The sequence below is a fragment of the Mastigoproctus giganteus genome, chromosome 4 (genome assembly GCF_048544385.1).
Source record: "Mastigoproctus giganteus isolate SK-2022 chromosome 4, ASM4854438v1, whole genome shotgun sequence".
Classification (NCBI taxonomy): domain Eukaryota; kingdom Metazoa; phylum Arthropoda; class Arachnida; order Uropygi; family Thelyphonidae; genus Mastigoproctus; species Mastigoproctus giganteus.
The window spans coordinates 211,867,764-212,119,602 of record NC_143578.1 but is presented as its reverse complement, the minus strand read 5'-3'; the positions used below and the strand labels follow the sequence as shown (position 1 = coordinate 212,119,602).

At 37.1% G+C, this 251,839-nt stretch overlaps 3 protein-coding genes across 3 annotated transcripts in view; 2 read left to right on the top strand and 1 right to left on the bottom strand.

The window, feature by feature from the left end:
• Nucleotides 1-9,047: 9,047 nt before the first annotated feature.
• On the top strand, nt 9,048-59,673 carry LOC150087384 (fidgetin-like protein 1). Its single transcript, XM_090372461.1, has 5 exons — nt 9,048-9,268; nt 12,767-12,843; nt 26,921-26,974; nt 56,850-57,030; nt 59,574-59,673. Exons 1-5 carry the CDS (start codon nt 9,090-9,092, stop codon nt 59,671-59,673), a joined length of 591 nt encoding a protein of 196 aa, XP_090228587.1. The 5' UTR covers nt 9,048-9,089.
• Nucleotides 59,674-61,278: 1,605 nt separating this feature from the next.
• On the top strand, nt 61,279-203,812 carry LOC150087383 (fidgetin-like protein 1). The gene is made up of 13 exons (XM_090372036.1): nt 61,279-61,524; nt 73,034-73,092; nt 87,823-87,911; nt 96,190-96,252; nt 112,211-112,307; nt 123,692-123,792; nt 127,538-127,617; nt 147,424-147,494; nt 158,483-158,644; nt 184,955-185,010; nt 186,778-186,941; nt 201,582-201,682; nt 203,615-203,812. Exons 1-13 carry the CDS (start codon nt 61,296-61,298, stop codon nt 203,735-203,737), a joined length of 1,395 nt encoding a protein of 464 aa, XP_090228162.1. The 5' UTR covers nt 61,279-61,295; the 3' UTR covers nt 203,738-203,812.
• Nucleotides 203,813-220,608: 16,796 nt separating this feature from the next.
• CtBP (C-terminal binding protein) overlaps nt 220,609-251,839 on the bottom strand; it is a 281,826-nt gene continuing 250,595 nt past the window's right edge. The window contains exon 10 of the mRNA XM_090371158.1: nt 220,609-221,438. Within this exon, the coding sequence (XP_090227284.1) occupies nt 221,077-221,438 (362 nt within the window). The 3' untranslated portion in view covers nt 220,609-221,076. The remainder of the gene's footprint in view (nt 221,439-251,839) is intronic.

The window sequence follows — 251,839 nt, the reverse complement described above, 5'->3', positions numbered from 1 at the left end:
GAGTGACCAATCCACAAGTTCTAGTCAATCACTGGGTAGTTAAAGTCTCCTATTATAAGACATTCTGATTAATTGCCCCACTCTATTTCTCCGCACAATTGCTCATTGTACTCATCAGATCCATTAGGTCGATAACACAAACCTACTCTCATTTCCCCTTTCACAGTGCTTTGCGTACTGTGGCCACAGATGCTGAGGAGCCTAATAAATCCCCAAACAAAGAAACAAACAAACCCAGCGCTTATGTCACACCACACTGACTCAACATTGCATTGCCCACCAATGTCAATTGGATGCACTTCCTTAGATTTTATGTGTTTCTTAACTATCAGCATAACCCCTCAGCCCTTCCTGTCCTGTCTATCCTTTCTGTACACATTGTACTCCCCAAATTCCAATTCTGCACTGCTTATATCTGTGTGTCACAATGTCTCTGATGTCCCAACAATCTCTGCCTTTGATGTCTTGATCAGCACTTTAAATTCATCAATTTTATATACTATACTTCTAGCATTAGTGTACATACAAGTATGCGTACACTTGTTCTTACTCTTAGTTAACCTAACACAGTCCATCATGGAACATGTATTTACTTGTTCCATTATGATTCCAGCAGCTTTTGAAGCCCCCAGCAACTTGCTCTTTAGGCTGCTGCTCATTACAATAGAAGCAGTACAAGAATCACTTTCACCTCTGTCTGTGGCCACTGTTAATCTTTTAGTCTGTGTTCCACCCCCCCCCCCCCCAAGCCAACCTTTTTCTGACCGACCTAACATTGCCTCGATAGCATCTGCAAATATTCTTGTAATTGTATAACGTATATAACTGTGCATACAGTATATACTGTATGTACAGTTATATACAAAATTTGTACGTTATACAATTACGTTCAAGCACCTGACAATTAACAAAACAAATTAATGTTAATATTAATTGACAAAATAAACTCTATTAAAAGTGAGTTTTTTTTTGTTTTGTTAACTGCACGATAATGATTTGTACTATTTTTCATTGCGAATGTTTAGTTTTATAGATACAATTCCCGCCTTACATACAATGAAGGCGGGGTGCTGCAACCATAATCCACATTGGCAAAAGAGGCCTTAAACTTTAGTTATATTACATTTTCTTTTCTTTTTTTTTTTTCGGGAAGCAAGATGCATAAGTACACGTGTCTTGAGTGACCGGGGTTCAAGCACGTAACTGATAAATACGGTGCTGTTTCTTGTATTCTCTCACCTTGTGAACTGCGACTGTGTGGTCATCCCGGAGTATAAACAGAAAACCCAATGAACTGTTCTGGCAGCCTATCTGCATTGCTCAGAAAATTTCATATCTGACTGCACAATTACCCCAGGTCTTTTTCATTTTCCACTTCTCTCAGTGTAGTACAACACAGTAAGTACATTACGTTAATGTGGAGTTAGTGAGCGTTGTGCAATATTTTGTTTTTATCAATGTGAAACTTCAATTTCCATTTTTCTAGCCCATCTGTCTAACTTTTCTAGATCCTGTTGCAGTAGCATACTGTCACTGATGTCATTAACCACCAAGCCGACCTTTGTATCCTCTGGCAACTTGAAGACTGAACCTGATATGACTTTATCAATATCATTGATATTGATAAAGTCATATCATATAAAAATATATGGAAAACAACAATGGGCCCAACACCTAACCCTAGCAGACTCCACTACTAATAATTCTCCAGGGAGAGCAGTGCCCATTGAAAACAACCGTGTCTTCTACCACTCAATCATCCCTTTATTCATAACAATAATTTGCCCTTAAGAAGAAGAAGAACTCTTTATTGCATACAAAACGCACATGCCGTACACAATACTCTTCACGGCTAAAAGCCAGGGGTTGGCTTTTAGCCGTAATGTCCCTGCTTCAATTTGCACAACAATCTTTATGTGCCACAGTATCAAAAGTTGTACTGCAATCCAAGTACATGAAGTCACGATTAATTTCTACATCCAGTTCCTTTGTGACCACATCGTGGTAACTGATGAAATTGGTCAAACAAGATTTTTTCTTAACAAATTTGTCTTGTATGGATAATCCTGCATTATTTCTTTTACCAGTGACTCCATTATTTTCCCTGGAACAGAAAAATTAAACTAACAGGTTTAAAATTATTCCTGTCAACCTCGGATCCCCTTCTTTGCGAATTGAGGATATATTAGCACAGTGGTGTCAAACTGGAGGGCCGCATGCGGCACCCGAAGCAATTTTACTCCGCCCGCCAATACATTTCAATTATGTATTTGTTGTAAATACGGTGCTTATAGTTTTAGAGACATAGAGATATGGACTGAGCTTATGTGCGCGACTGCCATTGAAGGAAAAAGAGATAGAATAAATAGGTTGGCTCTTTGTCTTTGTCACTGTATGCTTGTATGCCAGGTCACGTGACTGGGGTAAGGTGGGAGAACTTCACACGTTGGTACAATCAGTAAATTCAGTTCGCCAGCCGACAGTTGGTGGCGCTTCAGTATTCTGGTGTTTTCGAATTTTTTATATTGAGTTGGTACTTCTGATATATATTGTCCTTGAATCAGTCACTAGTTGGTTAGCTGGATGCATAGCTGTGCAGTTCATATTGCTATATAGATGGAGACAAACTAACGTACGGCTTATAAAACCTGTTTATTTGTGCTTGTTGTTAGATTTACAATGTACATCTAACGATAAACGATAGGTATTGATATAATGTAGAATCTACATTATATCAATATGTATCGTTTAGAATTGGGCATAACTTTTGAGTTATGCACAATTTTTTGTTGCTTTCATACGAAAATTCATCTTGTTAAATTAAAGTTGTAAATAAAATTATAATAGTGATTTTAATTAAGAGATGAGATTAAACTGCAAGTCATCTCTTTAACAAACGAAGAAGGACGTGTTTTTCAAGATAAATGGGAAATTATGTACTTTTGTGGTGTTGTGCGCAATAAAATTGAATGTTTTATTTGTAATAAGGGAATATCAGTTCCAAAAGAATACAATGTACGTCGCCATTACGAAACGAATCATAAAGAAAAAATTGAAATGTTAGAAAGCAAATTGAGGGAAGAAAAGTTACAGTTTCTGAAATCTGGCTTACAACGACAACAATTTTTTTACTGAAGCAAATAAATCCAGTGAGGCAACAGTTCACGCAAGTTTTGCTCTCGCGTATATCATTGCAAAACGATCAAAACCATTTACTGATGGCGAATTCCTTAAAGATTGTTTGATTACGTCTGCTAAACTTCTTTGTCCTGACAAACAACAATTATTTAAAAATATTAGTTTGTCATCCAACACGGTAGCGGAACGTATTAACGAAATCGCTAGTGATTTACGATGTCAGTTAAAAGAAAAAAGTATAGGTTTTGCAGCATTCTCAATAGCAGTTGAGAATGCTGCAAAACCTATACTTTTTTCTTTTAACTGACATCGTAAATCACTAGCGATTTCGTTAATACGTTCCGCTACCGTGTTGGATGACAAACTAATATTTGTTTGACAAACTAATATCTCTCAATAGCAGTTGATGAGAGTACTGATTTGCTGTTTCCGTACGAGATGTTACTGATGAATTTGAAGTAATTGAAGAATTATTGGAAATAATTCCTATGAGAGGAAAAACTGATGCACAGGATATTTTTTCTGAAATAAAAACTGTAATAGATAAATATAAATTAAGTTGGGATAAAATGGTTGGATTTGCAAGTGATGGTGCAGCTGCTATGGTTGGTAAAAAAATGGAGTAGCGGTAAAATTAAGAAATATAGTGAAAGAAGAAAAATTTCAGAATAATTTTTGCACTATACATTGCATTATTCATCAAGAAGCACTTTGTTCCAAAAGTTTGCAGATGGATAATGTTATGTGAAACAATAACTAAAACAGTAAACTATATCCGTGGACGAGCTCTGAATCATCGAGAATTTGTTGCATTGCTTGAAGAAATTGAAAGTGAGTACGGAGAAGTGATTTATTTTAACGAGGTGAGGTGGTTAGGTCGAGGAGCTGTATTAAAACGGTTTTTTGTTAAATGAAATCAAAATTTTCATGACACCAAAAAATAAAACCATCGACGAGCTACATAATGATACATGGATAACAGATTTAGCATTTCTTGTTGACTTGACCGGCCATTTAAATATTCTCAATAAAGAGCTGCAAGGAGAGAATAAACTTATCACTGACATGTATGCTTGTATTAAAGCCTTTAAAGTTAAATTGCAATTATGGGAAACACAACTGGAATCAAAAAATTTCGTACATTTCCTACATCTTAAATCCTGCCTTATTATTGCCCCATCCTCAAATGAAAAACTCAAGAATATGCAAGAAAAATAGCATCATTACGACAAGAATTTGAAGAAAGATTTTAATGATTTGGAATTCGATTTGACAATATTTTCATTACCATTAAAACGAACTTGAATAACACACCAGATAATCTACAAATGTGGCTAATTAATTTACAGTGTGATATAAATGTTATTCAAAGATTTGAAGATACAGATTTGATTAACTTTAATTCGTACTTGTCAAAAGATAAATACCTTCAGTTACGAATTTTTGCAATAAGAATAATCGCTTTGTTTCGGAGTATATTTATATGTGAACAGTTTTTTTCGCAGTTGAAAATTAATAAGCCTAAGAAAAGAACCCGATTGACAGATGAGCATCTACAATCCGTGATGAAAATACAGTAGTTTCTAGCAATTTTTCTCCAAGGCTACAAAACTATCAGAATCGAAACGCCATCAAGTGTCAAGTTGTAGCAAGAAATAAAGAAGTTTATAATTATTTACATACAAACATGTATTTTTTCTGTATGTGTCGAAAAAAAATTTAATAAATAAAAGAAAGAGAACAGGTTGTCATTATTTATTCTCAAGTTTAGTCCCGCTTGGAAAGTTTTCATAATTTGTTTATTTTTAGTTTAAGTTAAAAGTAAGTTATTCAGTAGTTAATTCAACGTATTAGAATTATTTGAAATAAATGTCAGTCTGAAAATTAAATATTTAGCTGTCAATATGTTTGAATTACAAAGTGTAACCAACAGAAATTTCTTGAAGGTACCAATCTTTAGATTTCAGATAGAAAATAAATATAAATTTTGAATTTTTTCCTTTGCGTTATTATTATTATTATTGTTTATGTATGTTTTGATAAATATTTAGTAAGTGATTGGGCATCTAAAGAAAATAGAAAAGAAAATTTAACCAAAAGAAAGAGTCTCATAATTTTAGACAGGGAGAGAAGGAGAAAAATATAAGTTTGAGAAATAAAAAGTAAGTATAGAGAAAAACATTGTAGAAAATACAATTGAATATTATTGAAATAAATTTTCAATTTAACCATGTTCGAGGCAAATTAAATTTTAAAAGTAAAATTTCCAGACTTATTATAAACTTACACGCAACACACCACATACACGCGTAACACCAGGTTATAAAGGAGTGGTATCCATACATTAGGGGTAAGTACGGTGCAATATATATACATTCACTCTCATTTTGTTAAAAAAAAATTCCGGCCCGTCAGCTGCTTTCAGATCGTGCATTCGGCCCGCATGCAGTTTGAGACCACTGTATTAGCATATCTCCAGTCTGTGGAGGACCTCCTCTGAATCCAAGAATGCTATTATAATTATGGCTAATGGTTTGCTACTTCCTTAGTTGTCTTCCTTAATGAAATTATTACAAAATCATTTAGCTCCCTGATAGAGCTTTAAAAAATTCTGGCTCTCCTTCCCTAAAGAGTTCCTCATGTGGAAATGTAGAGGCAAAATAGTTATTCAATTTGTCCGCAACCAGAGCAGGATCATCAACAGTTAAATCATTTGATATTGAGCGCAAAAATGTGATTTATACCCCACCATCTTAGCGTTTATACAAGTACAGAAGTCTTTGCTACTTTCCTTTGCATTCTTTGCTAGAGAATTCTTGTTATCTGCCTTTGCTTGCCTAACCTCCTTTGTCACTTGATTAGTTTATTTTTTCTACCGGCTTCCGTGTCTCGATATTTTATAAGCATCACATCTACTTTTCTTCTGTGCTACGAGTTTAAAAAGTTCATCTGACATCCATTTAGACCTTGAAGAGTATGTCTTAGTTGGTATGAAATGCCTAATAGCGCTTAATAATTCATTGAATGCTTCCCATTTAGAATTTGCTGATGGTAACATAATCAGTTTGTCCGACTGTATATAATTTAAAAACTGAGACCACTGCAGTCACTCTTACGAAAGTAAAAACTCCTCCCTTTACCCGTGATTGTAGTTACATCTCTAAGAAAAGACAGATGTAGAATAGATGTGCGGAAATTTGCCTTTAGCCAGCGGGTGGTTAATTGCTGGAACAAACTTCCATCTGTCGTTGTGGAAGTTGATAGGTTAAATAAATTTAAGGAGGAACTGGACAGACATTTGGAGGGAATGGTGTGATTTTTTTTTTTTGGCTGATGCTGCATAATCTCATACAGTTGCTTTCTTGCATCACATGCCACTACTACTACTAAATCCCAGATCTATGATCACTGCCGCCTAGTGGTTCTTAAATCTGCAGAGATCTAATGCATGAATACGCAGTCTGCGCGGGTAGCACAGTGGATTTGTCATCGTCCTCCCCACACCGGGTGAAAAATGCCCGGATTCAAATTCCGTCGATGACGTGAGGAACTTTAGTGGACTTTTTCCACTCCGTGGCCCAGTTTGTCGGTCTCAGGCATAGATAGTAAGGTGTTTCTCCAAGGAATTGGGTTTTTTTTTCGTCCAGCAAACGGACAAATCGACCAGAGAACACACGCAATTTACAGAGAAAATAAATATATGGGTAGATGTAATCATTTACGGGGGACCCTAATATCATAATCATAATTTGAATGAATAAGCACTGCTGATAATCAGATCAAGAGTGTTACTCCCTTTTGTTGCCTCTTTTACATGCTGCTGTAGAAAACACTCATCCAATAAATCAGAAAAGTCTTGTTAGTCTCTGAGCGACCAACCCACAAGTTCCAGTCAATATCTGGAAAGTTAAAATCTCCCATTATAAGACATTCTGATTTACTGACCCACTGTATTTCTCTGTACAGCGGTTCGTTGTACTCACAGAGTCAGTGTGTCTCCCAAGCTAGTAATTTTCCGACCCAACTGCCACTGCCTTGATAGCATCAGATAATATTCTTGCGTCCATTCTATACAGGAGAGATAGCAGTCTCTCCTGTTAACAAGTACAGATCAATCACGCTGAGAAAAATTCTACCCCATGAGCCTTGCACATGCTTTACAGGAATAAATTGATTAACAGGGTTCTCAACATACACTCCCTCTTATCGTGTCTCGGCAGAATTGTAGACAGTCAAATTCAATCCTAACTCGCGACTTTTTGCTAACAATGCCCTCTAATTGTTAAGTAAGTTATCAGATCTACTCTTAATATTATTAGTGCCCAAGTGTACGACAATATCCACTTTAGTTCTCTTAAAAAATGATGTCTACTGTATAACATCATCTATTTTTTTCTCTTGGCACACATACCCTAGTCCTATTCTCTTTATCATTCTTACACAATATATGAGTATTTCTTGTTTTCCTGACACTAGTGTCACTGACAATAAGTAGTTTCTGTGGGACCAACGGGCCCTGCTATGAAGATTGTTGCTGTGCTGTCTAATGATCAAGGGTGAGCTCTGCCGTCGAGTTGGACATCTTAGAACTTGATGCGCTCCCTAATTTCATTCATTCGAGGGCATCTATCCTACTCTTTAAACTCATAATTTATGAGAGTCATAAACTGCCATTAGAATGCTTCGTTCGATGCGTGATGCGTTGCAGAATCGCTCATTTCGGGGCCTTTTATTTCAGTTATTTGTCTATTCGGTAGGATCCTATGTAATGTGAAAACAGGGGTGTCGTGTACTTTTTGGAACGTCATGTTCCAAAAAATTTAAACGAGAAACCAAGAGAGCAAAAACTGCGCATTTGGTAATTAATTAGTTTCGATAAGCCTATCTTTTGTCCCAGAAGAGAGCCCAGTAGCTGTTTACTCTCTGAGAAGTGTAGTAAATGTTTTGTTTTTTCAGTACCGTAGTGTGCCAGGTAATATAGTTAATCTGCATTATGTCTCTAGAACTAGGTCAATATATTGAACCGTATATTGAGAGGGATGAAAATTCTGGAAGAATTCAGACGGGAGAAGGATATAATTATAGGTTCTTTGGCATACATAATATTTTTTGTTATCCGTCTTACGGGCAAATTATATATAACAGATATAAAGAAGATCGGCCTAACTATGTCTATAAATTGCTGATGCTCCGTGATCGATTGCAGTTTGCCGGATGAAAATTCATTGTGTTGTAAAGAAAACCATGCTAGCCTCGTCTGAGACCAACTAATTCAGCCACAATGTGAAAAGGCCCATATAATTCCTCACGTTATCGAGGGGTTAAGTAAGGTCTTTTCCACCCGGTTTGGGTAGGATGGCCATTGTACGAACTATGCCATCTTGAGGGCTATTGCGTTTGCAACCATTGGCCTATCGTCACTAGCCTAGACCCTGGTTCAACGAAATTCATTTCTTTTTTTTTATGTAACTTTCACTTTTATTTTTGGGTGTCCCTGAATTAATGACCCTTGTAAAGCTGCGCCATCTGCACCATACTATAGTATCTCACTGGTTGCGCTATATTGAGTTGAGAAACATAAAACAAACAAACAGAATAAAAAACAACTCTTTCTCTCTCCAATGTACTCACACATATATGTTGTGCACGTTTCATTTTCTGCCGTTAGATGGCTTTATTGCTTTTTGTACAAGTGCGGGATTTTTAGTTTGCGATTAGAAGGTTATGGTTTGTTTCGAGGAAGAAATACCAGTGAAGTAAATTTTTTGTTTTGTCAACTGCTGGAATTTATACTGCTGTGTTTTCCAGTCGGAAAACTATTGCTTACAAGCTGGAACGTATTAAATGTGTTATTAATTACAATTTCTAATCTCCCACAGATTATGAGTGCTTTTGTCTAAGTTGTAAAATCCTGTTCTATACTACAAGAATATTGATGGGAGATTGTTTTTATGTTCTGTACCGACATGGATAAAGAGGCATTTGATAAATTATTTATAAGACATTGGCAAACTCAATATTTTTCTGGAGCCGATAAGCAATGGAATGATACGCTGTCTAAGAATGCTTACGATGCCGACGTTTGCCGTTCGTTAATGAATCAAATACATTACGCTGCAATAACAAAACGGTGAGAAATGAATTCAAAATGCTGACTGAGCTTTTAGAAATTCCAGATAAAGTTGTGGCCATACTCCAATATACGGTTCCCCCTTCCAAAATAGCGGCAAGAGGAAGAAGGCAGTGATTGACATGCCTAACTCGGTATGGTTAGCGTTAGTTAGGGTGTTTATCCTCCCCTTGCCACTGCTTTTAAATTGGGAATTCGTTTTCCTATTTTAAAACAGCAGGAAGGGGGGGGAGATAAACACCCTAAGATAGGCAGTCTGAAGGGAGACATTGTGTAAATGGCAAAAAAAAAAAAAAAAAAACCCGAATCACTCATTCCTGTTGCCAGAAAGTGCTTACCCATTTTCTGATTAAATTTTCTCCAACTCCTTACCCCAGTTAACATCTTGGGATGTTAACCTATTTCTAGTGACCTTCAGGATACTGCATAATGGTAGTTTTTGTTAGAACCAGTGTTTTCATACTGCTAAGATTTTATTTGTGGCCCCTGGTTCTTGTTTCACTTAGCAGCAAAGAAATTATTTCCTAATTCATTCTCCCCATTCCTTTTAGGGTTTTATACATCTGAATCAGGTATTATCCATCTTAATATCCATATATCTAGTTAACTCTGCAGTGTAAGTCTCATTCTGTTTAATGTATCAATCTCATTATAAAGCATTCCATTCTCTCTCTCTCTCTCTCTCACAGGGTAACTCGGGAATTTTTTTTGGCTGGTGCAGTATAAGCCTCAGGCTTCCCTGCACCATATGGCTAATAATAATAAAAAAAAAAGAGTTGCCTTAGTTTTACTCTACTCTAAATAAAATGCACTACTTCAATGGATAAGTATATTGCTGTTTTATTTAAAGTGTGTACACTACCGATACTTTGGTTTCAGTCCTTTTTGGCATCTCATTGGTGGGTAGTTAGGTACAGCGAAGACCTGAACATATTGTGTGTACTTTCCAGTGATGGGAAGTATCCAAAATAAAATCAAGTGGGTTTATGGCAAAAGCCATGATTATGCTATGAGAGTTATGTAACACGAAGGGCAAAAAAAGGATCAAACTTGCATCTGGGTAGTAAAAAAAAAAAAAAAAAAAAGTAAAGTGCAGCCATTATCAACCCACTGCAGGATGGAAGCCTCCTCAACAATTCATGCTGAGGGAAATGGACCATAATCTGCCACGCTGGTCCAGTGCGGGTTGGCAGATTGACCGTATTCAGCAGTCAGGGGCTTGAACCCCGGTCTACTCAAAGAGCGTGTGCTACTGCACTCCCGCTCCTGCCCACTCGGCTACGGAGGCCGTCACCGGGTAGTGGTGCATACTAAATAAAACAGTGATATACTTCTCCATTGGAGCAGTGCATTTTTATGGTATTGCACCACTGAGTAGTGGAATAGCAAGACTGTCATGGCAGAATGCCTCTGTAATATGCAATCAATGCTCTAAGTAACAAAATCTGCTTGTTCAATGCTGTATAGTGACATTATATAGCTTTCATAGCATAAATCTTTCACCATAAACCCACCTGATGAACTCTGCCATCCATGCCTTCTGTTCTTTTCTTTGTGTAGATAACGCTTACTAATCTGGTTACCCTTCTTTGGAGCCTCTGTGAAAGTTCGAGCCTGTCACCACCAAATACGGAGGATGCGGAAAGGTCAGGGAATGACCACTGCATATTCCCGGAGCAATATGGCCCTAGTTGCTAATGCTCCTAAAAACCAAATAACAACAACAACAACTGTGAAAGTTCTCTTTTCTAGATTTGAAAGGATTTGATTTTTTTTTTTTTTTTTTTTTTTTTAGATTTCTCCAGATTTGAATACAATGGTCTAAATGCAGACTTAGAAAAGTTCTGGGTGTGCCACTGCTATGGTACATGGAAAACTTCATTTCTAGTTTTATCATGATTCCAAGTCTTTCTTATATTGAACCACTTTTCTCATGTTGAACCTAAAAATTATGTATATAAAAGGTAATATGTATAATATATTTTAAAGCATAAAAAAATTGTAAATAAAATTTAAATGTACCATGGCATATGGGAAATTATTAAAGTGGCATTTGCCAAACATATGCAAAATATCTACAATATGTTAGAAACAGAAAACCATTTTGTACATAATTCATTACTATTAATGTTTATACCTTCTGTCTTCTGTCGCTGAACTATCTCTTCATCCATGGCAGTAACTTGCCCTTAATGCCACAGTGTTCCAATTTGTATAGCAGTTTTTCATGTCTAACAGTGTCAGAAACTTTACTGAAATCTGAATAATGATGTCAGAATTATTTTTTGCATCAAGTTCCTTTTGTCACTGCATCATAGTAGCCAATCAGATTGGTCAGATGAGATTTCCCCTTAACAAACCCATGCTGCAATTACAAGTTGGGCCTCAAACATTTCCAGTGACCAATAGAATATTCTCAAGTGATGTGTGAGGTGATCTGATTGAGGTGTATAAGGCCTTGAATGGGTTGAGCAAGCTGAATGCTGATTGCATTCTTCCTGTTGCTCATACTAAGAACCTGAGGGGGCACAGTTTAAAATTGAGGAAAGATAATTGTACAATAGATGTATGGAAATTTGCTTTTAGCCAGTGGGTAGTTGATTGGTGGAACAGGTTTCCATCTTTTGTTGTGGAAGTTGATAGCCTAAATAAATTTAAGGCTGAGCTGGACAGGCATTTGGAACGAATGGAGGGGTGAAATGGAGGGGGGGGGGTTGGCTGATATTGCATAAGTGGTGTTTTTTGGCTGATGTTGCATAAATCTCACTTTCTTGCATCTTATGCCTCTACTAATGCTAATGTGTGAACATCTGAGGTACTTCCATTTTATATATATAGCTTGGCTCGGTGGGTAGTTTTTAGCCAGTGGGTAGTTGATTGGTGGAACAGGTTTCCATCTTTTGTTGTGGAAGTTGATAGCCATTTGCACTTGGTTTGAAATCGGGTTTTTTAGATAGCTGGTGGTAGTGATGATGAATGTTTTGACAGGTTGGTGGAATTTTCTGTTGATGGCTTTTCTTTTTATTTTAATTTATTTCATATTTTACAAACATTTTCATATCCTTTGGAAGTGGCAGCTGCAGAAGAGTCAGGATGGTCTTGCAAGCATTTGGGTCCTTTGATCAACTTAAAAAATATTTAATGATTGGTGCAGTGTAGCATGAAATATATTAATTTGTTCTTCCTGCATTTAACACCATCTCCACATTTTATATAAATTTTGTAATTTAAATCATCAATGTTAAAACCAATTTTATTTTAATATTTACAAATCATCTATAACAAGGTTGAGTTGTAACAAAAACCATTTCTGATACAGAGTGAATAATGTTCAAGAAATGTGAAATACTGTGAAATTAGATTGCAGTTATTAAAATAATTATTGAATACGTTACAGTGATTTTTATGCAATTATCATTTATGCAGTTTTGAGATCTTTATAATTTAAATTTAATAATCCTTGAGGTAGTTCATTTAATGTGCTTCTTCTCCCTCTAGATTGTCACCTGATGAGGCTAATTGTTTAATGCTACAATATATGCAGAAATATGGAGATATTATGGATGATGAAAAAGGTAATTTTTATTTTCATTAATCCTTGTTTTAGTACATATGAGTAATTTTTAGGTATATTCTTCTGAGTTTAATCTCAGAGGTCATATTAAAGATGGATACTCAACGTGGATTATTAAAACATTTATGCTGTGATGGCTCACATAATCAGAATACTAATGTTTCTGGCAGTGGCCTTAAAATTGTTCTAACATTGACAGCCACTTGAGAGGCATCCTTAAATAGAGCCACTGTTTAGAGCATGGTTGGGAAAGACATTGATCTTGATCTCCCCCCTCGCCTGTCAAACAAGTTGGTGCGGAATGATTTCTGGTGGGTGAGGCTTAAGACACATCAAGTTATAGAAATGGGTGAAAAGTAAATATATATACAGGGTGTCTCAAAAATATTGGTACAAACGTTTAGGGGGGGTAGGTAACATCTAAAGGAATGTGAATTGCATAGGAACCCATAACCGGAAACATCACCATAAGTCGGTACACGGTGCTGTTCATCAGTTCGTGAGAGGAAAAATTTCTGGTTTACTAATTCAAGCAGTAGTCGCCGCACGAAGAGCATGCATCGATATACGAACTGTGAGCTGGCAGACATGCACCTAGCGTATGGATTAGCAGAGGGCAATGGACGAGCCGCTCAACAAATTTATGGACGCTTCCCAGACAGACATGTACCGGACCACCATTTGTTTGCGTGTGTGTGCATCAAAATTTGTGTGATTATGGGTCATTTAGAGGTAACAGGAGTTGTGCGGGCAGAGCACGTTCAATGCGAACTCCCGCCATGGAAGAAAGTGTGTTGAATGCCATCCAGAATAATCTTACTACCAGCACATGTGCCGTTGCCTCTGCCTTAGGAGTGTCTCGTTGAAGTGTACATCGTGTCTGGCACGACGATTCCTTACACCCCTTTCATCTCCAGAGGGTTTACTTACTGCTCCCCAAGATCATCCTGCACGTGTGGCTTTTGTGCTGTGGTTTCTCCAAGAAAGTGTTCGACTTAAATTTTCCAGCCCATGTTTTGTTCACGGATGAGGCTTATTTCACTCGGGAAGGTTTATTCAATCAGCACAATGCTCATGTGTGGGCTCATGACAACCCACACGGTGTGTGCCCCCATGCAGCACAACATCACTTCGCAATAAATGTGTGGGCAGGTATGGTCTGTGACTGCTTAGTCGGCCCATACCTGTTACCATCCCACATGAACTCTGCTAAATATTGGATCTTTCTTGAACAAGTTCTACCAGGGTTACTTGACGATGTTCCAGCAAATGTGAGATGCAACATTTGGTTTCAACATGACGGGGCACCTGCCCATTATGGAAGGTGTGTTTGTGACCATTTGAACAGACGTTTGGGGCGTCGATGGATTGGCCGTGGTGGACCCGTTGCCTGGCCCTCACGCTCATCTGATTTATCGAGCATCGATTTCTTTCTGTGGGGGGCCCTCAAATCTATCATGTATGAATCGCCTGTGGAGACGGAAATGGATCTCGTGGCAAGACTTGTCTGCGCTGCTGCTACTTTCAAAGAAACTCCAGGTGTGTTCGACCGTGTCCGCCAATCCATGCTGCGTTTGTGTCACGCATGCATCGCGTCTCATGGTGGAACCTTCGAGCCTCTGTTGTAACATCATGAAATGCATCCATCTTGTACTCCATTGTTAATATTATGTCAAATAAATGTTTGCTACTAATTACTGTTATGTGTCATTTCTGCTTCTTGTGCCTCTGCTACTACTTTCCCGTGACGTTTTCGATTATGGGTTCCTATGCGATTCACATTCCTTTAGATGTTACCTTCCTCCCCTAAACGTTTGTACCAATATTTTTGAGACACCTTGTATATATATTTTCAACACATTGAAAATATATATACAGATCACAAATGGCAGATCACATTACAAGTTGAAATCTGTTGATAATAACCTGATATCTAGCAGCATTATATACACCTAAATTAAGTGAAATAAATAAGTGTACTATGGAGTTCCGACAAAATGGAAGTTTTACTGTACAAATTTTGACCTTCAGTACAAAGTGTTATCCTGTTCCAACGTGTGCCCTCCCCCCAAGGGGGGAGGGCACACGTCGTGTTCCAACATGTGCCCTCCCCCCCAAGGGGGGGAGGGCACATGTTGGAACACGATATAGACAGGTATAACTTTCACAATTTGTGATTCTTCATATGGCAAACCTGATCATGCTGTAAGTGTCCTGAGACTTCAGAGATTGTGGCAACTTTTCCATCACTACATCCACGTTGAATTTAAATATGGCAAGTAAAATGTATACAGGAAGGGCAGACAGTACATGAGAAGTGGAGGGGTTATGCTCTTAGTTAAGGGAGCATATTAAATCTAAGGAAGTGCATGCATTAGAAAACAGGCCTTGTACTTCGGGTTGCATTATATCATCCAAGTTTCTTGCAAAGACCGACTAATTGGTTAAAATAAGTTTATTAAAATAAAAATAAAAATGATATATACATAAGATAAAACAGAAATAAAATAAGATCAAAGTGTTAAAATATAATATAATAAAAGCATTGAAATACATAGTAGCTTTCGAAGCGAAGTGATTCTTCATCAGCTAGTCTGTGAATGGTGTACTTCAGTATATATTGATGGTTACAATAGCACAAGTCAGCCGGGCATAATCACGAGTCTGGTGTCGGTAGAGCAGAATTACGTACACGTGATGATTGCCAGCGCTCATTGCACTGCAATACAGTACATTCTATAATAGGGTGTAAGTGTACTCCCCTTCTGCGATTTATAATACTATTATTGGTGGCCATGAGTGCTGGCAGTAATCACGTGAATAGTTGACGATTTCAATATTCCGTTGGGGATCAAGATTGTGCTGCTCAACCCAATAATGCTTGGCGACTGTGGAGCGTTCAAAATTATTGGTTGGGAAAGACATTGATCTTGATCTCTTCCCTTCCCTGCCAAACAAGTTGGTGCAGAATGATTTCTGGCGGGGGAGGCTTCAAAGACATATCAAGTTATAGAAATGGGTGAACAGTAAATATATATACATTTTCAACACATTGAAACCCTAATGGCAGTGCTTGCAGTTGACATTACAGTGGGACCAACTGATGATGTTGGTCAATCGATGACCAGTGCAATGTTGATCGAGTTATATAAGCACTATGAAAACTAAATTTAAAGTAGAGGTATGTTATAGGTGTAATGACTGTGATGAGTATACCAGACAGCTATATGGAGAAATAGTGGGGCAGTAAATCAGAATGTCTTATAATGGGGAATTTTAACTTTCCAGATGTTGACTGGAATTTGTGGGTTGGTCACTCACACACACTAACAGGATTTTTGTATATCTCATGAATGACTGTTTTCTGCAGCAGCCTGTTAGAGAGACAACAAAAGGAAGCAGTACTCTTTATCTGGTTATCAGTAGTGATTCTACATGCATTAAGAATTTGCAGGTAAAAGATCCACTAACATTGGCAGCGATCACAGTGTACTAATGTGGAATTTAATTACAAGACATAAATACTGTCAAGGGTAAAGGGAAAGACTTTACTTTCGTAATGGTGAATACAGTAGTCTCTGCCAGTTTTTAAATTCTATGCAGTGGGACCAACTGATGATGGCACCAACAGCAAATTCTAAATGGGAAGCATTCAGGGAAGTAATCATAGAAGCCACTGTATCTGATAATTTATAAGATGATACAGAAGCTTATAGTAATATGAATTAGTTTATAATCAAATCACAAAGAAGGTTAGGTAAGCTAAGGCAGATTATGAGAAGTCTCTGGCAAAGAATGCAAAGAAAACTAGCAAACACTTCTATGCTATTCTTCTATGTTAATATAACATAGAAGATTTTTCTTCTATGTTATATTAACAGTAGAAGGAAGGGATTGAATCACATTGGGCCCACTTGATGTCAGTGGGTTAACTGTTGATGACCTTGCTCAGGTTGCAGACCTGAAGATGCATAGATGCAGAATAGGTATTTTGCATCTATGTTCACACATGAAGAATTCTTTGGGGAAGGGGATGCTAGAAGATTATCAGACTATAATGGGGAGCTAAATGACTTTGTGGTAACTAAGGAAAGTGGAAGAGAAATTGTTGAAGCAGAACTTAAAAAAGTTACCTGGGATAGATGGGGTCTATCTAATCATATTAAGGGAGGCAGTAAAGGAGGTGAGAAAACCCGTAGACATATATGTATGAGAGCATAATGGGATTCAGGGGGTCCCTATGGACTGGAGATGTGCGAATGAATTCCCAATTCATAAAAGGAGATCAAAAGGTGACACGAGTAATTATAGATCTCTTAGTTTAACATCTGTTCCAGGGAAAATAATGGAGTCACTGGTTAAAAAAGTAATGCAGCATCACCTGGAGAGCAATGAAATTATACTGCAGTCATGGCATGGATTTGTTAAGGGGTGGTTTTGTCTAACCAGTTGGATAGGTTACTATGATACAGTCACCAAGAAACTGGATGCAAAAAAAATAATTTTGATATCATATACTTGGATTTCAGGAAGGCTTTTGATACTTTTGCATATAAAAGACTGCTATACGAACTGGAGAATGTGGCATTAAGGGCAAGTTACTGCTGTGGATAAAGGCTGAGAGTGGCTATCAACAGGCACTGCTCTTCGTGGGCTAATGTTATTAGCGGAGTCCCTCATGGTTCAGTTCTAGATCCTTTTTGTTTTTTCAATATTTATTAATGATATTGATGAAGGTATCAGGCTTAATGTCTAAGTTTGCAGATGATGCAAAGGTTGGCACCGTGGCTGACTAATCAGGGTGAGCTACTGCAACAAGATCTAAGAATATTGGATCAGTGAAATGGCATTTGAAGTTTAACATTGACAGATGCAAGGTACTACATTTAAATCTTAAATCTGTAGATAAAGGGACCACTAGGTGGCAGTGATCACAGTGTGCCGAATTGGGATTTCCTCAAAGAGGTAACTACCATCAAGGGTAAAGGGAAGGGTTTTTGCTTTCGTAAAGGTGACTACGGTGGTCTGAGACCGTATTTAAATTCTATACAGTGGGACCAACTGATGATGTTACCAACAGCAAATTCAAAATGGGAAGCATTCAAAGAATTAACCTAGGAGGCTACTAGGCTTTATATTCCAACTAAGAAATATTGTTCAAGGTTTAGGCCTAAATGGATGTTAGATGAACTAATGAGACATGTGGCAGAGAAGAAAAATGCATGGGATACATATAAATTAATGGGTGACATGGAAGCCTACAATAGATATAATCTGATCTGTAACCAAGTCACAAAGGAGGTTAGAGAAGGAAAGGCAGATTATGAGAAATCTTTGGCAATGGATGAAAAGGAAAATAGCAAAGAGTCCTTTACCTATGTAAATTCTAGAAGGAAGGGGATGAATCATATTGGTCTGCTGGATATCGATGGTTCAACTGTTGATCATCCTGCTCAGGTGGCTAACAAACTAAATGAGTATTTTGCATCTAGATTCACACATGCGGAGTTATTCAAGGAGGGGAATGCCAGAGGTGAACTTAACTCTGGCAGTGAGCTAGATAATTTTGTAATAACTGAGAGAAAAGTGGAGGAGAAATTGTTGAAGATAAACATAAGAAAGGCACCTGGGATGGATTGGATCTATCCAGTTATATTAAAGGAGGTAGCAAAGAAAGTAAGCAAACCCTTAGCCATAATTATGAGAGCTTCCTTGGAATCAGGGGAGGTACCCATGGACTGGAGATGTGCAAGTGTGACCTCAATTCACAAAGGAGGATCAAAGGGCGACACAAGTAATTATAGACCTGCTAGTTTAACTTCTGTTCCAGGGAAATTAATGGAGGCACTGGTTAAAGAAGCACTGCAGGATCATCTAGACAAGACTTCAGTTGTAGCTCGGACATCATGGGTTTGTTAACTGGAGGTGTTGTATGACCAATTTGATTGGATACTATGATGTGGTCACAAAGCAACTGGATGCAGGGAATAACTGTGATATCATATATTGGATCTTAGAAAGTATTTTGATACTGTTGCACATGGAAGACTGCTGCACAAATTGAAGCAGTGTGGCATTGGAAGCAAATTGATGCTATGGATAAAGGGATGGTTGAGTGGGAGAAGACAGAGTGGTAATCAATGGACACTGCTCTTCGTGAACTAATGTTATTAGTGGAGTCTCTCAGGGTTCAGTGTTGGGTCCATTGTTGTTTTCTGTATTTATAAATGATATTGATGATGGTATATCAAGGTTAATGTCCAAGTTTGCAGATGATACTTGGGCAGAGTTGTTAATGACACTAATGACAGTATGCTGCTGCAACAGGATCTAGAAAAGTTGAGCAGATGGGCTGAGAGGTGGCAAATGAAGTTTAACATTGACAAATGTAAAGTACTACATATGGGAAGCAGTAACCCCAGAGTAAAGTATCAACTCTGTGGTACTGCACTGACAGTGGTAGAGAATGAAAAGGACCTGGGGGTAATTGTGCAGGCAGATATGAAGTTTTCTGAGCAGTGCAGATGGTCTGCAAGAGTAGCTCACAGTGTCTTGTCAATGATATATAGAATTTTTCTATCAGGGATAAGGAGGTGTATATCCCCTTGTATAAGGTGATGGTCAGGCCACACCTTGAGTATGCATGTCTGGAGGCCTCATTTTAAGAAGGATGTAGAGCTGTTGGAATGCGTACAGACAAGAGCAACAAGATAGTGAATGGAACAAAGGGTTGCTCTTACGAAGAAAGGCTCAAGTTTTGCAGATTACAGTGTTTGGAGACTAGGCACCTCCAAGGTGATTTGATTGAGGTGTATAAAGCCTTGAATGGTTTGAGCATGCTCAGTGCTGATGGGATTTTTTCTCTTGCTCAGAATAATCACCTGAGAGGGCATAAATTCAAATTGAGGAAAGACAGTTGTAGGATAGATGTGCGGAAGTTTGCCTTTACCCGGTGGGTAGTTTATTGGTTTAACAGACTTCCATCTTTTGATGTGGAAGTTGATAGCCTAAATAAATTTAAGGCTGAGCTGGACAGGTATTTGGAACGAATGGAGGGGTGAAATCAGAGCTTTTTTTTGGCTGATGCTGCATAAGCTTGCTTTCTTGCATTGTGTGCCTCTACTAATGCTAATGGTGATACTGCATGTGAGTTGGAGTTATAGAGTAACTTATCAACTGTGTGGCGTTACACTCAGTGTGGTGAAAAAGGAAAAAGACCTTGTGGTAATTATGCAGTCAGATATGAAATTCTCTGAGCATTGTAGATATGCTGCCAGGATATCTACATGGGGTTTTGTATATGATATACAGAAACTTTGCTAGTAGGGATAAGGGGGTGATTATCCCTTTGTCCAAGGCCATGGTTAGGTTGTATCTTGAGTATTGTATACAGGTCTTGGGGCACTATAGCCACAGCAGCTTGTGTGCCATTAAACACCCATACCACACACAGGTCTGGCAGGGCTGTGCCGAGCCATTTTAGTGCCTGAGGCAAGAATGAAAAATTGCACCCTCCCCTAAAATATTTAAAAAAAATTTATTTAAGAAAATATGACTTATTTAAAATACATTTCTGGTAGACATTTTAATAAAAAAATTAAAACTGAGGTTATAAAAATGACAACCAGTGGGGCGATAACCATGCTGGTGCGCAGAGCTCCGTATCTGTACAGTTGCGCGACAAAGATTTTCGTCTTGCAAGAGAAAGATGATAAACTGTTTGGAATAATCAAAACATAAAATCGAAAATGTTGACAATTATTTAATCTTTCTTTTGGCACTCCTTTTTTCTTTTAACCTGAGACAAGAGCCTCTTTCACCTCACCCTCGGCATGGCTCTGAGGTCTGGGGGCCTCAATTTAGGAAGGTACTGCATTTAAATCTTAAATCTGTAGATAAAGGAACCACTAGGTGGCAGTGATCACAGTGTGCTGAATTGGGATTTACTCAAAGAGGTAACTACCATCAAGGGTAAAGGGAAGGGTTTTTGCTTTCGTAGATTTGCTGGAATGGGTGCAGAGAAGAGTAATCAGATTGGTGAAAGGAACAAAAGCGTGTTCTTTCCAAAAAGGCTTCATTTCTGCAAATTGCTGTGTCTGGAGACAACGCACCTGTGGGGTGATTTGGTTGAGTTGTTTAAGGCTTTGAATGGATTAAGCTGAATGTGAATGGAATTCTTCCTCTTGGTGAGATTACTCACATCAGTGGCATAAATTTAAGTTGAGGAAGGATGGTTGCAAGACAGATGTGCAAAGGTTTGTCTTCATCCAGTCAGGTGATTGAATTTTGGAACAGGCTTCCATCTGTTGTTGTGGAAGTGGATGGTTTGAATAAATTCACAGAACTACTAGACAAATTCATAGAGAGTATGGATGGGTGAAGTGCATAATTTTTTTTTTTTGGCTGATGCTATATAGCTTGCTTTCTTGCATTATTTGCTACTACTATTTAGCATCAGTCAAAATGGTTCTGATTTGTTGTGTTTTTTATTTCAGATAATGACTGCTGTAAAGAAAATGGCCCACCATTCTTGCTATTGAAATATTAGGTCTGCAACATCCAGATATTTTCTTTTAAACTCTCCACTTGTGTTTATGAATGGGTTACAAAATGCTCTTCAATTATGGATACATGCTGCACTTGGGAAAATGGTATCTTGCTCCTACTGTAAACAGATTACTAATGATGCCAAGCCTGAACATGTGACACTATCATTAGTGTCTCTTACAAATAACAATACCCTTCTCTGCCATCTGTTGGTGAAAAGGCAAGTTACACCATTTTTATGTAAATATACAGCCACCAGACTTTGCATTGGGTAACTTTTCAATCATTCTGTAGAATGATGTTGTTGTTATTTGGTTTTTAGGAGCATTAGCAACTAAGGCCATATTGCTCCATTGTAGAATGATAGGTACAGCAAAAACTACATTTTATTTGTGAATGTTTAAATCTTAGTAAGAACTTAGGATAGCACTGTAATGAAGCAGCCCCCTGTCAAAAGGCAGTTACCGAGATTATCAACATTACTTCTGTATCTTTTGTACCTACCATTCTGCATGATTTTTTCAAGTGAATCAGTTAAGATTGAGAATTTGTATTTCTCAAGTAAATATTTTTTAAATCACAGGCTAGACTTGTTCAGTATTTTTATGGTGGAAATGTTGAAAGGTTGATAAATAAATAAATAAATAAATCTATCTTTATTGTGAAGTAGAATTACAGCACAATATCCCATCACGGCGACGAGCGCCAGGGGTTCACATATAGATAACATAAGTACAAATTCAAATGGCTACAAAATATAGCGAACACATACAAAAGGCTACAAAATACAGATTACAAATGCAAAAAGAAATACAAATACATCATAGAAACAAGGAGCTGAACACAAATAAAGAAAAACAAATACAACTTGGCAGTGATTCAGGTTTCAAGAGCTTTGATAAAGTTGTGTCTGTCCTTCTTTTTACTTATTATGGTGTCGATGTCGGCGTCCACACAGTTGAGGGCAGCGAGCATCTGCTTGGGCAGAAATCTATCGCTGAGTACAAGCCTGTTGTGGTGAGCCACAAGTGCTGGTACCGACCTTAGGCTTGGCTGTGGAATCCTCCAAGAGCAAGCATTCCAAATATTTGGAGATGATATTTGGCCTGAGATGAGTTTGGCTGTGAAGACCAGCCTCTTTTCAACGTTCAGGAACTTCAACCTCGGGATGTCGAGTGCTTGTGCCATCATGGTAGTTGTGGTAGCGGGAGGTAGCCGAAGCTTGTTATTCGCCCATTTCAGTAGCCAGTATTCAGCAGTGTACACCCGCTTAAGGTTCAGCTGGGACAGCAATATCACAACATAGTACGCTAGGCCAACTTAACAGTTGAGAATAATGCTACGAGTGCCTATGATTTTCTGCAAAAAACTAATGCATACAAAAAATAAGCAATGATTCGAACATGAGTTTTCAGATATCTGTTTGCTACCTTGGGATTTATGCATGTGTTAAACCGACTTTGTGAGATACGTGTCTTTAACAGTTGATAAAATAGAGACACTTCGTGTCCCTTATGGTGTCTTACCTTGAAGAAGAAGCAGAGGTAGAGGTAAATGATGCATGCAGTCAGAGGCTCTTTGCCAGAAATTTGTTGAAAAAAATCGTAAAAAAATTTTTTTACAATTTTTTTTTACTCAGTACAGAATAAAAACTGATATTACTTTCTTCATGCAGTTATCCCCTACATCTGTTTATATGTTTTATCAAATTCTGGATCTTAATTCATAGAAATTCTTCAAGTTAAGCTTTTATAAAGCCAACTTGAAAAACTGAGGCTAACACGTGCAACCCTTTCCTCTTGCTTTTCAAAGCTATTTTCATACCATTTTATAACCATGCTTACAGTTAGTTGGAAATGGAGATAACAGATGGCAGCTTATACTAAAAAAAATTCAAGACAATTTGTATATTAACAGACCCATTGTTTGAGGCAATCTTCAAATTGTAGATCTATATATATGCTTTCCAGAGCTCACACGTGAATAACTTAGATCTGTGTACACACTCCTAAATGGGTTAAATATTGCTTGTGGTATTATCACTCTCTCCCCGCAACAGATTGCCAGGAATACAACTGAATTCTGACAATGAATAAATTAGTATAATTATACAAATGATCACTGATTAATTAAAAACTCTATTAAATTGGATGCAAGTGGAATAAGCTTCAGTAATGTTTAAGTACTATTTAAATTTATATTCTTCATCAATTTGAGTATTATTTTCAAAATAATATACTCATGAAGTATATTATTAGAGATCAATATATTTATTAATTTCTCATGTCAGTTTTGTTTTACTAAATTTTTAAGCGTGAGTTAAACTTGTTACCTCTTACTATTTGGCATTTAGATATAGATATCCTGTGAATAGAAAACTGCTGCAGTAATTAAAAGATGATGTTCAAAGTCATTATCTTTTAATTTCTGTTACACTGAATTCATTATTTTGTTTGATAGTCAGATACACAGTAGCAAACTGAGAAATTAAGAATAAATACTAACATAATTCAAAAGTTGATTTTAGTTGTTTTTCTGAACCCAGAAGCACAACTAAAATCAATTTGCCCATTAAAATTAACTTTTTAAAATAATAAAAAAAACCAATGAGAATAAGCAAACGTGTAACGTATGAATAAACACTTTACTGGGCACATGTCTGTAAATTTTTTATTATTTTTTTTACCATTGAAAACTCAACATCCTGAACCACCCTGTTATGAAACACCCTGTATATGTTAATCTCTGTTAAAGTTATACAAGGTTCAAAAACAGGGCAACCATAAGAGGAGAGACTTCAAATATGTGGGCTACAGAGCTTGGTAACTAGGCACTTTAGAGTAGACCTAATTGATGTGTATAAGGCTCTGAGAGGAGAAAATAAAATGAATGAGGATGAAATTATTATTATTATTAGCCGTATGGTGCAAGGAAGCCTGAGGCTTATGCTGCACCAGCCAAAAAAAATTCCCATTACCCCGAGAGAGAGAGAGAGAGTGTCAAAAGTAGAAGAGAATCACCAAGAAAGAGAAGAATGATGATATCCAGCTCAGGACCCTGGGTGTGCCAAGCCCATACTCACCAGATGTGAGCCCCTGGAGTTAATTTTCAGTTATGATTCCAGAACTAGGGACCATAAATTTAAATTACAGGAAGTTTTCTTTTAGACAATAAATTGTTGATTACTGAAATAAGTTGTCTCCATAAGTGGTTCAGGCTTGACAGCTTGGGGAGATTCAGAGGTCATATGGATAGGTACCTTTGTGAGGAGGGAATCAAATAGGTAGTTTATTTTATTTTGTCCTTGCAGGTAGCATAGTTGGTATAATTGCAGTCCTCCTACACCAGGTGGAAAACATTTGAGTTCAAGTCCCATTAACAATGGGAGGAAATTTTATGGGCTTTTTTCATTATTTAGCTGAGTTAGTCGATCTCAGATGAGGTTTTTCTCCCAGAAACTTGGATTTTTTTTCCAGCAAACAGGAAAACTAACCAAAAAGCACATGCAATTTATGTTATATATACAGTGCAATATAGTCAATCACTGATGCACCTCAAGTCCTACACCAACATATTCTAATTTCTTTTATTATTTATTTTTTTATTTATTTAATTTTTTTGGCTGGTACAGTAAAAGACTCTGGCTTCCTTTTATTACATGGCTAATACTAATTCCAACATTTTGATACTTATAATTGACCAGAATTCAGGTTTTCTAACTTAATCTAACTAATCTAAGGTATCCAGTAATCTCGCCAATATAACGTAACCTAATTTAATCTAACCAAAGGTAATCAGCAGGTCAATTTATGTAACCTAAGCCAGTGTAATTGATATGCCAAGTTAGTTTAGATAAAATGAAGTTTGTAACTGATATAAGCAATATATTAAATTGTCATTTTATAGCCAAAATACAATGTGAATTCTGTCACCTTTTGGAGTCACTGGTTAAAGAAGTAATGCAGGACCATCTGGACAGGAATGCAATTATATTGCAGTCACAGCATGAATTTGTTAAGGGGCTGTCTTGTCTAATCATTGTGATGGGTTATTATGATGCAGCAATGAGGGAACTGGATTAAAAAAAATAATTTTGACATGTACTTGAATTTCAGGAAGGCTTTTGATACTCAATTTAAGAGGGATGTAGATCTGCTAGAATGGGTGCAGAGAAGGGCAACCAGATTGGTGAAGGGAACAAAAGGGTGCTCTTTCCTAGACAGTAATAGTATTTGCCATATAGTTCAAGGAAGCCACAAGCTTTTGCTGCACTTTGGAAAAAAAACACCCAAGTAGATAAGAAAACACAAATTATATGCTTCCCTCCTGATACAGGTAAGTATCCAGTTGACCTTTGCATTTATTCAAACTGTCAGCCTCAATACCTGCAAGGGCAACTTGTTCCAGCATTTAACGACTTGCTGGCTAAAAGAAAACTTCCTACAATCTAATCTCAAACCCTGTAATTTGAATTTATGACCCCTAGTTTTGGAATTATTTATAACAGTGAGAATTCCACCTTTACTCATTTTACTAATCTCTCTCAGAGTGTTGTAAACCTCAATCAGGTTACCTCTGAGGTGCCTGGTTGCCAAGCTCTGTAGCCCACATAATCAGTCTTTCCTCATATGATCGTCCTATCAAACCCACCATTTGAGTTGCCCATCTATGGACCCGTTCAAGAAGCTCAAGTGTCTTTTTTCAGATGAAGTCTCCATACTTGAACACAGTATTCCAAATGGGGGCTTACAATTGCCTTATACAGTGGGATTGCGACCACCTTATCTCTACAGGATAACTTTCGATAAATCATTGATAGGACACCTAAGGCTTCAGTTCTGCAAATTGCAGCTTCTGGAGACTAGGCACTTGCAGGGTGATCTGATTGAGGTGTTTAAGGCCTTGGATAGATTGAGCAAGCTGAATGTGAATGTCATTCTTCCTTTTGCTGAAGAATGAGCAAGAGGAAGAATTGACACATGGGGGGGGACATAAATTTAAGTTGAGGAAGGATGGTTGCAGGATAAATGTGCAGAAGTTTCCCTTCAGCCAACACCTGGTTGAGTGTTGGAACTGACTTCCATCTGTTGTGTAAGTGGATGGTTTGAATAAATTCAAGGAAGAACTAGACAAATTTTTGGAGGGTATGGACAGGAGACGTGTGTAGTGTTTTTTTTTTTTTTTTTTGGCTGATGCTATATAAACTTGCTTTCTTGCATTATTTACCACTACTTTTTTACATCACTATCATGAGACTACATTGTAGTGATGTAAACATGCCATTTGACTGAAAATGTACCAGGCCAACAAACAGTTACCTGTTTTATTTGAAGAACAGTTCTTGAGTCATTAGCTCTTTAAACTTTTTGTCTGTTTTTTTTTTTCCCCCTCTACATTCTCTATTTTTGAGTAAATGCAGTTCATGTATTTTTCAGTAAAAGCTTATGATGATTGTTTGATTTTTATTTCAAGTGCTATAAGCAGTTTATGATGTTAAAATTCTTTTTTTTTTTTTTGTTTTTTTATTTCAGGTGTAAATAATTATGCTGAGTCCATCTTATCTGTCTTAGCAAATAGAAGAAATGGTAAGAAGCTTTGTCAGTCTTGGCTGAAAAATGATTGAAATTTTTCTAACTAGGTTTTGTTCCTTTATAAGGATGCAATAACTATCCAGTCATTCTTACACTCAAGTTTTTCTTCTGTTCATTGCTTATTTTATCCAAATATTTCCAACTTTTTTGTGATAATGCTTCATATTATCTTTTTTTCTAGTTTATTAGACTATTAGTATTGATCATTTTTTAGTCTGAAAACTATTTTTGCAATACAGATAATTCTTATCATCCTAATGCATATTTCTGGAAAACAATAATTTTACTGTCTTGTCATCCTTTTTAAATTTATTACACGATGATTATTTTTCCATGTTTGTGTTATTTTATTATTTATTATTCTTTATTCTTTAATTTTCTAGTGATAATTATTTCTTCGTTAGATAGTATTATATGTGATTAAGTGGATTCATTTTCTTAAAGAATGATTGAAATAAGTAGAGATGGATGATCATATCATACCCACTTGGCCTATTGTTAACTAGGCTGTGGTGTGTCACCTGCAATTAAAATGTTTTAAACTCCACTTGCCACTGGATAGCTATATCAGAATATAATAAAATTACAAGGTTTGGTTAGCTCTTATAATCCTTGGACACATAGTGGTAACTAAAAGATTGGTCAGGGGGCTTACAATGACATCTTTTGAGCATGCACATACCATGTTTTAATGTGCCAGTCTAACAGAAAGCTGCTTTGAGTTAACACTATTTTTTTCTCATTTGTTACATGTATTTTGCTGATTTATCTTAAAATTATTGATGGTTGGCTGCATCAGCAGTGACACTTCACATAACAAATTCTGATTAAATCACTGTAGCTTTTATAGTATAATCATATCATATGACTCAGCTTGTCATGGGTTATTTCATTTGTCTAAGTAGGAGGCATGTGACTAATTTTGTGGTTTCGTTACTTGTTATAATTTTTGTAAAAAAATTCTGGATTGAACATAGCTTTTTCGAATTACAACCCAGATGAAATGAGAACTTGATGCTGTCTTTGTTCTTGAGTGAGAATGCTTAGAAGAAACTTACTGCTCACTTGTCTCATGACCAAATCCTAAGTAAAATGGTTTGAAGAAGCCTAAATGAAAGCAATGTCTCCCTAGAATTTCTTGAATGGTATTGATTCCAGTGAACGATGGTGAAGACTTCATTAATGTTTTGATTGTTTTGGGACATTGATCTAGGGCCACTTATTTCTTTATCTTCGAGAAAAAAAATTTTCCTGACAAAACCTTTGAAACTACTTAACCTTTAAACTGTTTTTTTTATCATAGCATAATTCTTGTAAATTGTAATGAGCATTTCATGTGTTTTCATGGCTGACTTTTCAAGTTTACAACAAAAAATTTAATGTTTGCACTGTCTGTTCAAATTTTGTCATTTCCAGTACATGCTAGAAATGGGAAAAACAAGGGACTGGCATGTAACAACTAGTTTAAATTCAATGTGTGCATGCTCAAAAGATGTTGAAAAGTCCTACTTGCACTGTTTAGCTACCTCTGTGCATCTAATGATTATAAGCTCATTCACTCAACTTTTGATTAAAATTTATATATGAGTTACTTAAATACTGAAACAGATGTTTTATAAAATATATGTAAAACAGGTTACATTGTAAATCATATAAACTTCATTAGAGACAATCCTGTATGGCATGAATTCAGCTAAGTGTGCACAGGTATCCACATTGTTCCATTTCTGTTTTGAGAAAGAACTTTAGGTAACAAAGATTTGTGGATTGCTAATGCCTATCTCAAATTCATTGTAGATGATCTCACAGATTCTTGATGGGATTCATGTTTGAGCAGCTGTATAGACTGTGGAAGACACTGCATATTGCTGGAGTATTCTATGTACCACTCTTGCACAGTTTGTATCATTGGGCTGTAGCATGATCATCTTGGAACAGTCTATCACTATGGATAAACTTGGTCTGCAAGAATGTTCAGATACACCTTCTAGATGAGAGGATACATGCCATATCACAAAAACAGTCCCCAGATTAGAACACCATCAACAGTGGTTTGTACCAAGGGCAGGATGTATTTGGGATCCATTTCTTTTTGTGGTTTCCTTCAAACTCACGTGCATCCATTGCCACTATTCCAGCACCATTTCAAATTGATTAATCTGTTTCACTCACACATGAGAGACCTTCTGATTGTCATAAAGCTGCATAGACCCGTTGCTGAGCTTCTTACATGCCATGCAGTGGAAGTGGTAACAAAGTGGTAATCACCTAAACCTTCACCATCAGGTGAAGGTTTAGGTGATTGTTTACTACATCCTAATTTTTGTATGTTTGGTGGACTAGACATATGCAGTACAGATTATGGAGGTACCATCTTCTAACTGGACTTGTTCTTCTTACTGTTTTTTCTTAAAGTAGTCACTAATTAATGACTTTAAACACTGCATGAATATATGGATGAGCTCTGCTACTTCCCATAATGATGCTCTTTAAGCATAAGCATGTATGATTGTGCTTTTTGTGTGGTTGCTGATGTCACTTTTCTCTTTTCCATTGTATGCATTTATCTACTGCTTCAAGGCACTGCAGGTCTTATAGTACAGTCATATCAAATGACCCAGCATGTCATGAGCTATTTCATTTGTCTAAATACAGTGAAACTTCTAACGGACACCTCTCGTTAACGGACATCTCTCTACAACGGAGATTTTCAAATTCCCCAACTCACCTCCATTGGTTTTAACGTGTTTTCAGCTTCTGTCTAGCGGACATTCTCTGTAACGGACGCGGACAGGCAATCTGCACTGTTTCGTTTTGATTAGCACTTAATTTGATCTCCCCATAACGGACAGCGGGCGAGCTCACGGCCCTTTTTCTAGGAACTTTTCTTCCATGTATTGTCTCAGTCGTGTGTTTATTTTCTATTTCCGATTCTCTGAATTTTATCAAGGTTTACGTCGTGGTTCTAAACCCTTTTTCAAGAATTTTAAGGCACGTGTAAAACTTCTGATGAATTCGGTGTGTGCAGGGGGGGGGATATGGTCGGCCTTTCGTCTTTTCAGTTTTTAGTTTTGTTCAGTGTCGTGTGAAGTGCACAATGTCTTCTCGTAAACATTTAACTTTAAAAGATAAAGTCGAACTCATTAATGCGTATGATCGGCAAAAAAAGTGTTCGCAATCTCGCTGCAAAATTCAAAATCGGGAAGACGCAGGTAAGCGACATCCTAAAGAAAAAAAATGAACTGCTCAAACAATTTTGGCAACACGGAAATGATCAGGTTCAAAAATGATTCCCGAAAACTGTTGGACTTCAAATTGACACTGTTACGTATGAGTGGTTTTGTCGTGAACATGCTAAAAAAATTCCCATTAATGGGCCTATTATTAGGGAAAAGGCTTTGGAGGTTGCGAAATCTATGGAAGTAAATGAGTTCAAAGCTTCTGTGGGATGGCTAGACAAGTTCAAAACTCGGCATAAAATTTCTTGGAAAACCGTAAGTGGTGAAGGTGGATCTGTTGATACTGGGGTTGTAACAGAGTAGACCGTCAAATTGGAAGATTTATGTCATGATTTTGAAGCTAAGGATATTCACAACTGTGATGAAACAGGGTTGTTTTTTAAAGCTCTTCCTGAAAAAACAATGAGTCTAAAAAACGAAAAGTGCCAGGGCGGAAAAATTTCTAAGAAACGCTTGACTGTACTATTGTGTACAAATATGCTGGAAGACTTTGAACAACCTCTTGTTATAGGAAAACCACAAAATCCTCGTTGTTTCAAGGGCATAAAGTTGAATCTTTTGAATATTGACTGGAAGTCTAATAAAAAAGCGTGGATGACACGCGATATCATGAGCAAATGGATAAGTCACTTTAACCAAAACACGATTCGTCAAAACAGAAAAATTATTCTTTTCATGGATAATGCTGCATTTCACCCGCACATTGAATTGTCCAACATTCAAATCGTTTTTCTGCCATCAAACACATCTGCAGAGTGTCAGCTCTTGGGCAAAGGGATAATAAAACATTTTAAACTTCACTACAGAAAACGTGTTTTAAGACATCTCATTGCAAACATGAACGATGTAACATGTGCGAGTGACCTTGCAAAGAAAATCAGCATCCTAGATGCGATTCAGTGGATTTCCTCTTCAGTAAACGCAATTAGAAAAAAACTGTCGTGAACTGTTTTGTAAAGTCTGGCTTCTCAAACGCAAAAATTAGAGTTGTGAACAGCAATGTGGAGCACCAAGAAGAACAAGAACTTCAACATCTATTGATAATGAACGATACTTCCGCTACAAGTGACCCTGGCTACAAAGATATAGACTCAAACCTAACTACAGAAGATGGTGCTCTAGATATCAGAGACATTATCATCGATATTTTTCAAGAAGTTCCTCATGAGGATGAAGAAATGGAAGGAGGTCATTCTGTCGAAGAACATATTAATGACGAACCACCGATGAAAATAGAAGAAGCGCTCATACAAATTAATCGTTTAAAAATGTTTTTCGCCGCTGAAGAAGATACTGAAGGACTTTCGATGGTTTCTTCACTCCAAACAAATGTTAAAAACAAAATTATCAGCTGGAAGAAGGTGCAGAAGAAAATAAGTGATTACTCTATGTATTTTTCTTAAGATAAAGTCATAATATGCATAGCACAATTGTATGTATATTATTTACAAAAATATTGTTCAAAATCTGTATATATTTTAATTTAATTTTACATTAAATGTTTAACGATTTTTCTTTCTTTCTTTCTTTTTTTTATCCCTCAGACTTCTTGTTAGTGGACACTTCTCTCTAACGGACACATTTTCGTTCCCCATGGCTGTCCGTTAAAGGGAAGTTTCACTGTAGTAGGCATGTGACTGGATTCTCTGCTAAATTGGTGCAGCAATGTATTTCACTTGAATGTAAGAATCTAAAAGTGTACATCACTTAGGAAAATCACTAAAATTTTTAGACATGCAAAGTGTAAGGAGCAAAACAAAAAGTTATAATCAAGAAGCCTTCTTTTTGTTGAGTATAAAAGTAAAATCAATTTTATTTTTACACTTGTTAGTTTACTGAATCTAAGTTTACCCTGTCTCACAGGAAGGAAAAAATTCAGACTGATAGGTCTAAAGGTAAAGTTATGCTATGTCCTTATTCATTATAATTTACATGAGGAGGACATGTTGAGCTTTAGTAAACGCTTTTTTTGAGTACATCATAGAACATTTGAGATATATTATTTGATAATTGAACACACTTGAAATTTAATGTGTACATTATGTAACTTGTTTATCTTTTTTTTTTAAATATGAAAAGACTATGTAACCACTTTTATTTACATGATTGTCATATTATATCGTACTTTTAAGTAGCTTTGATTAGACTGGGGTTCGAGCCCATCACCACCAAATACGGAGGATGTGGAAAGGTCAGGGAATGACTACCGCATATCCCGGAGCAATATGGCCTTAGTTGCTAATGCTCCTAAAAAAAAACAAAACAAATAACAATAAGTAGCTTTATAGACCTAGTCACGCTTGTTATTTTTATTTTTGATACAGATTTTGTAGGTTACTACTTAATATATGTAAAACCGTTGTTTTGTTCAAATCTTGCTGCCATTGTTATAGTATAGAATGAGTGGTAAGGAATTCAAATTTTTAATTGTAGTAAATAGGTAGCTATGTAAAACTAGATAGCGTAGTATGTACACTGCATTTATAAATCTATTACATAGTGTAGTATTGAAAAGTCAATACTTTTCAATACTACACTAATTAATTAAATTGATTAATCTTATTAATTTTCATTTTATTCAATCATGTCCCAGACTAGAGCAGCAAAACAATGAGCACAAAGTAGCAGGAGTGCTATGGCTTGGGGGAGAACTAGGGGGGGGGCAGTTCTCCAATGTACCACAGCCTCAAAAAATGTGTGACTTGGGAAATGTATGCAGATCATTCTGGAACAGGATATGATCTAGCCAAGGAGGATGTCTTTGTGTGTGCTAGGTGCAGAGAGTGTCAAGAAATTAGCTGCCATCTCAGCATTCTGATGGGCGCCTATGAGAGTTTGAAGAGTTGAGTAGATGCCCTCGATGGTATTAAAGTGGGGGACTCATCAAGCTCTTAGCTTACCAACTCAACACCAGAGCTACCTCTTGTGCATCAAGCTACTCAGCAGCAATCTCCAAGGAAGAATGTGCTGTCCCTCAGGAGAGAGTTATTATTGGTGACTCCATTGTCAGGGAGACGGGTAATATATTATGTTAAAAGGATAGGTGGAATAGGACCAGGATATGTCTGCCAGGGGCAAAAGTTGATGATGTTATAGAGCAGACATCATCTTTTAAGGGTACAATGGGTGATATCGTTGTACATATTGGCACTAATGACATTAAGAATAGGAGATCTGCAGACTTACCTACCAAGTATAGGTCAATATTGAAAAAAAGTTGTGTTAGGATTAAATTTGAAAGTGTCTGCAATTCTGCCCAGACACCATAGGAGGGAGTACATGATGAGAGCCTTTTCAATCAATTTGGCCCTGGAGAGATTGTGCAAGGCTCACGGGGGAGAATTTTTCTCAGCATGGTCTGTGCTTGTTAACAGGAGAGACTGCTTCTATAGGGATGGGATACACTTAAATAGAAAGGGTGCAAGAATATTCGCTGATGCTATCGAGGCAGTGTTAGGTGGGTTGGAAAACTGCTAGCTTGGTGGATTCACAGACTAAAAGATTAACAGTAGCCACAGGCAGAGGTGCAAGTGATTCTTCCACTGCTTTTATTAGATTGGAGGGCACAGTATTGGGGTTTTCAGGTACGGGTGGGAGTCATGACGGAACAAATAAATACATGGGCTGTGTTAGGGTAACTAACAATAAGAATAGGTGCATGTATACTTGCATGTACACCAATGCTAGGAGTATAGTAAATAAATTTGATGAATTTGAAGTGCAGGTAGGTCAAGACATCAAAGGTGGATATTGTTGGGACATCAGAGACTTGGTGTCACACAGATATAAGGAATGCAGAATTGGAATTTGGGGAGTTCAGTGCGTACAGAAAGGACAGACAGGACAGGAAGGGAGGACGGGGTTATGCTGTTAATTAAGAAAAACAAAATCTAAGGAAGTGCATCCAGTTGACATAGATGGACAGTGCAATGTTGAGTCAGTTTGGTGTGATGTCAGCACTGGGAAAGCAAAAATGAGTGTTAGTGTGAGTAGGAGTGTGTTATAGGCCTAATGACTCTGATGAGTACAACGAACAACTGTGCAGAGAAATAGAGTGGGCCAATAAGTCAAATTGTCTAATAATGGGGGATTTTAATTTCCCAGATACTGACTGGAACTTGTGGGTTGGTCACTCAAAAACTAGCAAGACTTCTGTGGATTTATCAGATGAATGTTTTCTAAGGCAACATGTTAGAGAGGCAACCAGAGAGGTTTATACTCTTGACCTAGTTATCAGCAGTGATTATTCATGCATTAAGAATTTGCAAATAAAAGAACCACTGGGTGGCAGTGATCACAGTGTACTGATGTGGGATTTACTTAAAGATATTACTACCATCAGTGGTAAAGGGAAGGGTTTTTGCTTGCATAAAGGTGACTACAGTGGTCTCAGGCAGTTTTTAAATTGTATACAGTTGGGCCAAATGAGGATGTTACCGGCAGTAAATTCTAAATGAAAAGCATTCAAGGAAGTAATCGTGGAAGCTACTAGGCTTTTCATATCGATTAAGAAATACTGTTCAAGATTTAGGCCTAAATGGATGTCAAATGAACTAATGAGACTCGTGGCAGAGAAGAAAAATGCATGGGACGGATATAAATTATCAGGCGACACAGAAGCCTATGATAGTTATAAGCACAAATGAAGTGAGGTGAGCGAAGGCAGATTACGAGAAACCATTGGCCAAGGATGTTAAGAAAAGCAAGGACTTCTTTAATTATGTAAACTCTAGAAGGAAGGGGATGAATCAGATTGGTCCACTTGATATCAGTGGTTCAACTGTTGATGATCCTGCTCAGATAGCTGATAATCTGAATGAGTATTTTGATTCTACATTCACACATGAGGAATTATTAAGGGAGGAAAATGCTAGAAGTTTATCAAACTGTAGCAGGGTGCTTAATGATTTTGTAATAACTGAGAGCAAGTGGAGGAGAAATTGTTGAAGTTAAACATAGGAAAGGCACCTTGGACAGATGGGTTCTATCCATTTATATTAAAGGGGTGGCAAAGGAAGTAAGCAAACCCTTAGCCATAATTTTGAGAGGATCCTTGGACTTGGGAAGTCCCCACGGACGGGAGATGTACAAATGTATCCCCAATTCACAAAGAGGGATCTAAGGGTAACATGAGTAATTACAGACCAGTTAGTGTAACTTTTGTTCCAGGGAAAATAATGGAGTCACTGGTTAAAGCTGCATTGCAGGATCATCTAGACAAGATTGCAGTAATAATTCACACACAGCATGGGTTTGTTAAGGGAAAGTGTCTGACAAATCTAGATGATTGAGGCGCCTCCGTAGCCAGGTGGGAAGGAGCAGCAGTGCGCAGCACCCGCTTCTTGATTAGACCGGGGTTCGAGCCCGTCACCACCAAATACGGACGATGCGGAAAGGTCAAGGAATGACCACCGCACATCCCGGAGCAATATGGCCTTAGTTGCTAATGCTCCTAAAAACCAACAAAACAACAACTAGATGATTGGATACTATGTGTTTACAAAGGAACTGGATGCAAAAAATAATTTTGATATCATATACTTGGTTTTCAGGAGAGCTTTTGACACTGTTGTGTGTTGAAGACCACTGTACAAATTGGAGCAGTATGGTATTAAGGTTAAATTGCTACAGTAGATAAAAGGGTTGGTTGAGTGGGAGAAGACAGAGAGTGGTAATCAATGGATGCTGCTCTTCATGGACTAATGTTATGAGTGGAGCACCCCAGTGTTGGGCCCACTGTTGTTTTATATATTTATCAATGATATTGATGAAGGTATATCAGGCTTAATGTTGAAGTTTGCAGATGATACAAAGGTTGGAAGGGTTGTTAATGGCAGAAATGGCAGTGTGCTACTGCAACAGGATCTAGAAAATTTGGCCAGATGGGCTGAGAAGTGGCAACTGAAGTTTAAAATTGACAAATGCAAAGTACTATGTATTGGTAGGTTTTTTTTTTTTTTGTCCTCTCCTTTTTCCATTATATATATATATATATATATGGGGTCAGTGTTTTTATTGTTTTGGCATGAAATTTTTACGGCCAAATGCCCTTCCTGACGCCAACCCTCATCCTTTATCTGGGCTGTGGATATGCGGTGGTCATTCCCTGACCTTCCGCATCCTCTGTATTTGGTGGTCATGGGCTCGAACCCTGGTCTAATCAAGAAGCGTGAGTTACGCACTACTGCTCCTGCCTGCCTGGCTACAGAGGTGCCACTACGTATTAGTAGAAGTAACCCCAGAGAAGTGTACCAATTGTGTGGTAGAAAATGAAAAAAGACCTGGAGGCAATTGTGCAGTCAGATGTGATGTTTTCTGAGCAGTGCAGACAGTCTGCCAGAGCAGGTCATGGGGTATTGTCAATGATATACAGTAATTTTGCTTGTATTGAAACCATTGCCATATCCCTTTGTATATGGCAATGGTCAGACCATGCCTTGAGTACTGTGTGCAGGTCTGGACGCCTCATTTTAGGAAGGATGTAGAGTTTCTTGAGCGAGCAGAGAAGGGCAACAAAATTGGTGAGGGTAATGAATGGGGTGGTCTTTCCAAGAAAGGCTTAAGTTCTGTAAATTGCAGCGTCTGGAGATTAGGCACCTGCTAGGTGATCTGATTGAGGCATATAAGGCTTTGAATGGGTTGAGCAGGCTCAATTCTGATGGGATTCTTTCTCTTGCTCAGATTACGAACCTGAGGGGGCATAAATTCAAATTGAGGAAAGACGGTTATAGCTTAGATGTGCAGAAAAAGCCAATGGGTAGTTGATTGCTGGAACAAATTTCCATCTGTCATTGTGGAAGTTGATGGCTGAAATAAATACAAGGAGGAACTGGACAAACATTTAGAGGGAATGGATGTGTGAAATGATGGGTTTTTTTTTTTTTTTTTGGGCTGATTCTATATAAGCTTGCTTTCTTGCATCACATGCCTCAATTACTATAACTACTACTACTACTTTTTTCCCAAGTTTTTAATGGTGGATTAGATGAAAATAAGAGTTAAATTTTAAAAATAACTAGTTGAAATTGTAAGTAAGCCTTTTCAGGAGGTAGTATATCAAAATATCAAAAAAGTGCTACAAAAATGGATGTGATGTCATTGAGAATGATATAGGGTGTAGAAGGCTTTCACATCATCAAATGACACACAGTGTTTGAAGCATTATTCAGGTCTCCTGTGTCTCCCAGGAAGAAAAATATTTGGATCAACAGGTGTGAAGGTAAAATTATTCTAGGATTTTTTATTATTATTTTTTTTACTATAAGGCATAATATATTATGACTTTATACCAGGAGATTATACTGTTTATAAAATTGTGCATTAGAAAACACTTAAGCACTTGAGACGGAGAGTTGGAGGTAAGAGACCTGCTCTGTGGGCAACCTAATTTTGAAAATTATTCATTGTGATGCTCCTGCAGGAGCATTGCTACCATGAATTATTGTGGAACAGTAATTTCTGAATACCTTTCTAGGCATTCTGTAACCAACTGAAGTTTAACACTGACAAATGCAAAGTACTACATATTGGTAGAAGTTTTTTTTTTTTTTTTTTGTCCTCACCTTTTTCCATTACACCTAATTCTGTTTTTACACGATAGATACGTTCCTGAAAAATACGTGTAAAAAAAATTCGTGTAAAAAAAGACATTGTATTTATGGAAGAAAAGAAGATTGGTTCCGGATCTAAAAAAATCAGTAAAAATAATTAAAAAAAAACACATAAAATATTCGTTTTAAGCTTATTATTTTATTTCAACAAAATACACATGTAATAATATGTAATTAAAATGTACGAAAATAAATTTGTATGCATATGAAATGAAAAAAAATTCTTCATGAACAAAAAAAATCTGTTTTACATATAACAAGATTTTATTCATTTTCCACTTTCTGATAATAAACGGCGCATACGTTTGCGTACGACTGGAATATCACTGCCATCACTAGAAATGTTGTGGACATCGTCTTCTTCCTCTATTAATGAAATTCTTTCTGTGATCTCTTCAGCAAAATCAGCACGAATCTCCTCTGGTGCTGATGTTTCACCGGTTTTACGAACGAATTCAGTTATTAATCGTTGTGTTCGTGTTTTGGTTAGTCCGTTATATAATTCTCTGTAAGAGGCTGTCAACAACTTCAGTTCGCGTTGAAACTTCCCAGCGCGTTCCTCATTAGGGTCATGTTTGACAAAATGATTACCTAATTTTCTAGCCAGTTCCAGACCTTCTTTTATTAAATCTGCATTTAGAACAGGATCATTTTCTTCATTATCACTACGTTCTGTGGGATAAGGAGTCCCAAGGACAACCTCTAATATTTCATCTTCGCTTAGGGCTTTGTCGGTTAACAATTCATCAATATCTTCAAACGATAGATCATCGAATCCTTCTCCACCAATTTTGTGTGCCATTGTAATGATGTTGGGAAATTCGGTCGTATTAGGGATGATGGGATCTTTGCTTTTTACACATTGTGGCCAAACCACTTTCCAACACGCATTTAAAGTTGCTGGTTTTAATTCAGTTAACGCTAATCCAACTTGATTGATACAATCCATAATTGAGAATTTCTTCCACACATCAATGACTGTTAGTGTTTCATCATTCAGTTTGTCCAAAACGTGTTGGAATGTTCGTTTTACGTAGTATGTTTTAATTGTCGCAATTATACCTTGGTCTAGCGGTTGTATCAAAGATGTAGTATTAGGTGGCAGAAATAAAATTTGTACATTTGGGTGTTCCAAGACAGGATGGCCGGGTGCATTGTCAAGAATCAGAAGAACTTTAAATTCGAGACCTTTCAAATTCAAATAACGTCTGACTTCTGGGACGAAACATTTGTTGAACCATTCTGTAAAAATAGTAGTGGTCACCCAGGCCTTCTTGTTTGCCATCCAGTGAACAGGCAATTTATTGATATCTACACCTTTCATTGAACGTGGGTTTAGGGCTCGATTTACCAGCAGTGGTTTCAACATACGATCTCCTGAAGCGTTGGAGGAAAATAATAAGGTCACACGATCCTTAGCTACCTTAAAACCACCAGCAGTTTTCTGCGATTTGGCTACATACGTTCTGTTCGGCATTCGTTTCCAGAAGAAACCAGTTTCATCTGCATTCCACACTTGATCAGGAGTGTATCCTCCATCTTCAATAATTTTTGCAAGTTCCTGCGGGAATACTTTAGCAGCCGATTCATCTGCAGATGCAGTTTCACCTTTAATTTTTATATTATGAAGAGCATTCCTTTTAAGAAACCCTGTCATCCAACCTGTACTCGCAGAAAATTCATACTTTCTGTTTAACTGAGATGAAGTGCTTGGCTCCTTTTCTTTAATCTGTCTGTAAATTCTTAGTGCTGTTTGCTTGATGGCATTTCCATCTACTGGTACTCTTTTTTGTGACTGATCTTCTATCCACATTACCAGGGCCTTTTCCATTTTTTCCTTGACAATATCTCTTGTATATGATGATGAATTAACACTTACTTTTGTTCCAGAACATACCGACTTCCTAATTGCAGCTTCATTTTTCTTAATAGTTCTTACGGTAGCTTCATATACACCAAAATGCCTTCCTACAGACGTAGCCCCTTGTCCAGTTGCAAGACGATCTAAAATTTGAATTTTAAGTTCCAAAGAAATCGCTTTCCTTTTCATTTTGGTAATAGGCGAATTATTCGACATTATATAAGGGCTACCGAAAAATATCTCAGTTATAATTAATAAAAAAAGGTATGAAAATTTTGTAAACTTACAATTTATTGACTATCGGCAAAATTAATAAATTTATATGTGCACAAATTTCACTAAAGATTCTTTCACTTTGAAATAGAGCTTACTACTACATGTCTGCTGAAGATACAATGCACGAATACCGTAGATGTGCACAAAATTAATAAAAACGTTGATGATTCATAGATACCTAGACGTAAACATTGGTAAGCAAAAGCACGCGTTTCAAAACGCAAACACTAGCTGTTATCCAATCTATTGATGCGTGTAATATAGAAATGATACTAATATGCCACAAATAAAAAAAAAATTTCTTAGAATTTAGGCAAAAAAAATTCATAGAAATCGTGTTAAATCAAAATGACTCGCGTAAAAAGAGAATGAAATATTTATTTTGAATTCGTGTTAAACCAAATGCGTGTAAAAAAAGTTCGTGCAAAAACAGAATTAGGTGTATATATATATATGGGGTCAGCGTTTTTATTGTTTTGGCATGAAATTTCCTGATAGAGGATATAGTATGATATCCTCTTTATTCTCCTGACCTTGCAACATATGAATTTTTATATTTTCCTCCAGACAAAAGGACTCAGTAAAGGGAAGATGATTTTCTGGTGAAGCAGAAGTTATGGTACACAGCTGAGGAACTTTCAAAAAAAAGAATTCAGAGCATTTTTTCAATTAATATCCCATGGAAAAAATGTGTAAATAGCCAATGTCATTATTTTGAAAATTATGATGTGTGCATATTATATTTGTGATTATAATCTTTATATATCTAAAATCATTTTGCTAGATTTCAATTATTGTTTGTTTTAAGAAAATAGAAGATGATAAAAAAGAAATAACATGGAATGAAATGCAGCCACATGCATCCCTCACTGCACTGCCATGTTTAATTCTATAAAAAAAAAGTATGTGATAAAATGCTGTTATTCTAATTTCATTTCTGCTCATGACTAGAAGGGCATAATTCATTATGAATTTATACCCAAAGATCATACTATAATAAGATTATGTACTTAGAAATTGTTAAACATTTGAAAAATGTAATCAAAAGGAAGGGACTTGATCTGTATGCAAGGAAGATATGAAAATCACTCTGTGACAATGCACCTACTCATTGTATGACATTAATTTCTGAATACCTTTCCTGGACACTGTCTTACAGCATCCTCTTCATTCACTTGTTCTTGTGTAGCCAACCGGGCTAGCTGGGTGGGTAAAGTGCCTGCCTGGCAACCCAAAGGTTGCAGGTTCGAATCCTGCCTCGGACTTGGATCAGAGTAGTGCAAAAACCTTGGGAGGTGCATTGTGGTTACAGAAGCCGATGTGCCAACAACTAACAAAGAAAAAAAAAAAACTTGTTCCATGTCAACAAAAGACTTCTAAAAAAACATTTTTGCAGTTACATGATCAATGCAAAAACTATGTAAATAGCAATGGTAAAAAATTTTGAAAAATTCAATATGTAATTATCTGAATTCATTTGAACAAATATTATATGTGTTTAAATGAGAATTCGGTCCTGAAACTCCTTGATCCTACTTATATAAATTAATCTCTAGTAAAGTTTTGTGGGAAATCTCACATGATGCATGAGTAATGTTAATATATGTAAGTGATTTCTATCTTTACATAATTTCCAACTGGAAATAAATGGTTTTTTAGATCTCATGTATGTGAAAAGTGCTTCATTCTTCTCTTTTAATATATTTCATCGAAATTCTTGCAGACACTAATCACATGTAGAAATGAAAACTTAAAAAGCCAAGCCAAGCCAACCTAGATGACATGTTTTATTTGCCAGCTTAGAGTTTTATCAACAAGAGCCATGCTAAAGTTACAGAAATAAATTTAAATAAAATAAAAGTATGTATGAAATAATAAAGTACAGTAGAATGACTACAGGAAATTTCAGAAATTAAAAATTCTAAAGATTACTCTGAAAACTGTGAAAATTCTAACGAATACTATGAAAATTGCTGATGAAGTATTGATCATCTCTAATGGCATCACGTCCAATGACATATTGGACGTGATGACATTAGAGAGCATAATGTAAAATCAGATATAGCATAATGTAAAATCAGGTATAGCATAGTGTAAAATCTAAAGCATGACATTGTACATAAAGGTTGATAGAATATTTTCTATTCTATTCTGGTCTGATGTTTTTTGAATTTAGTGCCATACTCTTAGTTATTACCATTTTCAAAAATTTTAAAATAACATGTTAGTTCTTCTGTTTTACAAATTCTAATTTGGGCAAGCACAAATTTATATATGTGTCTGCATTTTCACTCATTTTTTACTACTGGTGCTTTGTTGGTCAGGAATGTTTTTTTTTTTTTTTACTGGTTGTTGTAGCATGTTAAGTTCTTTCTTTCTTTGTCTGCTATTGTGTCTTGTAGCTTCCTCTAAGGAGATGATACAATTTCTTTCCTGTTATTTCCATTTTCTTTTATGTATGGTGTACAACTCCATCAGCATTTTATTAGGTGGACTTAATTTTATCTTTTCTTTAAATTTAGTTACTGCATTGTCTGATAAACGTTTAACTGGTAAAAGATGTACTGTCTTAATGGACACTTAATTCAGAAAATTTCAGAAGTTTTTCACTTCTGAAATTCTTGTAGTTGTTCTTCTGTACTTCATTAGTTCATATGTAAGTGGGCTTAATTTCCTGACATTTGCTGTTGATGTTAAACTCTGAGCTGGGAAATAGACATACTATCTCATCTGACTTTTTAAGTTATTTTTTTACACGTGTTCAGTATCTGTAAGAATTTCCCATATGTCCTATCCTCAACCTGTAAAATGTTTTTTAAGTTTTGTTATGAAGTTATTAAAGAAATGCTAAGGCAAACTTTTAAATGGCATTGACAAAGAGGTGAAAGGTAAATACTAAAAGGAAGGAACCAAACTATATTGGTTCACTGCAGGGTAGCATTAGTAATACTATTGATGGCTCCGAATGGACAGCTAATGAGCTAAATAAATATTTGCATCAATGCTTACATTACATATGAGCATTTTTTTCCCCCCCTTGTTAGTTGTTGCCGCATCAGCTTCTATGGCCATAATGCACCTCCCAAAGTTTTTGCATTTTACTGTGATCCAAGCACGAGGCGGGAATCGAACCTGCGACCTTTGGGTTGCCAGCATATGAGCATGCTTTTAGGCTTAAAAGTACTGTTTGGCCCTGATAACAGTTATCAGGATATAGACGGTTGTGTGATCACCAAATATGGATTGATAGAGAAATTGTCATGCTTGAATGTGAAAAAGGCATGAAGAGCTGATGGAATTTATTCAAGTAATATTAAAGAAAGTATCAGGACAGATTCCTAAACTCCTGTCTATTTTAATACATGTTGCTTGACTCAGGTGAAGTCCCATTAGCATTAGTAGAGGCATTTGATGCAAGAAAGCAAGCTTATGCAGCATCAGCCAAAAAAAAAAAAAAAAAAAAAAAATCGCTTCCACTTCACCCCTCTGTTCGTTCGAAATACCTGTCCAGCTGAGGTTTAAATTTATTTAGGCTATCAACTTCCACGACAAGGGATGGAAGTCTGTTCCACCAACCAATTACCTGCTGGCTAAAAGCAAATTTCCGCACGTCTATCCCACATGTCTTTTCTCAATTTGAATTTTATGCCCTCTCGGGTGATTATTCTGAGCAAGAGGAAGAATCCCACCAGCATTGAGCATGCTGAAACCATTCAAGGCTTTATACACCTCTATCAGATCACCTCACTGGTGCCTAGTCTCCAGACACTGTAATTTGCAAAACTTAAGCCTTTCTTCCATGCACTAATCTTGTTGCCCTTCTCTGTACTCGTTCCAGCAGCTCTACATCCTTCTTGAAATGAGGCCTCCAAACCTGTATACAGTATTCTAGGTGTGGTCTGACCATTGCCTTATACAACGGAATAATCACCTCCTTATTCCTGCTAGAAAAATTCCATATCATTGACAATACATCATGAGCTACTCTTGTAGCCCGTCTGCACTGCTCAGAGAACTTCATATATGCCTGCACAATTACCCCCCAGGGTCCTTTTCATTCTCTACCACTGTCAGTGTAGTACCACAGAGTTAATATGTTGCTCTGGGGTTGCTGTTTCCTATATGTTGTACTTTACATTTGTCAATGTTAAACTTCATTTGCCACCTCTCAGTTCATCTGCTCAACCTTTCCAGATCCTGTTGCAGCAGCATAGTGTCAGTAGTGTCCTTGACAACCCTGCCAACCTTTGTATCGTCTGCAAACTTGGACATTAAGCTTGATATACCATCATAGATATTATTTATAAATACAGAAAACAATAATGGACCCAACACTGAACCCCGAGGGACTCCACTAATAGCATTACTCCACGATGAGCAGTGTCCATTGATTACCACTCTCTGTATTCTCCCCCTCAACCACCCCTTTATCCATAGCAGCAATTTGCCTCCAATGCCACACTGCTCCAATTTGTGCAGCAGTCTTCCATGTGCAACAGTATCAAAAGCCTTTCTAAGATCCAAGTATATAATATCAAAGTTATTCCCTGCATCCAGTTTTTTTGTGACTGAATCATAGTATCCAATCAAATTGGTCAGGCAAGACTTTCCCTTAACAAAACCATGCTGTGTCCGAGCTATAACTGAAGTCTTGTCTAGATGATCCTGCAGTGCTTCTTTAACCAGTGCCTCCATTAATTTTCCTGGAACAGAAGTTAAACTCACAGGTCTATAATTACTTGTGTCATCCTTTGATCCTGCTTTGTGAATTGGGGTCACATTTGCACATCTCCAGTCTGTGGGTACCTCCCCTGAGTCTAAGGAAGCTCTCATAATTATGGCTAAAGGTTTGCTTACTTCCTTTGCTGCCTCCTTTAATATAACTGGATAGATCCCATCCACCCCAGGTGCCTTTCTTGTGTTTATCTTCAACAGTTTCTCCTCCACTTTCTCCTTACTAAGTAAAGAACTCTTTGCTGTTTTTCTTTGCATCCCTTGCCAAAGATTTCTCGTAATCTGCCTTCGCCTGCCTAATCTCCTTTGTAACTTGGTTACAGATCAATTTGTATCTATCATAGGCTTCTGTGTCACGTGTTAATTTGTATGTATCCCATGCATTTTTCTTCTCTGCCATATGTCTCATTATTTCATCTGACATCCATTTAGACCTAGCCGACCGGGCTAGCCAGGTGGGTAAAGTGCCTGCCGGGCAACCCAAAGGTCGCGGGTTCGATTCCCGCCTCGGGCTTGGATCAAAGTACTGCAAAAAAACCTTGGGAGGTGCACTATGGCCACAGAAGCCGATGCGCCAACAACTACCAAACCAAAAAAAAAAAAAAAAAAAAAATTTAGACCTAAACCTTGAACAATATTTCTTAGTTTGTATGTAAAGCTTAGTAGCTTCCGAGATAAGTTCTTTGAATGCTTTCCATTTTGAATTTGCTGAATGGGAAGCATTGGTCCCACTGTATAGAATTTAAGTACTCTCTCAGACCATCGTAGTTGCCTTTACGAAAACAATAACCCTTCTCTTTACCCCTAATGGTAGTTACCGCTTTGATTAAGTCCCACTTCAGCACACTGTGATCACTGCCACCTAGTGGTTCGTTTATCTGCAGATTCTTAATGCGTGAAGAATCACTACTGATAATAAAATCAAGAGTATTACTCCCTCTAGTTGCCTCCCGAACATGCTGATGTAGAAAACAATCATCCAATAAATCCACAAAAGCCTTGCTAGTGTGTGAGTGACCAGCCCACAAATTCCAGTCAATATCTGGGAATTAAAATCCCCCATTATAAGACTCTCTGATGTCTGGCCCACTATTTCCCTGTACAGTTTCTTATTATACTCATCAGAGTCATTAGGCCTACAGCACGCTCCTACTCTCAATTTTGATCTCCCAATGCTTATGTCACACCAAACTGACTCGACACTGCACTGTCCAGCGATGTTGACTGGCTTCACTTACTTGGACTTTATGTGTTTCTTAACTAATAGCATAACCCCTCCTCCCTTCCTATCCTGTCTATCCTTTCTGTAAATGTTGTGCTCCCCAAATTCCAGTTCTGCATTCCTTATATCTGTGTGACACCATGTCTCTGATATCCGAACAATATCTGCCTTTGATGTTTCACTTTCACCTCTGCCAGTGGCTACTGTTAATCTATTAGTCTTGGTATCCCCCCAAGCTAGCAGTTTTCCGACCCACTTAACACTGCCTCGATAGCATCAGCAAATATTCTTGCACCCTTTCTATTTAAGTGTATCCCATCCCTGTAGAAGCAGTCCCTCCTGTTAACAGGTACAGTCCAGGCTGAAAAAAATTCTACCCCTTGAGCCTTGCACAATCTTTCCAGGGCCGAATTGATCGACAAGGCTCTCATCATATACTCCCTCCTATCGTGTCTGGTCAGAATTGCAGACACTTTCAAATTCAATCCTAATTCACGGCTTTTTTTCAACAGTGACCTGTACTTATTAAGTAATTCTGCTGGTCTCCTACTCTTGATATCATTAGTGCCAACGTGTACAACTATATCACCTTTTGTGCCCTTAAAAGATGATATCCGCTCTACAACGTCATCAACCTTTGCCCCTGGCAGACATACCCTGGTCCTGTTTCACCTATCTTTTTTACAAAGCATGATCCCCATTTCCCTGACAATAGAGTCGCCAACAACAACTAGTTCCTGTAGGACCAGTGCATTCTGCCTTGGGGGTTGCTGCTGTGTTGCGTGATGACCAAGTGCAAGCTTTGGCATTGATGTGGGCAGCTGAGAGCTTGATGGGCCCCTCAGTTTATTTCCTTCGAGGGCTCCACCCTGTCCTTCAAGCTCTCATATAGGCCCATCACAGCGTTGAGTTGTTGCCTGATTTCGTTACACTCCGTGCATCGCGCACACACAAAGACATCCCCATGGCAATATCATGTCCCGTTCCTGAATGATCCACAAACATCATGCAAGCAGTGCATTTTAAAAGGCTGTGATTCAGAAGACAACTTCCTCCCCCCCCCCAGTCCTCCTCTGAGCCACAGCACTTCCATTTGTTTGAGCCTTTTGCTTTGCTGCTCTGGTCTGAGTCATAATTTCGATTAATTGCAATAAAATTTCAATTTCACCGTTATAACTGTGTTGTATCCCAACACAGTTATAACGGTATATATATTTTTCAGTGTCAAGTATTAATTATCTACGAGTTCCTTATATATAACTTCCATATCAGTTATGTATTAATTAATTATGTTACGTTTGTAATCTAAGTCGTTATATGTATTTAGTTAAAAGTACAATTTAATTGACAAAGAAGTTCAACAAGTTTAATAGATTCTACCGATCAACTGACAATATTATACTATACTATACTAACGCTATCTAGTTCGGTATATAATGTATCGTATGACAAAGGCGGCAAGTTATGAACTTAAATCTACGGACACTTAAGTATTAATTAACTTTCAAATCTTGCTGTCTCAATTCAGAATAAACTAACGATCCTGAGTAGGTCTATAAGCTACTTATAAAAAATAATTTGATGTAATAAATGGTCAGTAAGGTGGATAAATATGGCTAAAAAGATTAGATTGAGGTATGCAAATGTCTGCCCAATTTACAAAAGTGGTTTTCAGGAATGAAATGGATAATTACAGACCTGTAAGTTTAACCTCCTTCTCAAGGAAAATTATGGAATTAACATTTAAGGGTGTACTGCATTATCATCAACAGAAATAGAATTATGAAATAAACACAAATGAGTTTATTAAAGGGAAATTCTGCCTAACTAATTTGATAAGCTGTTATGAGATTGTTCCAAAAGAACTCGATGCAATGAAATAATTTTGACATAGTACATTTAGACATTAGTAAGGCTTTTGATACCATCCACGTGATGCTTTTGCATAAATTGGAACAATATGCCATTGGTGGGGAGATACAATGATGGATAAAAGGTTGGTTAAGTTAAGTAATAGGAGGCAAAATGTTATAAATGACTGTTGCTTTTTTCTTTATTGCTTTAATCATGTCTAAAATGAGATGTTTACTTTATCAGCGTTTTTTTTTTTTTTTTTTTTTTTTTTTTTTTTTTTTTATATGTAAACCCCAAACACGAGAGGTATTAGAACCTATAGTACTTAGTACCGTGCTTGAGTTGGAGGTTGAGAAGATGAAAGAAGATATTTGTTGACATTGGACTTGAACTTCTGTAGACTGTAATTTTCAGGAAATACGTATGAAGGAAGGTTGTTCCAAAAAACGGCAGTTGAATGAATAAACAAGAAAGATGAAAGGTTGGTTCTGTGAGTTTGAATTTGGACAGTAAATGGATGTTGGGTGGCAGCACGTGTTCGGACTGTTTTGAAAGAGAGAGAGCGGGAATTATAGAAGCCAATTCAGAACAGTCCATGGAAGTATCTGTAGAAGAGTCATGCAGCAGAAACAGTACGTCTATGAGACAGCGAGTGGAGAGACTCTGTTAGAGATGAATCATTAATTAACTTAACTGTCCTTTTCTGAATGGAATCAAGAAGCCTGAGAGAGGTTTTGGGGGCACCACCTCAGATGTGGGAACAATATTCCATGGCAGGGCGGATTTGTGATTTATACAGAGTGAGCAGCTGTTTGGAAGAAAAGTAATGCCGAGAGCGAAAGAGAAAACCTAGTTTTTTAGATGCAGAGGAAGCAATATTTGTAATGTGCTTGTGACAAGAGCGATTAGAAGTCAGGGTAATCCCCAAAAGAGATATCATTTTGCCTAGAAATCGGAGTGTCACTAAAGATAGGAGCAGAAGAATCCTTTTAGCGAGATATAAGACAAGACTGAGTTTTAGAAGGGTTGAAATCAACTAAGTTGTCTTTGCCCCACTGGAGAATTACCTGAAGATCGGCATTTAAGGAATTGGTAGCAGATTTTCGAGAAGTTGAAGCTGATTGAGCAGGACAAGGTTTCTCAAAATGGAAAGTGGAATGCAATGTGCTATCATCGGCAAAACTAAGCATAGGATTTCCAGTCAACAGAAGAAGGTCATTAATATACAAGAGGAAAAGAGTGGGGTAAAGAATGGAACCTTGGGGGATACCAGTACTAGTGGGGAAGTTAGAAGACAGAGAGCCATCTACCATCACTCTCAGTGAGCGATCAGAGAGAAAACTGGATAACCAATTACTAAAAACAGTTGGCAAACCATAAGATGGAAGCTTGTTTAGAAGACCTTTATTCCAAACACGATTGAAAGCCTTTGAGATGTCAAGAGCAACTACTTGTGTTTCACCGAACCTTTCCATTGAATTAGTCCATAAATGGGTAACATAAGCCAAAATATCACCATTGGGTCGACACTGACGGAATCCATACTGGCGATTGTTGAACAGACGGAAGGTTTCTATGTAGTTTAAGAGTTGGTAGTTAATTGATTTCTCCATTACTTTAGAAAGAGTAGAAGTAATTGCAATGGGACGATAATTGGATGGGAGGGATTTGTCACCCTTTTTAGGAACTTGCTGGATATGAGCAAATTTCCAAGCAGAAGGAAAAACAACTTTGGAATAAGAAAGTGAAAAAAGGCGGCAAAGAATAGGAGTAAGTTCAAGAGCACAGGTTTTGAGAACAAGTGGAAAAATACCAACGGGACCTGGAGCTTTCTTAGCATCAAGATTTGTCAAAATCCTTCTGACATCCTTTTGACGGAAGACCACAGGAGGCATTGAATGGAGCGTGTTAGGAATGGTAGGAGGTGTTTTACCAAGATCATTAATACACGAGTTGGAAGAAAAATGGGATGCTAGCAGGTCAGCTTTATCCTTGGCTGAAGTGACAACCGAACCATCTGTTTTGGACAGAGGTGGGAGCAGAGATGGGCAAAAGTTGCGGCCAATAGCTTTGGCAAGAGACCAGAATGCTCAGCTACCATTAGGGCAAGAAGCAAGTTTTCTACTCTTAGCCTGTTCAAACTCTAGTTTGGGCTGATTAATAACTGCAGTGTTATCCTTCAAGAAATAAACACTTTGTACACTATGATAAATTATTATCATGGTGTGTTAAGTGTTTGAATAGGTTATTGATCTGATCAGACAAAGGTTCCAAGTAGAGTTCCACAGGGTTCGCTACCGAGTTTCTTATTATTTCTGATATTTGTTAATGATAATTACGAAGCTTAACAGGCTTGGTGTGAAAGTTTTCTGATAACAAAAACTGGGAGGGTGGTAATAATGGTAACTGAGGTATGCTTCTTCAACAAGACCTAGATATATTATTATTCAGTTCTAATAAATGGCAGTTAAAGTATAATATTGGGAAATTTACAGATCTACATCTGGGTAATTATAATAATCATGGATTATCTTATTAATTGGAAAGCAACAAATTTAAGGCAGTTGAAAGTGAAAAAGATCAGAGTGCACAACTCTTATCTTTTTCTCTCAGCAATGTAGGCAAGCTACTAGAACAGCATATGGAATTTTATATGTGATGTATGTGAATTTTTCTAGTGCTGAAAAAGAGGTAATAATTATTTCACTGTCCTCTAAACTAACATTTCAATTATTTCTTTTAGAAAGTGCTCAGTGGAAGTCAAAACTTATAGACCTAACAGATGAAGAAATTCTGAAACTATTTCCTAATAATTCCGCAAAGAAATGTTTTCCAGAACTTTTGGTAAAGAAATTCTAGAATTTTATATGTTACTTTATTAATAATAATATAGCTAGTTATAATTATGTTGATTTATTTATTATACAAATGCTAATATTAAGCAATTAGGTACAATATGGTCATTATAGCCCTTCTTTCAATAAAATCCATTCCAACATTGAATTACTGTTGAAATGGGTTTTTATTGGAACAACAATATCAGTTCTCAATGTTAACTGAATTGCAAAGATGTTTGTTGATATGTTTTGAGAAGTGAATGTGGTTAAGATATACAGTTGTTCCCCCATATCTGCTGATTTGGTTAACCACGGTTAACCACGGGAAAAAAATGAAAAAACTTAACATGTACTACTCGCATGTCCAATATGATGCTTCCCTTTATTTTTTACGATGTCGATTTTAAATTGAATAGCTTCCCTTTATTTTTACGATGTCGCGTATGGTTTTGTCACCAACATTATAATTATTCTTTAGAGATTTAACAGATGCACTGTTTTCAAACTTTTGAATAATTTCAAGTTTTTGTTCAATTGTGAAAGCACAACTGTTGCGTTTGTCCATCATTTTCGTGATTTCGAAACAGAAAAAAAAAAAAAAAAAATAGTTACTATAAAAATTCCGACATCCCTGACAAATAATGAAACAAAATTTGTCCTTTTGTGGTGCAACAGAACACAACAATCAATGTCACACACTAAATCAAACTAAACATTGTCTCTCTCTTTTTGTTTGAGTGATAGGTGTGAAGACAGTGTGGGTTGCAAGATAATAGGTACACTAATCTCCCAGTGATGACTTATAATGCCGGTTCTTGCCGCTTATTTATGACTTGCAAAATATCTGTTTATACCTATTCTATTGATTTTTTTTTTTTTTTTTTTTTTTTTATAATTTGGAGGCTTGAAGTGTCCAGGTTAATCCAATCCTGGTAAATCGAGAGTCTGCTGTACTTTATTATTACTGTATTTAATGTTGGTAATGTCTTACTCTGTGTTTAATTTATCAATTAAACTTTATTATACGTATGTATGTACAAGAAAATCACGTTATATATGGGGTCAGCAGGTGTTCGCTTATATCTGCGGTTTCTGCCATCCATGGTAGGTCTTGGAACGTAACGTATCCCCTGTGGGTACAGGGGTGTTACTGTATAGTAAATTCTTTGAGTGGAGAACTGGTAAATTGTAAATACAGTAAAACCTTGATTTAACAGACTATATGGGGAAAGGCCTCTCCATTAAATCCAGCTATCTGTTAAATTTGAAATAAATGCATATAGTTGTCAAAGTTGCTAGAATATTATGATGCCATTATTGAAAAGTAAAAATCGGAACATGAAGTTTCAAACTACAGTACATGGAAAATATAGAATAGGAAAACTTTAAACCATGCTTCTTATTGGTGGTACTGAATAAATTACAGCATTGTAAGGCAAGTTCACATGAGAGCAAAATTTCTTGTCTTCTTTACAAGTTTTTACACTAAACCAGACCCTTTTCCACAGTATATGAATTTAGACTTGTTTATAATTTCTCTGTAATGAATGCAAACACAATTTAATTATAGTATTTCAATAAACTAGTTCAATGGTCATAAAAGAGAAATAAAATGCTTCATACAGTATTTCGGTTTTTCTGTCTAATTACACCAGCCTGCATTTTAAGAAAAGTTCTCGGATGTTTTACTGCTGATTAGACATCTCAACTACATTTTTAATGGTAATTTCAAAAGTTACTGAAATTTGTTCTATCACGTCAAAATTTTTTACAAATAAAAAAAAAAAAAAATTGGTGGAGGTGCTTCTGATTTATTTTGTATTTTTACAGATTTTACAAATAGGTTATTTTTTATATAAAAATACCAATAAAAATATGTTAAAACAGATATCAAAGGCTATGGCCTCCTGTGAAGCATATGTGGCTGCAAACTGGATTTCTTATTCACTAGTCTAGGTTAAACTTGCACTTTTTGACTTCCTTAAGCAGCTAGTTTTGGTGGCTGTTCCTCCTTTTTTCCTCATGGAATCTTTCTCCCTACTCTTCACTTAAAAACTATCTAAATTTTCTGGGAAATAGTTGAAATGGGTGTTGCAGTCCAAGCTGTGGTCCAGAGTTGTGAATTTCTTTATCGCAACTGGTGCGGGTGGTATCAGTAATTTATGTCCATGGGGTACTGTCTTACAGCTGAAGTAATGTTAGGTTACACAATTCTCTGATTGTTCTTTGTACTATAACCTGCTATGCTTATGGAACAGTCATTAATATGGACCCAGAGTTGCTCTCTGCACCATGGAAGTGGCAAATATCTTGGCTTTTTTTTTACCACATTTTCATAATTGCAAGCCACACATGTTCAGTACACTTTATGGCAAGGCCCAACTTTTATCTTGGTCATTTAATTTAATTCTAAAGTATGGGGCATATACATTTTTTCACAAATGATGCTATATCGTGACTTTGTTTTACTGCAGCACAGTTACCACAAATGTAACAAATTACATTTGGATTGTTCAGATAACTACAAGTTGCCATTGTTAAAGACAGAATGTGACAATCACATTAGATGTAGATACTAGTTAGTATGACTGCATCAGTAAAATGCTGGATATATATATATAGCTATCTGAATTGAAGGTCTTGACTTGGTTAAACACATCTGGGCACATCTATACCTGTTAGTCACAAAGGAAGTAGTATGCATATTGTATATACATGGATTTAATTCAGATTTAATTCTACTTAATTTTTTTATATAGGTTCTTAACATTCTTTTTCTCTTTTTTCTTCAACTAGGCTCGGCATTTTGTGTTTAATAACTTCTCCATCTATATTTATTTTTATTTTTATTTTATTTTATTTTATTTTACTTTCATTGGTGACACTTATTTATATACATGTATCCTGCTTTGCTGCTTTGCGCATTCAGGTACACGTACTGTTTTTCCTTATTTTTTCCTTTTTTTCCCTTCCACTTATTCGTTTTCATATTTCTTGTATATACATGGAAATATACATGGAAAAAGTATAAGAAATCAGTTCTTACTATTTGTAAAAGCTGTAAATGATAGGTAAAAATGGTTTGGATTGAAGATAATAAAGCACTCAAAACCTGTATTGGCATGATGTTTATTTCTGAATTGTAAATATGTACATAATGGAGTCAAATGTTTTGTGGTGTTTTCTTACCACTTCTTCAGTGACAGTTGTCTTTGCAATATCACTATCATAAAAGATCACTTTGGTCACAAGAACTTGGTTGTTGTGAGTGCTTTATTATCTTCAAACAAAGTATAGGTAAACTACATTTGTAGTTTACCTATGCTTCATGCCACTCAAGGAGTTTCTTAGATCATCCCATTATATGAATCAATTTTGAACGCCTTTGTGATATTTTCTAAAGCATGGTTCTGGAGGTCACGATCAAAAAACAATAAAAACAATTTGCACTTTCTGGTTTAATGGGCTTTTCTGTTAGCGCAGTCTATTATAAACAAGTAGTAAACTCGATCTTATTGCATTTGTGATAATACCAATAACTGCAATTGTGTGGGTTTTTATGCTGTTATGGTGACATGTATTTCCTTTCACTGAAATCTTCAATCATATAAAAAACAAATTTCTGAAACATCTCTTCATTCATATTTACATATTACAATGATGAAGGGAAAGGGGCCAATGGAAAGTGCAAGTGGTGGTAGTGCCAGGAAGCGAAACAAAATTGATTTAGAAATGAAGATGAAAATGATTAAGAAGTATGAAGCAGAACAAAGTTTGTCATCTATTGCAAGGGAATTAGGTCTCACTGCTTCAACAGTGAATACTATTTTAAAGGACAGTGCTGGTATAAAAGAACATGTCAAAGGATCAATGCACTTAAGATCAACAGTGATCACAAAACAGTGTTCAGGTGCTATATTGAAGATGGAACAGCTGTTAATAATATGGATGGAAAATCAGATTCAGAAGCGAGTGCCCCTGAGTCTAATGACCATTCAAGCAAAAGCAACAATTATTTATAAAGATATTAAGGATAAGACCTGTATGCAGTACTCAGTGTGGCCTGACCATTGCCTTATACAAGGGGACAATCACTTCCTTATCCCTGCTAGCAAAGTTGCTGTATATCATTGACAAGACACTGTGAGCTACTCTTGCAGCCTGTCTGCACAGCCCAGAAAACTTCATATCTCACTGCACAATTCCCCCCAGGTTCTTTTCATTCTCCACTACCCTGAGTGTAGTACCATGTAGTTCATACGTTATTCTGGTGTTACTGCTACCCATGTGCAGCACTTTACATTTGTCAATGTTAAACTTCAGTTGCCATGTCTCAGCCCATCTGCTCAACTTTTCTAGCTCCTGTTGTTGTAGTGTACTGTGATTACTGTCATTAACAAATCTGCCAGTCTACATATTGTCTGCAAACTTGGACATTAATCCTGATATACTTTCATCAGTATTATTGATAAATACAGAAAATAACAAGGGCCCCAACACCGAACCCTGGGTGACTCCACTTATAACATTAGTCCATGAAGAGCAGTGTCCATTGATTACTACTCTGTCTTCTCCCACTCGACCATCCCTTTATTGCCCTATTTCTCAGATTTGTACAGTATTCTTCCATGTGCAACATTATCAAAAGCTTTCCAAGTATGTGATATCAAAATTATTTTTTGCATCTAGTTCCTTTGTGACCACATCATAGTATCCAATGAAATTGTTCATACAAGACTTCTCTTTAACAAGCCCATGCTGTGTCTGAACTATAACTGAAGTCTTGTCTAAGTGATCCTGCAGTGCATCTTTAAGCTATGCTTAAAGATGCACTGCCTGTTAGCATGTTAGCTATGCTAACAGGTCTGTAGTTACTCATGTCACCCTTCGATCCCACTTTGTGAATTGGGGACACATCTCCAGTTAATGGGGACCTCCCATGAGTCCAAAGAAGCATTCATAATTATAGCTAAAGGTTTGCTTACTTCCTTTGCTGACTCCTTTAATATGACTGGATACATCCCATCCATCCCAGGTTCCTTTCTTATGTTTAACTTCAACAATTTCTCCCCAGCTTTGCTCTCAGTTATTAAAAAAATCATTTGGTTCCCTGCTAGAGTTTGATAAGCTGCTGGCCTCCACTTCTCTACAGACATTCCTTATGTGTGAATGTAGATGCAAATACTCATTCAGTTTGTCAGCTACCTCAGCAGGATCATCAACAATCGAACCATCGATATCAAGTGGTCCAATCTGATTCATCCCCTTCCTTCTAGAATTTATATAAGTAAAGAAGTCTGTTCTGTTTTTCCTTTGCTAAAGATTTCTCATAATCTGCCTTTGTGTCAGAAGAAAACTAGAAGAAAATCTAGTGCTAAACAAAGCAAAATGAAAAATGATTACACAAGAGCCAAATATTTACTTTGAAGCTTGAGATGGCAGAATAATAAATATTAAAATGAGTGGAAGAATTTTATTCAAATCTTTATAAGGATAAAGGACACCAGGTGCAGAAGCTGTACCAGAAATTTTGGTAGAAGTAGAAGAAGATGCTATAAAATTACTGAAAAATGGCAAAAAGCAGGGCTTGATAAAAGTTATTGTTGAAATGTTGAAACCTGGAGGCCAGCCAGTATGTAAAACTGTTTTTAAAATGCCTTCTACTTAACAAAGTACTTGTAGAATGCCATCTTACTGCACAAAAAAAGGTGTCAAGGCAGATTTAAAAAACTACCAACCAATAAGGCTACTACCAGTTGTTTACAAGGTTTTCACAAAGATACTTTCAAGAAGAATAGGCATAATACTTGATGCAGCACAACCCAAAGAACAAGCAGGTTTCAGAAATGGCTTTAGTGCAGTGGATCACATCCAAACAGTGTAGAGGTTATAGAGCAGCCCAATAAATACAAACTTCCATTATGTATAGCCTTCATTGACTATGAAAAAGCATTTGACTTAGTCACAAAATCAGCAATAATCGACATCCTAATCAACCAAGGTGTAGACAGAGCCTACATTAATATTCTTCAACTAGTATATGAAAAGGCAACCGAATCAATATGGGTCAACAATGAAAGAGCTGAGATCAACATAGAAAAAGGCATCTGACAAGGAGACAATAATCTTCCCAAAACTATTTTCTGCCTGTTTAGAAGAATTTTTTTGCAAGCTAAATTGAGATAATAAAGGACTCAAAATAAATGGAGATTACCTGAATCATTTACGATTTGCAGATGATATCATTGTCTTTGCCAATGATCTAGAAGAATTGCTACAAAACATTGAAGAACTGCAGAATGGAGGCAAGAAGTTCAACTTGAAGATTAATATCAAGAAAACACAGGTTACGTTCAACAAATTTACCAGACCAAAGAACATCATGGCCAGTGGACAAGAACTAGAAGAAATGGAAAGGTATGTTTACCTTGGACAAGAAATTTCAACAAACAGATGGAAACATCATGATGGACATTGAACAGTGCATAAAATTGGAATGCCAAGCATTTGAAAAGCTTAATATAGTCTTCAAGACAAACCTACCACTCTGTCTTAAATGAAAAGTTTTTAATCATTTTATCTTCCCTGTCCTAACATATGGTTGTTAAACATGGATATTGAATGCTAAAGCTTTACAAAGCCAGAGGGCTACACAGAGAAGTATGGAGAGTATTAATTTTGAACATAACCATGAGAGACTGAAAATATGCGTGGATTCGTCCAGAAACCAAGGTCTGTGACATCACTGAAAGAACAGAGTGCTTAAAATAAAAATCGGCAGATCACATATCAAGAACTGAAGATAAATGGACCAAACAAATTTTGGAATGGATACTGCTTGACTCTAAACACCAAAGAAAAAGACCAAAGATGTGGTGGATTAATAAAATTTGTTGTTCTACAATGGTAGCCAAAAGAACAAGACTGTAGTTGCTGGAAACATATTGAGGAGGCCTTCATCCTGCAGTGGATCGACAATGGCTAAAGATGATGAGTATGAGTAATCTATTGTTGGAACAAATTACTATTGGTGTTGTAAAAGAACACAATTATTAGGGTTAGCAGATGAGGTGAGTTGAAACGAAAAGGCATTGTAATTATGAGATAATTCATCTCCATTATCTTTACACTGAAATTTTATCAAGTAACAATGGCAGCATAGTGTTTTTTTTTTTTTTTTTTTCCTCCCAATACTTTAGCCATCATACAACTTATAGACTCAACTATAAACATTTGTGTCAGAGTAAATAATCGAAGTGTCTTTTTTGAAAATATTCTGGCAGTGAACCAGACACAAGAGGAGAATAGATATTGGCCAATATTTAAAATTATAACCAAAACATTATACAGTCAATTCCGGTTATTTGGGACACATCGTGACTCGTGCATTTTGGCCGATTAAGCGGCTGCCCCAGTTATTCGAAGTTTCACGTAAATAGTTAAAAATACAATGGACCCCCACTTTACAATTGGTTCACTGTACAATCAACTCACATAATGATGGACTCACCATAGTAAAGTACCATTCACTATACGATGTGTAGTAAGCGCTGGTCATTGTGATCATGTTTGTGAATTGAATTTTAATTCTATTAAACAGCGATTCTAATTAGCGAAAATAGGAGGAATATTATCCACAGAATATAAAAGTAAAGATATATTAAGCACAAATTTACCCTTTATTACCTTACCAATTAAAATTAAATGATACGTGAAAATTAGAAGAATATACGTGATAATCGGAATAATTAATATGTACTGTAATATGTACATACTAACTAGTTGACATTTCTGTTCACTGACATTTGTGGGTGGGGGTTAAAATTTAAAACAGTAAAAAGATAAGCAATCTATAACAAAGAACACGGCACACACAAATTGCAAGTAACACGATACGCACAAGTGAGAACAGAGTAACAAGTTGCAAAGCTTTAAAAATAGGAATGTAGAGAAGATCTGAAAAAAAATTTTTTTATATGATTGAAGATTTCATGGAAGTGTAAACACATTTCACCATAATAACCTACAGAATTCCAGCTATCGGTATTATCGCAAATTCAATAACATTGAGTTTACTATCCGTTTATGATAGATTGCACCAACAGAAAAGCCCAATAGACAGGTGACTGCTAATTGTTTTTATTGTTTTATGGTTCTGATTTCCAGAAATGTGACCAAACCACGTGGTACGGTCGGAGACAATCGTAGGGTAATTTCCAGTGCTGCGGTCCCCTGCCCCGATTAAACGGCATGTTGTCCCAATTAAGCGAAGTAAACCCTGGCTATTTTCTCGATTGGGTTCTGTTTTTTAAGATTTGCTCCAAATAAATGGCTGCCCCAATTAACTGGTGGCCCAAATAACTGGAATCCACTGTATTTACAACTGGGCTGCAAGTCAGAACAAAGAAAAGCAGAGTATACTAGTAAGTGCATGAAAAAAAGCTATTAAAATGGTCAAGAATAAAGAGTAGTAGCATTCTTATTGATTTGGATGACAGAACCAAAGAGCCTCTAAATGTATTCTACAATAATTAACATAAAGGATATTAATTTGTGCGATCTAAGAAAATGGCCAGAAGAAGGTGAGGCTGGATATCATAAGGCAATGGAAGAAATGGAACAACTGTTCAGGGGAGAATCTGTAGATGAAGAAGAAAAGGTTAAATTATACAAAACCAGAAGTTGCTTTGATGTTCTTAATAAATTTAATTCTGACAAAGTAGTCAAAAAATATTTTTATTCCCTAAGAGAAACAAACATCATGAAACAGCAATACAAAAGGACCTATTTTTCTGATTTCTAATTTTTTCAAAAAAGACAATATGGTTGGTGAGGGTGGGACATCTGCATATGATTAAATTTATAGTTAGTCATGTTTAACACATTAATTAAAATTTATTGTTTAAAAATATGTGTTATTTTTGTTCTATTTGATTTGACTCAATTTTTTTTATATACAGAAAGACCCCTGTATCCGCGGGGGATACGTTTCAAGACCTACCATGGATGGCTGAAACTGTGGATTTAAGCGAACACCTGCCGACCCCATATATAACGTGATTTTTTTGTACATACATATGTTTAATTGATAAATTAGACACAGTAAAGCATTACCAACATTAAATATGGTAATAATGAAGTACAGCAGACTCGACTTACCAGGACACTTCAAGACTCCAAATAAAAAAAAAAAAAAAAAAAAAACCAACCAGAAATCATAAAATTCAAGTAATAACTAGAATAGGTATAAAGAGATATTTTGCTTGCAAGTCGTATTGCGATAAGAACTGGCATTATAAGTCGTCATTGGGAGATTAGTGTACCTATTATCTTGCAACCCTCACTAGCTTCACACCTACTGTTCAAAACAAAAAAGAAAAAGGGGACCAAATGTTTAATTTGATTTAGTGCGTGGTGCTGATTGTTGTGTTCCATCGCACCCCAAAAGGCCAAATTTTGTTTCATTATTTATGTCAGGGATGTCGGAATTTTTTTTATTTATAGTAACTATTTTTTTTTTTTTTTAGAAATCGCGAAAATGATGGGCAAATGCAAAAGTTGTGCTTTCAAATTAAACAAAAACTTGAAATTATTCAACAGTTTGAAAATGGTGCATCGGTTAAATCTCTAAAGAACCATTATAATGTTGGTGACCAAACCATATGCGACATCGTAAAAAATAAAGGGAAGCATTGTATTGGACACGTGAGTAGTACCTGTTAAGTTTTTTTCTGTGGTTAACTGCGGGTAACTGAATCAGTGGATACCGAATCAGCGGTTACGGGGGGGCACAACTGTATAAATATGCATATATTTTCATAAAAGTTTCTTTTCTTCATATTGCATTCTAATATCTTATAAATTAACATATATTGCTGGAGTATTAATAAATTTGTTTGTTTTTTCTACAACCTGAAATATTTTTTGGATTTTTCACTAATTCAGACAACTCCCTGCCTCCCCCCGATGCCTGCCCTGCTCTGTGAGTCTGCTATACTGTAATTTTCGATTTTAATTAAACCGTCCATCTTCCAATTTAACAACAGTTTACAAAATCAACTGTATGATATACTTGCCATGTGGATAGTCACTAACTATCTATCTTGTTAAGCCTACAGTATGGTAATTTCTGTATTGTAGACTTCACAATGATATCCACATCATCAAAATTGGCATATAAAATGATCGGATTATTGGAATGTTTTATAAAGTTTTTTACTTTTTATTTATTTTCAATAAACTTGATCATTTTTGCCCAGAAAATTTACATGGAGTGCAGTATTTTTTAAATCTGTAATTAGAATTAAAATAGTTTTGTAATTCCTGTATTTCATGAATTTTGTAATTCATGTTGACTATAAAATTAGGTAGATATCTGATTCCTTCTAATGCAAAGGGCAGTATTATACATCTGCACTACATCTGTGCACATTTGTGATAGATGTTTATTTATTTAGTTATAACAAAGAAAGTTGACAATAATAATTTCACTTACTCATATTAATTGGCATTGTATTTTTTTTTTTTTTTTTATACAGGAGCCAAGTCCTTTAGAACTTCAGCAATTTTCTGATGCCATTAAAAAAGCACAGTTAAAAATTGCAGAAGATAATAGTCTAAATCGTGCTGCTGAATTTTCTGGCACAAAAGTTCTACCTAATTGGATTGATGAGAAAATAGATATGGATTTTGAAGGAATTTCAAGCCACGTGTCTTCTCCAGATTCTACAAAGATTAAGAAATCATGTGAAACAGCAAGTATTTTTACCAGTATGAATGATGAAAATAAAGGGAGTGGTTATGATTTCACTGAGAGACTAAATTGTAATCTAAAGCTCTCAGATTTGAAACAACAAAATGACGGAATATTTAATTCATCCAATAATTTGAAAAGGAAATTATTTCAACAAGGTATGCTCGTATATATTAAGGTTCAGTTTAATATATTAGGTTCAGCTTTTTCTTCATATTAATAAAGTATACAAAGTTGGGTTGAACATTTCAAGGACTGATGTTAAAAGTAATTTTGTATCTTGCTTTTTAGAATGCCACTTTTGGAACAAAAATCCTCAATAAAAAACTTGTTTCTCAAGTTAAAGCATTATTAAGGCAATCATCAAATAAGATTTGAAGAGAGCCTCTAAAGTTGGAATATTATGTGGCAGTTGTCAAGTCATATATCTGATGCTTTAAACATGAAAATAATGTGCAATTTCTTTGTTCCCAAATTTTTAATGGCAGATCAGTTGAAAATAAAGAGTTGAACTTTCAAAATAACTCATTGATTTATTTTGATTTCTAAAACGGATTTCTAAAAACAATGTTAATAGGAGATGAAGTGGGTGGTATCTTTATGACCTTCAGATAAAATGTCATTCCTCTGAATATGTTTCCTAGCAGGGGAAAAAACAGATTGTGACTGGTTTGAAGGTCAAATTATTCTAGAATTTTTATTTATTTTTGTTTTTTTGACTATAAGACATTTTTTATGAATTTATGCCAGGTGGTTGTGTGACTGTGTACTTAGAAATTACTTAAGCACTTGAGCGATGCATTGAGAAGGAAGAGACCTCGTCTCTGGTTAAACTAAAATTGGAAATTACTCATGCTGGCACTCCTGATTGACAGTAATTTTGAAATGCCTTTCCAGGCACCATGTAACTGTCGTACAACATCTTATTTATCCAACCCTGTGGCATATGATTTTTTTCCCCCCCAAACTAAAGAACTGAATGAAGGAATGATGATTTTCCAGTGAAGCAAGAGTTATGGCAAACAATTGAGAAACACAATTGAAACACTTTGAAACACAATTGAGAAAAAAGGAATTCAGAGATTAGTTTTTTGTAACTATTTATTGGTTATATAGCCAGTGGAAAAATATATAAGTAGTCAAGGTCGTTATTTCAAAAAATATGGTGCTTAATTATCTGTAAATATTATATTTATGTAACTAAAAATTCAGTCCAGGAACTCGTTGATCCTGCTTTATATGTAATAATTTCAGTTTATCCTGGATATTGGTTTCCATCTGAAAAGTGAATTTTTTAATAATAATAATAATTAGCTGACACCTGTAACAGAGAATTGTTGCTTTTGATTGTAATCTTTATATAACTTATATTGCTTTACTTTTCTAAAAACAAATTGTATTTGTTTTTAGAAAAGTAAAGATGACTTAAAAAAAAATTATGAAATGCAACTACATCTACTGATGCTATTATTCTCATTTAGTGTCAAACTAACAAATGAGTTTGTGACTTCTGCTAGTCACAAACTCATTTAGCCAACTCTATAGGAGTTTATTAGGCATGATACATTGCCATCTGTTACTTGTTTGGAAAGGTCTGGGTTTGTTCTCATTGATGGCAAAACAAATTTGTAATGTTCTCTTCAGTCAAGAGTATAGTTAGCCAATCTGAGGTGGAGGGACTAGGATTTCCCTGTGGGTCTTTTAGCCCGCACAACATGCGCAATCTATGATCACACATTTCTGCAAACAAATGTACTATAGGTATGAGAGCAACAAGCTCTGATGAAATTAGAATAATAATTTTAATTTGTCATTTAGCCAAAATATTTTAATTTTTTATATATCTATAATAAATTATCTTCAATTGTATACTGTTTGTGTGTCACATTGTAAGTGTTTCAACTTTCTGTCAAGATATCAAAAAAAAAAAAAAAGCAGCTCTCTAATATAATTTTCTTGGTGCATTAGTAACTGACTAATGTGAAAGCATAGAGTTATTTTCAGTTATGATGTCTAATAATAGCTATGAAAGTTTATTGGTTGCTGACAAACATGCTGAAGTGTGTGCAAGTGTTATTATTATTATTAGCCACACAATGCAAGGAAGCCTGAGGCTCATGCTGCACCAGCCAAAAAAAATTCCCAAGTTACCCTGAGAGAGAGAGAGAGAGAGAGAGAGAGAGAGAGAGAGAGAGAGAGAGAGAGAGAGAGAGGCAGGGGGGGGGGGGATAGGAATTACCAAGAAAGAGAAGAATGATGATATCCAGCACAGGAACCTGTGTGTGTGCCAAGCCCATTATGACCAGCTATGGCTGTATACAGGGATGGGATAGACAACAACAACACAGTAATGTTTTGTCAACCTGAATATTTGGCTTCTCTTTCTGGCTTACCACCACAAAGATTGAAATTGTACTAAAAGAGTATGGCTGATGTATTTTGAGGTTATGAAGGCATCATGGCAAGATCCAATTTTCCTTACATTTTGAGGGTACAGCTCTAAAATGGTGTTTGCAGGCTGGCTGCTAGATAGTCCACCAGATCAAACCTGTTGGTAACTCTAGGAGGCATTCAGATCAGCTAGTTTATAATCTCACTGTATCTACTCTGCCAGATAGTGGCTGGAGGGAGGCAAGTAGTGTGTGAGGGGATTGGCAAGGTGCTGGGTATATTCCTGCCTTATCCAAAGATTTCATTACTTTGTACAGCATGCCCTCCCCACCTTTTCTTACTATTGATTACATCAGGATATTCAAACTAATAGAACAAACTTATCTGTGAAAAGATCTAAACCTCCTAAACATTTTCTGATTCATTTCACAAAAAAACATGGCCTCAGTTCCAATCTTAATGATGTCCATTTCCACTAATATTACATTGACTTACATCGGTCTGCCAAGCCCCACTTACTTTTTCTGACAGAATTCCAATTATCAGTTGATTCAACCACTGCTCATCTGAGTTGTCTTAATTATTTATTGTACGAACCCTTTTGCTTCAAAGGTGGTACTTGTGAATTCGTCCGTTCTGATAATCCCTGTCAGAGATTTAGTAATTTAGAATCAACTCTTTTCAATCTTCTCTAACTTAAAATCTCTCTACCCCATTTTATCACATTCATCTCTTGCTTCCATCATTCTCCTAAATCCAATAATCAGTTGGTACTCTCTGACTTCCTTTCTTTGAAACTCGATTTTCTGCAGTCCAACCATCCTAACGGTGCGGTACTTTTCCTTCGTGATTTTAATAATTTTAACATTCACAACTCCAGCTGGCTTTCGTTTTCTAGTCACATGGACCCAGCTGGTCGAGATGCTGAGGCTTTAGCAATCATTAATGACCTCGCACAGATTGTTCATTTACTTACTAGAATACCTGACAAGCCTAACCAAGCAGACAACATGCTTGATCTTTTTCTCACAAATAACCCTTCTGAGTACACAGTCAAAGTGACTGGTCCTCTAGGCACCTCAGATCACAACTTAGTGGTGGTCTTTCTCTTGTGGCCATTCCTAAACTTGTGTTGTTTGGCATTACAAGAATGCACAATTGGATGAGCTGCTAGATTTCTTTTCCTTGGTCAGATTACTGTTTCAAAACTTGTGATGTCAACATTTGCTCAGATCATGTCAGTGAAATTATTCTTGTACGGACGGAATTTTTTACTCCACACTCCACTATAAAATCTCGTCCTTTATCCAAACCTTGGTTTTCCAACAAATATACTAAAGCTGTTCAAGGGAAGGATGTTGCATATCGTAATTGGCTAGTTTCCAAATCTCAGGTTCATCTTCTGCCTACACCAAAACTCACAAAAATTGTAAAGCAGATATTAATCAGTCCAAACTAGATTTTGAACAGGCTAAGGGTATAAAACTTGCTTCCTATTCAAATGGCAGCCAAGCATTCTGGTCTTTTGCCAAAGCCATTGGTCGCAACTTTTGCCCATTTCTATTCTCACCTCTGTCAAAATCTGATGGTACTATTCACACTTCAGCCAAAGGTAAAGTTGACCTGCTAGCATCCTATTTTTCTTCCATCAGTATTGATGAACTTGGTAAGCCACCTCCTACTATTTCTAGTACACTCCATTCAATGCCTCCTGTGGTCTTCTGTCAAAAGAAAATTGGAAGAATTTTGAATAGTCTTGATGCTAAGAAAGTGCCAGATCCTGATCGTATTTCTCCACTTGGTCTCAAAACCTGTGTTCCTGAGCTTACTCCTGTTCTGAGTAGTCTTTTTAGATATTCTTATTCCACTGGCATTTTTCCTTCTTTGAAATTTGCTCATATATAGCAAGTTACTAAAACAGATGACAAATCCCTTCATTCAATCATCGTCTCATTGCACTTACTTCTACTCTTTTTAAAGCAATGGAGAAATCTATAGACCACCAACTCCTAAACTATCTAGAAACCTTTCATCTGATCAATGATTGTCAGTATGGATTCCATCACTGTTTTTCTACTGATGATATACTGGCTTATGTTACCCAACTGTGGACAAATTCAGTGTGAAAGTTTGGTGAAACTGGAGCAGTGGCCCTTGACATTTCAAAGGCTGTTGATTGTGTTTGGCATAAAAGTCTTCTAAATAAGCTTCCATCTTGTGGTGATTTGCCAACTGTTTTTTTGTAATTGGGTATCTAGTTTTCTCTCTGACTGCTCAATGCAGGGGTCATGGTAGATGGCTGTCTTGTAACTTCTCTACTAATGCTGGCGTTTCTTAAGGTTTATTTCTTTCTTCCATTCTTTTCTTATGTTAATGACCTTCCATTGACTGGAAATCCTATCCATAGTTTTGAAAATGATAGCACATTCCACCTTCCAGTTTGAGAAATCTTCCACTGCACAAACAGCTTGACCTTCTTGAATATCCTACCAATTCCTTAATTGCTGATTTCCTGGTAATTCTCCATTGGGACAAAGGTAACTTAGTTAATGTTAATCCTTCTAAAACTCAGTCCTGTGTTATATCTTGCAAAAAGGATTCTTTTGTTATTATGCTTATTTGACGATACTCAGATTTCTAGATAAGATCCTATCTCTATTAGGGATTACCCTGACTTCTAATCTCTCTCTCGGCATAAGCACTTCACAAATATTGCTTCCTCTGCATCTAAAAATCTGGATTTTCTCATTCACACTCGGTGTTACTTTTCTTCTAAACAGCTACTCGCTCTGTACACATCTCAAATCTGTCCTACCATGGAGTGTTGTTCCCACAGAAAGAGAGGTGTGTCCCAAAACCTCTCTCAGGCTTCAAGATTCCATTCAAAGGAGGACAGTTAGATTAATTAATGACTCATCTCTAACAAAGTCTATCTCCTCTCTGTCTCAGAGACATTCTATTTCTGCTGCATACCTTTTCAAAGATACTTCCATTGGCACTGTTCTTCTGAACTGGCTTTTAAAATTTCCCCCCTCTCTTCCAAACCAGCCTGAACATGTGCCACAACCAGTCAACATTCTTTTACTATCCAATTTCAAACTCGCAGAACAAGCTTTTCTGTCGTCTTCCTCATTTATTCCTTCAACTTCAGTTTTCTGGAACAATCTTCCTTCATCCGTATTTCCTGAAAATTACAATCTACAGAAATTGAAGTATAATGTCAACAAGTATCTTCTTTCATCTTTTTAACCTTCAACCCAAGTACATGGTACTAAGTACTATAGGTTCTAATACTTTTTGTATTTGGGTATTTCATAAACAAAGAAAATAGAAGATAGCAGCTATTGTGATATAGGCTAAGAAAATTGACAAATTGATCATTTACCATTCAGTTTTATCTGGCAAGAAACAGGTAACATTGTTGTCTCTGTATAATATTTAATGTGAAGAATAGCCATAATTTACCTTTCATTCTTGATATAAAATAGTTTTTCTGTACAGAGTTTGTTTTCACATAAGTCAGAATAAGCCAAACTTTGGGCATAGTCAGCTGTTTGTGGCTCTGTGTCAACATATCAAGAACCAGCCATAGTCACTTATCATGGCTTCATCCCACCTTCCTTGGTACCTCTTCTCCATTGACTGCAGTCCTGGTGGAACCTCTTCCCTTGCTCCTCACTGATATTGTCCAGATGTGGTCTGAAACAATTCAGGTGAAAGTGCAAGTAATGAAGTTTGATTGACAATCAACTAATGAAAGAAGTAAATATTCAGTCATGTTGGCCTTCATATATGTAAAAATAAGCCAATGTTTGGATAGTCAGCTTTTTGTGGCAGTATGTTAATGTACCGAAAACCAGATATAGTCCTTTATCATAGCTTCATCCCACTTTTCTTGATACTTCTATATTGACTGCATGTCCTGGTGGAACGTATTCCCATGCTCCTTACTAATATTAATCAGATTTGGTCTAAAAAAAATCTAGGTAGTGGAGCTTGATTGACAATCTGAATTCCATTTTTTGTTTTCTGTTTTCAATCAACATATCAACCAGTTTGTAATTTTCACTCTTAATGTTATCAAGAAGGCTATTCACTACAAGGTGAATGACTGCCAGGCATTTTTCTCAGCATCACTCATTTTGTCATCCAGATCTTGTGAAGCCAACATCTACAAAAGTAAAAGGCAGCATATTTATTGGTCCACAGTAACTTGTGGACCAATAAATATTGCCACCTTTTACTTTTATATCAGAAGATTTTGGAAACGTAGGTTGTGTATCCTTGAAGGTGTCACCTTGAGGATCCAGTGCTTCAACAAATTGTGTGACTAGTCTGAACTTTATATGGAGGGGTGGAGGCAAAACCATTTTTTTAAACCTGGGGGTTATGTATTACACTGTGTGCAACAGGTTGCAACCTCAATTCTGACAGGCCATTCTCTTCTCCTGTAGTACTGCCCTGCTGTTCCAGAGGCAGAGAAAGCAAGGGAAACTTAGTGAGACCATCTTGCTAACCCAGAAGAAATCCCAGCACCTTGAAGTCTACACAGACATCCCATATATACTGGTCATACTTAATCTTCTCTCACACATGCTTCATATTTCTGTCATCTTTAATATGACCAGAGTACACAACAGAAATTGATGGGTGTATATTTACATTGTGAAGCAACACATTTTTCAAACTTTTACTTGAATTGTCTATGAAAAGATGCTACTCTTCTGGATCGTGACTAACACCAATTTCTTCTTAAAGACCAATCAAATCAAAATAATAGCACAATAATTCTGCAGAAACATGCTATTGTCTTTTTTTCTGTATGCGGAAATCTTTCAGCTGGGATCCATTAGTTCTCATTCCTTTAAACAAAATGTCAGGAACAGTGCAGTGCATTTGGTTAGATCTAATCCCTCACCAAGTTATCTAATTCTTGCTGATTAAGGAAATGTGGCACCTTACTTGAACAAGCTCCTGAAGTGTAATCATGATTATTCTGTTCAAAATTCATTCATTTCTGAAGATTTCTCTGAAAGGTGCAGAGAAGAGGATGATATGTTGGGATACATTGCAGGTTTTTTATCCATAGACTTTTTTTTTTTGTTATATCTACTATACAAAAGTAGTAGTTGTCGTGTTGATTTGCCAGCTCTCTCCATATTCAAGGTATGGTAAAAGGTATAGACTTAGGACTACTACGAAACCATCCCTGTAATGCAACTACCATAGCAGAAATGAGATGGTTAAAAATAGATTATTTAAAATAGCCTTCATATGCACTGCAAAACTGGTAACACCAATGATGTTGTGCTTCACCTGCTTCGGGCATATATAATATCCACAAACATACCAGAACAAACAGGAAATAACTTGTACCCTGTTTTGTAGCCATAACAAACTGCAGGCTTTTATATATCACAGTATTGGTATGCATTTATGCAATAGATATAAATGTCACAAAAACTATAACCTTCAATTGCTGCCAAAATATTGATACTAGAGAAAACCTAACAACCACTGGATTCAGCACACAAAATACATATAAGGAACAGTTAAATACAAAGAGGCTTTTTTCTGTTATGTAGTGTAATTCTCGGATTGGGATGTTGAATCAGCAGCATAGTATTTGCAGTTTGAGAAACTAATTCAATATGCTATAAGTTCAAACTTGGATTATTATTATTATAATTAGCCATATGGTGCAAGGAAGCCTGAGGCTTTTGCTGCACCAGCCAAAAAAAAAAAAAAAATTCCGAGTTACCCCTGAGAGAGAGAGGGGGGGGGTCAGAAATAGAAGGGAATCACCAAGAAAGAGAAGAATGACGATATCCAGCTCAGGACCCTGGGTGTGCCAAGCCCATACTCACCAGATGTGAGCCCCTTGGGCAGTTGTCCAAAAATAATGCAGCTTTTTTACTTTTTCTTATATAATTGCCTATCCCAATTTTGCAGCTAATTCTAAAGAATATAGAAGCTGATATCCAAGTATTGGCATATTTAACAGGTAGATTTTTAACTCCTTTGAAACATCTAAAGATTTTCTCTTACTTATCACAAAATGTTTAATTTTGATTTTTTTTGTCATATTACAAGTTAACAGAACTATAATTTTATCTTTAACATTTTTCCCTGTAGAAGGAGTGGCTGCATTTTTAAAAATCATAAATCATACAGTGAGTCATATGATAGATTTTTACTTTGAAGGTTTTAAGTCTGCCGACTATCATCCCAGTATAAGTCTGCCGACTATCATCCCAGTAGATTTTAATATAGGAAGAAACTGCAGAAAATACTGCTGCTGTTTTCTTATAAATGACATTTAAGTGACACATTTATTTGATACTGTTGATTATGGAAGACTACTGTACAAATTGGAGCAGTATTTGAGTATTAAGGGCAAGTTGCTACAATGGATAAAAAGGTGGTTGAGTGGAAGAAGACAGAAAGTGATAGTCAATGGACGCTGCTCTTTGTGGACTAATGTTGAGGAAGTACCCCAGGGTTCGGTGTTGGGCTTGCTGTTGTTTTGTATTCATTTTGTATGATACCATTTATCAATGATATTGATGAAGGTACAGCAATGCCCTGCATAACACTGATAACTGGTACCGGAACTGTTCCGTGTTATGTGAAACCGTGCTGATTGAGGTATAATTATAATGGGTTTTAAATGAATGCGTACCAGAGAAACAGTCTATAAACAAATTATAATAAATCTATAAACAATCTGTGCTTGATAGCCAATTATAAATATTATTATTAGTCAGTGGATTTGAAATAAAAAAATACTGCAAAAATTTTATTAATGAAAAGGTAATATCATGAGAGATGAGAAAAAAGCTTTATTGTTTATTTGAGTATTTCAAAAATGAAGTTTGGTGAAGTCATCTCTTCTTTTTCTCGGTATAAAGTCTTTGTAGCATTGAATCCCATCTTATAAAATTTGCCATATCTGGATGCTACATCCAACATTTGGATCTCTATTCATAATTGCCTCGCAGGCAATGTCAAGCCCCGAAAAACTTTCTTCAATTCTTTTGATGCCACTTCGGTGTTATCCACTTCAGAATTGTTTTTCTCTTCTTCATATGCAATTTTCTTATCAATTTCAAGGAGAGTTGCATCATCTAAGTTATTTGCATGTGAGTCAGTGCAGTCATGTATACTGGCATTGTCCAAAGTTTTGAATCCCAAGTCTTTTCCGATCTTCACAATGTCTTCAGCAATTGTCTGAACTTGCGATTCAAAACCAATGAAATCATTTGCCAAATGGGGCAAAACATGCTGCCAAACATAACGCATGTTGTTGGCAATGATTTCTAACCAAGACACAGATATATTTTCAATCGTATTTAGAGGGGAAAAAATAAATTTTGAAATGACAAGTTTGAAAAGCTATCATGTCGTCTTGTCAGGATGGAATTAAGAAAAGTGGACACTGTTGCTACTGACTGCCTGAGGGTACTATTGTCATATGTGCAGCATATATGTACCCATACCTAGGCTACGACAACACAGCATATACGTAGGTAACGTGTCTAGGCTATTGAATGAGTTTTAATATGTACAGTAAATTTTCAACTTAAATTTAATTGAAAACCGTGTTATAGTGGAACCCGTGCTGTTTGAAGCCATGCTAAGCGAGGTATTGCTGTATATCCAGCTTAATGTTGAAGTTTACAGATGATACAAAGGTTGGCAGGGTTGTTAATGGCAGTGTGCTACTGCAACAGGATCTAGAAACGTTGGGCAAATGGGCTGAGAAGTGGCAACTGAAGTTTAACATTGACAAATGCAAAGTACTGTGTATGGGTAGAAGTAACCCATACACAGTACTTAACCCATACACAGTAACATCACAACTGTGTGTTACTACACTTAGGGTGGTAGAAAACGGAAAAGACCTTGGAGGTAATTGTGCAGTGAGATATGACATGTTCTGAGCAGTGCAGACAGTCTGCCAGAGCAGGTCATGGGATATTGTCAATGATATACAGGAATTTTGCTAGTAGGGAAAGGAGGTGATTATCTCTTTGTGTAAAGTAATGGTCAGGCCATGCCTTGAGTCCAGTGTACAGGTCTGGAAGCCTCATTTTAGGAAGGATGTAGAGTTGCTTGAGTGAGTACAGAGAAGGGCAACAAGATTGGTGAGGGGAATGAAGGGTCCTCTTACCAAGAAAGGCTTAAGTTCTGCAAATAGCAGTGTCTGGAGACTAGGCTACAAGGTGATCTGATTGAGGTGTATAAGGCCTTGAATGGGTTGATCAGGCTCAATTCTGATTGAATTCTTCTGCTTACTCAGATTATGAACCTTGAGGGGGCATAAATTCAAATTGAGAAAAGACAGTTGTAGAATAGATGTGCAGAAATTTGCCTTTAGCCAGTAGGTAGTTGATTGCTGAACAAACTTCCATCTGACATTGTGGAAGTTGATAGCTTAAATAAATTCAAGGAGGAACTGGACAAACTTTTAGAGGGAATGGATGTGTGAAATTGTTTTTTTTTTGTTTTTTTTTTTTGGCTGATGCTACATAAGCTCATATGCTTGATTTCTTGCATCACATGTACTATTGTTTTGTACACTAAAAATGAATCTCCACAAAAAAAAAAAAAAAACCCTAAATTTTCATCAGTCAGAAAGATCCTGGATACTGTGATTAAATTACTGATGCAACTTCTAATCACGATATATGGCCTTATGACAAATTGGAAAAAAAAAAAAAAAAAAAACGTGAGAAATTGTGTGCAAACAAACACTTTTTTCAAGCTTTCTGTTTCTTCAATATCTACATCGGTTGAAAGAAATGTGTCACAAGCAAGACCCATAACATTATTTCTTATTTTAGCATTGCAAGAACCATGACACAGGATCCACCACTTCAGATATGTGAGTCTGTTGTAAATATCTGGTTTTGAACCAATTATGAATATCCAGTAAGTGTGGTACAGCATGTGTAATTGATATTAAATACTGTATGCTGTACTTATTTTTCACAAAACTATAATTTAGGCCTTTTCCTTTGATTGTCTAGGGTTTTTTGCATAATCCAGACAACCTTCCATTATAGGTCACAAAAAGATTTTACTCTATGTGCTTTTTAAATTGAATGCTAAATTTTGATTAAATGACACATTGGGTCATTCTTAAATACTGATCTGATGTTTGTATACCATTGGTAGTATAGAATATATTACCTGGAATGTAGGAATTATTATATAATCATACGTATATGCTTGTAGATATGTTATTTTTATTATACATATTCTATTTTTCAGATGAAATGCAAACCTCCGCTGAAAGTTTATCTGCTTTTCGAACAGCTAAAGAGCAGTTGGTAAGAAAAATTTTTCCTTTTTTTTTTGTAATGAATACTAAATAAACAAGTTGTTTTTTTGTACAGCACATACTTTTTTTATATATGTGTTACTATATTGTCTTATTATTTTGCTTTTTGTTTTTATTTCTTTTGAATTATTTGTTTTTTTTTTATCCTCACTTGCTTTTTTTTACCTAAACTCATTTCAGAAGTATAGTTATATGTGAAAAAGTTTATAAAACCATACCTTATCTAGATCAGGATCAGGCTGATCCCTATCTTGATCAGGCAAATGGATAAGTGTATTTATTTGCCAAATCAGGCTACTCTTTTTCCTTAGGCTCTTGATGTTGTTCTATGATAGTATGCATAGGTCCATGCATGTAGAAATTACTACAGAGGGATAGACATATATGTGCTATTTATTATATGAACAGCATGTTTGTATTACACATTTTTTTTTTTTTTAATGAAAATCCCAAACATGAGAGGTATTAGGACCTATAGTACCGTACATGCGCTGAAGGTTGAGGAGATGAAAGAAGATACTTCTTGACATTAGACTTGAATTTCTGTAGACTGTAATTTTCAGGAAATACGTATGATGGAAGGTTGTTCCAGAAAACGGAAGTCGGGTGAATAAATGAGGAAGAAGAAAAGTTGGTTCTGTGAGTTTGAAATTGGACAGTAAAAGGATGTTGACTGGTTGCGGCATGCATTCAAACTGCTTTGGAAGCGAGAGCAGGAATTATAGAAACCAATTCAGAAGAACAGTGCCCATGGAAGTATCTGTAGAAAAGGTTTGCAGCAGAACATCTGTAACAGAGTCTCTCCACTCTTTGTCTATGAGACAGTGTAGAGATTCTGTTAGAGATGAGTCATTATTAACCTAATTCACCTCTTTTGGATGGAATCAAGAAGCCTGAGAGAGGCTTTGGGGGCACTGCCCCAGATGTAGGAACAATATTCCATGGTAGGGCAGATTTGTGATTTGTATAAAGTGAACAGCTGTTTAGAAGAAAAGTAATGCCAAGAGCAAAAGAGAAAACCCAGTTTTTCAGATGCAGAAGAAACAATATTTGTAATGTGCTTATGCCAAGAGAGATTAGAAGTCAGGGTAATCCCCAATAGAGATATGACCTTGCCTAGAAACCAGAGTGTCATTGAAAATAAGCATAGGAGAAAAAGAATCCTTTTTGCAAGATACAAGAGAAGGACTGAGTTTTAGAAGGATTGAAACCAACTAAGTTATCTTTGCCTTACTGCAGAATTGCCTGGGGATCAGCAGCATTTAAGAAACTGGTAGTGGATATTCGAGAATTTGAAGCTGTTTGTGCAGGGCAAGTATCTCAAACTGCAAGGTAGGATGCAATGTGCTAACATGAGCGAAACAATGGATTTCTGGCCAATGAAAGAAGGTCATTAATATACAAGAGAAAAATAGTTTAAGAAAGAACTGAACCTTGGGGAACACCAGCATTAGTGGAGAAGTTAGCAGACAGGCAGCCATGTACCATCACACGCAGTGATCAGTCAGAGAGAAAACTTGATACCCAATTACAAAAAACAGTTGGCAAACCATAAAATTGAAGCTTATTTAGAAGACCAAAAAAGATCAGAAGCCTTTGAAATGTTAAGAGCAACTGCTTGAGTTTCACCAAAGAAGTTTTGCCTTCCATTGAATTTTGTCCATAAATGGATAACATAAGCCAGAATATCACCAGTGGATTGACACTGACAGAATCCATACTGGCAATCATTGATAAGATGATTGCCAGTATGGATTCGCATCGGCTACCCCGGATGATTACCGCATCCGGGGTAGCCGATGCGCCAGCACTGGGGACCCAGGGTGCTGGTGTGAAGTGGATCACTGGCCACAGCAATAAGCTTACTACGCCAAAAAGGACAATTAACATTGGCGAATGGAATGTTCGAACGGGGCACCACGTTGGACAAAAGGAAATCATTGCCCAAGAACTACTTAGGTGCAAGATATCAATCGCGGCATTATCCGAATTAAGGCTCACCAGGTCTGGAACGATGATCATCCAACCACCAGCACCTAATGAAGCGGTTATGCTATTCTATTCTGGTGGTGAGAAACGAGAAGCAGGAGTGGGCTTTATGGTCGATGCTCAGGCCACCAGTAGTGTGATCGCTTTCCAACCAATATCGGACCGCCTGGCAGTCCTTACTGTCAAGGGCACCATCAAGACCCATATTATCTCCGCCTATGCGCCAACTGAGACTAGCCTGGACCCGACCAAGAATGACTTCTACAACCAGCTCCAACATACGCTGGATTCAATTCCGCAGACAGAAGTGATCATCCTCACAGGGGACTTTAATGCCCATATTGGCGTGGACAGATCTGGTTGGGAAACAACAATGGGCAAGTTTGGCCATGGGAAGATCAATGACAACGGCTTACGTTTGTTGTCCTTTGCCGCATCTAACAACCTGATCATTGGAAACAGCCATTTCCAGCACCCTCAAAAACATCAACTTACATGGCGAAATCCATCTGGCAAGGACTCAGCAATCCTGGACTACATTTTGATCAATGCCAGATTTCGCTCATCACTCATGGACGTTCGTGCCATGAGGGGACCTGATTGCGGATCTGATCACTACCTCATCCGGGCTAAGGTGCAGCTCAAATTACGGCATGCAAAAAGATCATCTCGGTCAGCCAAGCTGGACTGGAGGCAGCTAATGAATGCTGCCAACAAACAGGCATATCAGATCGCCCTATCCAACCGCTTCGAGATGCTGGCCGTGCCCGAGGATATAAATGAAGAAGAAAAGCAGATCTCTGATGCCATCCTGGAATGTGCCAAGCCCCTATGTCCACCTGCCTGACGTCGAACGCAACCATGGATATCAGACGAGTGCCTCGACCTCGTGGACAAACGGAAACAGGCAAAGTTGGTCGACTTTGAACGGTACCGGCAGCTAAACCGAGAAGTCCGACAAAGAATGACAGCAGAAAGAGAAGCATACTGGAACCAAGTGGCAGACGATCTTGAAGTGGCGGCATCCAAAAACGAGTACCGCACTCTCTACCGCACCCTCAGATGTCTGAGTGGAAAGACCAAATTGACTAGTGACAACATCAAGAATGCTGATGGGACCTTCGTGCGATCACCATCCGAACGCCTGCAACGGTGGAGTGAATTCTTCAAAGCTTTGTATAATCACGACCCACCTCAGGGACTGCCAGCAACAGCACTCTCGATCGACCCCCCTGAGGTCTCCATGGTCGATGTTGAGCCTACAGTAGAAGAAGTGAAAGCAGCCATACAATCCCTGAAGCATGGCAGGGCACCAGGAGTGGACCAAGTCACCACAGAAGCGATCAAAGCCGGGGGAGATGTACTGCTTCGCCGACTACACTCACTCCTCAAAACCATCTGGTGCACTGAACAAATTCCGTTAACATGGAGGAAAGCCATTATCGTACCGATCCACAAGAAAGGTGATAACCGGGACTGCAAGAACTACCGTGGCATCAGCCTCCTTTCCATCATCGGAAAGGTCTTTATGAAGATCATCCAGTCAAGACTGCAAAAACATCGCGAGCAAACCAGTCGAGAAGAACAGGCAGGATTTAGACCCGGGCGAGGATGCTGTGATCAAATCTTTGCCATTCGTCAGCTGATGGAGGAGAGGATCCGGTGTGGACAGCGAACTGTCATTGTTTTCATTGACTTTAAGTCTGCTTTCGACTGTGTCCACCGGCCTGCCTTATGGAAACTACTAGAGGTTGAACATGTACCTCGAAAAGTCATCACACTCCTCCAAACTGCATACAACGGTTTAACCAGCCAGGTGCGCATCCAGAACGATTTATCAGAGGAATTTACCATCCAAACTGGAGTCCGCCAAGGGGATGTAGCCTCCCCGTTGCTTTTCAACATCGTGGTTGACGCCATTATGAGGCAAGCATTCAGAAACAGACAGGGCATACAATATGACAAGGATCACTATGTGACTGACCTGATGTTTGCTGATGATAGTGCTATCCTTGCCGGTAACGACACTGAAGCCACGGACATCCTCTACGACATTGCCCGCATTGCCCGGCCATACGGTTTGAAGATCAATGCTGGTAAGACAAAGGCCCTGAAAACAGATGGGTCGCAAGCCACCATCTATCTCGAAGGCGTCCAGATCGAGCAAGTGCAGGACTTTAAATATCTTGGGTCGCTGGTCCAGGAGAAGAAAGTTGCATCCACCATGGAAATCCACAGCAGAATTGGACAGGCGGCCACTGCGTTCGCCTCGCTCAAATGGTGTCTGTGGAAGAGGACCAACATTTCCACAAAGACTAAAATCCGACTCTTCCGGACTTTGATCCTGCCCATTCTTCTTTACGGATCGGAAACATGGATTTGTCTCAAGTTAGATTTGAACAAACTTGAGGTATTCCAAATGCGATGCCTGCGGCAGATCTTGGGCATCTCTCTTCGCGACCGCATCACTAATGATACCATCCGCGCCAGATGCCAACAGCAACCAACCATTGCCGACCAAATCCAGAAGCGAAGGCTCAGATGGTTTGGCCACGTATGTAGAATGGGCACGAACAGAATACCATCCACACTCCTTTGGAGACAACGACCCACCCAATGGAGCATCCAACGGACCACGCCTAGGAAAACGTGGGCCAATCAAGTGGAAGATGACTTGAAGAGCCGACGTCTCGACCTTAACCAGGCCAGGACTGAAGCCATGGATTGTAAGGTATGGAAGAACATCACAGAGCAAGTCCGAAACCCTGCGGCACCTACAGCAGCATACTGGTTGCGTGGCCAACCGCCTCCCCCAGCTGCCAGCTAAGGACCAAAGAAGAAGAAGAAGAAGAAGAAGAAGATAAGATGAAAGGTTTCTAGATAGTTTAAGAGTTGGCAGTTAATTGAATTCTCCATTACTTTAGAAAGAGTAGAAGTGCAATAGGACAATAATTGGATGGGAGGGATTTGTCACCCTTTTTAGGAACTGGCTGAATATGAGAAAATTTCCAAACAGAAGGGAAAACGCTTTTGGAAGCAGAAAGTGAAAAAAGCAACAGAACAGGAGTAAGTTCAGGACCACAAGTTTTGAGAACAAGTGGAGAAATATCATCAGAACCTGGAGCTTTCTTAGCATCAAGATTGCTCAAAATCCTTCGACATCCTTTTGACAGAAGACGATCCCTAAAAGAATGATTTCAGTAACATGATTTGAGCAAATTTTGACATCAGAAGATTTGAAACAGTAGTCTGACCAAAGAAAAGAAGAAAATATATCTCACAGGTCATCCCGTTTTGAATTCTTGTAATGTCAAGCAACATGAGGTTGAGAATGGCTACAAGAGAAAGGTCTCCATTGGAAAAGAGACCATTACAAAGTTGTGATCTGAGGTGCCTAGTATTCTGGTAGGTAAATGAACAATCTGTGTGAGGTCATTAGTAATTGCAAAAGCCTCAGTATCTTGACCAGCTGGGTCTGTGTTAATTGAAAATGGAAGCCAGCTGGTGTTGTGAACATTTAAATTACCAAGGAAAATTACCTTACTGTTAGGGAAGTTGGACTGAAGAAAGTCAGGTTTCAAAGAGAGGAGTCAAAGAGTTCCAATGGGTTAGTGGAGTTGGGAGAATGATAGAGGCAACAGATGAATTTTACAGAATGTGGTAGAGAGATTTTAGCCAGAAAAGATCAAGAAGAGGAGATTCAAAATTACTAAGTCTTTGCTGGGGAATATCAGAACAGACATGCACAAGTTTCACCTTTGAAACGAAAGAAATCATACAATGAATAATTCAGACAACTGGGATGAACAGCGGCTGAATCAACCAATAACTGGGATTCTGTCAGAAAAAGTACATGGGGTTTGGCAGACTGTAAGTGGAAATGGACACCATTGAGATTGGAACTGGGACCGCATATATTTGAGAAATGAATGAGGAAGTGTTTGGGATGTTTCAGTCTTATTGCAGATAAGTTTGACAATTTCTGGTGTATTCAGTAGTATGGAAAGGTGGGGGGGGGGACATGCTGTATGATGTAATGAAATTTTTGGATGTGGCATACGCATGGCAAGAATATATCCAGCTCCTTGACATAATGTGGCCTCGAAAGTGGTGGTACAGAATGTTTAAAGATGGACATGATTCTATTCAAAAATATGGGATTGAATGTCCTAGAGGTCTAATCACTGCTTTTGTAATTGTGAGAGAAGTTCATCATATAACAGTAAGGCAAATAGCAGTGATGTTGAAAATTTCAGTAGGAAGCATGCACAGTATTCTCCATGACCATTTGCATATGGTACGTTTGTGCATGCATGGTTCTAAGACTACTCATACCTCCGCAACAGCAAGTTCACACGGAGGTTTGTCAGGAGCTGCAATAGATGAATATTGAAGATGGCGAGGTTCTTCACAAGGTGATAATTGTGGATGAGACATGGCTTCATCATTTTCAACCCATAGGGTAAGAAACAAAGCTCTGTTTGGAAGTCTACGTCATCACCAACACTGAATAAAACAAAAGTTGTGGCTTCTGCAACAAAGATTATGGCAATATTTTTTTTTATTTTTGATATTCAAGGAATTGTTTACCAGCATGTTGTGCCACGTTACACAACTGTTACGGACCTTACTACAGAACTCTGCTGCACACTTTGTGGGATCACATTTGTCATAAATGGCCACAACTGCATGCAGGTGAGTGGATTGCTGCATCGTTATGCCTCTCAGAGCTTTAAACACCTCAATCAAGTCTCCTCAAGGTGCCTAGTTTTCAAGCTCTGCAACCCACATATTCGAAGTCCTCATATGGATGCCCTTTTGCTGATCTCACCAGGCGAGTTACCCATCTTTGGATCCTTTCAAGAAGGACAGTGTCTTTCTTTAGGTGCTGTCTCCATACTTAAACACAGTATTCCAAGTGTGGTCTAACAATAGCCTTATATAATGGGATTACAACGTCCTTATCTCTACTAGTGATTGCTCGATAAATCATCGATAGGACACCATGGGCCCTCCTTGCAACCAGTCTACAATGCTCGGAGAACTTCATATCTGACTGTATTGTATAATATCCAAGTCCCTTTCCTCCACTCCAGCTTTAATTCAACTCCGCCAAGTGTATAAGTTATTTGGGGTTACTGTTCCCTAGGAAATAAGCAAAATGAATAAGGACAAAATTTTCACTGTTATAAATGATTCTAGAACTAGGGGCCATAATTTCAAGTTATGGGTGAAGTTGTTTAGACTGGATTGCAGGAAGTTTTATTTTAGCCAGTGAGTTATAAATTACTGGAATAAGTTACCTACATGGGTGGTAGAGGCTGACAGTCTGGGGATATTCAAAGATCTGCTGGATAATTACCTACGGGAGGAGGGAAATGCATAGGTTGTCCATTTCCTTATTAATTTTTATTATTATTTTTAAAATTTTGTTTTTATTTTTATTTTTTATATTATGTAATTTTTGTTATTTTATTTTATTATTATTATTATTATTATTTTAAATTTTGTTCTTATTATTATTAATTTGTTTTTATTTTATATTATGTATTTTCTGTTATTTGATTTTATTATTATTATTTTTTTTTGGCTGGTGCAGCATAAGCCATAGGCTTCCTTGCACCATGTGGCCATTACTAATACAGATCACATGAGATCAAAAGCCATTGCTCATACTTTCATCGAGTACTTAGCCTGCATTAATGTCAGTTGTGTTCCTCATCTACTCTCATCTGACCTTGCACCTTGCAATTTTTTTTTTAAATTTCCAAAGTTAAAGGAGGAGCTGCAAAAAAAAAAAATGTTTCCGGTCATTCAGAAGTTGTAGAGACATTGGAGGTGATTTTCAAATGCATATCAAAAAATGGCTTTTTTTACATGCAATCTTCAAAAACCATGTTTTTGAAGAATGGCAGAAATGTTGGAGTAAGTGCATTTCATCAAATCGGGACTATATTGAAAAGGACTATGAAAATATAGATGATTAATAAAGGAAAAGTGTGTTGTGAAAAAAAAATCATGATCGTTCTTTATTGAATTTATTGAATATTGAATTTTGAAGTTGCTACCATTCCTTGACCTATGATATAGGATTTGTATGCATTTTAGCATGGATTATTTGAATTATGTCTACAATATAATGTGAAGTCTGAATTGGATGACTTGTGAATAGTTTGTCTATTTTGAAGACTGCCAAAACCAACCACTGGCAAACATCAGTAATATCTGTTTGATAAATGATATTTATTTTTACTTATTGAAGGTTTTACTAAATTCAATAAATGTATAAATGATTCTAGAACTTCACCTTATTATTTGATATGGCATTCTGGAGCCTATGATGGTGGTTTGTAAAGGCTTAGAGGGGAACAGGTATCCTGTGTGTTATCAGACACTCAGCCTAAAACACTGATGGATCCAATATCTCTCTATTACAGAAGATTTAGGAGAAGTCCGGTTGGCCTGCCTCCCTAAAATCCACTCATGCACACCTTCTCGATGGTAAGCCCTGTTACGTCACTTAGGTGGCAACGAACGTGTAGAGTGGTTCTCTTCAAGACACCTGGTCAGCGTGAAGAGGAAAAGACCAAACCCTCCAGCAATGAGAGCACGACAATACAAATGGCCCTCAGTCCCCAGCAGCTTTCACTCTCCCTCTTACGGCAGCGAGAGGATCAGAGTGGAAGCAGAGGGTGCTAAGAATCTCTGGGTACGACCAGGCTGCCATGCACGGAAATTGAACTTGGCCTGTTATAACGTACGATCACTCATCGGTGAAGACAGGATATTAGAGCTGGAAAAGGAATTAGAAAATGTGAATTGGAATATCATCGGTTTGGCTGAAACAAGAAGAAGAAATGAATCACTTATAAGTTTATCAAGTGGAAATCTGCTGTACACCAATGGAAACAGTGAAAGGAGTGAAGGTGGAGTTGGGTTTCTGGTCCATAAAGATTTTAAAAACAAGATTTTGGAATTCAAAAGTACATCACCAAGGGTGTCAAGACTAATACTCAAGATTTCTAAGAGGTACAAGCTAAAGATTATAATGGTTTATGCACCAACATCGAGCCATGATGATGAAGAGGTTGAAGAAATGTACACTGAAATTGAGAGTCTTCTAGATGAGCAGAAAACCCACTACACTATTATTATGGGGAACTTCAATGCTAAGGTTAGAAAAAAGGCAAAACAGCGCAGAAAGAGGAACTATAGGAAATTTTGGAATTGGTGAAAGAAATAAAAGAGGTGAAAGACTTGTGAAATTTGCAGAATCTCAAGGACTGTCGGTATTGAACACTTTTTTCAAGAAAAGGGTGAACAAAAAGTGGACATGGAAGAGTCCAAATGGATTAACAACTAATGAAATCGACTTCATCCTCACTAACAGAAGATATATTGTGAATGATGTTACCGTCCTGAATAAGGTAAATGTTAGAAGTGATCACAGAATGGTAAGATGTACACTTGATATAGATGTAGGAAAGGAAAGGAAAAAACTGACTCGAGTAAATAATACAAAGGTCTTTGAAATAACAGAGGAGGAGAAAAAGCAGTATGTACTGGAACTTAAAAACAAGTTTGAGCTTCTGCAGACTGCTCAGGACCAAGATATCGACGAGGAATATTACAACTTTCTGAAAGTGATAAAGCCCAAGAAACCTATAGGGAAACAGAAATCCAAAGAAGAAAAAATTAGTCAAGAAACACTTGTCATGATGAACCAAAGACGACAAATGAAGAGCAAGAAAAACACTGACAGGGAGAAAATTGAGTATACTGTGTTATGCAAAGCCATTAGAAAGAGACTCAGAGAGGACATAAGAAGATTTAACACAAGAAAAGTAGAACAAGCATTAAGGGAAAAGAAAGGATTTAAATCAGCAGCCATGAGCAGTAATACAGAAAGACAAATGATACTGAAACTGAAGAATAGCGATGGTGTACTTATAAACAGCAGAGAAGGCATAATTCAAATAGCAGAAGACTACTATAGAGAATTATACAAGGAGCGAGGGAATGATACCAGGAGTGGGGAAGATGGATTGCAAAGTAGCAACACATACGACATACCCGATATTCTTCCTGATGAGGTAGAACATGCATTGAAGAAAATAAAGAATCGGAAAGCCCCGGGGGAAGATGAAGTTACTGTAGAGTTGTTAAAATTGGGAGGAAGAGACATAACACAAAAACTGGCAAGGCTCTTCACAAAGTGCATTAGAAAAGGTGTGATGCCTAAGCAGTGGAATAATGCAATCATAGTTTTGCTGCATAAGAAAGGAGATAAATCAGAAATTGGAAATTATAGACCAATTAGCTTGTTATCTCATATCTACAAGTTGTTCACAAGGGTCATTACTAACAGATTAGAAAGAATACTTAATGAGAATCAACCAAAAGAGCAAGCTGGCTTTAGGACAGGATTCTCAACTATGGATCACCTTCACGTAATATCACATCTAATGGAGAAAGCAAATGAATATAAAACACCATTATGCCTGGCATTTGTGGATTATGAAAAGGCATTTGACTCCATACAGCATAAGGCAATGTTTCGGGCACTGGAAAGACAAGGCATAGATACTCCATATGTTATGATTTTGAAGAAAATATATGAGAGTGCTACAACCTTTATTAGACTAGACAAAGACAGTAGCAAATTTAAAATCGAGAAAGGAGTTCGACAAGGAGACACAATATCTCCGAAGCTGTTTACTGCTGCCCTTGAGGAAGCTTTCAGAAGATTAGACTGGTCGCAGAAAGGAGTCAATGTGAACGGAGAGTACCTAAACCATTTACGATTTGCAGATGACATTGTGTTCATAAGCCATGATCCCAAAGAATTAGAGGAAAATCTTAATCAGTTATGCACAGCTAATAAGGATTTTGGACTAAAGATGAATATGGCTAAAACAAAAGTAATGATGAACAAGTATGCCACAGAAAGGGAAATAATGATTGAAGGAGCAGTAATTGAAAAGGTGGAGTCATATACTTATCTGGGACAAGTTATTAGCTGTAATAATGATAAATGGCTGGAAGGCAAGAGAAGAATAAATTTTGGATGGATAGCATTCAGGAAATATAGTCACATACTGAAGAGCAATATCCCAGTTTGTCTGAAACGTAAAATAATGAATCAATGTATACTCCCCACCATGACTTATGGAAGTGAAACTTGGGCACTCACCAAAAGAATGGAAGAGAAGCTAAGAACTACACAGCGAAGAATGGAACGAATTATATTGGGAATCAGACTGTTAGATAAGAAGAGAAACACATGGATTAGGCAGCAAACTCAAGTAAAGGACATTCTTATCAAAACTAAAGAACTAAAATGGTCTTGGGCAGGACACATAGCTCGAAGACATGATGACAGATGGACTAAGAAAATAACAGAATGGTACCCAAGAGGAGCTAGACGAAAACCTGGAAGACAAAGGCGGAGATGGATAGATGAAATTCATGAGTTTTTGAGTAGTAAATGGATGGCCAGTGCTCAAAACAGAAGGAACTGGAAAGTTGCTGGAGAAGCCTTCATCCTGCAGTGGATTGAAAATGGCTGATGATGATGATGATCACAGTTGCCCTGACAATGTTGGAATGATTTTAGTAAATACATTATTCTTCAAAGCTTTTTTAAAAATTGTTTGGGCACTACCAACAAAGTGTCTGAACATTCGTGCTCTGGAGGATACAATCTAATTCCAGTAGATCCACCCTCACCTTATTTTTTTGACTAAATAGGTTTAAGATATTGATATCACATGGTGAGAACAGGTAAATACCACAAGGACAGTCCCGCTAGAGGGGGGGGAGATATGTGGATTAGAGGTGCATACAGAAAATCACCAAGGAACTGCTCTAGTTATGGCAATCTTAACTCATATTAGCTGAGCCAGCACTGATTTGAACTTTTGGACTTCCTTTTGACTGATTTTTAATTTTAATTTTATATTTTTCAATAATTATTATTACTCACTTGTAAACCCCTCTGAGTCTCTATGTTGGGGTTAACCTGTCCTCTAAGTGAATAATGTAAATAGTTGTACATTTATTGTATATTTATTGTTATAATGGTTTTACAAGGTTTCCCAATTAAAAGGCAATTGAGTTTGCAATACAACAAAATAGTATCAAAAACAAATTCAGAATGTGCTGAATTGTTAGAAAATGTGCTAGAATTGTTTTCATTGCCCGTGTAGACTTGTAGTTATGTTTACAATCATTCACACTATGGTGAAAATGCTTGACTTATTTGGTACACATCTGTTTGGATATTAGTGAATGTCTCTTGGTATTGCAGAAATGATTTGGATGTGAGGTAATGTGGCAAAATAAAAATGTTATTCTCTGGAAAAACCTACGTTATGCATAATGCCAGTAAGTGCTGTACTCCTCCTCAAATACCACTTTTGTCAGTGAAACTGCCTTCTGCTATCTGTCTAAAAATATCTCACTCCATACTCAATGATGTCATTTACTAATGGTACCTCTTATGACTCCAAAAAGACATTGCTCATATGATGTGGTAGAAAGGACAGAATAGTTAGAACTTAACTTTACTCAGAAATTCAGGCAGTGGTTTGGCCATGTTGAGTTTCTTTATCACTTTGCTGAGAATTGATAAAGAACTTTATCATTTGTCATAAAAGTCAGATTGGTGGCATCAGACAATACTAAGTGGTTGTGATTCTTATTATCTGTTGTGATGATATAACTGCCTTGCATATTGGAGACTTGAAGTTTGCCATAGCCATGCAGTACTTTTTTGATTGTGTCTGCTGTTTTTTGTCATATTTGCAAAAATATTCCATTAGCTTCAGGGGGTATTTCAACTTGTCTTTTTTTGCCGACTGGGCTAGCCAGGTAGGTAAAGTGCATGCCTGACAACCCAAAGGTCGTGGGTTCGACTCCCGCCTCGGGCTTGGATCACAGTAAAATGCAAAAACTTTGGGAGGTGCATTATGGCCATAGAAGCTGATGTGCCAACAACTAACAAGAAAAAAAAACAAAAAAAACTTGTCTTTCTATATGTGACAATCAAACTCCAACTGAACTGATTTTCATGAAATTTTATGATAGGCACTTTCAGAAAAATCTGTTAAGTCAATTCAGATTTCATTAAAATTGGACAGTTTTTAATACATGTCAGGTTACTATTTTAGACATGTATTGGGTTGTATTTGGTGGATTTTCGTTGAATTTAATATCAAACTATTTTCATAACTAATCTATTTAGAATGTACCATAAAAATAATAAAATAAAATTAATTTTAAAAAATTGACTGTAGAGGTCTTCACTTAAATTAAAATTTAATTAAAGAATTTAAAATCAAAATTTTGACATTATTTGGATTCAATGGATTTTTCATTAAATTTCATATTAAACTATGAGGCAATAAATTTGCTGACTGGTGCTGTTGTAGTCATGTTCAATGAGTTTGAAAATAATTGAAAGTGGTCTGTTGTGCAGTTCAGACTTCCTCCAACATGCTGGTACAGAGATTATCCAGTAGGCTGATAGGTTGCAAGTAACAGCCAGTTTCATTAGTAGTGTTAATGTTCCAGCCAGGATTTTGCAATGGAGCAATGAACAAATATCAAATTTTGTTTTAAACTGGGAAAATCTGCAACAGAAACATATGAAATGTTAAAAACTGTTTATGGCGATTAAATGTCAAGTTATACCAGTGTGTTTAAATGGTATAAGCAGTTCAAAGATGGACATGAGGATGTTTGCAATGATCCAAGAAGTGAGCACGTCAACCTCTTGAAACGAAGACAGCTGCAAAAGTTTGGGAATTATAGCAAGAGATTGTTGTTTGACCCTCAGAATGATGCCTGATGAATTGGATATGAACACGGAAACATTGTCAAATTCAGCATGAAGATTTAAGAAAAAGGAGAATCTGCAAAGTTTGTGCTGCACAGCCTCACAGATGAGCAGAAGTGATGAAGAGTGTCATCATGCAAAGACTTCATCCAGACTTGTCAAGACAATCCTAATTTCCTCAACTCTGTTGTCATTGGAGATGAGTGTTGGGTGTTTCAGTACCAGAGATGAAGTGTCAGAGTGTTAAGTAATTCACAAGGAATTTATATCTGAAGAGGAAAGAGTCAATGCTGCATTCTACATATAGGTGCTGCAAAGACTGTTGAAATGTATTTTCCCAGTGAGGTTGTAATTTCGAGAGAAAGGAAGCTGGTTCTTTTTGCGTGAGAATGCTCCACCCTTTCCACACTTGTTGCGAAGACATTTTTGAAGAATCATGGTATTATACAGATCATCCATCCATCCATCCTATTCTCCTCATTTAGCACCAGCAGACTCCTTCCTCTTACTCAGGTGAAAACTGCCCTCAAAGGAAAAAGATTTCAGGATATTGTGGACAAAGAAAAATGTAACTGCTGAACTGAACATCATCTCTTTAGATTCCATTGCTGACTCTTTTTCAGAAACTTTTAGAATAATGTAATAAGTGCATTAGAGCATGTGGTGATCACGCACACAATTTTTTTTTTTTTTTTTTTGTTTTTTAGGTGTCATTTGTTTGCAGATAATTTTATTGGCAGTGAATTACTGTAGTTTTGATTCTCTTGAAACTTTCTCATTTCTCACGGATAAATTGCAGCTTAATTGGTGTCATCTTTATTAATAATTCATTAAATATTAGTTTCAATATTAAATTAATTTTAAATTAAAATTAGTTTTAATTTTTATTAGGCAGTTGAACAACAGAAGAAGTATGGCTCATCAAAATATGTGGTCTCTTCCAACAATTATGGGGTATCTCGTAAGTGTTTGGGCACAAGGTAAAATAAAAAATTTATTTTTTGTTTTGAAGAACAGAAGTAAAAATTTGTTATAAAGAAGTAATTTTGATATTTTAAAAGACTTTTTTTATTTTCACTTTGGAGTGGGAATCGAATTTCTCCTGAAAATCTTGTCGCACATTTTGGATTTGATTCTACTTTGTACTCAGATATTTCACATGTTCCCAGTAAAAATATAATTATCAAAGTAAGAGATTTTTTAGAAACAAATCAGTTGACTAATATGAAAGAATTCAGCCATATTAGCAGAGTATAAGTCTAATACAAATCAGACTTCTTTGCTACTGTAGCTGATTCCTTTACTTAATTGATTTCATTCAATTCAATACAAAATTCTACTTTCTCTATCCTTTTTGAATACATTGTACATACCATAATGAAACTTTCAACTCATATTTCTGTGTGACATCATGTTTTAGTCCTATTATGTCAGCAGTAGTAGTCCTAACCAGGAGTTCGAATTCACTTATTTTATTGACAGATCTCCTGACATTACTGTAGACCAGTGTTTCTCAAACTGTGTTCCGTGGAACACTAGTGTTCTGTGAGATGTGAACAAGTGTTCCGCAAAAAATCACAATTAATAATTTAAAAAAATAATACCCGTACTTTTTCTGCCATTGATCTCTCTATCTGCTCCCCTTCTCTACTCCCTTCACTCACCTGGGAAATGGAGGAGAATCCATACGGAAGCGATCACTCCCCTGTGATAACCTTGTTACACAGTGGGAGACCTTGTCTTCCCTTCAGGTTACCACGGTGGAAGATTGATCAGGCTGACTGGACTGCCTTCCAACATCAGGCAAATTTTGATCTTAGCACAGTCAGTCAAGAGCCTATCAATGATGCAGTTAAGTACATCACAGAACATATTGTCCAAGCAGCTGCGAATGCTGTCCCAAAAACATCAGCCCAGTTTCCACCATTTCCCAAACCTTGGTGGAATTCACAATGCACAGCAGCCAAAAAGGCTCAAAACAAAGCGTGGGGGATATTTCGCCGATATCCTACCACGAACAACCTTATAGCCTTCAAACGTGCACGAGCCAAAGCACGCTACATCCGTCGTCAGAGTCAAAAGGAATCGTGGATCCGTTTTACATCATCTATTAACCAGTCTACCAACTCTAAGGTAGTCTGGGATAAAATCCGGAAAATGAAGGGAAAATATACCTCCCACCCTTCTGCATTCCTAGATTATAATGGATGCGCTATTGCATATCCAACTGCAATAGCCAATGCTCTTGGGGAAACATTCTCTAAGATCTCTGCAACATCTTCGTATTCCCCAGAGTTCCTGGTCCTTAAACATAAACTGGAAAGGCAAGCACTTAATTTTAAGACCAAGGGCCTCTATCCTTACAACGGGGCATTCACTATAGAGGAACTGAAAAGAGCCCTCGCTCTTTCCAAAGCAAGTGCTGTTGGACCAGATGGCATCCATTATGAAATGATTAAACATCTTTCACCAAAATCTATGGATTGTCTGCTCCTTCTGTATAACAGAATCTTTACTGAAGGGCAGTTTCCGGACTCCTGGCGAAAGGCAATCGTTCTTGCCTTCCCCAAGCCAGGAAAGGATCCAAAAGCCACCACCAACTATCGTCCTATTGCTCTGACTAGCTGTCTGTGCAAAATCCTGGAGAGAATGGTCAATTCTCGTTTAATATGGTATTTAGAATCAAATGACCTTCTCTCCAGCATCCAGTGCGGCTTCCGAAGAAACCGGTCCACTTTGGACCATCTTATTAGAATGGAGGCATCCATCCGGGATGCTTTCCTAAAACGGGAACACTTGGTGTCGGTGTTCTTTGACATGGAGAAAGCGTATGACACAACTTGGAGATTTGGCATTTTAAAAGACTTACATAGCCTAGGCCTAAGAGGGCATCTGCCCTTTTTTATTCAAAACTTTTTAGCCAATCGATCGTTCCAAGTTCGTGTGGGATCCTCACTCTCTCGCTCCTTTAGCCAAGAGGAGGGAGTACCACAAGGATCAGTATTAAGTGTCACGCTTTTTGCCATCAAAATAAATTCCATCACAGAACAACTTCCTCCAACTGTAAACAGTGCCCTCTATGTTGATGACTTTAGCATTTTTTGCCAGTCGTGCAACATGAGGGTTATTGAAAGACAACTGCAGAAAGCCATTGATAGTCTAAATTCCTGGGCACTTGCTAATGGCTTCAGGTTCTCGCCGGAGAAGACCGTTTGCGTACACTTTTGTCGCAAGCGTAATCTTCATCCTGAACCCGAATTAAGGCTCGGACATAATGCTATTCCAGTAGCAGCGAACACAAAATTCTTGGGACTCATTTTCGATAAAAAACTAACTTTTTTGGATCACATTCGTCAACTCCGCACCAAGTGCACACGTGGACTTAATATTCTCCGCTCGCTCTCCTCTACATCTTGGGGAGCAGACCGATGTACCATTCTTCGGCTTTACCGTGCACTAGTGCGATCCAAACTAGATTATGGGTCCCAGGTATATTCCTCAGCCCGAGACAGTGTCCTGCGGTGGCTGGACCGTCCATCATCAGGCTATACGCATCGCTACTGGAGCATTTCGAACATCTCCTGTCCAGAGCTTATACGTCGAAGCAAACGAACCACCGTTATCACTTCGACGTAAGCAGTTGTCTCTAAAGTACGCCTTAAAACTGAAATCCCTGCCAGACCATCCTACGTGGCCATTCGTTTTTGAGCCACGATGGGAAAATTTATACAATACGCGAAAGACTGCCAATCGTCCTTTTGGTATTCGTTTCCAAGAGCTACTCAAAGAACTTAATATCAAGGTAGACAAGGTTGCCCGAACATCAAAGCAACCCTTTCCACCCTGGCATGCTCGTGTCCCGGCCTGCGACTTGTCGCTTAGAAACTGGGGAAAGTCGGACACTCCATCATGTGTCTACCTGCAGCTTCATTCAGCACACCGAACTGAATATTCTGACTTCGCGCCAGTCTACACAGACGGTTTGAAGTCGGAATCATATGTGGGATCTGCTGCTGTCTTTACAGACAGCACTATATCAGAGCAGATTCCCTCTGAATGCAGCATATTTACTGCAGAGCTGCACGCTGTAGAGTTAGCCTTGGATCATATTAGTAAATACCAATACCAACGGTTCATTTTATATTCCGACTCTCTTAGCATGTTACAGGCTTTAATATCTGTGAGGTATAATCCTCATCCAGTCCTGTCTAGCATTCAGCAGAAGATTCATGTTCTCCATGAACGTGAATATGACATCCGCTTCTGCTGGATTCCCAGCCACATTGGGATTAGGGGAAATGATTTGGCTGACGCCGCAGCCAAATCAGCAGTTCCCATTAATAATCGCTGCCTGTTAGTCCCCTATACAGACTACAGGCAAATAATACACGAGAAAATACATTCCCAATGGCAGGATTCGTGGAATAGACAGACTGCGAATAAATTATATCAAATAAAGCCTGTAATTGAACCGTGGCAGTCTAGTCTGCGCAGGAATCGTAAGGAGGAAGTTGTTCTTGCCCGGACCCGCATAGGACATAGTCATTTGACACATTCTTTTTTGCTGAGGGCTGATGACCCTCCTATGTGTGAGTCTTGTGGCACAGTTTTATCAATTAGACACATTTTAATCGAATGTTCAGATTTTAGCAATATCCGTCTTACTGCTTTTAACCATCTGACTGAGCCTTATACACTCAGTCAGATTTTATCTGACAATGACAACGTGTCTGCTGTTTTTAGCTTTTTAAAATCAATAAATATTTTTACTCATATATAAAATTTTTACATTTTTCTTTTATATATTTGTTATACATTTTGACATAGTGACCTGACTAATTAGGTCACTGAAAGTTTAAAAATTTTTTGATAAATGACCTGGTCTTGGCGCATTATAGCCTTAGTAGCTGATGCGCCAATAAAACCAAAACAACAACAACAACCAACTGTGTGGTACTACACTTAGGGTGGTAGAAAATGAAAAAGACCTGGGAGTAATTGTGCAGTCAGATATGAAGTTTTCTGAGCAATGCAGACAGGCTGCCAGGGCAGGTCATGAGGTTTTGTCAATAATATATAGAAATTTTGCTAGAAGGAAAAGGAGGTGATTGTCCCTCTATAAGGCAATGGTCAGGCCATGTCTTGAGTACTGCGTACAGGTCTGGAGGCCTCATTTTAGGAAGGATATAGATTTGCTTGAGCATGTACAGAGAAGGGCAAGAAGCTTGGTGAGGGGAATGAAGGGATCCTCTTACCAAGAGAGGCTTAAGTTCTGCAAATTGCAGTGGCTGGAGACTAGGCACCTGCGAGGTGATCTGATTGAGGTGTATAAGGCCTTGAATGGGTTAAGCACGCTGAATTCTGATGGGATTCTTCCACTTGTTCAGATTACGAACCTAAGGGGGCATAAATTCAAATTGAGGAAAGACAGCTGTAGAATAGGTGTGTGGAAATTTGCCTTTAGCCAGCGGGTGGTTAATTGCTGGAATAAACTTCCATCTGTTGTGGAAGTTGATAGGTTAAATAAATTTAAGGAGGAACTGGACAAACATTTAGAGGGAATGGTTGTGTGAATTTTTTTTTTTTTTTTTTGGGCTGATGCTACATAAGTTCATACGCTGGCTTTCTTGCATCACATGCCATGATTACTATTACTATGAGAATTAGAGGTTTGGGTAAAGAAGTCAGTACATTAATTTTTTTGCTTTTACTTCATTTATTTAATATCTTGTAAATTTAATTCTGATAATTTTTGAAGTTATTTTCTGTGATATTTTAGGTATTTAATTCTTACCTTTCATTAAGCTATTTCTAGTAAGTTGCATTCTTTTCAGTACCTTGTAAGTCTAAATTTGGTAATCGATAAATTTTTAGTATTTGCTTAATTATTGCAATATTTTATGAAGTTAAGTTTGTGCAGAGAGAGAGAGAGAGAGAGAGAGAGAGAGAGATCGATCGATCGATTCTCAGCACTTTCTGTCTCATGGGAAATGAATGGAAATTCAAGTAATTACAGACCAGTTAGTTTAACTTCTGTTCTGGGTAAAATAATGGAGTCGCTGGTTAAAGATGCATTGCAGGATCATCTAGACAGGACTGCAGCAATAAATCAGACACAGCATGGGTTTGTTAAGGGAAAGTCTTGTCTAACAAATTTGATAGGATATTATGATGTGGTTACAAAGGAACTTGATGCAAAAAATAATTTTGATATCATATATTTGGATTTCAGGAAAGCTTTTGACACTGTTGCACATGGAAGACTATTGTACAAATTGGAGCAGAATGGTATTAAGGGTAAGTTGCTACAATGGATAAAAGGATGGTTAAGTGCTAGAAGACAGAGGGTGGTAATCAATGGGTGCTGCTCTTCTTGGACTAATGTTATTAGTGGAGTCCCACAGGGTTCGTTGTTAGGTCCACTGTTGTTTTGTATATTTATCAATGATATTGATGAAGGTATATCAGGCTTAATGTTGAAGTTTGCAGATGATACAAAGGTTGGCAGGGTTGTTAATGACAGTAATGGCAGTGCGCTACTGCAACAGGATCTAGATAATTTGGGCAGATGGGCTAAGAAGTGGCAACTGAAGTTTAACCTTGACAAATGCAAAGTACTGCATATGGGTAGAAGTAACCCCAGAGAAACGTACCAACTGTGTGGTACTACACTTAAGGTAGTAGAAAATGAAAAAGACCTGGGAGTAATTGTGCAGTCAGATATGAAGTTCTCTGAGCAATGCAGACAGGCTGCCAGGGCAGGTCATGGGGTTTTGTCAATTATATATAGGAATTTTTGGTCAGGAATGGTCAGGCCACGCCTTGAGTACTGCGTACAGGTCTGGAGGCCTCACTTTAGGAAGGATGTAGATTTACTTGAGTGTGTACAGAGAAGGGCAAGAAGATTGGTGAGGGGAATGAAGGGATCCTCTTACCAAGAGAGGCTTAAGTTCTGCAAATTGCAGTGGCTGGAGACTAGGCACTGAGCGGTGATCTGATCGAGGTATATAAGGCCTTGAATGGGTTCAGCACGCTGAATTATGATGGGATCCTTCTACTTGTTCAGATTACGAACCCAAGGGGGCATAAATTCAAATTAAGAAAAGACAGATGTAGAATAGATGTGCGGAAATTTGCCTTTAGCCAGCGGGTGGTTAATTTCTGGAACAAACTTCCATCTGACGTTGTGGAAGTTGATAGGTTGAATAAATTTAAGGAGGAACTGGACAGGCATTTGGAGGGAATGGTGTGTGTGTTTTTTTTTTTTTTTTTGGCTGATGCTGCATAAGCTCATACATTTGCTTTCTTGCATCACATGCCACTACTACTACTAAATTATCAGGTCCCCTGTTTATTTCCCATACACTTAAATCTTCTTGCTGTTACCATCTCACTTCCCAATATAAGAGGAAATTATAGCATTGAGTTAATTACATTTTCACTTGTCAAAGAGAGTAGCTGGAACCAAAATTTCAGTTTTAACTACAGTAATACCCCAACTTACACGAACTCGGAGTTACGCGGTTCTTGATTTTTTCTTTTGTTGTATATCTAAAATTAACTTACCAGTGATTTGGAAGTCAAGTCATAAAGCTTGGGTGACAGCTTCCGTTTTTGAGGACTGGTTTGGTCACCACTTCATACCCGAAGCCGAACGTTATTGCAAGTCTAAACAGATTCCATTTAAAGTGATGCTTCTTATTGACAATGCATCCGGTCACCCTCCTGCCACTCTAATTAATTTCGACCCACGTGTGAAAGTTGTGTTTTTGTCTCCAAACACAACCAGCTTGCTTCAACCGATGGGCCAAGGAGTCATCAAAACATTCAAGGCTTACTACACGAGGCATTCGTTTTCACATCTGAATGAAGCTATGAGACAAAATAGTGAGATATCTGTTAAAGACTTTTGGAAACAATTCAATGTTTTAGATGCTGTAAGAATCATTGAAGAATCTTGGGATGAAATTCACAAAAAAACATTGAATGGTCTCTGGAAGAAACTTTGTTCATTTTTTTTCAAAAACGAGACGAAAACAATGCCAGAAACTGATCATGTCGCTCATGTGATAGAAGAAGTTGTTAATCTTGCCAGGCAATTAGATTTGGAAGTCAATGATGATGATGTCAACGAGCTGTTGGATTCACATAGTCAGGAGCTGACAATGAATGAGCTCATAGAGATGCGTGAGCAAAACATCACTGAAGTATCTGACACTTCAGACCCAGTTCCACCAGAAAAGCACATGACATTTGCAAGTTTGATAGACGGTCTCAGCTCAATTGAAAAGGGCTTAAAAATTTTAGAACACATAGACTCCAACGAAGAACGCCTTATAGCTACAAAGCAAGGGATAAAAAAATTAACTTGCTACGAAGAAATTCTGCTTGAAAAAAAGAAGGCGCTGTGTTGTCAGATGAATTTGTTAGATTTTATGAAGCCATTGACATCAAAATAACTTTTTTACGTAACTCATTTATTTTTTAATACATATTTTGTATTAATATGTATAAATAACTGCAATTTTATTAAATATTTTTCTTCTAAACTAGTGTTTTTGTTAGTCCTTGGTCCCAATTAAACAAAATTTATATGTATTTATATGCAAAGTTGTACCCTGACTTACGTGAATTTGACTTAAGCGATTTTCGTCGGACCCACCTATCGCGTAACTTTGGGTTATTACTGTATTTGAGTAACAGCTATTATTTTACTTTGTCATGATAGTATCCACTTTATGGTTCATCAGGTTTTCAAAATTATTTGTTAATAAAAATCAGAGAGAAAAAAAAAATATTCTGTTTGATTCTGCTGAAGTATAGTATTGGTAGGTGATAGATGATTCTTTGAAATATTCATTCTTTTTTCTGAAAAAGGTTAAAAAAAAAGTAATGTTCAAATATGTATTCTTTTTCAAGCAGGAATCATAATTATAGACATGCACACTTACACCATAACTATGCATTTATATAATTATTTCCATAACTGGTTAAGAAAAGTTATTTAAAAAATATCTCTTTTGGAAAATGTCATTTGTGACAAGTTTATTAATTAATACATATGACAGATATTTTGTCTGTTGCACAGTGTCACATATAATAGACAAAATAAATTTAAAATTTTGGTTTTAGTGAATGAAATAACCAGATAAGCTGGGGAAAAAGGGAAGATACCATGAAATGATATCTTAAATTGTACATCTTTACAAAAGATTTCATTGTGTTTTTAATTAAAAATCATAATTTTTATTCCCTAAGGCGTGGCCCAAGTAGCAAGTTCATTCCACCAATAGCAAACAAGAATTCATATTCAAGTGAGAAGTAAGTATATATTTTTTTTCTCAGAACTTATTTCTTATATACATTAAAACTTTGAGTCCAGCATTCAAAATTCTGGTAATTTCTGAAAATTTTCCAAAAAAAAAAAAACAAACCCACCCCTTCCCCCCAAAAACTTGCTTTATTGAGTGCTGTTGCACTCGCAGTCTAAATTATATATAATTTACAGTTTCTATTGCTGCAGTAATTTTTGACAAAATTCTAATATCTTCGACCTATAACATATACACGTAGCAAATATATAAATAAATGCTTATTGAGCATTTTGAGCAATTGCTGCTCTGACATCTATTAATTACATAAAATATACAGCCAATCCCCGGCTTACGTAATACTTGACTTATGGAAATTCGACTTTACGTTTTTCCAGCCGGTACAAACACTTAAAAAAAAAAAAGGGTAATGGGTAAAAAATGGGTTTTGCATCCCATAGGAATAAATGGAGGTATTGTGAAAATATCGTAATGTGAACCCAATAACACGTTGTTTTTTTTTTTTTTGGTAATTCTTTCCAAGACCTCGGAAGTTGAAATTTTCGCTATATATATAATTAGGCTATCTATCTCTTTTATCATTTTTATAATGGAATTTGCACTACACTTTCATCGTTCCATATGTTCCGTTATAAGAATCAATTTTGAACACCTTTGTGATATTTTTTCTAAAACACATTTCTGGAGGTCACTACCATAAAACAATAAAAACAATTTGCACTTTCCAGTTTATTGGACTTTTCTGTTAGTGCAGTCTATTATAAATGGGTGGTAAACTCGATCTTATTGCATTTGTGATAATACCGATAACTGGAACTGTGTGGGTTTTTACATTACTGTATTATGGTGAAATGAGCTCCCCTTCACTAAAATCTTCAATCACATAAAAAACATAAATAAATTTTCAGAATTTTCTCTTCATTCCTATTTACTTATTACAGTGGTGAAGGGAAAGGGATCAGTGGAAAGTGCAAGTGCTGGCATTGCTACGAAATGAAACAAAATTGATTTAGAAATAACGATGATTAATTAAGAAGTACGAAGCAGGACAGAGTTTGTCATCTATTGCACGGAATTAGGTCTCGCTGCTTTAACAGTGAATACTATTTTAAGGGACAGTGCACGTATAAAAGAACATGTTAAAGGATCAGTGCATTTAAAATCAGCAGTGATCACAAAACAGTGTTCAGATGCTATATCGAAGATGGAAAAGATATTAATAATATGGATGGAAAATCAGATTCAGAAGCAAGTGCCCCTGAGTCCAATGGCCATTCAAGCAAAAGCGAAGTATTTATGAAGATATTAAGGATAAGTACGGTGAACCCCAAGCCAAGTTCGTGACAAGCAATGGGTGGTTTAATAGGTTCAAGCATCACGCTGGTTTCCAAAACATTAAAGTATGTGATGAAGTTGCCAGTGCCGATTCTGCAGCTGCAGAGAAATTTTGTGATGCATTGGAAAAAACCCCCTCTAAATCTCCGCAGCCCTCAACTTCCACAGTGGCGTGCTTATCAGCTGGAGAGTTAATTCTGTCAACGATGCTCGAAAGGTAAAACTTGCTGACATTATGCTTGTCTCCTCTCTTTGTAATTTTATAATTTTGAAATTTTTGTAATTTTGTACACTTTTGTAATTTTTCCTGCGTACAAGGGGTTTTTTTTTTTTTTTTTTATGTAATCCCCAAACACAAGAGGTATTAGAACCTATAGTACTTAGTACTGTGCTTGGGTTGCAGGTTGAAAAGGTGAAAGAAGATATTTGTTGACATTGGACTTGCACTTCTGTAGACTGTAATTTTCGGGAAATACATATGAAGGAAGGTTGTTCCAGAAAACGGCAGTTGAATGAATGAACGAGGAAGATGAAAAGTTGGTTCTGTGAGTTTGGAGTTGGACAGTAAATGGATGTTGGCTGGTGGCGGCACGTGTTCGGACTGTTTTGAAAGAGAGAGCGGGAATTATAGAAGCCAATTCAGAAGAACAGTGCCCATGGAAGTATCTGTAGAAGAGGCATGCAGCAGAAACAGGACGTCTATGAGACATCGAGTGGAGAGACTTTGTTAAAGATGAATCATTAATTAACCTAACTGCCCTCTTCTGAATGGAATCAAGAAGCCTGAGAGAGGTTTTGGGGGCACCACCCCTGATGTGGGAACAATATTCCATGGCAGGGCGTATTTGCGATTTCTACAGAGTGAGCAGCTGTTTGGAAGAAAATTAACGCCGAGAGCAAAAGACAAAGTTTTTTAGATGCAGAGGAAGCAATATTTGCAATGTGCTTGTACCAAGAGAGATTAGAAGTCAGGGTAATCCCCAAAAGAGATATCATTTTGCCTAGAAATCGAAGTGTCACTAAAGATAAGCATAGGAGCAGAAGAATCCTTTTTGCGAGATATAAGACAAGACTGAGTTTTAGAAGGGTTGAAATCAACTAAGTTGTGTTTGCCCCACTGGAGAATTACCTGAGGATCGGCATTTAAGAAATTGGTAGCAGATTTTTGAGAAGTTGAAGCTGACTGAGGAGAACAAGGTTTCTCAAAATGGAAAGTGGAATGCTGCAATGTGCTATCATCGGCAAAACTATGGATAGGATTTCCAGTCAATGGAAGAAGGTCATTAATATACAAGAGGAAAAGAGTGGGGGAAAGAACTGAACCTTGGGGGACACCAGCATTAGTGGAGAAGTTAGAAGACAAAGAGCGATCAGAGAGAAAATTAGATAACCAATTACTAAAAACAGTTGGCAAACCATAAGATGCAAGCTTGTTTAGATGACCTTTATGCCAAACACAATCGAAAGCCTTTGAGATGTCAAGAGCAACTACTTGTGTTTCACCGAACCTTTCCATTGAATTAGTCCATAAATGGGTAACATAAGCTAGAATATCACCAGTGGATCGACACTGACGGAATCCATACTGGCGATCGTTGATCAGACAGAGGGTTTCTATGTAGTTTAAGAATTGGCGGTTAATCGATTTCTCCATTACTTTAGAAAGAGTAGAAGTAATTGCAATAGGACGATAATTGGATGGGAGGGATTTGTCACCCATTTTAGGAACTGGCTGGATATGAGCAAATTTCCAAGCAGAAGGAAAAACACCTTTGGAATAAGAAAGTGAAAAAGGGTGGCAAAGAATAGGAGTAAGTTCAGGAGCATAGGTTTTGAGAACTAGTGGAGAAATACCATCAGGATCTGGAGCTTTCTTAGCATCAAGATTTGTCAAAATCCTTCTGACATCCTTTTGACGGAAGACCGCAGGGGGCATTGAATGGAGCGTGTTGGGAATGGTGGGAGGTGTTTTACCAAGATCATTAATACATGAGTTGGAAGAAAAATGGGATGCTAGCAGGTCAGCTTTATCCTTGGCTGAAGTGACAACAGAACCATCTGGTTTGGACAGAGGTGGGAGCAGAGATGGGCAAAAGTTGCAGCCAATAGCTTTGACAAGAGACCAGAATGCTCGGCTACCATTAGGGAAAGAAGCAAGTTTTCTACTCTTAGCCTGTTCAAACTCTAATTTGGATTGATTAATAACTGCTTTACAATTGTTGCGAGCTTTGGCAAGAGACCAGAATGCTCGGCTACCATTAGGGAAAGAAGCAAGTTTTCTACTCTTAGCCTGTTCAAACTCTAATTTGGATTGATTAATAACTGCTTTAAAAGTGTTGCGAGCTTTGGTGTATGCAGAAAATAAAACTGGAGAATTAGAAACTTTGGTGTATGCAGAAAATAAAACTGGAGAATTAGAAACAAGCCAATTACGATATGCAACATTCTTTTCTTGAACAGCCTTAGCACATTTATTGGAAAACCAAGGTTTAGATAAAGGACGAGATTTTAAAGTGGAGTGTGGGATGCAAGAATAATTTCACTGACACGATCTGAGCAAACGTTGACATCAGAAGTTTTGAAACAGTAATCCGACCAAGGAAAAGAATGCACGCGGGTCATCCCATTTTGCCTTCTTGTAATGCCAAACAACACGAGGTTCGGAATAGCCATGAGATGAAGGTTCCATCGGAGAAGAGACAATCACCAAGTTGTGATCTGAGGTGCCTAAAGGACCTCTCACTTCGACCGTGTACTTAGAAGGGCTGTTTGTGAGAAAAAGATCAAGCGTATTGGCTGTATGATTAGGATTGTCCAATATTCTTGTAGTTAAATGAACAATCTCTGCAAGGTCATTAGTAATTGCAAAAGCCTCAGCATCTCGACCAGCTGGGTCGGTGTGACTATAAAATGGAAGCCAGCTGGAGTTGTGAACATTAAAATCACCAAGGAAAATTACATCACTGTTAGGAAAGTTGGACTGGAGAAAGTCAAGTTGCAAGGAGAGGAAGTCAAAGAGCTCCAAGTGATTAGTGGAGTTGGGAGAACAGTAGAGACAATAGATGAATTTGACACAATGAGGTAGAGAGATTTTAAGCCAGAAAAGATCAAAGAGAAGAGATTCCAAATTGCCAAGTCTCTGACAGGGAATATCAGAACGGACATATGCACAAGTATCACCTTTGAGGCGAAAGGAATCATATAGTGAATAATTTGGACATCTGAGATGAGCAGTAGTTGAATCAACCGATAACTGAGATTCTGTCAGAAAAAGTACATGGGGTTTGGCAGACTGCAAGTGGAAATGGACATTACTGAGATTAGAATTGAGACCACGTATATTTGTGAAATGAATTAGGAAGTGCTTGAGTTGTTTAGATCTTTTTGCAGATAAGCTTGCTCTATTAGTTTGACAATTCATGGTATATTCAATAGTAAGAAAAAGTGGGTGGGACATGATGTATGAAGAAATGAAATTTTTGAATATGGCGTACACATGGTAAGAATATACCCAGATCCTTGACATAAAGTGGCCTCGACAATGCTCCCCGCATACACACTACTCAGACTCTCTCCAGTCACTATCTGGCAGATTAGAGGTAGCAAGATTATACACTAGCTGATCCAGAAGCCTCCTAGAGAGTTACCAATACGTTCGGTCCGGTGTACTAACTAGCGGCCGGCCTGTAAACACCATTTTAGAGCTGTACCCTCGAAATGTAAGGAATATTGGATCTCGCCACAATGTTCATCATAACCTCAAAAGTCATCAATCATACTGTATGATGGAAGAGATAGGGAAGGGGTGGCCGTAACTTAGCTCTATAGACTAAACATGGGTTCCACCCACTTCAAGCCTCCAATAAGCAAAGTGGTGGTATTGCACCAGTTGATGAGTCATCTACTCCCTAGTACTGCCTGGTAACATAGAGGGGCGGCATTCCTCCATGTGGTGTTGGTGCCACACCTCGACCCCTGCTGACCGGGCTAGCCGAGTGGGTAAAGTACCTGCCCGGCAACCCAAAGGTCGTGGGTTCGATTCCCGCCTCGGGCTTGGATCAAAGTACTGCAAAAACCTTGGGAGGTGCAATATGGCCACAGAAAGCCGATGCGCCAACAACTACCAAAATCAAAAAAAAAAAAAAAAATCAATCACCTCGACCCCTGCTTACGTTGGTTCACATCTCGGTGGTCATCCACCATGTACTTGTGTATGGAGGTTATACTCAGGATTACTAACAGTCCCACCCTCGTGAAGGTGCAAGCAGAGGATTTAGCTGCCACAGACCGTCCGGACTTCGCTGAAATTGGGTCCACTTGACTTGAGTGTCACCCGAATATCAGTTCCATCAGCGTTTTAGACTCCCAAGTAGCAAGTACAGCTTGTCTGGCATATCTGAGAGAATATCTGTGACAACCTCAATTGAATAAATAATTCTATTTACATGTTTGTCAAACATTTCTTTTTTGCTTCAATCAAAGTCAATCAAATTTGCGAGGGCTGCATAAGCATTTAGGGAAATTCCAACTTACATAGAGTTCTGTGGAAAGCAACCGTTATGTAAGTCAGGGAGTGGCTGTATGCTGGAGGCTTACTGCCGCTATACCCAGTTAATGTAAACAGAGTTTTACAGCTGCCATTGGTAAACGAGTAGTGCCATCTGTAGCATCCATATTGATATAGGATCCTGCACTGCAAATGTGAAATAATTTGGTAGCTTCCTTTATTTATATTTTTAAGATATAAATAAAGATCAATTATTTAGATAATAAAGATTTTTTAAATAAAAAAAAAATATATATATATATATATATAAATAAATGCTCTGGAAACTTCACTAAGGTGAGCAATGCCACAATTGTCATAGGTGTGGTTGCTTTGCTGATCCATGTGAATTATATTGATCTTTTGTCTGTGTGCACTCTGCTACTGGCTTAGTATTAGATATGAAAAACCAGCAAGGGACAAGTCCCATTGTGTTTGAATTTATTAAGTTTTGCTATGTATGTGTGCATATACAGTAAACTCTGAAATATGGCACCCTTATGGATTGAGAATTTTCTAGATTTTAAAATTTCTGGATTTTAGAGAGGGGTATATCTAGTAGTTGAGTAATTTAAAGAAGCATATTTCAATGAATATTTAAACACTAACAGCTGACTTATTTGCATAGGTACACCTGTGGAGGTAGGGGACAGAGAGAGGCTAAAGCCCCCCCTCAAGAACGTTTTATATTATTTTAAATAATTTTACTGTCATGTGTTGATGTTTGTAAAAGCTACCAATGTGGAATGTACGAGCCAGCCCCTCCCCAAACAATTTCTTGGCTCACTACTGTTTACATCCGTAAACAGGTACATTGCCCTACCATTAGCCCATGACGGCTAAATACGATGCTGTTTCTTGTATTCTCTATCTTGTGAATTCCTCTGACTGTGATCATCCCAGAATATAAACAGAAAATTTTTTATTTTTTTATTTCATTAATATCCAGACATACCTCCGTTGATAATTGGCCTTACCCAAGCACTTCATGTCAGACAATGATAAATATGCTCATAGGCCTTCAAGGAGACAGTAGTATGATTGTGAGTGCTGGATGCCATGAACAATGAGTTAACAGACTTCCAGCACAGAATGATAATAGGGTGCCATATAAGCAATTGGTCCGTACATGACATTTCATTGGCATTAATCCCTAGGTTGGCGATTGATATGATCTGCAAATGGACGTGTACTGGTGTGAAACCATCACAAAACAACCTGGAAGACCTTCAAAGCTGATGGAACATGACAGAAGAGTCCTGCAAAGGGTTGTTCACTTGGAACACAGATCAACATATATATCGTTACAGCACACACACAGGCCTTCAGTGAGATGATTGGGGACACATGTCAGCACCAATACAGTGTGCGGGACACTGCACAATATGGATTACCAGGGTTGTGCAGCTGTCCAGAAGCCGCTAATCACCCTGACTAATGGCAGACACCATCTAGCTTGGTACAAGGTCTGCCATTCTTCAATTGCAGACCAATGGAAAGCTGTGCTTTGGAGTGACAAGTCATGGTACATGGTCTAGGATTGGGACACATGCATTTGACAGTTATGACAGTGGCAGTGTGATGGTCTGGGGTCATTTTTCATGGTTGGCCTGGACCAGTGGTTATTTTGGACAAAACCATGAATGCATGTCTTGGACTGGTTTGAGGACATGAGCAATGAAAAGCTAGAATGTTTCATTTCATCTTAGAGGTTCTTGATAGGACTGAAGTCCTATCAAGAACCTCTGGGATGAATTGGATCATTGGGTGCATGTGAGGAGAGACTGCCCAAATCACAGAGTTGAACTGATTGTCACTTTGAGGGCTGAATGGTGGAAAATATTGGAGGATATTTACAAAAACTGGTGGGGGATGTTTTCCGGAGACTAGTGGCTGTCATAAAAACTAAAGCTTTCAGCACGTAGATACTGCTAATGGTTGCAAATGTAAATAACAGTTCAGTTTGGAAAATATAAACAAAGTTAGAGCAAACGTTGTCATGTACTGTACTGTATTGTCAATTTTAAGTGAATACTTACTACAGTATCAGAGAGAATATCAATGAATGTGCTTCAGAGAAAAAATACATTCTAATAAAAAAAAGGATCAAATTTTCTTCTTAAAGAATAATTATAATGAGGTGTGTATGTGCAGTCTTTATTAATATACACAACATTTTGATTTTAATAATTTAAAAAGATTGCTGAGTTTCATTTTTTCCACCATTATAACTAGTTATGTTTCTGATGAGCTATATGACAAGTTACAATGGTGGCAGAAAATTTGGTTCTTTGAATTAAATCTACTGTTTGTGCATGTCAGTAAGTTGCTGTGTATGGAGGAGATTAACTACAGATTTAACGAAGCATACATTTTTCCCTCTATATCCACACTGGGCATTCCCCATCCCCTCCAGGCATTCTCAAGTGACATACATCATACTGGTCACCAGCTCATGCAAGTGCTGTGTGAGCAGTCACATAGATGTAATTTGCAAGAGGTTTATGCTAAGTTACAAAATTTACTGAATAAGCTGTAGCACTAAAAAAGAGAAATATCACACTTTTTTTGCATAGATTCTTAGAGGCAAATGCAAGTTCCAGCTTGTTTTCTTAATATTTCCAAATTTTAAAATGTTCCAGGTTGTAAAGTGCCAGATTTTAGTTTCCTGTGTGCATGTGTATAAGGGTGGTCTTAATGACCATTTTCTTTCTTTTAAAAATACAGTAGATAGGAAAAATGTTTTTTTAAATTATTTTTTGATAAAATTCCTACTCTTTTCAATATAAGAGCTTGCTGCTAAAAACTGAAATTTTTGACATTATGTAACTTAGAAAAGGCACGGTTAATATTTAAGTCTGATATTATTCATAGATATTAATTATATTAATTCTGATAATATTAAGAATAATTAATATATTCTAATATTAAGTCTGATATTAATTATAATTTTAAAACCTAAAAAGTTGCATTTACCCTTATAATAATTTTCTTAAGAAAGAATTACTATCATTGTTGCAATTTGATTATTTTTCAACAGAGAAGCATACTTCTTAACTGTTGAGGTAAAGCGAAATGAGATTGTTCATATATGTCAGAAGTTTTTTCCCCCTGATATCTCTGCACACGTGCATTTTTTCAAAATCTTATTAAAAATCATTTGTATATTTTTTTGATTATTCAAACTGACATATTAGTATAACTCCTATTATTTATTATTTTATTTATAAATTGTATAAATATACTTTTACTAGGATTTTAATTTTTTATTTTAGCTGTGTACACAAACAAGAGGCAATCAAGTATATTTTGGATGCTTGATTGCCTCTTGTTCTGCCTTGTCTTTGGAGATCTGCTGTTTGGAGGTTAATAAAATATATTATTTTTAGTATTACAGGTAGTTCCCGACTTTGAGTTAATTTGTTCCTAGCACGTGCCCGTAAAGTGGGAATTTTTATTTCCTATAGACATAATGTTAAAAATAGGGGTTATGTTTAAACAATGATTGATTTATCCAAAGAAAGGAAAACATAGCCTGTAAAATCAAGCAAATTATAATAATAAAGAAATTATTTATGATTTACAAATGTTAAAGAATGTTTATTCTTCTTCATCATCATCATCGACTAAATGCACACTTGTTGATTACTCATTATTGGCTCGGCACATGTTGGTTTGTTGCACAAGGAGGGGTCTTCTTCAGAAATGTTTCAAGAGGCATTTGTTTCTAAGGTAATCTCTTTTCTTTTTAAATTTCAATAGCATGCATAAGCATTTTTTAACGGAACACACAGAATGAAGGGAACAGAATGAAGATTCTGAAAATTTATGTTTTTTATACGATTGAAGAGTTCAGTAAAGGAGAAACACATTTCACCATAATAACGAAAAAAAAACCACACAATTCCAGCTGTCGGTATTTTCGCAAATGCAATAACATCGAGTTTACTACCCGTGTATAATTGCTTGCACTAACAGAAAAGCCCAGTAAACTGGAAAGTGCACATTGTTTTTATTGTTTTATGGTTGTGACCTCCCGAAATGTGCTTTAGAAAAATATCACAAAGGTGTTCAAAATTGATTCTTATAACGGAACAAATGATAACAATGACAGTGTAGTGCATTTTAATGATTTGAATTGGTAACAAATACAATTTACACTATAAAAATGACCTGACCTTTTAAAGAGTTATATAGTGATGAAAATTTCAACTTCTGAGGTCATGGAATGAATTACCAAAAAACAATGTGTTATTGGGTTCTCATTACGATAGTTTCACGATACGATGGTGTCTGTGGAACAGATTAATATTGTAAAGCAGGGTACACTGTATTGCATGGCTATGTTCATATGCTAATGTTCATATTTTCAATTTTGTTGGTACTTGATAAAAAACCTTGTAAAGCGGGAACTGCCTGTATACAGAGAGTTCAGTATGAAATGGAAGAATTGTGAAATAAAAAACAAAGGTGTTGTAATTTGCATTTATTTTTATAGTGACTGAAACACACAGTAGTGGTGGTGGTACAAAACTTGAAATTTGTATGTGAAACAAAAACAGGTAAGATTAAAGATAAAACAACAATAAACAGAGAAATGGTGGGGGAGATACAAAGAAAAATTAACGAATAATAAAAAGAATTGAAACAAAAATTTAATAAAAAAGGATTAACTCTTTTAGGAGCACATGGATAATTGGGCTGTAGGCTAAATGCACAGATCATGCATGTAGTTAATTACAAAACAAAAGTGGAAACTGTGAGACTGTTCTGAATGTTAATCAAATCTTCAAAGATTTCTAATTATTCATTACTATCCAATACAAAACAACACAGAGAAATTCGCTAATGCTATTTTATTTTCTGAACGTTATAAGAGAATTGATTGTGACAGACATCAAATGTGCAATAACATCTGTGGACACTAGTTAGTCGCATCATTCATTATACATAAATGCCAATTTCTCTAGTGGACTACCCACCAGCTGGTCACTGCAGTTAATCCTTGTTTAGTTCAAAAATTAGTGCTAATTAAGTGAAATTACGACTCTCAATTTAGAGTCAAATACATTGGGGGGTGGGGGGCCTTTTTTTTCCAAAATGGGTGAATTTTGTAAAAATGGACTTGTCCACCTATAGCAATAAATGCATGATTTGCAACCTAGTGTAAACGTATTAAGTTATGATATTTATGCAAGCATAATGACACAGTGACCATAAGCATGAAAGCTCTCAAGAAATTAAGGCACAAACTTCAGTGTACTTTGCAGAAAATTATATTTTTAACATATTGTGTCCGACTCCCGGAAATAAATCATTTTGTTAATTACAGGTTTATATAGATACCTGAAATTCATACTGCTGAATGTCATCAAAAGGAATGGCCTTACATAAACCATTTTGTTTTTATGACATAAGTTAATTCTAATATTATACAGCAAAAAATAAAAACTTAGATCACAGAAATTAGACTAAATACTAGAAGGCTTTAAGATTCCCTTTCAAGATCGTTAATTAAGACACATAAGATATCCATATGAAAGTGATTTCATATGAATATCTTATGATTTCCATAATACTGTGAAAATCACAAGGTTTATGAATGCTATTTCCTAAATATTTTACTGAAAATATTTTAACAGCGCCTGGTATTCTTGGCACAAAGAAAATTCATGGTTACTATAGCTGTATGGAGAGTTATGAAACAAGACTGAATTTGCTGCCATGATGCCAACTTATAAAGCTCCTGTGACTGCTTATAAATTGCTCTCCAAAATTTGGTAATATAGATATATGAAGGTTATCCGAATAGTAATGCATATTGTACACGTGCTTCTCACTTTGTGCCTGTGCAACTGACATTTATCAAGATAATTTTAAGTTTAACCTCAATATCAAGGTGCTTAGAACAGAGTTCCTGCATTGAATGTATAGAGGCTTTTAAAAATGGATGGCGATATTGCTTCAGGTTATATTACAGTTTCAGGTCAAAGATCTTTTATCAAAATTGAAATGTTATGTGGCCAAATGCGGACATAAATTTATGAATTTTTGTGGGATGTGTGTGGTAAGTCAGCAGTAGATCATAGCAGAAATTCATGTTGTTCTCAAAAGTTTCTTCAAGGTCAGACCAATATTGAAGACAAGCTTTGCTCAGGTTGACCTTGGTAAAAATAATCATCTGTGCATTGAATTTTAACTGAGGTGTTACAAAAAGGAACGGTTGCTTCCTGATGGGTCCTACATTTGCTGTCAGATGAATGAGCAAAGTGTAAATAAATCACAGTGCAGTTATGCTCGTTGTTGGCATCTATGAGACATGGACATACAACTTAACGTGAAGTCGCAATTAGCTCAATGGAACATCTGTCTTCACCATGCCTCTCTAAATGTCGCTGGCCACAATCAAAGGTGAAAAAAAATGGTCACCATGTCCTACGATTATGGGGGTATTATTGCTGATCATGTGCCACTTGGAAGATGGGTAACTGGAGACCACTATGCAACATTTCTTCATCAGAAATTATGCATGAAAATTTGTCAGAAGCAGCCACAGATGTTGGGAGCTGGTGTGCTTGTACTCCACAACAATGCTAGGCTTGTATACAGTCTGTACAGATTGTTTTCATCAGTATCAAGTGGGAAGCACTACCTCACCTTTCTTATAGTCCTCATATGAATAGATTGTACTCCTTATGATTACAGTCTATTCCATGAGTTCAAGAACTGTTACATGAACATAGATTTCTGTATTTGGAAGCAATGAGTGCAGCCGTGATCCAACACATCAGACAACTTAACTTTGGCAGACAGTTAAATGGCATTCAAAAATTACCTGAAAATGTTAGGAAGCAGTCATAAGGCATGAAGGCAATTACATTGAAGGTTTTTAATGTAATTTATGTTATAAAATAAATTCATTTTAAATTAACCTTTTTTGTATTACTTTTGGGATAACCCTTTAGTAGTAGTAATGGCAAATGATGCAAGAAAGCAAGTTTATAATATAGCATCAGCCAAAAAAAAAAAAAAACCCCTACACAGTTCACCCATTCGTACCCTTCAAGAATTTGTCTGTTCTTCCTTGAATTTATTCAGTCCATCCACTTCCACAACAACAACAATCAACCACCCACTGGCTGAAGGCAAACTTCCTCACACCTACCCTGCAATTATCCTTCCTCAATTTGAATTTATGCCTCCTCGTGTGTAGTCTCAGCAAGTGTAAGAATGCCATTAACATTCAGCTTACTCAATCCATTCAAGGCTTTAAACACCTCAGTCAGATCTCCCTGCAGGTGCTTAGTCTCAAGATGCTACAATTTGCAGAGAACTGACATCTTTCTAAGTAAGAGCACCCTTGTGTTCCCTTCACTAGTCTGGTTGCCCTTCTCTGCATCCGTTCCATCAGATCTACATCCATCCTAAGGTGAGGCCTTCAGCACTGTATACAGTACTCAAGATGCAGCTTAACCATGGCCTTATGCAAAGGGATAATAACCTCCTTATCCCTGCTAGCAAAGTTTCTGTATATCATTGATAAAACTCCATGAGTTGTCCTGGCAGCATGTCTATGCTGCTCAGGGAATTTCATGTCTGACTGCACAATTATCCCCAAGTCTTTTTCATTCTCCACTAGCCTGAGTGTAGTACCACACAGTTGATAAGTTACTCTGGGATTGCTGCTACTCATATTCAGTACCTTGCATTTGTCAATGTTAAACTTCACCTGCCATTTCTCAGTTTATCCACCCAGTTTTCCTAGATCTTGTTGCAGTAACCTGCCCTGATGACTGTTGTTAACTACCATGCAAACCTTTGTATCATCTGAAAACTTAGACATTAAGCCTGATATACCTTCATCAGTATCATTGATAAATATTGAAAACAACAATGAACCCTGCACTGAACCCTGAGGAACTCCATTAATAACATTAGTCCACAAAGAGCAGTGCTCATTGATAACTACTGTCTTCTTCCACGCAGTAACTTGCCCATAATGCCCTATTGCTCCAGTTTGTACAGCATTCTTTTATGTGTAACAATATCAAAAGCCTTCCTGAAATCCAAGTATATGATGTCAAATTTATTTTTTGCATCCATTTCCTTGGTACTGCATCATAGTAGCATATCAGATTGGTTAGACAAGACCATGCCTTAACAAAGGCATACTGTGATTACAGTATAATTGCATGTCTGTTCAGATGGTCCTTCATTACTTCTTTAACCAGTGATTCTATTATTATCCTTGGAACGACATTAAGCTAACAGGTCTGTGATCCCCTTTATGAATTGAAGATACATTCGCACCTCTCCTTTCTGCGGGGATCTTCCCTGAATCCAAGATTGCTCTCTAAGGGTTTGCTTACCACCTTTACTGCCTCCCTTAATATAATTGGAGAAATTCCATCCACTCAAACCAAATACAGAGGATGCAGAAAGGTCAGGGAATGACTACCGCATATCCCTGGAGCAATATAGCCTTAGTTGCTAATGCTCCTAAAAACCAAATAACAACAACCGTCCACTCGGGTGCCTTTTTTAGGTTCAGCTTCAACAATTTCTCTTCCACTTTCCTTTCAGTTATCACAATGTGATTTAGCTTCTCGTTACAGTTTGATAAACTTCTGGCATACCCTTCCCTAAAGAATTCCTCATGTGTGAATATAGATGCAAAATACCTATTCAATTTGTCTGCAAGCTGAGCAGGGTCATCAGCAAAAATTATAAGAATATAGTAACAGGAAACATGGATAACAGATAAGTGAGGGGGTTATACATAGTTGCCATACATAATTGTTGTAAACTCCTAAATGTGCATCCTCCAGCATGTTACAGTAATGGCAATATTCAAACAGGAGAAATTATAGATATGGTAACAGGAAACATGGACAATAGATAAGTAGATACGGATGTAGAGCTGTTGGAATGAGTACAGAGAAGGGCAACAAGATTAGTGAATGGAACAAAGGGTTGCTCTTACGAAGAAAGGCTTAAGTTTTGCAAATTACAGTGTCTGTAGACTAGGCACCTGCAAAGTTTGTTGTTTGTTTGTTATTTGGTTTTTAGGAGCATTAGCAACTAAGGCCATATTGCTCCGGGATATGCGGTGGTCATTCCCTGACCTTTCCGCATCCTCCGTATTTGGTGGTGACAGGCTCGAACCCTGGTCTAATCAAGAAGCGTGTGCTACGCACTGCTGCTCCTTCCCACCTGGCTACGTAGGCACCACCTGCAAAGTGATCTGATTGAGATGTATAAAGCCTTGAATGGTTTGAGCATGCTCAATGCTGATGGGATTCTTCCTCTTGCTCAGAATAATCACCTGAGAGGGCATAAATTCAAATTGAGGAAACACAGATGTAGGATAGATGTGCAGAAATTTGCCTTTGGTTAGCTGGTAGTTCGTTGGTGGAATAGACTTCCATCCTTTGTTGTGGAAGTTGATAGCCTAAATAAATTTAAGGCTGAGCTGGACAGGTATTTGGATCGAACGGAGGAGTGAAATGGGAGCAATTTTTTTGGCTGATACTCTATAAGCTTGCTTTCTTGCATCATATGCCTCTACTAATGCTAAGTAGAGCAGTGAGTAAGGCATACAAGGAGACAAGAGTACTGCAATACAAGAAATTCAAGGAAAAAGTTAAGTAATTAACAATCAGTATTATCTAATTAACCATTTAATAACAAAATAACATTTTTTTTTTAAAACAAATATTACAAAGGTAATTCTTAGCTTAGTTGCACTCATTTATTATGCCTGAATGATGGTTACACTTATAATTGTTACTATATTATGATACTATTATTCAGGTATCATGAATTATTGTCATGAAATTTATTATGAATTTAAGTTTTTTTTTGTTTTTCTAAACTGTAGCCTATTTGTGTTGTGCACTGTAAATTTCACAGTGTGATCAAATAATTGTTTTTTTGTGTATGTTTTTTTGTAATGATTCTCAGGGTGGGTCATAATATGACCCGATAATTTTGTTAATCAACTAATTAAGTTATATTTGTGCAGTGAATTGTTTTTCAGTTAAATTTGTCTTTATTTTTTAAATAGGCAAAGTAACAAGATATTAAGCACTTCTGATAGTGCTGACCAAGATGAAAAGCTAAAGAATATAGATCCCAAGATGGTAGAAATAATGTTAAATGAGGTAAAAAAATGTAATTATTCATTACTTTGTTAATTTATTTTATCTGCATATACAGGTCTCCATTACCATAGCTTTCATTTTATGATTTTTAATAAATTTATCAAATTTATTATTTTTGATCAATTTTTACTTTTTCATTGGCACTTAATTTCACAATAATTTAAAATTGATTAATCCATAAGTGATACAGAGATATCATTGAATAAGCTCTGTTGTTAATAGAGAATGCATAACCATATAATGAGGAGGCTGGGGTGAAGCCAGGTTTTTTTATTAGATGGACTGTTCTAGCTAAATAATGTGTTATAGAATAGATAAAATCTCTCTCTCTCTCTCTCTCTCACACACACACACACACACACACACACACACACACACACACACACACACACACACACACACACACACACACACAGTGGAAAAAAAGAAATTAAAGTCATACAGACATTTTAATTTCCTTTTTCAACATTTTTACATCAATTAAAATATGGTCATATGAGGTGCAAGCCAAAAGTTTCCGGACCAGCTACATGGAGCACTAAGCACACAACAGTGCACTATTAGATGCCTCTGAACTAATTCATAAGTTTGTGGTGGCATGTTTCATGCCAATAGGACGTTGAATTTTTGTGCAGTTAGTGTTTAAGTGTTTGTTAATGTCCATCGAGTAAGATGGCAGACATTAAAGGAACAGCGAAACTTGACAAAACAGCTTTAGAGACTTATGAAATGCTTAAACAAGCATTTGGTGATTTTGCTATGGGTAGAACACAAACATTTCAATGGTGTTCATGTTTTCAAGGTGGCTAATGTTCAGTTGAGAATTTTGAGTGCTCAGGTTGTCCATCATTAAGTTGGACTTGTGAAAATGTTAAAGTGTATCAATCATCCATAAGGACAGAAAATTTACAGGTAACGATATTTGTGACGTGACATTCTGTGCTTGTCATATGGTACATGCTGACACATTTTAACTGAAAATTTAAACATGGGGTGAATTGCTGCAAAATGTGTTACCTGTTTGCTGACTGATGAACAGAAAAAGAACTTTGTTTCTGTGTGCAGGAACCTGCAAGCACGGGATGGAAGTTTCTTTCCAAGATCATAAATGGGGAATGAAAGCTGGATTTATGTTTATGAAAGCAGCAGTCCTCAGAGTGGAAAATTCCATCTCCACATCCAAAAAAGCAAGGCAGGTCTGATCAAACGTCAAGAGTATGCTGTTTTTTTTTTTTTTCAACAGTAAGGAAATTGTTCATCAGGATTTCCCTCTTCCAGGCCAGACCGTAAATCACCAGTTCTACATTGGGATCATAAGGTGTTTGAAGGAGGATGTCAGAGAAATGGTGCACTCAGTCCACACAGCTTTGTTGGATCAGCAGAGTTTAGCCAAGAACAAAATGGTGATGGTCCCACACCCTGCCTATTCTCCCAACCTGGTCCTTTGTGACTTCTTTCATTTTTACCAAAATGAAAATTCAATTTAAAAAAATGACGATTCCAAGACATCGCAGATTCCAGCTGACTCACAGAAAGTGTTAGATAGCATTTTAGAAAACAGGAGTTATAGAGGTGCTTTATCAGCAGGACAGGCACCAAGATTGATATATAAACTCTGGCAGGGCCAGCCTCAAAATTTGTTGGGGCCCTATTGAAGAATTACTTGTGGGCTCTGTTTGTTATTTCTTTACCTCCAGAAGTTAAAAACAATACAGATATTATTGAAAGTGAGTATAATATAAAAATTATATTTTTAAATAATGTTCTCTGTTCGATATCTCACAAAACGTACACATTCAGAATGAAGTATACACTCTACTTCTAATAATTGTCAAGTTGACTCGGACAAGTGCCCTTGGAGTGTCGATAATGTAGGTAACTGGACATTAAGACAGCGGTAGGCTCGTTGATAGAAGTAGAGCAAAGATGCGGATGATATTATTATTTAGACTATTTGAGCGCAGGGCCCCATTTGAAAGAACTGGTTGAATATGCTTGTGGCCAGCCGTGAACTTTGAAGGGGACAATGCCCACATATAACTAATATAAGTCTAAATAAATTTTATCATCTCAGTCCAAAAACCTTTGGCTTGCACCTTCTTGTATATAACTGTATGTAGTTAAATCAAAACAAACTGATGTTCTAGATTTCTATAATGATCACTCTTATACCACGTGAATATTAAGATAATTTATTTAGCTATTAACTAAATCGCTATACCTTAAAGTAACATATCGGGAACCTTGCCAGAACCCATCCTCAGACCATACATAGGCTGTTTTATAAAGGACAGAAAGAAAAAAGAATAAACCAAATTACTCTTATGTTAAAATTAATATTACATATGCAAAACATCTAGTAGATGATTACCATATACAATTTATGCATAGTACATTATAAATTATTTATTATATTATATATTATGAATTTTTACCTATTCTATTCAAATTGAGTAGTATAATTACCAGGAGAAATAAAATAAATTCAAATTAAAGTTAATCAGAATTTTTTACCTGTTGCTGGCCTCCTGCTTGCCAAATGTCTGAATTCCAATTGTACATTCTGCCAACAGTTTATTTGTATATGAGGTTCTAATTAATTGTCCAATAGCAGGATGCCAAGTAGGATATCTTGGATCCAGCAATTTTTGGTGAATTGTAGCCTCAAGGTGGATGAACCCAAATCTCGCCTTCAGATCCTCTGGGTAGTTGTGCTGCCTATTTCTGGAGGTGGGGTGGGATTGAGATTAGTGGCTTCTTCCAGTATTTGCAGTTTTCTTTATTGTCTTTTTAAATATGTTAAAGTATTGTTAGTTAAATTCAACCCACTTGTTTTCTGTTTATGGAAGTGGCCTCAAACATTTTTATAAAGAATGCTTCCTTAAATGCGAGGTGATCTGATTGAGGTGTATAAAGCCTTGAATGGTTTGAGCATGCTCAATGCTGATGGGATTCTTCCTCTTGCTCAGAATAATCACCTGAGAGGGCATAAATTCAAATTGAAGAAAGACAGTTATAGGATAGATGTGCGGAAGTTTTTCTTTAGCCAGTGGGTGGTTTATTGCTGGAACAAACTTCCATCTGTCGTAGAAGTTGATAGCTTAAATAGATTTAAGGCAGAACTAGACAAACATTTGGAGCGAGTGGATGGGTGAAATGAGGTTTTTTTTTTTTTTGTTTTTTTTTGCTGATGCTGCATAAGCTTGCTTTCTTATATCATATGCCTCTACTACTGCTAAATTTTCTTTTGTTGTACTGGTGATCTGTGGAAAGGATGCTAGTATTATTAAACTGCATATATGTCCCCATATTGGAACGCATGCAGGGTTGTGTATGATTTTTTGTATCCTCCCTTATTGAACATCTTTTTTGTGTTCTTTAATTCTGGAACTAAGTCTTCTATATGATTCTCCTACTTATGTACTGCCACATTTGCAGTCTATTTTGTAAATAGGGCCTCTAGGATTGTTGGGATAGTTGAACTGGTGTTTTAATATCTGTTTTATGGATGCCTACAACTTGAAGAAAGTGCTGATTCCATATTTCTTTTCTTCTTTTGCTATCTTTACACTCCCCCCCCCAACTTTTTCCCATTATATATGGGATTAGCATTTTTATTGTTTTGGCATGCAATTTTACGGCAGGATGCCCTTCCTGACGCCAACCCTCACCCTCTAACCGGGCTGGGGATATGTGGTGGTCATTCTCTGACCTTCCGCATCCTCCGTATTTGGTGGTTATGGGCTCGAACCCTGGTCTAATCAAGAAGCGTGTGCTACGCACTACTGCTCCTACCCACCTGGCTACGGAGGTGCCCTTTTGCTATCTTTACACTAATGTTGGGTATATATGGTATGCAGTGGTGGGTCCCTTGGTATTACGGTTAAGGTTGGTTCAAGGTTTTCGAGTTGTCCTCTGTTGTTTTCTTAATGATATGTAAGGGGGTAACTATTTCTAAGGGCTATAGCTTCTAGTTCCTGTTGAAAGTTTTCTTTATTGCAAATCTGGTAAGCTCTTAAGATGAAAGATTTCGATCTGATTTTAGTTGAGTTGAGGATGGCATGATTTATATTTCAGTATGATCCCTTTATCTGTTGGCTTCCAGTATACTTCCATTTGTAACTTTATGGGTTTTCGTGTGATTAGGATATCTAGGAAAGAAAGACTGCCATTGTCTTCTATTTCAATTTTGAACTTTATCTTCTGGTGGTAGCTGTTGAGCACATAAAATTTTTGCTAAAATTCTGATTAATTTCAATTTATTTTATTTATCCTGGTAATTATACTACTCAATTTGAGTATAATAGGTAAAAACTAATAATATATAATGTAATGTGGATTAACTCAAGACTTGAGGGAATATGCAAGACTCTAGAGGGGAAATTTTTATCAGCATGGCCAGCACTTATAAGTAGAAGGAATTTATTTTGTAGAGATGGTATTCATTTGAACAAAGGTGGTGCAAGGATTTTTGCCAGTATCACTGAGGTTACCTTAAGGGGTTCAGGGAAACTGCTAGTTAGGGGGAGAAGAGTAACATAGATCCACATTTATCTGATGATATGGGTCAAAGTAATGCTCGCACTCACCTCAAGAATTCCTGTTTGTTGCCACAATAGCCGATGTTGGCAAGATGTCCTGGGGGTAGCAACGAGCGGTATAAGAAAGATGGGGAAACAAGCCTAAATAACTTCAAGGGATATGTCAGGGTAGTAAATTGTAGAAGAATACTTAGTCTTAATTGTATCTGCAGTAATGTCAGGAGTGTTGTCAATAAAAAGGCTGAATTTGAACTCCTGGTTAGGACAACTAATGCTGATCTAATAGGGTTAACAGAAACATGTTGCCATGTGAAAATTGGGGATGTTGAGGTCCACTATGATATGTATAATGTGTTTAGGAAAAATAGGGAAGATAGAAGGGATGGTAGTGGTATTATGTTCTTATTAAAAGCAGCCTGAGTGTGAAAAGAGCTTTTTCTGAGTCTGGAGTTACATCTGCCAGCATAGAATCTGTGTGGTATGAGTTAGTTGGAAGAAAGGTATCATGAGTGTGGGAGTGATCTACAGACCAGAATACTGTGAAGAATATGACAAGAGTCTTTACATGCAGATGGAATGGGCAAGCAAGGGCAAATGTCTTATTATGGGTGACTTCAGTCTGCCTCAGATTGATTGGAATAAGTGGGAAGGAAACTCCCCCTGGGGAAACATCTTTGTAATAAACTAAATTATTATTTGTACCAGCATGTCAGAGATAATATTAGGGGTGAGAATATTCTTAACAGTCATGAGTTGGAAGATGAAGAAAGGTGTTGCAGTAGTTAAAGGCACAGGTTTTAACTTCAGAATAGGGGACTTTGACAGTTTAAGGTGTTATATGGCATCTGTGAATTGGTCAGATTGCCAAGTGAAGGTGAATGCATTTGAATTATGGAATACTTTTAAAGCAAAAATCACAGAAGCCATGAATGCATACATACTATTAAGAAAATTTGCAGGAGGAGGATGCTGAAATGGATGAATGTGGAGCCAGCTGGCCAAATAGAACAGAAAAATATAACATGGGATAGTCACAGAACAATGAAAAGTACTGAAGCTTACAACAGCTACAAGTTGATTTTTAATAGTACCACAGATAAGTTTAGAAAGGCCAAAGCTGCATATGAGAAAGCACTGGCTAAGACAACGAAGAACGGGGACAAGGAATTTTTCATGTATGTGAATACAAGGAACAAAAAAGTGAATCAGATCGGATTCTTGTGCAATGGGTGTAGAAAGTCTTAGACAACTCAGCTGATATTGTGGATAAATTGAACAGGTACTTTGCATTGATATTTACTGAAAAATGACCCTTCACGCCGACAAGAGGCTATGCAAGTGAGACTGAGTCATATTATGAAATTAGTGATTTTGAAATTACGGATGACTGTTTATTAGAAAAACATTCAAGCATGAAGGCAAGTAAGGCTCCTAGAGCTGATGGCATATACCCAGTAATTTTGAGGGAAGCTGCCAGGAAGTAGTGTATTGAATCATTAAAGTTAATTATGGGGGCATCTATGGACTTGCAAGAGATTCCTTTAGATTGGAGAAGTGCCAATGTATCACCATACATAAAGGTAGTTCTAAGAGTGAAGTTAGTAACTACAGACCATAGGTTAGTCAAATAAACAAAGGCATAATTTTCACTGTTATAGGGAATTCCAGAACTCGTGAGCATAAATTCAAATTTCTGGGGAAGAAGTTTAGACTAGATTGTAGGAAGGCTTCTTTTAGCCAGCAAGTCATTGATTGCTGGAACAGGTTGCAGGTAGTTGAGGCACACAGTTTGAATAAATTCATAGGCAGGATGTGCACTGTTCCCACAGGAACTAGTTATTGTTGGTGACTCTATTGTCAGGGAGATGGGAAATATATTATGCAAAAAGAATAGGTGGAACAGGACCGGGGTATGTTTGCTGGGGATGGGGGTTGATGTTGTGGAGCGGATGTCATTTTTGGGGGTACAAATGGTGATATTACCATTAGTTGAGGCATATGATGCAACAAAGCAAGCTTATACAGCATCAGCCAAAAAAAAACCCCTTCCCATTTCACCCATCTAGTCACTCCAAATGTTTGTCTAGTTCAGCTTTATATTTATTTAAGCTATCAACTTCCACAACAACAGATGGAAGTCTGTTCCAGCAATCAACTGCCTGCTGGCTAAAGGAAAACTTCTGTACATATATTCTACAACTGTCTTTCCTCAGTTTGATGCCCCCTCACGTTCTTAAATTGAGCAAGCGGAAGTACAGCCACTCCCCGATTAATGTAAGGGTTGCGTTCCGCGGAACGTAAGTCGGAATTTCCCCCATGCTTGTGCAGTACTCGCAACTGTGCTCACTGAATTAATTAAATCAGAAAAGAAATGTTCAACAAACGTGTGAATAGAATTATTTATTGTATTTATTCATATTTTTATCTCATGTGCAGGAAAAATTACAAAAGCATGCATTTTAAAAAATTTCAAAATTATAAAATTACAAAAAAAGAGAGGGGTATAACGTCAGTAAGTTTTACGTCAAGCATCGTTGCCAGCATCGACTTCTTCAGTGATAAGTATGCTGCTGCGGTGGTTGAAGGCTGTGGAGATTTAGAACGGGTCGGCAGCTCACCCTTATGAAAGAACATATAAATGGATGACTGGACAGTGGCTTTTTCTTTTCATCATAGATTTCTCTGTAGCAAGCAAGCATATCATTCACCCCTTTGTTAACTTTTAAGAATCATTCGCTGTCGAGATTGATCTTCTCAAACCTCTCCATTGCCAATGCAAATTCACGAAATGCCATTGCCATCTCTCTGGTGATGAAGCGTCTTGGGTTCTCAAGTTTGGTTCAACTTGAGCTTCATCAGCATTTTCTTCTTTTACTATCGCTGCTTGCAAGTCAATAAGTTCTTCGTTAGATAATTCCTTCTCTTCTTCCTTCATCTTTATATTAACTCCTCCATGTCTTTGGCAAGAACTGAAGTAGCTCTGTAACCTCTTCATATGATTCATCTTTTACAAACCCTTCAGACTTACGTGCTGTGGCCATATTTCTTCCATGTGCCATTTAAACAACTTTTAGTTATTTCTGCCCAGGCCTTATTAATGTTTAAGATGGCGTGGTAAATATTGTAAGATTTCCAAGAGTCTCTTAATGTAAAAATTTTCTCATAGTCTTCTGCAGACAATGCCTGAGCAAATGTGTGTAAATAGTATGCTTTTAAATTGGAAATAGCACCCTGATCCATAGGTTGGATGAGTGAAGTCATGTTTGGCGGTAGAAATATGACTCTCACATATGAATTGAAATCATCTAGATGCATAGCATGTCCAGAGCATTATATAATAGAAGCAAAATCTTGAAAGGAATGTCATTGTCGTTACAATATTTTTCAACCTCAGGAATAAAGCATTTAAAACAATTTTCAAAGAGAGAGATATTGTTATACATGCTCTCTGGTATGATTGGAAATGCATGGGTAGGGTGGCTTTATTGATGCCCTTAAATGCACAAGGATTTCCAGAATTGGCACTGGCGACTTCACCACATACTTTAATGTTTTGGAAACCATTGCGATGCTTGAACCTATTAAACCACCCATTGCTTACCACGAACTTGGCTTGGGGTTTGCCGTACTTATCCTTAATATCTTCATAAATACTTCTTGCTTTTGTGTGAATGGCCATTGGACCCAGGGGCACTTACTTCTGAATCTGATTTTCCATCCATATTATTAATAGCTGTTCCATCTTTGATATAGCACCTGAACACTGTTTTGTGATCACTGTTGATCTAAGTCTGTTGATCCTTTTATATGTGCACTGTCCTTTAAAATAGTATTCACTGTTGAATCAGCGAGACGTAAATCCCCTGCAACAGAAGACAAACTTTGTCATGCTTCGTGGGGCGCCTCCGTAGCCAGGTGGGAAGGAGCAGTAGTGCGTAGCACACGCTTCTTGATTAGACCGGGGTTCGAGCCTGTTACCACCAAATACGGAGGATGTGGAAAGGTCAGGGAATGACCACCGCATAACCCCGAGCAATATGGCCTTAGTTGCTAATGCTCCTAATAACCAAAATAACAATTGTTATTGCTTCGTACTTCTTAATCATTTCTAAATCAATTTGGTTTTGTTTCCTGGCACTGCCAGCACTTACACTTTCCGTTGGACCCTTTCCCTTCATCATTGTTATGTAGGTGGTAGATGACTTTCATCAACCGGTGAAATACCACCACTTTGCTTATTGGAGGCTTGAAGTGGTGAACCCCATGTTTAGTATCTAGAGCAAAGTTCTCCCCCCCCTCCCCCCATACTTCTCCTTCAACCCATGCACGGTACTACTACTATAGGTTTTGATACCTTTCGTGTTTGGGGTTTTCATAAAAAAAAAAAAAACTGGATAGGTACCTCTGTCAGGAGGAAAAGCAAATAATTTGTTTTTTTTTATCTACTCATGTTTTTCTTCCAGCCAGTGCAACAAAACCTTGTGGCTTACTTGCACCATACTGCTATTACTAATAAATAATATATAATCTATTATGCATAAATTGTATATAGTAATTATCCACTGGAAGTTTTGTATATGTAATATTAATTTTAATATAATAGTAATTTGGTTTATTCTCTTCTTTCTGTCCCTAAAAACAGCCTATGTATGGTCTGAGGATGGGTTCCGGCAATGTTCCCGAAACATTACCTTGATGTATAGTGATCATTATAGAAGAGTGGTCATTTACAGAAATCTAGATTCCATGGAAAACCACCACATAACATCCTTCTCAAACTGTATTAAACTGAAGGATTTCATATTATGGAATCCTTCATGGGTTGCCTACTCTTGCACTTTGAATAAACAACTACAATTAGTTTGGATGGTAGCAGTTGAGTGCTACCATCCAAATTGCATAATTTAAGAGCTAATTGCTTCCTCACCTGTGGTGGATAGGCACCCAAGGTGAAAGGGTAGGTGACTCATTTGTAAATATCTTCACAATATGAGAGATTTCAAGACATGCATCTTGGCATTTTTCATTACAAATTTCAGTTTGTATGGATATGATGCAACTGTACCAACTTAGGTGTACTAAATCTTTTAATAACTTGAGGCTTAATAGTCCTAGCTTTTTTACAACAAAGCATCATATTTAATTAAAAGTTAATCTGCATATTTCTGTAGCCTTTTATATATCAGGTTTTTAGCCCTGCCCGCCTTTCTAAGGCTTTTAAAAATGTTCCATGGCTAGCTAGTGTTTACATATATTTATGGAATGTCCATCCTTTGTCTCACCTCCTAGCCATAACTGTTAACTGTTTCTCAGTGTTGGCATTTCCGTATAATTTATTAATTGAAATATTTCACTTCAGTCACTTCTGTTTATATTTCAACCAGTCATCTAACATTCCTTTATAGTTCAATTAGGCGCCTCCGTAGCCAGGTGGGCAGGAGCAGCAGTGCGTAGCACACGCTTCTTGATTAGACCGGGGTTCAAACCCGTTACCACCAAATACGGAGGATGTGGAAAGGTGAGGAAAGGTGAGGTGAGAGTTCAATTAGTTTGTCATCTTGGTTTTCACCTGAGTGTGTTATTTTCAGATATGTATAATTTCTTCTATTTTGCTTCTGTTCAGATGGTGAGCTGGTGTAATATTGTTTGTTTCAGAAACAATATTACACTAGCACAACAATAAACAATATTACTGTTCCAGAAATACTATATGGATATAGCATAAGAGCCAGAGCTATTTGAAGCAATTTATTTTGCTGCAAATAGTCATCAGAGTGCTATGGGTGCAATATCCTGTGGGAGTGTTTGGATCTTTCAGGGCTTTGATATTGTATTACTGCCTAATAGTGTTTAACAGCTTTGAAGTAGTGTCCTTTTTTTTTTTTTTCCTCTCTGAGTCAAGTCCAGGTAGAATCTGTTTATGAAGCTATGAAACGTTCATAATATCCCATACCTTAATGGTTTACATATGGTTTAATTTGGGTTTTCCAGGTAACTTTTCAATTGATACCTGGACTTCAGGGATTATGGAAATTCTTAGATTTAGCAAATTAAGCTTGTTTGTTGCAAGTGTGATTTTTTCCATTTAGCAAATTACGCTGGTTGAACTGTTCCTAGATAATTTCAACCTTTAAGCAGCCATAAGTTTCTTTCTGTTTCATCCACCCTCCCATTCCTTTCAGTAACTTTGGTTATTTTTGATTTTAATTTTAAAATATTTAATTAGTTCTTCTGCCTTCATCTTATTTGGTTTATGTATTTTGCAAGGTACATATTTTTAGCATTAGCAAAGGCATATGATGCAAGAAAGCAAGCTTATACAGCAACAGCAAAAAAAAGCTTGCTTTCTTGCATCATGCCTTTGCTAATGCTAATAACAAGTACCTTGCAAAATACATTTGAATATTATAAAAGAGGTACCCAGAGGTAGCATTAACCATGATTTCATCATATAAATATGTCTGTTTTGTGCAGTGAAATGTCATTTGATTACTAGCTATTCTGTGTATATTGCACTTTACACACATTTGAATTTTATCTCAATGCCATATAAACTTGTATGTAAATAAAGGAAAATTCTTAATGAATTGTGTAATGCCTTTATACCAATTTCACTTATTTACTATTATTATTATTTTTGCATTAATAATGAATTCAAAATCAGAACTACCAAAATAATTTCCATGCATTCACTTTTACCTTCATAAATATTTGGAATTGCATACTCTTTGATTAATTGATTCTACATATAAATTTAACAGTTAACAGACATGTATATGAATATTAAATTTATTATTAAATACATTTTTGTAGAATGTGCTTATCTAGTGTTCTTTATTAAAGATAATGGATCATGGTCCTCCAGTTGCTTGGAATGATATTGCGGGCCTGGAATTTGCTAAGACCACCATTAAAGAAATAGTTGTTTGGCCCATGCTCAGACCGTAAGTATATATATTTTTTTATTTCAAAATAAAAACAACTGCATTTTAAATAATTAGTATTTTAAAATGCTATTCAGTGTGAGTAAATGAATGTCTCTTAAAACAGAGCTCATTGCTGGATTGTACCAGTTGCATGAAGAATAATTATTGGTTAGTGTGTATAGATTATTATTATTTTTTTTTTATTTATAGTACTAGACAGTTCCTGCCAGCTTTGGCAACCCTGCAATACTTTTACAGTGTCATACAGGTTAAAATTTTGAATATCATACAGAAAATGCAGAGAATGAGGTACAATTTCATACACATGTGACATCCCCCCCCTCCTCTGTGTGAGGATGGTGCCAAGCCAAACTATGCCAACCCTGCTGGTGCTATGTCAAGAGAATGAAACAACCTGAGGATGCAGCTTTGTGCACATTTTTTGTGTGCCTAATATCATGTGCTGCACAAGCTTAAGGTAATGGATGGTTTACTGTGCTGTCTGTATGTGACTTTATGCCAAATCCATGCAGTTCTTTGTGCCATGCCATATGGATCTTAGGATATGTGCAGTTCCTTGTGTTGTGCCACAAAAGTTTTACATACTACTGTGATGGTGATTAGGACATATGCAGGTATATCTAATTTTTGTTAATGGCTTGAACATAAATGTGATGCAAGTCTCCTATTGTGCATATCAGATCAAGGAATTTGTTTTGGCATCCTTAACATTTATTTGGGCATCTTGACTGGACATTTGATGAAAACTTGGACCTGACAAATAATAATCAATTAGTAACTTTAAGATTGTGATGCTGACTTTGGTAGGTATGGTACAGTCAGTTCTGCTGTAACACGGTATATGTGTTCCTAAAAATCTCTGCATTATGGCATTTCACATATTAAAAACAACAGGGCTTACGGGAAAAATAGGAATAGGGGCAGAGCACTCAAAAAAAAAAAAAAAAATGTTCAGTCTGGTAAGTAAAACACTAAAAAAGTTAAAAACCCAATAAAATTGCTAACACGGGTTTAAACATCTTAAATTTCTAATAAACAAATAAATATTATAGGAAATATAGCACTGTGATATATACATACTAACTGATATTTCTGTTCACTGACTTTTTTTTTTTTTTTTTTTTGGGATTGTAAAATTAAAAATAGTAAAAAAAAGATAAGCAATCAATAATGATGAACATGGCACGCACAAATTGCACAAGTGAGATACGCAGTAACAATTTCGTGCATTAAAAATAAGAATGAAGAGAAGATTCTGAAAATTTATTGATGTTTTTTATATGATCGAATATTTCATGAAAGAGGAAACAAATTTCACCATAATAATGTAAAAATTCACAGAATTCCAGCTATTGCTATTATCGCAAATGCAATAAGATTGAGTTTATTACCCATTTATAATTAGATTGCACTAACAGGAAAACTCAAACTAATATATTAGGGCCACCCGTTATTCCTTACATATACCCATATGTGTATTCTGTCTGTAAATTGCGCATGTTTTCTGGCCGATTTGCCTGTTTTTCTGGACGAAAAAAAAACCTGTTTCTGGGGAAAAAACTTGCTATCTATGTCTGAGACACTAACAGAAAAGCCCAGTAAACTGGGATCTGCAAATTGTTTTTATTGTTTTATGGTAGTGACCTCTAGAAATGTACTCCTCTGCCCATGTATTACGCCTCACAAAATTTCTGTTCTAACTGAAAAATGTGAGCTCCTGAAAACATAGTCGGCCTACAATATCTTGTGAATACAGCAAATGACAACTGTGTGTGTCTCCAACCAATACAACTATAGTGAATGGAATATATAGCTCTCACACATTTTACATTTTTAAGCTTCGTAAATTTGTATGTATTGCTGCACAGGTTGCTACATTCACCTTGGTGCCGGGTTTTGCATTCACCTGGTGTTACTTGCAGACGAAATCTCACATGAGTAACACAAAAACTGCATTATACTCACATTGTTCCTAATATATCAGTCGCATTGGAGCAAATTGACCTTGCTAAAATGTGTGTTATAGTAGAACTGACTGTATCTACCCAAAGTCCAGCAAGCACAAGGGGTTATTGGAACTAGTAATACTCTAGTTCCTCTAATGAATTTACGGTTGAGAAGTGAGAAGAAACTTATTGGTATTTAACTTGATCAGTGTGGGGTATTGCAGTTGATAGGCCAGCCAGATCCTATAGATTATTTCTTGTGGAGCTACCTATGTGAAAAAGTATATAAAAGCAAATGAAAACACCCTTGGACAAATTGAAAGAGACAATTGATGGGCATTTAATTGATAAGGGCTGTGCTGAAAATTTAGAAAAGGTGTGGCACCTAAGGAGTGGAATAATGCAATCATAGTTTTGTTGCATAAGAAAGGAGATAAATCAGAAATTGGAAATTATAGACCAATTAGCTTGTTATCCCACATCTACAAATTGTTCACAAGGGTCATTACTAACAGATTAGAAAGAATACTTGATGAGAATCAACCGAAAGAGCAAGCTGGTTTTAGAACTAAAATGGTCTTGGGCAGGACACATAGCTCAAAGACATGATGACAGATGGATTAAGAAAATAACAGAATGGTACCCAAGAGAAGCTAAGAGAAAACCTGGAAGACAACAACGGAGATGGACAGATGAAATTCATGAGTTTGTGGGTAGTAAATGGATGCCCATTGCACAAAACAGAAGTAACTGGAAAGTTGCTGGAGAGGCCTTTCATCCTGCAGTGGATTGAAAATGGCTGATGATGATGATGTGCTGAAAAGCATGTTTATTACAAATAAAGATGTGGGCTAAAAGTTTCCAGGGTAAGCCAGGTCAAATCAAACATGAATAAATTTTTTTTTTACCTGGATGAACTTTTCCACTGGGACTGCTACTTTTTTTCTGAGTCATAACCACCATAAATCTAGCTTTTATTATTCCCTGTTATGACCTTGGAAGTTTCTGTCCTTTACTGCCTGAACTTGCAGATCCCTGCACAAACAAAAAGCCAGTTCTGTTTCTGTTCATCACTCAGCGAACAGGGCACTAATTTTGTAGAAATTCATCTTGTTTAAATTTTCATTTAAAATGTGCAGCCGTGTACTTTTTGATATGACTAGAATGTTGTTAATTATATGCTGTTTATCTTTGTGGATGACTTGATGCACTTTTTCAACATTTTCATCAGTCTAACATTATGATAGACATCTAACATTATGACCTGAGTGCTCAAAATTCCCAAACAAACCTTGGCTGCCTCAGAAATGTGAATACCATTGGAAAGTTTTTGTTCTACCCATTGCATCATCACCAAATGCTTGTTCTACCCATTGCATCATCACCAAATGCACGAGTCTCTGAAGTTGTTTTCCCAAGTTTTGTTGTCCCTTAATGTCTATCTGCCATCTTACTCGACTACAAAAATTGCAAGATACACTCAACAGACACACACTTAAATACCAATTGCAAAAGCATAATATCCTATTGATATGAAACGTGTCATACTAACTCATAATGAATTAGTTTAGTAGCAGCTAATGGTTCATTGCTGTCATTAGCACATCACACGGACAGTCCAGAAACTTTTAGTTAATACCTCATATGGTGGGTGACAATGCATAGAAATGAAAGGTGCACATTTGAAACATTTGCTATGATTTTCTTTATTTTAGCAAATTTATGTTGTTTTTTTTTTTTTATTAGCATGCTATTTGTAAAATTTAAAAAAAATGTTTTATTTTATTTTTTTTAAGGGATATTTTTACTGGTCTAAGAGGTCCTCCTAAAGGAATTCTTCTCTTTGGTCCTCCAGGAACAGGAAAAACTCTAATTGGTTAGTTAATTTTTTTTGATAAATTAAGCTGTGCATTTTTCTTCTCAGATTTTAAGTTATGGGGGAGGGTTTGATGCCGCATAAGCTACTATGGCTATAATGCATTTTAAGTTATACATACAATTTATATGTGCACATACATGCACTCACATGTGTATATGTATACGGAGTATGGCTAAATAATGAGATTGTGCACACAGAATGTGGATATGCCCATCAGCATATTAACATTTGGAGAAAGCAACATGAGACCATGGTACCTAGATGTGCTTTTGGTGTTCATTGTATGCCCTCGTTCCTCTGATCACTGTTAATCAACAGCTTCATGGAATCAACATCTTCATGAGAATGCCAACCTTTCTATCATTGCTAACCAAGTACACTCTTTCATGACTCGAGTGTATCCAAACAACTCTGGCTTTTATCAACAAGATGTGCCATGCCACAAAGCCTGGCAGGTTGCTAACTGGTTTCAGGACCATAAGAGCGAATTCTCTGTCCTCCCATGGTTGATCAAATCACCTAATCTCAACCCAATTGAGCAAGTTTGCGACCTACTGGAAAAAGGACATTCAGTGCTACAACCATCCATCTTACAATATATGGGCATTACTGGACACATTGCACGATGCATGGGTAGCACTACCACAGGACACTCTGCAACACCTTGTGGAGTCCATGCCAAGACGTATGGTCTGTATTTGGGCAAAAGGTGGTCCCAAGAGGTATTAGGTAGGTGTGGCTAATCCAAAGTCATATGTTCTGTGTATGTATATGATGTGCTGTGTGTGTGTGTGTGTGTACACAACAAGAGTGCTGTTTTCAAGTTTCAGACTGCATCCAAAGATGCATAGAAGTTTGTTCACTCATTCAGCATATGCTTAATTGATACGTACATTTTAAGTGCATTTATTTTATCATGATTTACGAGTGAGAAATGTGAAATGTGGAAATTTTTTCAAATCTAAGTTTTACCAGTGATGAGGGAAATCTGCATCTGGAACACTGAAAATGATTAATCACATTTATGGAGATGATTCTCCATCTTGCAACACCACTTTTGGATGGCATCATAGATTCAAACAGTGAAGAGTAAATTTAGCAGATGGTCACAATGCTGGAAGACCTTGAACTACTCGTATGCTCAAAAAAAAAAAAAAAAAAAAAATTGAAACAGTTAAAACTCGTTTTAGTATTAGCTTTAATAGTGGCACATGGTGCAAGGATGCAGTGTTGTACAGTATCAGCAAAAAAAAAAAAAAAAAAACATGCCCATGCCCTCTGATATGTCTAATGCTTCCTTAAATTTATTCATACCATCTGCCTCCAGCAACACCAGATGGAAGTTCAGTCACTCTCTGGTTGAGAGCAAATTTTCATACACCTATTCTGCAATCATCCTTTTTTCAATTTAAATATTATTTCCTTTGTATGTGTGTTGCCCAAGAAAGAGCAGGGATGCCATCAGCATATTGTTTGCTCAATCCATAAAGCCTTGAACACAACAGTCAGGTCCCATTGCAGGTGTCTAATTTCCAGATGCTGCAATTTGTAGAACTGAAGTTTTTCTTGGTAAGGGTATCCTTTTTTGTCTCTGATTGATCTTTTACTCTTCTCTGCACCTGTTCTAACAGATCCACATTCTTTCTAAAATGAGGCTTTCAGACCTGTACGGTACTGAAAATGTGGCCTAACTATTCCCTTATGTAATGGGGTAATCACCTCCTTTATAGCAAATATCTTGAGAAAATTGTTAACAAAGTTATTAATAACATTGCCTGGAACTTTCAATGCTCTTAATGATAATTCTAATTAGTAGGGTTATAAAACCAGTTATATCATTTTTTATATAAGTTGGTTTGTTTGTTATTTGGTTTTTAGGAGCATTAGCAACTAAGGCCATATTGCTCCGGGATATGCGGTGGTCATTCCCTGACCTTTCCGCATCCTCCGTATTTGGTGGTGACGGGTTTGAACCCCGGTCTAATCAAGAAGCGTGTGCTACGCACCTTCCCACCTGGCTACGGAGGCAACTTATATATATATATATATATATATATATATATACTATCATTGAATTATATTAAATATTAACATAAATTAAATTATAATAAAGTGAATAAATAAATAAATAATTAGGTGTTCATTAGAGACAGCGACATGCAATTCCTCCATATGAAGCTGAAATACATCCAATATTTTAAATTAAATAAAATAAAACATAAGCCAGTAGTATGGCAAAAACTGTAGAGCGAAAATTAACATAAAAATAACCCAAATAAACAAACAAACGAAAAAAAGAATAGACATAATAGTAGCCCGATAACCCTTGTATAATTTTGAGTTTTAAATCCAATTAATAAAAACTATACAAATTTTAGGATAATGCCAATTATATAATAATTTAGCGGTACCCCCCCCGAGAGGTACCAGTTCCGAAAGATGTGGAATATCACCAAAAGAGGGTTAAAGGAACTACCAAACGATAACAAAATCAAAATAAATATAGACTGACCATCATGCCCCATATCGACAGAGGACCACGAGGCCAATAATGGTCATGGAATTGCAGCCTGTGTCGCCATCTATTTTCTTTTTTTCTTCTATATAAGCTGATTCAGTTTACAGTATGTTAGTGGTGTGGCTCTGCTCTAGAGTGCTGTCTGTTCTATAGTTTATTTTTTGCTGCATAAGGACCACCACCGTGCAAATCCTCTGCACTGGTGGATCAATCGGAGGAGGGAGGGTGAATTGGTACTTCGATCTTCTCACCATGGCGACGATTTGTATAGCGATTGAAATGCAGCGAATTCCTGAATTCCACCCTTGAAATGATCAAGGGTGGAATTCAGGATCATTTGGATCAAATTGAAATTCTCAAGGATACTCAGCATGGTTTGGTATAGGGAAAATCATGTTTAACAAATCTGGTTCGCTATTTCGAAAGGGTCACTCACGAGCTGGATTTAGGGAATAATTTCGACATTGTTTATTTAGATTTCAGCAAAGCTTTTGACTCAGTCCCACACGAGCGGTTGCTTTATAAGCTGGAACAGGTTGGAATCACTGGGAAAATCCTTAGATGGATAGCTTCAGGGCAGGAGGCAGAGGGTTGTGATAAATGGCTATTCCTCAGATTGGGTTGATGTAAGAAGTGGGGTTCCCCAAGGATTAGTATTAGGGCCACTGTTGTTTTTAATTTTCATAAACGACATTGATGAAGGGATAGAGGGCGTGATGTCTAAATTTGCAGAAGATGTTAAAATTGGTAGAGTAGTTAATGATCACTGTCAAGCTGAGCTTCTTCAGAGAGACCTAGATAGACTTCAGGAATGGTCAGAAAAATGGCAGCTGTGCTTTAATCCAACAAAGTGTAAGGTATTACACCTGGGAAACAGTAATCCCAAAAAAACTTATTCACTTGGTGGAGTTCAACTAAACCCAGTACTGGAGGAAAGGGACTTGGGTGTTACGATACGGTCAGACATGAAATTCTCTGAGCATTGTAAACAGGTTGCAAGGAAGGCCCATGGTGTCCTATCGATGATCTATCGAACTTTTGCAAGTAGAGATAGGGACGTGATAATCCCATTATATAAGGCTTATGTTAGACCTCACTTGGAATACTGTGTTCAAGTATGGAGACCGCACCTAAAGAAAGACATCGAGCTTCTTGAAAGGGTGCAAAGAAGGGTAACTCGTCTGGTGAGATCGGCAAAAGGGCGTCCTTATGAAGAAAGACTTCGAATATGTGGGTTGCAGAGTTTGGAAACTAGACACCTTAGAGGAGATTTGATTGAGGTGTTTAAGGCTCTGAGAGGCAGCAGTAAAATGAATGAGGACAAAATTTTCAAGATTATAAATGATGCTAGAACTAGGGGACATAAATTCAAGTTACGGGGGGGAAATGTTTAGATTGGACTGCAGGAAGTTTTATTTTAGCCAGCGAGTTATAAATTACTGGAATAAGTTGCCTTCATGGGTGGCAGAGGCCGACAGTTTGGGGAAATTCAAAGGTCATCTGGATAGTACTTTCCGGTAAGGGAAGCGCATAGGATGATAGGTTTAATTTCCTTTTTATTTATTTTATTTATTTATTAATTATTATTTTTTTTAGTTATTTATTTTATTTATTTATTTATTTTTTGTTTTTATCATTGTTTTGTTCGGATTTTTTTTTTTTTTGGCTGGTGCAGCTTAAGCCATAGGCTTTCTTGCACCATGCGGCTGTTACTAATACTAAAAAATGAGTGGTAGGGTTTTGTTTTTTTTTTTTTTTTTTTTAATGAAAAATCTGAAATTAAAACTTATAATCCTTGAGGTTGTCACAGAGAGATCCAGTCTTCCTTACATTTCAAGGGCACAGCTCTAAAACGGTGTTTACAGGCCGGTTGCTAGATAGTCCACTTTGATCAACCTATTGGTCTCTAGGAAGCTTCCAGATCAGCTAGTGTATAATCTCGTTGCCTCTACTCTACCAGATAGTGACTGGAGGGACTGCAAGTAGTGTGTATGTGGGGCATTGTCAAAGCCACCTTATGCTAAGGAGCTTGGTATATTCTTGCCATGTATATGTCAATTCCAAAAATTTCATTACTTCATACAATATCTCCTCCTTCATCTTCTTACTAGTTAACACATCACGAATAGTCAAACTAAAAGAACAAACTTATCTGCAGAAAGATCTAAACTTCCCAAACACTTCCATGTTCATTTCACAAATATATGTGGTCTCAGTTCCAATCACAGTAATGTCTATTTCCACTTACAGTATGCAAAACCCCGTATACTTTTTCTGACAGAATTCCAGCTATCAGTTGAATCAACGTCTGCTCATCTCAGTTCTAATTATTCGCTGTATGATCCCTTTCACTTCAAGGGTGGTACTTGTCCATATGTTCGCACTGTATTCCCTGTCAGAGACTGAGTAATGTGGAATCTCCTCTTTTCGTTCTTCTCTGGCTTAAAATCTCTCTACCACATTATTTCAAATTCATCTGTTGCCTCTATCGTTCTGCCAACTCCATTAATCACTTGGAACTCTTTGACTTCCTCTCTTTGAAACTGTGTCCAGTCCAACTTTCCTAACGGTGAGGTAATTTTAATTCCTTGGTGATTTCAATGTTCACAACTCCACTTGGCTTCTGTTTTCTAGTGACACGGACCTAGCTGGTTGAGATGCCGAGGCTTATGCAATTACTAATGACTTTAGAATATTGTTCATTCATCTACCAGAATACCTGACAGTCCTAACCACACAGCCAACACACGATCTTTCTCTCACAAAAAACCCTTCTAAGTACATTGTCGAGATGAGCGGTCCTCTAGGCACCTCAGATCATAACTTGGTGATGGTCTCTTCTACAATGGAGCTTTTTTCTCATGGCCATTCTCAACCTCTTGTTGTTTGGCATTATAAGAATGCAAAATGGGATCTGTGATTTTTCCTTTCTTCTTTTCCTTGTTCGGATTACTGTTTAAAATCCTCTCGTGTCTGTTTCCTCAGATCATGTCAGTGAAATTATTCTTAAAAGAATGAAATCCTTTATTCCACACTTCACTTTAAAATCTTGTCCTATACCTAAACCTTGGTTTTACAATAAATGTGCTAAGGCTGTTCAGGACAAGAATGTTGCATATTGCAATTGTCTTGTATCGAAATCTCCAGGTTGATTTTCTGCCTACACCAAAGCTCACAACGATTGTAAAGCACTTTATTAATCAGTCCAAACTAGATTTCGAACAGACTTTTTTTTTTTTTTTTTTATGAAAACCCCGAACATGAAAGGTATCAAAACCTATAGTACTTAGTACCGTGCATGGGTTGAAGGAGAAGTACGGGGGGGGGGGGGGGGACTTTGCTCTAGAGACTAAACATGGGTTTCACCACTTCAAGCCTCCAATAAGCAAAGTGGTGGTATTTCACCAGTTGATGAAAGTCATCTACCACTATAAGATTATAAAACTTGCTTCGTGCCCAAATGGTAGTCGAGCATTGGCTGCAACTTTTGCCCACCTCTGTGAAAACCAGATGGTAGTAGTAGTAGTGGCATGTGATGCAAGAAAGCAAATGTATGAGCTTATGCAGCATCAGCCAAAAAAAAAAAAAACACACCATTCCCTCCAAATGCCCGTCCAGTTCCTCCTTAAATTTATTCAACCTATCAACTTCCACAATGACAGATGGAAGTTTGTTCCAGCAATTAACCACCCGCTGGCTAAAGGCAAATTTCCGCACATCCAATCTACATCTGTCTTTTCTTAATTTGTGCCCCTTTAGGTTCGTAATCTGAACAAGTGGAAGGATCCCATCAGAATTCAGCGTGCTGAACCCATTCAAGGCCTCATACACCTCAATCAGATCACCGCGCAGGTGCCTAGTCTCCAGCCACTGCAATTTGCAGAACTGAAGCCTCTCTTAGTAAGAGGGTCCCTTCATTCCCCTCACCAATCTTGTTGCCCTTCTCTGTACACGCTCAAGCAAATCTACATCCTTCCTAAAAAGAGGCCTCTAGACCTGTACGCAGTACTTAAGGTCTAGAGGCCTCTTTGCCTTATACAGAGGGACAGAGGGTCTTGACCATTGCCTTATACAGAGGGACAATCACCTCTTTCTCCCTGCTAGCAAAATTCCTATATATCATTGACAAAACCCCATGACCTGCCCTGGCAGCCTGTCTGTATTGCTCAGAAAACTTCATATCTGACTTCACAATTACTGCCAGGTCTTTTTCATTTTCTACCACCTTAAGTGTAGTACCACACAGTTGTTACGTTTCTCTGCGGTTACTTCTACCCATATGCAGTACTTTGCATTTGTCAAGGCCAGTTGCCACTTCTTAGCCCATCTGCCCAAATTATCTAGATCCTGTTGCAATAGCACACTGCCATTACTGTCATTAACAACCCTGCCAACCTTTGTATCATCTGCAAACTTCGACATTAAGCCTGATATACCTTCATCAATATCATTGATAAATATGCAAAACAACAGTGGACCCAACACCGAACTCTGTGGAACTTCACTAATAACATTAGTCCACGAAGAGCAGCACCCATTGATTACCACCCTCTGTCTTCTCCCACTCAACCATCCTTTTATCTATTGTAGCAACTTACCCTTAATACCATTCTGCTCCAATTTGTACAATAGTCTTCCATGCTCAACAGTGTCAAAAGCTTTTCTGAAATCCAAATTATTTTTTGCTTCCAGTTCCTTTGTAACCACATCATAATATCCTATCAAATTTGTCAGACAAGACTTTCCCTTAACAAACCCATGCTGTGTCTGAATTATTGCTGCAGTCTTGTTTAGATGATCCTGCAATGCATCTTTAACCAGTGACTCGATTATTTTACCTGGAACAGAAGTTAAGCTAACTGGCCTGTAGTTACTCGTGTCACCCTTCGATCCCCCTTTGTGAATTGGGGATACACTTGCACATCTCCAGTCCGTGGGGGACCTTCCCTGAGTCCAAGGATGCTCTCATAATTATGGCTAAGGGTTTGCTTAGTTGCTTTGCCACCTCCTCTAATATAACTCGATTGATTACCTCCACCCCAGATGCCTTTCTTATGTTTAACTTCAACAATTTCTCCTCCACTTTGCTCTCAGTTATTACAAAATCATTAATCACCCTGCTACAATTTGATAACCTCCTGCCATTTTTAAACCTTAATAACTGCTCATGGGTGAATGTAGATGCAAAATACTCATTCAGTTTGTTTGCTATCTGAGCAGGATCATCAATAGTCGATTGCAGCTTCAGCCAAAGGTAAAGCTGACCTGCTAGCATTCTATTTTTTTTTCAACTTGTGTATTGATGATCTTGGTAAACCATATCCTACTGTTCCTAGTACATTCCATTCAATGCCTCCTGTGGTCTTCTGAAAAAGGAAGTTGAAAGAATTTTGAGCACTTGTGCTAAGAAAGTGCCAGGTCCTGATTGTATTTCTCCACTTGTTCTTAAAACTTGTGCTCCTGGGCTTACTCTTGTTCTGTGTTGCCTTTTTCACTTTCTTATTCCATAGGTGCTTTCCTTCTGTTGGAAATTTGCATATATCCAGCCAATTCCTAAAAAGAGTGACAAATCTCTCCCATCCAACTATCATCCCATTGCACTTAACACTGAAAGGACAGAATTCATAGGATACCTGGTTCCTGGACAACGTGACACTGTTATCCCTCTCACTAGTGGATGAACCCACCGCTTGGCAGGTACATAGGTACACTGCATTCGTATAGACAGTAACTCATCGTGGACATGCTGTGGCTGGAGAAAGGTGGTGGATGAATGTGGCCGTGGACGTCTGTCTCACATTGTTTCAGCCAACTGACAGTATGCTACTCCAATTGGATCTAGATAAGTTGGGCAAATCGGCTGAAAAGTGGCAACTGAAATTTAACATTGACAAATGCAAAGTACTGCCTATGGATAGCAATAACTGAAGAGAAACGTACCAACTGTGTGATACTACACTCAGGGAAGTGGAAAGTGAAAAAGACCTTGGGTAATTGTGCAGTCAAATATGAAGTTTGCTGAGCAGTGCAGATGGGCTGCCAGGGAAAGTCATGGAGCCTTATAAATGATAAATAGGAATTTTGCTAGCAGGTAAGGGTGGTAATTATCCTATTATATAAGGCAATGGTCAGGCCACACCTAGAATACTGTGTACAGGTCTGGAGGCCTCATTTTAGGAAGGATGTAGTGTTGCTAGAATGAGTACAAAGAAGGGCAACAAGATGGTGGGGGGGAACAAAGGGGTGCTCTTACCAAGAAAGGCTTAAGTTCTGCAAATTGCAGCACCTGCAATGTGATCTGACTGAGGTGTATAAGGTGTTGAATGGGTTGAGCAAGCTGAATGCTGAAGGGATCTTGCACAGATTCAAATTGAGGAAAGACAGTTGTAGAATAGATGTGCAGAAATTTGCCTTTAGCCAGTGGGTAATTGATTGGTGGAACAGACTTCCAAATTTTGTTGTGGAAGTTGATAGCCTAAATAAATTTAAGATTGAGCCGGACAGGCATTTGGAATGAACGGAGGAGTGAAATGGGAGTTTTTTTTTGGCTGATGCTGCATAAGCTTGCTTTCTTGCATTGTATGCCTCTATTAATGCTAATGCTAACTCATTGTCAGTATGGATAAGCGTTTTGAGTTAACCGACTTCGAAAGAGGGCTAATAGTGGTTACCTGACACAAAATGGTCACTCTGTAGTGGAGGTGGTACAGTAATTGTACTATTCCCATTCGGCAGTATCAAAAGTGTATTGGGAATACGCCATTTCCGGAATAACATCTCATCGTGGACAGCGCTGTGGGCAGAAAAAGGTGGTGGATGAATGTGGCCGTGGATGTCTGTCTCACATTGTTTCAGCCAACTGGAGAGTGACAGTGACACAAATCATTGCACTCCAGACTTCAATGAGGGAGGCGCCAGAAATGTCTCACCAAGACCATCAGGCAATCATTAGCTACAGTGGGTTATGGGAGCTGCCGACTCACCAGAGTCCCATTGCTAATACCATGACACGGGACTCTCCGCCTCAACTGGGCAAAAGAAAGTCGACACCGGACCTTGGATGACTGGAGACGGGTCTACTGGTCCAATGAGTCCCGTTTCCAGTTATTTCGAGCGGATGGAAGGGTGCATATAAGGTGGAAACTGCATTAAGTTATGCACCCATCATGTCAACAAGGAATTGTTCAGGAAAGTGGACAATCGGTAATGGTCTGGGGCGTGTTCAACTGGCACATGTTGGGACCTTTGGTATGTCTAGATGCATCTCTGAACCAGGTTGTGTCCATCCTTGCAAATCATCTGCATTCCATCATGGTCATCATGTGCCCACAGGGCAATGGACCCTTCCAGCAGGAAAATGCACCTTCCCACAGAGCCATGGTGACTAGAACATGGTTCGAAGAGCATTCCACAGATTTTACCACCATGGAATGGCCTCCCTGTTCACCGGACATGAACCCTGGGGAGCATCTTTGGGATACTGTGGAAAGGTTCATTCGAGCTTTGTATCCTCCACCCAAGAATGTGGTGGAATTATGGACAGCAGTGCAGCAAGCATGGATGGAAATACCTGTGGAACGCTTTCGTGAACTAGTGGACTCAATGTCTCGCTGTGTGACTGCCCTTAACTGGGTGAAAGGTGGGCCTACCTGTTACTAGTTAGGTATACCATGATTTCTGTTACTCAGTGTACTTCTACTCTTTCTAATGTAATGGAGAATTCAATTAACTGCCAACTCCTTAAACTATCTAGAAACCTTCCATCTGTTTAATGATTGCTAGTATGAATTCCATCAGTGTCGATCTACTGGTGATATACTGGCTTATGTTACCCATCTCTGGAGAAATTCAGTGGAAAAGTGATTCAGTCCTTTCTTCCACTCTTTTCCTCTTGTATATTAATGACCTTCTTTCATTGACTGGAAATTCTATCCATAGTTTTGCTGATGATAGCACGTTGCATTCCACCTTTCAGTTCAAGAAACCTTGCACTGCACAAACAGCTTCAACTTCTGGAATATCCACTACCAATTCCCTAAATGTTGCTGATCTCCAGGCAATTCTGCAGTAGGATAAAGATAACTTAGTTGATTTCAATCCTTCTAAAACTCAGTCCTGTCTTATATCTTGCATAAAGGATTCTTTTTCTCCTATGCTTATCTTCAATGACACTCTGGTTTCTAGGCAAGGTCATATTCTCTATTGGGGACTACCCTGACTTCTAATCTCTTTTGGCACAAGCACATCACAAATATTGCTTCCTCTGCATTTATAAAACAGGTTTTAGTGTTCACTCCTGGCATTTTTTTTTTTGAAACAGGTGTTCACTTTGTACAAATTACAAATCCACAGTATCACGGAATATTGTTCCCACAATCTGGGGCAGTGTCGCCAAAATCTCTCTCTTAGGCTTCTAGATTCCATTCAAAAGAGTGCAGTTAGGATAATTCATGACCCATCTCTAACAAGTCTCTCTACTCTGTGTCTCATAGTCATTCTGTTTCTGCTGCATGCCTTTTTTATAGGTACTTCCATGTACATTGTTCTTCTGAATTGGCTCCTATAATTCCTGCTCTCTCCTTCAAAGTCTGATCACATGTCACAAAGAATAAGCATCCTTTTACTGTACAATTTCACACTCACCGAACCAATTTTACTTCTTTCTCATTTATTCCTTCAACTTCTGTTTTTTGGAACAACCTCCCTTCGTATGTATTTCTAGAAATTCTAGTCTAATGTCAACAAGTATTGTCTTTCATCTTCTTAACCTTCAGCCTATGCATGGTACCATGTACTATAGGTTCTAATACCTTTCATGTTTGGGGTTTTCATAAAAAAAAAAAAAGAAAGAAAAAAGTACTTAGTACTGTGTGTGAGTGAAGTAGGGAATTAGTTTCAAAGAAAATAAGAAATATAATTCTGTTCAGTGTTCAGATGGATGTATTGCATCAATTTGGATTGAAAGAGAAAGTGCTGTGATCACTAAAACATTAAATCATCTTATGTTGACAAATGCAATTATTCAGATGAAGGACAATGTAAAAACCTCTGCAATTTTATTACAAGATAGACCAACAAAAACTTGTGAGATGGCAAAAAAGCAAAATGTGAACCGAGCAACTGAATTGAATTGTTAGCACATAATGCTATAATGTATAATAAGCTATAATGTAATTTAGATGACAAATTTTCAACATCTTGAGTGTGGCTTCAGATAGTGCTATGGTTGTATATTTTAAATGTCATGTAAACAACTTGAAGATAACACGAAATAGTACTGATTCTGAAGCAGAAAAGGCTTTTCCAGCATACCCGAAGAAAATTACTGAAGATAAAAATATATTTTTCAAAGAAAACTTTCAATTGGATAAGATAGGACTGTAAAAGGATGCCATCCCGAACATATCTTGCAAGTGAAGAGAGGTTTGCACTGAGTTTTAGGGCATGCAGGTAGCTAATTCTCATGCTAGGTAGCTTTTGGTGATTTCAACTGAAAAGGTTGCTGATGGATTACTTAGTTTCACCATTTGGAGAAACCAAGTACCTTATCTTTCTGTCATTTGGCATCCCTTTCCAGTTCTATCTTATTCTATCAAAAAAGTTTGGTGTTGAAAATTATTTATTTCTGGTTTGTTGCATTCTTATTCAGTCCTTGCTATAAAGGAATATAACTATATTGCAAACAGGGCGATTATATTGGTTCTTCGTCACCCAAACAACTTTAATGATATGCACAAGAATCTCAAGCAGTTTATTTGCCTTATAACATGAAGTTATGTTAAATGTAACTACAAACCTGTAGATCCATAACTAGTGGCCTATAAGTTTGAATTGAATTGGAGAAATGTTCACTCATGTCCAGTTCATACTTAAGTCTTATAATAAATAGGGGGATTTGGTGATCTGCTTTGCTGCTTCTTTTAAATATGACTGGATAAATTCCATCAGCTCATTATTCCTTGTTCATATTTAAGTGTGATAATTTTTTTTCTTGGTATTTTTCAGTGATGATAAGGGATCAGAAAAGAAATTAGTTCCCAGTAATTTGCTTTTTGGTATTGTCTCCATCAGCATTTTTCATTCTTTCAATTGACCTCCATTTCAGAGAGTTATAAAAATGGTATTGCTTATACATTTTCAAAATTGTTTTTATCATAAAAAGTTAAAAGTTTGCAGCTCAAAGGCAAAGAAAGCGGTTTGTGTTTAAAGTATTTTAATATGGTTGCTTGTTTAATGTCTAAACTAGCATATACTGTTTAGTTATTTTCAACTCAGAATTTTCCTCTTCAGACGTCTTCTGAGGCAGTGTTAGGTGGGTTGGAAAACTGCTAGCTTGGGGGATACAAGGACTAATAGGTTAACAGTAGCCACTGGCAGGGGTGAAAGTGATTCTTGCACTGCTTCTATTGGAATGAGCAGCAGCCTGGAAAACAAGATGCAGGATATTTCAGAGACTGCTGAGAGTCAATGCGGTACAAGTAAACACATGGGGTGTGTTAAGGTAGCTAAGAAAAGGAACAGGTGCATGTATACTTGCTTATACACCATTGCTAGGAGTTTTAAATAAATTTTCCTTATTTGATGAATTTAAATTTGATGAATTTGAAGTATTGTTCAAAACATCAAAGGCAGATATTATTGGGATATCAGAGACCTGGTGTCACACAGATATAAGGAATGCAGAACTGGAATTTGGGGAGTACAATGTGTACAGGAAGGATAGATGGGATAGGAAGGGAGGAGGGGTTATACTATTAGTTAAGAAACACATAAAATCCTAGGAAGTAAAGCCAGTCAACATCGCTGGACAGTGGAGTGTTGAATCATTTTGGTGTGACACAAGCATTGGGAGATCAAAATTGAGAGTAGGAGTGTGTTATAGGCCTAATGACTCTGATGAATATAATAAGAAACTGTACAGGGAAATAGAGTGGGCCAGTAAATCAGAGAATGCTGACCGGGTTAACCAGGTGGGTAAAGTGCCTGCCTGGCAACCCAAAGGTTGCGAGTTCGAATCCCGCTTCGGGCTTGGATCAGAGTAAAATGCAAAAACTTTGGGAGGTGCATTATGGCCACAGAAGCCGATGTGCCAACAACTAACAAAAAAAAAAAAAAAAAAAAAGAAGTAAATCAGAGAGTCTTATAATGGGGGGTTTTAATTTCTTGGATATTGACTGGAATTATGTGGTTTGGAAACTCTGCACACTAGTAAGGCTTTTGTGGATTTATTGGATGATTATTTTCTACATCAGCATGTGCAGGAGGCAACTAGAGGGAGTAATACTCTTGATCTGATTATCAGTAGCGATTCTTCATGCATTAAGAATCTGCAGATAAAGGAACCACTAGGTGGCAGTGTGCTGAAGTGGGATTTACTTAGAGGTTTAACTACCATCAGAAGTAAAGGGAAGGGTTTTTGCTTTCATAAAGGTTACTACGGTGGTCTGAGACAGTATTTTAATTCTATAAGGTGGGACCAACTGATGATGTTACCAACAGCAAATTCAAAATGGGAAGGATTTAAACAATTTATCTTGGAAGCTACTAGACTTTACATACCAACTAAGAAATATTGTTCAAGGTTTAGGCCTAAATGGATGTCAGATGAACTAATGAGACATATGGAAGAAAGAAAAATGCATGGGATACATAAATAAATGGGTGACATGGAAGCCTGTGATAGATATAAGCTGGTCTGTAACCAAGTCACAAAGGAGATTGGGCAGGCAAAGGCAGATTGCAAGAAATCTTTGGCAAAGGATGCAAAGAAAAACAGAAAAGAGTTCTTTACCTATGTAAACTCTAGAAGGAAAGGGATGAATTAGATTGGTCTACTGGATATTGATGGTTCAACTGTTGATGATCCTGCTCAGGTGGCTGACGAACTAAATGAGTATTTTGCATCGACATTCACACATGACGAGTTATTCAGGGAGGGGAATTCCAGAGGTGAATTAAACTCTGGCACTGAGCTAGATGATTTTGTAATAACTGAGAGTAAAGTGGAGGAGAAATTGTTCAAGATAAACATAAAAAAGGTGCCCGTGGTGGATGGAATCTATTCAGTTATATTAAAGGAGGCAGCAAAGGAAGTAAGCAAACCCTTAGCCATAATTATGAGAGCTTCTTTGTACTCAGGGGAGGTACCCATGGACTGGAGATGTGCAAATGTGACCCCAATTCACCAATTAGGATCAAAGGATGACACAAGTAATTATAGACCTGTTTAACTTCTGTTCCAGGAAAATTAATGGAGGCACTGGTTAAAGAAGCACTGCAGGATCATCTAGACAAGACTTCAGTTATAGCTCGGACACAGCATGGTTTTGTTAAGGGAAAGTCTTGCCTGACCAGTTTGATTGGATACTATGATGTGGTCACAAAGGAACTGGATGCAAGGAATAACTTTGATATCATATATTTGGATCTTACAAAGGCTTTTGATACTGTTGCACATGGAAGACTGCTGAACAAATTGGAGCAGTGTGACATTGGAGGCAAATTTCTGCTATGAATAAAGGGATGGTTGAGTGGGAGAAGACAGAGAGTGGTAATCAATGGACACTAATCGTCGTGGACTAATGTTATTAGTGGAGTCCCTCAGGGTTCAGTGTTGGGTCCATTGTTGTTTTCTGTATTTATAAATGATATTGATGATGGTATACCAAGCTTAAAAGTTTGCAGACGATACGAAGGTTGGCAGGGTTGTTAAGGACAATAATGACAGTACGCTGCTGCAACAGGATCTAGAAAAGTTGAGCAGATGGGCTGAGAGGTGGCAAATGAAGTTTAACATTAACAAATGTAAAGTACTACATATAGGAAGCAGTAACCCCAGAGTAACATATCAACTCTGTGGTACAACACTGACAGTGCTAGAGAATGAAAAGGAACTGGGAGTAATTGTGGAGTCAGATATGAAGTTTTCTGAGCAGTGCAGGCGGTCTGCAAGAGTAGCTCATGGTGTCTTGTCAATGATATACAGGAATTTTTCTAGCAGGGATAAGGAGGTGATTATCCCCTTTTATAAGGCAATGGTCAGGCCACACATTGAGTATTGTATACAGGTCTGGAGGCCTCATTTTAAGAAGTATGTAGAGCTGTTGGAAAGAGTAGAGAGAAGGGCAACAAGATTAGTGAATGGAACAAATCGTTGCTCTTACGAAGAAAAGCTTAAGTTTAGCAAATTACAGTGTCTGGAGACTAGGCACCAGTGAGGTGATCTGATTGAGGTGTTATAAAGCATTGAATGGTTTGAGCATGCTCAGTGCTGATGGGATTTTTCCTCTTGCTCAAAATAATCACCTTAGAGGGCATAAATTCAAATTGAGGAAACACAGATGTAGGATAGATGTCCAGAAGTTTGCCTTTAGCCAGCGGGTAGTTGGTTGGTGGAAAAGACTTCCATCCCTTGTTTTTTTTTTTTTTTTTTTTTTATGTGAACCCCAAACACGAGAGGTATTAGAACCTATTGTACTTAGTACCATGCTTGGGTTGGAGGTTGAGAAGACGAAAGAAGATATTTGTTGACATTGGACTTGAACTTCTGTAGACTGTAATTTTCAGGAAATATGTATGAAGGAAGGTTGTTCCAAAAAACGGCAGTTGAATGAATAAATGAGGAAGATGAAAAGTTGGTTCTGTGGGTTTGTAGTCGGACAGTAAATGGATGTTGGCGGCACTTGTTCAGACTGTTTTGAAAGAGAGAACGGAAATTATAGAAGCCAATTCAGAAGAACAGTGCCCATGGAAGTATCTGTAGAAGAGGCATGCAGCAGAAACAGTACATTTATGAGAAAGTGAGTGGAGAGACTCTGTTAGAGATGAATCATTAATTAACCTAACTGCCCTCATCTGAATGGAATCAAGAAACCTGAGAGAGGTTTTGGGGGCACCACCCCAGATGTGGGAACAATATTCCATGGCAGGGCGGATTTGCAATTTATACAGAGTGAGCAGCTGTTTGGAAGAAAAGTAAAACCGAGAGCGAAAGAGAAAACCAAGTTATTTAGATGCAGAGGAAGCAATATTTGTAATGTGCTTGTGCCAAGAGAGATTAGAAGTCAGGGTAATCCCCAAAACATATATCATTTTGCCTAGAAATTGGAGTGTCACTAAAGATAAGCATAGGACCAGAAGAATCCTTTTTGCGAGATATAAGAGAAGACTCAGTTTTAGAAGGGTTGAAATCAACTAAGTTGTCTTTGCCCCACTGGAGAATTACCTGAAGATCAGCATTTAAGGAATTGGTAGCAGATTTTCGAGAAGTTGAAGCTGATTGAGCAGGACAAGGTTTCTCAAAATGGAATGCAATGTGCTATCATCGGTAAAACTATGGATAGGAAGAAGGTTATTAAAATACAAGAGGAAAAGAGTGGGGGAAAGAACTGAACCTTGGGGGACACCAGCATTAGTGGAGAAGTTAGAAGACAGAGAGCCATCTCCCATCACCCTCAGTAAGCGATCAGAGAGAAAACCGGATAACCAATTACTAAAAACATTTGGCAAACCATAAGATGTAAGCTTGTTTAGAAGACCTTTATGCCAAACACGATCAAAAGCCTTTGAGATGTCAAGAGCAACTACTTGTGTTTCACCGAACCTTTCCATTGAATTAGTCCATAAATGGGTAACATAAGCCAGAATATCACCAGTGGATCAACACTGACGGAATCCATACTGGCGATCGTTGATCAGACGGAAGGTTTCTCTGTAGTTTAAGAGTTGGCGGTTAATTGATTTCTCAATTACTTTAGAAAGAGTAGAAGTAATTGCAATGGGACGATAATTGGATGGGAGGGATTTGTCACCCTTTTTAGGAACTGACTGGATATGAGCAAATTTCCAAGCAGCAGGAAAAACACCTTTGGAATAAGAAAGTGAAAAAAGTCGGCAAAGAATAGGAGTAAGTTCAGGAGCACAGGTATTGAGAACAAGTGGAGAAATACCTAGGGACCTGGAGCTTTCTTAGCATCAAGATTCATCAATTCATCATTGAATGGAGTGTGTTGGAAATGGTGGGAGGTGTTTTACCAAGCTCATTAATACATGAGCTGAAAGAAAAATGGGATGCTAGCAGGTCAGCTTTATCCTTGGCTGAATTGACAACAGAACCATCTGGTTTGGACAGAGGTGGGAGCAGAGATGGGCAAAAGTTGCGGCCAATAGCTTTGGCAAGAGACCAGAATGCTCGGCTACCATTAGAGCAAGAAGCAAGTTTTCTACTCTTAGCCTGTTCAAACTCTAGTTTGGACTGATTAATAACTGCTTTACAATTGTTGCGAGCTTTGATGTAGGCAGAAAATGAAACTGAAGAATTAGAAACAAGCCAATTACGATATGCAACATTCTTCTCTTGAACAGCCTTAGCATATTTATTGGAAAACCAAGGTTTAGATAAAGGACAAGATTTTGAAGTGGAGTGTGGGATAAAGGATTCCATTCCTGCAAAAATAATTTCACTGACACGATCTGAGCAAATGTTGACATCAGAAGTTTTGAAACAGTAATCTGACCAAGGAAAAGATGTCTCGCAGGTCATCCCATTTTGCATTCTTGTAATGCCAAACAACATGAGGTTGGGAATAGCCATGAGATAAAGGTTCCATTAGAGAAGAGACAGTCACCAAGTTGTGATCTGAAGTGCCTAAAGGACCTCTAACTTCGACCGTGTACTTAGAAGGGTTGTTTGTGAGAAAAAGATCAAGCGTATTGGCTGTATGATTAAGATTGTTCAATATTCTTGTAGTTAAATGAACAATCTCTGCAAGGTCATTAGTAATTGCAAAAGCCTCAGCATCTCGACTTGCTGGGTCGGTGTGACTAGAAAATGGAACCCAGCTGGAGTTGTGAACATTAAAATCACCAAGGAAAATTACCTCACTGTCAGGAAAGTTGGACTGGAGAAAGTCAAGTTGCAAAGAGAGGAAGTCAAAGAGCTCCAAGTGATTAGTGGAGTTGGGAGAACGGTAGAGACAACAGATGAATTTGACACAATGAGGTAGAGAGATTTTAAGCCAGAGAAGATCAAAGAGAGGAGATTCCAAATTGCCAAGTCTCTGACAGGGAATATCAGAACGGACATATGCACAAGTACCACCTTTGAGGTGAAAGGAATCATACAGTGAATAATTTGGGAATCTGAGATGAGCAGTGGTTGAATCAACCGATAACTGAGATTCTGTCAGAAAAAGTACATGGGGTTTGGCAGACTGCAAGTGGAAATGGACATCGTTGAGATTAGAATTGCGACCACGTATATTTGTGAAATGAATTAGGAAGTGCTTGGGAGGTTTAGATCTTTTCAGATAAGCTTGCTCTATTAGTTTGACAATTCATGGTCTATTCAATAGTAAGAAAAAGTGGGTGGGACATGCTGTATGAAGTAATGAAATTTTTGGATATGGCGTACACGTGGTAAGAATATACCCAGATCCCTGACATAACGGGGCTTTGACAATGCTTCCCGCATACACACTACTCGGACTCTCTCCAATCACTATCTGGCAGAGTAGAGGTAGCAAGATTGTACACTAGCTGATCCGGAAGCTTCCTAGAGAGTTACCAATAGGTTCGGTCCAATGTACTAACTAGCGGCCGGCCTGCGAACACCATTTTAGAGCTGTACTCTCGAAATGCAAGGAATATTGGATCATCGTGGAAGTTGATAGCCTAAATAAATTTAAGGCTCAGCTGAACAGGTATTTCGAACGAACAGAGGGGTGAAATGGGAGTGGTTTTTTTTTTTTTTTTTTGGCTGATGCTGCATAAGCTTGCTTTCTTACATAATTTTTTTTTTTTTTTTTGGTAGTTGTTGGCGCATCGGCTTCTGTGGCCATAATGCACCTCCCAAGGTTGTTGCAGTACTTTGATCCAAGCCCTAGGCGGGAATCGAACCCGCGACCTTTGGGTTGCCAGGCAGGCACTTTACCCCACCCGGCTCTTACATCATATGCCTCTACTAATGCTAAGAGTGATTATCTGTACAGTGTTTTTCAGGCTGACAAGTTTGGTCATATGTATACAGTGTGATGTTCTAATCTGTCTTTTTTTATTGCACTTGAAAATATCTTAAATATCTGCTGTGAACATTAATAATATGAGTATTGCATATGGATAAATTGCATTCTCCCTCCCTAAAACTGTGCAAGAATTGTTCATTGGACATCTTAGTCTGTCAATCATTCTAATAGTGCCATTCAGTTTATTATCTAATGTATTGCAATTTTTGTAAAGTTTTTCTTTTGTTTTGAATGTTAATAATTTAATTTTGTCTCTGAGAATAGGAAAATGCATTGCTAGCCAGTCAAAGTCAACATTTTTCTGTATCAGTGCCTCTTCTTTAACATCTAAGTGGGTAAGTTGAAAATTTGTAGAAAGGGATTTTGTTAAATCAGAATTGCATGTATTTTGTTTTTGGCAGTTGCACAAAGCAGGTTCAGTAGAAACCAGTTCAGTGGTGGCACTTATCTATAATTTGTTAGGCTGAATTATGCAAAGCTGCCCTAAGCATTAAGATGTGGGATTATGTTGAGATAAGCTTGGGATACCTTCTGAATAGAATTTCTTAATGGCTTATGAAACCAATTGCATAAAGCCAGCTACATTTCAGTATTTGACTGGAATTGGCATTCCTTTGGACTCTCATTGCAGAAATGCCTGCACCAGTTCACAATGATTTTTTTATAAAAACCCAAATTGTCACACACTGCCTGCATCCTGTAATAATTTACACTGGCTGACACTATGATAGCCTATTGGTCTTGTGTAGATATGCTGTAACTTATAACTTCCCATGGGTCTACTGTCATGTATCCTGTCGATAGGTGGTTTGGGATGATGCAGTATTCTTGAATGCCACACTCTGAAAGGGATTCTGTTGAACCTACCTAACCTTAACCAATCTGTTCCATTATAACTTATTTTAAAAATAAAATATATAAGTAACAATAGTCTTCTCCTATGGTGTGAAGCATTATTTATTCAAGGTAGTGCAATATCATGGCAACTCGTGAAGGTATTCACAATATGAGATATATTTAATGATGCCAATTTATAACTACTTAAGTAGTTGGCTACGTACAGAAATGATGCAATTGCACTAACTTGTATGCAAATAAAATATTTTTAATTTAAAAAATTATTTTTTGAATTACTACTGAAATGAAAATATACACTAAATTCTGAAAATCTGAATTTGAAATACTAAAGTTTATTTCTGTTCTGAAATATTGTATATTTCAGTTGAAGGAAATTATACAAGTGTCATTCTGAAAGCTACCTTTTCTCTTATGACAGTTCTGGAGGCATTTTGCACTTTGGTTGCCTTTGCTCCACTCTAAGTAATTATTGATTCTTGATGAATTTTTATTAGAGTAACCCAAATAATATAGGAAACAACATGATTGAAGAGTAGAAAGAGTTTTGTTTCTTAACATGTCATTACAAAGGTGTGAAGGGCAGGAGACGTTTGCTCAGTTTTCTTGGATTTTTCATATGAATACGAGATTAGCCATGTGCATAATCATTGTAGTTAATGGTTACTCTTAAGAATGGCTTAGCTCAGGAATAGCTGCTTTGATCCTTCGTCTTCATGATTTTCTTATTGATGAAGGGATGTAGGACATAATGTCAAAATTTGAGTATTTATTTGGTTTTTTGTGAGCTTTCATTGAGGGACATCTGGGGTAAATTATAAAAACTATTTTAATTTTATGCAAACTATTTATACTGTGTTACAAATAAAATATTTTAATTAATATTTTTACAGAGTAAAAATTATCATAGGATAGTTATAATGTGATGAAAAGTGCTAAAGCATATACTAGTTACAAGTTAATTACAAATGTGTGATACAGGCCAACTTGTGGTACAAGTTGGCCTGTACCACAGAAATGGTTCAATTGGCCAAACTTGAGAATGAGAAAACACTGATTAGAAGAGCAAAGAAAGAGGACAAGGAGTTTTACACATATGTAAATACAAAGAAGAAAAGAGCAGATCAGATTACATAAGAGGTCAGGGTTGTGGGAAAGTCACTGATAGCTGCTGATGTAGCTGAAGAATTGAATGGACTTTACATCACTCTTTACAAAAGAAAGTCCTTTCACAGCAAGGAGAAACTGCTAGTGAATGTTAGCACTATAAATTTAATTACAGAGCACCGTTTACTAGAAAAAAGTATTGAGATTGGAGGCAGTTGAGGGCTTTGGGTAGATGCTTATACCTAGTTATTTTAAAGAAAGTGATAAGGGAATGCATTAAATCATTAAAGTTAATTATGAGGACTCCATTAGACTGAGGGATGATATCCTTAAATTGAAGGTGTATCGCCAATTCATAAATGTGGTTCAAAGAATGAAGTGGATAACTACAGATCAGCCAATCTGACTTCAGCAATAGAAAAAATTGTGAAGGAAGTGAATAAGGAGTAAAGAAGACATCAGAATCATCCAGGTAGGAATGATTTTTCTAAAGGGAACACAACATGATTGTGTAAAGGGAGAATCTTCTTTAAATAACCTGATAAACTGTTGTAACAGTGTCACTTATGAGTTGGATGAAGGAAATAAGTTTGGCTTTGTCTATTTCCATTAGCCAAGTATTTGACTTGATGCTGTATATTGATATTACAGGTGAAATTCTTAGATGAATTGTGGGAGGTAAACCTTAGATGAACCCTTTGCCTCTTAACACAATTAAGAGGCAAAGGGTTGTAATTAATGGTTACTTTACAGAATGGGCTAGGGTTTGAAATGTAATCCCTCAGGGCTTGGTACTGCACCTGGCTCCAGTGCAGACAGGTGGCAAGGAGGGCCCACAGAATCCCTGTCAATGATTTTTGAATGTTTATATAGAGGCTATAAATACATTGTATAAGGAAGTTGGGAGATGGCACTTGGAACACTTTGTTCAATATTGGCTCAAGGGCACCCACATGAGAAAAAACTTCAAATAGGTTGGCTACAGAGCTTGGTAATTATATAGTATCTTAGAGGGGGATCTAATTGATGTTAATAAGGCTCCAAGAGAGTATAGTAAAATGAATAAAGGGGATTGGATTTGAATTAAATTTTTGAAATTTTTAATACTTGAACAGAATTCCATCTCACACACAGCAAAATACAACCATTTCCAGTTCTGTCTTTTAGACACTGTGTTACAAATAGGTAGCATAATATTTTTGTTTTAGAAAATGCAGCTTATTTGTAGTATGCTGCTGTGGCAAAGGGGCTTAGAGGGGGAACAAGCATTGTGTGTGTTATCAGACACTTAGTCTAAAACACTGATGGATCCAATATCTTTCTATTTCAGAAGATTTACGAGAAGTCCGGTTGGCCTGCCTCCCTAAAATCCACTCGTGCTTGTCACTTAGGTGGCAATGAATGTATAGAGTGGTTCTCTTCAAGACGCCTGGTCAGCATGAAGAGGAAAAGCCCAAACCCTCCAGCACACAACAGCACAACAAAACAAATGGCCTTCAGTCCCCAGTGGCTTTCACTCCCCCTCTTACGGCAGCGAGAGGATCAGAGTGGAAGCAGAGAGTGCTAAGAATCTCTGGGTACGACCAGGCTGCCATGCACGGAAACTGAACTTGGCCTGTTACAATGTAAGATCACTCATCGGTGAAGGCAGGATATTAGAGCTGGAAAAGGAATTAGAAAATGTGAATTGGAATATTATTATCATTATTAGCTACACGGTGCAAGGAAGCCTGGGACTTATGCTGCACCAGCAAAAAAAAAAAAAAAAAAAACCCCGAGTTACCCTGAGGGAGAGAGTGTCAAAAGTAGAAGGGAATCGCCAAGAAAGAGAAGAATGATGATATCCAGCTCACGACCCAGTGGATTGAAATGGCTGATGATGATGCCAATTTGTTGATAATCCTTCCAATGTAAGAGACCAATCACTGATGTTATGAAAACTTTTGTCCTTTCTTTTAAAAAGTTTTACTTGTGAATACCCTGTTCTTAAAAAGAGAGGATTTTAAGTTCCTGTTTTCAATGGTAAAAATATTCTTTATTTGTGAATGGTATTAATTTTTACAAAATGATGCAAAAAAGCAAGCTTATACAGCATCATTTATTTTTTTTTTTCAATTTAGATTTGTTCCCTTTTGTGTTGATGCGGAGGAAAAGTCAGGGAATGACCACCGCATATTCCCAGAGCAATATGGCCTTAGTTGCTAATGCTCCTAAAAACCAAATAACAAACTACAACAACAAACAACTTACAAAAGTAAGTTGCAGTCTTTTTCGTGGATAATTATGGTCTGTGTCACTGATGCCCCGAAAACCCCACTACAACAACTTCCTCAGGAGAGATACATGTAATTTACATGTGAAAGAATTAAACGATTAGCAACACATGAATGCCAAAAGCAGTCTTAAAATTCTTAAATTATGACTCATGTGCAGGACTGTCTTAAGAATATACAGAGCTTAGAGCAAAGTAGAAGACACAGAGCTGTTTTCAGATATATGACATAAGGCAATTAAATGAACAATGAGTTTAACTGATTGTGAATGAGAAATTTTGTTTCATATGCTGTTTCACTTAATCACGATAAACAGTATATTGTACTTAGACTTTAATGCAACTGATGTTTCAAAAATTAAAATTATACACAGCAACAAACCTATTCATTGCATATAAAAAAAAAAGTAAAGTGCAGCCATTATCAACCCACTGCAGGATGGAAGCCTCCTCAACAATTCATGCTGAGGGAAACGGACCATAATCAGCCACACTGATCCAGTGCGGGTTGGCTAAATACATAATACTAATGAATACTTATGAACGTTGAAGCTTTTCAGTGACTGGACTTAGAAATTTAAATGGCAGGTTGATGTGCAAAATGTGAGGGGGGGGTAGTGGCTATTATCTCTTGGTAAGAGAAACTGCTAAGCATTTCATACTATATAATTTTAATACATTCCAGCATTTCATCAAGGTTTAGACCAAAATGTCTGTCATATGAACTGATAAGTTAAGGGGTAGAGAAGAAAAATACATGTAATGATTATAAATTGTGAGAGAATCTTGCTGTAAGTATAAAAAAGAGTTTGTAATCAAGTTATAAGGTTATTATTAATACAAAGGCAGATTATGAGAGGTTTTTGGTTAAGGGTGCAAAGAAAAGTAGAAAATTATTTGCTTATGTTAACACTAGAAGGAAGGGATGAATTGAATTTGTCCATGTGATGTGCGTGACATCACTGCTTCAGCTCCTGTACAGGTTGCTGATTAAATAGATAAATATTTGTCATCTGCACTCATGCACAAAACTTTTGAAGATGGAGGTACTAGGAGTCTCTAATAGTGATTGGGAATTATCGGATTTTGTGATAATTGAAAGCTGAAAAACAAATTATTGCAACTAAAAGTAAACAAGGTACATGGGGTAATGATGGAATCTATCTATATATATTAAAAGAAGTGGCAAAATATATAATAAAACCATTAGCTGTAATAATGAGAGCATCTTACAATTCAGTAGAAGTCCTTACAGAATGGTGATGAGCAAATGTTTTTACTATTCACAAGGATGGGCCAAAGGGCAAACAGAGTACAGTCAGTCCTCGTATAACACATTACTTGAGCAGGAAAAGGTGGCATGGAAAGGTTACGGAGCAATAAAAAGTACTGAAGCCTATAACAGCTACAAGGTGATGTGTAATAGAGCCACAGAAAAGGTTCGACAGGCAAAGGCAGTTTATGAGAAATCACTAGCAAACAGAGCAAAGAGAGGGGATAAAGAATTCTTCACATATATAAATGCCAAGAAGAGCAGGACAAACCAGATCGGACCTTTACGTAAGGGAAAGGGGATAGTAATAAATACACCAGCTGCCGTTGCAGATGAACTCAACAGTTATTTTGCATCGATATTTACAAATGAAAAGCCTTTTGTGGCAATGGGAAATTGTGGGAGCGAAGTTAAAAAATATGTAATTAATGATATTGAAATTTCGCAAGATTATTTAATGAAAAAACTTTCGAGCCTACAGGCCAGTAAGGCTCCTGGAGTTGATGGAATATACCCTATAATCTTAAGGGAGGCGGCAAGCGAGTGCATTGAACCATTGAGGCTAATTATGCGAGTATCACTAGACTCTGGGGAGATTCCCTTGGATTGGAAAAGTGCAAATGTATCTCCCACACATAAGGGTGGCTCTAAAAGTTAAGTTAGAAATAATCGACCTGTCAGTCTGACTTCAGTAGTAGGGAAAATCATGGAGGCAATGATCAAGGGTGGAATTCAGGATCATTTGGATAGAATTGAAATTCTCAAGGATACTCAGCATGGTTTTGTATAGGGAAAATCATGTTTAGCAAATCTGGTTCGCTATTTCGAAAGGGTCACTCACGAGCTGGATTTAGGGAATAATTTCGACATTGTTTATTTAGATTTCAGCAAAGCTTTTGACTCAGTCCCACATGAGCGGTTGCTTTATAAGCTAGAACAGGTTGGAATCACTGGGAAAATCCTTAGATGGATAGAAGGATGGCTTCAGGGCAGGAGGCAGAGGGTTGTGATAAATGGCTATTCCTCAGATTGGGTTGATGTAAGAAGTGGGGTTCCCCAATGACCAGTATTAGGACCACTGTTGTTTTTAATTTTCATAAACGACATCAACGAAGGGATAGAGGGCGTGATGTCTAAATTTGCAGATGATGTTAAAATTGGTAGAGTAGTTAATGATCACTGTCAAGCTGAGCTTCTTCAGAGAGACCTAGATAGACTTCAGGAATGGTCAGAAAAATGGCAGCTATGCTTTAATCCAACAAAGTGTAAGGTATTACACCTGGGAAACAGTAATCCCAAAAAAACGTATTCATTTGGTGGAGTTCAACTAAACCCAGTACTGGAGGAAAGGGACTTGGGTGTTACGATACGGTCAGACATGAAATTCTCTGAGCATTGTAAACAGGTTGCAAGGAAGGCCCATGGTGTCCTATCGATGATCTATCGAACTTTTGCAAGTAGAGATAGGGACGTGATAATCCCATTATATAAGGCTTATGTTAGACCACACTTGGAATACTGTGTTCAAGTATGGAGACCGCACCTAAAGAAAGACATCGAGCTTCTTGAAAGGGTGCAAAGACGGGTAACTCGCCTGGTGAGATCGGCAAAAGGGCGTCCTTATGAAGAAAGACTTCGAATATGTGGGTTGCAGAGTTTGGAAACTAGACACCTTAGAGGAGATTTGATTGAGGTGTTTAAGGCTCTGAGAGGCATCAGTAAAATGAATGAGGACGAAATTTTCAAGATTATAAATGATGCTAGAACTAGGGGACATAAATTCAAGTTACGGGGGGAAATGTTTAGATTGGACTGCAGGAAGTTTTATTTTAGCCAGCGAGTTATAAATTACTGGAATAAGTTGCCTTCATGGGTGGTAGAGGCCGACAGTTTGGGGAAATTCAAAGGTCATCTGGATAGTACTTTCGGGTAAGGGAAGCGCATAGGATGATAGGTTTAATCTCCTTTTTTTTTATTATTATTTAGTTATTTATTTTATTTTTTTATCATTGTTTTTTTTTTTTTTTTTGGCTGGTGCAGAATAAGCCATGGGCTTTCTTGCACCATGCGGCCGTTACTAATACTAACACGTGTTTACACTACATGAATTCGATCATACATGATTTATAAACAGGGGAACAATAACACGAACTGAATTCGCTTATGCACGATTTGCCTTTGTGTTTACAAGAAATGGCAGTCAAATGCGGAATCACCCCAACTGAATGCAACACGATAGGAATGAAGAGAAGATTCTGAAAATGAATTTGTTTTTTATATCAGTGAAGGGGAAACGCATTTCACCATAATAATGTAAAAACCCACACAATTCCAGCTATCGGTATAATCACAAATGCAATTAGATCGAGTTTATAACAGATTCCACTAGCAGAAACGCAACTGGAAATTGTTGTTATTGTTTTATGGTAGTAACCCCTAGAAATGTGCTTTAGTATTTTGTTGTTGTTTGTTATTTGGTTTTTAGGAGCATTAGCAACTAAGGCCATATTGCTCCGGGATATGCGGTGGTCATTCCCTGACTTTCCGCATCCTCCATATTTGATGGTGACGGTCTCGAACCCCGGTCTAATCAAGAAGCGTGTGCTACGCACTGCTGCTCCTTTCCACCTGGCTACGGAGGCGCCTATGTGCTTTAGTAAAATGTGAGGTGTTAATAGTGTATCTCTGCCTTTACGGTGTTGGTTATTCAGTTGCTACATGCGCGCAGCTTTGTTTATGTGTATCAAGTGTGCCTCCTCGTTTTGTAATTGCACTTTATTCCCTAAAAATGAGTAAAATACTTAAAAGGTGTGAAAAGGAAGCGTCCTGGTGAAGACACTGCATATTCAGAGAGAAAAAGAAAAGCAATATCGATAAACAGAGGCGGACTGGGTCAAAAATTCTTACCCGGGAAAATTTATAGAGGCCTCATACTATGGTTTATGGCCAAAATCACAGCAGTCTCCGGCTCACCGGGATTTCCCCAGTAAGGCTTATGGCCGTCTGCCGCTGTCGATAGAGAAAAAATATGAAATTGTGAAACGCTTTGAGCAAAATGAAAGGCCATGTGATATTGCACGTGCTACAGACCCAAATGAGGCAACGCCGAGAATTACAAGAATGCAGAGAAAATAAAAAAAACTTTCATAGCAGGAACAACTCAAAGTGTAATTAAAATCCATTAGATTAAGACACAAAGAATTGGAAGAGATGGAACAGCTGTCATCTGTTTGGATAGAAAATCAAACAAAAAACAAGTTTGCTTATGATAGAAGCAAAAGCATTAGCAATATTTTATTACGTAGTAGTCGTAATAAAATACTTACGTATTTTATTATGATTATTTATTGTGTTTGGTAATGTTTTGGTTTGTGTGTTCAATCTTGGGTGTCCGGCACCTAACCCTATTTTTCGCATAGGGCCTGTTGTTTATATTTCACGAGCTAGGAACACAACTATCGTGCTATACGAGGACTGACTGTAACTATAAGTTTGTCTTCTGTGCTAGGGAAAATAATTGAGTCATAGTTAAAGAAACAACACAAGATTATCTTGATAAAAATGAAGCTATAAGGCAATCACAGTTTAGTTTTAAAGGGAGATCATGCCTAGCCAATCTCATTAATTACTATGAGATTGTCAGAAAGGAACTGGATGTGAAGAATAATTTTGATATCATATACGTTGATTACATTAAAGCCTTTGATACTATTACACGCGAATAACTGTTGTATAAATTGGAGCAGTATGGAACTACAGGCAAATTACTACTGTGGATAAAGGGATGATTAAGTGGTATGAGACGGAGAGTAGTTATAAATGGCCACTGCTAACTAACATTATGAGTGAAGTCACACAGGTTCACCACTGGTTCTCCTTATTGTTTTGAATATCTATTAACAATGTTAATATGGGTATTTCAAGTTTAACGATGCTGAGAATACAGAGGCAAACAGAGTGATTAATGATATTAATCAAGGTAAATTACTTAAGAAGATCTGTATAAGCAGGCATATGAGCTAAAGATTGCACATTAAGTTTTAATATTGGTAATGCAAAGTTACTGTATTTGGGTGGCAACAATCTCAAACTAACATACTGTTTGGGTAGCACAAGAGTCAAGGCAATAAAAAGAAGACATAAGATAATTGTACAATATGATATGAAGTTCTCTGTGCAGTACAGACAGGCTGCTAGAACAGCTTGTGGGGGGGGGTTCTACAGGAGCTCTGCTAGCAGGGTCAAAAGAGATGATTATCCCATTGTATAGAGCAATGGTTACGCTATATATTGAATGCTGCATACAGGTTTCGAAACCTCACTTTGGGAAGGGATATAGATCTGCTAGAAAGGATGCAGAGAGAGAGAGAAACAAGATTAGTTGATATGGTAAAAATCAGTGATACACAGTATAGCTGTATATCACTGATATCAAGATGAAAAATGAAAGAAACATCAAGTAATTTAAGTAACATGGTCTTTCATTCTGTATTTAATATAAACGTGACATTTGAAATCATTCAAAAAAGAGCAGTAAATTAATTTTTTTGGCTAATTTTAGTGTATTTATCTGACTTAATGTTATGAATGAAGGACTGCTGCTGAAAATATGACTTACATTATGAATACAGTAAGCAAGTGATTCCAACTACATTTTTTTCAGAATTTAAAAAAAAATGAGCTCTTTAAAGAATTCAGAATCAAAAGTCAATTTCTGTGGTTTTGAAAATATTTTTTTGTAATAGACATATTACACATGTAATTGAAACTTAGCATATTAAAAAAGTTGTAAAAATCTGTTTCAAATTGCAAGGTGTACCCAAAAATGCTCATTGTGTCCAAACTTAACCTTTCATAACAGTGAAATCTATTACATTCAAAAGTTGTTGCAAAAATGCAAAATTTCCAGAATCTTCACATTTTTTTAAAGATTTTTATTTGTTTAAGTGTACAGGTATATTAAATCAGTATGCAGTAAACTCCCATTATAACACTCAAGTTTTTAGTGTTATCCTGCTTTTAATGCTGCTTTCTTCTTGATCCTAAGAAGCACCATGTATTTTTTAACACCTGTAGTGCTCTTGTTTAAAAATTCATTCCCAGTTGTATTAATTTTTCAAGTCCCAAGAAGGAATAAACCCAGATATAATCCTCCTTCCTCTTGATTGTTTACTTTGGGAAAGGTATGATAATAGAGACTAAATTTTAGGAATCATTAATTTTGCAGGTGACTTTTATTTCATATTTAACTCAGCCTTTGAAGTAGATAGGTAATTTTTTTTTTTTTTTTTCAATTCATTGCTTAGCTATTTATCACTGCATTCTTTTTAACAGCATGAGGAAACAAAGGTTGAAGGTGCCAAAAAAGCAAGTATGGTATATTAAGTGTGCAGGTTTTCAACTTAGGTATAATGCTTATACATAAGTATTGCTTCATAAAAAATGCAAAAAGCTTAAAAAAAAAAAAAAAAAAAAAAATCAGTGCTATATATCAAAATATTGATGATAAACAGGTACCAAAATGGGGGGGGGGGTCTGCTTATAACTCTTTGGTACCAGTCCCTTTAAAAGCACTATAATGGGAGTTTACTCTATATTAATCATTTATATTTTTCTTATTTAAATTTTGTAATCTCTGGTATCTGTTGATAGATTTAACAATTGTAGCATTTGTTCATTTCTTTCTTTTTTAATTATAGTTTTAGTTGAATTAAATTAACTATTCTAAAATCCATTGACATATCATTTATCAGTTTTAATTTTTGATACAAATAATCAACTTCAGAGAAAATAACATAACTATTTTTATTTATCAGGTCGGAGAAGGAGAGAAACTTGTAAGAGCTCTTTTTTCTGTTGCTCGTTGCTATCAGCCGGCTGTGATATTCATTGATGAAATAGATTCACTTCTCACCCAGAGATCTGATTCTGAACATGAGTCATCACGCAGGATTAAAACTGAATTTTTAGTTCAATTGGTAAGTAATGAGGAAGAGTTTTAAAAAATACTCTTAATAGACATATTTTATCAGAAACACTTGAAAATAAAAACCATATATGTTCTGCTTTGTATACATTTTTAAAGTACACTGTTTTGAAGAGTTGAGTCAGAGATGCACACAGCCACAAAAAAAGGGTCATTTAATAGTAAATCTAAATCATGACTCAAACCAGAGCAGCAAAGCAAAAGGCTCAAGCTAATGGGAATGCTGTGGCCCAGGGGAGAACTGAGGGGGGCAGTCGTCCTCTGAATCACAGCCTTTTAAGATGCACTATTGCTTGATGTTTGCGGAGCAGTCAAGTATGGGACATGATACTGCCATGGGGGATGTCTTTGTATGTGTGCGATGCAAGGAGTGTAAGGAGATAAGGCGACAACTCAGCGTTGTTATGGGCCTATATGAGAGCTTGAAGGACAGGGTGGATGCCCTCGAAGGATTACAAGTGAGGGGCCCATCAAGCTCTCAGCTGCCCACACCAATGCCAGAGCTTGCACTTGGTCATCGCGCAACACAGCGGCAACCCCCAAGGCAGAATGCGCTGGTCCCAAAGGAACTAGTAGTTGTTGGTGACTCTATTGTCAGGGAAATGGGAAACATGCTTTGTAAAAAGGATAGGTGGAACAGGACCAGGGTATGTCTGCCAGGGGCAAAAGTTGATGACGTTGTAGAGTGGATATCATCTTTTAAGGGCACAAAAGGTGATATAATTGTACACGTTGGCACTAATGATATTAAGAGCAGGAGACCGGCGGAATTACTTGACAAGTACAGGTCACTTAATGAAAAAAAGCCGTGAATTAGGGTTGAAATTGAAAGTGTCTGCAATTCTGCCCAGACACGATAGGAGGGAGTATATGATGAGAGCCCTGTCAATCAATTCGTCCCTGGAAAGATTGTGCAGGGCTCAAGGGGTAGAATTTTTTTCAGCCTGGTCTGTACTTGTTAACAGGAGAGACTGCTTCTACAGGGATGGGATACACTTAAATAGAAAGGGTACAAGAATGTTTGCTGATGCTATCGAGGCAGTGTTAGGTGGGTCGGAAAACTGCTAGATTGGGGGATACAAGGACTAATAGATTAACAGTAGCCACTGGCAGAGGTGAAAGTGATTCTTGCACTGCTTCTATTGGAATGAGCCGCAGCCTGGAAAATAAGATGCAGGATATTTCAGAGACTGCTGGGAATCATTGGGGTACAAGTAAACACATGGGTTGTGTTAGGGTAGCTTAGAAAAAGAACAGGTGCATGTATACTTGTGTGTACACCAATGCTAGGAGTTTAGTAAATAAATTTGATGAATTTGAGGTATTGCTCAAAACATCAAAGGCAGATATTGTGGGGATTTCAGAGACATGGTGTCACACATATATAAGGAATGCAGAACTGGAATTTGGGGAGTACAATGTCTACAGAAAGGATAGACAGGATAGGAAGGGAGGAGGGGTTATGCTATTAGTTAAAAAAACACATAAAATCCAAGGAAGTGAAGCCAGTCGACATCGCTGGACAGTGCAGTGTTGAGTCAGTTTGGTGTGACATAAGCATTGCGAGATCAAAATTGAGAGTAGGAGTGTGCTATAGGCCTAATGACTCTGATGAGTATAATAAGAAACTGTTTGGAGAAATAGAGTGGGCCAGTAAATCAGAGAGTCTTATAATGGGGGATTTTAATTTCCCAGATATTGACTGGAATTTGGGGGCTGGTCACTCACACAGTAGCAAGGCTTTTGTGGATTTATTGGATGATTGTTTTCTACATCAGCATGTTCGGGAGGCAACTAGAGGGAGTAATACTCTTGATTTGATTATCAGTAGTGATTCTGATTCTTCATGCATTAAGGATCTGCAGATAAATGAACCACTAGGTGGCAGTGATCACAGTGTGCTGAAGTGGGAGTTACTCAAAGAGGTAACTACCATTAGGGGTAAAGGGAAGGGGTATTGCTTTCGTAAAGGCGACTACAATGGACTGAGACAGTATTTAAATTCTATACAGTGGGATCAACTGATGATATTGCCAACAGCAAATTCAAAATGGGAAGCATTCAAAGAACTTATCTTGGAAGATACTAGGCTTTACATACCAACTAAGAAATATTGTTCAAGGTTTAGGCCTAAATGGATGTCAGATGAACTAATGAGGCATATGGCAGAGAAGAAAAATGCATGGGATACATACAAATTAACACGTGACACAGACGCCTATGATAGATACAAGTTGATCTGTAACCAAGTTACAAAGGAGGTTAGGAAGGCGAAGGCAGATTACGAGAGATCCTTGGCAAGGGATGCGAAGAAAAACAGCAAAGAGTTCTTTACTTATGTAAACTCTAGAAGGAAGGGGATGAATCAGATTGGTCCACTTGAGATCGATGGGTCAACTGTTGATGACCCTGCTCAGGTAGCTAACAAACTAAATGAATATTTTTCATCGACATTCACACATGAGGAGTTATTCAGCGAGGGGAATGCCAGAGGTGTATTCAACTCTAGCAGTAAGCTAGAGAATCTTGTAATAACTGAGAGCAAAGTGGAGGAGAAATTGTTGAAGATAAACACAAGAAAGGCACCTGGGGTGGATGGGATCTATCCAGTTATATTAAAGGAGGCAGCAAAGGAAGTAAGCAAACCCTTAGCCATAATTATGAGAGCTTCCTTGGACTCAGGGGAGGTACCCATGGACTGGAGATGTGCAAATGTGACCCCAATTCACAAAGGGGGATCAAAGGCTGACACAAGTAATTATAGACCTGTGAGTTTAACTTCTGTTCCCGGAAAATTAATGGAGGCACTGGTTAAAGAAGCACTGCAGGATCATCTAGACAAGACTTCAGTTATAGCTAGGACACAGCATGGTTTTGTTAAGGGTAAGTCTTGCCTGACCAATTTGATTGGATACTATGATGCAGTCACAAAAGAACTGGATGCAGGGAATAACTTTGATATTATATACTTGGATCTTAGAAAGGCTTTTGATACTGTTGCACATGGAAGACTGCTGCACAAATTGGAGCAGTGTGGCATTGGAGGCAAATTGCTGCTGTGGATTAAGGGGTGGTTGAGGGGGAGAAAACAGAGAGTGGTAATCAATGGACACTGCTCATCGTGGACTAATGTTATTAGTGGAGTCCCTCAGGGTTCAGTGTTGGGTCCTTTATTGTTTTCTGTATTTATAAATGATATTGATGATGGTATATCAGGTTTAATGTCCAAGTTTGCAGACGATACGAAGGTTGGCAGGGTTGTCAAGGACACTACTGACACTATGCTGCTGCAACAGGATTTGGAAAGGTTGAGCAGATGGGCTTCGAGGTGGCAAATGAAGTTTAACATTGACAAATGTAAAGTACTACATATGGGAAACAGCAACCCCAGAGCAACGTATCAACTGTGTGGTACTACACTGACAGTGGTAGAGAGTGAAAGGGACCTGGGGGTGGTTGTGCCGGCAGATATGAAGTTCTCTGAGCAGTGCAAGAGTAGCTCATTGTGTATTGTCAATGATATATAGGAATTTTTCTAGCAGGGATAAGGAGGTGATTATTCCCTTGTATAAGGCAATGGTCAGGCCACACCTAGAGTACTGTATACAGACCTGGAGACCTCATTTCAAGAAGGATGTAGAGCTGCTGGAACGAGTACAGAGAAGGGCAACTAGATTGGTGAATGGGACAAAGGGGTGCTCTTACGAAGAAAGGCTTAAGTTTTGCGAATTACAGTGTCTGGAAACTAGGCACCAGCGAGGTGATCTGATAGAGGTGTACAAAGCCTTGAATGGTTTGAGCATGCTCAATGCTGATGGGATTCTTCCTCTTGCTCAGAATAATCACCTGAGAGGGCATAAATTCAAATTGAGGAAAGACAGATGTAGGATAGATGTGCGGAAATTTGCCTTTGGCCAGCGGGTGGTTGGTAGGTGGAACAGACTTCCATCCCTTGTCGTGGAAGTTGATAGCCTAAATAAGTTTAAGGCTCAGCTGGACAGGTATTTCGAACGAACAGAGGGGTGAAGTGGAAGTGGTTATTTTTATTTATTTATGTTACTTTTTTTTTTTTTTTTGGCTGATGCTGCATAAGCTTGCTTTCTTGCATCAAATGTCTCTACTAATGCTAAATGCTAATGCTAATAGGCTTGAATTAAAAGTCTAGCTCCAATTAGGGGCTCCTCTTTGGCCTGTATGATCCTGTGATCTTATCTATGCATGACAGCCTTAATCTTCCTGCATGCACTTTCTACTATCTTCTGGTAGGTGTTGACCAGAATTCATCTACATTGTTTTGTAAAGCAATTACCACAGCTGGAGTCCTATATGTTTCTCTCTGCTCTTAGGTACTGATCCAGCAGCCCTTTGGAAACTACTTATTCCAGTGATTAACAACTCCTTCTTCCTCCTTCCTTAGTTTGAATTTATATCTCTGGCTATATCAATATGAAAATTTCACCTTTACTCATTTTACTTCCCATCTGAGTCTTATACAGTGAATCACAATTAGATCCCCTCTAAGGTAGTAGTAGTAGTAGAGGCATGTGATGCAAGAAAGCAAATGTATGAGCTTATGCAGCATCAGCCAAAAAAAAAAAAAAAAAATCACACTATTCCCTCCAAATGCACGTCCAGTTCCTCCTTAAATTTATTCAACCTATCAACTTCCACAATGACAGATGGAAGTTTGCTCCAGCAATTAACCACCCGCTGGCTAAAGGCAAATTTCCGCACATCCAATCTACATCTGTCTTTTCTTAATTTGAATTTATGCCCCCTTAGGTTCGTAATCTGAACAAGTGGAAGGATCCCATCAGAATTCAGCGTGCTGAACCCATTCAAGGCCTTATACACCTCAATCAGATCACCACGCAGGTGCCTAGTCTCCAGCCACTGCAATTTGCAGAACTTAAGCCTCTCTTGATAAGAGGATCCCTTCATTCCCCTCACCAATCTTGTTGCCCTTCTCTGTACACGCTCAAGTAAATCTACATCCTTCCTAAAATGAGGCCTCCAGACCTGTATGCAGTACTCAAGGCGTGGCCTGACCATAGCCTTATACAGAGAGATAATCACCTCCTTTTCCCTGCTAGCAAAATTAATAGATATCATTGACAAAACCCCATGACCTGCCCTGGCAGCCTGTCTGCATTGCTCAGAAAACTTCATATCTGCCTGAACAATTACTCCCAGGTCTTTTTCATTTTCTGCCACCTTAAGTGTAGTACCACACAGTTGGTACGTTTCTCTGGGGTTACTTCTACCCATATGCAGTACTTTGCATTTGTCAAGGTTAAACTTCAGTTGCCACTTCTTAGCCCATCTGCCCAAATTATCTAGATACTGTTGCAGTAGCACACTGCCATTACTGTCATTAACAACCCTGCCATCCTTTGTATCATCTGCAAACTTCGACACTAAGCCTGATACACCTTCATCAATATCATTGATAAATATACAAAACAACAGTGGATCCAACACAGAACCCTGTGGGACTCCACTAATAACATTAGTCCAAGAAGAGCAGCACCCATTGATTACTACCCTCTGTCTTCTACCACTTAACCATCCTTTTATCCATTGTAGCAACTTACTCTTAATACCATTCTGCTCCAATTTGTACTATAGTCTTCCATGCGCAACAGTGTCAAAAGCTTTTCTGAAATCCAAATATATGATATCAAAATTATTTTTTGCATCCAGTTCCTTTGTAACCACATCATAATATCCTATCAAATTTGTCAGACAAGACTTTCCCTTAACAAACCCGTGTTGTGTCTGAATTATTGCTGCAGTCTTGTCTAGATGATCCTGCAATGCATCTTTAACCAGCGACTCCACTATTTTACCCGGAACAGAAGTTAAACTAACTTGTATGTAATTACTTGTGTCACCCTTCGATCCCCCTTTGTGAATTGGGGATACATTTGCACATCTCCAGTCCGTGGGAACCTCCCCTGAGTCCAAGGATGCTCTCATAATTATGCTAACGGTTTGCTTAGTTGCTTTGCCACCTCCTTTAATATAACTGGATAGATCCCATCCACCCGAGGTGCTTTTCTTACGTTTAACTTCAACAATTTCTCTTCCACTTTGCTCTCAGTTATTACAAAATCATTAAGTATCCTGCTACAATTTGATAACCTTCTGCCATTTTCAAACCTTAATAATTCCTCATGTGTGAATGTAGATGCAAAATACTCATTCAGTTTGTTTGCTATCTGAGAAGGATCATCAACAGTCAAACCATCGATGTCAAGTGGACCAATCAGATTCATCCCCTTCCTTTTAGAGTTTATATAAGTAAAGAAATCCTTGCTGTTTTTCTTAGCATCTTTTGCCAAGGATTTCTCGTAATCTGCCTTCGCCTGCCTAACCTCCTTTGTAACTTGGTTACAGATCAACTTGTAGCTGTCATAGGCTTCTGTGTCGTTAATTTGTATGCATCCCATGCATTTTTCTTCTCTGTTACGAGTCTCATTAGTTCATTTGACAACCATTTAGGCCTAAACCTTGAACAATATTTCTTAATAGGTATGAAACTTTTAGTAGCATCCACGATTAATTTCTTGAATGCTTCCCACTTAGAATTTACTGTTGGTAATATCATCAGTTGATTCCACTGTACAGAATTTAAAAACTGTCAGAGACCACTGTACTCGCCTTTACGGAAGCAAAAACCCATTCCTTTACCCCTGATGGTAATTAAATCTTTAAGTAAATCCCACGTCAGTACACTGTGATCACTGCCACCTAGTGGTTCTTTTATCTGCAAATTCCTAATACATGAATGATCACTGCTGATAACCAGATCAAGAGTATTACTTTCTCTGGTTGCCTCTCGAACATGCTGCTGCAGAAAACAATCATGCAATAAATCCACAAATGTCTGACTAGTGTGTGAGTGCCCAACCCACAAGTTCCAGTCAATATCTGGGAAGTTGAAATCCCCCATTATAAGACATTCCGATTTACTAGCCCACTAGTTACCAAGTTCTTTGGCTTGCATATCTGAATTATCTCCTCGTATGGGCACTCTTTTACAAATCTCACCAGACAGACTGCCTGTTTTTGGATATTTTCAAGAAGCTCAGTGTTATTTTTTAAGTTTTGCCCCAGTATTGCATTTGGACACTATATTCCAATTGCAGTTTCACAGTTGTTTAATAAATCATTGCCCATAGACTTCTCCATGGCTGATAATTTATTGACCAGTCACTATGGGCTCCTATTTGTCACCTGTTGGCACTGTGTGGAGAACTTGTCTGCCTAGATTAACCTGCAACTAATTTTCTTTCTCTAGTGACTTTTATTCAGGCTCTCCATATTGTTTGGAGTTATTCCTAAAATGTAAAACCATGTATTTTTTAGCATGTGCAACATAAATATTAATTATGCATTTCTTGCTACTTGTGTAAAAAAGGATAGGTGGAATAGGACCAGGGTAAGTCTGTCAGGGACAAAATTTGACGTTGTAGAGCAGATATATTTTAAGGGCACAAACACATGTTGGCACGAACTACATTAAGAGTGGACATGTGTTTTTGTAAAGGGTGGCTCCTTGGACGTCAGTTCACCTCCGCCTCGTATCTCTGTGAAGAACAGTATCACTACAAATGGGCCAGATATGTGTGTGTTCTGTTCTGGCCACTTGGCTACCCAGAAGCATTAGTCACTTGAACAGATGATTCTGGGTACTCGTCCACACCACGGGAAGGTGGGCCAGTACCAATAGTACTCGTGATGTCTCAATTCGAGACTCTGATCCACCTGATGTTGCCAAAAGGTGGGCCAGATTCCTCTGGGGGGCACTCCAGAGGGGAAAGGGGGAGAGAGAGAGAGAGGTACCTGTGGCATATTAAAAAAGTTCAGATTTACTCATCTACAGCAATCATACAGCAAAATCTTAATAGATTTTTCTATATGAGTAGGAGATTGATAGATTAATCTCATAATTAGACCACATTAAGAATAGGAGATCTGCAGACTTGCCAAATAAAGGGAAATGTTGAAAAAAGTCACGAGTTAGGGTTAAATTGAAAGTGTCTGCAATTATGGCCAGACATGATAGGAGGGAGTATATGATGACAGCCCTGGAGAGATTGTGCAAGGCTTGTGGGGTAGAATGGTGCTCCGTAGCCAGGTGGGAAGGAGCAGCAGTGTGTAGCACATGCTTCTTGATTAGACCGGGGTTCGAGCCCGTCATCACTAAATACGGAGGATGCGGAAAGGTCAGGGAATGACCACTGCATATTCAGGGAGCAATATGGCCTTAGTTGCTAATGCTCCTTTAAAAAAAAAAACAAATAACAAGTGGGGTAGAATTTTTTCTCTGGATGGTCTGTGCTTGCTAACAAAAGAGACTGCTTGTACAGGAATGGGAAGGGTGCAAGAATATTTGCTGATGCTATCGAGGCAGTGTTAGGTGGGTTGGAAAACTACTAGCTTGAGAGGATTCACAGTAGCCATAGGTCTCAGAGGTGAAAGTGATTCTTCCACAGCTTTTATTAGAATGAGCAGTTTGGAAGGCAAGGTGCTAGGGATTTCAAGGACTAATGGGAGTCATCAATAAGTCAATACATGGGCTGTATGAAAGTGATTCTTCCACAGCTTTTATTAGAATGAGCAGTTTGGAAGGCAAGGTGCTAGGGATTTCAAGGACTAATGGGAGTCATCAATAAGTCAATACATGGGCTGTATTAGGGTAACTAAGAATAGGCTAGGGGCATGTATACTTGCATGTATACCAATACTAGGAGTATAGTAAATAAATTTGATGAATTTGAAGTTCTGGTCATGATATCAAAAGCGGATATTGTTGGGATATCAGAGACATGGTGTCACACAGCTATAATGAATGCAAAATTTGAATTTGGAGAGTACAATGTGTACAGAAAGGACAGAAGGGAGGAGGGGTTATGCTGTTAGTTAAGAAACACATCTAAGGAAGTGCATCCAGTTGACACGGGTGGATAGTGCAATGTTGTGTCAGTTTGGTGTGACATAAGCACAGGGATAGAAAAAACAAGGATAGGAGTGTGTTATAGAACTAATGTTTGTTGTACTCATCAGAGCACAACAAACAATTGTATAGAGCAGTGGTCGATATCGACCCCCAGGGGTCGATAAAAAAATATAACATATCATTGTATGGGTAATATTTAATTCGGTTAACTTGGATTATCTCCATCCTGAATGACAACACAATTAAGAGTGAATCATAGGAACAGTGAATGAATAGGGACCTGTAAGATGGAGCAAGGTCATGAAAATAGTTACGGAGGCCAAAATGACATATTTACCAATAAATGGATGACAGTGGTTCCCACCCGGCCAGTGCGGCGGGAGCGAGATTGCAACACGTGCGCAGTTGCTTATTTACTTATACTTACACGTATTCAATCCCAGTCTCATTTTTGCTCATCGACATACAAGTGAGCGTTTATGTTCTAAAATTCATCAACATGCATATTATAATTCAATCGTTAATTCATTCATGAACTAAACTTCTCTATGTTGAAGAGTTGAGCAGGGCTGGTAGTTTTGTACATCCTATAGAAATATGTGAGTAGGTATATTATTCAAACTTATTACTTTTGCTTACTGACTTCAATTTTAATTATTTTGTTACAATCCCAGTAACCACAATGGCAGCTTCAGATTCTAAAAAGAAATGCAGACAATATTCGTTAGAATATTTGAAACTTGGGTTTATTGCTTCATTAACAAATGAAATGAGGTCTATGTGTCTTCTTTGTGAAAAAACTTTTAGTAACAATGCAAAAATGAAAGATCAACTTCAAAGACTCCATCCCGATAAGAAAGATAAAAGATCTTGACTTTTTTAAAGAATTGAAAGAGAAATACACACATCGACCAACTATAAAATCATTTATGAAAGCACCTGCCGAAGCTGACAATAAACAAGGATTAACAGCCTCCTACAATATTTCTTTTAATATAGCAAAAAAGGAAAACCATATACAATTGCAGAGGACATTGTTATACCCGCAATCAAAGAAGAAATTGAAACCATAATGAAAAAAAGATTCTGGCCCTGTTTTAAAATGCTTACCATTGAGTGTGAATACCGTGAAAAGGCGTATTGGTGAAATGGCTGAAGATGCAGAAAAAACTGTAGTATTAGAACTCAAAAATAGTAAGTTCTCCATCCAACTTGATGAATCTACATTCGATAGTTCTTCTATTCTTATGGCTTATATAAGATATTACAGTAAAACCAAACATCAAATTATTGAAGAAATTTTATTTGTAAAATATCTTTAAAGTGATGGAACGGGGTTGACAATTTTTCAGTGATTGGAGGAATATTTAAATAAGTATGATATTCCATTTACTAATATAACAGCAGTAGCCACAGATGGAGCACCTGCAGTGGTGGGCTGTTATCGAGGTTTTGCTGCCTTTCTGAAATAAAGTTCAAAGTGTACGTACTACTCACTGTGTGTTGCACCGAAACCATTTGGTGGCAAAAACTCTCAGTGACGAACTGCATGATACTCTAAGCGTGTGTATTAAATCTATTAATCAAATTAGAGCTCATCCTCTTAAATTATGATTGTTTGCCAAACTTTATAAAAAAAAATGATGAAAAAAAAAATGAAATCAAACCAATTACTCTTGCATAAGTAAGATGGTTGTCTAGAGGTGCAAGTCTACAAAGATTTGTTGAGTCGTTTGACTCAACCCTAGAGTTTCTTACAGATGTTAATTTGTTTTTGAGTGATGAACTGAAGAGAAATAAGAAACATATTTTCTACTTGGTGGACTTATTTTCAAAATTTAATGACGTACAGACCCATCTACAAGGTAAAGATGTCAAGATTATTCAAGTTTGGATGATTCTTTTAGGCTTCCAAGCTAAATTAGCCTTATTTAAATCATCATTGTTACGAAAAGATTTTCAGTACTTTTTGAATCTATGGTAATTGGAAGTAAAAGATGAAGACTTAGAAATATACATAAAACATCTTCAAAATTTGAGTGATGATTTTAAATTGTGCTTTGCAGATTTTGAAAACATGCACATTCCAGATTGGATTATCATGCCATTTTCTGCAGATATTGAAAATATCGAATGTAACTACAAGATGAACTTATTGAATTGTCAGTTGATCTTGAAGCTAAGACGCTTTTTAAAAATAGGACTTAAAATTACTTTTGGACGAATATAAATGTTGTAGAAAAATATCCAAAACATTCTGAAGTGGTACTCCCCTTTTTGCCTGCATTTCCAAGCTCGTACATGGTTGAAGCTGGTTTCAGCCATATTAATTCCATTTTAACAAAACAAAGAAATAAGCTAGATATAGCTTATACTTAGCATGGCGATTTAAGGCTGAAACTTACTAATTTTGAACCCAACATTGCTAACCTTGTCAAGAGTCACGAAGCACACCCTTCACATTGACAATGTTAGTAAATTGTATACTAAGTTAATAAAAGTCTTATTTTCATATATATGAGGAAGATTGTATTATTGTTATTTTGATATCTAAATTAAATTTTATATTTTATATATTATTTATCCCTCCTATCAAATATGTAATGTTAAGAAGGACGTCAAAAACAAAAATGTATCCCTTTGACGTTAAGCCAATATAATAATATATACTATATTATATATAAAATAAACAATCTAAAAACTCACATAAGCGTCTTTTTTGCTTGTCCTATTATAATTACGTAATAGTAAAATAGAGGGGGTCGATAAAAAGTCAAGAAACTCTTGAAGGGGTCGACGGTCAAAGACATTTGGTGACCCCTAGTATAGAGAAATATAGTAGACCAGTAAATCAGAATGTCTTATAATGGGGGGATTTTAACTTCTCCGATATTGAATGAAACTTGAGGATTGGTCGCTTGCACACTACCAAGACTTTTGTGGATTTATTGGTTGAATATTTTCTACAGCAGCATGTTCAAGAGGCAACCAGAGGGAGTAATACTCTTGATCTGATTATCAGCAGTGATTATTCATGCATTAAGAATCTGCAAATAAAGGAACCACTAAATGGCAGTGATCACAGTGTACTGATGTGGGATTTACTCAAAGATGTAACTACCATCAGGGGTAAAGGGAAAGGTTTTTGCTTTTGTAAAGATGACTGCAGTGGTCTCAGACAGTTTTAAATTCTATAAAGTGGGAACAACTAATGATGTTATCAACAGGAAATTGTAAATGGGAAGCATTCAAGGAATTAATCTTGGAAGCTAGTAGGCTTTTCATACCAACTAAAAAATAATGTTCAAAGTTTTAGGCCTATTTGGATTTCAGATGAACTAATGAGACTAGTAGCAGAGAAGAAAATTGCATGGGATGCATATAAATTATTGGGAGACACAGATGCCTATGGTAGATATCAGCTAGTCTGTAATCAAATCACAAAGGAGGTTAGGCAAGTGAAGGAAGATTACAAGAAATCCTTGGAAAAAGATGCAAAGACTTCTTTACTTATGTAAACTATAAAGGGAAGGGAATGATATCGATGGTTTGACTCTTGATGAACCTGCTCAGGTTGCTGACAAACTGAATGAGTATTTTGCATCTTCATTCACACATGAGGAATTCTGTAGTGAAGTGGAGGCCAGAGGTTTATCAAACTCTAACAGGGAGCTAAAAGATTTTATAATAACTGAGAGGAAAGTGGAGGAGAAATTGAAGTTAAACATAAGAAAGGCACCTTGGATACATTTGCACATCTCTGGTCCCCATGGACTGGAGATGTGCAAATGTATCCCCAATCACAAAGGGGGATTGAAGGGTGACACGAGTAATTACAGACCAGTTAGTTTAAATTCTGTTCCGGGTAAAATAATGGAGTCACTGGTTAAAGATGCATTGCAGGATCATCTAGACAAGACTGCAGCAATAATTCAGACACAGCATGGGTTTGTTAAGGGAAAGTCTTGTCTTACAAATTTGATTGGATATTATGATGTGGTTACAAAGGAACTGGATGCAAAAAATAATAATTTTGATATTATATACTTGGATTTCAGGAAAGCTTTTGACACTGTTGCACATAGAAGACTACTGTACATACTGGAGCAGAATGGTATTAAGGGTAAGTTGCTACAATGGATAAAAGGATGGTTGAGTGGGAGAAGACAGAGGGTGGTAATCAATGGTCACTGCTCTTTGTGGACTAATGTTATTAGTGGAGTCCCACAGAGTTCGGTGCACTGTTGTTTTGTATATTTATCAATGATATTGAAGAAGGTATATCAGGCTTAGTATCAAAGTTTGCAGATGATACAAAGGTTGGCAGGGTTGTTAATGGCAGTGTGCTACTTCAACAGGATCTAGAAAATTTCGGAAGAGGCTGAGAAGTGGCAAATGAAGTTTAACATTGACAAATGCAAAGTACTGCATATCGGTAGAAGTAACCCCAGAGAAATGTACAAACTGTGTGGTACTACACTTAGGGTGGTAGAAAATGAAAAAGACCTGGGAGTAATTGTGCAGTCAGATATGAAGTTTTCTGAGCAATGCAGACAGGCTGCCAGAGCAGGTCATGGGGTTTTGTCAATGATATACAGGAATTTTGCTAGCAGGGAAAAGGAGGTGATTGTTCCTCTGTATAAGGCAGTGGTCAGGCCACGTCTTGAGTACTGTGTACAGGTCTGGAGGCCTTATTTTAGGAAGGATGTGGGGCTGCTGGAACAAGTACAGAGAACAGCAACAAGATTTGTTAGGGGAACAAAGGGTTGCTCTTACCAAGAAAGGCTTAAGTTCTGCAACTTGCAGCACTTGGAGATCAGTCACCTGCAAGGTGATCTGATTGAGGTGTGTAATGCCTTGAATGGTTTGAGCAAACTTAATGCTGAGATTACGCACCTGAGGGGGCATAAATTCAAATTGAAGAAAGATAGTTGTAGAATAGATTTGGAAATGTGCCTTTTGGTGGTTTATTGCTGAAACAAACTAGTCTTGTTGTTGTGGAAGTTGATAGCTTAAATAAATCCAAGGAAGAACTAGACTGACTTTTGGAGCAAATGATGGGTAAAAAGGCAAGTTTTTTTCTTTTCTTTTTTTGACTGATGCTGTATAAACTTGATTTCTTGCAACATGCTTCTGCTAATATCCGTGAAGCCTATACAACACATCCTGAATCAGTGTTACTTGGCCAGCCATTAAGAGCTCTTCAGATTTTCACATCATCTGAAAATTTTGATATTACGTCTTGTATCTCTTCATCAGGTGTCCTGAGTCATAAAGGAAATTTAGAAAGAGGAGTGTTTCCTAGAAACACATTGATCTGTAAGGCGGCATTTCCCAAACTGTGGGACGTGACTTTCCCCCAGGGGTTGCAAGCATCTTGGGGGGGGGGGGGGTTGTAGCTGGTTGAATGTATAATGTATAAAAAAATCAAATCAAAAGGCACAAGCCACTTTTCCTAGTCACATGCTATTTATGCTTTATGTTTTGTTTCTGTTTTTATCATAGCGTTGGTAGGTGTGGTTGTGGTAAAAAAAAAAAAAAAATCTAAGATTAATGAAGTTTTATTTGATATCTGTTGATTAGTTAGCTTTAGCATAGTTGTCCCATTCACACAGAAAGCGAGGGAACTTTGGGTAACGCAACTGTTGTCCAAGAAATATGTCATCACATACTATTTCTCATGAACATATTATTTCATCTTTTTTGACAAGAATTTCAGGGCTGTTGAAAGACAAATTTTCTCTGAAGTGTACAAATCAGTTGGAATTGATGACAAGAATTCATGAAAACTCATTCCCATTGTTTAGTAGAAGTCCTAAGCTTGTATTTGAATTGTCAATGAAGAATCTCCATTTGGTGGATCATTGCAACACCCAGTGCATTCCCCTCCACGTGGGCACCTGTACGTGGTGAGGGGACCTCCCAGTGACGCTGCTGGACTTCCAGACTAGCATCACTGGGATCCAACGCCCACAGCCTAGGTTCCGGGCTTACATCAATGGAATCCGGCGTGTTTGCCGTGCGCTGCGACCCGTGGAAATTCGGAAAGGGGGATCCTGGTGGTTGAGGGGCCCAGCTTCAATACACCACTTTGGCCCCTGCTTCGACAAGACGGGTGGTCCTGGAAGGCCCGGCTAGGATCAATCGGCTAGTAGGTTCGCCTGCGAGGGTCAACCGTGTCAAAGCCACGCCCCTACCCTCATGGTCCGAGGGACAGGATTCAGGCTGGCGGCGGTGCGGGTATAGTGTCTGGGTAGCCCTGGCGTCCCACTCCCGAGCGCATTTATTGCATGCCGGGTAGTGGGCGTCCCTTTGGGCTCCGTGGTGGGTGGGGAGCCCGGGCACTGAACAACTTAAAAATTTCCATGAATCCTGATAAACTTACTTCTTCAGGGGCCCCAACCCGGTCCCTATCTGAAAACATAGACGGAGAGGCAGATATTATTGCAACAAAGAGGCAGCGAACCGAAACATCACCATCAGGGCCTGTCCCAAGATTTCTCATTATGCATTCCACCAATGAAAAACCGATTGGCAAAATGTCGCCCTTTTTTATTCAAAAAGGGTTAGACGGGTTAGCAGGTTCTCCCAAATCAGTTAAGAGGCTCCGTTCTGGAGACCTCTTAATTGAAACTAAAAATGACAGGCAATCGGAACATCTACTCCGAGTAACATCAATCGGAGGTATCCCTATAACAGTGACACCACACAGAACACTCAATTCATCTAGAGGTGTCATTTCGGAGTGGGACCTTCTCGACGTATACGAGGAGGAAATCTGCTCCGAATTAAAACCACAGGGTTTTAATTTAAGTCATTGCCGTCAAGAGAATCACTGCGCGAAGGGATGGAAAAATTGTTAAAACCAGGAGCGTTATCCTGACTTTTAACACTCCTAAACCTCCTGATGAGATTAAAGCTGGATATATCAACTGTTCAGTGCGTCCATACATTCCGAACCCTTTACGGTGCTTTAAGTGCCAGAAGTATGGACATTCTCAAATGGCCTGCCGCGGAGTCCTTGCATGCGCTCGATGCGGTGCAAAGGACCACGAAATAACAGCATGTTCAGCCGCAAAACCCACCTGTATTAACTGTGAAGGCGAACACCCGGCCTATTCACGAGCATGCCAGAGGTGGAAAGAAGAGAAAGAAATTCAACGGCTGAAGGCAGAGCTAAATATATCATACCAGGAGGCAAGGAAATCGGTCAAACCCCTGAATATCAACAGACCTACCTACGCCCAGAAGGTAGCAGGGAGATGTTCCATCGGAACTCAGACGGACATGACCATTCCTCCAAAGGAGTCTTTCACTCCCATCGCGCGTTACCTTTTAAGTTCTCAAAAACCTGCGCAGAAGGACCAATCAGCTGCCACTCCTATATCGGTACCTCCTAACGCTCCACAAGTTCCAAAGGTAACTATTAAAGAAAAGAACAAAAAGGGGGAAGTACCACCTAGTACCCAAGAAAGGATGGATGTTGAGCAGAAGGAGGTACCCGAAGAGTCAGTCTTGGAACTCTTTGCGGAGGAGGAAATGGACACGGGACAGCGTCCATTCTTCCCCAAAAAAGACAAATCCAAGACAGATAAAAGTAAGCCCTCAGCACCTCGGAAGCCGCCTGATGGACCCACCAAGCCAAAATAATGGCTAAATTCCTACAATGGAATTGTCGTGGATTCCGGCGAAATATAGATGACATCAAGGCCCTCCTGCAAAAGCACGAGCCAGTTTGCTTTTGCTTGCAGGAGACATATCTAAAGGCAAATGATGATCCCACCATGCACAACATCGCAGTTTTTCGAAAGGATAGAATTGCGGACGGCTCTGTACATGGGGGAGTGGCTATCCTTGTGGGTAACCAGACCCCAGTGCAGCCCCTGCTAATTACAACCAGCATAGAGGCTGTTGCAATTCGCCTTTCAGTGGGATTTTTATTAACTGTCTGCTCTATTTATTTGCCACCTGGGACTGACATCTCCCAGGCAGACCTTGATGATCTTCTAACGCAGCTGCCTCCCCCTTTCTTACTTCTCGGGGATTTTAACGGACATAACACCCTGTGGGGTAGTGCTAACGTCAACGGAAGGGGACGAGTCATTGAGCGTATGCTCAATGACAATGACCTTTCCCTTCTAAATACTGGAAAAAACACCTTCTTCCACATGCCTACCCGTACTTTTTCTGCCATTGATCTATCTATCTGCTCCCCTTCTCTACTCCCTTCACTCACCTGGGAAGTGGAGGAGAATCCATACGGAAGCGATCACTTCCCTGTGATAACCTTGTTACACAATGGGAGACCATGTCTTCCTTTTAGGTTACCACGGTGGAAGATTGATCAGGCTGACTGGACTGCCTTCCAACAACAGGCAAATTTCGATCTTAGCACAGTCAGTCAAGAGCCGATCAATGATGCAGTAAAGTACATCACAGAAATCATCGTCCAAGCAGCTGCTAATGCTGTCCCAAAAACATCAGCCCGGTTTCCACCATTTCCCAAACCTTGGTGGAATTCACAATGCACAGCAGCAAAAAAGGCTCAAAACAAAGCGTGGGGGATATTTCGCCGATATCCTACCACGAACAACCTTATAGCCTTCAAACGTGCACGAGCCAAAGCACGCTACATCCGTCGTCAGAGTCAAAAGGAATCTTGGATCCGTTTTACATCATCTATTAACCAGTCTACCAACTCTAAGGTAGTCTGGGATAAAATCCGGAAAATGAAGGGAAAATATACCTCCCACCCTTCTGCAATCCTAGATTATAATGGATATGCTATTGCAGATCCAACTGCAATAGCCAATGCTCTTGGGGAAACATTCTCTAAGATCTCTGCAACATCTTCGTATTCCCCAGAGTTCCTGGTCCTGAAATATAAAAGAGAAAAACAGGCACTTAACTTTAAAACTAAGGGCAATTATCCCTACAACGGGGATTTCACTATTGTGGAATTGAAAAGAGCCCTCGCTCTTTCCAAAGCAAGTGCCGTTGGACCAGATGGCATCCATTATGAAATGATTAAACATCTTTCACCAAAATCTATGGATTGTCTGCTCCTTCTGTATAACAGAATCTTTACTGAAGGGCAGTTTCCGGACTCCTGGCGAAAGGCAATCGTTCTTGCCTTTCCTAAGCCAGGAAAGGATCCAAAAGTCACCACCAATTATCGTCCTATTGCTCTGACTAGCTGTTTGTGCAAAATCCTGGAGAGAATGGTCAATTCTCGTTTAATATGGTATTTAGAATCAAATGACCTTCTCTCCAACATCCAGTGCGGCTTCCGACGGAACCGGTCCACTTTGGACCATCTTATTAGAATGGAAGCATCTATCCGGGATGCTTTCCTAAAACGGGAACACTTGGTGTCGGTGTTCTTTGACATGGAAAAAGCGTATGACACAACTTGGAGATTTGGCATTTTAAAAGACTTACATAGTCTAGGCCTAAGAGGGCATCTGCCCTTTTTTATTCAAAACTTTTTAGCCAATCGATCGTTCCAAGTTCGTGTGGGATCCTCACTCTCTCGCTCCTTTAGCCAAGAGGAGGGAGTACCACAAGGATCAGTATTAAGTGTCACGCTTTTTGCCATAAAAATAAATTGCATCACAGAACAACTTCCTCCAACTGTAAACAGTGCCCTCTATGTTGATGACTTCAGCATTTTTTGCCAGTCGTGCAACATGAGGGTTATTGAAAGACAACTGCAGAAAGCCATTGATAGTCTGAATTCCTGGGCACTTGCAAATGGCTTCAGGTTCTCGCCGGAGAAGACCGTTTGCGTACACTTTTGTCGCAAGCGTAATCTTCATCCTGAACCTGAATTGAGGCTCGGACAAAATGCCATTCCAGTAGCAGCGAACATAAAATTCTTGGGACTCATATTCGATAAAAAACTGACGTTTTTAGATCATATTCGTCAACTCCGCACAAAGTGCACAAGAGGCCTTAATATGCTTCGCTCGCTCTCCTCTACATCTTGGGGAGCAGACAGATGTATCCTTCTTCGGCTCTACCGTGCACTTGTGCGATCCAAACTAGATTATGGGTCCCAGGTATATTCCTCAGCCAGAGACAGTGTCCTGCGATGGCTGGACCCCGTCCATCATCAGGCCCTACGTATTGCTACTGGAGCATATCGCACATCTCCTGTCCAGAGCTTATACGTCGAAGCAAACGAACCACCGTTATCACTTCGACGTAAGCAGTTGTCTTTAAAGTATGCTTTAAAATTGAAATCCCTGCCAGACCATCCTACGTGGCCCTTCGTTTTTGAGCCACGATGGGAAAATTTATACAATACCCGTAAGACTGCCAATCGTCCTTTTGGTATTCGTTTCCAAGAGCTACTCAAAGAACTTAATATCAAGGTAGACAAGGTTGCCCAAACATCAAAGCAACCCTTTCCACCCTGGCATGCTCGTGTCCCGGCATGCGACTTGTCGCTTAGAAACTGGGGAAAGTCGGACACTCCATCATGCGTCTACCTGCAGCTTCATTCAGCACACCGAACTGAATATTCCGACTTCGCGCCAGTCTACACAGACGGCTCGAAGTCGGAATCATATGTGGGCTCTTCTGCTGTCTTTACAGACATCACTATATCAGAGCAGATTCCCTCTGAATGCAGCATATTTACTGCAGAGCTGCACGCTGTACAGTTAGCCTTGGATCATATTATTAAATGCCAATACCAACGGTTCATTTTATATTCCGACTCTCTTAGCATGTTACAGGCTGTAACATCTGTGAGGTATAATCCCCATCCAGTTCTGTCTAGCATTCAGCAGAAGTTTCACGTTCTCCGTGATCGTGAATATGACATCCGCTTCTGCTGGATTCCGAGCCACATTGGGATTAGGGGAAATGATTTGGCTGACGCCGCAGCCAAATCAGCAATTCCCAATAATAACCGTTGCCTGTTAGTCCCTTATACAGACTACAGGCAAATAATACATCAAAACATACACTCCCAATGGCAGGACTCGTGGAATGGACAGACTGCGAATAAATTATATCGTATAAAGCCTGTAACTGAACCGTGGCAGTCTTGTCTGCGCAGGAATCGTAAGGAGGAAGTTGTTCTAGCTCGTCTCCGCATAGGACACAGTCATCTTACACATTCTTTTCTGCTGAGGGCAGATGACTGTCCTATGTGCGAGCAATGCGACACCATTTTATCTATTCATCACATTTTAACCGTATGTCCACGTTTTAGACATGAACGTGATTTATACTTTACCGTTTTTAGTCATCTGGCTGAGCCTTATACACTCAGTCAGATTTTATCTGACAATGACCATGTGTCTGCTGTTTTTAGCTTTTTAAAATCAATAAACATTTTTACTGCCATATAAAATTTACATTTTATTGTTCTTTTCTATTGATTTATCTTTTATACTTTTGTTATTATTTATTTTGACATGGTGACCTAACTAGTTAGGTCACTGAAAGTTTAAATTTTTATTAATGACATGGTCTTGGCGCATTATAGCCTTAGTAGCTAATGCGCCAATAAAACCAAAACAAACAAACAAACAAACCCAGTGCATTGATTAAACCATTTATATCAGTACAGAACATGAGATCCCTCCTTTGAGTGGCGCCTCCGTAGCCAGGTGGGAAGGAGCGGCAGTGCGTAGAACACGCTTCTTGATTAGACCGGGGTTCGAGCCCGTCACCACCAAATACGGAGGATGCGGAAAGGTCAGGGAATGACCACCGCATATCCCGGAGCAATATGGCCTTAGTTGCTAATGCTCCTAAAAAAAAAAACCAAATAACAAATAACAAAAAACCTCCTTTGAGTAGGAGGGGATGAATTCTTTTACACTTTACCTAGAATTTTTGAACGCATTAAGTTTTAGCAGGAACTTATATATATTTATGGTACTCACCTCTGAATTCATATGGTTCGAAGATATGAATTTTAAAAAGTGAAAGTTAAGTTAAAATGCCCCAAGGAAAAAAAAGTGCACTTCTCTTTACCTAGGTTGTCATACATAATTAAAACCATAATGTGAACTGGATAACTAAGAGTCTTGATGGAAGACTTTCGAAAAACTTCATCAGTTGGTTATTTCAAGATACGAAAGTTATGTGTGTTTTTATAGATGAAACTTAACTCCCAGAATGCATAGCAAAAGCACCTGTTAGAAATTTTATATGTATTAAACTCCATATTGACGAAAAGTTGGCTGCTAGTTTGGTATTGAGAATTTAATTTCATTAGAGTCTGCAATAACTGAGCCTGTTTGGGGGTTATGGTTATGTGATTGTGCATGTTGTCTAAGTTCTGTTGCAGAATAATTCTATTGGAGGCTATTTCGATGATAACAGGTTCTAGTATTTGCTGTCTTGGTTGATCCAAATTTTACAGTTGTACTGCCTATATAGCATGTGTTACAGTCATGTTGACATTTGTGTTCGATATATCATGTGAATATTATATGTATATGTTTATTTATACTTATTAAATAATGTGCCTAGTCTATTATATGAAAAAAAAAAAAATATATAGAATTATGTTAGTACCAGAAAATATGTCACAAAGCCATCGGACTAACTGACTATGGTATGAGAGTATAACTTTGCTACATTATTTGTCCTTATTATTTAACTGCTTTGAAGTGAGAGGATTAATTATTTTATTTATTTCTTCCGAAATAGCATTATGTATTAACTGAATTGGGTATTTCCTTTTTGTAAAGGCATTAATTTAATATTGTAATTTTTCTAAATCTTCTTGTGTGTAATAATATTTTATGGCATTGTAAATATGATTGTACAATACTGATTTTTTCACACTATAGGGATGATGTGAATGAAAATGTAGTAATTTACCTGTGTTTGTTTTTTTTTTCTATAAATATGTTTTTAAGTTTTTGATTACATTTGTAAATGTTAAGATTAAGGAAATTAATACTCTGATTTTGTTCTAGTTCTAGAGTATATTTCAATCTATCACGTATGTAATTAAATTTCTGTAAGAGTTTATTAATGGTAGTTCCATAATTCCATAAGCAACTTGCAAAATGTCATCGGCATAATGTATAAATAATTTGATGTCTGATCGGAAAGGATCTAAAATTTGATTTTCAATAGCAGCTAAATAAATTTCAGAAAATGGGGCCGCTTTCTGAAATTTTAGAAAGAATGCATCTTGGGAGTTAAGTTTCATCTATAAAAACACACAACTTTCTTTTCTTGAAATAACCAACTGACATTTTTCGAAAGTTTTACATCAAGACTCCTGGTTATTCAGTTCACATTATGGTTTTAATTATGTATGGCAACCCAAGGAAAGAGAAGTGCACTCCTTTTTTCCTTGGGGCATTTTAATTTCCCTTTTTTAAAATTCATATCTTTGAAGCATATTGATTCAGAGGTGAGTACTGTAAAAATATAAGCTCTTGTTAAAACTGAATAATAGAAATAATTGGTACTACAAGTCCTCTCTATAAATAATTCACGTTATATATAGCCATATATGCCGTAAGTTTCAAAAATTTGGCAAGGATTAAGTTCCAGTTTTGCCAGATTTATTAGGTTTTACTGTATGTGATTTGTTCAATTATTGACAGTCGTGGTTATGCAATTCTGACACTAATTCTGAGAGTGGGAAGAGGTGGGATAGGCTGTTATATATAATATCCCCCCCTCCCCCCCACTTCTTTCAGTCTCAGAATAGAAGGCACATTATGTGGATGACACTCAAAGGAAATCAAGGTACATTGGGAAACTCTGTCAGCCACCTACTTAGCCAACTTTGCTTGTTTGGTGATGCATCATTTATGACTGAAGAATCATCACTGATCCAACAGAGGCCAGCATGAAGTACAGGTAATCCTCATATAACATGGTAGTTTGGCTCCTACAAAATCTCGTATAATGCGAAACCATGCTATATGGGACTAAGAACCAGTACAAAAAGGGGAGTTATGTTCCAAAAGCTAACAAAATACACCTTTTTTTTTTTTTATAACTATCGGAAACGTAATTTTTATAGTAGTAATAACTTAATATTTTAACTTTATTTTTATAATAGTAGTAACTTAAATAGTAATAACTGAACAAATGTCTTACCTTACAAACTGTGATACTTATATGTCAGATAATGTATGTTCATTTAATTTTCTTCATCTTCATCGTTGCTAAGCACAATCTCTTCTGCAGCATCTAGATTTCTTGTATCTTCTGCTCTCTTTAAAAGTCACGAACTGCACTATTCGAAGTCACAATTTTTTATAATCTCAAACAAGCACAAGTTCAATAGCACAGAACCTAACCCAGGGATCTCCTGACAAAATACAGTGGATCCCCACTTAGATAAAAAGCATGAATTTAACTTTATCACCTTACCAATTAACAAAGTTAAATGATACATAAAAATTGGAAGAATATTTTTCCAGTTAGCAAAATAAAAACAAATTTATGCTTACATACATAGCTTAATTAATACGTACTGTAATATTTAAAATAACTAAGTAACAATAGTCTTCTTTATTAGTGAAGCGTTACTTATTTGAGGTAGTGCAATATCATGGCAACTCGTCGTGAAGGCAGAGCACAATATGAGAAAAAGCAAATGATGCCCAGAACAACTACTTTGTAGTTTTTTAAGAGTTGTCTATGGTGTATCTACACACCGATATTATATAAGTACTGTAATATGTACATACTAACTAATTGATATTTCTGTTCACTGACTTTTTTTTTGTTGTAAAATTTAAAACAATAAAAATTATAAGCAATTAATAACAAAGAACACAGCCTACATGAGTTGCAACAATCACAATATGCACAAGTGAGATATGGAGTAATGAGTTTATGGAAATTTGAATATTTCACGGAAGGGGAAACACATTTAACTATAATAGAATTCCAGCTATCGGTACTATTGCAAATGCAAGATCGAGTTTACCGCCCGTTTATAATTGATAATACTAACAGAAAAGACCAATAAACCAGAAATTGTAAATTGTTTTATGGTAGTGATATCCAGAAATGTGCTTTAGAAAAATTAAGATTCTTAGCAAAGCTTATCTTAGTATTCACCTCTAGTTCTGTATTGGTTAGGGTTAAATTTACATAAAGGAAAGTAAAGAGAGTGAAAGTAAAAGTTTCCAATTATATTAAAAGATTAATTAATTTTAAAACATGTCTCTAGGAAGAGGAAGTGCACCACTTTTTCCTGGTTGTCATTTATTAAATTATACGAAGAAGATTCGCATGTTGAAAAACCAAGAGCTGGACAAAGGAGCTTTCGATGTCGTCGTCATCAGTTGGTGAATGACATGAGTTGTAAGTGTTGATTTATAGTATTGTAGTACCCAGGATGCATTACGTTAAACACGTGGAAATTTAATTAGTGTGAGCTGCCATATTGGTGATAGATTCGTGGGTAATTTATTGCTTAAAATTTCATACGATCTATTTTGGCGGAATCATTCTATAGCTAGGGCTTCGTACTCGAATATTTTATAATTCGATTTAAGTTTAATTAGTGTAATAGTGTTATCTATTAATGGATCATGATTAAAAGCGTGTACGTGCTGACTGAGTTCAGTTCCTGGTTGGTCTGATTTGAAACTATTATAATGATAGTATGCTCTCGTGTTGGCTGTTCTGGAAGTTCCATATTTTGTGGTGGTGCTACCTATGTAGCATGCATTACATCCGGATTGGCATTTTATAAAGTATATTATATTGTTTATGTCTTGAATATTGTATTTATATGTTTCCTTGTATTTGCTGAAAAAAGTACTTAGTTTATTATATGATGAAAAAATCAGTGTAATGTTTGTTCCTCTAAAAATATTCTGGAGTTGAGGTGTAAGTTGGCTATGATACAGAAGTGTGACTATTGTATTTTGTGTATGATCAATACTAATGTTATCAATGCGAGAATTATTAATTTTTTCTTTTACAACTAATATGGTTTCTTGAGTTAACTGTTTGGGGTATTTTCTAGCTATAAAGGTTTTTGTTAGGTATAGTAGTTCTGTAGTCAGATCTTCCTGTGAATGATTGTATTTAATCGCATTGTAGATTTGGTTGTATAATAATGATTTTTTTGTGTTGTAGGGGTAGTGGGAATGAAAATATAGTAATTTTCCTGTATGTTTGCATTTTGAGTTTATCAGATTTATATATGGTCTTTTTTATGTAATATTTTAATAGACAATCAACAGAATCTTAATAGATAATCAACAGTACTTCAAGCTTTCAGCTGTAAAATTAGTCACGCTTTACATAGCTGGTATTGTACTACTTCAAATAAATAATGCTTCTCTAGTAGAGAAGACTACTGTTACTTATTTTCAGTGGATACCACCTATACAATCATTTCGAAGCTAGTGGGCTTCATCATCAGTGGGTGGGCAGGTATCCTGGTAATGCAACATGCCATCACAGTTGCGAAGTTATTTCCACAATATAAGAGAGGCCAAATGGTGTTGGTAATAATGTATTAGAAGACACTAGGCATAATTTCTTACGGGTTTAGGTAATTAACTATATAATATCGGTGTAGTTACACCATAGTTTACCCATAAATTTGAACTATGTATGTAGTGTAAAGGCATTGTTTTAATCGGATACCTGCCCACCCACTGATGATGAAGCCCACTAGTTTCAAAATGATTGTCTGGGTGATGGTATCCACTGAAAATAAATAACAGTAGTCTTCTCTACTAGAGAAGTGTTATTTATTTGAAGTAGTGCAATACCAGCTATCTCATTGTGAAGGCACCCACAATATGAAATAAATTAAAACGATACCTTTACACTACATACGTAGTTCAAATTTATAGGTAAACTATGGTGTATCTACACCGATATTATATAGTTAATTACCTAAACCCACAAGAAATTATGCCTTGCGCATTTCGTCTTCTAATATGTGCTGTGTCATACGAGGATTACCGCTATTTATCAATCATGTTAGAGCAAAACCGTGTTGTAGAAGTACCATGTTATACGGGGTTTGCCTGTATTTTAAAAGAGGAACTGGTTAGAAATTCCTGATGCCATGTGCTCATAATTTTTTCTTGCCCCTTACGAAAAGTGTGTGGTTGTCTCTGGCAAAAGAACAAGTTAATGTACTTGGTGCTCTATCTTAACTACAATTAACATTTATTTCTAAATGATAAATTGGAACACAAGGAAAGACAAAATTTATATCATTAAGTTAATAATTGTTTATTATTTCATGTTCTCTTGTTTTTTTTTTTTTTTTTGCTTTTTGTTCACATAAAACATGGTAACAAAAGATGTTATTGCCTAGTATCAGAAAATTTATATCCGGCTACATTTTCTTTTTTTCTGAAGGATGGTGCAGCTACTTCACATGAAGAGAGGTTGTTAATAGTTGGAGCTACAAACAGGTCAGAAAGAGTTTCTTTAGAACATTTAATGTGTTTAATAAGTAATAAATGATAAAAGTTAAGAAGAAACTGTTAAAATTAAAACTAAATATACACATAAGAGTTTTAACATTTTTTTTTCTTATCTTTAATATATGTATATGTTAAAGTTATTATTAAATCCACTAAGGTGGATTTAATAATAAGCAGTGTATAAGTATTTCAAAGTTAATTTATTACAAAAACACTTTTACTCTTTTGTGCTTCCACTGATTAGTAATCCTATCCATAATTTTCTTTGATGGCACACCTTCCAGTTTAAGAAACCTTGCTGTGCATTTGCCAGCATCAACTTCTCAAATATCCACTACCAGTTTTTTAAATGCCGATTTCCAGGTAATTCTCCAAGGGGCAAAGATAACTTAATTAACTTCAATCTTTCTGAAACTCAGTCCTGTCCTATTTCTAGACAAGATCACATATATCCATTGGGATTACTCGACTTCTTATCTATCACAAATATTGCTTCCTGTGCTTCAAAAAATTGGGTTTTCTTTTTTTCTCTCGGCATTACTTTTCACTAACTCTAGAAATTTAATCTTGCTCAATAAATCTCAAATCTGTGTACCCTGGAATATTGTACCCATATCTGGGGGGGGGGGGGTTCTCCTGAAAACCTCTCTAACCTTCTAGATATCTACAGCACTTTAGATCAGTGGTGGTGATGGTGGCTGATACAATCACCAAATGTAAATGTCATACTACTACTACAGGAAATGTTCAGGTAGACCACAGATACTGATGGAAAGGGACTGAAGTACACTCAGAAGAGTAAATATGGTTCCTGTTGATCCTTATCAAATACTGTTAATGAGGTGTTCAGGAGTCACAGGACCTGATATTAGTACAAGGACAATGCAGGGGAGGCTACATAGCCTTGAATTTCACAGAAGAGCTGCAGCATGCAGTGTGCAGTTTTGACTTGCTTGGTGAATGAACAGCCTATCATAATTAGTCCCTGGAACATTGGAATGACAAATTGTGGTATGCAGTTTCCAATCTGATGGCTGTGTTTGGTCTGGCAGATGCCCAGAGAATGTTATATACCAGAGCATGTAATCCAACTGTGAACTTTGACAAAGATCTTCTTGTCATTTTGGGTTGTTTCTTATGGTTTGGATCATTGTTTGTCCCTCTGGAGCAACGAAGCCATGCAGTACATGGACATTCTGGATAATTTCACTGTTCCTACACTGTGGCAAGTATGGGGAGAGTCTTTTCTGTTTCAGCATGACAGTGTGCCATGTCATTCTGCACAATCTGTAGTGACTTGGTTTGAAGACATCGTGGGTGTGCAGAAGGTCACTGGCCTGCCCAGAACCCTGATCTTAACACTAATGAACACCTTTGAAGTGAAATGGAATGTTGGCTTCGAGCAAGGACAACATGCCTGCAACACTGTGTTAAAGAAGGAATAAAGCATAATGCCACTGTGTTTTCAAAAATTGATTTAGGGCCTACTTATGAGAATGCAATGAATTAAGGCCAACACATTAAATATTGTATCAATAAAAGATATCTGGTTACACTTGGTCATGTAGAGTATTTTTTAATCTTGTGATGCTCACTCATCGTTTCAATGGTTGTTAGATATAATATAGTTTTATATTGTATTGTTAATTGTAATAGAGCTTAAGTAGTACATGAATAATTGTAATAATATTTTGACTTGTAGCTCATTCCTTATGGCTGTAGCATACTTTTTTGATTTTTCCAAATCATATTTAGACCTCAAGAGTTGGATGATGCTGCACGTCGCAGACTTGTGAAAAGGCTATATATTCCTCTTCCAGAGTCTTCAGCACGGAAACAAATTGTACAGGTTCTGTTGAATAATCATAGCCATAATTTGACTTCTGAAGAATTGGATGTTATTTGTGAGAAAACAGAAGGTAAAAAAATTTATTTTATTAAAAACTTGAGAATTGCTAATTATCAAAATATATTCTTACATAGTTATTTAAAAGTTTAAACTGAAAAATAAAAAAGATTGCTGTTCTGTAATATGAAATCAGTGAATAGTTTTGATAAATAAATAATAACTTTTTAGTTAAAGGACTAGGGCAATTTCGACTAAGTAGTTGAGAAAGAAACTTGGAGTGGCTTTAAAACTCTTCTGTTTTAATCTAGTACTTGTTAGGGCAGTGAATAACTTTATTTTTTAAAATCTGAAATAACTTAACCCCTTCCTGGAACATTTTTTTCCTGAAAATGTGCCATAACGGATCGATTTTTTTTAATTTTACAGATTAAAAGTATGCATCATGCGAATACACGTATAGTTTTTTATAAATTTTTTAGTAGAAAATACATGGGAGTAATTAACTCATTTGGGCTATCCCGAGTTATCTCATGTATGCCAAAAAGTGTGCAAACTATACAGATTTTTTTAATAAATTAGCACTTGAGCTAAAAGAAAGGAACAGAAAAACACAAAAAAATGCAAACTTACTTTATTCCCTGAAAGACAAATTGAATTCCATAAAAAAAATTCCTGAAAAACAAACAGTAATTTTACTTGATGTGATGTCTTAAAGCAAGGAGTGATGCAAAGCCAACTTCACATGTGGTGTGTCTCCTTTCGAATTGCCATCTCTGTTTCGCTTTTTGGAGCATACCCGACAAGTTCTAGTTGGAAAGTTCTTCTCAATTGGTGGAATATCAATGGGGTAATGACCTGGTGAATAGCGAGTTTGGTGGGATGTTGAGGATGGTCTTCCCTTTCTAATTTGTGGAATTTGCAGGTGATATTTCTTGATCAGGTCCAATCTGAAATTCAAGGGTGAAAGAGCTTATTGGCCATCTGAAATCGTGGCTTTATATATAGTAGAAATGAATTCCACACAGCTAGGTCCATTAGGTGAAAGAAAACCTTCCTGTAGTGTTTTTTAATCCGTTTTTCCTGGGCAGGGGATAGTTCACCAAATGCTTGTCAACTTTATCTACACCTCCCATGGAAAAGTTATAGTCACAAACTACTTTGGGTCTCTTCACTATTCCTGGTCGAGTTTCTATTTCTTCCTGAGAAGGATTATGGACTGTAGATAACAACACTACATCTTTTTTATCTTTCCAATGTAAGGCCACAACTTTCCCTCTTTGAAAAGCAGCAACCTCTTGCCTTTTCAGCTTTTCCTTCTTCAGCATTTCGGGGGCATTTCCTTTCTGTTTAGTCTCATTGTACCATACATCAGTTTTCTTTGTGATGAGAATATCAGCTAATTGGGGACTGGTATAATAATTGTCAACTGTGAGGCAATATCCTTTTCCAAACTGAGGCTTTATGAGAGTCAAAACTACTTGCACAGACATTGGAAGACCAATAAAAATCTATATCCATTTCTGTACCTTTTCCTACATGTATTATGAAAGTCCAAACATAGCCACTTTCGGATTCACACAGCGTATAATACTTTATGCCAAACCTTGAGTGCTTCAATGTCATGTACTGCACCCAACCAAGTCTTCCTTTGTACAGCATCAAGCTTTCATCTATTATGTTTCTTTTAGGAACATGGAGATTTCCAAAAAGCAATAGACATCATAAATCTTGTTTAGTTTTGGAGTTGGGTTCATATTTGCATCATATGACTCATTAACTGAGAATTGAAGGTATTGTTTTATCTTTTTATAATGCCTAAGAGCCATCGTAGTTCCAAACACTGGTGTCTCAAGTAAAAAAAATGGCTTTTTTGACCAGTGCATATATTCTTCAGGCTTTTTCACAATACCTTGCAGCATTTTCAGATCAAAAAATACTCTCAATTCAGCATGCATCATTTAAGTCTAACTAGAATCACGAGCGCCACTTTGTTCTGCACATTTATTAGTCTCAGAGCACACTAGATTGATTAGTTCTTCATCAAAAAATAAAGCAAAAACGTCTATGGGAGTCATTTCATCTGTAGTGCTTTCAATGTGCAAACTTGGCTGTGCAGCAAATGGAAATCTTGGAGGTGGGAGGGGTCTTTAGTGCAGTCAATTTTGAACTACTGTCTAGCATCTAAAACACTGACATCACCATTTTCTTCATCTGAATCAAACCCTGAAACAGATTCATCAGGATCGGATTCACCAGAAGTTTCCAATTCACAATATGAATCGTCACTAATCTCTTCTTCACTACTCATTATATAAATAAATTGAAAAAAATCAAGTGGAATGCACAAGCAGTAACTGGGCATAATTTTTCACTGTCCATGTTACTTCCCCATAGCACTGTCACACAATCCTTTTCTTTTCTCTTGACATGTTTCAGATTTAAAAGCTACTGCTTTATCCAGCAAAACAAGAATTAAAAAAAAAAAAAAAAAAGCCTCTTTTGTCTAAATTAAAAATATCTGTTCTGTGTCACCTTTTTTACAAAAGCATTCTTGAACAAAAGATTTCCTTTAGATAATCCAAAATGCTGAAACTTCTATTAGTTCTTGCTTTCTTAATAATGATAGTAACACTTTTTCTTTGACATGGTTGCAACACTTTCATTACTTGTAGTGTATGGTACTATTGCAAATCATGCTACACTGCAAAGTGTATGTATATATGTGTGACATGTTTCCAAAATGATACTTAACTGCAAAGAATAACGCTGATTTTACAACAGAGCCATCTCATTGATGCTTTTAAGTTTTGTTTTAGAATTGGCATTATTCTTCAGGGGGTGATGAATTATAAGGGTTAAATGCTTTGCAGAGGATTAAAAAAGTGACAAATTAAATGGAAAAGAAATTAAAAGGAACAGAGGTTTATATCAACCAACGTAAGAGCAGCTGAGACTTCAAGTGATGAAATAAGCAGTTGGCAGATTACTAAGATTATATTGTGGCTGCTTTATTAGTACATTAATTAAAAGAAAAGTTTATAGTTAATATCAATGCTGAAAAATTGCCGTGCACCCAAGTTTCACAAGTAGCTTAAAAATTTATGCTGGTACCTAAAATGTAAACTGTATCTGGCAGAAATAAAGAATTACAGTAAAATTGAATATATATCCAGGTCCACTGGGACAACAAAAAATCAAATCCAGACAGGGGAGTTATACCTATAGCTTGACACTACACCTAAATTACCAAGTCACAACAACAACAATTAATTTATTAAGTCTTCAAATGATTAAAAAAGCGTATTATACTCTATAAAGTCACTGGCCTTCTCTGTTTACATTGGACTAGGGATTGAAGCACCTTCTGAAAGTTTGAGCTTAAATCATTCATATAAAATGGTGTCTTCAAGTTTTCTTGTTATATTCCTTTTCTAGCTTATTTATTATAATGTTTTTTATTTATTATATGGCTCCTTACTGGGATGTCTGGGATGAAAATTTCACATATGTGTAAAACAATTCTTATTTTAAGAGGCTACTTGTTTATTACTTATTTATTTCAAAATATAATGTGATCACTGCAACAAATCCTGGGTTTGGAGTTATACGGCAGCTTGGAAATTGCCTAATTTTTCTAGGCATAAATTCAGTCCTGATACTTTTATATTTTGCATTCATAGTGTTAGGACAGATGTTATGGCAAATAAACAAATATTTTGCTGGTAAAAATAATACTTGGCATATGGTTCAACTGATCAGGCTGCATCAGTGCCATTACAAGCCAATTTCAGAACAACAAAATAAAACTAATGAGAAGCACATTGAACAAAACAATATTTAAATATTTCGGATATTTAGATATTCTGGATCTGCAGATACAAATTTGCAGATCCAGCTCTGCAGATACAAATTTGCAGATTAAAAATGAATTGGAGGAAACAAATATTTAACAGTCAGACGTATGAAAGTTTACTGTATGTTTTTTTTTTTTTTTTTTTTTTTTTTTAATGCTAAAATTTTTTTTTACTTTTATGGAAGTGGAATTTAAGTGGAAGGTCTACTGGGAAGGGCTAATTCTCTCAGGTATGCCAAGCTGGACTTTGCTACCTGGGAGTCTAAAACTCTGATGGAACTGATATTCACATAACACTCAAGTCAAACTGACCTAAATTTGACAAAGTCCAGTTGGTCTGTGACAGCCAAATCCTCTGATTGTACCTTCACGATGCTGGAACTGTAGTGACCCTGGGTATAACCTTCATGTGCAAGTCCTGAAATATGGCACCTAGCATACTGCATACCAATATAAGCAGGGGGTGAAGTGTGGCTCCTGCATGAATAAATGCTGCCCCTCTGTGTTACAAGGCAATACTAGATGATAAATGACTCATCAACTGGTGGAATACCTCCAGAGCAAAGCTCCTGCCTCCTCCTCCCTTCCATTATGCAGCATGATTAAATCATTTGAGTTATGATGGACATCATGGCGAGATCCAATCTTCTTTACATTTTGAGGGTCCAGCTCTAAAAAGGTGGTTGCAGACAGGGCTAGATACTGGACCAAACTTATTGGTAACTCTCTAGGAAGCTTCCGGATCAACTAGTTTATAATTTTGCTGCCTCTACTGTGCCAGATAGTGACTGGAGGGAGTCTGAGTAGTGTGTATACATGGGCATTGTCAAGGAGCTGGATATATCCTTGCAATGGGTATGCCATATCCAAAAATTTCACTATTTCATACAGCATTTCCTCGCCACCTTTTCTTACTGTTGAATATACCATGAATTGTCAAACTAATAGAGCAAACTTATCTGTGAAAAGATCTAAACCTCCCAAAAACTTTCTTGTTCATTTCACAAATATATGTAATCTCAGTGATGTCTATTTCCATTTAGTCACCCTAACACCACATACATTTTCTGACAGAATTAAAATTATCAGTTGATTCCACTTCTGCTTATCTCAGTTGTTCTAATTATTCACTGTATGATTCCTTTCACTTCAGAGGTGGTGCTAGTGCCCGTTCTGATATTCTCTGCCAGAGACATAGTAATTTGGAATCTCCCCTTTTCTATCTTCTCTGGCTTAAAATCTCTATCACTTTATGTCAAATTCATCTGTTGCCTTTATCACTGTCCAAACTCCACTAATCACTTGGAACTCTTTGAAACTTTCTCCAGTCCATCTTTCCTAACAGAGGTAATTTTCCTTGGTGACTTTAATGTTGTTGTGGTTATTTGGTTTTTAGGGGCATTAGCAACTAAGGCCATATTGCTCCGGAGGTCATTCCCTGACCTTTCCGCATCCTCCGTATTTGGTGGTCATGGGCTTGAACCCAGGTCTAATCAAGAAGTGTGTGCTACGAACTGCTGCTCTTCCCCACCTGGCTATGGAGGCACCAACATGGCTTTAATGTTCACAACCCTAGCTGGCTTCTGTTTTCTGGTGACAGACTGAGCTGGTCGAGATACTGAATCTTTTTCAATTACTAATGACCTCACAGATTTTTCATTTGCCTATCAGAATATTCAAACGATCCTAACAATGCAGCCAACACGCTTGATCTTCTCACAAACAACCCTTCTAAGTATAAAGCTGAGGTGAGTGGTCCTCTAGGCACATCAGATCACAACTTGGTGGTGGTCTCTTCTCCAATGGAGCCTTTGGAGACACGATAGGAGGGAGTATATGATGAGAGCCTTGTCGATCAATTCGGCCCTGGAAAGATTGTGCAAGGCTCAAGGGGTAGAATTTTTTTCAGCCTGACCTGTACTTGTTAACAGGAGAGATTGCTTCTACAGGGATGGGATACACTTAAATAGAAAGGGTGCAAGAATATTTGCTGATGCTATCGAGGCAGTGTTAGGTGGGTCGGAAAACTGCTAGCTTGGGGGGATACAAGGATTAATAGATTAACATTAGCCGCTGGCAGAGGTGAAAGAGATTCTTGCACTGCTTTTATTGGAATGAGCAGAAGCCTGAAAAACAAGATGCATGGTATTTCAGAGACTGCTGGGAGCCATTGCGGTACAAGTAAATACATGGGTTGTGTTAGGGTAGCTAAGAATAGAAACAGGTGCAGGTATACTTGCGTGTACACCAATGCTAGGAGTTTAGTAAATAAATTTGATGAAATTGAGGTATTGCTCAAAACATCAAAGGCAGATATTGTTGGGATATCAGAGATGTGGTGTCACACAGATATAAGGGATGCAGAACTGCAATTTGGGGAGTACAACGTCTACAGACAGGATAGGAAGGGGGGAGGGGTTATGCTATTAGTTAAGAAACACATAAAAACCAAGGAAGTGAAGCCAGTCGACATCGCCGGGCAGTGCAGTGTTGAGTCAGTTTGGTGTGACATAAGCATTGGGAGATCAAAATTGAGAGTAGGAGTGTGCTATAGGCCTAATGACTCTGATGAGTATAATAAGGAACTGTACAGGGAAATAGAGTGGGCCAGTAAATCAGAGAGTCTTATAATGGGAGATTTTAATTTCCCAGATATTGACTGGAATTTGGGGGCTGGTTACTCACACACTAGCAGGGCTTTTGTGGATTTATTGGATGATTGTTTTCTACATCAGCATGTTCGGGAGGCAACTAGAGGGAGTAATACTCTTGATTTGATTATCAGCAGTGATTCTTCATGCATTAAGAATCTGCAGATAAATGAACCACTAGGTGGCAGTGATCACAGTGTGCTGAAGTGGGATTTACTCAAAGAGGTAACTACCATTAGGGGTAAAGGGAAGGGTTATTGCTTCCGTAAAGGCGACTACGATGGACTGAGACAGTATTTAAATTCTATACAGTGGGACCAACTGATGATGTTACCAACAGCAAATTCAAAATGGGAAGCATTCAAAGAACTTATCTTGGAAGCTACTAGGCTTTACATACCAACTAAGAAATATTGTTCAAGGTTTAGGCCAAAATGGATGTCAGATGAACTAATGAGGCATATGGCAGAGAAGAAAAATGCATGGGATACTTACAAATTGACACACGACACAGAAGCCTATGATATGCAACCAAGTTACAAAGGAGGTTAGGCAGGCGAAGGCAGATTACGAGAAATCCTTGGCAAGGGATGCAAAGAAAAACAGCAAAGAGTTCTTTACTTATGTAAACTCTAGAAGGAAGGGGATGAATCAGATTGGTCCACTTGATATGTTGATGATCCTGCTCAGGTAGCTAACAAACTAAATGAATATTTTGCATCGACATTCACACATGAGGAGTTATTCAGCAAGGGGAATGCCAGAGGTGTATTCAACTCTAGCAGTAAGCTACAGAATCTTGAAATAACTGGGAGTAAAGTGGAGGAGAAACTGTTGAAGATAAACACAAGAAAGGCACCCGGGGTGGATGGGATCTATCCAGTTATATTAAAGGAGGCAGCAAAGGAAGTAAGCAAACCCTTAGCCATAATTATGAGAGCTTCCTTGGACTCAGGGGAGGTACCAATAGACTGGAAATGTGCAAATGTGACCCCAATTCACAAAGGAAGATCAAAGGCTGACACAAGTAATTATAGACCTGTGAACTTAACTTCTGTTCCAGGAAAATTAATGGAGGCACTGGTTAAAGAAGCACTGCAGGATCATTTAGACAAGACTTCAGTTATAGCTCAGACACAGCATGGTTTTGTTAAGGAGAAGTCTTGCCTGACCAACTTGATTGGATACTATGATGCAGTCACAAAAGAACTGGATGCAGGGAATAACTTTGATATTATATATTTGGATCTTAGAAAGGCTTTTGATACTGTTGCACATGGAAGACTGCTACACAAATTGGAGCAGTGTGACATTGGAGGCAAATTGCTGCTATGGATAAAGGGGTGGTTGAGGGGGAGAAGACAGAGAGTGGTAATCAATGGACACTGCTCATCGTGGACTAATGTTATTAGTGGAGTCCCTCAGGGCTCAGTGTTGGGTCCATTATTGTTTTCGGTATTTATAAATGATATTGATGATGGTATATCAAGCTTAATGTCCAAATTTGCAGATGATACAAAGGTTGGCAGGGTTGTGAAGGACACTACTGACACTATGCTGCTGCAACGGGATCTGGAAAGGTTGAGCAGATGGGCTGAGAGGTGGCAAATGAAGTTTAACATTGACAAATGTAAAGTACTACACATGGGAAACAGCAACCCCAGAGCAACGTATCAACTCTGTGGTACTACACTGACAGTGGTAGAGAATGAAAGGGACTTGGGGGTGGTTGTGCAGGCAGATATGAAGTTCTCTGAGCAGTGCAGACGGGCTGCAAGAGTAGCTCATGGAGTATTGTCAATGATATACAGGAATTTTTCCAGCAGGGATAAGGAGGTGATTATTCCATTGTATAAGGCAATGGTCAGGCCACACCTAGAGTACTGTATACAGGTCTGGAGGCCTCATTTCAAGAAGGATGTAGAGCTGCTGGAACGAGTACAGAGAAGGGCAACAAGATTAGTGAATGGAACAAAGGAGTGCTCTTACGAAGAAAGGCTTAAGTTTTGCAAATTACAGTGTCTGGAGACTAGGCACCAGCGAGGTGATCTGATAGAGGTGTATAAAGCCTTGAATGGTTTAAGCATGCTCAATGCTGATGGGATTCTTCCTCTAGCTCAGAAAAATCACCTGAGAGGGCATAAATTCAAATTGAGGAAAGACAGATGTAGGATAGACGTGCGGAAATTTGCCTTTAGCCAGCGGGTGGTTGGTTGGTGAAACAGACTTCCATCCCTTGTGGTAGAGGTTGATAGCCTAAATAAGTTTAAGGCTCAGCTGGACAGGTATTTTGAACAAACAGAGGGGTGAAGTGGAAGTGGGTTTTTTTTTTTTTTGGCTGATGCTGCATAAGCTTGCTTTCTTGCATCAAATGCCTCTACTAATGCTAATGCTTTCTCTCATGGCCATTCTCAACCTTGTGTTGTGTGGCATTACAAGAATGCAAAATTGGATGATCTGTGAGATTTCTCTTTTGCTTGGTCGGATTACTGTTTCTAAACTTCTGATGTTAATGTTTGCTCAGATTGCGTCAGTGAAATTTTTCTATTTCACACTCCACCTTATAATCTTGTCTTTTATCTAAACCTTGGTTTTCCGATAAATGTGCTAAAGCTGTTCAAGAGAAGAATTTTGTATGTCGTAAATTTACTCCCGAATTTACTCCTGTTCTGTATCACCCTTTTTCATTTTCTTATTCCGAAGGTGGTTTTCCCTTCTATCCAATTATTGCCCCATTGCACTTCTACTCTTTCTAAAGTAATGGAGAAATCAATTGACTGCCAACTCCTAAACTATCTAGAAATCTTCCATCTGATCAGTGATTGCTAGTACAGATTTTGTCAGTGTTGATCCACTGGTGATATTCTGGTTTATGTTATTCGTCTGTGGACAAATTCAGTGGAAAAGTTGGGTGAACCTCAAGCAGTTGCTCTTGACATTTCAAAGGCTTTTGATCGCATTTGGCATAAAGGTCTTCTAAATAAGCTTCCATCGTATGGTTTGCCAACTGTTTTTTGTAATTGGACATTCAGTTTTCTCTATGACCACTCACTGCTGGTGATGGTACATGGCTCTCTGTCTCCTAACGTCTCCATTAATGCTGATGTTCCCCAAGATTCAGTTCTTTATACCATTCTTTTCCTCTTGTATATTAATTACCTTTTCCTGTTGACAGGTAAATAGTTTTGCTGATGACAGCACATTGTATTCCATCTTCCAATTTTAGAAACCTTGCCCTGCACAAACAGCTTCAACTTCTCGAATATCCACTACCAATTCCTTAAATGTTGATCTCCAGTGGGGAAAAGATAACTTAGCTGATTTCAATCCTTCTTAAATGTAGTCCTGTCTTATATCTCGCAAAAAAGGATTCTTCTAATCCTATGCTTATCTTCGATTATACTCTGATTTCTAGGCAAGATCATATATCTCTATTGGGGATTACCCCGACTTCTAAACTCTCTCTCTTGGCATAAGCACATTACAAATATTGCTTCATCTGCATAAAAAAAAATTGGGTATTATCTTTTGCTCTCAGTAACTTTTCTTCCAAACAGCTGTTCACTCTGTACAACTCACAAATCCTTCCTACTATGTAATATTGTTCCCACATCTTGGGCAGTGCCCCAAAACCTCTCTCAGATTTCGATTAATTAATGACTCATCTCTAACAGTGTCTCGACTCTCTGTCTCACAGACCTTCTCTATAGATGCCTCTAATTATTATAGAAGCCATTTCAGAAGAATTGGCTTCTATGATTCTCTCTCTTCCAAAGCAGTCCGAATATGTGCTGCAACCAGTCAACATCCTTTTACTGTCCAACTTCAAACTCACAGAACCAACTTTTCTTCTTCCTTATTTGTTCATTCGGTGTCTGTTTTCGGAAACAACGTATTTCCTGAAAATTACCATCTACAGAAGTTCAAGTGTAATGCCAGTAAGTATCTTCTTTCATCTCCTCAACCTTCATCCAAGTACGGTACTAAGTACTATAGGTTCTAATACCAATCATGTTTGGGGGTTTCATAAAAAAAACAAATAGTGATATAGAAATTATAGTTTTCTTGTCTTGTTGAAGAAAAAGATATCAAAGTACTGGATCTGTTCAATTATTGTAACAGATATAGTTGTTACTAGAGTAGTGTTATCCAGCTTCTTGTAGTGGAGGACACTGCCCTACCGAAATTCTAACAGGGAGCTAAGTGATTTTTTAATAATGGAGAGCAAAGTGGAGAAGAAATTGTTGAAGTTAAACATAAAAACGACACCTAGGACAGATGGAATCTCTCCAGTTATATTGAAGGAGGCACTTGGCGCATTATGGCCTTAGCTGCCAATGCGCCATAAAAAACCAAATCAAATCAAAAATTGAAGGAGGCAGCAAGGGAAGTTAGCAAACCCTTAGCCATAATTATGAGAGCATCATTCAGGGGAGGTCCCCGTGGACTGGAGATGTGCAAATGTATCCCCAATACACAAAGGGGATTCAAATGTCATATACTTGGATTTCAGGAAAGCTTTTGCACATAGAAGACTGCTTTACAAATTGGAGCGGTATGGCATTAAGGGCAAGTTGCTGCAATGGATAAAGGGATGGTTTGAGTGGGAGGCTGCAAAGAGTGGTAATAAATGGACACTGCTCTACGTGGACTAATGTTATTAGTGGAGTCCCCCAGGGTTCGGTGCTGGGCCCAGTGTTGTTTTGTGTATTTATCATTGATATCGATGACGGTATATCAGGCTTAATGTCTAAGTTTGCAGATGATACAAAGGGTGGCATGGTTGTTAGGATAGCAGTAACCCGAGAGAAACGTACCAACTGTGTAGTACTACAATCAGGGAGGTGGAGAATGAAAAAGACCTGGGGTAATTGTGCAGTTAGATATGAAGTTCTCTGAGCAGTGCAGACAGGCTGCCAGAGCAGATCATGGAGTTTTGTCAATGATATATTGGAATTTTGCTAGCAGAGACAAGGGGGTGATTATCCCCTTGTATAAGGAAATGGTCAGGCCACACCTTGAGTACTGTGTACAAGTCTGCAGGCCTCATTTTAGGAAGGATGTACAGAGAAGGACAAGGTTGGTGAGAGGAACAAAGGGGTGCTCTTAGCAAAAGATGCATGTTGGAGCATCTGGAGACTAGGCACCTGCGAGGCAATCTGACTGATGTGTATAATGCCTTGGTTTAAGCAGGCTCAATGCTGATGGGACACTTCTGCTTTCTCAGATTAAGAACCTGAGGGGGCATAGATTCAAATTTGAGAAAAGACAGTTGTACAATATATGTGCGGAATTTACCTTTAGCCAGCGGGTAGTTGATTGCAGGAACAGACTTCCATCTGTTGTTGTGGAAGTTGATAGCTTAAATAAATTTAAGGCTGAACTAGACAAACATCTGGAGTAACCAGATGGGTGAAATGGGAAAGGTTTTTTTTTTTGGTTGATGCCATATAAGTTGCTTTCTTGTATCATATGCCTCAACTAATGCTAATTCCCTGGCATATGGAAGAAGTTTATGCTGAGAGCTCTGTGTTTGCTCACACACGTATAAACTGGGAAACTGTTACTGTTAAGGCTGTTTTTGTGCCAAAAACAACTAAGCCCGCGAGGCAACGTGAAGGAATTAAAACTCTGGAGTGACTCTTTTTCAGAAACATCAGAATAAATTGGTGTATGGCAGTTGATGATGTGGTTAGGGAGCTGGATATTAGTAATGCCCATACCACCATGTGTGAGAAATTGCAGTATAGAAAGGTCTGCAGAAAGTGCACTCTGAAGATCTCAACAATTAACAGAAGCATTTGAAAATGGATTGTGTTTGCAGCACCTAGTGCAATATGAAGAGGAAGGAAATGACTCTGTTGATTGCACTGTGACTGTGAGTGAGACCTGGTACAGGCAATTTGAACTAGAGAGCAAATGATGCAGCATGCACTGGAAACATCAATCATTACCACTGCCGAAGAAGTTCAAGATTTTGAACCAGATGACTGATGGTGCCAATTTATTTTCTGATAATACATGACTATATATGGCTCGGCAGACTGTGTAAACATTCCAGAGCAATTGAACATCTTCTTTAGAGACCATGATTTGTTGTCTTATGATTTTCAGCTTTCTAAAAATGAGCAGGGTATAAAAAATGATGTACAGATGGGGTTAAGCATCTGAATTGTGAAGATTTTTTGAAAAATAAAGTACGTTATTGATTTAAAAAAAAAAAAAAATCTCATTTTAGTTTTACTTGCCCTCATATTTCTGTTAATGTTCTAATATATACCGATGAGCCAAAACATTATGACCACCTATCTAATATGATGTTAGTCCTCCACATGCAGCCAAAACAGCTTGTACTCAATGAGGCATGGATGCTACAAGATTTCTAAGTGTGTCTTGTGGTATCTGATACCAACACTTAACCAGCAGATCCTTTAACTCCTGTAAGGTCCGTGGTCGAGATGCCGCAGATGGGAGTTGCTGTTCCAACACAAATCACAGATGCTCGATGGGATTGATATCTTGGGAATTTGGAGGCCGGGACGTCTTCCTCATTTCCCCAAACCAGTCTCGAACAATCCAGGTGGTGTGGCATGGCACATTATCCTGCTGAAAGATGGCAGTGCCAGAGGGATAAGACTATTGCCATGAAAGGGTGTACCTGGTCAGCAATGATGATGTTTAGGTAGGTGGTAGAAGTCAGAGTGCCCAGCACATGGATGACTGGACCCAGGGTATCCCAGCAGAACATCGCCCAAAGCACGACACCGCCACCACTTCCCCAGGTAAACGACGCACATGTACCTGGCTGTCCACATGGTGCAACAGGAAACGTGATTCATCGGACCAAACGACCTTCTTCCAATCACTCAAAGTCCAGTTTTGATGCTCGTGTGCCCATTGTAGGTGCTGTCACAGTGAACCATGATTAGCACGGGCACTCAGAGCAGCCTGCGGCCACACAGCCCCATCGAGTCAAACTTAAGTGAGTCTGACAAAGGCTAAATTGTAATGGCCAGGCAACTGGGTCAGAGCATATCCGAAACGGCACGGCTGGTGGGGTACTCACAATCAGCCCCATTTGCCCCACATTACTCCTATTATCAGCAAGTTGTGCCACAATCGCCCTTCTGTTGCTACGTACTGTCTGGGAGAGCCTTTGTCATCCAGAGCATCAATGAGCCGGCGGTTCGTGGAATAGGGTCATGCAATTAAACGATGAATAGACACAATTTGGCCTCAGTTGCCCTTGTGTCTTTAAACCCAATAACAACAACAGCGGTTCGTGGGTTTCGCCTCCTCGGACCATTTTCGGTAGGTACTAACCACGGCTGATTGTGAATATCCCACCAGCCGTGCCGTTTCGGATATGCTCTGACCTAGTTGCCTGGCCATTACAATTTGGCCTTTGTCAAACTCGCTTAAGTCCCCTGCCTTTCAAATCTGAGGAACAAGAGTAACACTGATTAATGGAGCTCAGTATCAGGTGTTTTTTATACAGTGTTCAGACCTGCACACGCGCCATAGTTCGCCTGCAGTTGCTTTGATTTGCATAATGACTCAGTGGTCATGTTTTGGGACATCGGTGTATATCTTCTTCTTCCAGTCACATAGTTCCCTGAGGTGCTGTTATGGCCACCAACAAAATCCTCCAACTGCATCGATCATATGCTATACGAGCAGCATCGCAAAATGTCACACCCAAAAGTTCACCGATCCCATCCTTCCACCTAGTTGCAGGTCTACCTTTAACAGCAGTTTTTGGAGTTGGTTTTGTTATGGTCTCTGTGGCATCAGATAATGTGATGGTATGCCATTGCCTACCACATGGCCGATTTTGAAAGGGGCCGGCTTTAATCATAGGAAGAGTCATCTTGCATCCCACGAGATGCTCTAGAAGATGGCGCATTATAGCCTTAGTAGCTAATGCGCCAATAAAACCAAAACCAAAGCTCTAGAAGAGGAAAAGTGACTACATCAGAGCTCCACTTAGTGCAGAAGGCTGATTACAACTGGTTATGTTTATATGTATTGTCAATTTAAAAAGGAAAAATAAAATTAAAAAAAAAAACCTGAAAAGGCTACATTGGCATTACTATTTTCCCTCCTGAAGTATGTTGAAAAACAGACAAAAAAAAATATAGTTTATATATATATATATATATATATTTTTTTTTAAAACTAATTATATTGGTTTTCATAATTATAGGCTACTCTGGTGCTGATATGGCCAATCTTTGCAAAGAAGCATCCTTAGGACCAATTCGCAGTTTGAATTTTGCTGAAATTGAATACATATCACCAGATCAGGTAACTAATGCAGAATTATTTCTCCCCCCCCCATTTAGTTTACATGCACATTCTACTAAAAGTAGAATGTGTGCTGCTATATATTTAAAAATTAGCTGTTTCGAATAATCTAGTTAGTATCTAATGTGAGATATCTCATATAAAGTGCTTATTTGTTATAACCACTGGAAAATAAGTCAGCCATATTTACATTCTTAAATAAAATAATGTGTAGTAATTCTAGTAGGTGCTTTTCTAACTTTTTTGTAAGCTAGTAGTAATTGGAAATCTGTTGAAAAATATGAATTATTAATTCATATTTTTCAAAAGATATTGGTTTTAGCTAGTTGTTATTCAGAAAGTGAAAATTCTGGACTTTTTTGGCAAATGAACACAGCCAATGCAGCAAAAATCTCCAGGCACAAAGACAACTGAATATATTTGGAGGAGACTAATCAGACATCAGTGCTAGAGGAAATGTAAGGTGCCAATAAGTCAGCATTGTCATTTCATGAAGATTCAGTAGAACCGTCAGGAAGTAGCTGTAGGAAATTAAATGTATGTTTTGTTATTTGGAGCATTTGGCTATATTGCTCCGGGAATATGCAGTGATCATTCCCTGACCTTTCCGAATCCTCCGTATTTGGTGGTGACAGGCTTGAACCCCGGTCTAATCAAAAAGCGTGTGTTATGCACTGCTGCTCCTTCCCACCTGGCTACGGCAGCGCCTCAGGAAGTAGCAGAGTCAAATTATAGATGCGTGGACAGAAGTTCTAGCCAGCGGCATTAGCAGAGGACCAGAAAGCTTGATGACTGCTTGGACAGCAGGTAACTTGTTTGTGACTGTTGTAAGCTTTAGTGCAAGTAGAAAATGAAGCTGGAGATTTGGATGCAAGCCATTGTTGTTTAGATAAAGGAAAAAGTTGAGGGGAAGAATTAAGGATTGTTTTCTTGCAAAAATAATACTGGGGACACAATCAGAGAAAATATTAAGATCGGGAGATTTAAAACAATAGAACAAGCAGATCACCTTATTTTGCACTTTGTAATGCCGAATGACAAGACTGGGTACAGTTAGTGGACAGAAACTAGCAGAGAAGAGACCATCACTAGGGTTATGAGCTGAAATACTCAGAGAATGGCTAACACTAGTCATGTACTTTGAAGAAATACGTGATTAATGTTGTTATTTTGATTATAATAATAGCAAATAATTAGACCTGTAAAATGCTATCACTTTTTTTTTTTTACCACTTTCACTAATATCTTTTGTGCTGGAAATTTGTTTCTTTAGTCACAACTGGTATATCTATAAATAGAAAAAATCGATTAACTTTATGCTTTTAATTTCTGTGCTATAAGAAGACAAACAGAAAGAACACATGTTCAATCTGTTATAATCCCTAAACATCATAATTCACAGAACAAAACCTAGGAATATATCCCAAACACGAGACGAGTAAAGCTATTTTACATTTTGCCTGCCTTTGCAAGTGGCCAATTTCAGTTGCCATTTCCCTTTTCCTACTACTGCTTGGAAATATACTGATGCTGTTTCCATGAGTAAGCATATGACCTTTTCACTTAGTTATCCCTCAAGGCACCCAAACTGGACAAGACACCTTCAGGCAATCACCAATCTGCTCCCCCCCCCCACCACCACCACAACCGCAGCTAAAAGGATTTCTAACCAATACATTTTTACACAAGAAATGTTTTTTTTTCTTTCTTTTGTATATAATGTCACCTTGTTATTGTGATCATATAGTTTTCATGATTTTTATCTCATTTCCTCCCATCTGCAAATTTCACTTTCTGTTTGAGATTATAATTTGTGGAGTGTAGCGTCTTAGTAAATGTAATATGATTACAGGCACAAGCTCCTCCTTCCTTTTTTTTTTAGATATTTTAGATATTTATCAACTAGCTACCATAATGATATTTATTTTGTAGGTACGTCCAATAAACTTGAAAGATTTTATAGATGCACTCAGACAAGTACGAGCTAGTGTTAGCAACAGTGATCTAAAATTGTATGAAGAGTGGAACAACAAATATGGAAGTGGCTCATTCTGAATTTATGTATTTTGGATATCAGCTGTTCTGTAATAAACATGTAAAAGTGTGTATATTTTAATTATAAAAATAAAACCTTTTTTTTTCTTTGCTAAACTGAAATATTACATTAAACATTTATCAGCCATACTAAGTTATTTTACTTATTAGAGGTTGAAATTGTTACTACATTTTGGTAAAAAGATCCTATTAAATTTTCACAGTAATGATTAATGCTAATATTTCATAACAATAGACTTGATTATCTGGGAGTGAGTTAATTGGAGTGTCTGGGCTGCTCCTATTAACAGGCATTATCTGTTACAGGCATTTATTTAAGTTTGTAGACAAGGCCTTAGAATTTCTCAGAAAAGCCATCCTCTACTTATTAGTTCACTTCTAGTCATATTTCAGTTAATTCACCAGTTTTACTACTGTATAGTTAATTTTAATATTCTTCTGAGTTTTTTTTTTTAATTTGCATCAGTGTGTGCCCATAATATTAAAATGGAAAAGGATTGTTCTTGCTACTGAACAAAAACTTTTAACTATTAATAAACATACAAAAAGGTAGTATTTCAGTAAAGAAGTGGGATGATACTTCAATGGAGGTATCGAAATTATCTGAGAATATAATACCACATTCTATTGTGACTGTGGGCACATTTGTACCTCCTGTGGTAAAGCTGGGAAATGACTGTTTATCCATGATTCAACTGAAAGTAACTAATATTGTTTTCATTTGAATAACATATCCAGTAGGTGAATCAGTTATTCATTAAAAACTCCAAGTCACTGTTGTGACTGGTTTTGGACCTATTTGGGTTACTCATCAGACAACAGGTAGCCTCAATTAGTGTGTAACACAGTGAATAAATTAAATCTAATCAAGTGGTGTGTAGACAAATTTTAAATTTTGATTTCTGATTAAAATTGTAACTTTCACCACATGTATAATATAACCCCTATTAATGAACTGCATTGGCCCAATGGAATGTTTCAGTAAACAATTTTCTTTTGCACCTTGCCTGCATGCTCATTTAGATTCAATACATTTATTCACTGCTCAATGCAGAGTTACTAATTGAGACTACCTGTTGTCTGATAAGTGACCCAAATAGGTCCAGAACTGGTCAAAGTTTTTAAGTCCTTACAAGATTTTAACAAATATTGGATTTGTCTACTGGGGTGGTGAAGTGCCTCCGTAGCCAGGTGGGCAGGAGCAGCAGTGTGTAGCACACGCTTCTTGATCAGACCGGGGGTTCGAGCCCGTGACCACCAAATACAGGATGCGGAAAGGTCAGGGAATTACCACTGCATATCCCCAGAGTAATATGGCCTTAGTTGCTAATGCTCCTAAAAAACAACTGTGTGGTGATATTAGTTACTAAGTCAATTCAGGATAAACATTTTTATCATTATTAAAGTTTTGATTCCTAAAGGTTGGAATTGTGTGCTTATAAAAAAAAGTCACATTCCATTATCTGTGCTCAGAGTTCACCGTTGTTATCTTATGTTTGTTTATCCAAGAACTGGTTTGTTTGTGTGTGTGTGTGTGTGTGTGTGTGTGAGTGCTAACTTCAAACACAAAGGTTTAAGTAACGAAGTTCATCTAGTCAAAAAAAAAGAGGAAACTTTTTTTAAGCAAGCAGGTAAAAACTTTGTCAATCCAACTTGTCATAGATTTTGTTTGATCTTTCATATGCTTACCATTGGATTATTTACAGTTGCTGAAGTCTCTTGACACCACTATTTTCTTGAGGTTCCCCCTGAAATAACATTACATTCCATAAATTGACAAGTAGGGCAAAACAGCATTCACATGGCAAGTATTGTTTTTAGCTTCTTCCCTTGCACACAATGGGGAACTAAGAGTGAAACTACCCATGAGGTAATGATATTCTCATAGTATCAATTATGCCATATCTTGTTATGTTCTGTCTACTCTGAAGCATTGCTAGGTCTGTATTTAGATTCAAGTAGTTGTAATCTTTTTCCAACAAATATCACTGATGCTGAGAATCTGCTATCCTACTAAGATAACGTACACTTTGATATTGTTCTTTGGCATTTTGTTTCAAGTTTATGTAGAAAATAAACAGAACATTCCTTCCCTATAAGGATCCCATGCATGTCCTGAGCTGGATATCATCATTCTTCTCTTGGTGATTCCCTTCTGTTTTTCTTTCTCTCTCAGGGTAACTCAGAAATTTTTTTTTTTTTTAGCTGGTGCAGCATAAGCCCCAGGCTTCCTTGTACCATATGGCCAATAATAATAATATACACTGATTTTTTTTCTTGTTTCACTATTTTTTTAAAAAAAAAAAAAAAAAACTTTCCAGTCAGATTTGATTTTGGCTCCATGCTTTATAGGCATATCCTTTCACAAAATCTAGTAATTGCTAGGAACATCAATAGGTTTTATATAATATAAATCTTGTTTCTTCTCATCATATTTATAAGTTGGCTAGTTATATATATATTAACACATATGCTATTCCGCCGACCGGGCTAGCCAGGTGGGTAAAGTGCCTGCCTGGCAATCCAAAGGTCGCGGGTTCGAATCCCGCCTCGGGCTTGGATCAGAGTACTGCAAAAACCTTGGAAGGTGCATTATGGCCACAGAAGCCAATGCGCCAACAACTACCAAAAAAAAAAAAAAAAATGCTATTCCCAAACATGGGGAAGGGGGTCTTCGGTGACCATGAGCTTGAGAGCATTATGAGAAAAATTGAAAAACTTTTCTTTGAATATTTGTCAGTGCCAATAAGTCTTAGAATTCATTAGTCCACAATAAGAAACTCCATTAATATCCATTAATAGTAATAAACTCCATTAACATAACTGACATTATCAGTATTCTCACATAATAAATTTGAAGTTTTAAAAATGTTAATAGTGACATTCTAAATCTGAATGTTTATTTTAGAATAAACATTCAGATTTAGAATGTTGAGTTGTATAACGTGCAAAGTATGAAAAATGCAATGCCACTACAAACTTTCACTAACCTAAAGTTTATTTTTCTTGATGAACAATTTAGTAACATTAAAAAATAAGATTTTAAAAAGGATTGTTTCAAAAAAGCATGAAGTAAAAAACCGTAATAATACCTGTTAAGACATGAAAAGTAACTGTTCTCTATTTTCATACAAACTATCAGCAATCATTAGGCTTGCCCTTTGGACAGGAACTACCCTTGAAACTGATGACAGGATAGACCATTAAGACAATTTCCAAGTATTCTGTGGACCAGTTCAATTATATTGCAGGCTATATTTTTCCATCCCCAATTCAGCATATGTTGGGACAGAGAGAAAGACTATGGTTTGAGAAAAGTAAAAGTTAATACAGTAGAACATCGATTATCCGAACTAATTGGGATCAAGGTTGGTTCGGTTAATCAAATAGTTCATATAATCAAACATACATGAGAAAACCCAGTTTATACAAAAAAAAGTGGACAGGCAGTTCCCGCTTTACAAGTGTTTTTTTTCCCCCCCCCCAAGTATCAGCAAAATCAAAAATATGAACATTAATTGCAAAAAATGAATGTTAAACATTCATAAATACCACATTTCAAACCACGCATTTAGCTAGACAATACAGTGTACCCCACTTTACGATATTAATCCGTTACTATTGTATCGTGAAAATAATGTGATGTGAACCCAAAAACACATTGTTTTTTGGTAATTTGTCTCACGACCTCGGAAGTTAAAATTTTTGCTATATAACTCTTTAAAAGGTCATTTTTATAGTGTAAAATTGTATTAGTTACCAATTCAAATCATTAAAATACACTACAATGTCATCGTTATCATTTGTTCTGTTATAAGAATCAATTTTGCATGCCTTTGTGATATTTTTCTAAAGCACATTTCTGGAGGTCACGACCATAAAATAAAAACAATTTGCACTTTCTGGTTTATTGGGCTTTTCTGTTACTGCAAGCATAAACAGGCAGTAAACTCTATGATATTGCATTTGTGAAAATACCGATAGCTGGAATTGTAGTTTTTTTTAACGTTATTATGGTTAAATGTGTTTCTTGAAATATTCAATCGCATAAATAAATTTTCAGACTCTTCTCTTCATTTTTTTTTTTTAAAGCTTCGTAAACTCATTACTCCATGCAAATTTTGCATTTTGTTAAAAAATGCTTATGCATGCTATCAAAATTTATAAAGAAAAGAGATAATATTGGAAATAAATGCATCTTGAAACATTTCTGAAGAAGACTCCTTGGGCAACAAATCAACGAGTGCCAAGCTAATAATGAGTGATAAATGAGTGTGCGTTTAGTTGATGATGATGAAAAATAAACATTCTTTAAACATTTGTAAGTCATAAATAATTTCTCTATTATAATTCACTTGATTTTACAGGCTATGTTTTCATTTCTTTGGATAAATCAATCATTGTTAAAACAAACTAATTAGCTAACTAATTTCATCGTTGATAACGTAACCCTTATTTTTTACATTACGTCTACGGGAAATAAATTTTCACTTTACAAGCGTGCACTAGGAACGAATTAACTCGTAAAGTCGGGAATACGTGCACTAGGAACGAATTAACTCGTAAAGTCGGGAATACGTGCACTAGGAACGAATTAACTCGTAAAGTCGGGAACTACCTGTACTTTGAAATATGAAGTATTATAAAAAATAATTGATTTAGGAAATGGTTTGTAAATAACCAAAACATTTTGAAGAAACAATGTATATTATATTTATTTTGAACTTACCTAATTGTTTTACACGGTTTCAACTATAAATTACACTTTTTATACATAAACAGAAATAAACAAACAAGTAATTGCACATATATAAGTGTATAATGAATCTTGGGAAGGTCACTTGGTGGGGGGGGGGGACTATCCTGGATCCACACAGTAGCTAAAGCCAACATTTGATTTTTAACTCCTGTAATGACAAATTAAGACTATATCTATGCTCTGCTGCATATATCTTCGAATAAATAATTGGAAATGAATACACTAAGTGGCAGGAGTAATCATAACAACCAGTGTGCTAAAAGTAGACACTGTAAATTCGTTTTGGGATGAGGTTAGTTTGTATAATTGACATTCTGCCGTATTTGGTGTAACCACTATTAGCTAAATACCACCAGCAGTCCTACAGGGTACATCCTCAAGATTACTGCATATAGTCACTAGAATTTTGTGTCACCTACGCTCAAAAAGGGAAATAGATACAGCCACTTACCTAAGGGTTGTGTTCTGCCGAACTCCATGTAAGTCAGAATTGCCCTAAATGATTATGTAGCACTCGCAACTATGCGTGCTGAATTTGATTGATGCAAAAAAGAAATGTTCAATGAACACGTAAACAGAATTATTTATTCAATTTTTCATGCGCAGGAAAAATTACAAAAAGAGAGGGGAGACAGGCATAATGTCAGCAAGTTTTACCTTTCAAGCATCGTTGCCAGAATTAACTCTCCAGCTGATAAGCACGCCACTGTGGAAGTTCTGAGAGGTGTGGAGATTTAGAAGGGTTTTTTTCCAACACATCACAATTTCTCTGCAGCTGTAGAACCAGCACTGGCAATTTCACTGCATACTTTGTTTTGGAAACCAGCATGATGCCCGTTATCCTTAATATCTTCATAAATACTACTTGCTTTTGCTTGAACGGCCATTGCACTTGGGGGCACTTGTTTCTGAATCTGATTTTCCATCCATATTATTAATAGCTTTTCCTCAATATAGCACCTCAACACTGTTTTGTGCTCACTGTTGATCTTAAATGTGTTGATCCTTTAACATGTTCTTTTTTTACGCCGCACTGTTCCTTAAAACAGTATTCACTGTTGAAGCAGCGAGACCTAATTCCATGCAATTGTTGACAAACTTTGTCCTGCTTCATACTTCTTAATTAATCATCTTCATTTCTAAATCAATTTTGTTTCGTTTTCTAGCACTGCAAGCACTTGCACTTTCCGTTGGTCCCTTTCCATCCGCCATTGTAATAAATAAATAGGAATGAAGAAAAGATTCTGAAAATTTGTTTTTTATATGATTGAAGATTTCAGTGTAGGGGGACCTCATTTCAAAATAACGTAAAAACCCACAGAATTCCAGTTATGGCTATTACCTAGATTGTGCTAACAGAAAAGCCCAATAACCCGAAAAATGCAAATTGTTTTTATTGTTTTATGGTAGTGTCCAGAAATGTGTTTTAGAAAAATATCACAAAGGCGTTCAAAAATTGATTCTTATAATGGAACATATGATAAATGAAAGTGTAGTGCAATTTCCATTATAAAAATGACCATTTAGGGAGATAAATAGTTTAGTTATATAGCGAAAATTTCACCTTCCGAAGTCTTGGAACAAATTACAAAAAAAAAAAAAAAACACACACAATGTGTTACTGGGTTCACATACCTCTATTTCTGCGGGATGCAAAATATGTTTCCACAATTTTAAGTTTGCACCAGATGGCAAAAACTTACGTAAAGTCGAATATTACGTAAGCCGAGGAGTGCTTGTAGTTACATTCACAGTAGTTGAACATCTTGAGAGCTGGTTTGAAACAATTTCTACTCCAAAGTGTTCTAGGAGTATTCAGGTGAATTGATCAGTGTTGACTGAATTTTGCAAACATAGAATATGGATTGGGCTCTTTATAAAATTTCAGCAGTGCAGGAACATTTTCATTTATTTACACAATAAGGCAATGCCACCAAAGTTGCCTGACTTGACTGGTATACCAATGGCTCGATATAGCTCTGCCTTGGTTTCTCTGCTAATCACTTACGTGGATAGGTCTGTGTTCCAAATCTGAAATTTAACTGGGGCAATACTTAAAGGCCTTTTCACTTGGGATTGTAGTTAGTTGGTTTCAGGTGAAGGCTTTCCCTATGAGGGATTTTCATCCTGAAAAAATGAAAAGTTGGCTGTAAACATGTTCCCACAAGCAAAACATGACACCATCGCTATTATAAGCTTAATCCTGAAGTGAGAAACAGTGGTTTTTAATTCTTTTACATACAATTTAAAATCATAACAGCTTACTTGGGTACCATTCACCTGTATGCACAATATGCGCTAATTAAAATTTCTATTTTGCAATAACCTCAATAATATGAATAAAGATTATAGTTCAGTATAAATAATTTAATTGTAAAGGTAAAACATTAATACCAATTACATGGAAACAACTGGCTTATTGTCTGTATCTGTAAACATTTTTCTGTGATAATTCAGTTGTATAGTCACAGTCCACAAGAAATACCTCTGTTGTGTATTGCTTGAAATTTGTGTTCTTATCAGGGAAAAAAGTATCTAGTCCATTAAAAAACAATTGTATAAAGCCCCACCAAACTGTTTGTTTCTCACATCCATTTTGTTCATCGGGGGGGGGGGGGGGGGCTGACTGATCCTCTATTGGCTTGAGATGTTTGGTGTCATCAAATTTAAGCATGAACTTCAAATTTGTAGCTGAAGAAGTATAAGTCCATTGTCAGATCATGAAAAAAAATAATAATAATTTTTTTTTTTTTTTTATGTGAACCCCAAACATGAGAGGTATTAGAACCTATAGTACTTAGTACCGTGCTTGGGTTGAGAAGACGTAAGAAGATATTTGTTGACACTGGATTGAACTTTTGTAGACTGTAATTTTCAGGAAATACGTATGAAGGAAGGTTGTTCCAGAAAACGGCAGTTGAAGGAATATACGAGGAAGATGAAAAGTTGGTTCTGTGGGTTTGAAGTTGGACAGTAAATGGATGTTGGCTGGTGGCGGCACATGTTTGGATTGTTTTGAAAGTGAGAGCGGGAATTATAGAAGCCAATTCAGAAGAACAGTGCCCATGGAAGTATCTGTAGAAGAGGCATGCAGCAGAAACAGTACGTCTATGAGAAAGCGAGTGGAGAGACTCTGTTAGAGATGAATCATTAATTAACCTAACTGCCCTCTTCTGAATGGAATCAAGAAGCCTGAGAGAAGTTTTGGGGGCACCACCCCAGATGTGGGAACAATATTCCATGGCAGGGCAGATTTGCGATTTATACAGAGTGAGCAGCTGTTTGGAAGAAAAGTAACACTGAGAACGAAGGAGAAAACCAAGTTTTTTAGATGCAGAGGAAGCAATATTTGTAATGTGCTTGTGCCAAGAGAGATTAGAAGTCAGGGTAATCCCCAAAAGAGATATATCATTTTGCCTAGAAATCGGAATGTCACTAAAGATAAGCATAGGACCAGAAGAATCCTTTTTGCGAGATATAAGAGAAGACTCAGTTTTAGAAGGGTTGAAATCAACTAAGTTGTCTTTGCCCCACTGGAGAATTACCTGAAGATCAGCATTTAAGGAATTGTTAGCAGATTTTTGAGAAGTTGAAGCTGATTGGGCAGGACAAGGTTTCTCAAAATGGAAAGTGGAATGCAATGTGCTATCATCGGCAAAACTATGGATAGGAAGAAGGTCATTAATATACAAGAGGAAAAGAGTGGGGGAAAGAACTGAACCTTGGGGGACACCGGCATTACTGGAGAAGTTAGAAGACAGAGAGCCATCACCCTCAGTAAGCGATCAGAGAGAAAACTGGATAACCAATTACTAAAAACAGTTGGCAACCCATAAGATGGAAGCTTGTTTAGAAGTCGTTTATGCCAAACACAATCAAAAGCCTTTGAGATGTCAAGAGCAACTACTTGTGTTTCACCGAACCTTTCCATTGAATTAGTCCATAAATGGGTAACAAAAGCCAGAATATCACCAGTGGGTCGACACTGACGGAATCTAGACGTTGATCAGACGGAAGGTTTCTCCGTAGTTTAAGAGTTGGCGGTTAATTGATTTCTCAATTATTTTAGAAAGAGTAGAAGTAATTGCAATGGGACGATAATTGGATGGGAGGGATTTGTCACCCTTTTTAGGAACTGGCTGGATATGAGCAAATTTCCAAGCAGAAGGAAAAACACCTTTGGAATAAGAAAGTGAAAAAAGGCGGCAAAGAATAGGAGTAAGTTCAGGAGCACAGGTTTTGAGAACAAGTGGAGAAATACCATCAGGACCTGGAGCTTTCTTAGCATCAAGATTCATCAAAATCCTTCTGATATCCTTTTGATGGAAGACCACAGGAGGCATTGAATGGAGCGTGTTGGGAATAGTGGGAGGTGTTTTATCAAGATCATTAATACATGAGTTAGAAGAAAAATGGGATGCTAGCAGGTCAGCTTTATCCTTGGCTGAAGTGACAACAGAACCAACAGAATAATAATAATAAAAAAAATAAAAGAGCATGAATGATGTTTGATACTGTTTTAAGTTTAAATGCGAGATGGTCACCCATTATTATAAAATGGGCCAAGAACTATTTCTTGTTACAATAAATAACACTAAAGAGAACAGAAATTCCAGGCAATACAAGGAGGCATAATTAATCCAACCTAATTGCAATAAAATCATAAAACAATCCTTGGTGGGGGGGATAAAAAAATCTTGATAAGTGGTTAGATCATTGGTGTCAAAACAGAGTACAAACCAATATATGAAAACAAAAAAATTAGTAACTATTTTAGTGTAGTGATAATGCAGTGTGCAGACTATTCTTATCAAGATTAATCAGATAATTCATATAATTTAAGAATTTTTATAAAATTTTCTCTTGAAGTATTATTATATAGGTACACCTTGGGCAGATTTATTTTATTTAAATTTCATTTTGTATCCCAATATCAACTTATTAAAAAATAAATAAGTGGACAAACTTATTCTAAAGTTAAATTTTTCAAACCCAACAATTATTAAGGTGTCATTTTATAAATGACACTTTATAACATATTGAAAATATACAATGGCTAGAGCAGTCAGTCTTGATTTTAAAGATATAATTGTTGATTAAATTTTAATTTAATCAACAATTATATCTTTATATTTTATATTAAATTTTAATTTAATCAACAACTGTTCACCAGTTGAAACTGATGGAGCACGAGAAAAAAATTTCCATCAGGATAAAATTACTATACTTACTAGTTTGTATTTGTGAAAATTTTATCTATAATTTTTATTATTGGAGGAAGCAGTGTTTGAACTTCTTCAGTTAATTCATATTCACTGTGTTACACATGTTTATACATATCAACAGCATTTTGAAATCTTAATTTCATTTTCACCAGAGCAACTCAGTGAAATTAATGATGGCTTTATTCTTGATTGTTTTAAGAAGTCTTTATGTGCTGTAATGTAATAACTAGATCTTATATAGCTTAGCTTAATTTTCAGCACTCACCTCATAGTAATCTGCTTAGCTGGTGGAGGGTTTTACCACATACATAGTGGTTATAGGATTCTAATACTTCATGGGGATTATGGGTTTAAATTAAGTTATGGGCTAAAAATTTTTTTAAGAATGGAGGGTGCACCTTCCATGGTTGCCTAATTAAATTAAATTAAATGAAGAGAAAAAAGGAAAGGAGCATTTAATTTAATTAGGCAACCATGGAAGGTGCACCCTCCATTCTTAAAAAAATTTTTAGCCCATAACTTAATTTAAACCCATAATCCCCATGAAGTATTAGAATCCTATAACCACTATGTATGTGGTAAAACCCTCCACCAGCTAAGCGGATTACTATGAGGTGAGTGCTGAAAATTAAGCTAAGCTATATAAGATCTAGTGATGGCTTTATTTAAAGAGGTAAATGGTGTTGTCAGATCTGTATCAATGATAACATTTTGTTTTGTACTGAGGACACTTAACTGCTATCTTGTTACAAAATTCTCTTTTTAATGAACCAGCCGTTTACCTCCTCTTACACAGATCATGCTCTTTAGTGTTCAAACACTGACTTGCAGGATGCTTGAAAAACCAACTGAAAAGCATTTCTCTCCCCCCCACAGTATAATAAATACTCAATTTAGTGTCCCCCCCCCCCCGGCTATATACATTATGAAATCGTGAAAGTTGACAATTAGGCCACGTTTACCACCTCTGGATTAAATTGTACGTGTTGTATTCACAGTAAAAAGCTCTATAAACAAACTAGTTATATTAAAACTTCACTATATAACAAAATACGCAGGGTAAAACTGCAATTATACACTGTAAGACCAGATAAAATGTATGAGCACTAGCATAAAAATACTTAACTGTACCTCCACTTATATCAGAAACCAGCTTTGTTTTCCAGTCATTGTAGTATACTACTGTGATGTTTCCTGTAAGAAGTCAAGGTGCAAGTACAGTAAAATAAAATAATAATATTGTTTCCATTAATCACCCTATTGCTATCCTAATAGATTTTATTGATGTGTAAACATCTTTTGTGGCACCTACTAAATCTCGGAAGGCAGTAAAATCAATGTCACGATTTTGTGATGGCATTACTTGACGTAATTTCCGTTTCATAACAAAGGAAAACTGAGTCAAGAGAGGAGATCACACAAAGGTTCACGGGGAAACAATCTTGGATGTGCTCAGGGCTGGCATAAACCAGGTAGTTGCAGAAAAACGTTTATGATGCGGGGCACACCACTTAGGTAGCTTTGGGCTAACCATTGCCACCTATGGCAGAAACCTTTTGGTAACCAGAGAAATGGATATCTCTAGGGCACTGTGCCCAGTAGTTCTACCACAACGGCAGCCTTACCAGTTGAAGCGCATATAATGTAGGCATTAGAGTAACCATCTGTATTACTGAAGTGGTTCTATATTTTCATCAAGAGGCAAATAATAAACATTTTTCCATTTACAATTTGCCAGCGAGATCACGCAGAGGATCATGAGAAGTGATCTTGGATGTGCTTGGGGCTAGCATAATCCAGCTGGTTGTGGGAAAACATTTATGATTTGGGCATATCACTTGGGCGGCTTTGGGATAACCATTGCCACCCGTGGCAGATACCTTTTGGTAACCAGAGAACTGGATATCTTGAGGGCAGCGATCTTGGATGTGCTTCAGCCTTACCAGTTGAAGTGCATGTAATGTAGACGTTACAGTACCTGTCTGTATTACTGAAGCAGTTGTATATTTCCATCAAGAGACGAATCATAAACATTTTTCTGCAACCAGCTGGGCTGGTCAAGAATATTTGAATCAGTTTGCAATTGGGAGATAACAGACTCCAAATTACATATATGGGTAGAATCTTTTGCTTTTCATTGGCTATTCTTGTTAAGTTGCAGAAGTTCTCATTGGTCATCGTTTTTGCGTTTTTTTGCAAGTGTACTGAGTCGGTTGAGCATGGCGAGCTTTAGATCCTCATTCATCTCATTTGGATGATTATAAAATTTCAAAAGGGGTGTTCTTCTCGCAGTCGCATTACAAGGCTACACAGGTCATCACTGCATGCTTCGTAAGGGTCGTCATTGTCTTGCATATTTCAATCGTTTTGCAAATGTCCAAGTCCGATTCATACAAATTACAATCTAGTATGAGCTCTTCACTGTCTTCGTAGATCTTGACATATTTCATCTCTGACAGTATCTGTGTTTCCTCATTGCAAAATGGAATGTGCAGTGTTACCACCTCGCGCTTGTACTCGTTGAGATCCTGAGCCAAGTCAGTTTCGATAGCATATCACATGTGGATACTGTCTACAATCAAATGGGTAATTAGGTTATTGGCCTAACCTCTTCCAAATGTTTATTTGGTACAGTAAGTAGCAGGCGTGAGCACAAATTACATTGATTGTGATTTTGGTTCTAGCTGTTTGAAATTTAGAGGGCGTTGTCAAAGATGTTTACACATAAAACATCTTTTGTCAGTACAGGGCACGCACACAATTTTTTAGGACAGTGACATAGCATCCATAACAATTGTCACTATCCTAATTATCTTTATTAAAAGATCTCTTTATTGTTGTTATTATTATTTAGGAACATTAGCAACTAAGGCCACATTTCTCTGGGGATATGCGGTGGTCATTCCCTGACCTTTCCACATCTTCCGTATTTGGTGACTCTCGGGCTCGAACCCCTGTCTAATCAAGAAGCATGTGCTATGCACTGCTGCTCCTGCCCACCTGGCTACAGAGGTACCAAAAGATCTCGTTATTACAGTTGTCAGGTCAACTGATGATCAATATTGCCAGATGTGTGCAGCAATGCACTCAATCTGATTTTAACAATCCAAAGTGACTCTTCTACTTAGTATGGGCTACACACCACGTGACACATTTGATGTCAGTTAGGTAAATATATGAAATAGCTAAAAGCATTAGAAATATAATAAAATTACACAGTTCATACAATGTCATTTTAATATTTCTGATACTTTTAGTTACATAGTTTATGGGATCTTATTGTACAAATAAAATTTTATCTTGTGTATTTTGTATTAAAATTTGTTTTGGCTTATCAAACTTATATAAAATAAGATGATAAAAGTTTTAAATTAACTGTTTCTGGCTGAACATGTTTCAATAACAACTTATAGTAATATTGCCAAGATGATTAATAGCTTCACATCCTGTGTTTGAATTTTCCATTGATTGTTGCAGTAGGTGCCAGTTACTTCATGAGTGACGTTGCCTGCCTCCCCACCACCACCACCACAATGTTTCCATGAAATTAGAAAATTTCCTTTAATGCCAATTATAAATTCTAGTATTAATATATTTTTGATTTGAAAGTGATACCACATGTATCATCCTATATATGCCACTAAAGCAATAGTTAAAATACAAACATTTCTTTTTCTTCTGTAAAAGGAGAAAAAAAATTACTGGTGTATTTATTTGCGCCATATGCTGTTGCATTAGCAAAAAAGAAAGGGGGGGGGGGAGTTTTCTGTAAGTACTGTTCATGATGATCTATGGATTTCCCTAAGCTGCATTAGCTAAAAAGAAAACTTATTTATGGAACATAAGTTTTTACATTACAGAAAATATAATCTGCCTTCCTGCCTGGATCACAACCCAAATCTCTCTTTCCTCTACTGCCTCTCATTCAACTCCTAGTGTATAAATTATTTTGGAGTTATTTCTCAAATGTTAGCTCTAAACCTTGCATTTAGCAGAATTAAAACAGCTGCCACTTTTCTGAAGCATATTCAAGTCATCCTAAAGGGAAAACGATCTTTAATCATCTTCCTGATCTTGAGAACATCTGCAAATTTTGACACTGTACCCTGTATCTCTTTGTTAATGTCATTTATGAAAATCAGAAACAGTAGAATCAGAATACCCCACTTCTTATAATAGCACTAGCTGAAGAGTAACCATCAATCACAACCCTCTGCTTCCTGTCCTCCAGCCATCCCACAATCCATCTAAAGATCTTAACCATCATACCAACACAATCTAGCTTATACAGAAACCTCTCATGCAGGAACTATTAAAATGCTTTTCTACAGTCCAAATAAACAATGTCGAAATTATTTTCTCATGACTGACCCTTTCAGAATATCTGCTAGATTAGTTAAACATTATTTTACAAAACCATGCTGTTTCTTTCAGAATACCATTTCTATCTAGATGCTCCTGTATTATGGTCATTATCATTGCCTCCCTGATTTTCCTTACCACTGGAGTCAGATCAAGCCTCAATTTGCCATTTGTAGAACTGCCTTTATGTATTGGCAATTAAGGGGCACTTCTCTAGTCCAAAGGAATCTCCCCTGAATCCAATGATATTCTAATAATTAATCTTAATGGTTCAATGCTTTCTTGCTACCTCCCTGGGTAAATACCATCAATGCTAGGGCCATGCTTTCTAAAAGGGAGGTTTTTGGTGAATAATTAAAGTCTGCTGCACAGTCTTGTGATGTATAAGAACTGAAAAACCAGTAGAGGGCACAACAAGCCCTAGATTTTAACTGACTTCATGCAGGAGTTACGTGATGCCAAGCATTTTGTTTTAGTTTATTCACTGAGGTCAGCCACAACAGCATAACAATTGAGAATTTCTTTTGTTAAAGAGACATTCTTGAATTTAGCATCAGGTAGTTCTTTCTTTACACAAAAATGAAATTTTAAAGCATTCTTTGCCACCAAGCAACAGAGTATATATAATTGAATTGTGAACTTGCATATTTTATTTGGAATCTCAACTGTAACTATCAACACATTCCATATCTGCAGAATTTTCCTTGAGTGAGCAATTACTGACCGACAAAGTTTTTAGTCCAATAAAGTAATGCTTATTCTCACAGGAATATTTTATGTATATATATTCTTAAAAGAATGCAAATACTACAGTGAGATAATATTAATATATTCATATCCGAATCTAAAAATTACCGCAATTATTAGAGTCTAATACACTTCATGCCAAAACAACATTAAAATACTCAAAACGAAGAGTTCTAGATATGTACTATTAATGATGAATAAAAGTGTCAGCATATTAGTGTACAGATGTGCAAGTTCTAAAGGTTATGTCTGAATATGTTTAGTTCTAAAGGTTACGTCTGAATATGTTTAGTATTATTTCTTGAAGAAAATATACATCACACAGAAATGAAAAGTGCTAATTTATTTCTTACTGCCACCCATCAAATGATTTGATTCACACATGCACATGGCAAATAACTGGATGACAAGAATAAAGACAGACTACAGGCCACTAAATGCTACACTGACCAACTGAAATGGTCTTTTCTGTTTGGCTAGTATGATGGGCATTAACTAGAAAAAGCATTTAACTTTGAAATTCTCTTTAAAAAAAAAAAAAAAAAAATCACCACCATAGATTTATAACTGCAGACAACTAGGACATTTTAAATAGTTTCACAAGTAACACTGACAAAAGAGGTTTGGGAGAAGAAAAAAATAATCATGTGCTTTGAAAGAAAAAGAAAAAAAAAAAAAAAAAAAAATAGATAAGCTTTTACTATAATATAAATCAGAGTATTATCCCACTATAGCTTTGGAAGAGGGATGCATGATTTAGGCACATGCTGAAACACCAATGTTCAAAGAGGAAGCTCAAGATTCATAGTTCTTTTGCAGAGAAGGTTTGTCTTTTTTTGCTTTTTTTATTTTTTTTTATTATTATTATTTTTTTTTTTTTTTGGCCAGGCTACTAGAAAGGCAGGGAAAACCAAATAAGTGCAATACCTGTACCAGAAATTCTTATTTTTTAATGACAGGTTAGTAAACCAAATTACACCTAAGTTAGTTATATGTTTTATTTCAAATAAATGTCTTCTTTTCTGAAGAAATATTTCTCACCCAGCCACTAAACTTATAATGAACATCAACATGTCGATATATATATAATTATTTTTCCTTAGTTTTACAAATCTAACTTTTCCAGTTTAAAAAAAAAAAAAAAAAAATTGTTGAAAATATTTCAAGTAAAAGTTTAAAACAATTGTAACAATTGTAAATTGCTCCACTGAGCTACTGGCATCAGAACACAAATAGTTTTTACACAATCAGTGTATTATGTGGCCTGTATTAGTACTTACACTTTGGATAAATGGAATGATTCTAATTTGATATGTCATGACCTAGTGAAATATGAAATCTCAGTGGAGGGACATGGAAAAAAAAAAATTTAGATTTCCACACAGGCCATAAAAAAGTGCTTATGTTACTGAAGCAGTGCTTTACAACTAAAGGAGCCTATATATATGAAAACAAAACAATAAAAACAAGCTAATCAATGTGGTGCTTTACATTTTACTGATGAAATGTTACACTTAGCCAAATTAAGCTTGTGCCCCTCCCTTTTGCCTGACCTACAATACTACACATGTTTACAGGATGTTATAAGAAGATTTTGTTTAATATAAGAAAGAGGAAGTTTTTCTGCATTTGTTTCCCTGATACAGTAAGGCTGTGATATCTGGCAGGAAATTCTGCCTCTTTCTTTACCTTAAACAGTACAAACACTATTTTTCAATATTACAGCAAAACCAGTAAGATATTCTAATTCCTCCATTTTTTTTTTCATTTTTTTTCTTTCTTTATTTTTTAATTTGACATAAAAGGGTTATTGTCTGATGACAGATTTGGTTTCCTCAAATTTCCTGAAGTTGCATCTTGGACAACACCTCAAGCCTTTGATTACTGTCATGATATCAAATGAACTTTCAAGTATTTCTGCATCATTTTCTGCACACTGATAAATGGCAATGTTAGACAGGTTTTGATATGGCCGGATTACAGATACATTACAACTGCCAATTTCATGAACCCAACGAATGCACAGGAAGGTCAGCATTACTATTGGGAGAATGACAATGTTGATTCAGGACAGTTTTGGGGATCACAAGACTGGATGGCTGCTAATACAGTTCTCCTGATCCAGAGGAGGAAACTAAAGGACCTGATCTAACAACCACACGGGGTGTCACTTCCTTCTTAGCATGGTTGTCTTGATTCTGTAGTGAAGTAGGTGGGTTTTATTCCATGGCACGGAATGGTTGTAGCTAATGAACCTCTGAACTTTCAGGTTTGGGGGCCATGTGATTTGGGGTGTCTTGAAGAGTAGAGTGAGGCTGTGAATGAGGTGTTGGGATGGCTGGAGATGTGGACAGGGGTTCCAGAGTAGTGGAATGTGGAACACCCATGGGATTGTAGTTGTAACCACTTGCACCATTGATACTTTCACCATACCCACTGCTAACAAAATATTCTTTGTTCACACAGTTACGCAATGAGTCAGGTATACGGCCCACAATTGCCCGACGAATCTCACTCGCCGCCATTTCTCGAAGCTCTGTGCAGCTAGCATCACTATACCATGCTGCATGGGGAGTGCATATGAGATTAGGTGCATCTTTTAGTGGACCTGCAAACAAAAAGAAACAAGTTTAAGTCAAACAGCTTTTTTTTCCACTTTCTTTTTTTTTTAATAGGAAAAACAAAACCCAGTTACTATTAGTGAAAGAAATGGAATAAATTAATAGGGTGCATACTTTGTAAACAGAAATTAAATTCACAATAGTATTATGAAGAATATAACTGGATTCAGAAATAGTTGCATGTTCTTGCCACTAGCAAATACAATTTTTTTTAGGGAGCACTTTTTTGCAGCCATATTCTAGAATATGGGGTTCACCTTTGTAAAATACTGAAAAACTAAATAATAATTTCTGATCACTTACTAGCAATAAAGTATGCAGTAAATTTTAGAGATGTCTTATGCACGAAAATAGAACAGAATGAGAATCACCACTGGTTTCTTTCAATCCCTCACAGGTTTATAATTCTATTTTACACACTATACCTCCCACCCTCCTAATACAAAAAAGTTCCAGCAGTGAAAAATGAACGAATTAATTACGAAAAGCATTTTCCTGAAGTGTCTAGTTCATTTACTTCCGGTGAGCCATTACTTCCAGATCTGATGACTGGTCGATTGCAGTGCACATAAAAAAATTTGTGAAAGGTTGTCCTTGAGATGTTTATTTTTAATGTAGCTCATATGATGGAAGAAAAGGTAACCAGCCCATACACTTCCTCTTCTGATTAACTTGCTGCTGTTGATTAGTGGGAGAGAAACAAAGCATCTATTTTCAGCATTCTGGGATATATTTTCCAAAGTAACTGTCAGTAGATCCAACACATAATATACATTAAAAAATATTTTCATTATAGTCACTTAATTTACTAATACATTTCTGAATGGTGCAGTCTGTATTGTGAAATATGCTATCATTATATTATGCCTGCTGTAATATTTTATGAACGATACTTAATCTACTTCTGTTACTATTTTTTTGGAGAGTAGAACAACCTGAACCAAAAATAAACCGAGTCTTTCTTTAATTTAAAGTTCTTAACTAATAGCATGAAATTTAATATATTAAAAAATATATGTTGATTGTAACTAATCAAAAGATTTGGGAGGGGGGGACTTATTCACACCATGAGAGAAATAAACATTTAACACTTCTAAATTCATAATTAATGTGAAACTAAAAAAAAAAAAAAAAAAAAAAAAAAACCACCATACATCAATTTATCCTCACTCATCTCTTAGCAATCATAACAGTACAAGTACAAAATTTATTCATTTATAATATAACTAAAGACTTGCATAGCATCCCTTTTTCTGCATTGAAACAGTAAGATTGTATTTAAACAGCAATGCCATGCAAGTCTTTTAGTTATCGTGTAAATAAGTAAATTTAGTGTACGATGATTTCAGTAGCTACTGAAGGAGGAGCAGAATAATAACCAAAGATATACAGATATTTTAATTTAATTTCAATTAAAGTTATTCTAATTCAGAAGGACCTACATTTACCATCATATCCTTCAGCAACTTTTTATCAGAAATTGTCACTAAGTTTAATGAAATCATGCATTTTTTCATGTGAACCTATCCCATCCCATTCAAGGGAAAATAGATTTAAAGAGCAGCAAATGACGTGGGTGTTTATTTATCAGTAACTCGTACTGTGGATTTATATAGTATATTTATATTATATGATAATAGTTATACTATATAAATCCACATTATATTATGCCTGCTGTAAATTTTATGAATGATACTTAATCTACTTCTGTTACTATTTTTTGGAGAACAGAAACGCAACAAAGTACTGGTTTAGTTGTATATACAGTAAACCCCCGCTATTCGCGGGGGGTTACGTTCCTGAGAAATGCCGCGAATACTGAGTTATGGCTCCCATAGTAATAAAGGGGTTCCGTTCCAAAGTATGAAATATATAAGAAAAACTAGTCTAAAATTTTGTCTATGTATGTATTATATGTACCTTCATAATATGACTATGTACATAGACAGTACATAGTGAAATGCAAGCATATGGCATCGAAATGAAAATAAGAAACAATTTAATATTAAATGTAATATTTATTAGAAATTTCAAACAAATCTTTCAAACCAGCGCCTTTGCTAGCTAAGACTTATCCCGCCAGTGTTATCACCAGTTTTGCTAAAGTGTTGATAAAGGAGTTTTGCCTTTTCACGAATGATGAGTGAACTTAACGGAATTTTATTTTGAGTTCGGTCTTCTATCCACAGATTTAAAGCCCGTTCCATTTTTTTCTAATTTAACATCACGAGTTACAGAGCAAATTTTTGAAACAATTAGCACGGCAGATTTTTTCTTCCGATTTTTTGATTGACTGTACCGTTGACTCATTGATTTTATAATGTTTTGCCACTGAGGAGACACTTTCACCATTATAAATTTTGTCTAATAACTCAATTTTATTCGCTAATGTTATCACCTTCTTTGATCTTTTCACATTTCCCTTGTTATTCGTAGCCATATTTTTGTACGGGTTAGAAGGAACTTGTCCAAATAAAGTCACTTTCTTCCGTTAACACACTCGAAAAAGGCTGTTTTACACTGCAAAACGGTAGATTTATCACTTTTGTAAGCATATCAATTTATAAATTGATAAATTTATTCGATTTATAAGCATATAAATTAAAAGCAAACAACGAAACCTTTCATGACAAGCGCATAACACATACTGAACAAGGATTAGCGTGAAACATCCACACTCGCGATTTTTTCACCCCATCTCCCCCCCCCCACTGAGCGCTGTTTTGACCGGGAAAGATAATTTTAGCCACGCCCATGTTTTTTTTTTTAATGGCGGAAAATGTTCACGGCGCTTTAAAATTCACATTTTTTTAGATTTCATTTTATATTAAATCAGCGACCGCGAATAGCGGGGGTTTACTGTATTACATTTATTAAATGTACCTAGTTACAAATACCATGGATTTACTTATTTGTAACTTGGTACATTTAATAAATGTAATATATACAACTAAACCAGTACTTTGTTGCAGAAGTTCATGCCTTTTCACTTGATTTATTTAAAAATAACCCTTTTTGCCAAAACCATCTTCATTTTATAGCTTATGCATCATTGCCTGACCCAACTTCAAAAGCTTTAAATCTATCATTTCCATCTAGTATCACTATAAAGTGCATGTTGGTCAATAGCCTTGTCTCTGAAATAGGAACTTTAATTTATAATAACTGATGAAGAACCATCACTCACTCTGCAAGAAAATAGAACAATTTGAGCATTACAAAAAAAAAATTATACAATTATATAAATATGAAATTACTGAAAATTCCTTTAATTTGGGAAATCTATAGCTATCAGTTTATCTATAAGTCCTTTAAAATAAGAAGGAATGATGGCAATGAATTATAATACATGCGCTATTTATGTCAGTAATTTTCCATTTTTAGCCCAGGAAAAAAAAAAGCAGTCATTTCTAATTAAATCTACATGAATGCAACATTTGCATTCATGTAGATTTAATGAAAAATCACAAAATCACGATTTAGATTTTTAATTAAAGTGAGGACAAAACTAGGAAAAAAATCTGCCAACTGACTTTATTCTCCTTTTCTTTGCAATTAAGGAAGAATTAAATTCTCCTTTTCTTTGCAATTAAGGAAGAATTAAGACAGGTATTCCCCATTTCTTAGGCCAAAGGGATGGAGAAAGGCATATAATAATTAAAAAAAAAAAAAAAGGCAGAGAGATTTCTAAATGAGGGAAACATAAATTAATGAACATCTGAGTCTGGGAGATAGCATAATATGTGTCCAGATTTTAAACAGGCACAGATGATACTCAGGACCAGAGAGGTACTCTCAAATTGAGATTGCAATTTCTGACCATTTTATATTCACAAAGAAATTTTGAAGGGATGCACAGAGCTGGTAGATGGGTCACTTAATATCTATGAGAATCTTAGTTTCAGTTTTCACAATACATGAACATATATAAAAATAATACACTATCCTTGCACACAAATGTATTTGGAAACCCACAGTCTATTGAACTTTCCAGGACAAACAAGTGACTCAGATTACAGGTGATATTATCATGAAACTTAAGCATAACAGTGCTACTACTGTCCAAAAATTATCAGGAAGAACATGGAAGCTCACTCCACATGACTGGAGAGTCCAGGGAAGGGTAGCATGAACAATCTCACCAGGCATCCGAACAAAACATCAATTAGGATTTTAAGGTATCCAGGGATCTCCACAGCTTCAGTTTTCATGGGAGAGTAGCAGCACATAGGCCAAACACTACCAACTGCAATCAGCAGCCTCATTTTAAATGATGCAAAAAATGCTATAATTGGTCAAGAGCAGTTTTTTATGTGTCACCCCCAGGACATCCCTGGGTGAAGGGATGTCCTGGGGTTGCCAGACTATGGCAGCCCCAACTTGTGTATGGTGAAGATACCTAGCAAAGCAGCTCAGTGGCATGATGAATGTGTCTGCATAGTGTGATGTTGGGTTGGGTTGTTTTTGTTAAAATGGTTGTCTTCTCTTCTCAGCCAAGTGTGGCAAGAATATACACTCCACTGGTTTTTATGGAAATTGGTTCTACATAGTGACAAATCTTGCTACATCCTATTCCAATCAGATGGGCAGGTGTGAAGGATACCTGGGGAACAACTTCCAGGGTGTACTGTGTCAACAGTGTAGTTTGGAGGAGGTGGGGTTATATTGTGGAGCTGTTTCTCATGGTATATGGGCTAGAACCTTTAGCAGTCATGTAGGGAACCATGAATGCAAATGCCTACCTTAAAATTCTGTACAATTTCATGCTCCCTATAATGTGCAGCTTGTTGGCAGTCCCTTGTTTCACTCAAAAGACAATGCTTTGTGACATACTACCAGTGCTATTTGTTAATGGTTCACAGATATGAATGTAGAAAAGTTGGAACGGTTGGTGCAGACTCCTGATTTGAACCATATGGGGAGGAACTGGAATTTTGGACAAGGACAGACTAACACATCCAACATTGTGGCAGCTCAATTGGTTACTGTTCTGTGGGAGGAATGGATAGACATGCTGCCATCTATCTTTTGTTGATAGAAAGCCTACTCAAGGAGGCAGAGGCGCCTCCGTAGCCAGGTGGGAAGGAGAAGCAGTGCATAGCACACGCTTCTTGATTAGACCGGGGTTCGAGCCCGTCACCACCAAATACGGAGGATGTGGAAAGGTCAGGGAATGACCACCGCATATCCCGGAGCAATATGGCCTTAGTTGCTAATGCTCCTAAAAACCAAATAACTAACTAACTAACCAAGGAGGCAGAATGCATCATAGTGGGCCAATATGTCTGGATACTTTTTTTTTGGAGAGTAGTGTATCATCTCATATGCAGCAGCAGCCACTAAATAACGTCAAGGTTTTTCAATAAACCTATAAAGCAGTAGAATTAGTTTTTACATTGCCCACCTAAGAACCTCTGTTTAAGCAAGACTACAAGGAGAGGGAAAGGAATGAAGGATTAATCACATATCTGACTTGGGGGGGGGGGTAAGACTCCCCAGTGAAATTTTATGAAAATAATTGCAGCAAACAGCAAAATGGTGGCTATTTTTATACTGCAAAAGCCAAAACCATTAAAATATAACATCAGTTCAAAAAAATTTATTTTATAAATGAAATATCAATATGTTAAGTTTGATCACTGAATGTTGTAACATTTACATCTGGTGAGTATGGGCTTGGCACACCCGGGGCCCTGAACTGGATATCATCATTCTTCTCCTTCTTGGTAATTCCCTTCTAATTCTGACTCTCTCTCTCTCTCTCTCTCAGGGTAATTCAGAAATTTTTTTTTTTTTTTTTTTTTTTGGCTGGTGCAGCATAAGCCTTAGGCTTCCTTGCATGATATGGCTAACAATAATAATGTGTTTTATCTATTTCAGATATAATTCAAAGCAAATACCAGTGATCACCCTTCAGGTCTATTTTTTACTTGCAAATAAATTGTTCAAAATTCTCAATTTTTTTCAATGTTTACATTTATTTGCACATATGCCATATATCTGCCACACATGTACACTACAGAATTAAGCAAGAATTTTTCTTAAAAATAAAAGCATACAATTTAAGAAAACATTCAGAAAGTTACAAAGGTTGCACAAATGAAGCACTAAAAATGTGCACATTACACTTTTCACTTTAAAAAAAATAATAAATAAATAAAAAAAAATAGCAATATCACTGTGGGTATTTAGACACTTGTCCAAACTGTCACAAGCAAATCCACTTCCCTGCAATACAATTCAGGTGATTAGTCTTTAAGCTACTTTGCTACTGTAGCCTTCACATTATTATGTGAAAATGCTAACCTTTCCGAACTTTTCTAAGGGGCTAAAGGTATGGCAATTAGATGAAGAAAGAAATAGCTGTCAGCAGGCCACCTGTGAACTAATGAACAAATTGTCTAGTTTAGCTTTCATAACCATCCTCCAATTTTTACAGTATATTAATGTACAGAAATACAAGTATGGCATTCAACATGACTGGTTGCTTGGACTTTACTGCTTCCACAAATTTAATGTTCTAAACATTTAAACACTTCTTAACTGTATTAGTAATATCACCTAGCAATTGAAGAAAAATACATGCAAGACTTTACTACACTGGAGTCTTTGTTCTAGTTTGTAATGGTGGCACTGAGTTGGACAAACCCATAGCAATTAGTCAAAATTAGTTCATTATAAAGGATTCACATACTCTACTTTGCATGCTATGCTGCATCTAAATACAAGCATTCCTCAAACTATGCAAGTACAAGATATGCCTTTTCACGTATATATGATTTTTCAATAAGTTAACATTTAATCTGTAACTGACCCACCACTAGGACTTCTCTTAAGGAATTTTTAGACCCGGGAAAATGATACTATATGTATTCAAATAAAAATGCATCGAACTGCACAAATTTTAGAACTATTTATAGTGACAACGATTAACAAGAAAATGATTAACACAAAATGCACGTTGGGACTGTTACAGTGCCTATACTTTTCAATGTACTTAACACAAAACAGTTTAAACAAAACACCACTTAACGTTAAATATGCTGGTTAACACAAAATGGCATTTGAGATTGTTTTCACATCTTCTCTTTGTCTTTCAATGCCCAAAACTTCACTGATATACGGAGGATGTGGAAAGGTCAGGGAATGACCACTGCATATCCCCGGAGCAATATGGCCTTAGTTGCTAATGCTCCTAAAAAAAAAAAAAAAAAACCCCAAACAACTGTTGAAAACGGTTCTGCAATCCTTATCTGTGACCTCTTTAAGCATGCTTGTCAGAGCAGTGCATGCCTCCTCTGCTGACCTGAAATATTGACCCTTCATAATTTATTTTTATTTTTTTCATTTCTGGGAAGAGATAGAAGTCTGGGGGGGGGGGGCTATATTCAAAGGATTGGGGTGGGGAGGGGTAGAACAGGCCTTGCATTTGGCCAGATATTTGTTAATGAAAAGTTACTGATGCATCGTGACACTGTGATGGAGAACCCAGTTCTTTGCACACCAAAGTCTGAAGAATGTTGTAGTGTATCATATACTTGTAATACATGATAGACTATACATTACAAGTATGTATATTAGATATGCTGAGCACTGAAAAAAACCTTTAGCATTAACTGTTTCCCCCCCCCCCCCACTCCATCTGCGATCTATCAGTGTCAAATGTTTTTATCTTCATGAATGGGTGATTCCAACATCAAGGACCAACTGGCATTTTTTCCTGCAGATTGTACAGAAGACACATCATCGCCAGTAATCACCCTATTAAAAGATTTGGATACTGGTCTATCCTGTCAATCAACTCACCACTTACAAAGTCATGTTCTTCCCAATACAATAGAGTTTGTACACATTCTCAAAATGTGTATGGTCATCTGAATGTGCTAAAAGACACATTTGGGTCATCAGGAAGGATAAGGTGTACAGAGTCATAAGAGATTCTGAGAGTGCTAACAAGGCTGTTTAACATTTGCATGCAGTTATGTCTGATTTCTTCTTGCACGTGAGTGACCACATCATCATTTTGGGCCATTTATACACTGATGTCTGCAAAATGGTTTCATTACTATAATCTTCCATGAACACTAAAGAGTCTCAGTAAATGTTTTGACAAATTTAATGAAAAACCTGTTTATTCACTGTTCGAAATGTGTTATCACCCCAATGACAAATTCACAAAAATGTGATGTGACAATGCAATACTGAGTATGTTCTGCTAACTAACATAATACCCATTTGGTAAGCAAAACATATACCAGATTTGCAGTAAACAAATTTCTGCATGTCTGTGCCACAGCTTGCATGCAGGAATCTGCTGACGAGGCTTGTGGGAGTCAGGTGTTCAAAGCCGCTAAGTGGATTTTCTTATTTATTGATTTGAAATTATTGCGTTTCTAAAACTTTTGATTTAAATTTAGTAGTATAGCATTATTTTGTGATTTTCTGATTAATCTGGTGTATTTATTCTTTACTCGGCCTTGTAATTGCATGAAAGTATCGGTAAGGGTATCAAATCCACGTGTTACAAGTTGCAGCTTCACTGAACGAGAAGTTTTTTAGCCATATTTAGCCACTTTATTGACCAATTGTTACATCAAATTATTTTCTATAAGTAGTTTATAGACCAAGTCAGGATCCTTAGTTTATTCTGAATTGAGACAGCGAGATTTGGAAGTTAATTAATACTTAAGTGTCCTAAATTTACCGTTCATAACTTGCCGCCATTGTTATACGACATGGTGTTATATCCCGAACTAGATAGCATAAGCTTAGTATAGTATAGTATATAATATAATATTGTCAATTAATCAGTAAAATCTATTAATCTTATTAAACTTCACTGTCAATTAAATTGTACTTTTAACTAAATACATATAACGACTTAGATTATAAACGTAACATAATTAATTAATACATAACTTGATACGGAAGTTATATAAACAGAACCTGTAGATAATACTCGATACTGAATAATATATATAGCATTATAACCGTGTTGGGACACACGTTTAGGGTTACAATTTTGTACTGATATTGAAATTTTATTGAAATTAAATCGAAATCATGACTCAGACCAGAGCAGCAAAGCAAAATGCTCAAGCTAATGGGAGTGCTGTGGCTCAGGGGAGAACTGATGGGGGCAGTGTCCTCTGAATCACAGCCTTTTAAAATGCACTGCTTGCATGATGTTTGTAGAGCAATCGGGTACAGGACATGATATTGCCATGGGGGATGTCTTTGTGTGCGCACGATGTAAGGAGTGTAAGGAAATCAGGCGACAACTCAGCGTTGTTATGGGCCTATATGAGAGCTTGAAGGATCTAAAATGAGGGGCCCATCAAGCTCTCAGCTGCCCACATCAACGCCAGAGCTTGCACTTGGTCATCACGCAACACAGCGGCAACTCCCAAGGCAGAATGCGCTGGTCCCACAGGAACTAGTAGTTGTTGGTGACTCTATTGTCAAGGAAACGGAGAACATGCTTTGTAAAAAGGATAGGGAACAGGACCAGGGTGTATGTCTGCCAGGGGCAGAGGTTGATGACGCTGTAGAGCGGATATCATCTTTTAAGGGCACAAAAGGTGATATAGTTGTACATGTTGGCACTAGTGATATTAAGAGAAGGAGTCCAGAAGAATTACTTAACAAGTACAGGTCACTGTTGAAAAAAAGCCGTGAATTAGGGTTGAATTTGAAAGTATCTGCAATTCTGCCCAGACACGATAGAAAGGAGTATATGATGAGAGCCTTGTCGATCAATTCGGCCCTGGAAAGATTGTGCAAGGCTTAAGGGATAGAATTTTTTTTCAGCCTGTTCTGCACTTGTTAACAGGAGAGACTTCTTCTACAGGGATGGGATACACTTAAATAGAAAGGGTGCAAGAATATTTACTGTTGCTATTGAGGCAGTGTTGGGTGGGTCGGAAAACTGCTAGCTTGGGGGAATACAAGGACTAATAGTTTAACAGTAGCCGCAGGCAGAGGTGAAGGTGATTCTTGCACAACTTCTATTAGAATAAGTAGCGACCTGGAGCAAGGGGTGTTGGGGGTTTCAGGGATGGATGGCAGTCATCGTGAAATAGGTGGGAATATGGAATAGGAGCATGTATACCAATGCTAGAAGTATAGAAAATAAATTTCATGAATTTGAAGTGTTGGTCAAGACATCAAAGGCGGATATTGTTGGGATAGCAGAAACGTGGTGTCACACAGATATAAGGAATACAGAACTGGAATTTGGGGAGTACAATGTGCACAGAAAGGATAGAAAGGGAGGTGGTGTTATGCTGTTAATTAAGAAAAACATAAAATCAAAAGAAGTGCATCCAGTTGATATAGATGAACAGTGCACTGTTGAGTCAGTTTGGTGTGACATAAGCACTGCGAAAGCAAAAGTAAGAGTAAGAGTGTGTTATAGGCCTAATGACTCGTATGAGTACAATGAACAATTATACAGAGAAATAGAGTGGGCTAGTAAATCGGAATGTCTTATAATGGGGGATTTTAACTTCCCAGATATTGACTGGAACTTGTGGGTTGGTCACTCACACACTAGTCAGACTTTTGTGGATTTATTGGATGATTGTTTTCTGCAGCAGCATGTTCGAGAGGCAACCAGAGAAAGTAATACTCTTGCTCTGGTTATCAGCAGTGATCACTCGTGTATTAAGAATTTGCATATAAAGGAACCACTAGGTGGCAGTGATCACATTGTACTGATGTGGGATTTACTTAAAGATATAATTACCATCAGGGGCAAAGGAAAGGGTTTTTGCTTCCGTAAAGGTGAGTACAGTGGTCTCAGAAAGTTTTTAAATTCTGTACAGTGGGATCAACTGACGATTTTACCAACAGTAAATTCTAAGCGGGAAGCATTCAAGGAATTAATCGTGGATGTTACTAAAAGTTTCATACCTATTAAGAAATATTGTTCAAGGTTTAGGCCTAAATGGTTATCTAATGAACTAATGAGACTCGTAACAGAGAAGAAAATGCGTGGGATGCATATAAATTATCAAGCGACTCAGAAGCCTATGGCAGATATAACTTAGTCTGTAATCAGGCCACAATTGAGGTTAGACAGGCGAAGGCAGATTACGAGAAATCCTTCCCAAAAGATGCTAAGAAAAACAGCAAGGATTTCTTCAGTTATATAAACTCTAAAAGGAAGGGGATGAATCTGATTGGTCCACTTGACATTGATGGTTCGACTGTTGATGATCCTACTCAGACAGCAAACAAAGTGAATGAGTATTTTGCATCTACATTCGCACATGAGGAATTATTAAGATTTGAAAATGGCAGAAGGTTATTAAATTGTAGCAGGATACTTAATGATTTTGTAATAACTGAGAGTAAAGTGGAAGAGAAATTGTTGAAGTTAAACATAAGAAAAGCACCTGGGGTGGATGGGATCTATCCATTTATATTAAAGGAGGCAGCAGAGCAACTAAGCAAACCCTTAGCCATAATTATGAGAGCATCCTTGGACTAAGGGGAGGTTCCCACAGACTGGAGATGTGAAAATGTATCCCCAATTCACAAAGGGGGATCGAAGGGTGACACAAGTAATTACATACAAGTTAGTTTAACTTCTGTTCCGGGTAAAATAGTGGAGTCACTGGTTAAAGATGCATTGCAGGATCATCTAGACAAGACTGCAGCAATAATTCAGACACAGCACGGGTTTGTTAAGGGAAAGTCTTGTCTAACAAATTTGATAGGATATTATGATGTGGTTACAAAGGAACTGGATGTAAAAAATAATTTTGATATCATATATTTGGATTTCAGGAAAGCTTTTGACACTGTTGCGCATGGAAGACTATTGTACAAACTGGAGCAGAATGGTATTAAGAGTAAGTTGCTACAATGGATAAAAGGATGGTTAAGTGGGAGAAGACAGAGGGTGGTAATCAATGGGTGCTGCTCTTGCAGGACTAATGTTCTTAGTGGAGTCCCACAGGGTTCGGTTTTGGGTCCACTGTTGTTTTGTATATTTATCAATGATATTGATGAAGGTATATCAGGCTTAATGTCGAAGTTTGCAGATGATACAAAGGTTGGCAGGGTTGTTAATGACAGTAATCGCAGTGTGCAACTGCAACAGGATCTAGATAATTTGGGCAGATGGGCCAAGAAGTGGCAACTGAAGTTTAACTTTGACAAATGCAAAGTACTGCACATGGGTAGAAGTAACCCCAGAGAAATGTACCAACTGTGTGGTACTACACTTAAGGTGGTAGAAAATGAAAAAGACCTGGGAGAAATTGTGCAGTCAGATATGAAGTTTTCTGAGCAATGCAGACAGGCTGCCAGGGCTGGTCATGGGGTTTTGTCAATGATATATAGGAATTTTGCTCGCAGGGAAAAGTAGGTGATTGTCTCTCTGTATAAGGCAATGGTCAGGCCACGCCTTGAGTACTGCGTACAGGTCTGGAGGCCTCATTTTAGGAAGGATGTAGATTTGCTTGAGCATGTACAGAGAAGGACAACAAGATTGGTGAGGGGAATGAAGGGGTCCTCTTACCAAGAGAGGCTTAAGTTCTGCAAATTGCAGTGGCTGGAGACTAGCCACCTGCACGGTGATCTGATTGAGGTGTATAAGGCCGTGAATGGGTTGAGCCCGCTGAATTCTGATGGGATCCTTCCACTTATTCAGATTACGAACCTAAGGCGACAAATTCAAATTAAGAAAGGACAGATGTAGAATTGATGTGCGGAAATTTGCCTTTAGCCAGCAGGTGGTTAATTGCTGGAACAAACTTCCATCTGTTGTTGTGGAAGTTGATAGGTTGAATGAATTTAAGGAGGAACTTGACAGGCATTTGGAGGGAATGGTGTGATTTTTTTTTGGCTGATGCTGCATAAGCTGATATACTTGCTTTCTTGCATCACATGCCACTACTACTACTACGCTGCTGCAACAGGATCTGGAAAGGTTGAGCAGATGAGCTGAGAGGTGGCAAATGAAGTTTAACATTGACAAATGTAAAGTAAGTACTAAATACGGAAAACAGCAACCCCAGAGCAACGTATCAACTCTGTGGTACTACACTGACAGTGGTAGAGAATGAAAAGGGCCTGGGGGTAATTGTGCAGGCAGATATGAAGTTCTCTGAGCAGTGCAGATGGGCTGCAAGAGTAGCTCATGGTGTCTTGTCAGACAGGAATTTTTCTAGCAAGGATAAGGAGGTGATTATTCCCTTGTATAAGACAATGGTCAGGCCACACCATGAGTACTGTATACAGGTCTGGAGGCCTCATTTCAAGAAGGATGTAGAGCTGCTGGAACGAGTACAGAGAAAGGCAACAAGATTAGTGAATGGAACAAAGGGTTGCCTTACGAAGAAAGGCTTAAGTTTTGCCAATTACAGTGTCTGGAGACTAGCACCGGTGAGGTGTATAAAGCCTTGAATGGTTTGAGCATGCTCAATGCCAATGTGATTCTTCCTGTTGCTCAGAATAATCACCTGAGAGGGCATAAATTCAGATTGAGGAAAGACAGATGTAGGATAGATGTGCGGAAATTTGCGTTTAGCCAGTGGGTAGTTGGAACAGACTTTCATCCCTTGTTGTGGAAGTTGATAGCCTAAATAAATTTAAGGCTCAGCTGGACAGGTATTTCGAAAGAACGGAGGGGTGAAATGGAAGTGATTTTTTTTTTTTTTTTGGCTGATGCTGCATAAGCTTGCTTTCTTGCATCATATGCCTCTACTAATGCTAATGTGTTTGTAACTATCAGTGCTGTGGAGTAGCATTAAATGTTCTGCTTATTTTTGATTCAACTATGTATATTTGATTCACTGCTTGAAGCTCTCTAACCTGTCATGAAGCTCTCATGTTTATACCAAACCACTTTTTAACCATGAAACCACCCTTGCAACAAAGTGGGGTATTTCATAATTAAATAAGTATAAAATGGAAAACAATTCTAACAAAAAACTGTATGCACTTGAAATATACTTGACTAATTCTAGTGAAGCAGCTCAACAACTAAATTTACAATAGCAAATCTAACTTTAGACAGCAGCAATGGTTTATAACAATGGGTTATAGCACCACTTTGTTTATTGGAGGCTTGAAACGGTGAAATTCATGTTTAGTTTCCAGAACTAAGTATTATAGGTTTTAATACCTTTGCATGGTACCATGGTACTATAAGTTTTAATACCTTTCATGTTTGGCGTTTTCTTAAAAAAAAAAGCTATCTTTGTTTCAATTTTAATATTTTGAAAAGGTTATTTCTAAAATTATTTCTGCAATCTGCCTAGAATTGTGGTCCGCACAGGCCTTGGCATTATTATAAACCAATCACCTAATCCTTTAAATTTATTGTACAAGGAGCAGAACAAGCCCATTAAATTCAAGAAAAAAGTACTTGTTCTAAAAAGGAGAAAGAAATGAGTAATACAAGAGACAATATGAAAAAATTAAAAATATGAATAGTAAAATATTATTAAAAAAGAATACTGATAACTGGATAAATATCCAGTTATCAGATAAATATACTGAGAAATATCTTTACTGCAATCAGCGAAAATTTTACACGCATGCCTGATACAATGCCCATAACAGCAACAATGGTAGGGGTGATTAACTTAAAAAGTTGAGTTATTTTTGAATTATCAGAATTATAATGCATATAAAAACTATATCCACTGAGTTCAAATGTGCTGCTGACTGAATTATTAAGGAATACTGCAAAAATTAAAATCAATTACATTAACTGCATTTAGTTTAATTCAAAACAATGAAAGAATATATGAAGAAACATTTATACCCATTATACTATAACACTTGAGTAACAAACATGTGCAGTAAACTCTTTGACACCAGGCACTTGGAGACTGAGAGGTGCTGGATTTTAAAATTTTCTAGATTTTAGTCTCCAGAGCAAAGTTTCTGGCAAGTTTCTGAATAATAAGCACTTGCAACTGAGCATATTTACACCTGTATACCATTTATAATGGCTAAAAGATAGTGCTAGTGGACAAACTGAATTATTTACATTAAAAATGTAAATAACAGTCAGAGCCAGCCCCAAAATTTGTGGAGCCCTCTTCAAGAATTACTTGCGGGGCACTGTTCAAAATTTATGTGGGGTGTTTTTTTAATACTGATTTTTTTTTTAATTTTTCAAATTTTACAGTAACTAAGACAATTAAATAATTTTATATTATACTGAACAAAAACTTTAAATACAAGTAATATTTAACACATTAATCAACAATATTGTTTTGACCATTTGAGTGCAGGGCCTTGTTCGACAGAACTGGTTGAACATGCCGGCACTGATAACAGTTCAACTTATTAAATGAATGTCAATAAATGTGCAACAGAGAAAAAGTACTTTCACACTGGATATATATATATATATATATATATATATATATATATATATATAAAAAAATTCTTCTTTTTATTATTTTTTTTTTTATGAAAATCCCAAACGTAACAGGTATTAGAACCTATAGTGCTTAGTACCGGGCTTGGGTTGGAGGTTGAGAAGACGAAAGAAAATATTTGTTGACATTAGACTTGAACTTCTGTAGACTGTAATTTTCAGGAAATACGTATGAATGAAGGTTGTTCCAGAAAACGGTAGTTGAATAAATAAACAAGGAAGACAAAAAGTTGGTTGTGTTAGTTTGAAGTTGGACAGTAAATGGATGTTGCTTGGGTTGTTATTTGGTTTTTAGGCGCATTAGCAACTAAGGCCATAATGCTTCGAGGATATGTGGTGGTCATTCCTGACCTTTCCGCATCCTCTGTATTTGGTGGTCACGTGCTCGAACCCTGATCTAATCAAGAAGTGTGTGCTACGCACTGGCATACCTATATTTCTGCAGACCAATTTGTGGAACCTATTAGAAGGCAAACCCCCTGAAAATTAGCAGAAGATATGATTTTTGTGTGAGAGTGCACCAGCCCACTTTTCTCCATAATGTTTCTAAGTTTTTAATTATGGAGTAATAACAATGGATTAATCAGAATTGCCCTATACAATGGCCATCACAATCAATTGGTCTCCCAGCCTCAGATTACTTTGTGCGTAAAATTTTGCACAGAATCCATAGTTTATTCTATGCATATTACAATGCAAGATAAACTGAGAAATCACCATTTTTGAAACAATTGAGTAGTTCTAAAACAATAACATGCCAGGGAATAAATAAAATTTTAAATAAATTTTCTGTTTATACTCCGGGACGACCAAACGGTCAGAGGAGTTCACAAGATAGATATAATACAAGAAACAGCACCGTATTCAGTAGTCACGGGCTTGAACCCCGGTCACTCAAGGCACGTGTACTTACGCACCCGCGCGCCTGACCACTAGGCTACGGCAGCCTTATCATGAATTTGTTGTGCTTAATGCTGTATTGAATAAAATGGAGGTCACTTGAATAGCTACTTTAGCTGTTTTCCTTTGCAAAAGTTTATTTCAGTTTCTTTTGATGCTTTCTAATTTATGATTAATATTTAATATCTCAGAAATGGACTTATGTTTGTAGAACATTTTTCCTACAAACAAGAATCAGACAAGAATTTTCCTTAACAAACCCATACTGTGTCTGAATCATTACTGCAGTCTTGTCTAAATGATCCTGCAATGCTTCTTTAACCAGTGACTCCATTATTTTCCACGGAACAGAAGTTACATGTCGGTAATTACTCGTGTCACCCTTAGATCTCCCTTTGTGAATTGGAGATACATTTGTACATCTCCAGTCCATGGAGACTTCCCCTGAGTCCAAGGATGCAATCTGTATATTCATTCTGTGCAATTGTACAAGCATCCATAGTCTCATTTCTGCATGGTGAGAAAAAAAAAAAAAAAACTTGCCATTAATATAATTCACTACTTAAGTAAATAATTCTCTGAGTATGATAGCACACAAGGATGCAACAATAATTCTGTCTACATATATAGGTGTTTGATTAATTATTTTATAATTAGTATTTTCTATACAGGCTTATGTACATTTGTTAGTACATTTTTCTGCTTATGATGTTTTTTTTTAAACAATCTCTAGAAAAACATGCTAATGAGATTCCAGTGTGTGTGTGTGTGTGTTATTAAGCTGGAAAGTTTGAAAGTGTACAGATACTGTACAGAAACACTTTTTTGAAAGTGTTTCTGTACAGTGAGACACCATTATGCCTGCTTTAATGTAAAGAACCAGGAGACAGGAATTGCAAATATTTCAAAAAAAAAAAAAATATATCATTTTCCTGTTTGTAAACAGACACACCTATCAATCTCATCTCTCATAAAAGCCTATTAATCTTCATTTTTGCATTGCACAAAATTAACTAATCAATCTTCAATTTTGCATAATAACAAATGAATCCCCCCCCCACACACACACAACTAAGCTATCCCCAGATTTCTCAAATCTGGCCAGATGCATTACCAACAACAGTGGTGAACCCAAGATTTGGGGGGGGGGATTAAAACAATGGTCAGAGAATCATTAAGCTTTAATCATCATGTAACAGCATTTAAAAACTTCCACATTATTTTGATCACGGGGTGAGAGGAGAGATATATAGCCCCTTTAGCCATTAGGGACCACCACTGACCAATTAGGTATCAATATTAACCACACAGTGCAAAGAAGCCACAGGATTTTGGTACACTAGTCAAAATAAAAATTTTAAAAATATTATAAAAAAAGAAAACAAACAACCTGTGTATTTTCCTCCCCACATATTATGCAACTACTCAGCTGATGTTTGAATTTCAAGCTATTAGCCTTCACTACCCACGAAGTTATCCAGTAATTAATAATTCAGTGGTTAAAAGAAAACTTCCTACAATAGGATCTAAACTTCTTTCCACATAACTTGAATTTATGGCGCCTCCGTAGCCAGGTGGGAAGGAGCAGCAGCAGTGCGTAGCACACGCTTCTTGATTAGACCGGGGTTCGAGCCCGTCACCACCAAATACGGAGGATGCGGCAAGGTCAGTGAATGACCACCGCATATCCCGGAGCAATATGGCCATAGTTGCTAATGCTCCTGAAAAAAAAACAAACTAACCAAACTAACTTGAATTTATGACCCCCCCCCAAGTTCTGGAATCATTTACAACAGTGGAAATTTTGTCTTTGTTCATTCTACCCCTCTTCTCAGAGCTTTATGGACTGCAATCAGACCCCCCCCCCACAATGATGTGCCTGGTTTCCAAACTCTGTAGCTCACCATATGAAGTCTTTCTTCATATGGGTGCCCTTTGCAGATCTAGCCAAGCAGTTGCCCATCTTTAAACCCTTTGAAGAAGCTTGATGCCCTTTTTTTAGGTGCAATCTTCATACTTGGGCAGAGTATTATAGGTGTAGTTTAAAATTTCCTCATATGCGATCTTCCTTTTTCTACAAGCAAATGTCTGATAAATCATCATAAACATTTATGCATGTGTACTGCTCAGGGGACTTCATGTTCAACTGTATTGTAACTCCCAAATCGTTTTCTTCCCCTACTGTTTTTAATTCATTTAAGAACAGGGATAAATAATATCTCTGTTCTTACTACTGACATCACTACCCATTACTTGTTTGGAAGAGGGGAGGGGGACCTGGGTTTAATTTTCATTATAGTGGAAAATTTTCCAAAGGCTCATTATGGGTTGAAGTTAGCCAGTTATCAACACACAGATATGTAGGGTTTCTCCACAAGAGTAATACAGTGGATTCCGGTTATTTGGGAATTTATGTTTTTTAAGATTTGCCACGATTAACCGGGGCAAATCTTAAAAACAGAACCCAATCGAGAAAATAGCCAGGGTTATTTTCTGGGACAACAAGCTGTTTAATCAGGGCAGGAGACCGCAGCAATGGAGATTACCCTATGATTGTCTGCGACCGTACAACGTGGTTCAGTCGGATTTCTGGAGGTCACAACCATAAAACAATTAGCAGTCACCTATCTATTGGGCTTTTCTGTTAGTGAAATCTATCATAAACAGATAGTAAACTCGATCTTGTTGAATTTGCGATAATACCGATAGCTGGAATCCTGTGGGTTATTATGGTGAAATGTGTTTACACTTCCATGAAATCTTGAATCATATAAAAAAATTAATTTTCAGAATCTTCTCTACTTTCCTATTTTTAAAGCTTTGCAACTTGTTACTCCGTTCTCACTTGCGCGTATCGTGTTACTTGCAATTTGTGTGTGCCGCGTTCTTTGTTATTGATTGCTTATCTTTTTACTGTTTTAAATTTTAACCACCACCCAAAAATGTCAGTGAACAGAAATGTCAACTAGTTAGTATGTACATATTACAGTACGTATTAATTATTCCGATTATCATGTATTTTCTTCCGATTTTCACATATCATTTAATTTTTTAATTGGTAAGGTAATAAAGGGTAAATTTGTGATTAATATATCTTAATTCAAACATATTTGAAACAATTTCCTGCTTTATTCAGGGCTTGGACAAACTATTTCATTAAACCTAGCTTTATACACAGAGGAAGGAAGGAGGTAAAAGTATTTTGTTTTGATCTACTAGTGGTTTGTTTTTAGTGTTTTTTGAACTTGCTGTCAGAGAGTCTTGGTGGCCTTTCTCAATGTTCACCTGCTTGACTAGCTCACTTGCACAGAAAGCAAGGTATTTTATGTAACCAAGTTGTTGGCAGAGTAGCAGACCAATATTACTTTAAAATCTCCATGCACTAACCAACCATGATCCTTGTACTGAATTTTTTTCCAAAAGAACCTACACATTTTCATAGTTTTCTTTTAATTATGATAAACAGTCCACAGAAATGGATGCATACTTGTTTCAATTATGAAGGAGAACTCGTTTGAGGCTTTGCTTCTATGAGTCCAAAACTAACTTCCACTGTGCTGGAAGCTATTTTTTTGGTAGAAAATTCCAAAAGTTCATAACTACAACAAATGTAATATATTATTGAGCCTCTGGAAAAATGAGAAATCAATTACTTTCACAACAAGACTGTTTGTTATAAGATTATTCCTGGGACCAGCAGATTTTTGGGTTTCAGCCTCAATACTAAAAACTCTGCAGTAGATTTAATTGATTGATTTAAATTTTTCAAGAGATTGAGTTCAATTTGTATAAATCACTGTGGTCCAGAGTTGTGAATTTCTTCATCACAACAGTTAATATTATTTTCTAGATCAATGTCAGATTCAGGATCTGGCTACATAGGTTCAAGAACAAATTGGTGGAGGTGATACCAGTAGTTCAGGTACATGAGGTACAGGCCTTAGAGCTTAAGTAATGTTGTTGGGGTATACGATTCTCTCTTTGTTCTTTGTGTTATAATTTGCTACATTTATGAAACAAAAGTAGTAGTTCATTAACTTAATCTTTAGGTTCTGTCTCACACCTTGGGAATGGCAAATGTCATAGCTTTCTTTTTACATTTCCTTAATTTCAAGTCCTCCAAACATGTATGGCATACTTTATGGGGGGGAGTGTCACAAATGATGTTATATATCCTGTTTTTATTTCACCAACACAGTTACCACAAATGTAACAAAATATATTTGGATTGTTCACACAACCTAAAGTTGCCATTGTCAAAGGCAGAATATGAAAATCATGTTAGAAACAGACACTAGTTAGCATGACTACATCAAAAAACAACTGAATGTGTAAGAAACACTTTGCAAGTATATACAGCTACCCAACTTTCAGGTTTTGACATGTGTAAACACTGTACACGTCTACACTTGCCAGTAACAAAGAAGTCTCATGCATATTGCATTACATAGAATGTGTATCTAAGAAAAAAATTCTTGCTGATTGTATGTAACAAGTAAAAATGGTTTGGATTTTTAGAACTAACACTAAAACCACATCCAGAAGCACAACAAATTTTTGAAACATCAAAATCTACTTTGATATTTCTAAAATTGACCAGTGTTAGACGATGCTATGCAAATAGCACAGAAAGCCATAACTAAATGTGCTCAAACATCTTGTAATATCCATGTGACTATGTATGCAAGCAGTGCTTCAAGCCTAGGGAGACCAAACTTGATATTAAGTAGCTGTTCCCCTTTCAGTGTAGACATGGTTGTTATATACAGCCCATTTATAAATTATACACTGATTCATTATCCATTTAGACTGATCTTTTTTTACACTTGTCTGTACATAATGACTTCACTGATTACTTAAGTGGAATGCTGTTTAATCTTAAGTGGGATGCATTTCATACAAAACAAAATCATAGAAACACTCCTCTTTGCCACATAAGTACATGGTGATCAAAAACCATGTCAAATTTGATTTCTGTTGGTTTTAACAGGATTTTAAATCAGGATTTAACATTTATAATTCTTTGCCAGTATGCACACATACACCATTCTTTAGATTCTTTATTTTTTTCATGTCTGAAATATTTTGCTACTTATATATATATATATATATATATATATATATATATATATATTATTTATTTTTTTTTTTTAATTTAAAATTCTCTCTCAAACATTTAGTGTTGCAACAACTTTTACAGATATTGCTAACATATCCCTAACAACATAAAATGTTAACAGCTCAGCTGGAATTCTATTAGGAGTGCAAGTTCTAGAGGAAATGAAGTTTTTAACTTCACTGCACTGTAAAAAGGCAACATTTATCCATTGTTCATAACACTAATCTTAATAAGTGCAGATATTTTGTTTGTGTTTCAAACCAACATCTTCAAGCTTATAATGCTAACAAACACTGGTTTATATAAAAATAAATGTAATCTAAAAACAGAATTTTTGGTCAATATTTGCAATAATTTTATACAGTTTATCCTCTCAATCCTATGAACAGTGTGACAAACCTTTCAGAAGTTTCATTACACTGTTCATAAACAGCTGCACTAAAGTTATCCAATAGCTGCCTAATTTATCACGGGAATTAGGAAAAGGCCTCAGAATCAATAATACTAACTCATACCATAAATTAAAATATCACAACAAAAAAGGTTGTTCTTCATATTATTACAAAATTTTCTACACCATATATGTTTAATGCATTATACTAATTTGCTTTTTAAAGGACACTGTTTGCAAATCCACTTTGGGATTCTGTTGTCAAGGTTAACAGAAATATGACTTGCTTATACCAAGATACTTCATTTCTCTTCATTTCTGATGTCTTGGGTGCAAGTAGGTCATATTTCTCTATATATCTTCACTTGATAGCAAAACCTTAAAACAAATTTGCAAATCATCATCAGCCATTTTCAATCCACTGCAGGATGAAGGCCTCTCCAGCAACTTTCCAGTTCCTTCTGTTTTGAGCACTGGCCATCCATTTACTACCCAAAAACTCATGAATTTCATCTATCCATCTCCGCCTTTGTCTTCCAGGTTTTCTTCTAGCTCCTCTTGGGTACCATTCTGTTATTTTCTTAGTCCATCTGTCATCATGTCTTCGAGCTATGTGTCCTGCCCAAGACCATTTTAGTTCTTTAGTTTTGATAAGAATGTCCTTTACTTGAGTTTGCTGCCTAATCCATGTGTTTCTCTTCTTATCTAACAGTCTGATTCCCAATATAATTCGTTCCATTCTTCGCTGTGTAGTTCTCAGCTTCTCTTCCATTCTTTTGGTGAGTGCCCAAGTTTCACTTCCATAAGTCATGGTGGGGAGTATACATTGATTCATTATTTTACGTTTCAGACAAACTGGGATATTGCTCTTCAGTATGTGACTATATTTCCTGAATGCTATCCATCCAAAATTTATTCTTCTCTTGACGTCCAGCCATTTATCATTATTACAGCTAATAACTTGTCCCAGATAAGTATATGACTCCACCTTTTTCAATTACTACTCCTTCAATCATTATTTCCCTTTCCGTGGCATACTTGTTCATCATTACTTTTGTTTTAGCCATATTCATCTTTAGTCCAAAATCCTTACTAACTGTGCATAACTGATTAAGATTTTCCTCTAATTCTTTGGGATCGTGGCTTATGACCACAATGTCATCTGCAAATCGTAAATGGTTTAGGTGCTCTCCGTTCATATTGACTCCTTTCTGCGACCAGTCTAATCTTCTGAAAGCTTCCTCAAGGGCAGCAGTAAACAGCTTCGGAGATATTGTGTCTCCTTGTCGAACTCCTTTCTCGATTTTAAATTTGCTACTGTCTTTGTCTAGTCTAATAAGGGGGGTAGCACTCTCATATATTTTCTTCAAAATATAATATATGGGGTATCTATGCCTTGTCTTTCCAGTGCCGGAAACATTGCCTTATGCTGTATGGAGTCAAATGCCTTTTCATAATCCACAAATGCAGGCATAATGGTGTTTTATATTCATTTGCTTTCTCCATTAGCTGTGATATTACGTGAAGGTGATCCATAGTTGAGAATCCTGTCCTAAAGCCAGCTTGCTCTTTCGGTTGATTCTCATCAAGTATTCTTTCTAATCTGTTAGTAATGACCCTTGTGAACAACTTGTAGATGTGGGATAACAAGCTAATTGGTCTATAATTTCCAATTTCTGATTTATCTCCTTTCTTATGCAGCAAAACTATGATTGCATTATTCCACTGCTTAGGCGTCACACCTTTTCTAATGCACTTTGTGAAGAGCCTTGCCAGTTTTTGTGTTATGTCTCTTCCTCCCAATTTTAACAACTCTACAGTAACTTCATCTTCCACCGGGGCTTTCCAATTCTTCATTTTCTTCAATGCATGTTCTACCTCATCAGGAAGAATATCGGGTATGTCGTATGTGTTGCTACTTTGCAATCCATCTTCCCCACTGCTGGTATCATTCCCTCGCTCCATGTATAATTCTCTATAGTAGTCTTCTAACTATTTGAATTATGCCTTCTCTGCTGTTTATAAGTACACCATTGCTATTCTTCAGTTTCAGTATCATTTGTCTTTCTGTATTACTGCTCATGGCTGCTGATTTAAATCCTTTGTTTTCCCTTAATGCTTGTTCTACTTTTCTTGTGTTAAATCTTCTTATGTCCTCTCTGAGTCTCATTCTAATGGCTTTGCATAACTCAGTATACTCAACGACAGATGGAACAAACTTCCATCTGTCGTTGTGGAAGTTGATAGGTTGAATAAATTTAAGGAGGAACTGGACAGGCATTTGGAGGGAATGGTGTGATTTTTTTTTTTTTTTTTTTGGCTGATGCTGCATAAGCTCATACATTTGCTTTCTTGCATCACATGCCACTACTACTACTACTATTTTCTCCCCGTCAGTGTTTTTCTTGCTCTTCATTTGTAGTCTTCGGCTCATCATGACAAGTGTTTCTTCACTAATTTTTTCTTCTTTGGATTTCTGTTTCCCTATAGGTTTCTTGGGCTTTATCACTTTCAGAAAGTTGTAATATTCCTCGTCGATATCTTGGTCCTGAGCAGTCTGCAGAAGCTCAAACTTGTTCTTAAGTTTCAGTACATACTGCTTTTTCTCCTCCTCTGTTATCTCAAAGACCTTTGTATTATTTACTCGAGTCAGTTTTTTTCCTTTCCTTTATCTATATCAAGTGTACATCTTACCATTCTGTGATCACTTCCAATATTTACCTTATTCAGGACGGTAACATCATTCACAATATATCTTCTGTTAGTGAGGATGAAGTCGATTTCATTAGTTGTTAATCCATTTGGACTCTTCCATGTCCACTTTCTGTTCACCCTTTTCTTGAAAAAAGTGTTCATTACTGACAGTCCTTGAGATTCTGCAAATTCCACAAGTCTTTCACCTCTTTTATTTCTTTCACCAATTCCAAAATTTCCTATAGTTCCTCTTTCTGCGCTGTTTTGCCTTTTTTCAACCTTAGCATTGAAGTCCCCCATAATAATAGTGTAGTGGGTTTTCTGCTCATCTAGAAGTCTCAATTTCGGTGTACATTTCTTCAACCTCTTCATCATCATGGCTCGATGTTGGTGCATAAATCATTATAATCTTTAGCTTGCACCTCTTAGAAATCTTGAGTATTAGCCTTGACACCCTTGGTGATGTACTTTTGAATTCCAAAATGTTGTTTTTAAAATCTTTATGGACCAGAAACCCAACTCCACCTTAACTCCTTTCACTGTTTCCATTGGTGTACAGCAGTTTTCCACTTGATAAACTTATAAGTGATTCATTTCTTCTTCTTGTTTCAGCCAAACCGATGATATTCCAATTCACATTTTCTAATTCCATTTCCAGCTCTAATATCCTGTCTTCACCGATGAGTGATCGTAAATTTGCAAATACTGTCCCTTAAAAAATAAGTTAGTATAGTATTGAACTTATTTGAGTAGGAAATTTTATGAAAATAAAATTTCCTACTCAAATAAGTGTTTCATTGTTTACTTTAAAATAATTTAATACCCACCCTTCTCATAATATAAAAACCCAATCTTTTTTCTATTTATAAAAAATTTTTTTTTTTTACATATATTTCAGTACATATATTTGTATGTAAAAAACAAACAAAAAAAAAAAAAAAAACCCCACACATTTGTTTTGTTATATATGTCGGCATTTTTTTTCCATGTTTTCTCAGTAGTTACATGCTATTTTTCAAATTTGTAAGCGAAAAACCAAAGACTGCACTGTTCCTGAATTGTAACAAATATAACAATTTGACAAAAAAAAAAAAAAAAAAAACCACATTTCTATATTGCAACATACTGTATATGAAAGAAGTATTATATTGTACAGTACAATACAGATCAAAAAAAAAAATTTAAAAATATATTATTTTATGTCCGAAATATAACATACAGCTGATGGACTAACGTGTTTTTTTTAAAACAATCACTTTACCAAAATCCCACCGCTGAGTTTTTTCACCAGTGCAACTTTTTTTTCAAAATAGATAATCTGGGCCACTTTTAGTTAGCATATTTAAAGGTGAATGCAGATGTTAAATATAAAACACACGGGCACTTTCCAACTATGAAGATATATACCTGTATGAACAAAAGTATTTTATTACAAATGAATGATTCCCCACCCAACAAATGTTAAATACAAAAGGATGACAGCTGCTATAGTAATGTTGTTTACAAACACAATTATGATCTGTGCTTTGTGTATGAATTGAGGGCACGAGGGGGTCTGCACTGCTAGCTATCAATAAAGTAGATAATTCCATAACCTAATAAACTTCTGTTTCTCTGTGCCAAAAATTAATCATAATAATTCGAAATGCCATAATCCCCAAGCTTAGCTCTGAAGTGGGATATATATGAAAAGAGGCTCTAAAGTGAAATTTCCTACACAACATTTGTTGCTGTGCTGCTTGGGTGAATGACCAACGTAAGAATTAAATCTGCAGATTCCGAGTAGCTTACAAGCTTCACCCATTTCTCTAAATTGTTAAAAATGGATTACAGATTTGGGAAGGATGGCTACAAGTAACCCTCGTATAACACAGTAGTTAGGTACCTATAAAATCTAGTATATTGAGAAACTGTGTTATGCGGGACTAAGAACCAGTACAAAAAAAGGAGGTTACGTCCCAAAAGCTAACAAAAAACACACCATTTTTTTTTATAACTACTGTAAACGTAATTTTTATTAAAAAATAGTAATAACTGAATAAACGTCTTACAAACTGATACATATATATCATATACATTCATCTATATGTACATTCATTTAATTTTCTTACGCTTCATCGCTGCTAAGTACAACCAAACGAGAATGTTTTCTCTGTTGCAGAATATCTTCGCCTTCTGAACTTTCTTCTGCAGCATCTAGATTTCGTGTATCTTCTGCTCTCTAAAATATCAGTAATCTGGTTTGTTTGCTTTTGCTTGATAGATCTTCGCAAATTTCACGGTATGGAGCTAAGCATTTTTGAAGCTCCCTTTTGAACTTTGTGCTCTTTTCAGTCGAAGGATCTGCATCTAAAAAATAAGATTCTAACTGCTCGGCTAAGCTGATGCCTTCCCATATTCTTTTTAGTGTAAAATTTGGAACTTCAGAATTTTTATCTACACTATACAAAGGGTACTAGGAAAGTTTTGCAATACAGCTTTGTTTATTTAATTTTTTCAAAGTAATTTCCTCTACATTCAATACACCTCTCCATCCTCCGAAACCAATCTTTAAACCAGTTCTGCCAAGTTTCACTAGGGAGTAAAGCACACTCGTTGTCCCAAGCCCGTAGAAGGTCCTCATCACTGGAAAACCGCCTCCCTTTTAGCTTCATTTTCACATGCGGGAACAGTGCAAAGTCGCAGGGAGCAAGGTCTGGTCGGTAGGGAGGGTGCTCGAGAAGTTTCAGTCCTGTCGTGGTCAAATATTCGGTGCAGGCTTTGGCGCGGTGAGCTGCAGCATTATCGTGATGGAGGTACCAGGTGTCCATTCTTGACTTTGGCCGCAGGTTCTTCATAGATCCAATGACTTTAGGCAGGCATTGTTCAGCATACCACTTAGCTGTGACTGTCTTCTGCGTGTCCAAAACGACACGTTCCACAATTCCACTCGATTTGAAAAATACAGCTATCATTTTCTTCTTTACAGATCGGGATTTTCTGACATTTACGGGTGTGTCGTCATCATCAAAGACCCAAACTTTGTTTTGAGCCTTGGTCGGCAGATCGTAATAGTACAGCCAAGTCTCGTCACCTGTCACGATGTTGTTCACATACCGAGATTGTCCCTTATCAAACTTTTTTAACATCTCCCGGCACCAAGTCACACGTCGTGTCATCTGCTCTTCAGTCAGTTGATGCGGCACCCAGAGAGAACAAAGTTTCTTCACGTGCAAATGATCTTGCAGAATCGAATGAATTGCTGGTGCATTTAGGCCCAAAGTATCCTCTATCTGTTGGTAGGTCACTCGCCTGTTTTCGTCAAGCATTTTCCTCACAGCAGTAACGTTTTCCTCCGTAACTGACGTTCGTGGCCTTCCCGGCCTCTCAGTATCCTCCAGAGTGAAATTTCCCCTTTGGAATTCTCTATACCACCTGAATATCGTTGTACGATGTGGACAATCATCATCTAGTGCAAGAGTCATTTCTTCTAAGCACTGGTCTATGGTTAAACCACGCACGAAATTATACCGCAAAACTGTCCTTATCTCATTTCGTGACCACGATGCCATCGCAAGCACTTTACACTCTCACTACTAATGAATAACTGAGCCCATCGACTTGGCGCGGCGGCTACTATGCACGTATGAACATGTCTCAACATGCAGCTTCCTGTGATTCATTGTTGCGTCATATTGCAAAACTTTCCTAGTACCCTTTGTATATAATCCTCTGAATTGATTTGGTTTACCTCCAATGCCATTTCCACCAAATCCACTTTGCCAGCCTCTTTTTGAACGTCTTCAGTAGTCATATCATCAAAACCTTCCCGCCTACCGACTTAGCAAGTTGTACTATCACACCGATTCCGTTTTCTGCCAGTTCGACTATATTTCCTGAATGAACTGACAATGGCAATACATTTTTCCAACACTCAGTTAACGTTGACGGTTGGTTTTACTTTGAGCGATAAAGCATGATTCTGATACAGTCCACAAGTGAAATGTTTCCATGCCTCCATCACTTCAATATACTGGGAATCAATTTTTTTCCAAAATCCATTGTAACAATTTTTTGATGTAATGAGTTTTAAAGGTAAATTAAAGATGATGTATTAGGTGGCAGGAACATTACTTGAATGTCTAGATGACTTAAATCTTTTGGATGGCCTGGTGTATTATCCAATAGTAATAAAATTTCAAAATCTAGATTTTTTACACAAGTTCAACAGCACAGAACCTAACACAAGGATTTCCCAACAAAATAAAATACTGAGATTTCCCAATATTATTTATTTATTTATTTTTTTTTTTTGCAACGACTAGTGATTCAAAAGCGGGGATTCACAAAAGAGAATGGAAACGCTTAAAAATTACATCCAACATAATAGCAGGGTTTTCCTCACATAAAAGCTCAAAAATAAAGTGTTATGAGAGGTTTGCCTCAATTTATCAATCGTGTTAGAGCGTAACTGTGTTGTAGAAGTACTGTGTTATACGGGGGTTGCCTGTATATTGTGAATTAAAGCTGGGTTTATCACCCACCTTTAATTCACAATATATAGGCAATGTTTGAAGAGTGGAAGACCTTTATATTTGCAGTATTAGGGGTGGCCCCCTAATACTGCAAATTTGTTCCAGTATTTTTTTTCAAACACTGATGCAGTAGGCTTCGTCTGTATACAGAATAGAGCAAGGAGAGGGAGCTATTGTCATGAATACCACAAGTGGTATTTATAAGAAAAATGTATGGGCACACTACCACCAATAAATACAATGTCCGAAGAAAAAGCTCGCTATTATTATAAAAGCCCATAATTTTTTATCTGATAAAAAAAAAAAAAAATGTAATTATTGCTGGATGTTAAAGAAGAATCTACTAAGTATTCCAACCTTTTATGCATGGTTGGAAAAGTTAAAAAAAAAAAAAAAAAACACAGGAAACTTACTGCATGATAAAAGTGGCAGACAGCCTTGAATACCTGTTGGAGTTCAGTAGAACAGTTGTAATGCATTCCATCAAATACTAAGAAAATCAATTTGATGTGCTTTACAAAAACTTTAAATTCTGAAACCAACGGTACACGATGTTGTTTGCGAAAGGTTCAATTATTTTGCCTATACAGTTCAAGTGGTGCAGCAGTTTCCTAAGTGCACTTTTCCAATAAAGCAACTTTTCTTGTTTCAGGACATGTAAATCAGCACAACACTTACATATGAGGGTCTAAGAATCCACATGCAGTGCATAAAAAAATGTAATACACTAAATGCCCACATGTGGTGCAGGCTCCGTCATGGTCAGATGTCTTTTTTTTGTTCTTTCTCTGAAATGGAACAATCTACCCTGACCATTTAGAGAAGTCCGTGCTTCCACAACAGGAAGAATATCAGCCAAATGTTTTTTTCCAACAGGATGGAGTTCCACCTCATTGGCATTCTGCTGTCAGCAACACTCTTGATGCTGTTTTTCCAAATAACTAGATTGGTCATGGTGAGCTGACTTAATGGCCACCTCAGTCACCTGACATAATTCAACTTCATTTCTTTCCCTTGTTGTTAAGGATAAGGCATTCACAACAACAGTTCCTAATTTAAATATAAGAGTATCTGAAGCAATCTCTTGGATTTCACCTGAAACTAAGCAATGTATGGAGGGAGCTCGAGTACAGAGTTGACATCCTCAAGAGCTACAAGAGGGGCACATGTTCAGTTTATTGAACATGTACATAACTTTTTGGGCTATTATTTGTAATTGTAAAAACAGTTAATGTAAATATGCATCTGTTAAAAAGTTATAGAATAATTTTTTTCTAAAGGTCCCCTCCCCACAGACACTCTGTAGTTTATAGAGTATTATAAAGGGTTTTTTTTTTATTTGAAGACAAATTTGCATGACAATC

What these genes read in the sequence shown, in the direction of transcription:
- LOC150087384 (XM_090372461.1), top strand. Translation starts at nt 9,090, where the DNA reads ATGTTCTGTACCGACATGGATAAAGAGGCATTTGATAAATTATTTATA. An exon ending in CTTAGCAAATAGAAGAAATG is followed by an intron (nt 26,975 to 56,849) that starts GTAAGAAGCTTT and finishes TACGATTTGCAG; the next exon opens with ATGATATCATTGTCTTTGCC. An exon ending in GAACTAGAAGAAATGGAAAG is followed by an intron (nt 57,031 to 59,573) that starts GTATGTTTACCT and finishes TTTTATATACAG; the next exon opens with AAAGACCCCTGTATCCGCGG.
- LOC150087383 (XM_090372036.1), top strand. Translation starts at nt 61,296, where the DNA reads ATGGATTTTGAAGGAATTTCAAGCCACGTGTCTTCTCCAGATTCTACA. An exon ending in ATAGTTGGAGCTACAAACAG is followed by an intron (nt 185,011 to 186,777) that starts GTCAGAAAGAGT and finishes AATCATATTTAG; the next exon opens with ACCTCAAGAGTTGGATGATG. An exon ending in AATACATATCACCAGATCAG is followed by an intron (nt 201,683 to 203,614) that starts GTAACTAATGCA and finishes TTTATTTTGTAG; the next exon opens with GTACGTCCAATAAACTTGAA.